At 59.6% G+C, this 264,845-nt stretch overlaps 19 protein-coding genes across 52 annotated transcripts; 6 read left to right on the top strand and 13 right to left on the bottom strand.

Moving 5' to 3' along the window:
• The first annotated feature begins 636 nt into the window (after positions 1–636).
• On the top strand, positions 637–26,942 carry NLGN2 (neuroligin 2). Of its 5 annotated transcripts, none has more exons than XM_077312909.1 (7): positions 638–871; positions 7,411–8,137; positions 13,046–13,102; positions 19,167–19,316; positions 21,500–21,685; positions 22,236–23,025; positions 24,845–26,942. In XM_077312909.1, exons 2-7 carry the CDS (start codon positions 7,672–7,674, stop codon positions 25,662–25,664), a joined length of 2,469 nt encoding a protein of 822 aa, XP_077169024.1. In that variant the 5' UTR covers positions 638–871; positions 7,411–7,671; the 3' UTR covers positions 25,665–26,942. The 5 variants fall into 5 exon arrangements, with proteins under 5 accessions (XP_077169026.1, XP_077169024.1, XP_077169027.1 ...); XM_077312912.1 differs by having other exon boundaries at positions 639–871; positions 8,005–8,137; XM_077312913.1 differs by lacking the exon at positions 638–871 and adding an exon at positions 3,543–3,596 and having other exon boundaries at positions 8,005–8,137.
• A 6,455-nt stretch (positions 26,943–33,397) lies between these two features.
• TMEM256 (transmembrane protein 256) lies at positions 33,398–35,608 on the top strand. Its single transcript, XM_077315048.1, has 4 exons — positions 33,398–33,544; positions 33,941–33,978; positions 34,314–34,394; positions 35,080–35,608. The coding sequence occupies exons 1-4, from the start codon at positions 33,457–33,459 to the stop codon at positions 35,221–35,223; spliced, it is 351 nt and encodes a 116-aa protein (XP_077171163.1). The 5' UTR covers positions 33,398–33,456; the 3' UTR covers positions 35,224–35,608.
• Positions 35,609–37,340: 1,732 nt separating this feature from the next.
• PLSCR3 (phospholipid scramblase 3) lies at positions 37,341–45,205 on the top strand. Of its 4 annotated transcripts, none has more exons than XM_077314207.1 (8): positions 37,341–37,486; positions 39,025–39,159; positions 40,673–40,947; positions 41,558–41,600; positions 42,220–42,440; positions 42,738–42,899; positions 43,229–43,390; positions 44,246–45,205. In XM_077314207.1, exons 2-8 carry the CDS (start codon positions 39,147–39,149, stop codon positions 44,306–44,308), a joined length of 939 nt encoding a protein of 312 aa, XP_077170322.1. In that variant the 5' UTR covers positions 37,341–37,486; positions 39,025–39,146; the 3' UTR covers positions 44,309–45,205. The 4 variants fall into 4 exon arrangements, with proteins under 4 accessions (XP_077170322.1, XP_077170321.1, XP_077170323.1 ...); XM_077314206.1 differs by lacking the exon at positions 37,341–37,486 and adding an exon at positions 37,908–38,006; XM_077314208.1 differs by lacking the exon at positions 37,341–37,486 and adding an exon at positions 37,936–37,954.
• A 631-nt stretch (positions 45,206–45,836) lies between these two features.
• Positions 45,837–59,401, bottom strand: TNK1 (tyrosine kinase non receptor 1). Of its 2 annotated transcripts, XM_077314932.1 has the most exons (14): positions 59,192–59,401; positions 54,355–54,527; positions 53,909–53,982; positions 53,175–53,366; positions 52,149–52,301; positions 51,451–51,719; positions 51,014–51,140; positions 50,245–50,391; positions 49,677–49,771; positions 48,604–48,804; positions 47,823–47,884; positions 47,361–47,713; positions 46,669–46,764; positions 45,837–46,454 (listed from the first exon to the last, which is right to left on the bottom strand). In XM_077314932.1, exons 2-14 carry the CDS (start codon positions 54,515–54,517, stop codon positions 46,332–46,334), a joined length of 2,055 nt encoding a protein of 684 aa, XP_077171047.1. In that variant the 5' UTR covers positions 54,518–54,527; positions 59,192–59,401; the 3' UTR covers positions 45,837–46,331. The 2 variants fall into 2 exon arrangements, with proteins under 2 accessions (XP_077171047.1, XP_077171048.1); XM_077314933.1 differs by lacking the exon at positions 59,192–59,401 and having other exon boundaries at positions 54,402–54,529.
• A 1,022-nt stretch (positions 59,402–60,423) lies between these two features.
• Positions 60,424–63,663, bottom strand: TMEM95 (transmembrane protein 95). 3 transcript variants are annotated; one of them, XM_077313853.1, is made up of 7 exons: positions 63,358–63,663; positions 62,734–62,790; positions 62,538–62,618; positions 62,279–62,299; positions 61,721–61,801; positions 61,449–61,536; positions 60,428–61,110 (listed from the first exon to the last, which is right to left on the bottom strand). In XM_077313853.1, exons 1-7 carry the CDS (start codon positions 63,602–63,604, stop codon positions 61,077–61,079), a joined length of 609 nt encoding a protein of 202 aa, XP_077169968.1. In that variant the 5' UTR covers positions 63,605–63,663; the 3' UTR covers positions 60,428–61,076. The 3 variants fall into 3 exon arrangements, with proteins under 3 accessions (XP_077169971.1, XP_077169968.1, XP_077169970.1); XM_077313856.1 differs by lacking the exon at positions 62,538–62,618 and having other exon boundaries at positions 60,424–61,110; XM_077313855.1 differs by lacking the exons at positions 60,428–61,110; positions 61,449–61,536; positions 61,721–61,801 and having other exon boundaries at positions 61,818–62,299; positions 62,566–62,618.
• Positions 63,664–66,761: 3,098 nt separating this feature from the next.
• Positions 66,762–71,764, bottom strand: KCTD11 (potassium channel tetramerization domain containing 11). The gene is made up of 2 exons (XM_077314295.1): positions 69,479–71,764; positions 66,762–68,171 (listed from the first exon to the last, which is right to left on the bottom strand). The coding sequence occupies exon 1, from the start codon at positions 70,511–70,513 to the stop codon at positions 69,554–69,556; it is 960 nt and encodes a 319-aa protein (XP_077170410.1). The 5' UTR covers positions 70,514–71,764; the 3' UTR covers positions 66,762–68,171; positions 69,479–69,553.
• Positions 71,765–73,187: 1,423 nt separating this feature from the next.
• On the bottom strand, positions 73,188–80,302 carry LOC143825894 (asialoglycoprotein receptor 1-like). Its single transcript, XM_077314296.1, has 9 exons — positions 80,132–80,302; positions 77,734–77,838; positions 76,819–76,944; positions 76,620–76,715; positions 76,059–76,130; positions 75,480–75,572; positions 74,805–74,953; positions 74,357–74,463; positions 73,188–73,951 (listed from the first exon to the last, which is right to left on the bottom strand). The coding sequence occupies exons 2-9, from the start codon at positions 77,801–77,803 to the stop codon at positions 73,801–73,803; spliced, it is 864 nt and encodes a 287-aa protein (XP_077170411.1). The 5' UTR covers positions 77,804–77,838; positions 80,132–80,302; the 3' UTR covers positions 73,188–73,800.
• Positions 80,303–82,120: 1,818 nt separating this feature from the next.
• DLG4 (discs large MAGUK scaffold protein 4) lies at positions 82,121–142,237 on the bottom strand. Of its 18 annotated transcripts, none has more exons than XM_077314447.1 (22): positions 142,131–142,237; positions 141,531–141,607; positions 108,059–108,124; positions 94,923–94,976; positions 93,958–94,008; positions 93,730–93,854; positions 91,593–91,762; positions 91,052–91,188; positions 90,564–90,708; positions 89,847–89,985; positions 89,232–89,388; positions 89,031–89,133; positions 88,685–88,799; positions 87,510–87,686; positions 87,142–87,178; positions 86,414–86,441; positions 86,137–86,184; positions 85,830–85,931; positions 85,557–85,729; positions 84,866–84,975; positions 84,397–84,488; positions 82,121–83,482 (listed from the first exon to the last, which is right to left on the bottom strand). In XM_077314447.1, the coding sequence occupies exons 1-22, from the start codon at positions 142,222–142,224 to the stop codon at positions 83,376–83,378; spliced, it is 2,307 nt and encodes a 768-aa protein (XP_077170562.1). In that variant the 5' UTR covers positions 142,225–142,237; the 3' UTR covers positions 82,121–83,375. The 18 variants fall into 18 exon arrangements, with proteins under 18 accessions (XP_077170562.1, XP_077170557.1, XP_077170556.1 ...); XM_077314442.1 differs by having other exon boundaries at positions 94,854–94,976; XM_077314441.1 differs by having other exon boundaries at positions 107,960–108,124.
• Positions 142,238–146,114: 3,877 nt separating this feature from the next.
• On the bottom strand, positions 146,115–156,053 carry ACADVL (acyl-CoA dehydrogenase very long chain). The gene is made up of 20 exons (XM_077314459.1): positions 155,908–156,053; positions 155,744–155,822; positions 154,349–154,423; positions 153,788–153,860; positions 152,924–152,988; positions 152,668–152,802; positions 152,303–152,447; positions 151,816–151,945; positions 151,119–151,244; positions 150,676–150,874; positions 150,460–150,564; positions 150,082–150,168; positions 149,868–149,930; positions 149,477–149,578; positions 149,178–149,275; positions 148,566–148,638; positions 148,063–148,135; positions 147,683–147,755; positions 147,454–147,529; positions 146,115–146,720 (listed from the first exon to the last, which is right to left on the bottom strand). Exons 1-20 carry the CDS (start codon positions 156,036–156,038, stop codon positions 146,583–146,585), a joined length of 2,046 nt encoding a protein of 681 aa, XP_077170574.1. The 5' UTR covers positions 156,039–156,053; the 3' UTR covers positions 146,115–146,582.
• A 922-nt stretch (positions 156,054–156,975) lies between these two features.
• Positions 156,976–165,676, bottom strand: DVL2 (dishevelled segment polarity protein 2). The gene is made up of 15 exons (XM_077314458.1): positions 165,260–165,676; positions 165,045–165,114; positions 164,493–164,644; positions 164,199–164,308; positions 163,434–163,566; positions 162,940–163,030; positions 162,717–162,786; positions 162,278–162,417; positions 162,047–162,123; positions 161,896–161,963; positions 161,395–161,529; positions 160,903–161,034; positions 160,570–160,746; positions 160,262–160,486; positions 156,976–160,048 (listed from the first exon to the last, which is right to left on the bottom strand). Exons 1-15 carry the CDS (start codon positions 165,475–165,477, stop codon positions 159,594–159,596), a joined length of 2,253 nt encoding a protein of 750 aa, XP_077170573.1. The 5' UTR covers positions 165,478–165,676; the 3' UTR covers positions 156,976–159,593.
• A 360-nt stretch (positions 165,677–166,036) lies between these two features.
• On the bottom strand, positions 166,037–171,004 carry PHF23 (PHD finger protein 23). Its single transcript, XM_077314470.1, has 5 exons — positions 170,858–171,004; positions 170,395–170,426; positions 170,024–170,116; positions 168,308–169,010; positions 166,037–167,415 (listed from the first exon to the last, which is right to left on the bottom strand). Exons 1-5 carry the CDS (start codon positions 170,877–170,879, stop codon positions 167,165–167,167), a joined length of 1,101 nt encoding a protein of 366 aa, XP_077170585.1. The 5' UTR covers positions 170,880–171,004; the 3' UTR covers positions 166,037–167,164.
• Positions 171,005–172,247: 1,243 nt separating this feature from the next.
• On the bottom strand, positions 172,248–175,033 carry GABARAP (GABA type A receptor-associated protein). Its single transcript, XM_077314478.1, has 4 exons — positions 174,539–175,033; positions 173,504–173,582; positions 173,077–173,195; positions 172,248–172,857 (listed from the first exon to the last, which is right to left on the bottom strand). Exons 1-4 carry the CDS (start codon positions 174,626–174,628, stop codon positions 172,789–172,791), a joined length of 357 nt encoding a protein of 118 aa, XP_077170593.1. The 5' UTR covers positions 174,629–175,033; the 3' UTR covers positions 172,248–172,788.
• Positions 175,034–176,792: 1,759 nt separating this feature from the next.
• On the bottom strand, positions 176,793–185,970 carry CTDNEP1 (CTD nuclear envelope phosphatase 1). The gene is made up of 8 exons (XM_077314468.1): positions 185,494–185,970; positions 180,480–180,546; positions 180,200–180,318; positions 179,686–179,757; positions 178,963–179,079; positions 178,558–178,669; positions 177,866–177,950; positions 176,793–177,262 (listed from the first exon to the last, which is right to left on the bottom strand). The coding sequence occupies exons 1-8, from the start codon at positions 185,593–185,595 to the stop codon at positions 177,202–177,204; spliced, it is 735 nt and encodes a 244-aa protein (XP_077170583.1). The 5' UTR covers positions 185,596–185,970; the 3' UTR covers positions 176,793–177,201.
• A 1,509-nt stretch (positions 185,971–187,479) lies between these two features.
• On the bottom strand, positions 187,480–192,244 carry ELP5 (elongator acetyltransferase complex subunit 5). Of its 2 annotated transcripts, none has more exons than XM_077314473.1 (8): positions 192,084–192,244; positions 191,443–191,503; positions 190,918–190,998; positions 190,373–190,599; positions 189,817–190,010; positions 188,811–188,909; positions 188,512–188,612; positions 187,480–188,202 (listed from the first exon to the last, which is right to left on the bottom strand). In XM_077314473.1, the coding sequence occupies exons 1-8, from the start codon at positions 192,214–192,216 to the stop codon at positions 188,094–188,096; spliced, it is 1,005 nt and encodes a 334-aa protein (XP_077170588.1). In that variant the 5' UTR covers positions 192,217–192,244; the 3' UTR covers positions 187,480–188,093. The 2 variants fall into 2 exon arrangements, with proteins under 2 accessions (XP_077170588.1, XP_077170587.1); XM_077314472.1 differs by having other exon boundaries at positions 188,811–188,912; positions 192,084–192,231.
• On the top strand, positions 192,178–213,168 carry NEURL4 (neuralized E3 ubiquitin protein ligase 4). Its single transcript, XM_077314481.1, has 29 exons — positions 192,178–192,705; positions 193,352–193,730; positions 194,438–194,503; positions 194,914–195,197; positions 196,398–196,509; positions 196,648–196,736; positions 196,861–196,933; positions 197,614–197,878; positions 198,352–198,533; positions 199,062–199,147; positions 199,285–199,447; positions 199,757–199,955; positions 200,812–200,888; positions 201,074–201,152; positions 202,103–202,278; positions 203,745–203,873; positions 204,027–204,172; positions 205,051–205,266; positions 205,978–206,076; positions 206,596–206,745; positions 207,026–207,190; positions 207,591–207,749; positions 208,292–208,471; positions 208,624–208,717; positions 209,492–209,599; positions 209,801–209,945; positions 210,198–210,310; positions 210,467–210,662; positions 211,610–213,168. Exons 1-29 carry the CDS (start codon positions 192,178–192,180, stop codon positions 211,812–211,814), a joined length of 4,863 nt encoding a protein of 1,620 aa, XP_077170596.1. The 3' UTR covers positions 211,815–213,168.
• Positions 213,169–213,491: 323 nt separating this feature from the next.
• Positions 213,492–218,313, top strand: GPS2 (G protein pathway suppressor 2). Its single transcript, XM_077314471.1, has 11 exons — positions 213,492–213,667; positions 214,527–214,636; positions 214,715–214,827; positions 215,233–215,312; positions 215,691–215,773; positions 216,110–216,260; positions 216,461–216,547; positions 216,736–216,815; positions 217,167–217,262; positions 217,628–217,711; positions 218,070–218,313. The coding sequence occupies exons 1-11, from the start codon at positions 213,574–213,576 to the stop codon at positions 218,151–218,153; spliced, it is 1,062 nt and encodes a 353-aa protein (XP_077170586.1). The 5' UTR covers positions 213,492–213,573; the 3' UTR covers positions 218,154–218,313.
• Positions 218,314–220,293: 1,980 nt separating this feature from the next.
• Positions 220,294–227,949, bottom strand: EIF5A (eukaryotic translation initiation factor 5A). 4 transcript variants are annotated; one of them, XM_077314474.1, is made up of 6 exons: positions 227,793–227,949; positions 223,708–223,894; positions 221,467–221,571; positions 220,909–221,040; positions 220,565–220,638; positions 220,294–220,462 (listed from the first exon to the last, which is right to left on the bottom strand). In XM_077314474.1, exons 2-5 carry the CDS (start codon positions 223,870–223,872, stop codon positions 220,576–220,578), a joined length of 465 nt encoding a protein of 154 aa, XP_077170589.1. In that variant the 5' UTR covers positions 223,873–223,894; positions 227,793–227,949; the 3' UTR covers positions 220,294–220,462; positions 220,565–220,575. The 4 variants fall into 4 exon arrangements, with proteins under 4 accessions (XP_077170589.1, XP_077170591.1, XP_077170590.1 ...); XM_077314476.1 differs by having other exon boundaries at positions 220,294–220,458; positions 220,564–220,638; XM_077314475.1 differs by having other exon boundaries at positions 223,708–223,897; positions 227,793–227,947.
• A 5,106-nt stretch (positions 227,950–233,055) lies between these two features.
• Positions 233,056–239,852, top strand: YBX2 (Y-box binding protein 2). Its single transcript, XM_077314469.1, is given in 13 exon segments — positions 233,056–233,375; positions 234,655–234,718; positions 235,990–236,023; positions 236,551–236,640; positions 236,733–236,756; positions 236,758–236,811; positions 236,813–236,900; positions 236,903–237,027; positions 237,337–237,449; positions 237,625–237,799; positions 238,339–238,518; positions 238,854–238,946; positions 239,523–239,852. Coding segments are annotated over 12 exon segments (1,152 nt in total). The 5' UTR covers positions 233,056–233,221; the 3' UTR covers positions 238,905–238,946; positions 239,523–239,852.
• A 2,782-nt stretch (positions 239,853–242,634) lies between these two features.
• SLC2A4 (solute carrier family 2 member 4) lies at positions 242,635–259,578 on the bottom strand. 3 transcript variants are annotated; one of them, XM_077314460.1, is made up of 11 exons: positions 259,008–259,578; positions 250,959–251,078; positions 250,153–250,325; positions 249,548–249,672; positions 248,195–248,310; positions 247,798–247,960; positions 246,399–246,586; positions 246,193–246,297; positions 245,393–245,494; positions 244,517–244,720; positions 242,635–243,053 (listed from the first exon to the last, which is right to left on the bottom strand). In XM_077314460.1, exons 1-11 carry the CDS (start codon positions 259,041–259,043, stop codon positions 242,850–242,852), a joined length of 1,536 nt encoding a protein of 511 aa, XP_077170575.1. In that variant the 5' UTR covers positions 259,044–259,578; the 3' UTR covers positions 242,635–242,849. The 3 variants fall into 3 exon arrangements, with proteins under 3 accessions (XP_077170575.1, XP_077170576.1, XP_077170577.1); XM_077314461.1 differs by lacking the exon at positions 259,008–259,578 and adding an exon at positions 254,334–254,688; XM_077314462.1 differs by lacking the exon at positions 259,008–259,578 and adding an exon at positions 253,784–253,910.
• Positions 259,579–264,845: the final 5,267 nt, after the last annotated feature.

Raw genomic sequence — 264,845 nt, forward strand, 5'->3', positions numbered from 1 at the left:
CCACCTGCTTCACCCTCCTGGACGCCACGTGAGGCAGCGGGACTGACGGGACCGGGAGGGCCGGCGAGAGCTCTCCACAGGCCCTGGGGGTGGGTGGGATTCGCCAGCCCTCCTGAGCCTCACAGGGTCCCCCCAGCGGGCAGAACCCAGGGGCCCAGCCGCCCCCTCCGGAGCAAGTGGGCAGTGGGCGTCTCAGGTGTGGGGCCCGACGGGGCAGCGAGGCCTGCCCGGGATGCTGGGGCGGAGGGGGGGGGAGGCTCCCTATGCTGAGAGGGGTCTCTGCTGCTCCCGGCTCGGCCCGGCCCGGCCCGGCCCGTCCCCCCACCCCCATCCCCATCCCCATCCCGTCGCGGGGCTGATCTTCGGTCTGAGCAGGTCCTCCCCCCGCCTCCCCCCCAGGCCTCCCCCCCCCCGCCTCCGTTTCCCCGGTCTCGCTGCTTGCCGGGCCTCTCCAGCTGCCGGGGGGAGGAGGGCGGGGGGGAGGGGGCGCCTGCCTGCCTCCCTGCCTCCCTCCCTGCCGCCGCCGCTCGGCTCCCGCCCGCCCGGCTGACGCGGCCGCTGATGCGGGGCTGGTGGGCGAGGCGAGCGAGACGAGGCGGGCGGGGAGAAGCCGCGGAGCAGGGCGGGGACGCGCGGACGGGCGGGCGGACGGCGGGGCTCCCTCGGCAGCGGCGGCGGCGGGGGCTGGGGCTGGGGTCCCGCAGCGGCTGGACGGGCGTGCGGCCAGGGCAGGGGGCTCCGGCGCGGCCTTCCGATGGCCTTCGGCTGAGCGGCGCGGTCCGCCCGTCCCCTCCGCGCCCGGGATGCTGCGGGCGGCGCTCGCCGAGGGAGAGGCCGGCGCGGGGGGGCCCGCCAGGCGGCGCTGATGCGGGTAAGGCGCCCCCCAGGCCGCGACGGAGGGAGGGAGGGAGGGGCCCCGGGAAAAGACCCCCCCCTTTCCCAGGTGCGCCAGGGCGGGGGGAGGGAGGATGGCGCCCCCCCCCCCGCATCCCTCCGCGCCCGCAACGGAGCCCCCCCCCCACCTCGCCACCCGCCGCACGCACGCGCAGCCTCCGCGTCTCCCGGGCCTTCTTTGGACGGGGGGGGGAGGCTCTGCACCGGCGGTCGGAGGGCTCCGGCCCCCCCTTAGAGGAAGGCTTGGAAAACAAAACGGGGGGGGGGAGCAGATGGAAGGCGGGGGGGGGGGAGGCAGGAAGGGGCCGGATTCCTCCCGGGTCAGCAGCAGCAGCAGCAGCAGCATCGGGCGGTGGAGGGGGGAGATGGCCACCAGCCTTCCCGGGGGACCCCCGAGGCCAAGCATCCTTTGTCAGAGCCACCCCCCGTTCTCCGGGGGTGGGGGGCTTAGAAGGGGCTGGCGAGCTCCTCCGTGGCCTTGCAGGAGGGACGCCCCACTGGCTGCCGGGCTGGGGGGATGGGGGCGGCCAGAAGATTGCGTCGTGCTAGAAGCCCCTCGGGCGCCCCCTCCTCTTTTCGGATGCGGGGGGGAGGGGGTTTTCCACTGTCCTCCTGTCAAGCGATCCTGCGGAGGGTCCCTGCTTTAGGGGGGCGAGGGGGGAGCTCATCTCCACTCCCTGCTGGGGGGAGCAGCTATTGGGGTCATGGGGGGGGGGGCTTCTCAATGCTTGACGTTCGTATGGCTGCCTTCAGTGCTTGGGGAGAAATGCCCCAGGAGTGGAGTGGGGGGCAGGTAGAGCTGATTATCTGCAAGTGTCTCCAGCTGGGGGGTGGGAAGGCCTCGGGACCCCCCTTCCCCCAGTGCTGCTCTGCCTGGCCCTCAGCCTGGCTCTTTCGGAGGTCAGGGGGGAATCTGGGCTCCCCTTCCGACCCCCAAGGAGAGGCCAGTGGAAGGGCCCGTGCCTGCGGGAAGGGGTCTTGCCCCACTCCTGTCTCCACGTGACCTTCCCACCGGGTTGTGAATGAGTTTGCCTGAGGAGAGGGGGCAAGTTGGGTTTCTACCTCTGGCCCCAAAACCCTCTCCAGCGGGTCCCCTCACGTGCCCTCACAACAGCCCTGTGGAGAACCCCGGCCGCTGCTAGGATTAACTGCGCTTTGGTGGCCCCCGTGAGATCTGAACCCGGGTTCTGTGGTCCAGCAGCCTCTGCCCCCCCCCCCCGATTCCCCCGTCTTCCCGGTCAACATGGGATTTTCACTTGGTTGGCGAGGGCAGGAGTGGACTTGGCCAATGGGGTTTCAGTTTGGTTCCTTTGATGTGGGCCCAAATGAGGGAGGGAGCCCCGCCCCGCCTGAGATTTGGGCCCTGTCTTGTCTTTGCTTGAACAGAACAGGAGCAGTTGAACCATGACCTTTCATTTCCACCCCATCCTTCCAAAGACCCAGTGGTACTTGGTTCTGCCCTCCCTTATTCGACCTGCACAACAGCCCTGAGTGGTAGGCCAGGCTGAGAAAGAGGGGATGGAGGGTGGCAGGCTCACCTCCTGTTTTCTTGCCCTCCTGGGCATGGCCTTCCCCAGAGGAACCCTTGAGAGGGGGGAGACAAGGGGGCCAGAGAAGCCCAGTGGGCTTTTCCCATCCGGCATGCCCGAGTCCAGGGAGTGGAGCTGCCCTGGGGGCCCAAGGCCGCCTTCAGTGCTGCCTCCGCAGACAGGCACGGCTCCGGGGTCTGAGGAGGGTCTGAGGCAGCCACAGGTCTCCCCATCACCTGCGGCTGGATCCGGGAACCTGGCTGGGACCTCTTGCCCAGACAGCGGAGGCCCTGCCACTGAGCTCCCCGGGCCCCTCAGGGACAGGCAGTGGGCCCCCTGCCTGCTTTGGGGGTCTCTGGGGGGAGAAGGTGCCTGTGGGGCTGGAGGACGGGGCCATGAGAGAGTGTTCCTCCCCCCACCCAACAGGCCACAGTTCTCCCCCCCCTCGGGCACTCTGGACTCAGCTGATGAGAAATCTGTTCTTGGTGCTGATCCGCTTGAGGGGGGAAATAGGAGGAGAGCCGATGGAGGAGAGTTTTAGGGGAAAGGGCCTTCATGTGGGAGGGAGGCTGGGGAGGCTGAGGGAAATGAGACCCCCCCCCCCCTTCAGCTCATCAGGATCAGATCCTGGGTCTGTCAAGGTCAGTTGCCTGCTCAGGCCGGCAGCTGCTCTCCAGGGTCTCCGGCAGAGGCCTGTCCCACCCCCTGCTGCCTGGCCCTTTGGACTGGAGTTGGCGGGCACGGGCCCTGGACCCTTCTGCACGCCCAGCAGAGGCTCTGCCGCTGACCCCCTGGCCCCAGCAGGGATGGAGGTGGAGCGGGTCCTGCCTGCCTGGGCGCTGGGTTCCTGGCGCAGGACCAGAGGACTCTGAGGCCAGCGGTTGGGAGCTTGGAAGGCACTCTGCGCTTGTTCAGAGACACTCTTGTCTTTGGGGGCCGTTAGGGGCTGGACCCCCGGGGTTATGCTGGGGGGGGGTGTCCTGGGGCATGAGCAGGATTGCCTGCAATCCTGGGTGGGGGGAGTCCGGGGCCCAGTGGCCAGGGTCCCGCAGGCAGGCAGGCGGGCAGGCAGGCGGGGAGGCCTGTGCGCGAGGACCCCGTCCCTCCGGTTGCCACGGAGATGCGCGGATTCTGGCGGCGGAGGGCCACGGTCGGCCACAGACTTCGCCAGCGGTGCGGGGGGGGGGGGGGTGCCAGCGAAGGAATCTCCCGGGAGACCCTCCAGGAATAGCCCCGGGGGAGGGCGAGGGCCGGTCCCGGGCCCTGATGCTTCCAGGCGGCCGTCCCCCCCAGCAGGGCTGCAGCTCCCGCCGCTGGCCTGGCCCGCCTCCCGCGCTCGTCAGCCGGGTCCCCCTTCCCGCCTGGGCGCGGCGGGGCAGAGCGGGTCGGGGGGCGGCGGGGGGCTGCCTGGGCATCGCTCCCGCCCGACGTGCCCGAGGGCTCCGGCCTGCGCCCCTGGCCTCCTGCCGGCTGGAGCGGGCGGCTCTCCGGGCCTGGCGGCGGGCCAGCGGAGCCATTCACCGGCCGCGCTTCCGCCTCGCCGCCCCTCCCTCCCTCCCTCCCTCCCCGGCCAGCTGCGCCGAGAGGCGCCCGGAGAGCCCCCCGCCCCAGAGCCGCGCTCCCCCGACGGGCCCAGGGAAGGCCGCCGCGCCTCTGCCCGCCCGCCCCCAGCCCCCAGCCCCCAAGCCAGGCACGCGCCGCCGGGGGTCGAGGGGGCCGGGCGGGGGTCGTGCAAGGGGGCGGCCAGTGCCGCTGCCGCTCGGGAGGAGGAGGCGCGACGGGCCGCCCCCACGTTGCTCTCGGGCGGAGGGGCAGGCGCGGCTCTCTTCGGAGGGGCCTTCGGAGGGCCACTGGGGGGGGGGAGGGGGTGTCCGCTGGCCGCAGTCCTGGCGCTCGGTCTCAGGCCGGAGTGACCCGCACAGGCGGGGGTGGGGGTGGGTGGCCGCTGGGCAAATCACCTTTGAGAGAAGGGTCTGCCCCCCCCCCCGAAGCTCCCTCCTGGGGGAGGGAGACACAACATATTTGCAGGGCGAGCCATGCCGGCCTTCCTCTCCAGGCCCTGGTGGCCACATGGAGGGTGTGTGTGTGTGTGTGTGGGGGGGGTCTTCCCTGACAACCCCCCTGTCCCTGGCAGCAGGGCTCCATTCCTGTGGGCAGGCAGGACAGTGCTGGAGGCCGGCCTTGGTCCCAGGGCAGCTGGGCTCTCCGGAAGGGGAGGGGGCAGTAAAGCTTCCTCTGCCAGGGGAGGGCGAGGGGGGGACCAGCCAGGGGGCCATGGCCTGCCTCTGTGTGGTGATCCAGGAGAGAAGCCCAAACCGCCTGTGGGGAAGGTCCTCGGACCACCCTGGGGCCCCCGTTCCCTAGTCCTAGAGGTCCTGGAATTGTGGGGGGGGGGGAGGAGCAGGATGTTCTCCAGTAGTGTGAGAAAATCTCTTTGCATGCTCAGAGGCATTATTTTTTTTCGTTTCTGTTGGATGTTTTCAGAATTTGGTCCTGGAAGATGAAAAAGGCAGGTGGTTGGCATATCTTGCGTACACCCCATGAGGAGTCCTAGAGCGGGGTCCATCTCTTGGCAGGCCAGAAGAGCCCTTGAGTGATGCAGGGGTGTGGAGGGCCAAGTGGTTTATCCTCCGCCATGCTGTGTCAGAGGCTCTTAGCCCGATTTTGTGGCTCCCTCCCCAATTAAGAGGTCCTGCCCCAAGACTCAGTGGCAGCATCTTCTGGGCTCAGGGGGAGGTTTGCAGAAGCGGAGAAGGTGACCCAGCAGTTCTGCCAGGTGGACATCTGGGTCTCCAGTTCTCCTCTCGCGACTCTTGGCCAGCCCCTTGTGTTTGTCAGAGGAGGGTCACTAGCTGGCTTGCCGTTAGGGTTTCATATCTTCATCTCTCTTGTGTGTGATGGACCCTCCTTCTCTCTCATGAGGCCTTTCTCCTTTTGTTCATGTACCTCCCAGTGCCCCTTCCTGTCCCCATCTCAAATGGCCCCTCTCTTCATCTCCATGGCTGGGTCTGAGAGTAGTCATCTCCCCCTTCCTGCCCTTGTACCTGGAGACCCCTCAACCCTCTTCTCTGCCCCCCAGCCCTCCCTCACCCCACAAAGTCCCCACTGCCCATCCTCTATTTGTCTGTCCATCCATCTGTCTGTCCGTCCATCCATCCACCCACCCACCCACCCACTGTTTTGGGGAAACAGGGATCTGATGCGCTCTCCCAGCCCCTCTCTCTGGGCCTTTGGATTCTCCCAGACGCAATTTTGTACTAATTACACGTTCCTGCTTCTAATTGCCACATTGTGAATGATAAACAAAAAACTCCAATTTTATTTAATTAAAGACCTGGTAGAATCCACCGGGGAGAGTCGCCCGGGAAAGGGTTGCAGGAGACACGGAGGTTGTGGTGCTTCTCCGCAGAGCAGGTTCCCACCGTGTTGGGCGGCCGAGTGGGATCTGCCTGCCACTCAGGGGCCGAGGTTCGTGGGGAAACAGGGCTCTCCGTGGCCGGGGGCAGAGGAGGTGGGCTCCCCCCCTCCCGAGAGTGGATGGTGGCCGGAGGGACTTCACTGCTGGATTGGGGCCCTCCATCCTCCTGCTGCCTCCTCTGAGGATTTCCAGGGCCTACTTTGGATTTTTCTGTCCCTGGCTCCCTCTTGGGCCTGGCCTGCTGATCCTGGCCTGCGGGCTGCATCTCCCGGTGTCAGGGGCTTCCCACGCATGGCCCTCACTCCCTCTTTTGAGCGCAGAAGCCCAGCCGCACCTCTAGACTATGGGGGCACCAGCTACCCTCAGGGCATGTTTTATGAGCAAAAGTCGGAATTGGTGTCCCCTCCCCCTAGAGAGCCACTGTGGGTCGCTGCATGCCTCGGCCGGCCCTCTGCCTCAGAATAAAAAGCGGGTCCTGGGGAGGGGCTCCCTAGCTAAGACCACCAAGCCCCTGAAGCTGGAGGGGGCAGCGTGGGCTGCTTCTACCCACTCCTTGGTGACGTGTAAGCCCTTATTCGCTCATGAGCTTCTCCCGGGGCTGAGTGGCAGAGCCTCTGCTGGGCTGGCAGGTGGAGGGTCCCGGGCTCAATCTCTGGCATCTCCAGCTAAGAAGAGCTGGCAGGAAATGGTGGGAAAGACAGTGGGCAAAACGGATCTTGGTGGACCGACGGGTCTGATCCAGGAGAAGGCAGCTCCATGCCCTCGGGGCGGGGGGGGGGGTTGTGTAGACAGGGAAGAAGGAGGCTGCTGTGGTCAGGGATCTCCTCGATGTGGTGATGGGCAGTGCCAGCTGTGTCCAGAATCATTTGGAGTGCGAGTGACCCGGCAGAATAGGGGCCCCGTCAGAGGGGTGGGAGTCTAGCCCCCCAAGCTGTCTCTTGCAAGATACCCTTCTTCCCGCTCAGGAGGTGACCTGCGTGGTCATTCAAGGGGTCTCCCTCTGTGTGAGCCACTCCCCCAAGAACTCCACTGTGGGAGGGAGAGAAGGTCTCGCAATGACAGCCCCGGAAGGTGAAGCCGCCAGTTCCTTCTCTGAGGGGTGGGTTGGGGTGCCGGGTGGGGGGGGGACAGGGCTGTCCAGGGCGACCTCAGTGGGTGTCCAAGGCCAAAGGGGCTGTCGGGGCAGTCTGGGGAACACAGCCCGCTGGAGGCTGCCAGGAAGGGGCTAGAGAGGAGTCTGGCAGCCCCTCGTTTCCTGAGCACCCTTTCGACAGAGGCTTCCGGAAGCGTTGGGCCTTGGATGCTCCTGGCCAGAAATACCCGTCGGTCTCTGAGGGCCTGCCGGGCTCCACGTGGGCTCTCCGTCCGCAGGCCAATACCGCTGCCCTCTGACAACAAAGGGGGTTTGTGGCCCTTCCTTCCTTCCTTCCGTCTGTCCTGCCTGCCACTAGCCACGCGCTCCCTCTTTCTCTCTCTCTGCCCCTCTCCCTCCCCATTGGTGTCTTCCTCTCTGGGCCTCGGGCGTCACTCACCCCTTCACTTCTCTCTCCCCCTCCCCTTCACCCACAGGTGCTCCCCTCGAGCCCAGCTGGACCTGGCCGTGCTGCCGGCTGGCGATGGAACGCAACAGACCCCCTCTCTCTGCTGGACAGGCCTGCTGTGCTCCTGGCTGCGGCCGCCGCTGGGCCTCCTAACTGCTCCTGCCGCCCCCTCTCCGGGGGACCTCCTCTTCCTCCTCCACTTCTGCTTGGGTTGCCTCCGGTTCTTTCTCTCCCCCTTCTGTGAGGAAGGCTCTTTCCCCTGCCCGGCATCCTCTTTCCCGCGGCCGCCATGTTTCTCGCACCCCTGAGCGTGGCCCTCCGGGTGCTGAACGTCCGGACGGGCTCCGCCCTCTTCTTCTGGCTTTCGGGGCTGGCCCTGCACACGTGGCCCCTCTTGGGGCAGAAACCCGAGGACAAATACCCCATAGTGCCCACCAATTACGGCAAACTCCGGGGGATCAAGAAGGACCTGAACAACGAAATCCTCGGCCCCGTCGTTCAGTATCTCGGGATCCCGTACGCCACGCCGCCCGTCGGGGAGAGACGGTTCCAGCCGCCCGAGGCGCCTGCTTCCTGGTCCGAGGTGCGCAATGCCACAGCTTTCGCTCCTGTTTGCCCGCAGAACATCCATGGCATGCTGCCCGGAATTATGCTGCCCGTCTGGTTCACCGACAACCTGGAGGTAGTGGCCGGCTACGTCCAGAACCAGAGCGAAGACTGCCTCTACCTCAACATTTACGTGCCCATGGAGGACGGTAAGAGCCACGGGGGGAGGGAGAGCGGGCAGGGCAGTGGCCCCCTTGTACCCTCCCTCTCCTCCCCCCAGCCGGTCCCTTGTGCGGCTCCCAGGGACCCAAGAGAGTTGCCTTGGCCCAGCCCCTCCCCCTCAGCGCCAACCGGCCGAGCCCTCTCTTCTCCCGCCCACTTCCCTTGGCCCATTTGGGCTCCTGAGGGGCCACCCCCTGCCGGCCTCGGTTAGCTGCTTGGAAGGGCTGGGCTGGCCCCGTGGAGGACCCCCAGCTGCAGGGAGATGGCCTCAGGGGCACAGCTCCCTCTCCTCAGGCCCGGAGGTCCCCGTCTGCTCTCACACAGCGGAGGAACAGAAAAGAGCCAGAGTCCAGGAGCCTCTCAAGGACTGACAATATTTGCGGCAGGAGAGGAGCGTTTGTGTGTCTTCAGGTCGACCCAGATGGGGGGCCCTGTTTATCCGTGTCAGTAGGAAAGAGCCAGACTCTAGGGGCACCTTAAGGACTAACACAATTTGTGAGTCACTTTTTCATAGGCCCCTCAACTGTGCTAGAAGGACCCTCCGAGTGGAATCCGGAGAAGTGAGCCGTGATTCACGAACGGGCTCCTCCCCTGCCACAGATTGTTAGTCTTTGAGGAGCACCTTGACTCTTGTGCTCTCCTCCTGAAGCGGACGCTGTGGTGCTCCTCGGTCACGTCCACCAGCGATCAAGACCTCCTCACAGCCTGGCTGCTGGGCTGCTGGCCTCCCCCCTTGACCCTGTGCGCCACTAGCCAAGGGGGCCTGCTGCCGGTGGGCTGGATCCACCCAGGTTTTCCACTTGGTCCCTCCAACTCTCCTCCTTCCCACACCCCTGTCCTGCCTGGTGATGTACGGACAGAAGAGCATTGGGGGTGGGGCATTAGCGGCCCCGCCTTTCACGACCGGACGAGAAGGGTGTCTGTGACCGCTGGGCCCCTCCCCCAGCCCGGGCCCCGATCCTGATATCAACCTCGTTGAACAAAGTTTCGACTCCAGGGGCACCTTTGAAAACCAACCAGGCTTCATTAAAAGTTTTACCTGAAACGCTAAATCCAGTTGTAAGATTTTTTTCGGGAGAGAGTAGTGGGTTCCCTTCTTATGCATCGAGCCGTCAGCCAGCGTGGGTATCTCTTTCGCTCCGTAGGGGGCAGGGAGCGAGCGGCCCCCATTCTGGGATCCTCCCGAAGCTTTTGAAGGGGGAAGGCCGCTGGGCAACGCAGGAGCCATTTAGGAGAAGTGGAGAGCCTGTATTTGTGTTCAGGGTTGCCCCAGGCACCCTCTCTCCATCGGCCCCCTCCGAATAGGTTTTCAGTGCCTCTGCTTCCCTCTGTCCCATCTCCCCATCTTTCTGTCACTGGCTAATCCCCTTGCCAAGAATTTGGGGGTCCCAGGTTCATCACCCTTCGCTCTAACCTGCTGGTCGCCCTCCCTCTGAGAGAACCCACAATTCGGACTCTGTCCCGCTTAAGGTCGGTTTCCAGCCCCTTTGCTTTAACTGAGTGAGTCCTGACGTTTTGTTCCAAGCCTCCGGGGTCCTCCCAATATCACCCCCTCCCCAGTGTTGCCCCCTTGAACAGACGCAGGCTGTCATTGCAAGGCCATGCCAGGGAAAACTACTCCTGTGGAATTTCTGCCTGTCACACAGCTGCAAAAGCCACTGAATGGGAAACGAGGCTGCCCATCTTGAAGGTTCGCAGGCAGACTCTCTCCCTCTGCTCTGCCATCTTGGGGACTCTGCTTCTCCCCTCTTCCTGCTCCTCCCCTCCCTGCCAAGCAAGGCGCTCTGGCTCCCAGAATCCTTTTCCGTGGTGCCCCTAGAGATATCGATGGCCTTGCGTCCCTCCTGGAGGCGCTTCCCCCCTTCCTCTCCCTTCGCCTGCATTGTTGAGTCCCGTTCCCAGGTTCCCTCCGAAGGCACCTGGCTTGGGGGCTCTCCAGAGAGGGAGAGGGTGCGTGGGGGCTCTCGGGTGGGAGGCAGGGGGAGCCCGGGGAAGCCGCAGGTGCAGGGAGCGTGGTGGGATGGAGGAGGGGCCAGGCTGCTTCATCCCTTCCCCGGTGCCTTCTTTTGCAGCATCGCTAAGCCAGTTGCCTTGGCAACAGAAAAAAATTGCATTGGAAAAAAGAAAGCCAGAAAGCGGGTGAAAGCAAGTCCCTGACCGACCACTAGGCAGAGACACGCTCCCTCCCTCCTTCCTCCCTCCCTCCCTCCTTCCCTCCGGCGGAGCAGGGCTTCCTCCGCTCCTGCGGCACCCCCTTCTGGCCGCCGGCCTCTCTTCTTTGTCTGCCTGAGAAGACCCCCCTCTTCCCCTGCGGGCTCCCACCCCCACACTCCTTCACTGGCGAGCTTTCGCCAGATGTGGCCGGGAGCGCTGCAGAGAAATGTCATCTCCCATTTGGGAAGAGGGGAAGGTCTCTGCGGTGTGTTTCCCACCTGGGAGGTGACATCTGCGCAGGGAACCCCACGTGTGTTGGGAGGTGGGGAGGGTGGGCCCAGCCTGGTGCAGAGCGGGAGGAGAACTGCCCCACACCGCACCAGGACGGGGGGGGGGTGTCTGTGATTCTGCTTTGTGCTGCCTGACCCTCCCCTCCACCAAAGCGCCCTCTCCTTTTCCACATGTGTGAATTTGCCCTCTGAAAACGTGGCACGTGAGCCGCCCAGGGAACATGACTTCTCCGCGGGGGCCTTTTGGCCAAGACCTTTGTGAAATTGTGCAGCGGTCCGCCCTTTGGGGGCCTTCTTTGTTCTCCTCTGCCTGGGGGCTTCGGTTGCTGAAGAAGATGAGTGCAAATCGGGATCCTAGCCAAGATGCCCACGGAGTAGGCATGATCCTGGCCCGTGGAACTGAGCTTCCCAGCATTATTTCACACACTCCAGAGTGAGGCTCTGTCCGTGGAATCAGAAACCAGAATGTAAGACCCTCAGAAGAGCCCTGCTGGGTCAGGCCAGGGAGGGTCCCTCCAGTCCAACCTCCTGTCTCACCCAGGGGCCAGCCAGTTCCTCTGGAGGACCCACAGCGGGGCAGGGAGGCCGAGGCCTTCCCCTGAGGTTGCCTCCTGGCTCTGGGATTCAGAGGTCGGCTTCTTCTGAATGTGGAAGTTCCCCTCTGCCACCAGAGCTAGTAGTCCTTGAACAGGCCCTGAAGCCAAGGGGCTTGCTGGCCACCCCCTCCCCACTGCCCTCCCATGTCAACCCAGGCAGGGATCTCATCCGGGAGACGTGTCACTATTTCATTTCTCCCCTAGACTGACGCTCGCGTCTTTCTCCCCTGCTCCCAGCAGGGGAGAAATATTTCTTCACTGTAGCCCCAGCATTTTGGGGAGAGAGCAGCTCTCTGGCGGTGGAAGCGTGCCAGTGGATTGAGGCCTGAGAGAGCCGTGAGATCTCGGGAGGGGACCAGCTCATCCTCTCCCCAGGATCTCATTGTTCGGCTGGACTTGGATCGAGCAATAATTTTGGGAAGTCAGTCATTTCTCTTCTCTTTGCTTCCTTCACGAAAGTCTGTCCATCTTGAACACAACGTAGACCAGGAATGTTTGAAAAGCAAAGGGGAGGGGGGGGGGATACGGTGGGTAAGAAAGATCCTCTGGATGCTTTGAAGGGGAACCGATTGCGAGGAGGTTGGCTGCAGGACAGAAGGGACATGGGAAGCTCTCTCTCTCTCTCTCTCTCTCTCTCTCTCTCTCTCTCTCATTGGACTCTTTATTTAGCACTGGCTGCCCCCAGGCGAGTTGTCGGCCCATGAAACATCCCTTCTGTCTTAATCTGTAAATGCTCCTTCCCCCCATAATGTAAGTCAGCACGAGAGAGGAAGTGAAATAGAGACGTGGAGAGGAGAGGCGCTTGGCTTTCTTCCGCGTTGCCCCAGATTTGTCAGTCGGGCGCTATGCCAGGGAGACGGGCTCTCTTGGCACCTTCCCGCTGGCCTACCTGCCGCCTCCCCTCTGCTCCTCAGCACTGCCCCCACCCCACCCCCGTCTCCCTGCCCTGACTTATTTCCCTCCCGGGGGCTGCCCCAGGGCTGACAAGGCCCCCCCCCCCCCGGCACAGAGGACCTCCCGCTCCTCTCAGCCATGCTGTGCTCTGGGCCCCTGGGGCCACCCCCTTGAGCTTCCGAGACCCAGCTTGCTCAGCAAGGGGCCCCCAGGGGGCCACCCCATGAGGCTGCCAGCTTTGGGTTGCCAGATCCCCTGGCTGGGAGACTCCTGGAGATGTGGGGGTGAGCCTGGGGAGGGAGGATTGCCACGGAGCCCCCCTCCCAAGCAGTCCTTTTCTCCAGGGGAGCTGATCTCTGCCGTCAAGAGGTTTGCTACAGTTCCATAGGATCCCCAGGGCCACCTAGAGGCCGTCTTCCCTGTGCCAATCGGAGCGGGCAAATTTATGGAGATTTGGGGGGTGGAGCCTGGGGGTGACAAAGTCTGTTGAACCGGCCCTCTGTTGCCCCCCTTCATGACTCTCTGCCCCCCTCCAAGCCTCCCCTCTTTCCCCTGCTGGTCTCCCAAGGAAAGCATGTCCCCCTCCCCCTGTTGCCCTAGCCCATGGGGCTGCGATGCCCGGGGTGGGGCCATCTCTGCCCATCTCCAACTCTTCCCCTCTTTCCCTTCTTGGAGCCCCCCCCCCCGTTCTTCTCTAATCAACCTTTAATTTCACAGCTTCCAATTCCTCTGTATTTCTTTGTCAATCTATTTTTTTCTGGTGGGGGACAATGAAATAACTAAGCCGCACTCACACTCGCTCAGAGCCAGGAAAATCTAGAACTTACTGATATTTTGCTTTAAAAAATGCTTTTTCCCCCTTTTTGGTGAACCGAAAGCAATCTCTTTTTTTCTTGATCTTTCTCTCTCTTTTTTTCCCCCTGTCCCATTTTTCTTTTTTCTTCTTTTTTCTTGCTCCTAGGTCCGCTCACGAAAAAGCGTGAGGACGCGTCAGCTAACAATCCCACGCCAGACGAAGGTATTTTTGATGCATGTTTGTTTCACAGTCTTGCCTTTTTAAAAAAGAAATATTTTCCTTTTTTTTTGGTTTTTACTTCTTTTTTTATATAAAAACCAGAACAAATAACAGATAAACTTTTGACCCTCCCGTTTTTCCCTTTTTTTTGGTCTTCTCTTTGAGCAAAACCAGTTCCCCCTTCTTGTTTTCTGAAATCATCACAATTTTCGCTGTACTTCTCTTTCCCTGCTTTCTTTACCTTTTCCTCTTTTTCTTTTTTTGGAAGGGAAAGGTGCCCCCTAATCCAATTAAGACAGGAGATGGAAGGCAGAGGGGATTTTGACTCTGGTTTACTTGGGGTGGGGGGTGGGCGGATGGGGAGGGGACATTCCACAAAAGTGGCCCAATTTTGACCTGTTTTCTACTCAATCCCTTCACCCCCTGATTCCACATTAGACCTGAGAGTGGATTTTTGTGGAGAATGGAACAAAGGGTAAAGTCCCTATTTTACTCTAATATCTTCCTTGCCGCGTAGCAATGCCTTTCTTTAAAACAAGAGGGGATGTGGGAAAACACTGTTCAGGGATGAGGCAGAAAATCTGTTTTTTTCTGATACAATTATTTACATATCTTTTCTTAACACACGGAATTGTGAATTTTGAAAAATGTGGGTGGTTAAATCTTCTTAGCTGGGTTTCAATTGCGGACTCTTTATTCAGGAAGGGAGGGTCTGTGCCCTTCCTAGCAACGAAATGGGTAGAATTTGTGACGTGAACCCCTTTAGCAGGAAAGAGAAGGGGCTGGGCAGATTGTTCAGATGCAGCAGAAAAGACTCTGGCCTCTCCCCTCACTTTCACTGGGCATCTCTGTTGGATTTTCTTTTTCATTCTACATTGATTTCCTCCTTTCAGCACTCAGTTCGCTTTCTGGTTGCTGTTTCCCCGGATTTTCTGAGAGTAGTTTTGTGCTGATTTTGTGCTTGTTTCACTTCCAAGCTGAAGGTAAATTCCCTTGGATGCTCCTCTGCCAATTTGCTGCCCCTCAGTGGTCACTCCGCCATCTACAGTGAGGTCGTTCTGCCCAAAAGGTGCACCTTTTGATGGTCACTCAGTGTGCAAACTCCATTGATTACTTTTCCCCTCGTTGTTTGACATTTACCTGATTCTTTTTTTTTACAAGTGACATGAGCCTAGCATTACTAGACTATCACCAGTCTCAGATCGCTGGGGGGCAAATGACAGGGGGGAAATGTTCTTCTCAGCAGTTCTTGGAGAAGCCTCCTTGCAGCTTTTGAAAGGGGGGAGGGAGAGAAAGGCCAGGAATGCCAGCAGTCATGACCACCGGTGTTCAGATGATGTCCATGGGAGACATGGGAAGAAAGCTTCCAGCCAGCCGAGTATGCCAGAATACCCAGCAAGGCTCCTGACTGCTCTGGCCGTGAGTGCACCCTTTTCATTCTTGCAGGGAACTGGATCTACAGAATTTGGATCCAGCAAGAGAGGAAAGGCCTCCAGGCTCCTTTTTGGAAATCCTCTTGGATGTCAAGTTGGAGGGTTTCTTCCTTCCTCCTGCCCTCCAAGCCACCTCCCCTTTTCTCCCTCCTGCCCCTGAATATGCATCTGGTGCTTGGGTGCCAGTGAGAGAGGGGGGGGGGATGGTGGAGAGGGGGGGTGACTCTTTCCAGTTTGTCCCAGTGGCTGATAACACAGCAGAGAATCCAGCAGGAAGGAGCTTTGCAGCTGCTGTGGTCAGTTTCCAGAACAGTCTGCTCAGTTTCGGGATGTTTTTTAAAAAAACCTTCTCTGCTTGCCTCTCAGTTCCTTTTCATTCAATGGACTGAACCAGAATCATTTCAACCGGAGGTGCTGACTTGACGCGATTGTGCAGTTGCGATAGGGCAGTCGCGCAAATTTAAAAAAATATTTGGATGCTACCCCCCCCAACTTCACAATGGATGTTTTCACCCCAATTGAGGGGGGGGGGGATGTGGGCTTGGGTGGTAGCTGCAGAATAAATGCCCTGGAGAAAGGAGAGGGGCATGTCAGGCAGGCACCGAATGCAGAAGGTTGGGCCGCTTGGCTTCTTTGCCGCTAGCTGCGCATGTGTAACCTGTCCCAGTTTCCTGTGAGGCAGTGTTGATGGATTCGGGTGTTGGTTTGAAGGAAGAGAACAAAGTTTAAGCCCAGGGGCACCTTGAAGACCGGCTAAGTTTAATTTTGGATATAAGCTTTCGTGTGTGTTAGTCTGATTTACAGTGCATTATGGAAGGTGTAGTCCCCAGGAGGCTGAGGAGAAACGAGAGCATGAAGGGTCAAGAGACAGTGGCTAACTTTCCAGCAGGTCGCCATAACTGCATCATGGGAATCGTAATGTGGCTTCTGACCGTGGTGCATCATGGGAGTTGTAGTTTGCTAGGTGGAGGGGGAAAGGCAGAAACTGCGTCTTAGAAATGAAGAACTGCAGCTCCCCTATTATACTGGAGTTGCTTGGCCTGCCAGCCAAATCTATGGAGAGGCGTCATGGAAGATGTAGTCCAGATGAGGCAACATCCCCTCAGGGGGAAGAGGCCAACAGAGATCAACACCTACAACTCCCATAAGGCATTTGGTGTTGCTTAGCAACAAGGCCCTAAGAGAGAGGCTTCAATTCCAACGGTGGCTTTCACTGCCAGACCTTTTCAAAAGGCTGACGGAGGTTTAGGGCCTGCATTCAAGGTTGCCAATCTCCAGCTAGGGCCTGGAAACTCTCAAAAGGACAATTGGTCCCCGGGCCATAGAGATGAGTTCCCCTGGAGAAAATGGCAGAGTCCAGGAGTGGGATCTGTGGAGTTGTCCTCCTCTGAGCTTCCTGCCTCCTCTAACCCCAGCTGCACCCCCAAGGCACCACGAATTTCCCAACCCCGGACTTGGCAACCTGGCATTTAGCACCCCAAGTGGGGAAAATTAATGGGACCCAAGGGATCGGGGAGCAGAGCAGAAATCTTGAATTACCTTTCAAGGGGAAGATCTGCCTGGTACCTCACAAGGGGCCTGCTGTGGGGGAGGAAGGGAAGCACAGTAAGCCACTTTGAAACGTCTTAAGGTAGAGAAAAGCGGGGTATAACGTCGGGCATTTCTGGTTGGGAAGACTTTGCTGTGGGGAAAGCTGAAGCATCTCCTGGCACACCGTGCTCTGAATCTGAACCGAGCCAGTACACATCGGGGAATTGTGTTCCCAGTGCAAATTCACAACACTCACTCAGGAAAACACAGGTGGCCCCTCAGCCTGGTGCCAAAATTGCAGTGGGGGCAGTGCCAGGTGGATCTTTCTAAAGGAGAGTGTTCTGAAGCCGGAGGACTGCCCCCGAGAGTCCCCTCCCTCACCAATCCCCTGGCAAACCCCTGGGAAAGCAGTGGGTCCTGCCCACTGACCCCGGCCAGCAGGCAGAGCTCCTTCGTGACATGCTGAGAAGCCGATGGAAGACCCGCTCCCTGCCGCCCCAGGCACCAAGGAAGAGCCAAAGAGCCCTCGGAGGCCCTCCTGCTGCTTCGGGGGGGGGGGCATGGTAGTGCAGGGGCAGAGACCCTGCTTGGCAGGCAGAAGGTCCCGGGTTCAGTCCCTGGCAGCATTTCCAGCCCAAAGGTCCAGGCGGGAGGGGACGGCAAAGAGCTTTCTCTGCTTTTCCAGAAGGCTGTTTTGACCTCTAAACAGAAGGTTCTGTGCTCCTGGGCTGCCTCCCTCCCTCCTCAGCAAGGGTCCCCCCTGGACAAGGGCCGCTTGGGCCTCCCCGCCTCCCCGCTGCAGAGTCCCTCTCGAGCCGCTGTTCTGGCCAGGGCCTTGCAACCCACGGAGGGTTCCTGGAGGTGCCACCACGTTTGTGCAAACCGGAGCAGCACAGGAGTCCCTGGGGGTGGGAAGGTGGCCGGGGGACACACCTGAGGACCGCCAGGGAGTGATTCTCCTCACAGCCAACCTGGCCTTGTCCTCAGGAGGGCTGGGATGCCAAGAGCAGCCTACAAGCAAGGCCCAGAATGTCCCTGAGGTCAGGGCTGGTCCACGGTATTTTGTCACCCCGAGTCAAGTAGACCCTTTGCTTCCATACCGCAGCCAGCCAGACACAGGGCTTCCAGGGAGGCGTAGAGAACAGAATGACCTGGGTTCGAATCCCCTCTTCTTCCATGGCAGCTGGCTGGGTAGCCTTGGGCCTGTCACACAGGGTTGTTGTTAGGAGGATGAAGCAAAGCAAGGGAAAGGGACGTTCTGAGGCCCCCTTGAGTGCCAACCGGGGAGGGCGTAAAGAAAGAAACGGAGATTACCCCGTGCAGGTGCCTGCAGTCCAGGGGTGAGGCTGCCCTTGGCTAGGAGCAAACCCAGCCCCTCTGATCCTCCTCCCTCCCGATGGTGCCATTCTGAGAGGTCCCTGTGGGGCAGCTGTGGGGAGAGCTAGCCCTGCTGGGTCTTCACTGTGCACAGCGGCTTGTGAGGAGCTCGGGAATCAGGGATCCCCCAAGGATGTCTGCCTGCCTGCCTCTGGATCCGGGTGAGTTGGATGGTGTGGGGCAGGGCTGCAGGCCCCCAATGAAGGTACGGAGGGGAGCACCGGAGGCACAGTCCAGCTTTCCTCAGAGGGGGGTTGCCCCTTCCCCCCTCGCAGCCCTGCAGCCCCTTGCAACTGCACCGTCCCCCTGGCGCTTGCAGAAGTGGCTGTTGTGGTGACCTGCTGGCCGGGCAGAGGGCCTCTGGAGTGCCTCAGGGACACCTGCGAGGGACGCAGGGGAATAACGCCTGCAGGACTCAGCAAGAAGAGAGCTGCCTCAGCAGAGGAGCAAGCTAGGGAGACCCTCTAAGTCAAATAAGTGATTGTGAGCTGGAGAGGGTCAGGAGTCCAGGAGATTCCAGGAGATCCCCAGGCCCCATCTGGAGGTTGGCAACCCAGGTGAACAGGGCCTGGCCATTTTGTGTGTGTGTGTGTGTGTGGGGGGGAAGTTTCCTCCTAAGGACAAATGGGTCCGGTTCAGCGAGTGGCACAAGGGGCAGTCGGGGGGGGGCAAGGTGTTCCCAGGTGTGTGTGGGGGGGGTGTTTGCAGTTGTCTCTTGCCTGTGCGTTTCCTTGGGCCCCACCCCCTTCCCCTCCTGTTCCCCCTCCGGAAAGGCAGGGGTAGGGGCTGCGTGGAAACTGCTAATTAAGACCTTGGTGTGTCTAATTAACGCTCTCCCCTTGCAGCGAATTAATTAGGCGCCAGGTTGCCATGGAAATGGGATGTGACCTAGAAACGGAAACAGAAATTTTGAGGAGGGGGCACTCTTTCATATTTCTGTGGGAATGGGTTCCGTGGGCAGGGGGGCCAGAACGTCCTCTCCCAAGCCCCCCTCCGCTCATGATGCTCAACCAACCCTGGATGTATTGCACTTGCTGTACTTCCATGTGTGCCCCCAACTTTCCGGTCACCTGGTTCCTAATGGCCTTTGGCCTTTGACCTTTCTAACCTACTGACCCTGACCTCCAGAGATCTGCATTCTGGCAATTAGGACTTGACCCTTTTTTTTGGGGGGGGGGTGTTCTTGACTTGGGTCAGGATATTTTCTCCTTTTTGTTGTGGGCCCCACTCTGAGACCACCAGCCTCCCTCCACCATCTATTTGGACAGAGTTTTGGGGCTGGTTTGAAAGTTCCTCTGACTTATGTCCACCCTGTGAGGGGATGACCTCAAAACATCTTCTCACCAGCAGCCGTGGTCGGGCTTTGCAAGAGGAAGGCCGTGGTGTCCACCACCGAGGTGACGTCTCCGTGGGCTCTTCCCCTTCCCCTTCCCCGTTGCCTTCAATGACGTCTCGGGCTATTGTCTTCTCTCGTGCGCCTGGGCTTCTCAGGATGTGCTCAGTTTGGCCATTGTCGCTTCTAGGGAGAGTCCAGGCACCTACAGCCCTCTGTCCTCCCAAACTGCCCCTTCTGCGGAAGGAATTAACCCTTTCCCGGCCGCCACCTCCTGCCTCGAGGGTCCTGCGCAAGTTGGCGTTCCCATCGGAGGGTGCCTGTTGGGTTGCTGGGGACCCCCCGGGCGGCCTTCCGCTCCCTCACGGCCTCGCTCCTCTTTCTCCTCTCACAGATATCCGAGATAGCGGGAAGAAGCCGGTCATGCTGTTCATTCATGGCGGATCCTACATGGAGGGAACGGGGAACATGTTTGACAGCAGCGTCTTGGCTGCCTACGGCAACGTCATTGTCGTCACCATGAACTACCGGCTCGGCGTGCTGGGTAGGGGGGCTGGGGCTGCCCTCTGGCTCCTGGGGGGGGGGGGCTCTCGGATGGCGTGGCCTTCAGCATCCTTCTCCCTGAAAAACTTGAAGCCTCACCTGGGGGGAGGTTTGCTTATTTGATGTGTACAATTTATTTAATTAATGTCAAAAACAACAATAAAGGAAATAATTAGAAATCCTATCTAAAAGGGAAACAAAAATATAACAACAGGGCTGGTAGATCTACAGAGAGGTTTCTACTAAACATTTTCAAACAAATACAAATGAGGCCCTATCAGACAAGAAGAATTCCTGGCAGCAGCCAAAACCTTTCTGGCTTTACTCTGCCCTCCCTTTCTGTGTTGGCTTATCTGGCATGTTCTGAAAGCAGAATAAAAAATCTCACAGTGCCGGGAGAGACTTCTTGCTCCTTTTGGAAAGAGAGGTTTTGCTAGCTTTGCATAGGAGCTTTGGTTGCAGCAAATCTGTGCTCGCTCTTACATGGTGAGCAAGTACATTTATTTATTAATAATGAGATTTGTATACCGCTCCTCTCGGACTGGCCCTCTCGGGGCGGTATGCGGTTCAGTCCTGCAAGCAGGAGGTCTCCTCCGATGGGAAACGCAGCATGCACAAGAAAAAGAGTAGGCCCAAGTGGGCGTCTTCGCAGAGGAGGTGGTTTGGGGAATGGCTCGCTGCGTGGAGGTTGGGGGTCTCCTGGCTAGACCCTTTGGATTTATCTGCTGAGTCTGCATCGGGCTGTGGGTCTCGCCCCACCCCCACCCTTCTTTGTTCCCCCTATGGGTGTGAAATTTACCCAGGCTCTGCCGAAATTAATATTTCATTAAAAAGCTTTCAATAATTAACAGCCAGGCCTCGTTATCTCCTGCAAAAGGGCCCCGGGACAGAGCGATGATTAATTTTGAAGGAGATTGGGCCAGCGACGACGCAGTACTTAGCTCAGGCAAAAGAAGCTTCTTCCGACGGACAGCTTTTCCGGGCTCCTTTTGTTTGAGAAAAATGTCCCCCAAGCAGTCTTTTTCCTTCGCATCATTACGTCAGGCTGCATCTGATGGAGGCCCATCCAGTGCAGCCTCCCTTCCCACATGGGCCAGCCAGTTCCTCTGGAGGTCCAGCCACAGGACAGAGAGGCCTTCCCCTGATGTTGCTCCCTGGCCCTGGGGTTCAGAGGATTAGTGCCCTTGAATGTGGAGGTTCCCCCCAGTCACCAGGGCTTGCAACCATTGATCCACATCCTCCATTAATCCACTGACTTGCTTTTTAAAGCTCTTTATTCCTACGGCCATCACTACATCCTCTAGCAGCAAATTCCACATTTTAGTCTTTCTGTGTGTAAAGTAGTATTTCCTTTTGAATTTATATTTCCTACTGCCCATTGGATACCCTCAAGTTGTAGCATTTTTGGGAGAGGAGAAAAAGCCCTCTTTGTCAACACTCCCCATCCCATTGTTTGATAAGCCCCCATCATGACTCCCCTCCGTGATGTCTTTTTTCTAAATCGAAAAGCCCTCGGATCTTTTGGTCTCTTTATGTCCCTCCCTGCTCTGTGACAAGCTCTGATTATGTTTGCTGAGGATCTGTCCCCGGAGCAAATCCATCGGTGACCCTCATCTATCTGGCTGTGGACGTGTTTTCTTCTTGGGCCTTGGCAGCATTGGGGACTGCGAATTTCTCAAAAGGAGGCAGAGCAGGGACAGCAGCTGATTGGGAATTCGATCTAAGATTCTCTGTTTGAAAACCTTGTGGAGTTTTAAAGGCATAAAATATTTATTAGCTGCCTTTGTGCCTTGCAGGAATTCAAGGCAGCTTACAGGATGAATGACAATAAAATATATCAGATACATAAAAAGGACGACTTAGAACCAGTCATTTAAAACTGCCAGCAAGCAGAAGAACTAATCAGATTTTGGGAATAAAATCTGCCTCCCAAACCCATCCCCTGGGAGAGTCGTTCCATAGCCATGGGGCTGCCACTGGGTCAGCGGGGCAGTCAAGAGACCCTCTTTCCCCCTGCGCTTTTCATTCTCGGGGCAGGAGCATAGGGGAGAAGATGGTCCTTGCAATGCCCCGGTCCCACTCGTGTGGGGCTCTAAAGGCCAAAGCAACAGCTTTCCCTCCCAGCTGGAGGGCAGCTTCTGTCCCACCCCCTCACCTGAGCTTCGCTCTGCTTTTCCTCCACAGGCTTCATGAGCACGGGGGACCAGTCTGCCAAGGGGAATTACGGCCTTCTGGACCAGATCCAGGCCTTGCGCTGGCTGAATGAGAATATCGGCCACTTTGGGGGTGACCCCGAGCGGATCACCATCTTTGGTTCGGGAGCAGGGGCCTCCTGCGTCAACCTCCTCATCCTGTCCCACCACTCAGAAGGTAAATGTTTTTGTGACTTCCAGCTGCCCCCCCCCCCAAGGGCTCCACCTTCTTCTTCCCTTTCAAATCACGGGGATTTCCCCCTGTGTCATCATCTCGTGTTGAAATGCTCCCTTTCTGGCCTGTCTACTTGGGCATCCAGCCCCTCCTTTTCCACACCCTGTCCCCTTTCTGTTGAGAAGAAAAGGAGAGGGTTATACCATAGAGGGTGGGCTATACCACTCCCTGACCTGGCTGGCCCTGTCTTGTCAGATCTCAGAAGCTCAGCAGGGCCAGCCCTGTTTCTGCTGCTTGGATGGGAGACCCCCAAGGAAGTCCTGGGCTGCTCTGCAGGAACAGGAAACGGCAAACCACCTTCCGGCATCTCCTGTTTCGAATCCCCCTCGCTGGCTCTTTGTACACCCACACTTAGCACGCTCTCTTTTGCCGAATGGGGAGCAGGCGCCGTTTCCTGCCCCCCTCCGTCCTTGCAGCCTGTCCCTTCTGCGACCCGCCCTTGTCCTCCCTGCCCCACGGTCACGGAGAGCCTTTTCTCTTCCCGCTTCCACAGGTCTCTTCCAGAAGGCCATAGCCCAGAGTGGCACAGCCATTTCCAGCTGGTCCGTGAACTACCAGCCTCTCAAGTACACGCGCATGCTGGCCTCCAAGGTCGGCTGTGATCACATGGACACGGGGGATACCGTCGAGTGCCTGCGGCGCAAGCCCTACCGGGAGCTGGTGGACCAGGATATCCAGCCGGCACGCTATCACATCGCCTTTGGCCCCGTGGTGGATGGGGACGTGGTTCCGGACGACCCGGAGATTCTGATGCAGCAGGGGGAGTTCCTCAACTACGACATCCTCATCGGGGTGAACCAGGGAGAGGGCCTGAAGTTCGTGGAAGACTCCATGGAGAACGAGGACGGCATCTCCGCCAGCTACTTTGACTTCACCATTTCCAACTTTGTCGACAATCTCTACGGCTACCCGGAGGGCAAGGATATCCTGCGCGAGACCATCAAGTTCATGTACACGGACTGGGCCGACCGGGACAACGGCGAGATGCGCCGCAAGACCCTCCTGGCGCTTTTCACGGACCACCAGTGGGTGGCGCCTGCCGTGGCCACCGCGAAGCTCCACGCGGAGTATCAGTCGCCCGTCTACTTCTACACCTTCTACCACCACTGCCAGACGGACACGCGGCCTGAGTGGGCGGACGCTGCCCACGGGGACGAGATCCCCTACGTCTTCGGGGTGCCCATGATCGGTGCCACGGATCTCTTCCCTTGCAACTTCTCCAAGAATGACGTCATGCTGAGCGCCGTGGTCATGACCTACTGGACCAACTTCGCAAAGACCGGGTGAGAGGTCGGGTGGAGGGTGGAAGAATACAAGAGGGGAGGGAAAGGAAGGGGGCGGAGGCAGGGAGGGGCTGGGGGAGGGGCCGTGGCCCAGTGTCTGAGCATCTGCTTGGGACGTAGGAGGTCCCAGGTTCAATCCCCAGTGGAAAGGACCTGGGCAGGAGGGGATGGGAAAGGCCTCTGCCTGGAGCGCAGCTGCCATCTGAGTGGGCAATGCTGACTTGACTCAGCGGCAAGAAAGAGGAGAAAGGCTGGGCTAGAGGGTTTGATTAGGAGTGACTCCAGATCTAAATCCCACTTTTAGCCCAACCCTCTCTGGGTAACAACACTGGGCCGATTGCTTGCAGCCAAACAAAACTGGTAGGGTGCTGTGAAGACATAGCAATAGGGGGTGGTTTCTTGATTGGGGGAAGGGCAGGATGAAAATGAGATAAATACGGGGAGTTGGATTGAAGGTGAAAACATCTCCTCTCCCAGATGGATGACTCTGGCCAGGCCTTGTTTGGATATCAGAGAGCTCTTAAGGAGCCCGGGGTGTCTCGTTAGCTTTCAAAGGATAGCAATTATACGAGCCCATTAATTATTTCCGACCCAAAGCCTGCCGTTTCACCAGGCAAGGAGCCTCGTCAGGAGACCGGCTTCTCATACTGATGGTTCCCCAAATCATCTTCCCACCATAGCCGATTGTTGGCTCTCCTTGAGGAGGCGCATGGTCTTCGCTGATTGTCTCATAACCTCAAACACCCAAATGCAGCTATCCTCACCAATCAGCGTAAAATACACAAAGCACTGCCTGTTCCTTCTCACTACTCTACCTCCTAACAAAGAATATTTAAAAATAATCATTACAAATTTCTAACACACAGAATTATCTGTTACGCCCCTGGCCCTGCCTCCTGCCCGCAGTACCTTCCAGGTACTTGTCCAGCCTTACTGCAGAGAGGCCTCAGATGAGGGGAGATTCTGTGGGCCTCATCCCCCCCCCCTCCTGTCTGTCCTCGGGACTTCTGCAAATGCTCATCTGGCTGACAAGAAGATTCATGGACACTAAAGCAAAATCCAGACACGCTCCCCGTTTGGCAATATGTCAGTCCTTAAATTCTGGACTCGGCGAATTCTGCCCGTTTGCAAATTTTGCTTTCAACCTCTGCCCAGTCTCTGCACAGGGAGGATTCAGAGGCAGCGATCTTAGTGGTCAATCAGATCCCACAATCTTCCATGTGGGGTCCTTCCCTCTACTGTCCCCTGAGAATCCCTAAGTCCAGCCTTACAATGAAAAGAGAAGCTGGGGTGGGAGAAGGGGCCCCGAGGGCTTTCTGGCCCCCAGATTCCTTTCCTCTCCCGAAGGACCCCTAAGAGCAATGGTGGGAGGTGGGGTCCAGTTGCAGCCGACCTCTGCTGACCGCCCCCCCCCCCCCCGTGAGGGCTCTGTGGCAAGAGACGTTGCGAGGCGGCCTCCAGCCAGGCCGTGGCCTCTTCCGTGGCCGGTGCAGGGAGGCCTCCTTGGCCCGTGGGTGGAGGGCCCAAGGGGGGAGTAGATCGAGGTGGGTCACCAGGTGAGTCTGTCAGAGCAGAAACGCCCAAGAGTCCCGGAGCATCTTAAATGCTAACAAAGCAGGTGGGCTTTCAGGAGTCCCCGCCGGTATCTGAAGAAGTGAGCGATGGCGCCCGGTTGCTTAGTCTTCACGGCCTGCTACAGGCAGTTCCCGGGTCTGGCTGCTCCTGTGGACAGTCCTGCGGTCCTGCCTTGGCCGTAGGCGCTTCCCCCTTGGGCTTGGCTGAGACGCCGTCTCCTCTTGCTTCTGCCTCCGCTCTGCAGGGATCCCAACCAGCCCGTGCCCCAAGACACCAAGTTCATCCACACGAAGCCGAACCGCTTCGAGGAAGTGGTGTGGACCAAGTTCAACACGAAGGACAAGCAGTACCTCCACATCGGCCTCAAGCCCCGGGTGAGGGACAACTACCGGGCCAACAAGGTGGCCTTCTGGCTGGAGCTGGTGCCCCACCTCCACAACCTCCACGAGCCTCCCCACACGTCGACGACCACCCGCATCCCGCCCTACGGCACCCGGTGGCCCAGCACCCGCGTGGGGCCCAGCACCACTCGCCGGCCCATCCCGACCCTTCCCCCCGACGAGGACGACGTGGGCCGGTCTCAGCACTACGTCCCCTTCCCGGGGGATTCGCGGGACTACTCCACCGAGCTCAGCGTCACCGTGGCCGTCGGGGCCTCCCTGCTCTTCCTCAACATCCTGGCCTTCGCCGCGCTCTACTACAAGCGGGACAAGCGGCACGAGCTGCGGACCGGCCGGCGCCTCAGCCCCCAGCGCAACGCGGCCAACGACCTGGTCCACGGCGGGCAGGAGGAGGAGATCATGTCGTTGCAGATCAAGCACTCGGAGCACGACGCCCACGACCTGGAGCCCCTGCGGCCCCACGAGATCCTGCGCCCCGCCTGCCCCCCCGACTACACGCTGGCCCTGCGCCGGGCGCCGGACGACGTGCCCCTGATGACCCCCAACACCATCACCATGATCCCCAGCAGCATCACGGGGATGCAGGCCCTGCACCCGTTCAACACCTTCCCCACCGGACACAACAACACCCTCCCCCACCCTCACTCCACCACCCGTGTATAGTTGCCCTCCCCCCTCGCACCCTCAGCCACCTGGCGACGGTGGTCCCGATCCACCCTGCTCCAAGAGGGAGGCGCCAATCCCACCCTGGGGATGGGTCTGCTTAGAACATTGTGGCAGCAGGAGGACAGATGGAGACTCCCCTCTCCTGCCGCGGTGCAGATGGGCAAGTGGGCGGCCACCTCTTTGTCCAGCTTGGCTTGGTACGGGAGCCTCCGTCGGCCAGCCCTGACTCTGGAGCAGAAGGGGGCAGGGGAAGAGAGGGCCTCCTTTCTAAGAGCTCAATCCCTTGGGGGCAGCAGCAGCATCACTGTGCAGGGCGAGCGGTCGCTCCTCTCCCAGTCCATTCCACCAGGTGCCGGAACGGCTGGTGTGGTTCCAGAGGTGGTTTTGGTGCTCGGTATGCCGGAGGGGAAGCCCTGCCGTCTCTCTTGTCCATTTTGGTTCAATGGCGAAGACATCCACGCCCTTCCAAACTCCAGCGCGGGGCTAAGGGCCCCGGAAGGAGTCAGCGGGAAGATGCGCAAATGCAGCGCCCCTCTGCTCCTTCCCTCGCCGTTGACAGAGAAGCCAATCCCCTTGCCAAAGCCAGCCGTGCCACACTGTGCCGTGGGCAGAAGAGGGCCTGGCAAGGGTGGGAGAAGATCCCCATCAACGCAAGAGGGAATCTGAAGCTCAGCGTCCCTCGTGGCGACGGTGGAGGGGATGGCCTGCATTCGCTCCCTCACACGTTTCCAGCGCAGGATTGCCCCACAGACCGGCCAGTGGGGCCCCTTTTCTTCCGCTGTCTTCGCAGTTGGCCCAAGCTGCTCCCTGCCATCCTTCTCCTTGTCCCCAGCGGATTAAGCCAACATTCGTCATTCGAGCAGAGGTCGGTTCAGCCTTCCCATCACGAGCTGCCGTTGGTGCCCGGCTGTGCCAGAAGAGAAAGCGGAGAGTCCGTCAGGGCCACGTCGGCTCCCCACCACACCGGCCAGCAGCTGGAAAGAGAGGTTGACTGACCATCCGGCCTCCCTTCCATCTGGGGTGAGGTGGCCAAGCCCCCAGTGCCTTCCTAGCACAGCCTGAAGAGAGCCATCCTGCAGCTTTCTCACCCCTTGGTTGGTGGCCCTCCCCCCCCTCACCTCCAAGGATCCCACAGGACTCTGCCTGGAAGTCTCTCTGAGAGAAAGCCCTCCCTGCAAGCCCAGGGGTAGGGTGGTGGTGGGTGGCCCATGAAGAGGCAGGTGCTATCTCTGCAGGAGGAAGGGGGGCTGGGGAGGGACGTTGGGAGTTGGGGGCCCAGGGTGGGCGGGCGCAGCATGTTTGTTCCGGCTTGTTTCCAACAAGGTGAACATTTGAATGTAACAACTGGAAATTCACATTTATTGGAGGGGAAAAGGGGGGGATGTAATTTTTGTCCTTTTAATTTTGAACAAAAAAGTCAAACGGTTAATAGACTGCAAAAGTTGGGGAAGGGAAAGGGGTGGAACTGTTTTGGTTTTCTTTTATTTTAACTACTGCTACTGCAAAAGATGAACTGCATGTTCCAAGCCTTTTGTTTCAAAGGAAAAAAGGAGTTGAATGAGGAAATTAAGGCAGGGCAACAGGATCAGCGCCTCAGCCTGCCGCAGGTCCCTCCCCCTTGCTCTCTGGCTCCTCCTTCCTCCGCGGCCACTTTTCTGCCCGCCTCTCTGTTGAGCTTTGGCCGCTCTCCTGCAGCCCCTCGTGTCAGCCTGCAGTTTGGCAGTGAGCGGACAAGGCCGGAGGGGAGACGGGAAGCGCGCCCAACCCCCAAGACATCCAGCCACATGCCCGGCAGCTGCAGGCTGGCCACTCCCGGGTGGGCCCAGGGCCCAGAGGGAAACCCTGCGTGGTGAGGAACCCAATTCCAATGACCTGCCACTTTTGGGCAGGGGGGGGGGAGTATTCTCCCCCCTTGCTCCATCCATCCATCCATCTCCTGCCTGGTGAGATGGCATGTCCACAGTCTGGTATCTCCACTTTGCTCCAGGCCAACAGTTGACCGGTCTGGGGAGGCTTCTCAGCCAAAAACCAGCCCCCTCTTCCTGGATCCTCCCAGCTGACCATCTGTCCCCACATTGCCTCCTGCTATAGCTCCAGTGCATTCCAGCCTGCTCCCCCCAGGCGAGGTGAGCATCATGCCAGAGGCAAGCCCCAGGATCCCTTGCAGCAAGGATCCCACAAGGCAGCTTTGGGTGCCCAGGCCTGCAACCCACAAATGACACTCGCGGGGCCAGTGAGGCTGCAAGGGGCCTGCACCAGGTCATGCCTCTGGGTCTGCAGGCCCCTTGAAGACGCCCCACTGGGCTTCTATGGCTGAGCCAGCACTGGGTACATCATTATCAGCTGCAGCTCCCTGGTCGAGCCTGCGGCTCTGGTGGAGCTCAGCAGTGCTGACCAAGCGCCCTGCCAGCCAGCGGAGATGCTGCCGAGCCAAGCAGGCTGAGACCTGGCACCCGCTCAAGAGCTCCAGGCGCGCCAGCATCATCCGGGCAGGCTCCTCTCGGGGCCGAATGCTTGGCCGCAGTGCCACCCCCTCTCCAGCCGTGACCCCGATAGCCTCTCCTTGCCGATTCCCTGGATTCCTTCTCCCTCTCTTGACCCCCCACCCCCAATTTATTTACCTTTAATTCCTGTGGGCATAACCCCTGCGGACCCCAAAGACGGTGGCATACCTGCCTGTGCAGCCCCCTGCCACTTTCTGGCCAGGAATTTCGGCCTCTTCTCTTCCATTGTAGTCACTAACCGCTTGGTCTTTGTGCCAAAGCCCTCCTTGGCCCCGGTGAGGGAGGCAGAGGCTCAGGGCACGTGCCGTGGACCAGGCAGGAGGCGATGGGGACCCTGGAGAGGGTGCCACTGGCCTTGGTGGGCCGAGGGCCGGATCCTCAGTCTCTCTACCTGTCCCACAGTCACTTTGCTTGCTGGCCGGCTGCCGCCCCTCCCTCTCTGAGCGCCACCTGGCTTGGTCGCATGGGGCATCTTCCTGCTCTTTGGGAGCCCTTCTCTTTGTGCCCCCAGGGTGGGGGAGAGGGGCCATTTCCTTCCAACCAGCTCTTTCAGCAACATCTGGACTTTCCCCACTTGCCGAATCCAGGAAAGCAAAAGGGGAAAGCGATCCTTTCTATTTTTAAAAAAGCACATCATTTCCAGGTGTTCGTTCTCTCCCTCTCTGTTTTTTTGTGCCTCTGCTGTTTGTCCTGGGAGATTCTGTTTCTACATTTTGTTTTGGGGAAATTTTGGTGCAGGAGGGGACAGGTTGGGTCGGAAATGGGGGGAGAGTCTCCTTTGAAGCCATCCTGAGACTCCGCCTAATTCCGTGGCGTTTCCAGTTGGTTTCCTTTTTTTAAAAAAAGAAAGAAAAGAATTTATTATAAATATATATATATAAATATCCATTTTTTAAAAAAGGAAAACAATTATTTTGTAAAAAAAAAAAGAAAAAAAGAGATAGCAAAACCTGTGCCAAACTTGGAGGGGGGGGGTTGTCTTTGATCTTTACTTTGCTCCTGGGGTTTTCTGGGGCTCCTGTGAATCTGTCCGTGCCAAGGATCGGAACGCCTTCCGGCATCCGCCGCGCCTCCCGCAGAGAGATGTCCGCGCCTTATACTGTTGCCAAAACGCTCCCCTCCCCTCGTCGCTCCCCCTCCTGCGCCCCCAAACGCATCGACTGCACTCAGCTCTGTCGCTGGCAGAGAAAAGCACAGGCCGTTTGGTTTGGGACCCCGCCAGGCCAGCCCTGCACGGCTCCGACCCAAGATGGCCGCCCTCTCGCGCAGAGCATCGGCCGCGTGGCCATCGGAGAACTCTGGATCCCCGCGGGGCCAACCCCAGAGGCCTCCTGCACCCGGATCCCTGCCCGAGGCCTCTTTCCGTTGGTTCAGTCCAGCCCGTCCTCCTTCGGACGCCTCTTCTTTTGAAGGCGGGCTTCCTCTCCGCCGCCTTTCGCCTGAGCCGCCGTCCAAGATGGCCGCCTGGGAAAGGGTACCCGTTTTCTAGAGATCCAAGATGGCCGCTTCCAGCTCTTTTTTTGCCGCTTGCAAGCCAAAATGACCGCCTCGAGGGGATTTCTTTTCCCCCCTGTTCTCATTTCCACGCGGCCGCGGCTGGGCCTGCTCCTTGAACGACGACCCTGGTGGCTGCTCCGGAGGGAGTCCTCAATCGCCATATGCTCCAGACAACTAGCCACCGTCAGGGAGGGAGAAGAGGCCGGTCGGTCGGACCCCCAATGGCTGCCCAGGACACCCCCTTCAGGCAGCACAAACAAGATGGCTGAGGCCTGTCCCCTCACCCCCCCCCCCCCCGCAAACTGGAGAGTATCTATTTTTATGAGACTTGGATTTGGCCAGGAGGGGCTGCTTTGGAAGGCCCCCCCCTGCACTCCCGGGCTGCAACAAACTCCTCTTCTGCCACCTGTGAGAGGACCCCAAATCTCCCCCCTCCCCCAAAAGGAGGACTCGATCTCCAGTCTCTGGAAGAATTGGGGGAGGGGGGGAGGGGGACTTCTGTTGTTTTGTTATGAGCTAGACGGCTGATGGATTAACACATCAGGTTTGGGGGGGCTGAGTCCCTATAAAGAGGAGGAACTTGGGGTGCGGGGGGGATCTGGGATCTGAGCTGAGATGCTGTACACATTTTTAAACCTTGCAAGAAATGGAAAATGATATTGTAAATATAAAAAGAGAAAAGATTTAACTGTTGCTACGTTTTTGAGTGGTACAACTTGGGGGAGGGAGTGGGAAGTAAGATTCTGGCAGAAGGCCCCCCCAGACTTGTGGGCTCACACCTTGGACAAATAGATTAAAAGGGGGACCACCTGAGTCCTCCTGGGAACTTGGCATCCATGGGGCTGGGGGCACTGCGTGGCTCCCCCAGGAAGGGGAGACCCGGGCAGATTTCTACCCAGCGTGGGGGGGGGGGAGACCTTTGCAAGGTGGTCCCCATCTGGCACAGTGGCTGCAGGCCAAGAGGCCGTTCCCTGGAGCCACTAGAAGGCCAGATGGGGGGGGGGGGCTTCCTCTGCCTGGAAGTGGCTCTGAAGGGGTAGGGGTGAGGGGCAGACCCCAAAGACAGTCCTTGCCCCAGACTGATTGGTCAGTGGTTGGGTAGGGGTTTAAGATGATGACCTCTGGACGAGAGGACATCGGCTGTCTTCTAGGGGTCTTGTCAACGGAGGGCAGGTGGCTGCAGACAGGACCAGGCAGGGTTGCCACTTCAGCTTTGGGTGATGCCTGGAGATTTGGGGGTTGCAACCTCTTAGGGAGGTGGGACCCTCCAACGATGCCCTTTCCTCTGGAGGGACATCTCCGCAGTGTGGAGACCTCCAGGCTCCCCCTGGGGGTTGGTAACCCTAAGTCCCAGGCTCCACTGCCCGCCCACCCCATCTCTGATGTTAGCTCTTAACGCTGCCCCCAGGGGAAGCCTGGCCCTGGAAGCCAGCAGCGAAGGTTGCCAACCGGGCCTTGGGAAATTCGGGAGATGAGTGGCGGGCCCTGGGAAGGGAGGGTCCGATGAGGCAGCCCCTCCTCCAGAGCGGTTATTCTCTCCTGGGGGCCGGCTCTCTGCGGGCGGGGGACAAGGGGCCGTTCCCGGAGGTCTCCGGGCCCCACCTGGAGGGAGGCTGGCGCCCCTCAACGGCCCGGCCCTCCTGCGACCCCCCCCGGGTGAACAGCCGGGGGAGGCGGCCCTCGGGCTGCAGCGCTTCAAGCCCATCCCGTGCGCTGCGCCCTCTCCGATCCTGCCGGCGGAGCCGCGCAAAGGGACTCCCCTCCAGACGCCGCCACGGGACACTGCCCGGGGGGCGAGGCTGGCATCCAGGGCGGGGAGGGGGGCTGCAGAGTGGCGGGGGAGGCCACGGAGGCTGCGCGGGGGGCGTCCTGCCCTCCCCCCTTTGCATTCCGGCGGCCTGGTGCGCAGCGGGCTATAAATAGCCTCCGCGTCCGTCCCCCCCGCCCCGCGTCGCAGGAGGGAGGGAGGAGGGCGGCAGCGCCTAGCTGAGGCGGGGGAGATGGGGCGATGCTATGGCAACGCGCCCCCCGCCCCTCTTCCAGGCGAAGGAAGAGACCGCAAGGGGAGGGGGCGCCTAGAGGACAGGGAAATGGGGGGGGGGGGCGGAAGGATTCATGGGAGATATCATGGAAGCGAAGTGGGGGGAATAGGGGGGTCGCGGCCAAGGGAGGGAGGGGTCTGGCTGGACAACGGAGGGGGGCACTCTGCTCATGCCCCTGCGCCCGCTCTTCTCCTGGGGCAGAGGCCCAGCTAGCCAGACCTGCTCCCTCTCTGCCCTCCTAAGAAAAGAGGGGAGGGGTTTGAACCTGCCCCCGAAAGCCCTCCCTCCCTCTCCAGCCACTCAAACAGCTGCTTGGGATTTGATGAGAGAACGGCACTCTGCCCACGCTCAGAGGGTATGGCTTGGAGATGCAGGGAGAAATCAGGGGACGTGATGAGAGGGGCAGGCCTGGGGCGGGGAACAGGGGCAGGGGCACAAGCCGGGCTTTCAAGGTTCCGGCCTTGGAGAGGGAGCCCGTAGGGTGCAGGGGCCAAGGCCGCCCGACCACCGTCTCCTCCGGCCGCTCCGCTTCCCCGGGCCAGCTGGCGCCCCTGGAACTCCTCCTCCACGAGGCGCCTGCTCGAGGGTTCGTTTCCAGAGGATGCGCATCGCGCACCGAGCCCCACGTCGCAGTCTGTTGGAGCCCGGCTGGCCCCTTCCCCCGTGCCGTAGAAGGGCTGCACAAAGACGCTGCAAGACTCAGGCTTTTTGCAGATGGCTTCATTAAATTTGCAGAGCGATTAATATCCCCCAACAATTAACCCACTTGGGCGGCCCTGATTTGGCCTGCCGAACCGTGAAGGGTTAATTTGGGGCGCTGGAGCGTCGTGCCCGAGGCCTGCGTGGGGGTGGGGGTGAGGGGTGGGCGCAGCCTGGGCCGAGGCGACCCTCCCCAAACCGGTTTGAATCACGAATTCGGAATATAGTTTCGCCGTTGCTGCCCCCTGGCGGCTGTGAGCGGTAACTGCACGCTTTGTCATCAGAGTCTGAATTCTTGCCCCTCTAATTTTCTGTAGGGCAAGAACTGTGGGAAGGAGGGCGAGCCCTAAAGGCGGCCCTGCAGGGCCGTCGCCCCGTATTCTGCTCGCCTTTTAAAATCTGAAGCGAACCGGATTCCTTTGGAAAAGCCGAGCGGCGGTGCAGGAGGGGGGCGGCGGGGCGGCCACGGAAGAGCCGCAGCGGCAGGGAGGGTGGAGAGGCGTCCGCGGGAACAGCCGGGGAAGCCGCTCTCGCCCTTTGAGGCCGCAGTCGCAGCAGGGGGCGCTCGAGAGCGGCCTGGTTACCGTAAGTGCGCTTGAAAGGCTGGGATGCCGCTAGGCGTTTATCGTAAAGATTAAAGTACCAGCGCACTCAAAATACGCTTTCGTCTTGCGAGAAGATTGGCTGCGATAGCAAGCTTCTTGGTTCCGCCCACCCCATTTGATTGGCGGCGGACAAAACGACCTGTGTTGTGATTGGACAGCTTCTGCGTTTCCTTTGCGTACGTCATCAAAAGAGGCCACTGGCGATTGGTTTTCCAAACCCGGCGGGGGGGGCTACCAGCCGGGGAGGCCGAGCCGGACGATCATTGGCTAAGATGCTCGCGGTAGGCAAAGAGGAGGGCGGAGCTACATAGTCAACGAGGCGTTGGGAGCTCGGATTGGCTAGGGCGCTCGCGGCGGACCACAAGGGGGTGTGGCTACATATTAAATGCGGCGCCGGGAGCGCTGATTGGCTAGAGCGCGCTTCCTGCCAGCTGACTCCAGGATGGCTCTGGCCAAGGCGCGCCTATTCCAGCGGCTCGGGGCGCTCAGCGGGGCGGCGGCGGTGGGGGCGTCCGCCTACGGGGCTCACGGTGAGGGCGGAGCCGGGCCACGGGATGCCAACCTCCAGGTGGAGGCGGGAGATCTCCCGGGCGCCCGGCAGCAAAGCTCAGCGCTCCCCCAGATCTCCAGGCATTTTCCAAACTGGAGTTGGCAGCCCGAACTGGAGAGGGGAGCTCCAGGTGTTGGGGAGAGGGGAACCCCCGCCCCTTTCTCGGGGGCTGAACCCCTCCGGAGCCAGAAGGGAAGGCCGCCAGACCTCCCGCAGGAAGCCTCCCGAGAAGAGCCGGGGGGGGGGGTTGCAAGGCCGATCTCCCCCCGGTGGTCTCCTAGCCCTGCTTGGTCGCTTGGCAGCCCCTGCAGTGAGGAGGGGGCTCTCTCGTCTGTTCCTCCGCCATTAACTGCCTCTTCTCCCCTCTCCCCCCCAGGTTTCCTCCACCACGACCCAAGTGACTACCAGAAAGAGGTAACCCCCCCCCCTTCCTCTTCCACCCAACCTCGGGGGTGGGATTCAATCCCCGGCAGCCCCTCCAGTTAAGGAAAGATCAGGCAGGAGGGGACTGGAAGGACTTCCCTGCCTGGGACCCCTATTCAGCCAGGGGTTCCCAAATGGGTGGGAGTTAAGAAATATATATAATTTTAAAAAATTGGCTAAACATTGATCAGGAGATATGGCCATATATTTTCATGTTAACTCCCTGCCAAAATGGGGGAGGGGTCTTTTGCAGGAGGCAGGGGCTTTGGGGAAGCGCCCCTCCTACCATGCAAGCCCTTCGTGCTTCTCTCCCTGCTCTTCTGCAGCTCTTCAACACGGCCACCAAGTACCACTTCCTCCACAGCCTGGCGCTCCTGGCCGTCCCACACTGCCGGTACCCCATGGTGGTGAGTTGGCAAGGCCTCGATGAGGGGAGAGGGGCCCTTAGCAGGGGGCACCAGGGTCCCTGTTAGGACTGAAGAGGACACGGACTGGACCCAACCAAGGGGCCCTCTTGCCTGCATCCTGACTGGAAGGCAGCCGGTCAGATGCCCTCATAGCCAGCTTGGGGGCTATGAAATAATTGGCTTGCAAGCCCTGTGGCCTTGGGCTGCAGGCGGTCAGGAGAACCCCCTGGCTGCTCCTTCCAAGCCTCTGCTTGAGGCCGCCACCCCTTTCCCTTACCCCTGTGGGCACTAACTGCAGCCGCCAGCAAACCTGAGGAGACCTGTGGCTGGACAGACACGCGCTGGCTGTCCAGAGGGAAAATTGCATGGGAGCCATCGGTCACTTTCCCAAAATTCTAAGCTGATTGTGCTTTAGTGTCGGTGGGCTTTCTGACTCTTTGGGCAGACCGGCCTGAGAGCGCCAAGGCCGAGGGGTGTGGCAGCCTCTGCTAGCAAGCCAGGTATCCGGAGGGCCAGCCTGCTCTCTGTCTTGCCCCCCCCCTTGACCCTGGGCGAGACTCACTTGGGATCCATGGTCACTCTCTGCCACCCGGGGTCCAGTCGCAGTGGCCGTTCTTCCATCAGAGGAAGTCAGGCGGAGGGGACAGCTCTGAAGGAGTTCTTTTTGTCTCTCTCTCTCTCTCAGGCAGGGACCATCCTCTCCACGGGGATGGGGATGTTTTGCGGGGCCTTCTACTACCAGGCTCTGATGGAAGACCCCACTTTCCTCCAAGTGGCCCCCTTCGGCGGAAGCCTCCTTATCCTCGGCTGGATCACGATGGCTCTCTGACCCCCCCCCCCCCGCACACACCATGAAGGGGGTAGATGTGCTTTGCCCAAGGCCAAGGGAGGTCCCCAGGCTGTGGCTGGGCAGCAAACGGAGGCCTGTATTTGGGGGGGGAGGGGGGAGTAATTCCACTCCCTCTCAGTGGAGGAGGGGAGGGGCCCTATGGAAGCTGCCAGCCCTGCTTTTTGTAGCTTGCATTTGGAAGACTCCTCTCCGTGGGTGTGGAATTAGTTATTTTTTTAAATCAAAATATAATTGGTGTTGCAGTGAGAGATGATGGGCAGGGGAGAATCATGTTGAACCGTGTCTGTATTGACCAAGCAAGCGGTGTTGACCAATGGCTGGACCAGCACTTGAAACTGTCTTAATAAATGAATGTGATCCGGTTGCCTTCTGCTGTCTGGCTTTACTCATGAGGAAGACCATCCCTTAGACTGCCCCCTGCAGTTCTCAAAGGGGGGTTTGTGTCTGGCTAGGACTGAGTGATCTGAACTCCTGAATGTCTAGAGGGGGAGAATTTGCCTAATAAACGGGGGATATTCTTGTACGTGATTTTGTGGATTAGAACCCCCTTGATCAGGTGCAGCATGGCAGATCCTCACCAGACAGACATTTATGGTTCGGATGTGGCATAAGCAGCAGGCGCAGGCTACGAAATGCAGAATGTAATTATGCAAAATTCAAATTTAATTAAGAAGAACGCGACACCATTAAGAGTAATTGATGATAACTGAGGAACAAAATGCACCCCCATCTTGCTCAGCTGGTTATCACCTATTTGGTGATTGAAGGGAGCCTCCACAATCCGAGGCAGTCTATCTCTGAAGAATACCAGTGCCAAGAGGCAACATCAGGGGAAGGCCTTGGCAGCTTTCCAGTTGGCACCTCCGTGACCCAGTAGCAGGCCGTCCATCCCCACCAGGCCCCCTTGGGAGCCCCCTTTTTGCCCGTGTTTGCTCCTTGGGGGCTCCGGCTCCTTTGCCCCAGCTAACTGTTCCTCCGCAGAGACTGCTCCTTCCTTCCTGCTCCTGTGGGTATTCTGCACGCCTCCTAATGGCCTGTGTGGCCTGGCCCCCGCACTTCCTCCTCCTCGGATCACGCCCAAGTTAGATTAGCGTGACTTTGGAAACTGGCCAGAAACTTCTGCTGATCCAAACGGAGGCATCAATTCCCAGCAGGAGGATCCAGGGATTGTGTCACCCCTGCGCTGAAAGGGCAGCTCTGCCTGCCTGCCTGCCTGGGTCTGGGCACTGCGCCAGCTCCACTGGGTGGGACTGCAGCCTAACCTGGAAGGCACAGAGCCTCTGTTGGCACCCAGAAGGTCCCGGGTTCAATGGTGAGGGGAAAGGGTCTTTCTCTGCCTGAGACCCTGGAGAGCAGCACGCAGTCAGAGGTCAGCATGTGGGAACTGCTTGACCAAGGTCTGAGGCAGCTCCCTGTGCAGTGCCACTGAGGGGGCAGAAGCCAGCAGCCCCCCCCCCAACCGGCTTAAGGCTGGGTTAAGCCAGAGTGTCTTGGCTCTCCCACTGGCAGGCAGCAGCCACCCCTCCCCCCTCCCCCTGGCCAAGTCAAGTCCTTCTGCCCGGGGAGGGGGGGGGAATGCCTTCTGCTGCGGCCCTGGCCCATCCTGGCTGCCAAGAAGCCTAAAATAAACCCAGCTGGCAGGAGCCCAGGGGGTCCTTCCAGGCCAGCAGTGGGAGAAGGGCAGGGCAGGGTGGCAGTCCCTCCCCCACCCAAAGAAGGCTCCCAGGAGCTCTCGGGCCCGATCCTTCCCTTGCCCTTTCTCCAAGGGAGCCTCCCCCCCCCCGTACAGCCGGGAGCCCTAAAGAGGCAGTGGTCCTGGGCTTGAAGGGGAGGGCTCTTTGCAAGGGTGACTGGCCTCCAGGTGCAGCCGGGAGATCTCCCGGAATCCTAGCAACTCTCCAAAGCAGGGCTCAATGCCCCCCGAGGCCACGGCTCCTTGGGCGGATGAACTCGACGACAACCGTTGCCCGAAGGCCAGGCGCGCCGCCACCGTGTCGGCTGGGCCGGGCATCGCGCCGGTGGATCCGCCCTCTCGGTCGCGCCCCTCCCGCCCTGCAGCGCCCAAGCCCGTCGGGCCGCCTTCTCCACCTCGCCCGGCGCCCCCGGCCCCGACGGCGCCTCCCGCCCGCCTCGGCTCGTCTCGGCCCAGCCCAGCGCAGCCCGGCGGGGCGGAGAGGCGAGGCGGGGGCCGGGCCGGCTGCGTCTTCTCCGCCCTCCGCCAGTGCAGCTGCCGGCAGCCAAGGTAAGTGGGCGGCGGGGAGGCGGCGGCGAGCCCCCGAGGAACGGATCCGCCCAGCCGGTTGCTGACCCGGGAGGGAGGGAGGGACGGGGGGTCCCGGCCCTGGGGGGCGCGGCCGGCGGAGCCGCTCCTTTCCCCGCCCTCGGAGACAAAGGCGGGAGGGGCCGGCCGGGGACCCCGTCGCCCCCTCCAGCGCCACGGGCAGGGGAGGGCAGGCGGGCCCGGGCGGCGCGGCTCTGGTCCCCGAGGCGCTTGCAGGCTCCGCGGTGAAGCCCCTGCTCTGTCGCCCGCCCGCCCCGTCTCCTCCCTGCGCTGGTGGCCCGGGGAGAGGCGGCCGCGGAGGCTGAGAGCCGCCTCCCCTTCCCAGACAAAGGCCAGCCCCCGCCCCAAATAGCCCGGAGGGGGAGGGAGGGAGGGAGGGGGAGGGGGAGGGGGAGGGAGGCGCCGACCAGGGCCGGGCCGAGGCGCGAGGCAAGCGGAGCCGGAGCGCCGGAATTCCCCCCGGGCCACCGGCGAGGACGGGGTGGGCTGCGGGGAGCCTCGGGCGGGGGCGCCCCTCGCGGTGTGCGGCGGGTCTGCGCGGCGGGCGGGAGGGGGGGCGGCGTTCCTGGCCGGGCTCCTTCGGGGCGGGCTCTGGGATGCGCGCTGCCTTTGGGGCGCCGTCCCTGGGCCCGAGTGCCGGAGCCCCCTCCCCTCCCCCCCCCTCCCCCCCCTCCCCTCCGGTCGGCCTGAAGTGGGCTTCCTGCGTTGCGGGCCCCGGGCGTCGCGTCTCCGCTGCAGGCGCTGCTGGGGTGCAAACGTGGCCGGTTTCGGGCCGGGCCTCCTCCTCCCCCGCAGGGGCTCTCGTGCCTCCCAGGGCTGCGCAGCACTCGGGGCGCAGCTTCCCCTGTGGGATTCCCGCCTGCTAAAAGTCACCGAGCCCTGCTAGAAACACCCCAAGACGCACCTTGGGCGACACGGGGGGCCCGGGAGGAGGAGCTTGGGGAGTCCCTGCCCCCTTCCTCGGAGCCCCTCTCCCGACAGCCCCTCCCGGCCACCGACGCGATGCCTACCTCGAAGATGCGCCCGGACTCGGCTCTTCCCGGCCGCCAGAAGGGGGGGGGGGCGCCCTGCGTGCTTCCGGCTGCTGCCTCCCTGGGGCTGCCTCAGCCTGCCTGGGGAAGAAGGCGTAGCGGTGGGAGAGGCCGGGCTGGTTGCCCCAAAGCCACAGGGGTGGCCACAGGAAGGCCGGGCGAGGGCCTGAGACCTTCCTGGCAGGTCGGGCTCCTACATGCAAAGGTGACCTCTGGGAGCCTCATGCGGAGAGTTAGACATTCGTGGCTTCCAGGCTTCCCAAGTGCCCGTAGGCGCCCTGCTGGGGTGCTGGGAAGGATGATTCCCCCCAGCCCCCCCCACACATGGACCTGCCTCCTTTGGTGGCCGCCAGGTCTGCTGGCCAGGAGCCCCCACATCTATCTGCTGGGTCCCTCCGGCTTGCGTTGGGCTGGGCTGGGCTGCCGGGAGTAGGGCCGGCGGCTAATGGTGGCCATTTCCCCTCTCAGGAGGCCAGTCGAGTGTGGTCGGTCGGGGGAGACCCCAACAGGAGCTGTTTGCTGCCCGCAGATGGAAGGAGGCGGCTGGCGCTGAGGGGGCACCCGGAGGCAGCCGCTAAGCCCGGCTCGTCATGGCGGCTCCAGGTACTGACCCGCTCCCCTCTCTCCTGCTTTGGGCCCAGCCTGGCCCTCCTTCCCACCAGAGAGCAAGAGGGGCCCGGGTGAGCCCCTCTCGGTACACAGATGAGGTCCTCAGGGGCCTCTGGCCCCTAAGAAGGGCCTGGACAGAAGTCAGCAGAATGAGGACGTCAGACAGTTTTTCTCCTTCTGTCTCCGTGAAGTTTGTCCCTTGCGTTTGTCACTTGCTGAGTTCAGACTCACCCAGTTAGTTCATTTATACGCCACCATTGTCCCCTGGGGGGCCCTCATGCTCCTCCTCCTTTATACCCTCACCAGAACCCTGCGAGGTGGGTCACTCCAAGAGGATGGGGCTGGCTTGAACCTGGGCCTTGCACATCCTGGCCTGTTGCTCTAACCAGGGCACTGCTGCCTCTCTCTTCTGCGCACGTGGGAGCCTTTGGTGTGCAGGAGAGAGCCCCCCCCCCCCGCGAGTGTTTCTTCTGTTTCCTTTCTTTCCACTGCCCCGCCCTGGAGTCTGCCTTGTGGCTGGGTGAAAACAAAGGGGGAGGGGGGAGGGGGGCCCAGCCCTGCGATGATGGTGGTGGTGGTGACGGGCAAGCCACCGGGTGCTGGCCTCTCTGGCTTGGGTGCCCATCCCTTAAGCTCCCCCCTGGGCAGGGCAGAGCTGCGGTGACAGGCAGGGCTGGAATGCTGAGCAGCCTGCTGAGGCACAGGGAGGGGGGGCTGAGCCCTGTCCCGCCTCCCCCCATCTAGGCAAGCGGTCAGAAGGACTGAGAGATGCAAGTCCCCTTTCCCCCCCCCACCGCCGATGGCTCCTGAGCTCTGCCACCATGGCCTGCCTGTCATTAACGTGTGGAATTCCCTGCTGCAGGAAGTGGTGGCTGCAAGGACAGACCAAGAGGGGGCTGGAGACGCATGTGGAGCAGGGGCCCCCAAGTGGCTCTCAGCCGCAGGGTCTAGAGGGATCCCTCTGTCTGGGGGAGGGGTGCTCTGTCTTCTTGGGAGGGCTTCTGGCACCGCTGGAGGACCTCCTGACGGCCCTTGAGTTTTGGCCACTTGGGACACGGGGGGGGGGGGGGGGGTTGGACTAGATGGCCTTTGGCCTGATCCAGCGGGGCTTCTCTCACATTCTTATGACTTCCCGCCCAAGTCCAAACTGGGGCCAACCCTGCTTTCCGTCAAATATTGTGTGACAAAGTTTGAGTCCGCTGGCCCCTTTAAAGCCCCCACGTCTGTCATTGGGGCCGGTCATTGGGGCAGCCCCACCCATCGGCTTTTAGCACACATCACAGGCAGCCTCCTGAACGCCCATCCCGTGTCCTGCCAGAGGGTCCCCCCATCAGCCCCCATTAAGCCCCCCTTAGGTGCCCCACCAGCCCCCACCAAAGAGTTGTGTGTTCCTGCATGTTTGTTTGGGACATGGGGGTTGGGGGGTCAGGCCCGAATCTCCTTAGAGATGGGAAGTTGAAACTAATCTCTCTCTCTTTCTCTCTCCCCCCCCCCCCCGCCCATGCAGGATACCCTGTTCCTCAACCCAGTTACCCTTCCGCATCGCCCCCCTACCCGGTGGCTCAGCCGCCTGCTGCCCCCACGGCGCCCAGCCCGGGCTTCAACGTGTATCCGGCCCCCGTGGCAGGGCCCGGGATCCCCCCGCAGCCGCCCCCTCGTGGGTATCGGGGGCACACGGCTTCGCCGCAGCACCACCACCAAGCTCCGGACCCCCACGCCACCATCGCCCCTTACCTGCCCGTGGGCACCGGCATCCCTCCGGGCTTGGAGTATCTCACACAGGTGAGGGCCAGGGGGAGGGGGGAGGTGCGCTTTGCATGCCCACGGCCCTGATGCCTGCCCTGTCCGCCTAGAAGGCAAGCGGGCGGGCAAAGGTGTGTCTTTGTGGGCGGGGTGGAGAGTCCCTCCCCGTCAGAGAAGCTGCTCTTGGGCTGACTGGACCATTCATGTTTGCATCTTAAGCTCCTCTTTGGTTCCCCCACTTGGGGACACCTTCTGTTAGCCACTACGGCTAAATGGGACCACCCTGTTGATGCGAGTAGGTGAGTGGCAGGTGGGCATTCACGGGTGGGCTTTCAGGAGAAGGGCGGGGGGGGGGGGTTCAGGCCGGTCTTGGAAGGGCCCCCCCGCCCTTGCAGGCCTCCTGGGTCACCTGGAAGGTGCAAAGGGCTCGTCTGGACGCACAGCCTGGCTGCTGCTTGGGCACGCTGTCCTGGGGTCTTCCCCCCCCCCCTCCTGGTGTTTGGCCCATCTCACCTTGGCCCATTTTCAGTGTTCAGCATGGCTGTTCTGAGATTCGTCCTGTTTGAAGCCTACCGACGCTTAGATTTTTCAGGTGGTTTTGTCATGTGCCCTCTTTCCAACGGTGGTGGGTTTTCGTGTTTCTTCTCAGGTTGACCAAATTTTGATACATCAGAAGGTGGAGCTGGTGGAAGGTGAGGAATTGAGCGCACGTCTGTGGCCTTCTGCCTTCGGTGTGGTTTCCCACAGAGCCTTCCTGCAAGAGGGCTGGTTGGGGCAGGTTTTACCCACTGGGAATGGCCTCTTTCGCCTTCCGCCCTCCCAAGTGCCGCTCAAGGCTGAGGCAGCAGGGCCTCGGCACCTAAAGACGGCCGCTGCGGGGAGCCCCAGGGCGGTGGCTAGAGAGGCCGCAGCAGCCTCAGGAACCGAGGGGAGCAGACTGGCGGCTGAGGCCACGGATTCCTGCCACTGAGATTGACGCTAGACCAGGACAGGGAGCCCCGTGGCTGCCGTGGGCAGGCGTGGATGGCAGCCGTGGGGTGGGTCTGTGAGGCGACCCCAGGAGCCGTCCCTCTTGACAGAGAAGTCTGAGGAGTTTGGGGCACGGGAGCCAGGTTTGCAGCAGTGGGGAACGCAGCGTCGAGGGGGCAGCCTGGCTGTTCCGTCCCGTTGCTGTTGCTGGACCGGCGGAGGCGGAGGGGGCGGAGGGGGCCTGGGTCGCAGAGCGGGCTTCTGACCGCCGCCAAGGCCGCTGCTGTGGCGCTGGGGCCTCCCTGCAGGCCCGGTGACGCCTCGGCCCCCTTTCCTGGGCAGCCTTCTTCAGCTTCGAGGGCAACAACAAGTACGAGATCCTGAACAGCCTGGGCCAGCAGATCTTCCACGCGGAGGAGCAGAACGACTGCTGCACACGGAACTGCTGTGGCTCCCTGCGCCGCTTCGCCATCCGGGTGGAGGAGCCCGCCGGGCGGGAGGTCTTGCGCCTCGTGCGGCCCCTGAAGTGCGTCAGCTGCTGGTGCCCCTGCTGCCTGCAGGAGGTGAGGCCTCCGGGGTCGCTCTGCCTTGGCCCCCACCGTGGGCAGGGGAGGAGGGTCGCTTCCAGGGCCCCTGCCCCTACTCCGCTTCCTCCCCAGCCTCTTCTGCTTCAGCTCTGCCCCCCCCCCCGCGAGGGAGGGGGGGAGGCTGCTGTGGCCCGGCCTGGTCTGACCCTGTGATTTCTGTAGATATTGAGCCGGGGGGGTGTGTGTGCGAATGGTCCATTACGTCTGACTGTGGGAGGGCGTGGGGGGGGCACTGCTCTTTTCGGCATGCAAATTATTTTCTTCTCCCTGCAGATGGAAGTGCAGTGCCCTCCCGGAACCACGATTGGGTACGTGGTCCAGACCTGGCACCCCTTCACGCCCAAGTTCTCCATCCAGAACGCCGAGAGGGAGACCGTGTTGCGGGTGCTGGGGCCCTGCTTTGCCTTCAGCTGCGGGGGCGATGTCCACTTTGAGGTGATTATGGCAGAAAAGGGGGAGAAGAGGGCCCTGCCAGTTTTGGGGGGCGTTCTGCACATGCTCAGATGCACCCTCTGCTTGCCCCGTTTTCACAAAAAGCCGAGTGGGTTCTGCTTTGAAGGGCAGCACGTTTCAAGGGCCTTTAAGACACCTGCTGATTTGCCTTCCTGGGCTGGGGGGGCCTGGAAAAGTCCCTTCCTGTGAGCGGCTCATGCGGAGCTTCCTTCTCTCGGCTAGTCGGTGGCACTGCAGGCCACTGGGCTGTCCGCTCTGCGTAGGGGGAGCGCGGGGGGGGGGGGCTGACGGCCGGTCCCTCCTGTGCGCAGGTGAAGACGCGGGACGAGTCGCGTGGCGTCGGGCGGATCAGCAAGCAGTGGAGCGGCCTCGTCAAGGAGGTCTTCACCGACACGGACAACTTTGGGATCCAGTTCCCGATGGACCTGGACGTGAAGATCAAGGCCGTGCTGCTCGGCGCCTGCTTCCTCATTGTGAGTTCGCCCCCCCCCCGTGTGGGGGACAGTCGCGTTAAACGAGGAGGAGGAGATGTGGGTGGGCAGAACTTGTGTTGGCCGAGCGCCGGTCCTTTTCTCCTTCCTGCCTCATGATGCCCGTCCCCACAGGCAGGGCTCTCAGCTCCAGGCTGGGAGATGCCAGGAGGCTTCGGGTGGGGCCTGGGGAGGGCACAGCGCAGGGGGGTCATTAGTGGGGTCTGAGGCCGTGGAGACCCCCGTGCCACGCAGCCCTTTCCTCCCGGGAACAGATCTCTGTGGTCTGGGGGCCTGCTGTGATTCTGCAAGATCCCCAGGCCACACCTGGAGATTGGCAGCCCTCCCTGTAGAGGGGGTCCTACACTTTGGTTCCGGAAGCAGCCCAGCCCGTCCATGGCAAGGGGTCTGGCTTGGTCCCTTTGTCCAGCATGAAATTGCCCTGCGCTGCATCATAGTCTCCGGCTTCGGGCGCATTCCAGTGTTCCAGTCTCCTAAATAGCCTTTGTCCGGAGATGCTGGGGATCGAACCGGGGGTGCTTTGTGTCCCCTGCATGGCTCTGCCCCTCCGAGGCCCACTGGGGAAGCATCCATGAGGCACCCCCCCCCAGCTCAGCCCTGCCTGGCTCCTCAGCCCTTTTCCCCAGCATTGGGCCAGCATTTATTTCTTTATTTAGGGGGGTGGGGCTGAAACGGTGGCTCCCCAGGTGTCCACGGACTACACACGCAGCGAGGATTCGAACCCGTGTTTCCGAGCGCCTAGCCCCACTCTTTGGCCACTCGATCACATGGTGGGCATCTCTCGCCCAGGGCGGTCTGTGGCGTCTGGGTCATCTCGTTTTCCTCCTCCATCCGCAGGATTTCATGTTCTTCGAAAAGACCGGAGAAGTGGGGCAGCGGAGTTCGGTCGTCACCAGCTAGAAGGGTGCAGCATTCCGCGCCCCCCCAGCCCCCCCAGCCCTATGAGCCGCATTCCACTTCCCGAAGGAGGGGTTGGGGTGCGCACGGTGGCCTTGATTCGCGTGCAAGAGCGGCAGGATCCTGTCCCTGCCTTGTGTAGACAATTCTGTGTGTGTGTGTGTGTGTGTGTGTGGTTGCCCCCTCAGCACTCGGGGCTCATCCCCCTCTTTAGGCCTTGGGGGTCTCAGTAAGCCCTCCCTGCCCCATTGCCTTAACCACTGAACTTGCCCACAGCGTCCTCCTGTGTACTTGGGGGAGCTGGGCTTCTTTTTTGTCATGTCAGATGTCCGGGGGGGGGGGAGGGGGGCGTGTTTTGCAGCAGGGCCGGCTGCCCTCCCCCACCAAGGCAACTAGAGGCTCGCATAATTATTATGTTCTGTATATTTTATGTATATTTATAAGTCTTCTGCCTGTTCTCGGAGGATGGAGCCGGAACTGAGGGGGGGGGGTCTTTTGGAGTCTCCCCAACAAGGGGTGGGGGGAGTTGGGATGTAACGGGAAGATTTTAGGGTGCTCTGGACAACGGACGTCTGCTCCGGCTGGATGGGACGGCTGCAGGATGCGATGGAGGCGGGACGGCTGAACGGAGACCCCAGCGCAGGGGGGAGCCGCTTGTGGATGCCGTAACGTGGCCTGCTCCAAGACTGAGCGCAGCTGGCAGGGCCTGATCCGAACTGCCTGAGAGGAGCCCCTTTGGAGAAGCAGCCCCCGCCTTCTTGACCCGAGCAGACCTGGCCTGCCACGCAGCGGGGAAAGGGGGGGAGGCAAAGGGAAGATGGGCTGCAGGAGGAGAATGCCCTTGGGGCAAGGGTCTGTTCCTCGGGGCCATGCCAAAGAATAAACGTAGCTAGAATTTGGGCCCTGGTCTCGCCTCTGCCTTTTCTGATTTTTCACAGCTGGGCTGAAGGGGGAGTTCCCAAAACGAGGCCTCGCCCGTGATGCCCATTCTGGGAGGGGCCTGGTCAAGCGGAGTCCATAGCAGCCGCCTGGAGAACAGGAAACCAAAACAAAAGACAATGGGGGGAAAGACAAGTGGGGAGGGGCGTGTGTCTCTGTGCGCTGCTGGTGGCTCAGAGTCGGCCCTTCCCCCAAAGGGACGCCACCTCTTTGGCCTGTGTGTGGCTTTCAGGAGGGCCCTGTGGGATTGGGGCAGGGGTCCATCTCGCCCAGCCTCCCGCCTCCCACGGTGGCCAGGCAGTTCTCCTGGAGGGCCAAGGCCTTCCTGCGTTGCTCTGGGATCTGGAGGCGAGGTGTGGAAGGTGGGGCCCCCAACACAGACGCAGGGTCTGCCGGGGGTCTGGCAGGAGGCCTCAGCCACTGTGCAGCCCCCATCCAGAGCTTCCCCCGGAGATGTAGATGCGACAGATCCGTGTCCCTCCCTTCATGCAAAGAACTTCCACGCCCAGCTGCTGAAGCTGCGCCTGCACAGAGAGGTTTTCCTTTGCAGACAAATGAACACACCTGCAGCCCCAGAATTTTTACAAGACATGGATTCTCTCATTTACTTCTAAGATATTTACAGAAATGGCCCCCTCCCACCCCGGCTTCCGGGACCTGCAGGGGGCACTCCAGCGGAGGAGCCCCTGGCGGGAGCTGCTTAGAGGAATTGCTCTGCCTGTGGGTGGGAAAGTGGGGCTGGTTCCACGGCAGGGAGGCCTGCCTTGCACAGGTCTCCCAGGGCAGCCCCCGTGGGCCGTGGGCAGTCGCTGTGGGGCAAGGGGGCCTCTTCCCTCCCAGCCTGGCGCCCCTGTGGGTGAGGGGCAAGGCCAGGCCCTGTGGCAGGCGGCACAAAGCCCGGGCAAGGAGTAAAACGGCCACCCTTGGGGACTGAGCTCTGGGCTGGGGCTCCTCTAGGGGCTGCAGGCCTTGGGGGGGGGGGAGCCAGGACGTCCGACCCCCTGCAGGAGAAGCGGCTTTTCCCCCTGGAGGCTGCTCGGAAGAAGCGGGGGCAGGTTCTCCTTCAGTCCGCCCACCTGCCCCTGGCTCAGGGCCGCAGCCCCCTGCTGAGCACGTAGCGGGAGGCCATGGCCAGGTTCCAGCGGTGCCGCTCCAGGATCCTCCGGCACTCCTCCCGGGAGTGGGCGCTCAGGTGGAAGAGCTGGTCTACCTGGGCAGAGACACACGGGGTGGGGTGGGGGGTCAGAGGCTGCTGCAGGGTGGGGGTTGCAGAAATCCCAGGGGAGAGCTGAGCACCAGATCCTTCCCTCCTGTCAGTTTGATGGAGGGGAGAGCAGCTCTTCGTGTGCTGCCTTCCAGGTGCCAGAGGTGGAGCAAAGGCGCTGGCCCCGCCCCACAGCAGGCAGGCGATCAGGCCCTCTTACCTTCAGCAGCTGGCTGGCTTTCTGCGGGTCCCAGTTGTGCAGCCTCAGGGCTTCACGGCATTCCTCTGTGGTCACTCCGTGGACCCGCTCTTGGACCTGGGGGGGGGGCAGAGGCAAGGTGGGGATCAGAAACGGCTTGAGCTGTGGAGAGCGGCTGCCCATCAGAGCAGACAATTCCAGCCTTGAAAGGCCAAGTCTGACTCAGGAGGCAGCCTGATGGGTCTGCCTCTTTGCCCTCTTTCTCTTGTTCACATTTCCCTCTTCCTTTGTCAGAAAAGTGCCTTCAGATCTCATGTGGACAAGAAGGTATACAGTGCTGGGGGTCGTGCCCACCTTGTGACATTTTCCTTACCTCTGGCTGCTTCTCCCCCACTTGAACACTAATTGAACACTTCAATTAAAAAATAATAAAATTCAAAATTGCTGAAGGGTGATAGTGCAGGAACATTATAAAAAATCTATATCAAGCTGCACATTTCCCTTCATAACTTCTCAATGAAAAGGCCTGTAAACCTCAGAACAAATGCATTGTTGCAGTTTATTGCTGTAGCATGCGATAGTCCTATTGTTCTAGGAGAATAGCTGCCGTTTGCAGCCTTCTGGGAAGCATCCATCTCCCTCCATAATGTCACCAACAAGCAAAAGGCCACATTTACTGAATGTCTCTTGGCCCGGTCTGTGGGCATCCTCACCTCCTTGATTTTCTTCTCTACATCCGTAGCCAGTCGTTGTCCACCGGAGGGAGCTACGGGGGGCCCCATGGCTCCTTTGGGGGCTGTCCGGGGAGGCCGCATCTCCTTCTCCCTGGCCCCGGGAAGGCCCTCGGGTTTGGGCAGAGCCCAGGAGGGGAGGGCTGGGTTAGGGAGCCGGGCAGCCGGCTTGGGGGCTCGAGGCTCAGGGGGCTGGGCTGATGGGAAAGGACCCGGAAGGTCACTGAAACGTCGGCGGGAGATGGCAGGGGGGTTGTCTGGCCTGGAGGGGGGGGGCCGGGGTTGGTTCCGCAGGACGCTGAATTCGGAAATGGACTCCAAACTTTTGGAGAGGCCTGAAGGGAAAATACAGAAAAGGAAGTGAGTCCCACTGCGGGGAAGAGGCCCACCGTTCCGGGCCTCCGTTTCTGTCCTGGGCAGGGGACTGGCCAAGAGGATGCTCACGTGTCAAGCGCAAGAGCTGATTCGGACCAGCGCTGTTCCCCACTGTGGCTTTTGCTTTCTTCCTAGGGTAGCAAACACAGCCCTTTGTTAATGACACGGCTCCCAGGGCAGTGGCCGTCTCTTCCGCCCGCCTGGCCTGCTGCCGTCCTCCATCACCTTCCGATCCCAGCCCTGACTCTCCAGGACCCGGGAACGCCCTCTGCGAACGGCTGGGATTGTGTTCGCCACGTTTGCCGAAGTACGGAAGGGTTATGCTGGGGGCAAGGTCAAAACAGGTGGCAGCCAAGCACGAGCCAGGGTACAGCCCCACGGCCAGCCCTTCCCACAGGCCGAAGACATCTCCCCCATCCTGCTAGAGTGTCGGACTAGCATCCGGGAGACCCAGGTTTGAATCCCCACTCAGGCATGGATGCTTGCCGGATGCATTGGCCCAATCGTAGCGCTCTTAGCCTAGCCTACCTCAGAGAGTCGTTGTGAAGATAAAATGGTAGGAAGGAGTATAATGGGAGCCAGGCGAGATACCGACAAGTTAATTTTCCCAGAGGAAAAAGCTGCTGGGGGGGGGGGGGGGGCTCCACGGTCCTCTACCCTTTTGCAAGAGCCGCCCTCCCTGAACTTCACCCCCCCCCCACATCTCCAGGAATCTCCCACCCCAGAGTTGGCAACCCACAGTTGTCCTGTGGGGCATCGGCCTGGTGCCCACCCAGAGGCCTAGCCCTGGGCTGACAACTGCGGCCTTCTCCCACCCGGCTGGCCTCGGCGCCCCCCTGCCTCCACGTACTCCGTCCGGTCCGGCCCCCCCCAGCTCCGGTCGGGCTCCACGTCCCCATGAGCCAGGTGGAGAAAGGAGCTCCGCAGGGGGAGGCTAATGTGGGGGCTCCCAGAAGGGGGCGCTGTTTCCTCGGGCACCACGACGGACGAGGGGAAGACGCCGATCCGGAGGGTCCGCCTGTTCTGCCCACGCCAGTTGGGAGAATCCGGGCTGGAAAAGAAGGCGGCAGGGGTGGGTGTGGGGGGGCATGTGAGCGAGGGAGCCTCCCCAACACCCTCTCGGGGCACGCTCGCTTGGCACTCACAAACAGGATGCAAGACTCAAAACCAACCTAGAAAGGTGCGGGGCCCGGGGCCACAACAACACCTCGCCCTGTCCGGGTTCAGGCCCTGCCCTGTCTCTCTCCCTCGCTTCCTGTTTTGCTCCATTACGGCGGCCACACGTGGAGGGCCCATCCGTTTATATATATTCCGCTTTTTAAAATGGCATGAAACCCGCTCACGAGAGAATTGCAAACAAATAAGAACAATGCAAGTCAAACAGGACACTGCAGACACCAAGCAAAGAGACCAGCTGGCCATTGAAACCGACACGAGGGAAAGCAAAGAGAAAACAAACCAACCAACGCTCGCCGCCCCCCCCCCCCCCAGCCCCTGTTCTTACTCCCGGTTGAATCCCTGCAGGGCAGAGGGTGTGAAAACGAGAAGCCCCCTTAGGAAGACCCTTTCCCTGCTTGCCCCCTGCCCAAACAGCGGGCCTTGGGTGGGTGTAGGAGGGAAGGGCCGCCCCCCGGGGACATAGGGCGGGCCCTATTGGGGCTTCCAAGAGGAGAGACGGTCAGAGGTGGTGGGCCACTGCCTGCCTCTGCACAGCGACCCCGGACCCCTGGGTGGGCTCCCATCCATGTACCAAGGAGGGCTGGCCCTCCTCAGCTATTGACAGGTGCCCAGAGGGGAGGCCGGCCACTCCCCCCTGCAGCTGTGGGTCCCCGGGGGGCCTCCCTGCCCTCCGCGAGGGTGGCTTGGCCAGAGCACCATCCCGGCTGAGGCCAAGCTCTCCTCCTCCGCAGACTCCCGACTCACCTTCCGTCGATCACCGTGATGGGGTCTCTGGGCTCCAGGCGCAGCCATCCCGGCTCCGACAGCTCCTGGGTGGCCTTCACTTCCTTGGGGCGGAGCTGGGCGAGAAGGGGCAGCACAGGTGGAGTGTGAGGGGCCCCCAGGAAAGTGCTGAGGAGGGCCAGCAAACGGGGGGGGGCAAGTCTTCCTCGGTGGAGAATTGACTCCCACCTCCCCTGTCCCTGCTCAGCCTCAGCTTGCCAACCTGGGGTGGGGAGGGGCTGGAGATCCCCTGGAGAGACCCCTGGTCTCCAAATGGCAGGGCATCAGACCCTGCTGAGTTCTCACCTCTCCCCCATATTCTGCCCAGCCCTGAGTTTCACACGGAAATCTCCAGGAATCCCCCAGTCCAAAGTTGGCAGCCTAGCCCAGAGCAGAACCCTCAAAGATGGCCTCCGTTGACTGACTCTGGGGTGAGCCTACTTTTGCATCTGAATGCAAATTCTGAAAGAGGACCAAACTGCTCCTGCAGAGGCCTCAACCCAAGACCCCCCCCCCCCCCAGTCGGCCCCTTCTCGGTCCCCGTTCTCACCTCTTGCAGGAAGCTGACCATCTCCCGGAAGCGGGGCCGCTCCTCCGGGTTGTGGGCCCAGCATTTCAGCGCCAGGGTGTAGATGCCCCGGGGGCAGTCCTCCGGCCGGTCCAGCCGCCCCCCCTCCCTGTCGATCTTCTGCATGATCTGGAGGGGAAGGGCAGGAGGGGGGCTGCTCAGTGCCCGAGTCAATAGCAGGGCCCACTCTCCCATTGGCCCGGAGGGGTCCTTTCATGCCAAGGGGCAGGGAGCATCTGTGTCCTTCACCCTGCTCTCAGGTGCCCTTCGGCGCTCTCTTGCGGAGGCGTTTGGGCTGGGCCTCTGCCATGAACTCCGCAGGGGGCAGCCTGCAGTCTCGCTCTCTCTGCCTCCCCAACCTGCGATCGGAGAGGTCCACCCGGGTCTACCTTGCCCACCCCCCTGACGGATTCGTAGCTGCAAAACACCCAGACGGCTGAAAGGGCTGCGGGTGAAAAAGGCGCTCTGGGGGCCCACAGGAGCGGAGACCACTCAGAATGGAACGTTCAGGCATTCTTACAACGCCCCTGTAATGAAGGCCAGTGCCGTTACCCCCCTCTCTCCTATTTGGCAGGGTTTGCCTGAGGCGGGTGAGAGACTTCCTGGCAGAACGAGATCGGAATCGGTGATCTCCAGGTCACAGCGCCGACGTGAACCGGTATGTTCGCTCAGAAATGTGACTCACCGGCCGCCAGGGCAGGGAGGGACAGAACAGGAAGCAGCCACCTCCGGGGCCCTGATCTCGCCTCACCTGACGCCCAGAGAGGCCCATCCATGGCTCCTCGCAGTAGGAGAACATCTCCCAGAGCGTGACCCCGAACATCCACACGTCGGACGCGCTGGTGAAAACCCCTGTGCGCAAGCTCTCTGGGGCACACCTGGGGAGGAAGAGGGAGAGGAATAACAGGGATTGTGAGGTTAGGTGTGCACTCACCTGCCCTGGGCCCCCACGGGGCAGAGCTTGGGCAGGGGGTTGGACTAGATGACCCGTGAGGTCCCTTCCAACTCTAAGGTCCTATGATTCTATGATTCTCTGTGAGAAGCACAGCACAGTGCAAGACCTCAGCCCCTCTGCAGAATACGGCTTGCCAAGGCCTAGCTGCTCGATCAGGTCCCGGCGATGCTTTCCCCACCAGACTGCAGATGAAAACAAACGGGCAAAATCCAGGATGGGACCCCAATGCTCACCAAGCGAAGGGGATGCGCCGGTGGGCAGACATGATGTAGCGGTCACTCTTGCTGGCGAGCGGCCGCACCAGCCCGAAGTCGCCGATCTTGGCGTGCTCCTCGGAGGCCAGGAGGATGTTGCGGGTGGCCAGGTCCCGGTGGACAAAGAGCTTGGCTTCCAAGAAGGCCATCCCTTTGGCCACCTGCAGGCCGTAGCTCCAGAGCCGGTGGAGGGGGAAGGGCGGGCGCAGGCGGTCGTACAGCGAGCCCAGCGGGGCCAGCTCCGTCACCTGCCGGAGGAGAAGGCGTCCAGGGGTCCCGATCCCAGATCCACCCGCTCTGAAGGCCTGCATCTCCTCTGCCTTTCAGCAGGAAACTTTCCCCGGGGTGGACAGCATGTGCATGACCCCACTGATCTATTTTTCTCCCCACAGTTGGGCCTCAAAGTGGCTTCGGACTTCATTTTGTCCCCCTGCACAACACCCCTGTGAGGTAGGCCAGGTGGACAGCAGGGCTGAAGGTCGCCCAAGGAAGAATTTGGGATTCGAAGCACAATGGCTCCACTCAGCCCCAGAGGTCCCGAGTCCCTCCTGCACCTCCTCCTGAGGAATCCAAGGCCCTGGTGCCCCCAGCTTCCGTCTGCTCTGGCCCTCTGGCCCACCCGGCCAAGCCCCGACCTTCAGCTGCTGTCCTCTCCCCCCCCCCACCGGCCCACTTACCATCTTTAGGGGCTGGGTGAGGACCACCCCGTGGAGACGCAGGAGGTTGGGGTGATCCAGGCAGCACATGGCGTTGACCTCGTTTAGGAAGTCTAGGAGGGCCCCGGGGTCAGAGGAGGCATCAGAGCGCAGAGATTTCACTGCCACAGGAATCTGGGGGAGGGGCCGGGGAGGGGGGCCGGTGAGCGCTGAGAGGTGGCCAGAGTGTATCCCGGCCCTCCTTCCTGGCTTTCCACCTTCCTCTGTCTTGCTCTCACAACAACCCTACAAGGTTGGCCGGCCAGAGACTGGTCCTGGGTCCATCATATCTTGGTCTGACACATGCTGGGGTTTTGTTTAACTCCCTTTTGGCAAATCTCCCGGCATTATAAGTGGCTTCCAGCAAGGTGTTGCGGTTTGGAGTGGTGGATGCTAATCCAGAGAGCTGGGTTTGAGTGCCCACCCCTCCTCCACATGCAGCCAGCTGGGTGACCTTGGACGAGCCACCTAGAAGCTGTTCTCACGGTGCAGTTCTCTCAGAGTTCTCTCAACCTCAGGTGTGGGGAGAGGAAGGGAAGGCGATTGGAAGCCACTCTGAGACTCTTTCAGGCAGTGAAAATTGGGATATAAAAACCAACTCTTCTTCAGTCTACAGAGATCAGTCCCCCTGGGGAAGATGGTTGCTTTGGAGGCCCCTCCCCTCCCCAACACCCCCCCCAGGCTCCACGACAAATCCCCACAAATTTCCCTGTCCTAAGTTGGCAACCCAAACCTAAAGCTACAAAGTGTAGAAGTAAGGCATCGAGGTGGCAGCTCATACTCAAAGATACCTTGCTCCTGAACATGGAGGTTCCATTGACCATCTCTATGTAGTAGCCTTTTGTCCCTGGCCAGTGCCATGGAGGAGGGGGATCCAGCCTGTATGAGAACCCTCCCCGTTGACGGCAGAGACCTCAGAGTGCCCCCCCCCCCGCTTCCCTGGGAGGAATACAAGCAGTCGGACAAGATGCGGCCTGCTCTCTCCAGCAAGCCGAGCGCGAAGCTCACCGTCGTGCCCCCGGGGGCGTTCCATTCGGCACGGTGCACCACCCCAAAGCAGCCGTCCCCGAGGCGTTCGTGCAGCGCCAGGTCCCACTCGCTGATCAGGCACTTGAGGGAGGCGTCAGGGTCCATGCGGGGCGGGCAGGGCTGGCTGGGGGGGGCTTCCTCGCTTTCGGCACTTTTCCCTCCGGTTAACATCTTGAGCAGGGACAGAAGAGGCAGGGGGGAGCGTGAGGGGGCAGTCTTGCCTCTGGCATGTTCTCCCGCCACCCCCCCTCCAGGACCCCTCCTGCCCAGCCCTCCCTCCCGCCCGCTCCCCAGCTCACCCCTCCTCCCCAGCTCTCCCTCTCCCTCCCGCCCCAGCTCTCCCTCCCGCCCGCTGCAGAACAGCCTCCTGACCCTGCCCAAGAACAATTCGGATGGCGTCTTCCCTCCCCACCGCCCCAGACTCTTTCTGCACAGGGGGAGCTGCTGTTGGAAAGCCAGCAGAGGCCAGCATCAAATGGGGGGGGGGGCAGCCCCCTGGGTCACAACCGGCTCTTTGCTAGGTGGGTCCTCCTCACAGAGACAGGGCCTGAGAAGTCAGAACCGGCACTTGGGCCTGAACCCGGAAGTGAACGGATGGCCCACCGGAGCTCCTTTCCTGCCCCTGGAAACAGCCCAGCTACCTGCAGTTTCCGGGTGGCCCAAGCAAAAGGGCGGCCATTGGGTGCCCCCACCCAGGGCCACGAAGCACCCACCTTGTACACCCAGGACATGGGGCGCTGCCCAGGGGGTTTCCGGCGCTTCAAAGCATCTTCTAACCGCCTCTGCCCTAAAGGGACAAAAAGGGACCAGATCATCAGGCCCAACTGGGAGTTCCGCTCCTCGAGATGCCTTCGCTCCCCAGGTTTTGCCCTCAAAGTCAAGTTTCTAGTCCTCAGGAACTGCTGAGAGAGAAGATGTTAAGGAAATGCAGAGTTCGGTGTGAAATTCCAGAGGCTGACTCAACAGGACTTTTTGCAGTCAAAAGAGAGGCATTTCTTTACCTCACAACTAAGCCCATCCACAAAAGCCGGGTGGGAGGGGGGGGCTTCCTTCTTTCCACCCCCACCTTGGCCAGAGAGGAGGTGGGAGATTTTCTGGGCCTGTCATCCTCTCCCCACTCTGCTCTGCCCGCCCACCGGCTCCCCCACGGCCCCCCTACCTGGGCGTCCCATGCCAATGCGGTCGAGGTCGGAGGGTCGGACGTACTCAAAGTGGCACGGGCGTGTCACGTGGAGCTCATTGCGGATCCGGCTGTAAAACTGCTCCAGCTGGATCTCCGTGAGGAGCTGCAGCAACCATTCGGTGCCGTCATCCGGTGCCATGAGGGCATCTCTTGAGGAGAGGGAGGGGGAAACGGGGAACAAGATCAGCCCAGAACGTGCCTCGTCCCTGGGTCAAGAGGGACCCGGCAGACAGCCCAGTGACCCCCCAAAAACCTTGGCCTGAGCCCCAGCCTGGCTGGCAACAGGACCCATTTCCTATTTATTTCCTATTTATTTCGTGTTACAAGTTTCCTCCTGCATTATGCAGCTCGGCTCACTTGCGTAAGTCATCTGCAAGAACCTTGTCTGCCTTCTCCTTGCAGCCTGGCTAGAGGGGAGGGGAGGGGAGAGGGGAGGGGAGGGGCCCCGGGTGGGCGTGTCCACAGCTCTGCTTCCCACCCCTGTTCTGCATGATTGCACCACTTCTGGGGTTTCTCGAAGCCTGAAGATTGTTTCGGGGGGGGGGTTCTCAACAGTAAAAAACTTTCAGCTGTTGGCCATGGGGTGCCTATTTTTCCTTTCTTGGCAGGACTATGACTGCTGACTGACAGGCAGAAATTCAACTGGGAATGGTTTCTCCAGCATGGAGATGTGGTGATGGGGGAGGGAGACAGGACTTTTCTCATGCCAAGATTTGGATCCAGGGGAACTGATCTCCATAATTCTGAGAGCTCTCCAGGACCCACCTGGAGGTTGGCACCCCTAGCTGTGTGGGAGGATCAAGGCCAATGGTGAGCAGGGAGCAAATCCAGCAGAACCTTGTTGGCGAAGGGACGAGAGAGCCCTGAGCAGCTGGCTGGGAGCCAGGCCTGAGGGGTCTTGGGGGGGGGGCTTGGCCGGGATGTGTGTGTGTGTGTGTGTGGATGGAGCCCTCTGAGTCAGCGCAGAGTGGAGGCCTGGAATCCAGGCTGTTCCTGGGCATGTCCCGACCTGCAGGGTGCTCCTCACCACCCCCTCGCTCATATGTGGGTGACCCCATTTGGGGCGGAAGCAACAGCCCCAGGCGCCCCTCTCCCGACAGGCAAGTGAATGACCCTGAAGGCCTGGGGCTCCGGACGCCTGGCCCTCCAGCAGGGCGGTGGGAAAGGGGGCAGCGGGTTGGAAGAGGGGGCCTTGTCTCCAGCAGGTGCCTTCGCAGACACATAACAGGAAACCCACCCCCCAGATATATGCAGCTGAAAGACCAACCAGGGACCAGCCAGCACTGCCTTCCCTGCAGTCAAGCCCCCTCCCATGCCCCCAAGCTTCCAGTTGCTTTTGCTCCAACAAGCACGACTCCCCCCCCCCCAGGTTCTCCTCAACTGTTCACAGGGCAGCCCCCCCCGCCGAGGTAGAGACAGGAGCAAGGTGGGGAGAGAAGGGCCCGAGAGCAGAGGCTGCCGGGGCGGGTGGGAATGCCCTGCAAGGAAGGGGGCCCGGCTGCGGCACGCCCAAGGGAGGGCTGGACTCGCCACCTGCCAGTGCAACGGACCGGCTCCTGGCACCATGGCGCTCATGCAGAGCGGATTAGTGCCCAAGCGGCCGCTGCTGGCACAGGATGGCATGCACACGCCAAGACAGACGGACCAGTTTGCCTGCCTTGCCAGCGTCATGTTCAAAGCAGGCATTTGAGTCATGCTCACACGCAAGCACATGGCCGGGGGGTGAATCAGGGCAATGCTGGAGATTTGGCAGGGAGCCTGAGGCCCTCCTCGGAAGGGTCTTCTGCAGGGGAGTCCTCCCCTCTCCAGGCGGGCAGATCTCTTGGGCCTGGAGGTCAGGGGTCATTCTAGGAGAGCTCCAGGCCTCACCTGGAGAGGAAGGAGGTGGGAGAGTAACCGTGAAGGCAGAACCGAGAGATCCGGGCCTCCCTGCCATGCCGCCTTGCACTTCCAACATGCACAGACCCTGTAGATGGACAGAACTCTGAGAGAAGAGGGTTTTGTGCAGTGGTTAGAGAGTTAGACTAGGACCACAGAGGTCCAGGTTCAAATCCTCACCTGACTGGGAACCTCACTGGGAGACCGTGAACCAACCCCCTTTTTCTCAGCCTGACCTGCCTTACAGGGTTGTGGTAAGGACAACATGGAGAAAGGAGAACCCACATGCTTGAAGGGCCCCAGCTAAACGTATGCTAGGAAGTGAAGGGGTGAGTTATATTGGTTTGGATTTGCGCCTGTCACGGGGCCTGCTGGGTTTACAGGGAGGTTCCTGCCGGCAGTCCTCTTTTGCCTAGGAAAACTTCCTCGGGGGATCGTAGATCGAGATGGGTGGCCATGTTAATCTGTCTGCAGCAGGAGAAAACAGCAAGAGCCCAGGAGCACCTTCATGACTGTTGGCAGAGTTGAAATATGCAAGAGAGCAAAACACCAAGCTGCTTAAAAGAATAAGAGAGAGAACCGACTGTCTAACTGTTGTATTGCATTCATTCAGTTCTGGAGGCAAGCAGGGAGGACATATACTCAAAGGACCAGAAAGTCTCCCAGTGAGCCAATCAGGAGGAGACCGAAAAATATCAGGAATGTCCCAATCTCACTGAGCTAACTGCACATCACCCCTGATGCCCTCTGTAAGATATTCTTCATGTTCTTTTGAAACATGCACACACACTACAGATATTGCATATTTCAACAGTTCTCTTAGAACAGCTCTCTCAGAGCTCTCTCAGCCCCACCTTCCTCATAGGGTGTCTGTTGAGGGGGGAGGAAGGGAAGTGGGGTACAAAACAGCCAGTTCCCTTTTCTTCCTTGGGAGAAATCACTTTGCTCTGGGTGGGGGCCACACACAGCCAGGCCCCCTTCTGGAATCCCTTCCGGCCTCTTTTCCTCGCCTGCAACTTCCTCTGGAGGGTGTTCCGGTTCAGGCAGGGGCCTCCTTTCTCCCAAGAGATCCCCTTTGGCTTGTAAATGGGTCAACATTTCCCTAATCCCGAATTGCCTCCAGACACCCCTGCTAAAATGAAACACTGGGAGGGGCCTGCCTCTGGGGAGGGGTCTCTTAGGCCCCAAACTGTCCAGATCCCTGTAAGAACCACCACCAGCAGCCCCCCCCTGCAATCCCCTATTTATCCGTGCAATTTCGGGCCCAAGGGGGCTGGCAGAAGTCTCTTCTCCTTTCTCTCCTCTCCAAACACGCCTGCCATGACTGGCTTCCCTCCTGCTAGCAAGCCTCTGTGACAGGGTGGGGATTCGAACCTGGGCCTCCCCAATCCTCTCTACCCACTCCTGTGCTGCAGCCCACCAGGGCTCATGGTCACTGTAGTCCACGGACATCCGGAGAGCCGCAGTCTGGCCACCCCGGCTGCAGAGGATGCCAGGAGGGTTCGGGAAGACACGTCTGCTGACATGGCAAAGCCCCTGCTGGTCCAAACCGGAATGGAAGTTGCCGCTCGTCCCTCGGGCTTCGGCTCCCCAATTAACAGCAGAGAGAGGCCCAGGGCTGACTCCGGGGTTCGCGCCCCCGCAGAGATGCCAATCGGCCCCTCATCCGCAGCTGGCCTGGCGGGAGCCGAGGCACCCTGGCGCCTTCCTTGTTGAGCTGCCCCCAGCCACTGCTTGGGTGGCTCAGCCGCAGGGGTCCCCCCAGGGCCTGGCACTCCGTCCGCCCGGGCCGTGCACAGGGAGCCTGCCAGCCTCCTCCCAACACCCAGACCCCGGGGGGGACGAGTCTGAGCTCCGTGGATAATCCTCTCAGTGGAAGGAGCAGACGCATCAGAGGGCCTGGGTTCAGGTCCCGACAGCTCCAGGAAAGGCTCCTTGAGTCCCCTGGGGAGGGACTCTTTGCCTGGGCCCCGTGGGAGAGCACCTGCCTGGCAGGCACAAGGCCCCTGGTTCAATCCCCGGCATCTGAAGTTTAAAGGATCAGGCGGGAGGGGAGGGGAGGGACCTTTTTGCCTGGGACCCTGTAAGCAGAGCAAACAGAAGACACGGGAGGGGGGGGAGCCAGCAAAGAGGTCGGGAGTTCCCCCATCTCTAAAGGGGACATTGTACAGGGCCCCAAGAGGGGAGGGGAGGGGAGGGGGGGAAGCCACGTGAAAACTCATGCGGACGTCTCCCATCAAGGGATCAAAGTTGGCGCCACCCAGCGAGGTCGGCCCAGAAGTGCCCGGAAGTTGGCTGGGCCCATTCCCCCTCCACGAGACCCCCAGGGGGAGGGACTGATGGGGGGAACCTGGGGGAGGGGTCCCTCTATGCAGAGGCCGGCCAAAGCACAGAGAGGGAGAGGAGCACCCCCTGCCCCAAAAGCCTGGAGGGGGTGAGGGATCTCCTTGGAGCTGGGGAGGAGGGAGAGATTTGGGGTGGGCCGGGTCGTTTCTGGTTTTCGCTGGGGATGTTTTTGACTGCCTCCTTAACCGACAAGGAACGGCAGGAAGGTTTGAATAAATGAATAGTAACTAAATCAGAGTCCTGCAGGAAACAAATACAAGGAGGAGAGGATTAAATAAAGCAGGAAGGAAATAAAGGAAAGACGCACAAGGCAGGACGGAGGGTGCGGACACAGGAGAAGGTGTGCAGACGGTGGCGGGAGGCAGAGGAAGGGAGTCGGTGGCTAAGGAGGAAGGAAAGGAAAGGAAAGGAAAGGAAAGGAAAGGAAAGGAAAGGAAGGAAGGAAGGAAGGAAGGAAGGAAGGAAGGAAGGAAGGAAGGAAGGAAGGAAGGAAGGAAGGAAGGAAGGAAGGAAGGAAGAAAGACGGATGATCCCAAGGAGGGCTCCTCTGGCCCCTCTGTCCCTCCCAGCGCACACCTGTGGCGCTTACCTGTGTGGTGGCCCCACTGCTGGTCCAAGGGCGCTCCCTCCGAGTGGAAGTGGATTCCTCCCCAGCCCTGTTCCTGGCGCAGGGGGTGGGGAGTCTGCAGTTCCGCCTTCCCTGGCTTACCTGCCAACAGCTCTCCTGGGCGGGCCAGGTAGGCGGAGAGGCAGACCGGCCGAGCAGCTTCCCTTTCCCAGGGCACAACAAAACCGTAGTCAGACCACGACTGGCCAAGCTGATTGCCAGGGTTTCTGCCCACCGGGCTGGGAGGAGGGAGGGGAGGGGAGGGGAAGGGAGTGTCGCCAGCCAGCCCCCGGGTGTGGCCTGGGGTTCTCCTGGAAGAAGGACCTGTGCTTAGGTATAGTCCCCTTTCTCATTGGGATTCCAGGCAGGTGAGTCATGGGACTGTCAATAAACCACAAAAGAGGATTTTGTTGTAGAACCAACTGGAAGTGTGAACACAGACCTGAAGCAAGGCAATTTGACAGCTCCAGGGGACAAACTCTGCAGTTCACCCTGCATTCGAGGGGAAATCCCTCTCCACATCCCCTCCCCCCAAAAATCTCCAGCTGTCTCTGAGGCTTGAGTTGGCAACTCTAGGAGGAGGCCTTCCTACAAGGGCACTGGTTTTTCAAGAAGCACTCTGTACATGCTCATGGTCACAGCCCAGCCCTTCTAGAGTCATGAGGAAAGGCCAGCTTTTGCCATGCCTCCCCCCCTCTGAGGGAGAACACAGACAGGGGGGGAGGTTCAAGTCCCTGGCAGATTCCCACGTTGGTTTCTCACCATCCTGGCTGCAAAGGGAGGGGAGGAAGAAACCAGGTTGGCCCTGAAAGCAGCTCCTTGGCTGGGGAGGGGGGGAAGGAGAAAGCCTGGAGGGCGGAGGGGCTTCCGACTCCCCCACCCCAGGAAGGCTCCAAGCAGCGGAATAAAAGGTAGAAAAAAGTAAAAACTGCAGGTGCCCAAATAAGATGCAGCCCAATGGGCTTAATCAGCAGTTTATTGCAATTGCCTGGGGGGAGATGGCCGCTATCAAGGGTGAAAGGCAAGGCAGACCATAGAGTCTGGGCAAAATGGATGTGCTAGAGTGACATCACACCCTCGCGGAGAGGGGGCTGAGGTGGGGGGGGCCCAGGGATCCCCACACGCCCTGGGGTCAGAACTACCGGCCTCTTGCCCAAGGAGGCAGCTGGGGGTTTGCCGCTGAAGTGCTGCACGAGAGATTTGCGCAAACAAGCCCCAGGCAGGCAGCCCAGCCACAACCACCACGCCTGGCGGCCGATCAGAAGCACTCGGAGCAAAGAACCTCTGGAGACCTTGGCACAAGCAAGATTTTTAATCGGCAAGCCAAGCATCCCATTGGTCGAGGCGATGGCGGCCACGCTCAGGTTTGCTTTCTTCGCGTGCCAACCTGCGAGGCGTTGTGAGTCCACAGGGCTGGGCTCCACCCCCCCAGCAAAGGTTGTGGGGCAACACGGTGTCTTCAGAGGGGGCGTCTCCTGCGGCCATGCGAGGCCGTCCTCTGCATCAACAGGACATCGTGGTGTGTGGCGGGTAGTTCCTGAGGGCCTCTGTGCTCAACTTTGAGCGTGCCTCCGTATTCTCCCTGTGGCTTCCCAGTTTTCTATGTGCCCATGCTGCAAACCCTTAGTATTGACTGAAGCCTTTTCCCCATGTGCACACAGACGCATAAATGCATGTCCCTCGGCCCCCTTGGACACCACGCCCCCTCTGGGAGCGGCACACACACGGTTGTGAACAGAGCTCTGCAGGCTACACAGTCGCACTGGCGCAGGCACCCCCCCCCCCCCAAAACACCAACTCTGGACTTGTGGCCACGGAAAAAACGCTTGGGGTGGGGAGTCCTGCTGCTTCTCCTCCCTCGGGGGCCTCACTCCATCGCCACCCCAGGGTGGAATCGGAACCTGGAAGGGCAAAAAGGAAGACCCCCCACAGACACATACACACATGCTTAATTCCAATCAGTTTCCGCAGTACAGTCATGAAGACCCTTGTGCTTCGGGGGGGGGGGCATGGCAAAAGCCCCCCCTGGCCCTGCCCACTTTCTACAAACACTTGGTGGGCACCGGGAAGGGCACCACATTGGGGGGCCTTGCACTAGCGGTCCCCAAGCCTCCATGAACATCTGAAGGATCTCTGCCTCTCCTTTCTCCTGCTGTGCCCACCCCACCCCGTCCTCCCGCCCTCTGCTTGGCAACCGCCAGATGCCTCCCCCCCTCTGCCCGCCATTGGCATCACTCACTCGAGGGCGCACGTGACCATGCCCAAGAAGAAGCAGGAGCACGCAATGGTGCTCAGGAGCATGATGGCCTTCGGGAGATCCAGGCGCTCTGCGGAGAGGGAGGGAGAGAAGGTCCGCTCAGGCACGGCGAAGCCCCCAGGCACACTGGCCTGGCTGGCAGCAGGCAGCCGGGAGAAGGGGCTCCCACCCCCCCAACTCCCCCCCCAACTCCCCCCCCAACTCCCCCCCCCAACTCCCCCCCCACCCCCCCTCTGGGTCCGGCAGCCTCTCGCCTGGGTAGCAGGTCTTCATCTCCCAGCAGGGCGTGTCCTCCGTCCGGCAGGAGGAGCAGTTGACCACTGGAGCGGAGACATCTGCCGAAGCCATTGGGGGAAGGGCTGGGTTAGGGACTGGAGGCCCCAAAAGAGGGGGAAACCCCCCACTGGGAAGAAGTGTGGTTGGAGGATCCCCAGCCGCTTTGGGCCTTTGGGATTCTGACCCAACCGGGTGGCCTCAGCCACAAGGGGCAGCCCAGGAGGCAGAACCGGCCACAAAATGGCGGCCGCCGGAGGTGGGGTCGGCCACAAAGTCGTACCACAATGAGCTTCGTGCCGTGGTGGCAGCTGCTGCCAAAGTAACATTTAAAAAAATCTGCCTAGCCAATCGGACCTCCAGGGGCTCCACGTTAGGGACCCCTGGAGCAGTTCTTTGCCTCGTCTCCCGATCCTCTCCGGTGGTGCCAGGCTGGTAGTTGCACAGGGGTCTGGGTGTGGGGCTGATGGGAGGGTGCAGGGAGAAAGGGGTGGGGGTCTTGCCCATCCCGGAGTCTCAGCCCCTTTCCCAGGACTTACGGCAAGCCGGAGGGCACAACGCTGGAAGAGAAGGAAAGGAAGCGCGTGAGGGTCTGTTCTTGGACACACACCCCCACGGCCAATTTCCAAAGAGAAAAGGGCTGGGCCATCCACCCTCCCACCCCCCAGATGTGTGAAGTTACATGTGCAGGAAGGAAAGGCCTTCTGTGCATGCTCAGAAGCACTTTACTCCTTTTTACTCTCCCTGGTTTCCAAGAAGCCCTTCCCCAAATGGGCCCCCGGATATGTCGCCCCGTACCCTCTCTGCTCTGCTCCCACATCTTCACCTCGTGAAGCCAGTCCCAGAACTTCGGGAAGTCTTCCAGGGTTTGGTTGATCTCTAAAGAGGAGGGAGAGGCCCCTCCGTCACCCACTCCTGGACCGAGCCCTGCCCCCCTCTCAGCCCGCAATTCACCATCCCCCACCCTGGCCGGACCCCAAAGGGAGAGACTCACCGATAACACGAAAGACTCGGTGCGTTTTTTCCAGAATCAGATCCAAGGAAAGCTCATCTGCAGACAGGGAGGCGGAAGGGATCAAAGAGGGGGGTGGGATGCCAACCTCCAGGGGGTGGCTGGAGACCGCCTGGAATTACAACAGATCTCCAGGCAGCAGGGATCAGATTCCTGGGGGGAAATGCCTGCGGGGGGGGGACGGAACAGATCCTGGCGTCCCACCCCAGTCTCCATGAATTCCCCAACCTGGAGGTGGCCACCCTAGCTCTCATCGGCCAAACTGAGCCAGGATGGTGAGGACGGTGCTTTCAGGGTGTAGCAGCCTCGGTCTGCCACAAAAGAGGCGGTCAAGAGTCCAAGAGCACCATAAAGACAGTCAAGAGTTTTGGGGAACGGCTTTTCGAGAGTTGAATCTCCAGGAGCTTGGGGGTCTCAAGTGGCGACACCCTCCAATCCTAACAGGTCTCTGGCTCAGATCCAGTGAAGAGCTGAGCTTTGCTGGGTTCCAGTCCTTGTTGCTGGCCCACCGTGCTCCTTGCGTGACCCAGGGCCTGTCTCAGCTCCAGGGGACCCACACGCCCCTCCCTCCCCTCCCAGGGGCCCCAGGCGTCCTGGCTGGCCTACCGAGAGCAAAGCCTTGGAAGGACCCCCTCCCCCAGGGGTAGCTGGTACAATTCTGCCGGCCGAAACGTTCGCGGTATTGAGCGCAGAGCCGGGCAAAACGGCCCTTCAGGTTCTTGAAATGCAGCCGGCAGGGGAGGCACCCCTCGGCCTCCAGGCCCCCACCGGCCAGGAGGAGGAGGAGGAGCAGGAGGGTGGCAGCAGTGGGGGCCGGGGGGGCCCCGCGGGGGGCGAAGGCTGCGGAGGCCATGGGAGGCAGCCGGCTGCGGGGGTGGCCTGAGTGGCGTTCCGCAGACTGTCTCCCCTCTGGGGCAGGTTCTAAGAGGGCCCCCAGCAACGTTCCACGTTCTCTTCTTAAGGGGCCAGGCTGCGTGGCTAGCACTGGTGGGAGGAAGCCAGCCTCCCATGGGGGTGGCAGGAGGAGGCCCTGGAGGCTCCCCCTGAGTTGGAGGGGAAGTTCCAGAAGGGGGGCCTGGGGACTTTTGGGTGGGCACCGAGCAAGCGGGCAGGGTCTCTCTTGCCCTCCGTGCTTTTGAGCATCAAAGCCAGACCAGTCTGAGCCTGGGCTCTGTGGAGGCCCAGCATTCCTGCATGGCCCTTTCAGGGCTCCTGGAGAGCATCTCCTCATCACCAGAGGTCAGGCAGGAGCTGAGACTAGCAGTGCCACGGACTGGGGCCCTTGGATGTCACCTGGACGGCAACGTTATATGTTTCTTTACACCCTTTTGGGAGCCACTTTGAGATGCAGGGGAAGCAGGATCAACAATAGCGACATTGATTGATCGACCCTCACGTGCAGCTCCTGGAAGCGAGGAGTCTTTTGTTTTGTTTTTTAATCAGATCAGAATAAAACTGAGCGGGCCGTTAAAATGAGGAACAACTGGCACTGGGGTATACATGACAGGAAGCTGCCTCCACAATGGGCTTGTTTTATTACATATAGTATTATATACTGTTTTTAATGTTGTTAACTGCCCAGAGCCAACAAGGGGGTATACAAATAAAACATTCATTCATTCATTCATTCATTCATTCATTCATTCATTCATTCATGGAGGGTTCAGGCTTGCTTTGATAGAGGCAGCTTGCAGGATCCATAAGCCTTCCCTCTAGCACATTTACAATGAATCCACTTTCTTCCCTGCCCAACTCCCAGAACAGAGCAAGAGGCGTGGGGGGTGTGGGGGGATGCTGTAGCATAAACAGGCCCACAACCTTTGGGGGGTCTGAGCTTTCCAGACCCACAGCTCCCAGGGGGCTAAGGCAGAGGGGAAGTTCTCATCCATCCCATCCTTCCGTTCTCTCTCTTTCACACACACAGAGGCAGAGGAAAGTTCTACCTGGAGCGGAGATGCCGGCCGGCCACTGAACCTGGGCAATTCTCCTAGGAGCTACACACCCCACCAGAATTCCCTTCTGTGCTTTCCTCCCCGCAGTTCCAGAGCAGTGGAGACTCAGGAGCACCACTGACAGTGCACATCTGCAGGGCCTGGGGATGCACACAAGGCCCAAGGCCCACTCGGAGTGTGTCAGTCAGACCGCCAGCGGCTCCTTTAAAGCCCATTCTGGAATTCAACCAGTATCCGCCTCCCCCCCCCCCGCCCACGGAGAGCATTGCCCCTCCCCCCTCCCTCCCTCCCCCCCCAGCAGCCACCAGAAAGGAGGGAGGCGCCGGCTGCTGCCAAAGGTCAGGGTGTTTCCGCACATGAGAGGAGAGCATGTGAGGGCGATAAACAGGGCGAGGGTGTGCCAGCGCATAGATCACGCAGCGCACAGACAGAAGCCTTCAAAGAGAGTCATTATCCACACACAAAGCACCGCCGAGGCTGGAGACGCTGCCCGACCGCCAAGAGGCCCAGCCCCCGAGGGCAGGAGGTCCACCTGGCAGAGAGCCCCCCCCCCAAGCCAGAGAAGACGGCGTCTCCCGCCTCCCAGATCTGAGCAAGACATGCAGGGCGAGGGGCAGGATGCCCGGGGCAGCCCCACAGCCTCAGCACGTCCCCCCCCTCAGGTCAGAGACGCCTGACAGGAGGGAGGGGCCCACGTGTCTGCCTGGCCAGGCACAAGGCCGGACATTCACGGACTTGCCATGTTATTTATTTATTTATTTAGATTTTTATACCGCCCTTCCCTACGGCTCTGAGTGGTTTACAGAAAACATTTCAGAACACTCCATGGAACGGTATCAGTATCAATATAACAACAATAACAGTATGGCCCATGTCTTCTGTAGTCGGGAGAGCCACGTGGATGCCACGGCCATTCCCACCTCCCAGCCCGGGGGTTCCTGGATGTCACCCAGCCCTTCTGCTGCAGACCCACATAGCCGATCTCCCTCCAGAAGAGTAGCTTGGCTAGGGCAAAGGAGTGCCAACCTCCAGGTGAGGCCTGGCGCTCTCCTGGAGTTACCGCTGGTCTCCCAGCAACAGAGAAGAGTTCCCTGGTGGCCCCTGCCCCTCCCCTGCCCCACCTTCCCCAGGGAATGTAAGGGAATTTCCCAAGCTGGAGATGGGAACCGTAGAAATGGCATCACATGTTTGCCAGACAACCCTGGACGCAAGGGGCTAAACGCACAGTGTGTGTTTCCACAGAGGACTCAAAGCGAGAGCAGCGCATGGGTGTGCAAACATCACAGAGCTGGGAAGCCCAGAAGTCAGCGGTGCTGCGCATGTCTCGGGCTGCCTGTGTGCTTCAGAGAGTGCCCTCTGCTGGCCAGCAGGCAGGCCTGCAGGGAGACCCCCACCCTCCCGGCAAGACTCTTCCGCCCCCCCTAGGCAGAGTCCTCCAACGCCGGGCTGAATCTCACAGAGCCAGCGTCCGGGCCTTGCCTGCTGAGAGGCGCAAAGCCAGGAGGTGCCAGGAGGGTGGACCAGCACCCCCTCCCGTGCCCGCACTGCTGCCAGCCAGAGACCCGCTGCTGCCGGAGGAGGAAGTGTGTGGACTTTGGGCAACACAATACCTCAGGCGAGCCCCGACCCAAGCGGAGTGCCTGGTGACCAAGCTCCCGAAGAGGAAACAAGAAAGGTCTGAGCCACAGAGGCCAACCGGCAGGAATCCTAACCGGGGCAGGAAGCTCACCCCACTCGCTTCACTTTCGAAGGGTCCCTTGGGGGCGCAAGAGGGGCGTTTCCGGAGAACGCACAATGTCCCGTGAGCCGCCGGTGCCCCGTTCTCGGTCCCGGCCACCATTAAGGGAAGAGTCCGGGACGGAGAGGGCGTCTTCTGCACGGAGCGGCTTCCTGGGTCGGACGGACGGGGTTCCTCTTGCTCACAGCTGAAAGGCTGCATGTCAAGACATCTGCCCTCCCGCCCGCCCCATACAGTCCCCCTCCCAGCCAGCTGACACCGGGCCCAGCCAGCCAGATCCATTCTCCCACACCCTGAAAGAAAGCTGACATGGGAAGCAAGGCATGTGTGAAAACATGAGTTTTATTAGGCGCCACCTTCCCCCTGGCAGGCTGGCTCAGCCCTCCTCACAAGGGCAGCGGAAAATCATGTCTCAGAGCCAGCCCCCCCCCCGCACATCAAATCCCCCGCTTTTGGTAAGAGGCAAATAACATTAGCAGACCTCCCTCACTCCAGGGGGGCTTGAGGGCGTGAGGGCCTGTTCTTGGACACACACCCCCATGGCCAATTTCCAAAGAGAAAAGGGCTGGGCCATCCACCCTCCCACCCCCCAGATGCGTGAAGTTACATGTGCAGGAAGGAAAGGGGAGTGGCTTCCCTAGCAGGCTCCTCCCCCTTCAGGGCAGCCCTTTATTCCACCAAAGAGCCTCAGTTTTTGGCCTTACCTGTCACTGTCAGCACAAAGCAAAATGGTAAACAAGACCTCGGGGGGGGGGGGAAGAGATTTTCCCAACTTTGCTTCCTTGCTGTGTCCTGCTGCCCCCCCAGCATCCTTCCAAGGACTCTAGCCCTGACCACCCTACATCCTTTGGGAAATCTACCTGTTGAATGGCTGCCTGCGGTACCCAGAAAGGGAGCCACGCCACGCCTGCAGCGGGCAAAGGCAGACCGAGGCATTTAGTGTCTCCAAGGCCATCTGCAGTTGCTGGGGCTGCCCGGCCTCCGTCAAGGAGAAGGCAAACAGGCGGGGCCATCAGAGCCTGGCACGGCCCCCTCCCTGCTCGGGCAGACACAATGCAAAACGCCAGGCAGCAGGCAGCTCCCGACTTAGCCACTGCCCCCTCCCCCCCCCCCACTGGCTGCAGGGAGCCCCTAAGAAACCAGCCACTGAGCACCGGGCGTAGGATGCTCTGGGATCCCACCCGCTCTGGCTGCATCCTTGTGCTTAGGACCGCTCGGCTCAGGACCACCGGCTGGCTGATCCAGTACCTGAGACCCGCTCACAGCTTGCAGACAGAGGAGCTCCATTCGAGTCCAGCAAGCCCCTCCCTTTGCCAGACAGGCAGTGCTGACCCTCAAAGCCCTCGGCCCCCAAACCACCCCTGCAGGACTGGAATGGCGCTCGTCCCACACGGCCTCTCTGAAACCACGTCAGGAAGCTTACTGTAGAGCAGGCCCATTCAAGTCAACAGGACTCCTTTGGAGTAGGCGTGCTGCCATTGCAGCCCCTTGGCACATGCTCAGAGACACACTCCTGCCCCTGGGTTAGCAGACGGGGGGAGGTCCTCCCAGGCCCCCAAGCCCTGCCCCTCCACACGGGCGCCTGGATCCTGACACATCCGCTCCTCCCCCTGCATCCGAGGTCTTCACTGGGGGGCTTCTGGGCTGCCCACACCACAGCGGGGGGGGGGGGAATCCAGAGACGGAGCCCAGCTGCTGCACAGCAAGACCCAAGGCCCAGGCCGATGGTCCTGGAAGAGAAGGAGGAGGCGGTGGGAGACAGCACCAAAGAGCACCAAGGAGACCCCGAACAAAGGCCAAAGGCTGGCACGCTGGCCGACAGACCCCGCTCCCCCCCACGCCAGAGAGCCATGCCAGCTCCTGCCCCCCCCCCGGAACATCCAACACCCTCCCTCCCTCCGCCTTGGGGAAAAGAGACCTGGAGCCCCTCCACTATGTGGGACGGGACCAGTTGGGGGAGGGGCTGATTTACACCCCAAAGGCTGGATGCCTCTTTGCCCGCCTGCCCTCGCCCCTTCCAAAGTGTGGGTGGGAGGGGGCAATCCTGGCATTACGAAAATCCACCCCCACAGACGGAGACTGGCCCTACCACAGAGATCTCGTCTGATGTCTGACACTGTGGGTAACTCAGGGGCAACTTCTGGATCCCACCCACCTTCCTTTGGCCACCTCTGGGCAGAATCAGACAGCCTTCCCTCTCCTGCCCCCTGCTCCAAGCTGCGTCAGAACAAACACCTGAGGCTGCCTCCTGCCGAGCCACGCCGGGCCAGGATTGCCTGCTCAGACCGGCAGCAGCTCCCCAGTGTCTCTGGCTGAGGCCTTTGCCAACACTGCAGGTGGCATTCCCCGCCCAGAGCCCTCGGGCAGGCAGGCGTTCAGCGCCCTCCTGAGCGGGGAGCTGTGGCCGGGTCCCCCAGCCGGTCTGTGGGCGCAGCTGTCGTCTTCCTCCTTTCGCCTTCCCCTCCCCTTGTGAACTGAGTGGAGGTAAACTCCAGAAACCTGAACTCTAGGGTGAAGGGTCATAGGAGCTGGCCACAAGCGAATGTACCCGAGCGGAGGGCTATTTGAAGACTGGAAGGGCCAGCCCCTGGTCCCCCAGAGAGCCACACAACTGACCGGCTCCATGCTGGAGATGCCAGGGGCTGAACCGGGGACCTCCCTCCGCCCCCACAGCCCCGTCCCTAAAAGCAGGAGACCAGCCCAGCGGAGAGCCTCTGGTCTGGTCTTGGGCTCTGGTCCAGGAAAGCCAGCCCCTTCCCTCCCTCTCTGCCGCTGGGGTGGGAATTCCAAGGAATGAGAAACAGTTTCCCAGCCTCGAGCCTGACAGCATCATCCCAGCCTGTGGGGTTGTGTCACTGGAAGGAATCCGGGTCCTCCTCCGCACACAGGGAACCTGCCCAGGTGGGAGAAGCCATCCCTCTCGGGGGCGGCCCGTGGAGACCTGCTCTCGGTGGAGCTGCTCGCTGCCATGGCTCTGGGGGGGGGACTCAGCCCTGGAGGCTCCTGCGGGGCCCTGAGGACCACCTCCTTTCCTTACCCTCTCGGTGCCCCTCCAGGGGGGCCGCCCGCGCTCCTCCTCCTCCTGCTGCCCAGGCCTCATCGGCTGCGGCATTCAGTGCCGGAGGAATCGCAGGGAGTGCGCGCTGAGGATGTCGGCCTGGTCCGGGAAGACCGAATCCACGCGGAAGCCGTGCGCCAGCGCCGCCTTCAGCACCTCTTCCAGGAGCTCGCCGCCCGTCCGGACCTCCCGCCCGCCCGCCCGCAGCGGCCGCAGCTTCTGCTTGGCGTACTCGGCGGCCGGGAGCTCTGCGGGGCGGGGGGCCCACTCCACCGAGAGGTGATGGCGGGCCTTGGAGAGCCCCCGCGCGGCCCCCCAGCCCCCTCCCGACGGCTCGGCCTCGTCGTCCGAGGAATCGGCCGGGCAAACTCCCTCTTTGCCGCTCGTCCCGCGCTCGTCCTCCGGCCGCTTCCGCCCGTTCGGAGCGTCTCTGGTCGGGGCGTCGGGGCCGTCCAAGCCCTCCTCCCGGCGGCCCCCGGCGGGCTCCGGGCGACCCAACCGCCTGCGCAGGGCGGCCAGGAAGCAGGGGTCGGTGCAGAAGACGTTGGCGGTGAAGAGGCGAAGGGAGCATGTGCAGAGTTCATAGTTCTGCGGCCCGCGGCGCACGTTGAAGTGCAGCAGGCGCTCGCGGGCGTCCACGTCGGCGTGGAGCAGGGCCCCGGTGCTCTGGCGGCGGCGCTCGGCCTCCTCGCGGCGCAGCGCCTCCAGCAGCGGGCGGATCTGGTAGAAGTCGGCCTCGGCGCGCAGCAGGGGCAGCTCCGCGTAGCCGTCGGGCAGGTCGAGGCGGCCCAGGCGCAGGAAGTTGAGGATGTGGCGGAAGGCCTTGCCGTCGCGGTCGATGAAGTAGTTGCCGCGGCCGTCGGTGCGCGCCGGGCGGGGGCCGCGGAACATGGCGCCCAGCATGGAGTCCGGGAAGCGGGTCAGGGTCTCCACGCTGGTGCTGTACAGCTTCCCGCCCACGTTCAGCGTCACCGGCCCGCCCGGCCGCGGCCGAGCCTCGCACGAGTCCGGCATCCCGCCAGGGTCTGCGCCGAGCGCCTCGACAGCCCGCCCGCCCGCCCCCGAGACGGGGCGCTCCCTGCCCGGCCGCGGGGGGGAGGGGGACCCGGCCGCTGCCCCCGATTCGCCGGAGCCCGGCGGGGCGAGCTGAGCCCTCCGGCCGCGGGCGCCGGGGAGGGGGGCGCGGCAGGAGGCGGGGCGGCTCCCGGCTTACCTGGCGGCCGTCGCGGCGGCTCCCGGCAGGCAGACAGGCAGGCGAGGCGGAGCAGCGTCCGGGCCGGCGGAGCGCCAGCGCCGCTTTATAGGGGAGGGACCGGCGGGGGCGGGCAAGAGCCTCTCTCCGCCCCGCCCGCCCAGGCAGCCAGGCCGGCCGGCCGGCCGGCCGGGAGGAGCCCGGCCGAGGGCGAGGGCTGCGCTGCAGCAGGCAGGGCGGTGGGCTCGCTTCTTCTTCCCGGGGCCAGGACTGCGGGACCCCCGCCCCCTGGTGGCGGCCTGCACGCTCCGAGCCCGAAGGGGCTCGTCCCCGTCCAGGGGGGCTGGCCCGAGGGGACCCGACGAGCTCGGATGGCGCGAGGGGGGATTCGAACCGGGGCCAGAAGTCTTGACCACGACGCCGTCCTCTTCCTACCCTCCCGCATGGCGTGCTCGCGCAGCCTTAGTCCAGCAGGCCTTTTTACACGGGGGTCCATTAGGTGCTCCCCCCAAAAAAAGCCCACAGGTACACAGGTAGGCCGCCTCTGCGCATGGAAGCGCCTGTGGCTGGTGCCCTCCATAAATCTGCCTTCTCACGTCAGGGGCTTGAGCGGCCACTTCCTGTAGCAGTAAGGGATGACTTCCTTTTTTGCTGACCTGATTTTACCTGCCAGGAAACCGGGGGCGTGTTTGCCGCGCCCCACCCTCTGGCCCAGATCACCTTGTTTGCAAACAAGGAGGCCCCGGTGCTCTGCCCGTGAAGAGGATGGAGAATATTTGTCTACAATGGCTTATATTTAAATTTGTATTGTGTGTTTTGTAAACAGAATGCCGGAAGCCGCCTCAAGCCAGCACAAGGGGAGGAGCAGGGTCTAAATTGAAAAACAAATGTGTTTATTCACAGGTGGGACACCTTGGTGGTCTGAAGCAGCACCCTAAAACCAGGAATCAGTTTGTTGGCCTTCAAGGTGACCCGGGACCCAACATTTGTTTTATTTACAAACTTTATTCCTGCCCTGTCTTTCTCCCCCCTGGAGACCCCAAGTCCCCAGGGGCTCTTGGGAGGAAGTCCCGGCTGGGGGATGAGGGACGGCAAGGCCAGTGGGCAGAGGACTGGTGTGGCGTCCTAGGCAAGATTGCAGCCTTCGTGGGCACAGAGACCAGCTCCCAAGCGGGCGGCTGACGGCCGGGGGGGGGGGGGGGGACAGGGCAGAGGAGCTTCCGGATCCCAATTCCTTCCGGCCCACGTTTTCGCCTCCTGCCGCCGCCTCCTGGCCTGTTTCTGCAGGCCAAACCTCCTGGCCCGGATCGCGCCTGGCTGAAGACTGAATCGAAACTGCTGCTTGGTGGTGCTGCCGCCGCCGCCTCCACACCCACCTGCATTCCTGCCTCCGGCTTCGTCACTCGCCCGGGGAGGTTCTCGGGCCGGGAAAGGAGACCAACTGGAAGGGGCCGGGACTCTCTGCCGCCGCATGCAGACGTTTCCGGTGCCACCCACCTCCCCCTGAAGCGACGCCTTGGGGGACTGTCCGGGAGCACTCCTGGCCCCACGCAGGGTTCGCTGGCGGGCGTCACGAGGCTGCAACACGACCGGGATTTCTGGAGTTTGCAGCATGCCCCAAACGGGCTCCTTGACCCTGTGTGGGCTTCCCATTTCCTTCCTTTGCTTCCTTATCCTTCCGGGCTTCCTGCATCTGTATCCTGCTTTATTTACACACACACCCCATCTCCCCAGGGGGTCCAAAGGCGCCTCACCACATTCCCCCTCCTCCCTTCCCTCTTCACAACAACCCTGTGAGGTAGGCGAGGCTTTGTGACTGGCCCGAGGTCACTCCGCCGGCTTCCATGGGGACTGGACCCTGGAGTTCCCGATCCTAGCCTGATACGTAAAGCTGGGAAGCCCCCACCCACGAAAGCATCTCCCCAGAATTACACGCTGCTGATCTTCAAGGTGTCGCTAGGCTCAAATTTTACTGCTTGAGACCAAACACGGGGCCCTCCTGAAGATGGATGACTCTGCCAAACAAATCCGGCCCCAGAAGTGAGCCAAAAGGAGGCTCCCCGGCTCCTCCCTGCCAGGAAGCTGACAGCTCTGCTGAGAGACGGGCGGGACGCTGGCGAGGCTCCCCCAACCTGCCCCACTGGCTGGGTCTCTCCGACTCACCAGCAAGGACCGTGAGCCCAGGGGGAGGGCAGGGCCTGCCTGGCTGGCTGGCTGATGGGGAAGAAAGACACCCTCACTGGCCACCGGAGCCAACTGGCGGGGCTCTTCCAAGGAACGCATCGTGCCCCGAGTCAGTCTTGATTCATTCCTGAGAAATGGGTCTCGCTCTGCCCGTGCTCCGTGGCACGTTTGCCCAGCAGAGACAGCGAGAGAAAGCGGGGAGCACAGCCCGGCCAGGATGACGTGAGAAGCGTGTTTCTGAGGAAGGTTGGCCTGGCTCCAGGCCGCCTTCCAAGCCCAAAAGTCCCCCATGGCAAATCCCTGAGCCTCAGCCAAGGTGTGCACCTTTTATTCCGAAAGAGGCGATTACAGAGCTGCGCTCCTTGGTTTTCAGGAGGGGGGGATGGGATCCAAGATAACGTGAGCCGGAGAAGCCCAAGAGCCCCCTCCCACGAGAGACGCTGACCCGGTTCGCATGGAGTAGGCTTGAGATCCCCCCTGTGGGCCGGGAGGCGGGGACTTCGGCCCTTCCCCACCCTCCTCCCAAGCCATGCCCTCCCCTCCGGTTGGGGAAGAGCTGCCTAGAGCATGTCTTGGGGTTTCTAAAGGCATCAAGGCAGGCAGAGGCGGTTCCCCCCCCCCCGGAGGTCTCCCTTGCAAACACAGCCAGGACGGGCCCTGCTTGCCTCTGAGCTCTGGGCGGATCAGCCTAGCCCCTCCATCCTAGAGGACTTTGTAGAAGGTTGGTTGTCCTGGCTAGAGGCCCCCCAGGGGACGGGGGCTGCCCCTTCCCTCTCATCCAGGGAGGGGGAAAGGGGGGGGCTAGAAGGGTCAGGGCTGGACGAAAGGCCGGAAAGGCCCCAGGCTCTGGGCGCAGAGGGTGGCCCTGCAGGGGGCTTGGTGGGCCAACGGGCCTCCCTGGGCGGATCCCGCGGGGCTCTCCTGCTTAGCTGTCCGGCTCCATCTCGCACACCCAGCCGTACTGGCGGGAACAGTGGTCATCGTTCCAGCGCCCGTCGTCGTGGAGGTGGGCACAGTCTTCCCCTCCGCCCAGGCCGTGGCCGTACCAGTTGTCTGGCTGGTCTTCACGCCAGTCCCTGCAACAGCAAGGAACGGGGGGGGGGGGGGGAGAGGAGGTGAAGCTGCTCCAGAGACCCTCCCAACGCCTGCAGAATTCGTGGCTGGGAAGAGGCTGGTGAGAAGGAGCACCGGGCGACCGGGGAGCTGGGTGTCCTGACCCAAGGCGCTTCCTGGGCCCAAGCTGCCTGCAGTTACTCACGATGAAAGGAATGTCACTCTGCACATGCTCAGCGTTGCTTCACCGTGCCTCCTCCTACTCTTGGGCTGAGCTTTGGCACAGGTTGAGGGACTCAGGCCGGGCCAGTTGAGCACCCAGCGAGGGCCTGACTGGGCTGGGCTGTCCCCTCTGTGGCCGTTTCCGTAGCGCATTGTGGGAGGGAGGGAGGGAGGGGGGAGGGGGGGCAGGCCAAAAGACAACTCACTCCCGGCGGACGGTGTATGGCGTCCCATCGACCCACTTCCAGCTCCCACTGGCATCGGTCAGGCCGATCCACATGAACCAGGGCCTCACACGCTGGGCGACAAACAGCTGGGGGAGGAAGGACTTCTCGGTTTATTGACACCCCGCCTTTCTCACCACGGGGGAACCAGAATGGCTCTCCCCCTCTATTTTACCCTCCCAACACCCCTGTGAGGGAGGGTAGACTGAGAGTGAGGGACGGACTCAGGATCACTCAGCCAGCCTTCTCATGGCAGGATGGGGAGATTTGAACCCGGCCCTCTCTGAGCCTAATGGGACGCTCCAGCCACCAGGCCATCCCGGCTCTTCAGGATCCCCGCAGGCGGCCCCTCCTCCCAGCATCCCTCGCTCTCACTATGGGGGGAGGGGGAGCTGGTAGAACTGCCCAAGCCCCCCCCCCCACTACCTACCTGCTCCTCATAGGAGTTTATGATCACCAGGTGGGAATCTTTAGCTTCGCAGTCCCTCTTGGCGCCTTCCCAGGATTTCCCTGCCCGAGAATCCCAGTAGCAGCTTGTCCGGAAGGATGCCCAGCCAGGGGGGCAGCAGACCTGGCCAGCTGGGGGGGGGAAGGGAGCCAGGTAGCATCAGCAGAAAGACCCCTTTGACGGCACCCGCTCTCACCAGGCATAGCCACCGAAGGCCCTCTGGCCAGGCTGGACGTCCACCGAGGCAGGCCAGCTCCAGTGGGGAAGCTCAGGGAGACATGGCAGGGAGCTCCAGGGGGGCCCCCGCTGATCTCCAGACTTAACCGAGGGAACTCGATGCCACAGGGCAGGGGACTCGCTCCAGGGCCCCTTGTTGAGACCGGGCCTTGCCCTGCCAGCCTTCCTGGGGCCCTCCCCCCCCCCCCCCCCCGCAGAAGGACAGGCTGCGGAAGGGGGAGGCGTTTGATCCCTCCCCGCCGGGCGAGGCGGCTGCTGCCCAGATGGTTGCACACCGGGCCCTGGGAACCATCCAAGGCAGGTTGGCCGGCCGGTGCCCCCCACCCCCTCCCCTTGAGAAGCCTTGGCAGTGGGCCTTTCAGCTGGGCCCCCTCCCTCCGCCTGCAGGGCTGCCGCCTGGCTCCCCGAGGCCCTCCTGACCTTTCCGCTGCTGCTTGAAATCCTCCAGGTCGCAGTGGATGGTCCGGACGTTGCTCCTCAAGACGGCCACCTGGGCCAGGAGCCGCTTCCTGGCTGCGGAGGGGAAAGGAGGAGAGAGGCTGCAGGAGGGGCAGGAGGGGGTGGGGGCTCTCCCCCCCCCCTGCAAGGAAGCTGGGACCAGCCGCACCCCCGGGGCTCCTCTGGGGGCTATTTCGTTACCTGAGTGCAGTTCCAGGCTGCCTTCTCCCTAAATAGGACCCATCTTGGTTTGCATCACTTCCCTCCCCTCCCCTCCCCTCCGCCTTCACTAAGGCTCGGGGGTGTAGGTCCGGCTGAGGGCGTGTGGCTGGCCCAGGGCCCCCCAGCCAGACAGCCTCCTTGGCAGAGATGGCCTTTGAACCGGAGTCTAGCTGCCTGTCACGGCCGTGTGAACATCGGAGCATCCAGAGAGCCCTGCGGGGTCAGGCCAGTGAGGGGCCTCCTCACTCAGGAGACAGGAATTGGATGGAGCCTCCGTGAAGCAGAAAACAGCCCCCGGGCACAGGAAAACTTGTGCGGATCCACACAGACATGACCCACCTGCCTCCATCCCCTCGGCCGTCTTCTTCACGGACTCCTCCAGCAATGTGGTTTTCTCCACCGTGTCTTTTTCTGCAAGGGGCCAAAGTGGGTTAGGAGACCCCAAGGCCTACAGAGCCCCTCCCCAGGCCTGCCTGAAGTGCGATCCGCCTGCAGACGCTGCTGCCGTGTGCCTCTTCCGGGGGGGGGGGCATCTCCCTCCCCTGCAACCCAGGAGTGAATGCCCCCAGCAGGAAGGAGGGAAACACAAGCCAACCCTTCTCAAAGCCCCAAAGTGCCCTGCTCTTCACTGCCGGAAGGAGCCTCAAAGCGGCTTCCAATTGCCCCCCTTCCTCTCCCCACAACAGGCAGGTGGGTCTGAGCGAGCTCTGACAGGACTGCTCTGTGAGAACCGCTCTAACCAGTGTAACTCGCCCAAGGTCCCCCAGCCAGCTGCAGGTGGAGGAGGAGCGGAGAATCAAGCCGAGTTCTCCAGATTCAAGGCTGCCACTCCTCACCACCAGGCCACGCTGGCTCTCGAGGCATTCCCCGTTTTAGCCCCCCGCAGCCCCCTTTGCTCACCTCTGCTTTGAAAGGCGGCCATCTCGGTGGTGCTGGTGAGATTTACCTTCCGAAGCACCTCCCGAATCCCCTGCAGCTGAAAGCTCAGCGCATTTCCTAGGGAGGGAGGGAGGGAGGGGGCAGAAGGGTGAAAGTCTGCCACCCGGGCCCGATCCCACTGCAAGCTCCCCCCTGCTGCTCTCCCCACCGAGCCACTCACCGTTGGCGCTGAAGACGATGGCTGTGAGGGTGAGGCTGCAGCTGAGTCCCACCAGGAGGAGAGCCAAACGGCGCCGGGGGCAGAGCTGGTGGGTCCAGGACGGGCTCAAGGGCAGCGTTGTGGGGGCTGGGGAGAGGGGGCAAGCGTCAGGAAACCCACCCTGGCCCTGGCCGGTGCCCACCGCCTTGGTGCCCTCTCCTGGCTGGCCCTCTTGTCTGTCTCCCCCATTCAATGGCCTTGGGAGAGGCTCTGTCCAGCGGTACAGCAGCCGTTTTGCACGGAGCAGGTCCCCCCTCCGGCTAAGGCAGCCTCACAGGTATGTTCAGAGATAGCCCCTCTCTGTGAAGAAGCTTCCAGCGGCTACGCCACAGAATATTCAAGAACATTCCAACTGCTCAGGCAACACAACTGCTCGGGGTGAGCTCAGGCCGGAATTCTCCCGGAGCGGTTTTGGGCACAGGTAAATGGGACGATCCAGGAAGCTGCATTGGGACAGGGGCAGGGACTGTGTCCTACCCTGCTGAATGGCAGCCTGTCCCTGTAGGTATGCTCCAGAAAAGGGGGCTTCCACTCCCCTGTTTGTGTCATGCTTCAAAGCGGTTGCTTTGCTTTCGGCTCCGCCTGAGATTTCTTTTGTCCCCGGCCTCTGCAGGCCAAAACCTCTAGGCTGACCATTGCATCCCCCCTCCTGTGCGCTTGACTCACACGGTGGCATGCGCCTGGCGCTCAGCGACAGCAAGGCGGAGGACGAATGGCTTCAGACAACGAGCAGAAACTATCGTCTGACCCAACTCCAAAAGGCAGAAGCAGCCATTGTGGGATGGACGGACGGACGGACGGACGGAGGGCAGGGAGGACAGGGGCCAGGCCCCCTTTCTTCCTCCATGCCGTGGCAGCCCCGTCGGCTCTACTCACCAGCTCGGATGTACGTTTCACTGTCCTCCTCAGCGTCCACCGTGTTCATGTCCTGATAGTCTTTCGCCATGGGAGCTCAGAGTCCGGAGAGCGGCTCGAGAATACCTGGAACCAGAGAGCACCATGTGGGCTCGCAGCCCCTGGGATCCAGGTGGGGAAGCTCATGAGATTTGGGGATGGAGCGGGGGAAGGGCAGGGACCTCCTTGTGGTCCGATGCCACAAAAGCTCCAGGGGAAGTGGTCTCTGCAGTCCGGAAATGAGCTGGAATTCCTGGGGATCCCCAGGTCCCCCCTGGAGGCTGGCACCCCTAGTTTGTGCAAGATCACTGAGGGGCCTGAAATGTCACCAGATTACAAAACTCCTCCAGACAACAGATCTGTCACCTCTGTCGCTTTATGCTGCCTTCACTCCCCGCCCCCTGACCTCTCCAGGCTCCAGCCTCAAATATCCCGAAATGCCCCAAACTGGAATTGCCGGTGAGCGGTCGGACCAAGAGGCCAGGGCTCAGGGGAAGAGCCTCTGCTTCGTGCCACAAGGTCGCGGGTGCCACCCCCGGCAGCATCTGCAGCTGGAAAGGCCGGGCAGGCGGCGATGGGAAGGGTCCCGGGACCCCCGGAGAGAGTGCCGCTGCCAGCCAGGAGAGAGAGAGAAAGTAGGCCGGGGAGAGCCTCTGATAAGATTTCGGCAGGATTAATTAGCGAGCTAATTAGGCACCAGAAGAGAGCAGAAGCCCAAGACGTCCTTCAGTGCTGTGGCCGACAATCCGAAAAGCGTCCGTCCGCCTCCCACTTAATTAGTATTTATTTGGGATGCTAATTAGCTGACCTCGAATCGGGCTTGGATTTATTGGGACCTGAGCTGGTGGAGTAAAAAAAGAAAAAGTAGGGAGGGGAGGTGGAAGAGGGACTGCGGCTCCCGTTCTGTTCCCGCCATTAAACTACGGGCTGCGGGAATGCCTTGTGGACAATCTGCTTGGATGGGACCTCTTCCAGCAATTCAACATATATGATGAGGATTTATTAATGTTCTTAGTGGATTTTGGAGTGGTCGGGTGGCGGCAGCAAAGGCGGGCTGGACTAATTAGCTGGGTTCTAAAAAGTGGGGCTCCGTTAAAAACACGACATAATTATGGCCCCCCTGCCCCTCAACAGCACATTTTGCCACTGCAAGTCCCCCAAACCGCTGAGGCTTCACCACTGAAAAGGGTCCATCTCAGAGTTGCCAGGCTCCAGGGGGTGCCTGGAGATCTCCTGGGACTACAACTAATCTCCAGGGGGCAGAGACCGGTTCACCTGGAGGAAATGCCACCGTGAAAGGTGGGCTCTGGGCCTGGCACCCCCCAAGCCAGACTGCTGATCCTTTCCATCCCTTGAGCCTCTCTCCTGTGGGGAGGTTCTCCTGCACAAAAGCCCTGCTCCTGCCAAGGGCGTTTGCCTCCACCGGACGGCTCTCTGGCTGTTGGGCCGTCTGCCTCCTATTCCACTGCTCAGAACCTGCCTCCTTGTTCAGCCGCTGGTCCCCGGCCCTCTGCTCCTCCCCGCCACGTCCGGGGCTGGCCCTTCCACAGCCTGAGAGACGCCCAGGCAAGATGGTGCTTCGGACAGGTTTCTTGGGTCAGGGTCGCCTGGGAAGAGTGGCCTGTCGCTTGCCAAAAAGTGGGGCGGTTCGCGCAAAGGAGCCTGTGTCCCTGCAACCTGACTCTGATCTCCAGTGTGTGTCTCCTCTACTTTGCCCAAAGAACGGCTGGGAACGAAGGCCTTCAGAGCGGGGAACTCAGGGGCACAGCAAGGCTGGCCCTGTGGAAAGCCACAGAAGAGCCTCTCTGCTCTCTGGCCCCTCTGCAAAAATGGGCTCTCCTGTAGCTCGGTGTGCCTGTGCGCAGAATACATATGGTTCCCAATCTCCAGGTGGGACCTGGAGACCTCCGGAATGGAAACTGATCTGCAGGCGGCAGAGATCCAGGTTCTGGGAGGAAAGGGCTGCCTTGCAGGGCCCTGCTGAGGCCCTCCCCTCCACTTCCAGCCGCACCTGCCCCCAGGCTTGACCCCCCCCCCCGGTCTCCACAGACCTCCTGTATGGGAGCTGGCAACCCTGCCCCCCCTGGCACCTTTGCCCCCACCCCAATGGGTCGCCAATTTGATGAGTCTTCAGAAGGCTGCGCCGGGCTCTCCCTTGTTAGGAGACCACGAGACCCACATGGCGCCTTCTCTGGGGAAAAGCCCGATTTGGCTGATGAGCAAGTCCCTTCCTTCTGCCCCCAAGAGCGAGTGACCTGCTGCCTACTCCAAGCCAGCTCCCGTCAGCTGCCCTCCCGGGGCTTTAGCAATGAGACCCCCCCCCCGTTTTGAGGCGAGTGGGGATGCAGGATGGGGGGAGGCTTTGGGCTGCGGGGGTTACCTGTTGCTTGGAGTGTGGGGGTCCAAAGCGCTGGCTGCGGGGTCTCGTCTTCGCTTAGGCCAGCAGAGTCACCTCTCTGGGGAGCGATCTTTGTACTGTCAACACTGGCGGTTTTTTTCCGAGGAACTGTTGCATTTGGAACTTCCCCAAAACAGAGACAAGGACAGGGCAGTGCTGGGGAATCCTGCCTCCCCCTCCCCCCCTTGCTGTTTGCCTTCTCTTATAGGCTACAGGATTATAACCCCTCCCTCAAACAACACCCCGCCTGCCCCCCAAAAAAACCCCACAAAAAACATCTCCAGCGAGGCCAGCCCAAGACGGCAGTGAACTTGGACTTTGGGGGAAAAGAGTGACCACTGCAGGGCTCAGGGTGCAGTTCCCACTGGAGCACTGGCCGCCCTGGGCATGTGAGATGCAATGGATGCGTATGACTGATCCTGATCTCAGGCTTTTGCTGGAATGGCCCTCTGCTCCCTGGCACAAGGCGGAGGGGAGAAGGAGCACAGAACTGCACCTGCCAGAAACACCACACACATTAAAAGAGATTGCTGTTTTAAAATGCAAATAATCAATGGAGATATCATTTTTGCTTATAAATTTGTTCTCGTTCCCTCTGTTTAAGAGGCAAGTGAGTCACTGCGAAATCAAGCTGGCAACAACTGGGTGATCACAGCTCCTGAAGAGTCAGGGGTCTCTGAGCATCACAAAGGAGCTGCTCCCTGGAAGGGTGCCCGAGGGGCGTCCTCCAGGCCAGGTGGCATCCACGCCAGATTGCCCCTTGCTTTCCCAGCCTCCAGCCCTACCAGGGAAGGACAGAGACAGACACACAGGTGGGTTTTCATTGGTTTTTAATTATTCTTTTGCCAAAGGCGATAATATTTCTATGCAAAATACTCTCTTATATCTCCCCCCCGCCCCCCAACAAACCACCCTCTTGTGGCCCCCGGCAAGAAACAGCCTCTGACTGCACCCCAAGGGAGAGGGGAGGGGCCTTGGGGGTCTGACCCACCACCTTGTCCCTGCCTAAGTCTGGGGTGGGGTCGGGAGGAGCCGGTCAGCTACGAAAAAGCCCTTGGCAAGTTAGCAGAATGGGAGCCCCACTCAGGTGCAGAGCCGCAGGAGGGGCCAGGCAGAAGAGACCCCGGCCTCCGGTCCCTCCCACACAAGGCGGAGCGCAGCCTCTGCCTCCTCCTGGACACACCTGTTCAGGTAAGCAGAAAAGTCACAGGAAGGCTCAATTCTACCCCCCCCCCCCCGCTTTACAGAGCTAGGGCCGAAATGTCTTCTCTGCCCCAGAACTCCTGGCCTGTGCGTGAAATGCCCCAGTGTGAGCTGGGGGAGGCCAAATGCAGCCATGCTTTGCCTGGGTTTTGCAGTGGACCCCTCCCCTTCTGCATCTCTCTTCTCTAACCCTCCCTATTTTTCCTGGCTGGCTGGGGGGGGGGGACACAGAGAATCGCACAAGGCAGGGTGCTTATTTAAAGAGCAGCTGAGACGGGGGGGGGGCAATGGGGGGGAACGCTCCTGCTTACAGGTCCAGATCTTAGGGCAGGCCAAGGACCTGCTTTCTCAATGTTAAGATTTCAAACCCCTCCCTCTGACATTCTGCTAGAAACGTGGGGAGACGGGAGCAGAGAACGTAGCCCTGAGAGTGGAGTTTCTTCACCCAGACAGAAACCTCTTCTCGCTTAACTTCCCAGTAGCCGCTTAAATGTGTTCTTGAGAAAACGCTCCTGCCCAGCCCAGCCCAGCCCAGTCTGGCCTCCGTGATGGGGGAAGCGTCTCTTGTGGGGGCCGGACGACTGGAGCGCCAGAGGTGGGGGTGGTGGGGGGAGCAAACTGTCTCCAAACCCCAAGTCCATCCTTTTTTTTCTTCTTTATATACAAAAAATAATAATTAATCCAATAAATTTGGAAATGAAAGTCTTCAAACGTGAAAGTAAATCAGTCCCTCCGAAATATATTTCCCCACCCCGTTCCTGCATTGTATTTCTTTTTTTTTTCATACATCACATACAGCCGCACCAAAATACTTGATATGACCCCAAAAATAGTCACAGGACATTGGAAAAACTCTTCTTCTTTTTTTTTATCTTCTCTCTTTTTTTCTCCTCTCCCTCCTCCCTTTCCCCCTTCCCCGGAAAGAAAAATATAGATTGCTGGATCAGCAAATGGTTAAATTTCTTTTCTGTTTCTTGTCCCCCACTGTTTTAAGTTTTGAAGCCCCAAGTAACCTTCATGCACCAAAGAGGGGAAGAAAAAAAAAACGAGAAAAAAATAGAGAAAATTGAACGGGAGAAGAATCATCATCATAATAAATAATAAAATATAATTATATATCTATATCTATATATATCTTATGCACCCCCAAGTCAACAGGGCCATACTCCAAGCAAGATCTACTGACTAACCTCAAGTCCCAGATCTGTGCTTGTTTAAATCACGAACTCTGCCAAAAATAGAGAGAGAAGAGATTTTTCTTCCCTTCCAGGGAAGGGAGGAATAGGGGAATAAGACATTTTTTAAAAAGCAGAAGCATGGAGAATTTGTTTCACATTTTCTCGCTCTGCTGAGGCCCTCCCTTTTAAACTGCACTCCCCCCCCCCCCAGCTCTTTCTGCCCTCCTGGGAACTCCCCCATGGTCAAGGAGGGGGCTGTCCCTGCGTGCCAAGCGATGTCCCACTCACAACTCACTGCCAAGGGAGGGTCCAGCTGGGCCCCCCACCACAGAAGGTAAAGTGGCTTCAGATTGCAGAAAGGTTTTGTTTAAAAATATATCTCTCTACATTTCCCAACCCCTCCTTTTGCTCTTGGCCTTCCTCCGTCCGCATTGTTGCTGCCTTGTAAAACGAAAGACGTCGGAATGGGAGGAACAGCCCCCTCTGCTGCTCCCCCCGCCACCACCTGCCCCCCCCCCCAATTACAGCACGCATGCGCTAGCGCTGTTGAGGACGGAGACCCCCCCTCTGCTGCGGAAATTAAAAAAGGGAGTGTTCGAAACGGAGACCAGGGTGGGGCGGCTGGATCACACAAGAAGAAAAAAAAAAAGAAAAGAAAAAAGAGAATAATATTCAGAAGAAACGAAAGAAGCCCGTCCCCAGACACCCCCGCCCACCCCCAAAATATTAACCAAACAGCTAAGTTCAGTGGCGAGAGACAGAGGCGTCCCTCTCCCCAGAGACTGTTCCGTCATTGTCATCGTCGAGTTGGTGGTTCCCTTCCGGAAAAATCAGTTTGTAGCTCTTTAAAGTCTCTCGCGAGCCGGGATCCAAATGTAAGGGCCGGACAGCTCCTCGATGATTCTCTTGATCTTGTGGTAGATCTCCTCGAAGCCGTCTCCTTCTACGATGGCTGTGGGAAGAAGAGGCAGACGGGAGGTGGCAGGTGGGGGGCGAGGACCCGGGGAGGGCTGCATTCTCTGCTCCCGTCTCGTTCAAGTTTCTAGCATTTATATCTCGCTTTTCACTACCCAAAGCAGCTTACAAAACACCTTCCAAGGCCACCCAGTTGGCTGCACGTAGAGGAGGAGGAGGAGGGAATCAAACATGCCTCTCCAGATTAGAGTCCACTGCTCTTATTCACGACACCACACTGGCTCTCAAGCAGCTTTTCTGCACTTCCCCTCTTTAAAAATAATCCCCCCGAAGCCCCCTCCAGTTCTGTTGGGATTCACTGGGGGGGGGGCTCAACAGCCATTGGAGCAGCTGCTGTGATGTCATGGAATGCTCATCAGAATTTTAAATACTGGCGGGAGGGAGGGCCACACCCTCAGCTGGGCCAGGAGGGAGGGGCTGAACGGTTATGCAAATAGGCTGAGGCTCCTGATCCCGCCTCCCGGCCCATGTGCTTTTATGCTCGCCCCCAGATCCTCAAGGCCGACTTCATTCCTTCCTTTTATTTCCATTATATCCCGCATTTCTCCCCAGCGGGGACCCAAGGCAGCTTACATCCGTCTCTTCGCCTCTGTTGTATCCTCACAACTGAGGAGGTGTGAGCGGCCCCAGCAAGCAGGCATGGCTGAGTGGGGATTCGAACCCGGGACCCCCAGCTCTTAGTCCGACACTCTAGCCACCAAACCACACTGGCTCTCAGACCGGCAAGACTTTTGGTTCATGAAAAAGAGTCACAGTTGTGATTTTGAGGACCTGAATGCGGGAATGGATTTCACTCTATGTAAGAGAGAACCTTCCTCATCCACACCACTGACCTGTGTATTTGTGTGTGTGTGTGTGTGTGTGTGTATGGGGGGGGGAGGAGAGACCCACCTGAGAAGCACTCTGTGAATTCCTGCTCCAGCTTTGTAGCTCTGTCAAAGGCCTTGCGTGCCTGTTCCTCTGTTATCCGCTTGTTTATTTCTCTGAGAGGGGGGACAAGATCCATGGGCAGCATCAGTCCCTGCAGAGCCCAAACTATCCCCCTGCGCCCCCCCCCCCCCCGGGCTAGCTCAGAAGGACATTTCGGCCTCACGAGGCTCCCATCTGCCCAAATCATAGTCCCACAAAGCAGCTTCCCTCGTGGTGCGCCTGGGGGGATCCCGAATCAAAGCTACTGACCCTTCGCATCTGATTCTTTATCGAAGACCCCCTGCTTCCCCCCAAGGCCACCCCCTCTCCCCCCTTAAGGGGCCATGTTGGTGCAGCCCACTTCCCCTCCGCAGGTCCCAGCCACAGCTACACCCTCCCGGTGCCATCTGGGTCCCAGGCGGATCAGCAGCCCCCCCCTCCAGCCACTCACAGAACGTTCTCAAGGGATCGGGGCCGGATGAAGATGGCAATGGGGTGCAGCTGGGCTGCCTGAAGCCGCCGGACGGCGTTGGCCGACACGTCCAAGATGCAGTGCTTGCCCTGCGGGGATGGGGGGGGGGGTTAGAAAGAAAGTCATTTCCCCTGCAGCGCCCGTCTTGGCCTGTTTCCCTTTGCCCTCCCCTTGAGCCCAGCTCCCTCCCTCTGCATTTTCCATTACCCCCCAGCTCTCCAGGGACCAGACGGTTATTGGCCCCCAGAACCATCCCCCAGGGGAGTCAGAGGTCTCAGCCCCCTTGTTTTGCTCGCTGCAGGATACAACTCTGGCCCCCTCTCCAAGGAAGGCGGGCAAAAGGAAATACTTCTTTGCGCAATGAGAGATTAAACTGGGGAATTCAGGGCCAGGGGATGCCCTGAGGGCTGCAGGCATTAAGAGGGGCTTGGAGAGATTCCAGGAGGAGAGGTCTGTCCATGGCTGTTAGCCGGGTGACTGAGGGGAACCTCCATGTTTAGAGGCAGTCAACCTCAGGATCCCAGGGCCAGAAGGCAACATCAAGGAAAGGCCTCAGCCTCTGTGCCCCGCTGCTGCCCCTCCGGAGGAGCTGGTTGGCCAGTGAGTGAGGGGGGAGGCCGGACCAGGTGGCCTGACCAGCAGAACTCCGTCCTTAGCCCCCCCCCATTACCTGCTCAGCCACCTCGCGCACGGACTGGACGCTGGTGCCGTACAGGTGGCTGTTGTACTGGCCAGCCTCGATGAACTTGTGGCTCTGGATGTCCTTCTCCATCTTCTCCCGCGAGGCCACAAAATGGTAGTCCCGCCCGTCGACCTCGTATTCCCGCTTGGGCCGTGTGGTGTCTGCGGGGGGCAACCTCAGAGCGTCTGGGCACAAAAACGACACCAGTCCCCTCCCCCCTCGCCCTCCCCAGGGAGGGGCCGCCCTCCCCACTGGACTCACGTGGGACACAGGAGCCAAATTTGTCTGGGAACTCCGAGAGGAGGTCGTCATTCACCCGGTCCTTGGTGGGGCCCAGGATAATGATGGGGCGAGCGTAATGCACTGCAAGACAGAAGCGGAGCCCCCCCCGGTGATCGGGGAGCGAAACCCAACCGGGGCCTGGGCCTGAATGGGACCCTGGCCCACTAAGGTCGGCCAGCAGCAGCTCTTTGGGGTCTCAGGCGGACGTCCCGCCCATCCCCTCCGGCTGGGCCCTGTTGACCGCAGACAGCTGGGATCCGAACCCGGCACTGCCCAGAAGCCTCACCTTCCATTTGCACCACAGTCTCATAGCTCAGGACTGCATCTTCTCGACCTGGGCAGGGAGGCAGAGAACAGGACAGTCACTCCCGGCCTGCCCAGGAGAGCTGCGCACCTTGAGCCTCCCCCGCCCCAAACTCCCCCTCTCCGAACAGCCAGGCTGGCGAGCGGCACGAAGCAGAGGGTGCAAGAGCAGCAAGAAGAAGGCAGGTCCCCCTTGCGAGGGAGGGGGGAGACTCCCCCCCCCCAAAGAAAGGACAGGCGCAGAGAGGAAGGACACCCACCTTGAGAGCCCGATCCCGGCACCCGATCCTGGAGGGGAAAGAAAGGGAGAGTGAAGAAGAGGCAGCAGAAGGGCAGCTGTGACACGAGCAGAGAAAAGCCAGCCAGGTAGCCACGCCCAGGGGAGTCGCTGCGTTCCCTGCGAGGGAGGGAGGGAGGAAGGAAGGAAAGGAGGAAGGAAGGAAGGAACAGGAGGGAAAATGGCAGCAGTGGGGAGGGGGCACGGGAGGCCCAGAGGCTGAAAGGCAGGCCTGGGGGAAAGTCAGGGACGTCTGTCTCCTTAGAGCCTTAGGGTGTCAGCTGGGGCCCCACGCACACGGGCGTGCACAACGGAGAGGCTGCTGCTCACACAGTCTGGGTTCCCTCACGCAGGATCCTGGAGAGGCGCTGCTGGTTTTAAGGGCTCCAGCAGAGAAAGACTCTTGCAATCGGAGAAGTTCTTCCTCATCGAAGAAGGGCCCTGTAGGAGGGACCCGGCCACCCAAGGGCACCCGAGGGTGCAAGAGCCCCCCCCCCCCCGTCCAGCCACTTCTGAGGCCTACCTGGCCTCCTATCCCATGCAGGAAGCAGCCTCGGGGCATCCGGCTCCCCCTTCTCCACAGACACATGCTCAAGACGGACCACCCTGGGCGCAACGCAGAATGCAAGCGGGGACCCCTCACGCCATGCACACAGGCATGCACACAGAGTCCTGCCCTTCCCTACTGCCAGGGCAAACACCCGACGGTACCTTTGCTTTTAGCCGTGTCCATTCTCGCCGTTCAACCCTGCAAAAAAGATGCAAGAAGGTGAGAGGGAGAGGCCCCCCCCATAGGAGATGCTCACGGCCTACCTCCCCCCCCTCCACGTCTCCCTTCTCGGATGGAGCAGAGGCCCCTCAGTGGCGCTTAGCCAAAAAGCCTGGAGGGACCCCTCTGTCGGGGCCAGGGGTGCTCCGTCTTCTTGGTGCCCGGGGGGCCACAGTGGGAGGGCTTCTGGAGTCCCCCTGATGGCCTTGCTGGGGTCCCCCTGATGGCCCCTGGGGTGTGGCCACCGTGTGACCCAGAGGGTGGGCCTGGGGGGGGGGCTGGTCCAGCACGGCTTCTCTCCTGCTCTTACCGCCTCTTGCTGGGGATGAAGCCGATCTCGTCACTGTCCCCGTCGGGATGGACCCGCCGTGCCTGCCACCACTCCTCGTCCGAGGCGTCGATCACGTGCAAGACGTCCCCGAAATGGAAGCTCAGGGCTTGGCTGAGGAAGCCGCAGTCCTTGGTCTTGTCGTAGTCGAAGAGCGCCCTGGGGGGTGGGGGGGGGGAGGAGGAAAGTGACCCCGAGAGTCCAGCCGACGAGAAAGCCTCCCTTTTGAAGCCGGACTCTGGCCTTTCAGCATTCAGCGAAGACACAGGTGGGCCCGGGGGGCATGTCTGGGTGTCTCAGGCACTTGGGAGGGCGTGTTTCGATTCAGAGCCTTTGAACGCAGGCTGAGGCCACAGGGCAGCCCTCCCTGCCCACTCCGTGCCTCTCAAGCTATTTGGAGGTCTTTAATAAGCAGCAGCTGCTTGCTGCCAGTTGGGGGGGGGGCACTGCCCCCCGAGCAAATGCAATCGAACTCAACTCTCTCTGCACATTCCCATCTAGGATCTCTACCGATGTTTACTCTGGTCTGAGTCACCTTTGGGGACAGTCTGGGTGGAGCCTTTTCTGTGGTGGCCCCGTCCTTCTGGACCGCCCCCCAGAGGAAGCCCAGGGGGCTTGGACCCTCCTGGCTCTCTGGCCTGGTTGCAAAACAGAGCTGATCTGGGAAGCTCTGAGGGCATCTTGAGCTAGTGGAGGCATAAGATATTTTTCAGGCTGGTTCCCAAGGCTTTGTTCAGTGTTTTTGTGTGGTATTACCTGCCTCGGGTTCTGAGATGCTCAAAAGACCGGCCGGCAGGTAGATATTTACATTCCATCTGGGAACAGGGATTGCTTATTAAATGATCACCAAGAAACATTAAGAAACTCTTCTGGCATTTCAGGTAAGTGTACAGAACATAATGTTCTGGAACAGTACGGCCTTGGAAGAGCGAGGCTCAAGGCCACTAGATTTTGGGGGTGGGAGGTTGAGAGGGTCTCCACTCCCTTCCTCAGAGCTCAGCCTCTCAAACGATTCTGCCCTGAAAACCCATTGCTCCCTAGGGAGCTACAGGACTCGAATCTGGCTCTTCTCCTGTAGAGCAACACATCTACTCCCAAAAAGCGGTGCTTGAAGGACCAATTTAACAGCTGCCTGAGGTACATGAGGGGGGGCTCACCGGATGTAGAACCCCCTTTTGGGGTTGCTCCTCAGTGACGCCGTCCCTGAGCCCAAGCTACTGTTCATCAGCTGTTCCCGGAGGTCATGGATCTTGGCCTCAAAGCGACTGTACTCTGGGGGGGAAGGGGTAGAGAAGAGGGAGGTCAGCCCCCAGTGAATTTCTCTGCCCAGGGCTTCCCACAAGAACGACACCTGGCCAGGTGCCCTTCACAGCCATTCAGCTTTGCCATTCAAGGGGCCACAACTACCCCTGAGGCAGTGATTCTCCAGCCCAGCAAGCTGCCAATTGGCCCAGGATCCCGCCTGGCCCACAGGCCTTTCTCCGTCAGTCAGCAGGAACTCACCGTCTGGTTTGTACTGAGCAATGATGGTGACCGTCTGGCCTGCATTCTTCAGGGCAATGGCTGCCTGCTCGTGAGTAGCGTTCCTGAGATCCACGCCGTTGACCTGGGGAGGGAAATGCACCGCGGGATTCAAGCTGAGCTGCAGGACCTCCTCCGGCCACCCTTCTGCCTGCCAGCCCGCCCCCGGATGTCTCTCCTCACCGAGAGGATCTGGTCCCCCTTCCGCAGCTCCCCACTGAGGTCGGCGGGTCCTCCGGCCAAGATGAAGGAGATGAAGATCCCCTCGCCATCCTCGCCCCCCACGATATTGAAGCCCAAGCCCGTTGAGCCACGGTGAATGACGATGCGGCGGGGTTCCCTGCGGGGAGACAGGGCAGGCGGGGCAGAATCAGGCATCGGCTCCTGATCAGGGCAGGGGAGTCCGAGCGGCCTGCAAACAAGGCTAACTCTGCACATCCAAACAGCAGCTGGCACCATGGGGGACACGCAAGGAAGGCTCTGTAGCCTTTGGGAACAGCCAGGGACAGGGGGAGTGGTTTGGGTGACAGGCAGAGCCTGGAGCAATGGAGAGAAACGACGGCAGGGGCTGCCAGAGCCTCTGCTTGGCCTGCAGAAGGTCCCCAGTTCAATCCCCGGCATCTCCAGTCAAAAAGGCCAGGCGGTGGGTGATGGGAAGGACCTCTGCCTGTCTGAGCAGACAAGACCTGCCTTGATGGACCAGGGGGGCTTTCTGTGGAGTGTGCAGCACCAGGGACTGTGGGAGACTGGAGCATGCAGGAGAAGGGGAGGGGTGAAGGCAGGGAGGTGAAGGCTTACCTGGGTATATCCTCCTCTCCCATCAGCTCCTTTGGGATGGGGGAGTACCTCCGTGGGGACGTGGGGGTCATGGCTTGTGGGTAGTCACTGCCCAGGTAGCTCTGGTGGCCAATTTCGTTGTCCAGATGTTGGGAATAAGCTGTCAAAAACAAAATCAACTTTTGTTTAAAAATCCCAGGACCGGAAGAAGATTCCAGGCTGCATCAGGAAGGTTGTGTAGCTGTTGTGAGCACAACGCATTCCTCCCTGTCCCCCTGGTACAGGCGCTGAGCATTGCAAGTGTCATTTGAAAAAAATGGTTCTGTTCTTCTTCGTTATTTTTGGTTTTTATTCATTATTTAAAAAATATGGAAGGGCGCTCACACATGTAGAGGCTCATGCTACAAAAAAACATTTCATTGGTCCCTAACGTGTGAGGGGGCTCAAACTGAGCTGTAAAAAAAGGAAAATGCAAAGACGAAACCTAAATCCTCCTGCCTGCATCTTAGCACAGCCCGGCCCAGTGGGGACCCCTCTCTTCCCCAAGCGGCCCTGGCTTGCAGGAGGGCCTCCGGTTGTCATCCGAGGAAGGGTCTCCACCCCGGCTGGGCAAAGCAGGACGGCACCAGCCAGCGCTTCTGCAGGAACATCCCTGCCAGGAGAGCCCCGTCTAGATTCATCCCTGACCCCGGAGGGCTCTCGGCCGGGGGACGGAGGGCGACACGCAAAGCGACTCACAGGAAGTGATGTCAGGAGGGGCGTAAGAGTCATTCAGGTAAACGTTGGTGGGTTTGGCGACCTTCAAGTAGACCACATCGTACGTGTTCTTCAGGGCAGCCACGGCATCTTCGTGCATCACGTCTTCCAAGCTCACATTATTTACCTGGGAGAGGGAGGAGGAGGCCCCGCCGTCAGGCCCCGCCCACCCGCCCAATCTCCTGGACCGCGTCCAGCAAGATCCGTGCAGCCGCCACAGGCCGGGCCCCCATGTCCACAGGCAGTGGCCGATGTCCCACTGGCCCACCTCGAGGGGCCGGAACGCCACCCTGCGGCCGCAGCCATCTCAGATGCCCGCGAGAGGGCACGGTCACCCTCCAGTCCCTGCTGGCAACTGACTGGGGCTGGCCCCCTGCGGAGCGTTGCTCTCAGGACAAGGGGCTCTGCCTCTCCCCCACTTGGGCAACGGCCAAAACAGCCCCTCCGGTCTTCTCCCCTCTCCTTCTTACCGCCAAAATCTTGTCGCCTATCTGCAAACGCCCGTCCTTGTGGGCCGCCCCGCCCTCAATGATTTTGGTGACGTAGATGCTGTTGTCGCCAGGGATGTGCTGGTTTCCGACCCCGCCTGCGATGCTGAACCCCAGCCCTGCGAGGGAGGAGGGAGAGAAGGCGGGGAGCAGTGAGGGAACGAGGAGCAGTTCTTTAGAGGAGCAGATGTCAGGGGGGGAGGCCTCTCTTTCCAGTGGGACCGAAAAGAACCCTGCTACTGAATATGGAGGCTCCATCCAGGACGTGTAATGGCAGCTCTAAGCAGCCGGTGTGGCGCTGTGCAGGGGACGGAGTCTGTGGAGAAGGGTGGAGCTTCTCTCCAATGGGATGGGAGCAGCTCTTTGCTGTGGGATCCCAGTTTGGATCCCATCTTTTCAGGGCCCCCCTCCATGTCTCTTGCTAGGTCCTGCTTGTGGGACTGGGAGATCTTCAGTGGGCTCGCCGCCCCTTATGCAGGGTGGGGGTCTCCTGTAGGGGAGGGGCAGCGGCAGGTGCGCTCACCTTTCGGCCCTTTGATCAGCTTGATCTCCATCATCTTCTCGGCCAGCGGCTTCCGGCGCATGACATAGAGGCGCACGATCGAGCCGGCCTCCTTCAGTGCCTCGACGGCGGTGCTGTGGGTCACCTCCCGCACGTCCACGTCGTTCACAAAAAGGATGCTGTCGTTCACCCTGCGTCACAAGCAGACCAGGACGGGGGGGGGCATCGTGAGTAGGGGGAGACACTCGAGACGGACAGAGCAAGACGTGTGTGGGGGAGAAACCTGAACTGTGGCAGATGCAGCCCCCTACCCTTTTCTGCACTCTCCATTTGTGCTGTGAAGCAGGCTGGGTGGTCTTGGGCCGGTCACACTTTCTCAGCCTGGCCTACCTCACAGGGTTGTTGTGACGATAAAACAGGGCAGGGCAGAATGCTGTGGGCTGCTTTGGGTCCCCAATGGGTCTATTTAAATAAGGTCTATTTAAGTAAACAAGTAAGAGCCCAGAAGCCTGGAATCTTTGCCCACAGAAGCTCCTCTTGAGCAGATCCGAGAGCCTCTCCTGTCCGGGAGGGAAGCACTCTGGGGCAAAGGACAGGCCCAGGTTCTTGGTGAGACACGCCCAAAGGGCGTTTCGGCTCACCAGGCAACCGTGCTCAATATTTGTCTTTCGTATGTCATACCTTTCCACCGATTTGCCCAACGCCTCCTTTAAAGGCCTTTCCTATGAACTCCATTCGCTGCCAACTTGAACGCAATTTCAGGTGCCCCCCAGGGCTTCTTCCATTCTCAGTGGCCGTAATTCTGAGCCAGTAAAACACACGCGGAGGCCAGACGCCCGGCATGTCCCTGCACATCTCACTCATTCGCAGGCGAGACAAGACTTGCGGATCCAGACAACCGCCTTGGAGATCCTGCCCTTTCCCCAGTTCTGGGCCACAGCCGAAAACGGGCCCCCCACCAAGAGCCTCCAACTGCCCCGCCCCCCCAGCCCCCCCCATCCCCCCCATCCCCCGCCATGGTCCCAGGGGGTTTCCGGTGACCCTCTTGGGATTCTCAGGGTGAGGGATGTTCAGAGGCCTCTGGCCTTCCTGGTGGCCTCCCGCCCACTCACTCCCCAGGGTGGACCCTGCTTAGCTCCTGAGATCTGAGAAGTCTGGGACGGCCTGGGTGGGGCAGGGCAGGGCAGGGGCCATGCCTGGTCATACGCGTTTGACCTCTGAACCTGAATCCTAATATTCTGAGCCCGTCTAGCCAGGTTCTCTTTGCCCCAGCCACCCTCCTTCCCCATCGCTCGCTCTTCCTGGGCAGGGAGGGGCCTGTTCCTTCCCCACCTGTTCCCCTCCCAGAACTTGGCAACGGGAGCCTGGCAGCAGATGGCCCCGCTCCGCCAACCGGGCCGAGGCACAGGTGTTCCCACCGAGCCGAGCGTTCCTCGCTGCCTGCCAACCGCAGAGGCTGATGTTGGGATGCCTCTGCTGCATGCCGGAACGGGGGGCTGGGAAGAAGCCCACTCCCCCCCCCTCCGGCCCAGAAGAATCCGCAGCCCAGACCTCTGCGTTGCCTGCCGGGCGGAGGGGAGAGGCGGCGTAGCGGCTTGCAAGATAATCCCGCATCCATCCATCCGCTCTGGGAAGGGCCGTCTGCCGAGTCCGGCCGAGGGTCCCCCTTGCTGAGCCTTCTCTGCTCTGAGCAGCAGGGCTTGCCGGGGTCGAGAGGAGGGAACCCGTCCCCTGACCCTGGGGCTGCAGCCCGGGTCGGCCCTGCTTAGCTTCTGAGATCTGAGGGGATGGGGCTTGACCGGCCCTCCCACTCATAAGACAGGCAAAGTCGGGGGGGGGGGGCTGGGGCCGACCCAGCTTCCTCCCACAACAGGCGGTGAGGATCCAGCCAGATCCGTGGGGAAGCCCTGGGACGTCCGCACAGGGGTGTAAAGGGGAGAGATCTTCCGTGTTCACAGAGCCCCTGAGAAAACCGTTCCAGAGAGGGGCCAGGCGGAACAGCTAGATCTGCCACCCTTCGCCCCTGTGAGACCAACAAAATGGTCAGGGTAGGAGCTTTGACTTTTGAAAGCGCATGGCCCCACATCCTGCGGGTCTCGATGCCCCACGGGGCTCAGGGCGAACTGGGCCGCGTCTAGGGACCCCCGGGGCCCCATACCTGAGCCGTCCGTCTTGCGCGGCCGCTCCGCCGGGGATGATCTTGGTGATGAAGATGCTGGGGTCGTCCCCAACGTGGGGGTTGTCCGTGCCCCCGGCAATGCTGAAACCCAAGCCGGAGTTGCCCTGAAAGAGAGAGCCACCCCCACCCCGCCAGGCAGGGTAAGAACCGGGGCCAAGAAGCCCCCTTGCCTCCCCCCACGAGCCCCCGAGCCCAGCGAGGACTCACTCTTTCTAGTGTGATCTCCTCGTATTCCATTTCGCCTTCTGTCCCATTGACCTGGAGCAAGAGACAGCGGAGGGCGGGGAGGGGAGGGGAGGGAGTTAATGCGGGGTCCCTGAAGGAGGAATCAGGCATGCTGATCTGGGGGCATTGAGGGATTCGGCAGAAGGCTGCCGGACAGCACTCAGAGAGGGCTGGGGCTCGGAGAGGCAGTGCAGTGGTTTCAGCACCAGAGGAGGACGAGAGGAACTGGGTTTCTAACCCACATTTGGACCTCGGACCAGACATTCTCCCCCAACCTCACCTTCCTCTCAGGGGTGTTGTGAGGAGCAACCAGGGGAGAAGGGGATGGGGTGAGCTGCCTCGGGCCCCAAAGAAGAAGGACGGCATGCAAGCCCGACCGACAGCCAGCCAGGGCAGCTGGGCTTTAGAAATATTCCTTGCAGAGCCGTCTCTGGCCGGTGGACTCTGGTGCCTCCTCTGACAAGGCCAGCGTGAGACCGGAAGAGTCCGCCATCCGCCCCTCTGGCCCAGGCCGAGCCTGCAGTCCGGGAAAACGAGGTTGGTGGGGAGGGGATGAGGCTGACGTGGGACTTGCTCCTTTCCCCAAGAAGCTGAGCTACGACTCGGAAAGACCCCCAGCGCTGCCGCCGAATTCTTTCTCGCCCTGCCTAATCTCCAGCCCTGGGACGCCTTAAGCAGGCTTGCGAACCTGGCAGGGCTACAACCCGGCAGGGCAGTGCTACAGCAAAACAGTGCCTGCAAAGGCTTCTGAACCCGGAAAACGCCGCGCAGAGAGGAAGGAAGGTTAATAACAGCAGCAATACACAATAACATTTCAACGGTGCGGTTTGGGCAAAACATTTTGCAAGATGTTGGGCTAAGTACAGGAGAAAGCAGACCTTTGGAGGAAGGAAAGACAGCGAAGGGCACGGATAGCATGGTGGGGACTGAATGTCCGAGTCACTCACGTAAGCAGGTGCTTCTAAGGTATCTGTGTTGACTATCACTGGAGGAGAATTGGCCTAGGAGAAAAGAGAGAGAGAGACGGAAGTTCACACGTGGCCAGCCGAGCCCCAGGCAGCATCCTCCGCACAAGTCAAAGCCCTTCCAGGCACGGGGGTGGCCGTGGCTGGGGTGGTCTCTTTCCACACCCCCGTCTCCTGCAGGACACGCCCCAAAGAGGGCTGCACCTCTGGGAGGTTAGGATCAGTTGCACATGTTCATCGTCAAGGCCCAAGGCATTCTCGCCTGTCCAGGGGCGATCCAATGTTTTGGACACATCAGGTGCTCTTGAGTGGCAGAGGAAGGGGGGAGGATCGTGGCCCCTCGCTGGCGGCAGGAGGCAGCCGAGGCAGAGCAAACCCACCCACAAAGGCATATCCAAGCGGGCGGAGACCCCCAAGGCCACGCTGATGCCTCCAAACGCAGCCTAGAAGTCTGTGCTCAGCACCTGTCTCCTGGCACCACCCCCCCTTCCTGGGAGGCCCCAGTGATGGGAAATATGAATGGGCCCTACCAAACAGCGGGGTGAAACTAAGGTCACAGCAAGGAGGGGCACCGAAATGGCTATCTTGAACCTCTACGGTAGAGGGGCACTGTGCTTTTGGAAGGAGGCAAGCAGGAAATGAAATAGATAAACAAACAAAACACACAACTCTCCTGCTCCAGTGAGATCTCTTCTGGGGTGTTAAACACACTTTCTTGTCCAAGTGGCAGCCAACCTGTCTCCTCCCCCCCCCCCCCATTTTATTCTTTCTCCTTTTCCGGAAAATTATTCCCCCACCTCCACCATCCGCCCAACAACGGTAACCACGGCAATGCCATGGAAACAGCATCAGTGCCTCTGGGGGAGAAGGTTACCGTGGCAACATGGGTGCCGCCATAGCTCAGGATGCTCTGGGGGCATATTTGCCGTGCCCAGATCCCTCCTGACGGCCAAGGAGGGGTGGGGCAATCTGGAGGGGAGTGGGGGGGTCGTGAGGGTCCACAGACTTTGGCCTTCAGCTGGACTCAGAACCCGGCTTAGCCTGGAAAGTGAGATGCCTGTGTAAATCTATGACTCATGGAAAGAATGCAATAAGGAGATACAAGATTTTTTTTGGGGGGGGGGGGAGGAAGAACTGACAAATTTCTCTCCAAGAATGAATACCAATGGCTTTTAATAACTGAATTCACCCCCAGCTGAGGTTCTACACAGAGGAGTGGTGAAAAGGGAGACCTATCAGCCCTCCTCCACAGGGACTAGAAACCTGGCCCCCAGTCTCTTTCCTCTTGCCTAGCAGTTGACTCGGTTCTTCATTCTGGGGGCAAGATCAGCCAAACATCTTCCACTGAACCTGCCCCTCCAGACCTCCACTGCAATCTACAGGACGGCTTTGTAGGGGGCAGGAATATTATGTGGGAAAGAGGAAATTATTCAGGATTGCAAATCTGGACTGCCCTCCACATAAGGTCCAGAGGCTAACTTTGTCTCCTGAAACAAAATCGCTAAAATTCACACAGCAGTTGTTGAATACTTTGTAAGTCTAAACGATGAGCTTTATCCTGAAAGCCCCCCATAGCCGACTCCCGAAGGGCGAGGGGGGGGGATTTCTGGGCCCTAAACTGACCTTGTAGGTCACCAATCGGAAATGGGCCCTGCATCTCAGCTTCTGCAGTTAGGCCCCCCCCAACCCCAGCCCCTGGCGCCATGTTTTATTTTTATGTTGCTTCTCCCCTGGGTCTCCATCTGCTTCTCAGGCCTCAAAGATTAACACTCTGTGCGGGGGGATATTTCAAGCAGGGCAGGCGGAGGAGGGAGGGAGGGGGCTTCTCCAGAGGGCCAGACCTTGCCTGCCCATCCGGAGGTCCATCTCTCTTGCTGAAGCTGCTCCCCCCCCCAGCTCTCAGGCTGCCCACCCACTCACCCACCGGGCCCTTCCGCCAGGCCTCCCTGGCACACGGCTTCCCTGGCACATTTTAATCTTTGCCTCTTCAAATGTTTATGACTACCATGCCTGGGCAAACTGGGAACAGGGGAATGCACAGACTTCAAGTACCTCTCTGGCCTTGACCCCCCCCCCCCCCACACACACCCAGAGGAGAAGCTCAGTTCATCTTCCGACAGGAGCCGTCCTAGATGGGGGCAGAATTCCAGCCCTCAATTCCCCCCCCCACCTCCTTCAGCCTAAGCCAAAAGGGCCGGAAATCCGGGGCACCCTGGCCAGGTTCCCTTCCTGAAGAATCCAACCCATCGCCTCCCTCTCTCAAGAAGACCCCCCCCTGTTCCCATTTCAAACACAGGCAGAAGTATTTAATTCTTGGCCATGAGTAGGGACAGAGGAGGGAGGGGGGAGAGGGGTCTTCCGGGGAGCCCCCTCCCCCTCCCCCGGGTCCTTCCCTCTCCTTGGAGAAGAGGAGCCTTCTAAAGGGAAGTGCGTTTGAAGCCCAGCAGCGGGGGAAGATGGCAGGGGGCAAGCACAAAGGGGTCGCTTGGGAAAACAGCGCTCCCCCATGGAGGATGTGCGGGGGGGGGGGGCAGTGCTCTCCTGGCGACTGTGGCATTTCAGGAGGGGGGGAGGGACTGTGATGCTGTGGGCTCTGCCAGGTTGGCAGCTGCGAGTGGGTGGGAGGGGGAGGCGAAGGGACTGTGTGGGAGCAAGTCTGTGGAAGCTCTGGCGGCACATGTCTCCGTGTGCCACGTCGGATGCTCTCTGCGTGTGTTTGTCTCACAGCCTCCGCGCTGCCCACGAGAGAGACCACGCCAAGGAAGCCTGGGCTGGCTGTGGGGAGAAGAGCATGTTCGGAAGCATAAAAGAGCGCATGCATCCAACATGAGCGTTCATGCACGGTTCTGCAGCTGGCCGCCTGTCATGCGCTTGTCAGTTGTGGACCAAGTTTGGATAACTTTAGCTTTGTTTAAAAGGGGGAGGGGGTGATCCAGGAACTGACATATTCTGCACTCATCAGCCAGATGCATGGAAGGTCATAAATCTAATTTCTTTATTTTTAAAGCAAGCTTCTAGTCCCTGTGGTAAAGCTTCAAAAATACTGGAAGTGCTTCCTGATATCTCAAAAGCCAGGTAAAGCTCTGAGTTGCATTGCAGAAAATCATGCCTAGCGCTTCCCTGTATCTCACATGAACAGAATTATGCGCAACAAACATGTTTGCTGACTGAGAGCCTAACCTTTTCTCGGGGCGGAACAGCCCAGAGACTGCAAATGCGCAGCTGGATGTCGGGGTGTTACTGATGCCAAGCTGATGGGGGTGGGGGGCAGGCCTGTGCATGTGTTTGTGTGAATACAGGATGTGGCACGTCCACCTCTACACATCTATACATGCTCATATAACCCTGGTTCACACAGCAGAGATCCCAATACAGATGCTCACATCACACAACAAGGAACATCCCGCAGGCCACAAACACAACGACCACCCCAGGCCACGCAACACAAATGCCACACCCCCAGTGCTGATCCTCCTGCATTGCCAGACTTCACACCACACCAAAACTATATTCGCTGAGCCGACATTACACACTCCACCACAGCCGATGCAACAAACCTGGAGCTCACAACACGGCAGACACACAAATGACGTCACTGGTTATAAAGAGGACTGGCGCACACAAACTCACACAGTGGCACAAGCGACTGCCCAAGGAACCACGCCATGCTCCCATGTGTGTCCCACGGCACAACAAACACACAATACTGTACTGAAAAGGGCACCAAGAAGACGAAAACACAAAAGGCCCACAGAAAGCAGCAGGCACACAATATACTTGTGCTTCACATGGGTTGCTAGGACACAGTTGCAGTGGTCCTGAATGGACAGGGCTATACCACTTCACTTTACAACCAGAAGCTAAAGCAATGAAGGCTCCCCTTTAAAAAACACACACCTCCCCGGGCACAGAAAACAAGCATGTCAGGACGGAGGCCACACTTCTAGGTGAGGGGAAATGTTTTCTGCAGAGATGGGCAAATACTGAAAACCCAGTGAGTGGAAGACAATCAGCCATTAGGCTGCCATCCCATAATTTATCACTGTCCTATTTCCAAAACTGGGGTCTGGGAGGAGGGTTAAGGGCTCCCTAGAAGGGCTCCTGTGAAGCCTCGGCCACATATGATGTCTGTTCAAGCAGGAAGTGCACTCTGCACATGCTCGGGGGAACCCTCTCTGTCAACTGCTGGTCTTGGTATTAGAGCAAAAATGAAAGAGAGAGAAAATTTTGAGGATCTCCGCCCCAAGCCAAGGTCAGGGAAGCTGGCATGTGGCAGATCTATGCCCCCCCTCCCACCATAGTTTTCAAGGCCTTGGAGAAGACCCCTCGCCCCTCGCCCCTCACCCCGGGGGATGATTCTTCAAAGGCTTCCCAATTGTAATCCACTTTCCTCAGCAGATGAGAAGGGGGGGAAGGCAGTCAATCCCCCCCCCCCAGTGGAGGGCTGGCATGAATTATTTACAGCCGCTAATGAGGCTGCCGTGTCCTGTTTCAAAGGCATGACCAGCTCCATTCCAGTCAGAATTTTTTTAAAAGTCTACACCGGCAGGCATCTGCAGGACTACCACTGCCCCCCCCCCCCGACCTGGAGGAGGAAGCCCCCCAAGAGCTGCTGCTCCCACCCGAAGAACAGTCACTGCTCAGCCCCAGAACAAGAAGCCTCAGCCAGCTCAGGGTAAGGTACCCAACCTCCAGGTGGGGCCTGGAGATCTCTGGGAATGACAGCTACTCTCCAGGCGGCAGAGGAAACGGCTGCTTCGGAGGCGGGCTCTGCAGCCTCACATCCTGCTGAGGTACCTCCCCCCTCGAATCTCCCGGGATTTCTGAACCTGGAGTTGGCAAGCCTAGCTCCGTGGAAGATGCGAGTGAGGCCTGCCCATCAACACAGGCCTGGACCGTGCAGCTTCAGGGCTGTTTCTGCATCCAGAAGGCGAGCGGCTTGGGGACCTCTTGCCTGATACGCTAGTTTTCTACATGCAGGGGTTTGAAGGGCAGAGGAGCGGTTCATCTGTAGCGCTCGTCCCAATGGGGACTGACCCCTTCGGAAAGAAGGCAAGCGCAAAGCTGGAAAATCCTCCAGGTTGGAAATTAACGGGGGAAGGGGTGGGTCCCCCCAGGCTTCACACGAGCCCCCCAGGGCAGAGGCAGGGGGGACTGTGCCTCCCTTCTCTGCGGCCCAGAGAGAGAGAGCGTGCCTGAGGCTGCAAAGGGGGATGACCCCAGGCAAGGGGCTCCGGGTCAGGAGAGGCCCACCCCGCCGTGGGAACGGCTCTCAGACCAACTCCACTCACAGGGTTGTCGGAGAACAAGGTCAGCTGCTGCGGCCCCGGAAGGAAACAATTTAAATCGATTTGCAACGGCTGCAGGGAGGAGCCTAGGCAGGCAGGAAAGGGGGCTCCTTGAAGGGTGGAGGGGGCGCTGCAGGGGGGGGGCAAGAGACAGCAGCTGCATTGGGGCTGCCACGCCCCCCACCAGCCGGGAAAATCCTGGGCCTTCCCTCTCCTCCGGGATCCACATCTGGAAGAGGCCACGCAGGGCCACTGGGGGCCGGCCACTGCAGTCCTGCCGCTGCCACTGGCCCCTCGCAACCTCTCCAAATTGATGGGGGGGGGCAATGAGGGATGCTCGACCACTGCAGGCCCATGGAGCAGTCTGGGGGCAGGGGGCAAAGGGGCAGCCATTCGGCACACCAATCCTGACGCCTCCTCCAGTCCCAGCAAAAGGCTGACAGTCCCTCCTTGGAGCCCCCCCTCCCCCCCGCTGGAGTACGCTTCTGGCACCCGATTCATGGAGGCCCCTCAAAGCCCATTCAGAATACTGACGCCATCTGGCTCTCCAGAAGTGACGCACTAACCCCCCCCCCCAAACCACTCTCCATTCACGGGCGGCAAGGAAATCCGGGCGGGCGAAGGGGCTGGAATCGGACCCCCGAGAGGACGGCTCCCCCTGAAGGCCTTTCCACATTCCCAGGACTGCGGCCGGGGGAGGGCGTCCCATCTGGGGACTCGGCCCTCCATTTCCAGCCCCCATCCCACCCCCCACCCTGCTAAGGCCTGGGGTCCATGGACAGACATGCACCTGGAGCCCCTGATTCTAACCCCTTGGTGACCCACAGCCCAGGGGAAAGCCCCCTCCCCAAGCACCAGGGATTACCTGCCAGTGATCTCCTCACCCCCCCCCATTATGGCTCTGGGGTACACCCAGAACCCAGCCTTGATCTCTTGATCCGGATCTCCCCCCCACCCCCCACTCTGTCAAGAACCCCAGACTGCTCAAAAGGCTGAGGGCTCTTCTGCGAGGGGGGGGGGGGGTTAAGTGGGAAGCTATTTGGGCTCTGGCTTTTCTGGGTCAGGCCTCAGGATGGGGGTCAGGCCGATGGAGACCCAGCGCAGCCTGATTCATCTCTGCCCCCAAGGAACCGCCACCCTTGAAGCCGGCTGGTGACCACCCCAGATCCCCAGAGGGTCTGCCTGCCCCCCTCCCCCCAGGCGCAAGCCAAGCCCCCCCCCATCCCCGACGGCGCCCCCGGCCCCCTCCTGCCTCTTGGTCCGGGGTTCCCCCCCCCCCCGCCTCTCCGAGCTGCCCGTCGTGCCCCCGCTCGTCCAGTGCCCCCCTCCCCCGCCCTCTCCCCCGCCGTACCGGGAGCGGGGTCCTCTGCCGCTTCGCCTTGCGCACGTTGCTAATGAAGCGGCGGCCCATTTTCTTGGCGTACCACACCGACACGAACATGGTCCCGGCGGGGGCGGGCGAGGGGGCGGGCGAGGGGGCGGGATGCCCCGCCCGGGAGGCCCGGGAGGCGGCGGGGCCGGGGGTCTCTCTCCCCCTCCTCGGCGGGCGCGGCTAGCCCTCCTCGCTCATCCCGGCGCCGGCAGGTGGACGCAGCGAGCGCGGGCGAGCCTCTCTGCTACTGCCGCCGCAGGGGGGTGTGGGGGGGGTCCAGTCCAGCCTTCCCCCGCCCCGTCCCCCGCCGCCTCCCCTCCCCTCCCCTCCCCGGGGCGGCTGGCCCACGGCCTGGCTCCGGCGCAAGCAGGCGGACGCTGCGCAGGGACCGCAGAAGCTTCGCCCGGCCGCCCCGGCTCGCTCGCTCGCAAGCCCCGAGGAGGGAGGGGGGGAGGCGGGGGGGGGCGGAGGAAAAGCTCCTTCTCCGCACAGAGCAGCGCCTGCCCTGCCTCCCCCCCCCCCCCGCCGCTCTCCGCTCTCCTCCGCAGCGCTGCCCCCCCCGCCCGGCCGAGGGAAGCCGGGGGGCGCCCGGGGGCTCCTAGGATCGCGGGGGGGGGGGCTGCCAGGAGGACGGCGCTCACGGGGGAGGAGGGGGCAGCCGAACGGGGGGGGTCTCTCGGAATGGGGGGCCGTCGAGAAGGCGCCGAGTGAAGCAGGGCTGCGGGGGAGGGGGGGTCATCGGGAAGGCAGCCAGGGTCTCCGCCATCGAGAGGGGGGGGACTGTGGAAGAGGGTCTCTGCCTGTTGGCCTCCCGCCTGGCCGGAGTCCCGGAGCCCGCAAGATAGAGCAACGGAGGGGTCCCGGCCGGGAAATAAATCCGAGGGGGGGAGGGAGGGAAGGCTGCCGTTGTCCCGAGCAGCCACCAGGTGGCGCACTCATCCTGAAGCTGTCTGCAGCAAACCTTTTGGGGGGGCTCTCAAGCGGGGGGGGGATCTTGGGGAGGGGCTGGAAACCACGAAGACCAGTAAGGACTTGAGTGGGAACGGAGAGGCAGAAGGAGGTCCCTCAAGTACTGGCAGGAGGCAACTGGCCATGGGAGAGAGCAGACATCGGGATAACTTTGTCAGAGTGAGCTTTGCTAGCCTGGCGCAGGCTCTCCCCAGCCACCAAAGGGCAGAATCGCCTCTAAACCATTCCTGCCCCTCACACCCCTGCCACATGACAGGACCCCCCCCCCCAGCCCATTCTCCATCCTTCCTTTCTTCCTTGCTTCCAGTCCTTGCCGTGGCCTTCACGTTAATTGGATTATAAACAGACCATTTCTGCCAGGACAGACCTCTCTTAGGTCATCTTTCTGATGGGATTAGAAGCAGGCGGAAGTCCAGAAGGAAGAGGGAGGTCGGGTCCGGTGAGCACGGTAATATCTGTGCCGACTACGCCACGTCCCCCGCAGCCCAAGTCCAGGAGAGAGGCCTCCTGCCACCTAGAGACACGCCAGCAGTGGAAACAGCCCTACAGCGGAAACATCAGGGGCTTGCAGATCTGACCTCACGTTTGGACAACAACACGATGGAGACATCTGAACGCTTGAAATTGCTTCACACTGAATCAGATCCACGGTGCGGGAAAGTCTCCCGTCAGGCAATCGGCCTGGGGGCTTTGGCCTGCCAAGCTGAGGCTCTGCCCCCTCCCCAAACCGATCCTCGATCTGGCAACAGTGTTGTCTCCTCAGATTGGCAGCAGCTGTCCAAGACCCAAGGCTTTCCCAGCCTGGTCTTTTTTAACTGGAGATGCCAAGGTCCTTCTGCAGGCCAAGCCGAGGCTCTGCCCCTGAGCCACAGCAGCCCCCCTTGGGGCAGGGAGCACCCCCTACCCCATCACCCAAGAGTCACCGTGGGGACGGGCGGACGCGGCACGGGTTCCCTGTTCATGTCGTCCGTTCAAAGGACAAGCAAATTCTGTGGAAAGCACAAAACTAGGCAAACTTGACATCCTTCTCAAATCGGCCGGCAGGAATATGAAGCTTTTGAGCCCCCCAGAATTCTTCCCCGGCATGGCTTCCAGACTCCTGCCTTTGTGGTCCTCCTCTGAGCCCCTCCTATCCCTTCTCATCTCTCCCATCCTCCTTAAATGGTGGTGCCCAAGGACGCTTGACTGGTGGAGAGCAGAATGCGAGTCCTGCTCCTTGTGACCCCCCCCCCACTTCTATCCCGTCAGCCTACCATCACAGTGGCCTTTTTTGCAGCTGCATCACACAGCTGCCTCCCCTGAGTCGGTTGCCAGGCCTAGCACCTCCCTTCTGCATCAGAGGCCTGTTGCTGAAATGCAGAATTCTGCATCTGAATACTCCCTGCGGGGGGGGGGGGGGTCTTACTTTGTTATTCCCAACTGTCCAGCTCGTATCTGAGTCCACTGATAAAGACTGTCAAAGAGTAACAAGTTCCAGATAAAGCCCCGGGGAACCCCACCGGAAGTCTCTTTCCACACAGGGGATATGCCAGCAGAGAGCTCTCTTTGAACGCTATTCTATGCTCTATCCTTCCCCCTTCATGGCAAGAGACCGGCTGTCAAACTGCCCCCTCAACTGACCTCTTCTTTTCCCTTACAGAAATTTAGGGCCGATATTTCCCCCTGAGCATGCTGAATTTTTGTGAACGTTCCGTAGCCACCACAGCAGCTCAAAGGAGCTTGGGGCAAGCAAGATTGCCCAGGGCTATTAAATCTTTGGACTTAATATTAAATTTTTGGACTTAATTTAACTGCTGGACAGACTTTAGGGTGGGCTGATAATTATATTTCAGATAAATCTGGAATCTGCCAAATGTCATTTGCTAAGGTTTGGAGCCAGTGTTCTTGACCAGGCTTCTGGGAAGGGTTCGTTAAAGGTTGGGGTCCAGCTGCAATGCCTAAACTTACTGAGGAAATTCTACAGAACAATAAGAAACGACTGAACACATTCCCATTCACATGGAGTCCGCCCAACCATTCTTCTGCGGATGAGCCTTCCCCAGATACGACCCAGAATGGAGTCACACACACACACCTGCCGGGCTCCGTATGCAAAGGTACAATGCAAAATGTAATTAGTGTGATCTGAGCAGAGGGGAATGCTTAGGGACAGGAAGTTTGCAGCATCTTATGTCCCTAGGCAGCCCCGGCAGAGTCTATTGTTCTGAACTGGCGAATGAACTCCAATTCAGCAATCTCACGCTGCAATCTCCCCTTGAGGCGTCTCTGTTTGAGGGCTGGGAAGGCCGTCTCTCCTTAGCTTTCTGTTGTAATCTGGGTATTGATTCATTCAGGACATCGTGTGAATGTCATTTGCCGTTTTTGTCTTGTAGTCATTTTATAGGTCAGTCATATATATATTTTTTTAATTGCCGACGATTGACTATTTGAAGCCGGTTGGCTCTCACCAGCATTCCCCCAACTGATCAACTCAATGGAAATGCATGAACAGGAGGCCAAACACCAAGGCAGGGATCCTCCGAGGCAGCTGGGTCTGCTGTCGAAGGGAAGCTACAACGTGCAATTCTGCTAGTAAGAAGAGCAAGATGAGACCAAGATGGCTGGTGGCCGATCCAGTAACGCCCCAAAGGAACGGCACAGGTGAGAGCGGGAGAGGGACCCCCGAACACACATCCGTCTTCTCCGCCTGCAGAAACAACTTTCCCCGGAACACCAAAGCCGGGTCCAGCTTGTGCCCCCCCCCCCTGTGGTTTGCCACCACAGTTCCTCTCTATTAGTCAAATGCTGCCCCAGTTTGGGGACACATCAGAGTCCCCACTAGTGTCATGTTTTGACCACAACCGATGTATCTGCCCCCCCAAGACTTTGCACAAGCCTCCCCCCCCGCACCTTTCAAATATTTTCCCTCCCCTCCGTCGGATGCCTTGCAGAAGTTTCATGGTGAACAACAATCCTGTTCTACTTCGCAGGACTGTTGTTAAAAATTATCGAGATCTGTAAAGTACGCCTGAACCCTCATAAGGGGCAGTGACAGTTTCTGCTGGGAACAGAATTGGATTTCAGCAGCACCTGGAAAGCCAACGAAGTTTAATTCTGGCTATAAGTTTCTGAAGAAGGGCGTACGCACACAACAGCACCTGTCGGCAGGGGCTCATGGGAACTGTAGTCCAGGGACACATGGCGAGCCACAGTTTGGCCACTCCTGCTCTGGAGCTTACGTTTATCATCAATATTTATCAGAATTCCCCCCCCCCCCCACTTTGGAAGAGCTTTCTGGAGGGGTGGGGGAGAACATAATTTATCCCCTTCTCCTAAATCATACGAAGATTTCGCAGTCTTCAGTATGCATCTTAGTTTGTGGACCCCCCCCCCCCTTCAAACAGTTGCCTCCCCACATGTCATACCCACAACCCACCTCCCGCACACAAAGATTCCAGTCCGAAAGGCGCCTTTCTCACGTGGCCGCTCCCCCCAGCCCCCCTGTGCATAAATACCTCTCCGAAGGGTCGAGAGCGAAGGCCACGTGTGGTGGGAGGTCTGGCGTGGGTGCGTGGGGGTGGGCTCGAGCACGGCAGACACAACAGGACACTCTGATGACAAACAAGTCGGAGATGAATGCACGCACACATGACACACCACGTGCATGCAAAAGTGTGCAGAAAAGAGCGAGCGCACACACGTATCCCTGCCCTGCACAAGCCCAATCGACATTTCCCACTAACCCCCCCAAACCCCCCCCCCAGAGAACCGGCTGCTTGTCCTGCGCCCGGCACGTCCACCGGACTGCGGAAAAGCTGCCATTCTCTTGACCGGTGCTCCTAGGCCTCAAGGGTGGAGCGTTCATTCCGCTCAGAGGGATCCAGACCGAAAGAACATCTCCCGGCGTCCGTGCCATCCATCCTCACAACCTCCTACCACCACCAAGAAAGGCTCCCTTTTGTTCCCTCGTCAGCCCCGATGCATCCTCAGGCCTCCTATCCACGCCGAAAGCCAAGCTCCAGCCCCCTGAGACGCTGCACGACCCCCCCCCACGTGTTCCTGTCGGATTACAGCGGCCTGATGCCCAACAAGGCGGGGCCCCTCAAAGGCGCGACTGCTCGTGTGAAGGATCTGAAGAGAAACGGGGGGCTGGTGCGGGCTCTCGGCCCTGGCACCAACCGAGGGAGAGCATGACAGGTGAGGAAGGTGCAAATAAGCCCGCCCTGCTGAACACCAATGCCTCACCAAATCGCATGATGCACAAAGACACCGTCTTCCACATGGCAAAAATACACCCCACCCAATGCACATAGGGACTCTGAAACAATCCCGTCCCCCAAAATGTCACTCTGGTGCGCATCTCTGGGTGCAGACGTTTCTCTCAGAGGTAGCCGAGCCCCTTCCAACCCACGTAGGAGCCTCAGAAGAGCCCTGCTGGATCAGACCCAACGTCTATGGAGAGCAGCATCCCGTCTTCCCCCACACTGGCCAGCATCAGGGCCTTCCCCTGACCTTGCCTCCTGGCCCTGGGACTCAGAGGCTGACTGCCTCTGCAGGTGGAGGCTTCCCTTCCGCTCCGTCGGGAGCAGCCACCGACGGACTTCTCCGCCACGGCTCTGTCCGATCCCTTTTCGCAGCCGCCTGCGCGTGTGGCCGTCCCAAAATCTGCTCCATGCTTGGCCCGCTTTCCAAAAGCACTTTTCGACCCGGACACCCGCGGTAGTGTTTCCTTGCACACACGAGACAACATGACGGATGAGGAACAACAGCCCTGCGGAAGACACGGCGCTCGGGAGCCGAGCCTGGCTTCAGCTCCCCGGAGAGAACGTCCTCAGCCGGCACATGCTCACGCCCCTCCCCCGGCATGCTCACAGTGCGAAACGCAAATACGCTAGCAGAGATGACTGCCTCGAGCTGACTCATCCGACGCTTTGTAGCGAGAAGCATCCACAGATGTGCTACACACAGGCGCACCCCCCCACACACACACTCCGGGCACAATTCATGTCCCCACATGCGCAAGGGGGAGCTACTCCGCAGAGGGTGCCTGCTTGCGCCCAGGGAGCACCGGAAGCTGCCTCATGCTGGACCAGGAACTCAGAGCTTGAGCTGCTGACCCCCGGTCACTCCCATCTGCCACGCGCGCCCACGGGCAGCCGAGCGTCCATCTCCAGAGACCCGCCTGCATGCCGGCCCGCAACCCGCTCCTTCAGAGCACACCGACACGTGGAGAAAGACACACAAGCGCCACAGGGACATCGCGAGGCCCGCAGGCTCTGATGGGGGCCACGCGTGGGTGCGGGTGTGGTGGTGGAGGGCGGGTGTGGCAGGGTGGGCGGGGCCAGGGATGCCCGCGGCGGCTGGGCGGCGTCCCCTCTCCTGGCCGGGGCGCCCGCGCCCCCCCTTCCTACCTTCATGGGGGAGATGTGCGAGTGGGACACGAAGCCGTGGACACTCTCGACCTGGGACAGGTTCTTCTCCGCCACGTGGACCAGTTCGGGGGCCTTTACCTGGTTGGGGAGGTGGGCGGGGCTGTGCTCCAGCGGGGGGCTGTCTTCATCTTGGTAACGATATTTCTGAAAGGGAAGAGGCAGAGCGTCAGCGCCACAGCACCCTCTTGGGCGACGCCACGGAAGAAGCGCGCTCCCTGGGACTCCGTCGCAGCCCGGCAGGATCCGCACCCAAACCTCGCCTTCTGCTCCTTCCGTCTTGGCCACTCTGCTGTGTCCTGGCCGAGAAGGAAGCCTTGGCCAAGGGGGCAAGAGGCCATCCCGGCATGGAGGGCTCCCTCCGCCTCTGGCTTCTCGACTGGCCCTTCTGCAGGACTTGGGGGGGGGGTGGACAGACAGGCACAGCTGGCCTGGGGTTGCCGGATGCGGGAGGGGAGGAGGGGGCCCCACCGCCAGCCTCTCCCACGGCCAGCGGTGGAAAACGCCCTGCCCCCATCTGGGCCAATTAAAATACACCCCTTGCGGTGGGCCCAGTCCACTTTGGATCTGCTGGCAGCAGCAACCCCTCAGCCCTGGCAAGGGGCAGCAATGCAGCAGCATGGGGACCCCCACCTGGATCATAGCACCCCTGACCCCAGGTGGCCCAGGGCAGGGCTGGTGGCAGGTGTGGGGCCTCCTCCCCTCCCCTGCCCTGCTCACCACCAAGCCCTGTGCAACCTTCTCTGCTCTGCTCTGAAGCACTGCCATGGCCCCCACTCACAGCTGCCTGCAGCCTTCCCCCAGGGGCGCTGGCAGTGCTGGGAGGGAGCTTGGAGGGCCAGCTAGGGAGGGAGGGAGGGAGGGGGCATGCTGGGCACCCCAGGTGTCCAGGCTCCGCCCCTTCCCCAGGTGTGGTGACCAATGGAAGCGGCTGGTCCCTGCTTTCATGTGGCAGGAGAGGGGCAGGGTGGCCTAGCTGTGTCCACGGCTGACAATCGCCCATCCCTGGGAGAGGGGAAAGGCTGTGGAGCCCCCGGGGAGAAGGGCTGGGCAGACATGGAATAAACGGGCTTAATTGTGAGTTTCAAGGGGGTGAGAGAGGCTGGAGGTAACCTGAGGAAGGAGGCTGAAAGCTGAGAACGTTCAGGGAGCCAGGACAAATTGGGAGGCCTTCTGGGACACTGGGATGCCCCCTGGAATCCTGTTCTGTCGGAAGCGGCCCCAGAAGCTCCAGGGCAGGGGCGGCTGAGCTGAGGCTCTCCAGAAGTCCCCGGACTACAACTCCCATGAGCCCCTGCCAGCACTGTGGGCACCCAGCGGGCTGCGTGTGGAGGAGGAGTGCGGAGTCAGACCTGGCTCTCCGGATCAGAGGTGGACTGCGCCTGTGGGACACCGTTCTGCTTGGGAGGCTGGATGGCGCTCTCTTAACGTTCAGGGTATGTGCACACGTGTGGAAAAGAAAAGGTTCTCTGACCATGTGCAGAGCAGTTTGCAGGATTATTTCAGCCGTAGCAGATGCTTTACTACACGCGTACGGTCTCAAGCAGAGAATAGCCACATATGGTTTGTCTCTCACTCTCAGGTTCATGAGATAACTTACAATACCCGATATGGAAAGGGAGGGGGCTGTTCAGTCCAGTGGACGTTACAGGCCCTGGCCAATAGCTGCCTGCAAGTGCAGTCCAGGTGCCTGAACCTGGCCAGGGAGAATCACGTTTCCCCAGAGGCGGAATCCGGCTCCTGGGGAAACGTGGCTTCCTTACAGCTTCTTCAGAACAAGCGGCCACCATCCACCAAAGAACAGGCAAGAGGACAACGAGGATCTGGGTGAAGCCGCAGCCCTACAGCGGCACAATGAAAAAACCTGCCAGAACATCTGCGGCTGCCTTCTCCTGACTCAGACCAGGGGCCCCTCAAGGCCATTCCTGCCAGCTCAGAGGCACCACGGCTGCCCCACGTCTCAGGAGGGGGTCTCCCCCCTCACCTCCAGCCAGGCGATCCCACCGGGGACTGACTGACTCCCCTGCTGAGCCACAGGCCCCCTCCCAGCCCCCTCTCCAGAACAGCCCCCAGGACAACCGGGCGGCCGCTGCCTACGACACGTCCGGAACTCCATTTCAAGCCTCGACAAGTGGCAAATTCGAAGGGCCCCTCCAGGCGCCGTGTTGGGGACCCCCGGTTCATTCTGTACAGCGCCTCGCCTGGGCCCCGAGCAGCTGCCAAACGCATCGGAGAGCGACGTCGGAGGGCCTGTCCTCAGATGTCCGAGCTTTGTCCGTCGAGCAGCAGCCGTTTCAGGGACAGCCAGGATTTGTGCACGTACCAGGAGCAGAACACCCTCGCTGGAGTTCGGCTGCCCTCGCATTGATTTACAAAGAAACCCAAAAAACAGGCCAAGGCTCCTCCCACCAGAGCGGACCCCCCCTTGCAGGCACGGGAGGGTCTCCTGGCAGAATGCAGATGGACCCCTGGAGGAATGGGAAACACACACACACATCGAGACGCTTGCGAGCGACATGGAGCCGCGGACAGGACAGGGTACACGGCCTCCCGGACTCCAAAACGCTTAGCCCAGAAATATTTTATTTCAAAGCTGCCGCAGGACGCCAACAGCAGCAGAAACGTGTGCCCATGAGGCTGACTCCCCCCACCCCCACCCCCACCCCCACACACGCTCTCTTCCTCCTGCACAAACAGCACACCCAACACCTGCCTGGCCTCACAAGGACCACAGGAACGGAGCCAGGCCCTCCCTGGAGAATCCTGGGGTCTCCGGCTCTTATGCAGTCGGCAGGCGAGGCTGGGGGGGGAGGAGTGATTCTGGAGGGCCTGCTCTACTTCTGCACATTCACGTGAAGAGTCAAAAGGTGCCCCTGGACTCACACTTCAGCCCAACCGGCCTACCCACTTGAACCTGCCACGTTCCGAGTTCAACACTTGGTCTATCGAGATTAGTATTGTCTACTCAGGCCGGCAGCTGCTCTCCAGGGTCTGAGGCAGAAGAAGGCCTTCCCCATCCCCTCCTGCCTGGCCCTTTTCTACCTGGAGGTGCCGGGGCTTAGACCTGGGACCTTCTGCATGCCAAGCAGATGCTTTGCCACTGAGACAGAAACCCCTTTCCCCTCTGTGAGGCTCCCTAGGAAGGGCCAGGGCGAGAGATGCGCTGACATTTTTGTCCAGACGTCCTGCCTCCTGGAATCATCCTAGAATTGGAAGGAACCTCCAGGGTCATCTAGTCCAACCCCCTGCCGAAGGCAGGAAATTCACAACTACCTTCCTGTGTGCCAAAACCAAATGAGGGTCCAGTGGCACCTTTAAGACCACCCAAGTTGTCCTGCTTCAGACCAGCAAGGCCACCCCCTTGAATCCTTCCTGCCCAGTTTGGCTTCTGCCTTAGGCAACCCCATCCAAAGGCCGGCCGTGGGGGGAGGAGGGGGGACAGAAGACCAGAGAACTGCAGCTGGAGTCCTGGGGGAGATGCAGAGGCCCCAGCCTCAGCTCCAGGGACCCCCCCACACACACCCACACACTCCACTCCCAGCCCCTGCAGTTTCCCTTCTCCAGCAGGGAGGAGGACCCACGAACTCCCGGCAGCCCCCCCCTCGACCTGCCCTCTCCCATCTGCTGCCCCCAAGTTCTCCTTTGGGACCCCCCCCCCTTTGCTCTTTTCTTTGATCTGCCGTCTCCAGCCTTGATGAGGAAGCTTAAAGGAGCTCGAAGGAGGGGCAGAGGGCGGGGTGGGGGGGTGCTTTGGGTGGATGGATGGGGGGGGGGGTCAGGCTCAGAGTTAGGCCAAACAGAGGCTTAGCAGCAAAGCAGGGCTGCTGGGGAAGAACTCCCCCCCACCCCCAGCCCCCACCCGCCGGCCCCCTTGCTCATTTCCAGCCCTCCCTGGCTTGTCAGGCCGGATCGCGCCCCTCCTTTCAGCGGCTTACAGGGCCTAATCCCAGGTTCACCAACGCGCCAGGATTTCGCAAGGACAAGAAGCAGCCCAGGGAAGATTAAAATCGGCTCAGAAAATCCCCCCCTCCCCGCCGCCCCATACACATGTCCGGGCTCCTTGCAGGCTGCAAAACCAACGATTACCCCCCAAGCACACATCCACCCCGCCGCCGCCGCAAGCCCACCCAGTACCCCAAGCCCTGAGTTCGAGAGGTCCCAATGCTCCGCACGTCTTCAGATCAGGCACGGCCCCCCAGAAGGATGGGGAGAAAGGAGGCTGTGCGCCCCCCAGTCAGAAATGAGCGGGAGCCTTACGGGCTTGGGCACCCAGGGGCATCGGTCTCCAGGGCTGGGCTGGTGCTCTCCCGGAGTTCCCGGGGAGGGAAAGGCAGCTCTGGAGGACTCTGGGATGTCCCCAAGGACCCGGCTTCCCCCGCCAACCGCCAGGCATTTCCCGACCCGGAGTTGGCAGCCCTGGTGCTCCCCTGGGCCCTCGGGCGCCGCGGTCTGTTTCCTGCCAGGTCGGCCAAGCTCCAGGCGCGGCCTGGAGACCTCCTGGACTCCCCACCGCTACCCAGACTCGGCTTTCCGCGGGGAAAATGGCTGCTGGGCAGCGCGAGGTCCGCCTGGCCGCCGCTGGCCAGGAATCGCCCCGCCGGGAGGTGGCAAGCGGCCCCCCTCCCTCCGCCCGCCGCGGGAGCGGGAGATGGGGCGGGAGGGCAGGGAGCGAGGCCAGGCTCCTCCTCGCCGGCGGCCGGGCCGGGCAGGGCAGGCAGGGTGCGCGGGGCCGGGGCTGGAGCTCTCGGCGCCATGGCTGCCCTGCCGCTCCGTGCGCGGCCTGCGCGGCCTCCTACCTTGCAGCCGAAGACGAGCGAGAGGGTGCGGTTGCTGCAGGTGACCTTGCACTGGCACAGCACGGGCGAGAAGCAGCCCAGCTTGCGGAAGGGCGGCGAGACCCCGTTCAGGCCCATCGCCCTCGCCCCGCCGGCCCGCCATCGGCTGCGGCGCCCCCCGCCCCGACGCCGCCGCCGCCGCCGCCTCGGGCCCGCCCAGCCCGGCCCGGCCCTGCCCAGCCCGGCCAGGGACGGCCTCCACCTCCGCCGCCTCCTGCCGCCGCCGCTCCTCGGCCCCGCAGCGCTGCCCAGAAGCCGGCCGGCCCGCGGAGATGCGCCACCTCCGCCCGTGGAGGCTGCCCTGAGCGCAGAGGGTCTCCAGGGTCGCCCCTCAAGGGCAGAAGAGCCCTGCCTGGATCACAAGGGCCCCCCGAGGTACACTGCCTCTGCACAGGGAAGCTCCACCGGGCAGAGAAGGGCGTGGCCCTCAGGGGTACACTGCCTCTGGATGCGGGGCCAGATGTAGGGGCCAGAGCCAGGCGGAGCTTTGTTGAAGCCGTGCTGGCTGCCACGGAGCCTCCATGCACAGAGGCAGTAGACCTGTGAGTACCACGTTGCAGCCACAGAGGCCTGGTGTCGCCTCGAGCCACTGCAGATGCTGGCAGTCCCTTGCTCCCTCTGCTGTGGCGACCCCCTGGACGTCCGACCCTAGCCCTGGTTGGGGAGAGGCCGTGGGGCTCGGAGACTTGCCGGAAACCCCCCAGCGCTTTGCGTCTTCTGTACCACCCCCATTCCCCCCTCGCCCTCTAGAGGCCTTCCTGCCCCCCACTGCAGGGGCTCTCTCAAGCGACGGAGAGGTCGGGGGTCTCTGGCAGGGGGGCTCTGCCTCGAGGAGCACACATGGTCACTGTGACCCACATCACTCCCCCTTCCCCTTCCCACAAGAAGGACAAAAGCCCCTCGGCTCACTGTGGGTTCCAGACCCTCAATAGCTATACCGAGGGTCTCGCTCTGGTTCTGGCAGCCAAGCCTCCATGAAGAGTTTTCTGCCTGTGGCCTTGCTCTAAGAGTTACGAGGGGCGGGCCTTCTGGCCAGCAGCCCCCTCCCCACGGACCTCTCTGCCAAGGGGCACTTTCAGATAACCGGCTGTTCAGAAAAGAAGAAGAATCGGGTTTTTATACCCCGCTTTTTACTACCCAAAGGAGTCTCAAAGCAGCTCACAGTTGCCTTCCCTTCCTCTCCACGCAACAGAGACCCTGTGAGACAGGTGGGGCTGAGAGAGCTCTGAGAGAACTGTGACTGGCCCAAGGTCACCCAGCTGGCTGCAAGTGGAGGAGGACTGGAGAAGCAAACCCAGTTCTCCAGAGGAGTGGCTGCCGCTTTTAACCACAGCACCAGGGGGGCTTTCCTAGCACTTGACAGCTGGATGATGGGACCAGATTGCACTGCGGCTCCTTCCTGGCCTGACCATTTATTTTGCTCTCCTGTGCAGCTCAATGAAGCTGGGATCCGGGGGAGAAATTCTGGAGTAAGTCGTCACAGAATGTGCATGAAGCATTTCCCTCCCGCCTCCCTTTGCTCCTTCCAGACGCCCCAGAAAATGCCCGCTCCTCCCCCCCCCCACCAGCTGGCTTTGCCGGCAGATAAAACCTTGTAGACAAACGCCTTGGCAGTTTAATCAGGAATGTTTGTGGCCACAATAGGATTACCAGAGCAGATGCCAAAGCAGAGGCACAGAGAGAAGAGGGCGGGAGGGGGAGGCCCCAGGATTCCTCGTGGGCAGATACGATGCCCCCCCCGCACCCCACTTCTCAACTGGCCCTCCGGCCCCTGGGTTCTGGGTGGGAGGGAATGCAGGGAAACGAAAGACCACCCGTCCGGGGTTCTTCCCAGCAGTGCCGTGACCCGGTGGAGGCCTTAGCCAGCCGGCCGGCCCCTACAACCAGGTTTGGTTCAAGGTTCTGATTCTCACCGTGAAACCCAAACAGCCTCGGAGCTGAACACCTGCAGAACCGCCTCTCCTGCCATGTCCCACCTCCGCTCCGCAGGAGGCGCTCTCCTGCGAGCAGGCCGGCCACTGTGCTTGAATGGGCATTCTCTGGGGTGGCTCCCGCATTATGGGACAGCCTGCTGGAGGCTACTGGGAAGCCCCCCCCCCAACTTCTCTCACGGCACAACACGTGACCAAGGGCAACCGGCAGATGGGTGCTCCCACAAAGGGGTCACGGCCAGGGTGTAACTACTTCCAGAAAGGGTCCTATTGTAGGCTCTTGAAATGTTTATTACACACATCGCCCCCATTCAAGTGGCCCATCGGAGTTTTATGCAAGGAATAAGCTTTCCTGGGCATGCGCATGCGCGGCCACAAAAGCTTATCCCTTGAATAAAACTTGGGTGGTCTTCAAGGTGCTCCTGGAGTCAAACCTTGACCTGCTGCTTCAGACCAACAGGGCGACCGTCCACCGGTAAGCCTCTCTGCTGCGGGGTCGGCCAGTGGGGCCCTGTTGCCAGCTTCCTGTCCTGGGCGGGCCCTCTCTTGCGGCCCCTCGCAGCCCTAGCCCAAGGCACTCTGGCGTCTCAGCAGAGGCGTCTCCCTGCAGTTTGCTGGAATCCGTTTTTCCTCTTTTGGCATCTGCTGGGAGGCTCCGTGAGAAAGGTGGGCTAGAAACGAGAGGGCAGAAATCCAGCCCGTTTCCTTCCCCACTGAGGAGTCTCGCAGCCTCCTCCCTCCAAGAGAGAGCTGGGGTGGGGCAGAGAGAAAGGACTTCAAACTGGGCCTCCCTTGAAGACGCAGGCAGCATAACCCGGCGGGTCGTTGAGGTACAGAAGAATTGTGTGGACAGGAGCTGAGAAATCCAGCAGGGAAAACAAAGCTGCACTCGCCTGCTGTCCAGAATGGAGGTGATCACAAGAGCCACTGAAGCCACGTCTGTGCCACAGGCAGGCCCAAGAGCAGCGGCTCAGAGCTGGGCCTTGACTCTGCTTGCCTGGCCTGTTCCTACCCCTCAGGCCCGGTGGCTCCTCTCCCGTGGACGGGTGGGAAGCAGCAGAGCTGGACTGGTTGACTGAGAGGGAGAGAGATTCCTACTCTGCCCTCTCTTGCGGCTCAGGGCGGTTTCCTTTGAGCCCAGGCCTACCTTGAAGACCAGCCAAGTTGCATTCTGGGTACGTGCTTTCTCCCGAGCCCGCGTGCCCATGGAAACTTATTCCCAGAGTGAAGCGTTGTTAGTCGTAAGGTTCTGTCTCTTTTGGATGTCCCAGTCTTGTTGACTGTAAATATATTTGGAGCCAGCCTCTAACCGATGGGAATCCTTCTCCAATACGGTTTTGTAATTTTCAGTCAAACCCTGGTCTCTTTCAGAGCCGTGGGGAAGTCCCTGTCCAACAGAGAGGTGCTGAGAATCGTAGACTTCACAGTTCTTCTCCAGGCCTTCCAGCGGTCTCTCTAGCCTGCTGTGACAGATCTGTCCTGGGAAGACTACCCTTTGACACAACGTTTAGGCCAGTCCTGAGGGCTGAAGGAGGCCTGCGCCACGAGTTGACCAAGGGGGACCTCCACCTTCAACGAAGCCCCCAATGCCAGAGCCAGGAGGAAACCCCAGGAGAAGGGGGAACTGGTGGGCCATCGTGGAAGGCAGGATGCTGGGCTAGATGGACCCTCCCTGGTCGGACCCATCAGGGCTGTTCCGATGTTCTTCTCGGGGAAAGAAGATGGACGCACAGTCTGGCTGTCTCTGAAGAAGCAACCGCAGCGGCTCACGAAACCTCACAGCTTGCCATAACTGTGTGCGTCTTTCAGGTGCGCCTGGCTCTTTCCCCTTGCTGTGGACAGACTGACACGGCCAGCCACCTTCCTCCGTCTCCTCCATGGGAGGCACCACACGGAGCCCTACAGAATGGAAACCCCGCAGCCTCGTAATGCCGGACTCCCGTGCGAGCTGAGCCGTGACTCACAGAAGCTGCTCCCCTGTCAGCCACTGCGTTAGTCTTTCGGGTGTTGCTGGGCTCTGGCCCTTTTCTGCCGCTCCAGACGGACTGACACGGACACCCATCTTCATCTGTCTCCACGGGAGGCGTCACAGTTCGTTGTACGTAATGGAAATCCATCGGCTGTGGGATATAAGGACAGAGGGACTCCCTTTCTAGCTGCGTCCGAAGACGTTGATACAGAAGTGTCTCCTCAGCCACTGTTTTGTTGGTCTTTCGGGCGCTCTCCGACTCTGGCTCTTTTCGCCTGCCACTTCCTGAGCGATCTCCCAGGCAAGCGAAAGGTTTCTTGCAAACCCGCCTGGGCACGTTTACTGTGAGGGAGCAAAGAGTCACATTTCCAGGAAAGTTTGCCCTCCTAAGGGGCATAATAGCCCCGAACCCCAGAGGGTGGGGGGTCAGGGGGCTGGCCTGTCCATCCAGGCCATTATTCCTGGTTCTGCACCGCCCTCTACTGGGCTCAGGTGGAACACAGGCCCCACGCTAATTTTGGGGACCAGATGGAGAAGATACAGATCTTAATTTTGTTTCTGCAAAGGTTTTCGCGTGTGTTTGTGTCAGACACACAAACAAAGAGAGCTTGCTGGCTTCAGTTAGTCTGCAGTGGAATATCATGGCAGTCCGGAGGGGATCTGTCCCCAGGCCGATCACAGCAAAACAATTATTTCAGAGGGCCGTGGTGATAAAAGGCTCACGGAGTTATCTGGATAAATGCTAAAGGACTGGGGTTGATATCTAATCAGGGGTAGTCAAACTGCGGCCCTCCAGATGTCCATGGACTACAATTCCCATGAGCCCCTGCCTATAGACGTTTTGCATGGGGGGGGAGGCATCAAACCTCTCCCCCTCCCGCGTCCTTCTTTCCCACAGCTGTGTGTCCCCCCAGGCCTGGTCCGCGTGGGCTCATCTGAGCACATGGATCCTGGCTGTTAATCAGCCCCCCACCCCCACCCCCACCCCCACCCCCACCCCTGAGCAGCAGCAGCAGCAGCAGCAGCCACACCTCCCTCCTCCAGCAGAACCGGCCCCAGCGATGCAGCTGGATCCCCCCCACGCAGCACCCCCCCCCCGCAACACAGGGCCGCATCAGCACGCCACATCCCCGCCACAAGGACACAAACAGCCGTGCGTGCTGGGCACCAGAGCACAACTCGAGAACGGTTACACACCGCTGCGCACGTGCAGAGAGCGCAAGGGTGCAACAGATGCATGCTCATCCGCTCTGAGCAGCCAGCCCAGCTGCGGCAGGGTGTCTCTGGCCGCCTGGCATCCGTGTGAGCGGGCACCCCAGGACGGGGCCTGACTCTCTCCCAGGCAGCTCTTTCACACGGCCGCTCTCCTTGCCCAGCGCTAGGGAGTGACTTGGGTGGGGCGTTGCCAACTCTGGGTGGGAAAATTCCTGCGGCCCCTCGGGGGTCCCTGTCCTCCCCAGGTGCGACCCCCAAAGCGACAGGAATTTCCCAACCTGACCCCCCCCCGCCCACCCCTGCAGGTGGTGGGGTGGTGGATGGGGGGGGTGGGACCTAAGCACCCTCCCTCCTGCGAACACGTCTCTCACCTTGAACACCCTCATTCTAAGGACAGACTATGAGCTCTGTGTATGTTTTAACTTCATGATTTTATAAGGGGGGCACAGTAAACGTGAATTTCATTATTCACAATATTGTACAGACAGTTCACCTTTAGGCCCCTATCCCCTTTTTCAATTGGGTTTTCTTGCTCTTGTCCTCTGGGTTTTTCTCCCCTTTGAGGTTTTCTTCCACTGGATACTGAACCAAGGAAGGGTTTGGGGGGGCGTTTTAGGGGGAAGCGGCATTTGACATGCTTGGGTCTTTCCCCTCTGGCAAGGCCAGTTCCTTTACTCCTGTGCAGGACACCCAACTGTGGGGTCACCTCTGCCTGGTCTCCGGAGGTCAGCACACCTGGGACGGGGCCTCAGCAATTTCGCTCTCCTGGCAGGGTCTTTCTGGGGTGGCACCAGGACTATGAAACACCCTCTCCCCAGTGGCTCACCTGGCACCTGAGGAGGTAAGCTCTGGTAGCGGGTGCAATGTTGGCTACTTGGGGAGACAACCCCCCGCCCCACAAACACACACACCCATCTGCTCTCTCTCTGAGTTTCACCGGAGTCCGTATTCTCTGCTCTGCCCTTTTCTTCTGTTGCTTGTAGGGTGCGCCTCTGGAGGGCCTTGTCCAGGGCAGCCCAGGAGGATTTTTAAGGCGGGAGACACACACAGTCCTGCTTTCTCTCTACCCCTATTTCTCTGGATTTAGGACAACACCTGGCAACCAACCCATTATTATCCCATTTAACATTTGGGAAAGATTATGCAAAGTCATCAGACCCCCCACCCCCACCCCTTACCCAGGTTTGCATTTTCAAAAGCACACAAAATGAGGGGGGGGGAGTCCTCCTCACAAAGAGAACTTGGGAAGCTTTGTCCACAGCCCTGCCCCCACCCCCACCCCCACCCCCACCGGCCCCTAACCCTCCGCATCGATTCACAGGATCAGCTTACACATGCAACACATTGGGCCATTCAAAACCTTTTTGCTCCAGCCAGAAACACAAATTTATCATTCATCTGGGGAAAGTTCAGAATATGTAAAAAGCAGAGGAAACATTCGTTAATCAGAAACAAGGGGAAAGGGAAAATGCACTTATTTGATGATGATCAATTCAAGGGGAAGGGGGTCATCTTGCCACGGAAGTTCAGATCGGATTTTCTGACAACTTTGCAAATGTTGTAGTAGACCACACAGACGCAGCCCTGCTGCCCCCACCCGTCCCTGCCCCAGGGAGAGACCTCAGCGGGGTCGAAGGCCACCAAGCCGGGCCTGGCAGAGGCCTCAGAAGGTGCGGGGGGGGGGGAAGCATAATGCCCCCCATCTCACCCGAACCAAACCTTGGCCAGCGCCAACGCATCAACCTTGGCCCGTTTCCCGGTGTGCCCCCACCAGCCACGCCAGCGTCCCGGACCCAAGCAGCAGCGCCTGCCCTTAGGGGGATGGGGGGTGCTGTTTGGGTAACAGCAGGGAAACTGAGGCATTTTGCATCCCAGCAGTCAGTTATGAGTCTTGCGGGGGGCTTTGGCAGAGGGATGGGGGAGGGGGCGGGAGCTGAAGATGATGCTTGAGGCTCTCAAGGACTCTGATTGGTTCACGGGGAAAGGGGTTCTTGCTATTTTGCCGGGGTCCTGGTGGGGAGGGGGAGGGAGCCCTGGGGGCCTTTTGGAGGGAGGCTGAGCTCCTGGGGTGGGAGGAGGATGTGTGGGGGAGCTCAGGGGCCACACTGCCTCCAGGGGTCCCTGAGAAGGTTTGGGGGCAGACCCCATTTTGCTGGGGCTGCACAGCCCTCTCCCTGGAGACAGGCTTGGAGGAACGGCCTTGCGTCTGGCCTGCCAAGGGGATGGGGGACTTGAGGGTCACAGGGGCAGGAATGTGGAGGGGGGGACATGTCTGGGGAGGGGGAGCCCAGAAAGGCAGACTTTGGGGGAAAGGAGCCAGAGGTGGGTCGTCCACGCGCCTTTATGCTTCTGACTGACTGACTAGAAGAAGCCAACGCAGTTCAATATATCTAAATGCATCTCCTTCTCCTTATGCTTCAACAAGCGCCATACAAGTGGCCTGGAAGCTTCGGGGAGGGAGGGGGGATTATTTAGGTAAGGCCCCCCCCCAACACACATGCGCATACCTGCAGGCCCATAGCTAATGCATGGGGGGGGTCCTCCAGAAGGCCCCCTGTGTGCCTCCCCGAGCCCGCCCCTCCCCTCCCGGACCTGTTGCTGGGGGGGGCGGGGGGCGGGGGGCGGGAGGGGCCCCGCGATGGGGGGTGGGGGGCTGCGAAAGAGAAGAGGCGCCACCTACCACGCAGAGGCACATGGAGGCCAGCCGGTTCTTCGTCTTCATGGGGGAGTGGGGGGGCGGCCGAGGGGGCTGGCGCGGCACTCACTCCCCACCCGGCAGCGGGGACGGCGAAGGGCGCCGGAGGGAGGGAGGGAGGGAGGGAGGGAAGGAGGGAGGGGGCGGCGCGGCGGGGGGGGGGGAGCGCTGCGGCGGACGCAGCCCGGGCGGGCGGGCGGGAGGCAGGGGGGCTGCTGCGGCGGGAGGGGCGGGCCAGGGCGGCCGGCTGGGGCGGGGGGGGGGCGCCTGGCGCGGACTTTCCCTCCCAGCCCTCCTGCGGCGGATGTGCGGCGCTCGGGTGTCTGAGCCGCGCCACGTCCTGGCCCCGACGGCGGTCCGAGTGGGGCTGGGAGCGCTCCGGGACCCCCCCCCCACTGCAGAAGCCGGGGCGCGCGTGGATGCGGGGGGGGGCGGGCTGGCGGGGCGTGGGCAGAAGTGGGGAGTGGGGGGGGGGGCGGGGAGGGGCGAAGACGCCAGCCAGGGGGAAGCCTCATGCGCCAGGGCGCCCGAGAAGAAACGGGCCGCTGCGCCTGGGCCACTGCAGACTGCACATAGCAAGCATGCGTCCGGGGCATGTGCATGCCCAGCATCCCTTCCTTCAGGGCTCTCCTCTGACCACGGGAGAGAAATCCCCCCCCCCGGCCGCATACACCTCGCTCTCTGCTGTGGGCCCAGCCTGTTGCCCCCTAGGTGCCCCCCAAGAGGAGACCCCATTGCTGCCTGCCTCACTGGAGAAGCACGAAGCCACAGGGCTTCAGAGGTCCTGCAGTGGCCCAAGTCCAGGCAGCCCCGGAGCGCTCCTGGCCCCACTCAGATTCAGCTCAAGCCACCCTCCAGGTAGTAAGCCAGGGGAAACATCCCCCCCCAGCTGCACCCAGGCAGCACAATTGGGTGGAGAGTCATAAGAACATCAGGAGTCCCACAGGGGGGCCCTCCGTCCAGCCTCCCTTCTCCCAGAGGGGCCAGCCAGTTCCTCTGCAGGGCCAGCCCCAGGGCAGGAAGGCCAAGGCCTTCCTGGTCCCAGAAGGCTCCAGTGGCCACCCCACAGGTTGGGTGCTCTCTCTTGGCCAAGTGTGCCGCACACTGGGCAGCGACAGGCCAAAGGAAGCACTCCAGGAGCTGCTGGGAAGAAAGGGGGCCAAGGAATGCTTGACACAGGAGGGTCTCCCATGACGTGGTCGGGTCACCTGCCCAAAGGAATTCGGTGTGTGTCTCTGTGTGAAAGAGGCAGAGGACAGGGGTGGGACAGGCCAGCGCCTGTGTCCCTGCGGACTGCACATGGGTTTTTGTGTGGCTGGGCAGTGGTCCCCTCAGGGAAACGGATGGCCCAGCGAGCCCCTGGCTTCTCTCTTACGTGGGCCGCCTGCTTCCCCCGCCTCACTATCCTCTTTCTGGCTGGGGGGGGGGAGCTGAAGACCTCTTACCACCTTTCTCAGGGCTAAGTTCCCCTCCCCTACGCGTGGCAAGGTGGACTCCCTCTGAAGAACCAAAATACACTCATGAAATTGCCTGCTGCTGAGTGGGACCCCAGGCCTTGACGCTGAGCAGCTGCCCTCCAGGGGCTCAGGGCAGGGTCTTTGCCATCGCCCCCTGCCGCCTCACTGGAGATGCCGGCGTTCAAACCTGGGATCTTCAGCATGCCCAGCCGAGGCTTTCCCACTGAGCCCTGGCTAGCCCTCTTTTTTGGGACCAAGGGGGTCTCCTTGCCCCTCCACCCCAGGGCCCAAGGCCTGGAAAAGCCACTTCCCCACCCCACTCAAAGCGGTCTTAAATGCAGATTGTGAGGAGCTGGGGGGGGGAGGTCTCCAGGGACACCCCCCTGCAGCCTCCCCTCCCCACCCCAAAGGGGTGGGTCCCACCCTTGTTCTCCCTCCGCCCTCCGCAGTGATGCATTTCCTCCATCCATCCTGGCCTTGCTGTCTCCTGGTCGCCTAGCAACCAAGCCACTGGGGCTCTGGGGTTGTCATGGCGACAGGCTCCTGCATGGAGCAGGGCTGGGGGGGGGGGGTGGCATGCAGTTTAAAAAATAAAGGGGAAGGGGGGAGGATTCACGGATTGCTATAAAAAAGCATTGGGGGCCAAAGGTGGGAGGGAGGGGGGATTCTGAAAAGGGAGAGAAGCCAAGAGTACAGGACAGGGGGGAGGGGCGTGCGGGGGGGGGGGACCCAGGCCTCCTTCCCTGCATTTCACTCAGAAGGCTCCATGAACTCCTTCAGCAGCTGCAGAGTCGCAGTCCCATGCCAGAAGCAGCCGTATTTGAGAGCTCGAGCATGGGGGGGGGGGGAGGCTGGCATCAGGGGCTGTAGCACCCCAGACTGCGCCCGTCAGCCTGGTAGGCTGCAGAGACTCTCAAAAGGGGCAAAGGGTCTCCCTTGGTCTTGCTGCAATAGATTGACGGGGCAGGTATGCAAGTCTGGTGGCAGCTTAGAGAGCAACCAGAATTACCTGGACTGGACTCTGAGCCGCTCTCCTCCCCTCCAGACCTGCCCTGCAGAGTGCCTCTCCTGGCAGGGCCATCAGGAAGGGGCCGGCCTAAATGCCAGCCTTCCTGTGAGCTGCTTAAAACAGGGATGGGATCTTCCCTCCACTGGAGGCCACCGAGCTCTTCTCCCGCTGCAGAGGACAAGGAGGGCTCCTGCCCGAAAACATTTCCCTGACTTTGGCGGAAGCGTTTTGGGGGAATGGGCTCAGGATCCACCAGGATGTTAAACACAAAACCACGAGGTTTTCGTGGGGGGAGGGGACGATTGCTATCACCACCTCGGCCACAAATGTAACATGAGAGCCAGTCCCCCCCCCACAGAGGATTAATGCCAAGAGGGGGAGTTCAGGTATAAGAAACCCAGGAATGCCCGTGATGCTGCCCTAAATTGAATCCAGCTTAGTGACATGAGAGAGTTCCACAGAATTATGCATGTGGTAGAGTAGGTAGAGGCAGAAGTGATTGTCTGCCTTCTTCACAATCTAAGAACTTGTGACACACAGGAGTTTGGTGACACAGAGTGTTTCATCGGATGGGCCACTGGCCTGATCTGGCATTTATTCTCTTATGTTCCTATGTCTAGAACATTGATCCTCTGCCTTCTTGGTGCTTGGGGGGCAGGGGTCACAGTGGGAGGGGTTATAGAGTTCTGGCCCCAGTGGTGGACCTCCTGATGGCCCGTGGATTGTAGCCACTGTGTGACCATGAGCGTTGGACTGGATGGGCCATTGGCCTGATTCAGCGTGGCTTCTCTGGTGTTTGTGTGTCTGTCATGGTCGGTGTTATCCGCTTTGACTGGTAGGGATTGGACCTGGGAACTCCTGCATGCAAAGCAGAGACACTTCCCCAGAGCCACAACCCCTTCCTGGGCAAGAGACGCCCTGCCCCAGCTGGGTCACATGTGTTCCAGTTCACCCCCAAATCCACCCCCAAATCACAGGGCAGTTTCTGCCTCACTCAGCTGTGGAGCCCCTCAGAGCAGGCCCAGAAAGAGGAACGGCAGCAAGAAGCACAGGCAGCTACAGTAGCAAAACGAAACGGGGCAGGAAAGGAAACGCGCTTCTCCAAACACAAGTTAGAAAACTTCAGTAACAGTGCAGAAAAATTAAAAAGCGAAACAGCTCGTCCAAAAAAAGGAAACACTCATAGATATAAAACAAAAATGTCTAATAATGTACAATTTGTGAAATACATTGAGAAGGAAAAGGACTACGATAACACCAAGTGCGTATCAAGAGCTTTGACTCATGAATGCTCGTACCCTCACAATCTTGTTTGCCTCTAAGGCCCCAAATCCAGCAAGTCCTGCTGTGTCAAAACTCCATACCTGCCCCGACCCTTCGGGGAAGGGCGGAATATAAATATATAAATAAATACACACCAAGTCATGAATTCACATAAGGATGCCCCCCTCACTCTACCAATCAGAAAGCGAATTTTATGCACCCCTATTAAATTGTAGGGTTTTTTTTTTTTGCTCCAAGAACTCCATGATTAAAAACGTTTTATACGTTATTGTCTTTAATTCTGTTGTTATTGACCATATGTGGAAGACCACCCTGAGCCAGCGTGCTGGGCGGGCGGTATATAAATCAAATAAAGACATAAAGTAAAATAGGTCATGTATTTGAACTAGTGGCTCAAGATGCAAAAAATTGCTACCAGAGAGGGCAGCATATAAATTGAAAAATGAACAAACAATCAGAATTATTTTCTTGCTTCTTGAAAGTATGGGATGGTAGATGTTTTGGTTCATGCCCAATGAGTAATGTAGCTTCATCATATCAAGTATGCATTTTACAAACACCTAAAAAATGAAAGCACAAATGCTCACTTGGATCCAGCAGTGACCGTGACAGACCCTATGACGCTGTCAGCTCAGACTGGAAGCAGCTCTCTGGGGGTCTGGGGCAAGGGCCGTTCCCATCACCTCCTCCCTGGTCCTGGGAGGCCTGAACCTGGGCATCTTCTGCATGCCAAGCAGAGGCTGAGTCGCTGAGCCTTAAAAAGGTGCAAGCCAAAACATAAACTGCCTCTGCTTACACAGAGATCTTGAGCAACACCCAAGCAGTTCCCTGCCCTAGATATTATAGTGGCCAGAAATTGGCTGCACCAGCAGAAATGCAGGTGGGAAAACAGTAAGGATGGTGCAGTGAAAGCACTGTCTTTTCTTGCACGTCCTCTTGTGCTAGAGCTCTGGTCAAAGTGATTGGCTTCATTTATGGCCCACCTTTGTCCCCAACAGGGGCCTGCAGGCATCTCTCCCCCCCTATTTTACCCTCCCTGCTCCCCTGTGAGGGGGTGACTGGCTCAAGGTTACTCAGAATCCACCAAAGTGGGGATTCGAAGCTGGTTCTACTAAATTCTGCCTGCCCACAAATCTTATACCTGGAATTGTGGTCATCTTAAAATGATTTATTTACCTAAACTGTGTTGGTCTTAAGGGTGCCGCTGGACTCAAACTTTGCATTTGGTTAAGCTTACTAGCAACTGTGATTTTACATTTTATTTATTTTTAAAAACTTTATTGATTCTTAATTGTACATACTGCCCCTTTCAAGATCGCTGACTTGGGGCGGCCCACAATCACACTTAAAAGCTACAATTAGAAAACCAGTTAAAGCCAGTTAGCCACTGAGCTGTTGTGGTTTATCGTGCTTCATTCTTGGAGTTGGACCAGGGTTGTAAGGTGCCTGGAGCTGTGTTAAGAACGAAAGACAAAATGCCTTAAAGAAATACATGCTTCTCTGTAGACAGCCAAGTCTGGCCCCAAACGGGAGAATTCACCCCTAACCTGGATGCGGAATTCAAAACTAGAATGACAGAGAGTCCCGCCTGATTCAAGTCCGGCAGCACCTCAAGACCAATCAGATTTTGGACTTGAATGTATCTCTTGGCCTGCGGACCCTTCCTGAAACAGAGAGGCTTCTGGCACTTTCGCAAGGTCCAGCGCAAACAGCCCCACAGCCCCTCTGCCAGGGCACCCCCAGCAGCCATCTTGTTTCCGCTCCGACCGACACGGAACTCCTCCACCCGAAGGCTGACCCAGATCCCGCTGCCGGCCACCACGATCCCATTCTCCAAACAGAAGCGGGGACGGTTCCCTATGAACAGCGGCAGCACTGGAACGCAACGGGCAGATCGGAATTCGACCCGGAAACCTGAACACCGAATCCAGCCCCAGCAGAAGGCTAGAGAGCCCAACCGAGGAAGTGAAGGATCGGTTCCTCCAAACATGGCCAGTTTCTTCCAGGGCACCAGCAAGCAAGAAGACCGCAGCCTCTGGCGGCCAGAGGGGCTGCAGCAGCTCCAGGGAGAAGGGTGACGCTCTGCATGTGCTCAGAGACACTCATGTACTTCAACACATTCCAAGGTCAGCCCCAGGAACCAAGAGAGACCTAGCCAGAAGACCCACAGGACGGCGATTCTAGTCTGTCATCCTCAGCTGCAACCCTGAGTGCTGCACCCGACTCCTTTGCACATTGATGTACGGCGGCATAGCTAGATTTCTAAAAGGATTTGGAAGCATCATTACAAAGAAGCAGCTCTCTGGATGAGCGAAAACTTAAGGGAACTGGCAATTAATTTCCAAAAAACCTCTCTCAAACCTCTGTCTTGCATGCATCGCATGAATAAGATGAGGCAGATGCGTGGAAGGTTGGCCTTTGAAGTGGAGAAGGCCCACGCGGCAGGGAGGATATTTGCCTTGCAAGAAGCATGGATGGAACATTTCCTTTTTCAACCGCATTTCCCCAGCTCTGAGAGCCAAGCCTTTCCCGCAAGAGCGACCTGCCAATTTCAGCTGAGATTGGTGCGGTTTTACTTCCCTCCCATCAGCATTGTCAACGGCAAACTTCAGGCGGCCCAGAGATTTGTACACATACTTATAGTTTCACGCGTACTCACAGTTGCACTGAATCAGAGGCTTTGTGGTCTCTGGATTGCCCTCTTACACGGCTATTACAGTGGCAAGAACAAAGATGCTGCTTTCGTACAACCACTAGATATAGGCAACCCCCCCCCCCCAATCTCCAGGGAATTCCCAACCTGGAGCTGGCAACCCTTGCAGAGCAGGGGGGGGGACCACAGCAGGGCACAGCACCCACCCTTCCAAGCAGCCCTTCTCTGCAGGGGGAGCGGTCTCCGTCATCTGGAGACCAGGGGTAATTCCAGGAGATCTCCAGGCCCGGCTTGGAGGTTGGCAGCTCTGCTGGCAGGCCTCCCCCATTCCAAAGGAGAACCGCAGCTCTGGGAGGGGCGGCTGGGACCCCCCCCCCCACAAGATGCCTGTTGGGAAACACCTCCCATGTTTAACATGTCAAGGATGCACCCTCTTCTTGCTCTCCCCGACAGCAGCAAATTCAGCATTCAGAGTTCACGTGAGTGTTTGTGAGGCTGGGTGGTCTGTTCCCACAAACTCTTGCCCATTTCCTACTCATTAGCCCCGAATTCTCAAGGAGGTGATTTCTGTTGGACTGTCATTGGGGGGGGGGGGAAATAGGCACTGTCATAGTTGTTACTGTCATCGTTGTCAGCATGAATGGGGAAAAAAAGCAAATCTAAAGAAGTGAATTCAAAAGATAGGTTTAAAAGGAATTAAATCCCCAAATATAATTTGCATGTTGAAAATGACACAGACATACACAATATAATTGATTCCCCCTGGGCAGGCTTCTTTCAGGAAAACATACCAATATGAAATGTTTTGATACCTGGCGTTTTTTCTTTTTTTACTTGCTAGTTCCCAAAAGCCATTCACAAAGAAACCACAAACCCAATCCAAAGGGGACGTGCCATAAATCCATCATCTGTCCCTCAACGGCTTCGGCTCCACCCCAAAACCCTGTTCATAGATAAGGCACCACCCATAAAGGCTAAATATTTTCAGCAAGCAAAATCACTTCAGTTTCTGATGTGAAAGTTTGGTGTAATGGTTAGCAGTGCGGACTTCTAATGTGCTGAGCCGGGTTTGTTTCCCCCCTTCCCCTCAACAGGCAGCCAGCTGGGTGACCTTGGGCTCACCATGGCACTGATAGGGCTCTCTCAGCCTCACCCACCTCACAGGGTGTCTGTTGTGGGGAGAGGAAAGGGAAGGCGACTGTAAGCCACTTTGAGACTCCTTTGGGTAAGGAAAAGCAGTATACAAGAACGAACTCTTCTTCTTCTTAAGTTATATGCTTAGGATCACATTAAGGAGCGTCCATTAGCATTTCTAAATAATTTGCATGCTTAGGCTGTGGAAAAGGGGGAGCAGAGGAGGAATTGAAACGTTATGTGCAGGAACAGTTTCTGAGAGCACGCGGATGTGAAGCATGGGCAACAGTTCTTAGTTCCATTTAATTCAATTTATTTGTGAGGCCTCTCTACCGCAATGATCTGGGCACCCAAGAAAGTGCAGTGCATCATCGAGCCAAGGAAAGAACAGGGGGTCTGAAAGTCATGGAGTCCACCCTCCCGACCGGTGACTGAGTGCCCCTTCCCCACTGCAGCCCACAGGGGATGCCGAAACCAGCTGATAGGAAAACGAGCAGATAGAACGTACAGTTCTGGATCAACCGGAGTGAAATCTCGCAGCAGCTAGGGCGCAATCTGGCATGCCAGATTAGACGTCCACACTCCTAACCACTACACCCGACCTTACAGGGTTGTTGTGTAAGGAGTACAAGGAAACACTTCCTTGAAATGCCAGTTGCTACAGTAACTCTTAGATCACTCTCGACAGAGACCCCATCACCTTCGGCCTGAAAAATAAATTCTCAAGCGCTCTACAGGTACGCCTCCTGGCTTTCCAACTACAGAACTGGGGGGAGGGGTGTTTCATATCAAACATAATTGGGGGGTTTCCTGGGGGGAGGGAGAGGGACCAAATGGAGATCCCACAACTTAAAAGCCACATTCCTTTGCTTAGCATTTGGAAGCATTTGAGTGACACCCACCAAGTGGGAGGGGAGGTCCCGGGGACACCAAGCCACAAAAAGTGGACTGAAGGTGCCTTGGCCACTCCTGGACCTCCGTCCCAAATGGGGAGAGCTCGTCAAAGACAATCTAAGCATCGAAGTGGCCCCCTTTTGCTGAGAATAAGGGACACGGATCCGTGCAAGAACCGGCTATGCTTGCCCTCTAAATGTGCAGCCTTGTTCAATTTGTGTAATTAGTGGCTGGCATTGTTCTGTCCTCCTCCACTGTATCCTCACCACCCCGCTGCGAGGTAGGTCAGGCCAGGAGTGTGTGACTGGCCCTGGGTCCCCCAGCTGGCAGAGTAGGGATTTGAACTTGCCTTCCCCAGTTTCTAGTACGACACACAAACCGCCAAAGCCTGCTGGCTTGTGCCACACTTGAGCCAAACCGGGCGGCAGGAAAAAAATCTTTCAGCCCTCTTTTGGAGCCAGAACTGAATTATTTCAATACACCGGTCCGTAATGTCACAATCCACCATCTGCACAAGCACCACTAAAGCACGTGACCCACAACGGCTGGGCCGCACCTTCCCTGAGCCTCCTGAATGTGGGGCCTCCAGCAGAGAAGAGTTTTGCCCAGCCCTGGCTCCCAAAAACCTGTACCTGGAGACCCACATGCACCGCAGACGCTCCCCCCAAGTTAGGGCCCCTCCCCAGCACAGGAAGGCCCCTGAGCCAGAATCCAGCCCCTGCTCCATGGAGGAACTGGGTGGGGGGTGGGGGCCCTCCCTCTGTGGAGCACCATGCCACATAACTGCTGCTTGCTGTCCTTTGCCTGGGGATGACCTCCCTCTGGGGGCCTGCCCCAGATGTCTGCCGCCTCTGCTCCTCTCTGCAGGCCCCCCTCCGGCTGCTGCATGGATGCCCTGCGGCCAGATCCCTGGCTCCCCCCCTCCAGCCCCATGGCTGCAACAGCAGGGGCTTGTGGGTTGTAGGGAGGGGGGGTTAAGACTGCTGGCCTAAGCCAGACGGCAGGGGGGCCTTGGGCAGAGGGGGCAGTTCCAAGATGGTGTGAAGTGGAGCTGCCCGGCCATCGGCCTTGGGAGGCTCTTCCGCTGCCCCTTGGCCGGAGAGAGTCCCTCACTTCCAGGCGGGCGTTGGCCTTTCCCAGCAAGCCCCCTGGACCCCGGACGCCTCCGGACACAAGGAGCAAAGCATGCTGAGACCTCCACACAGGTGCTCCAGGTGGGTGCCCTTTCAGCTGGCACAAGGAGACTTAAGTCCTGGAGCCCCCCAAGACCGACAAGACTTTCGGGGGATGCGCTTTAGAGAGCCGAAGCGCCCTTCAGCAGATGCCCCAAACTCTTCCCGGTCCGAGGAGCTCCTGGACTCGTCTCCCACTGCTCTTTCAGTGTGTCAAGAGGACCTGCTGAAGTCTCCGGCCAGGAACGGCCGGAAGCGGGAAGGGCTGGTCACAGGCGGCCTTTCCTGTTCATGACAGTTTTGCCATTTGAGCTTTTGCAGCCCTGCAGGCTGTTTTCGGTGATGTCCCGAGTGCAGGACAGTCCAGCGGTTCTAATGAGGCCCAGGGATTGGGGGGGGGGGAAAGGTTCAAACCCTGACTCTCCGTTAAGGTAACTGGGTGACCTTGGGCCAGACTCCCTCACATGGGCCTACCCCACAGGGCTTAATGCGAGGGGCAGGAAGAGACACCTTGCAATAAGGCAGAAGAAGAGCCAGAGGCAGGTTTGACATGCAAAGGGCAGTTTCTCGGTACTTTCTGGAAATCAAGTTGCTAGTCCTTTGGGTGCCAGTGAGGCTCAGAAGGGCATACACAGTTTGGGAAATGGGAGCAGGAACATGATGGGGGACGGCGAAGAGGAGGCCAGGCCACTCTTATAGCTCACGCAGGTGTCTACCTGAGAAAAGAGCCAGAGTCCAGGAGCACCTGAAAGACAAACGAAATTTGGGAATGAGCTTTTGCGAGTGACTGCTCAGTCCTTCTGAGAAGTGGGCAGTGACTCATAAGTGCTCATATCCTGCCCCAAATCTTGCTGGTCTTGCAGGTGCTCCTAGAGAGACTCTGACTGATTCCTGGCTTCCCCGTGAAGCTGCCCATGGCTGGATCAGACACAGACCCCCGGTCCTTCAGGGTCTGTGCTGTCTGCTCAGAGGGCAGGCTCTCCGGCCGAGAGGGGCCTTCCCCTCCGCCCACCTGCTCCTTTTAACTGGAGATGCTGCTGGGGATTGAACTGGGGACCTTCTGCATGCCAAGCAGAGGCTCTGCCCCTGAGCCAAGGCTGTCCAGGGACTCTTGCAGAGAAAGGCCTTTTCCATCACCTCTTACCTGCTCCTTCACACTGGTGATGCCGGGGATTGAACTGGGGGACCTTCTCTTTGGCATGTCAAGCGGATCCTCCACCACTGAGCCACAGCCCCTCCCGGATAACTGAGTGCCTGAAGCTCCCATGTACCCTCCGCCCCCCCCCCTCTTCCCCAGGGACGAGCTAAAGCAAAATGATATTACGCAGAGAAGAGAGTATAGATTTGTTTGCTTCCCATAATCTATATGGGTGCAGTTTTCTCTCTCTCCCGTGGAGAGGAGGGCCTGGAATGTGTTGCCTGAAATGGAGGGCCTGGGGAGGGCCATGGGGGCTCATTTCTCCCCCCCCAGCTGTCCCCCAGCTGCAGAGATAGCCTTTTAATTTATAAAGCGTCCCCCCCCCGCCCGCGGCTGCTGAGTGGTGGGGTGGCTCTTGGTAAATAGCTTGCAACATGGGCTGCTGTTTCAATGCCCCAGAGGGAGCGGGTCTTACATTTCAGAGGGGCAGCCTGGGCTCGAATCCATTTGCTGCTTTAAATATTGCATTGCGCGTTCCCTATTGCGAGTCCTGCGGCTACGCTGGCTTTGGGATCCGAAGGGAAAAACCGGCCACCGTAGGGTTGGCAACCACAGCCAAGCGGTGAGGTAGAGTGGTTAGAGCGTCAGGCGAGGATCGGGAAGAACCAGGTTCGAGTCCCCACTCTGCCATGGATCCTTACAGGGTTGTTGTGAGGCGGAAATGGAGAGAGGGATGTAGGCCAATTGGGGGCCCCATCGTTTCGCAGAGGAGATAAAAAGGCACAAACCCTTTTGGGCCTGGAGCCTCCCGCCCTTGATGAGGACAGGTTGTCACCTCCGCTGTACCCCCATCTCCCCCCCCATGAGACCCCCCCCCCAGCCTCTCTTGGTCTAACACATTTCTCAGCCAGCCACCCACCCATTGTGTGGGGGCAGCCAAAGGCCAATCCCGGCTTGCTCACCGCATCTCGGAAGCTTTTTCTTGGTTCACAATGTCTCTCCTATATTTAGGTTCTCTCACACACCGAACCACCATCAGCACCACCAGCACCACCGATGACTCATCCCGAGCCGGCTTATCAATGGCAGAAGCCACGCTGGCGTGCCCCACACACAAGCACACACACACACGCAAAAACACACGCGGAAGTGTCACCCACCAACCGGATGTCCCCCCCCCCCTCCGCCCTGCTCCACGGCTTCCAAAGGACCAGCCGCTCTTTCAAGGAATGTCCTTCTTGGTGCCTTCTTGGTGCGGGGGCACAAGTCTCCCCCCTGCAGCAGAGCCAGGCCACCCGGCAGAGGCCCCTATCCCATCTCCAGCAGAAGGGGCACAGGAGGGGACACTCGGGGATTTTCTGCCTCAGAGCAGCCCGGCTTCCTCTAGAGCAGGGGTAGTCAAACTGCGGCCCTCCAGATGTCCATGGACTACAATTCCCAGGAGCCCCTGCCAACATTCGCTGGCAGGGGCTCCTGGGAATTGTAGTCCATGGACATCTGGAGGGCCACAGTTTGACTACCCCTGCTCTAGACCCTTCCGAGAAGCTCCAAGCCTCTGTCCTCATTCCCAGAAGAAGCCTCTAGAGACCCCGCAGAAATGAACACCCAGAACCTTTGGGGGAGACGCCCCTTCCCCAATTGCAGGAATCGTCCCCTGAGATGTTGTAGTGAAAAGGCACCCCAGTTCTCCCACTGGTAAGTGCAGAAAACAGCAAGCCTTCCCCACATTTTAAAATGCATCCCTAACCCCGCCCCCAGCAGCCGCTCCTGAAACAGCCACATCAGTCGGAGACCCCCCTCCCTCCCCCAGGCCCCAGGGGCTTTCACAGCCCTAGAGAGAACAAAACGGGACCCCCCCCTACACACACACACACTGGAAGGGCTCCAGCAGGCCCCAGAGAGCCTCTCCATCAGCATGCCAGAGCGGGGAGGGCATTCAGGCCACCTGTAGCCTTTGGCACCTGAAGCACGGCCTCCTCTGGGACAGAGCAGCCTCTGGCCGGCAGAAGGCCCTGGCCTCAGCAGCTGCAATCTCCCCTTAGGGGGTCCCAGGTAGCACAGGGCGGCAATGCAGCCCCCTCCCGGACAGAGAGCCACTGCCAACCTCAGAGGACCAGCCGGAGTGAGACAGACATGACTTGGCTGAGCGGGAGGACACCCGCTTGATACCGGAGGGCCCTGAGGGCAGGCCCCAGCCAAAACCTCCCAGGCCCCTGTCCTTCTCTCGCTGTGACCTTGAAGAATGGCTGACAACTCGCATAAGCCAGGCTGAGAGAGATGAGCTAACCCTGTGTCCAGGGCAAGGTATGATTCCGTGGGGAGACACAGACTGTGACTCAGTGGCAGGAGGCCCAGGTTTAAGCCCGGCACCTGCCGCTCAAGGGCCTCTCAGTCAGCGAGTGATGGGGAAAACCTCTCTCTCCCTGAGACCCCGGAGAACCCCTCGTGGCCAGAGGAGGCCCAGATGCACACCTCAGGGATCGCTGCCCTCCCGCTCTCTCAGGCCTGGTCCCTGGCTCAACACAGCCTTCTCTGCCTCCTCCTCAGCTCTTAGATGGCAAAGGATTTTGCCTCCCTGTCCCTGGGGGGCCACCCACCGTCCTTGGGGTGCAATTTTTGCTTTGCCTTAGAATGTTCTCTTGAAATTACCCACAATACTGGGTTTAAACTATGTGTAGAATGGCTAGATATCCGGAAAGGCAACCCACCATCAGAGTAGTTCAGGCATGGAAGGGGCTGCCTGAGGAGGTGGGGAGCTCCCCCTCACTGGGGGGCTTCAAGCAGTGGCTGGAAAGATCCTTCTCCTGGGTGCTTCAGGCTGATCCTGCACTGAGCAGGGGGTGGGACTAGATGGCCTCCATGGCCCCTTCCCACTCTAGGATTATGTGATTCTATTATCATTAACTTGGCCTCAGACCACTTGGGGGGGTGAAGCAAAGTTATCAAGCAGTAGAGGAGCAGGAAAAATGACATGTACAGTCAGGATTTTCCCCAAACTGCCATATCCACACAGGGTTTGGGGGCCAGTGGCAGATCCCCCCACTCCTGCCTCTGAAAAACTCCCCCGTTCCCTCCTGAACAACCTCAATGACAGCCCTCCCCCAAATATCTGGAGGCTGCTCTGAAGACATCCTGATGTGACAGCCAGAAGCAGAAAACCTCCCTTGGCCTGTTCACAGCACCTGCTCTTGACACCTCCCCCTGTGGGCCAAGAAATCTATGAATGGGATCTCCCCCAGAGTGCTCCCTGGCCCACCACGTGCCCCCTCTGGAGCCAGTTCTTGGAGCTCGGTCCTGAGGGAAGGACCTCCTCTCCAGGGCCGAGCCAAGATCTTTCAGGCACCTGGTGACAAACAGGGACCAAGGAGGTAGATCTGTGGTCACCTCCTTGGGCCAGATGGGAGGGAGGGAGGGAGGGAGGGAGGGAGGGAGGGAGGGAGGGAGGAAGGAAGGAAGGAAGGAAGGAAGGAAGGAAGGAAGGAAGGAGGGAGGGAGGGAGGGAGGGAGGGAGGGAGGGAGGGAGGGAGGGAGGGAGGGAGTGAGTGAGGGAGGAAGGAAGGAAGGAAGGAAGGAAGGAAGGAAGGAAGGAAGGAAGGAAGGAAGGAAGGAAGGAAGGAAGGAAGGAAGGAAGGAAGGAAGGAAGGACGGACTCAGGGCTGAAGGAAGGAAGGAAGGAAGGAAGGAAGGAAGGAAGGAAGGAAGGAAGGAAGGAAGGAAGGAAGGAAGGAGGCATCCCTTCAATAAACCTCACAGGACTCTTTGCCACCACCCCCCCCGCCCAGCCACCCACCCCCGGCCAGTTCTGAGCCGATCCAGACCAGCAGCAGCAAAGGTCTCCAGCCCGTCACTCACAGCCACATCCATTATTCATGGCTGGGGGGGGGGCTCTCTGCAGTGGAAAGCAGCCCCCTGCAAGGGACTCCCTTCCACCACGGTCCTGCCACTGTGCCACACGCCATGCTCTGGCATCCCCCAGTGAATTGGTGCACCCACCTGCTGGGGCTTTCCTCAAGTCCTAAAGCACAGCACAGGTTTCTCCCCCCCACCTGAAAATTATAAAATGCAGTCCATTCCCCACCCAGTGGGTTCAAACACCTGTGAGGCTCCCCCAAATTAGATTTCTCTTGACCTCCCCCCCAATCAGTTTGGAAATTCCTCCCCCTGCCACCCAGATTGAACCTCCCCCCCAGCACTGTCTCCCTCACAAAGTCTCACAACAGCACCCTCGTCCTTTAATGTTTCATAGCAAAATTCAGACCCCCCCCACTCTACCCCCACCCCAATTTGTACTGGACCAATCTATTCCACACCCTGCATCTCCCCCCTCCCCAGCAAGCGTCTGTAGGGAAAACCCTCTTCACTTCATCCCCAGCCCGACACCCCCATTCAGACCTCTCCAATATCCCCCAATTCTCCAGCCAATTGGAAGCCGGCAGCCCCTGCAGTTTCCCCCAGCCGTGCAAGACAACCCCCCCCCCCCCGCAATCAGCATTCATGTACGGTGTGAGCAGGCCGTTGACGGGCGGGCGGAACGGAACGGCTCCTTTCTGAGCTATTTCTGGCTCCCTCCCCCCCCCCCCGCATACACCTCTGGGATGTGCTCGCAGCCCCCCACCCTCGCGGCCCCTTCCCCCAAGAGCCCCAAGGAAGAGCCGCCCCTCAAGCCTGCCCGGTCCGGAGCAAACACCTGTTCACTGGGCACCCCTGGAAACCCACACGCCCGCCCCCCCCCCCTCGCCTGCTTTTATAATTAAGCCTTCGCCTCACCCTGAGTAATCAGGACTGAATCATTCCGTCTCCCAAGCCCCGAATGGCTGTGGGTTTCCATGGAGCAGGCAGCCACCCGAGGCGAGGAGGAAGGAGCTGACGGTCCCTCAGCCCTGCACTCTGCCCTGGCCCGCCTGGGGCTCCCGGCTTCTGCCTCGCCTGTCCTTGGAAGTGAGCAAAGTTGGGGAGCAGACGATAAATGGGAGGGGGGCTCTTCGGAGGGGCTCTTTCCCAACCCCCGGCCGCCCCTTGTGCCTTCGGCACCGGCCTCTTGGCACGGGCAGGCCCCAATCCCTTTCTCACCCACCCCGCCGGATCGCCCACTTGCCGCCGCCATATGCCTACAGCACAACGCCCGGAGGAGAGGACCCCTCTGAGGCTGGGGGGGGGGGAAGCGCCTAACTGGACTCCGCTAGACCAAAGGAGGCCCCAAACGAGGCCTGAAGGTCTCCATGACGCCCTCCCGGAAAGGAAGCCAGCGGAGAGAACATCTGGATGGGGACTTGGGAGGAGGCCGGCCGCAAGGAGCCCAGCGATGATGGAGGAGCCTCATTCCCCCCCCCCATAGCACAGAGACCCCCAAGCCAAGCGAGAACACCTCTGCCCTGTTGCTCCTGGCCCCCCTGCTGCTTCGGCAAAAGGAGTCAGCCCCCACCCCACCAGCAGGAGGCTGCAGAAAGCCCGCCCAGGCCCAGATCCCGCGTTCAGCCCTCCCTGGCCCTGCCGAGACATCCTTCCCACAGGCAGGTGCCCCTAACACTTGGACGGACGCTCACGTTGCTCGCCCACCTCCAGCCCAAGACTGGACTGCAGCAGCCACCCTCCCCACCCCTGCCCCCTCCTACTGGATCTACTTGCTGGGGGACCCTCAGCCCTCCCCCTCCCCCGGAGCCCTGGCCCTAGGGAGGAACCAGTTTCCAAGCCGAGAGGGGCCGGCCGGGGGTGCTGCCCGGTTCTAGCCCCACGAACCCCCGGAACGGTGCACGGTGCCATTCACACACGGAATCTGCCCCAGCCCCAGCGCCAGCCCTGTGGTGTGGTGCCCGCGGACACCCCCTCCGCTGCGAGCGCCAGCCCCTGCGGCCTCTCCCTTCAGCACCACGGGCAGCGCCAGGGCTTCAGCACCCGGCCAGCTCCCCTGCCCCAGCACCCTGGACAGCGATGCCCGCCCGCCCGCCCGGCCTCCCTGCCGGGGCCGCTCCTGCCCCTCCGCCGAAGCGCCGCCAGCCCCACAACTCCCCCGTCTCACCCTAAGCTGCCTTCACCCACGCAATCAGCGGCTCCATGGAAACTGTTCGTGAAAGCGGAGGGGGGGGGCCTTCGGCAGCCTTCCTCCCACTTCAGCAACAGCAGCCTGCCATCCCCCCCCCACCAGACCGAGGGGCCCCCTTGGCCCCAGGCTGTGCAGACCCCCCCCAGACGGCAACAGCCTCTGCCCCCCCCCGCACACACCTTGCTCCGTGCAGCCTCCGCCCCCCCTGCCCCCGCTCTTTGCAGAGGTGGGCCAAACTGCCCCCAGTTCCCGAGGCAAGCAGAGAAATGTGCCCTTCCTTACCTTGGTAGTGACTATGCACAGGCAGTCCATCCCTTCCTCGGCTCAAGCACCTAGCTGGGAAAGGTCTGCAGCACATCAGATATTCCGGGGTTCAGGGTTACTGCTGGCCCCCTTACAAAAGCTCCTGGGTGCCCGGCCTTGGCGCGGAGGAGGGGTGCGGCTGCCCTCGCGCCCCCCGACGGACGGACGGACGGACCGACGGACTGACTGACTGACTGACTGACTACCCTCTGGTCTTTCCTCGGGGGGCAGAAGCTGACATTTGAGCCGGGGGGGGGGGGGCTGAGGCAAGATGTGCGCGAGAGGAGGGCAAGGCAGCGTGTGTGAAAGGAGGGAAGGAAGGGGGAGGGGGGGCCTGCGGTGAGTGGAGGGGGGGAAGTGACAGAATGTGGAGAAGGAAGGGGAGGGCGTGAGGGAGGCGAGGCGAGGCGAGGAGGACGCGGCGGATCCAGGAGGCTCTCTGCCTTCAAGACGGGCAGCCGGGGAGAGGTGCAGAGGTGGAGGGGGGGGAGGCGGGGGAGCTGCGGGGGGAGGGGGGCAGGCCAGGAAGAGGTTTGCCTTCCAAGATCTGGGTAGGGAATTGGTGGAGAGGGGCCGAGGAGGAAGCCTCTCCGAGGGAGGGGAGAGGGATGAGGAATATGGAGCAGCCACGGGGAGGGGGGTGGAAGAGAAGGGGGCACAAAGAGGGAAAAAAGGAGGGAGGGAGGGAGGAGAAAAAGAGAGAGAAAAGGTTAACCTCTCAAGTACTGGAGAGAATTCAGCTGGCAAGGAAGGTGGGCGGCGTGTGGAGGTAGCAGCGGCGTCACCGGAGGGTAACTCCCCAAGTGCCAGAAGAGACTGGAATTGGAGGGGGAGGGCCAACGGGGGAGCGGAAGGGGGGGGTGAATTGTGGTCTTGTGCAAGGACCCCTGCCTTAACACACAGAGGTGCCTGCAGGAGCTTGCACAGACCCACAGAGAGAGAGAGAGAGAGAGAGACTCCTCTCCTGAGCCCAAGTCTCCCCTGGAGAGGCCACAGGGCGGATCAGAACTCAAAAGTTCTCGGATCGGAACTCAAAAGCAAGCGGGGCAGAGCAGGCAGAGGCAGCACAGATGTTGTCCCCTGGAGGGGGAGTCTGTCCAGCATGCCCCAAATAGTGTCCCACAAACACTGAGAGGGGGTCGGAAAGGCAGGGCGCTTGGCAGAAAGGGCTGGAGAACACAGCACCATCCCAGGGGCACGTGTCAGAGACAGGGGCAAGGCAGACAGCTGGGTGGAAAACTGGGCGAGGGGCACGGCCCCCTCTTGGCCCCCCAAATCCCCCCCCCCCGATTCACACTCCTCCCCCTCCCCCATTTTCCCAGGAAGCCAGAACAGGGTTAAATTTGGAGCCGGGGTGTGGGATGAGGAAGAAGGAGAAGGAGCTGGCTGCCAGCAGAATGCATGCCTGCCTCAGAGAGACAGGCAGGCACAAATATATGGTCAGACGGATGTTGGGGTGGGAGGAGGGCTTTAAAACTGCAGTTAAATTGCCTTGATCATAGGAGTGAGGGGGAGGCAAAAAAAAAGAAAAGATCCGCTAGAGGGGGGGGGGCATGCCAGTGAATGTACATGTGCATGCATCCCTCAGCCCAAGAGACAGGCGACCGGCTCTGTGCCCATCACAGAGAGAGGCGTGTTGTTCAGTGATCCACAGAGATGTCCACAGCTGACTTTGCCCCATCAGGCCCCTGGCCAAAGAGACGCCAAGGATGGGAGCAGAGCCTTCTGCATCCGAAGCAGGCTCTCTCCCAGGCTGGACAGTGGCCTTCCCCTTAGGTGGAGCTTCTTCCACAGGTCCCACCACAAGACGAGGCCACGGGACACAGAATGGCTGCTCTTGGCCCATGTGCTGGACTTCGAATGATGTCCTTGGAGTGAGCCTTTCCGCTCACCCTCTTCTTCATTGGGCCTCTCAACAGAACCCCACTGAATTCACTGTGCTGCTGAATCAGACCCCCCCCCCCATCCATCCATCCATCAAGGGGGGGGGGGTTCTTGCCTACCCAGGATCTCAGCCAGCGAAAGACCTTTTACGTCACTTCCTGCCTGGTCTTTTTGACTGAAGATGCTGCCGGAGATTGAACCGGGGGCCTTCTGCAGGCCAAGCAGAGGCTCCAAAGGGACCGTTCAGCCGGTCCCTGGGCCCATCAAGGCCGGCCTTGTCTGCTCAGACTGGCAGATGCTCTCCACGGTCTGGGGCAGAGAAAGGTCTTTCCCATCTCTGCCTGGCCTGCCTGGGCTTTTAAATGGGCACGCTGCCAGGGGTTGATTCCTTAGAACGCATTTTGGGGACACAATAACGCCACTTCCGGACAGGTCAAGAAATGAAGCTCCTCCTGCTTCAGTTCCCTTCAGTGGAAGAGATGTGGGTCTTTCGCATCACCTCCAGCCTGATCCTTTTCAATGGAGACGAGCCACGGCCCCTCCCCAGGGTGAGGCCAGCCCACCTGCTCCCTCCCGGGTACCTCAAGGCCCAGGGGAGTTGGGTGACCAGTCGGTGGGTCCTTGGGGGCCACATTGGTTAACGGCCCGGAGGGAGGGAGGGAGGGAGGGAGGGAGGGAAGGAGACGGGTTCAATCCATCGGGCCCAATCCATCGGGCCCAATCATGGCCACTCACAACATTCAAACTATATAAATACGTTTAAAACAACATAAATCAACATAGAAAACAGGAACATTAAAATCTTAAACTATTAAAATCTGTGGCCGACACCACACCACTAAAGAAAACGCAACCCAGGCCTGTGGATGGTACACCAAAGGCCCAGCGAAAGAGCTCAGTCTTGCATGCCCTGCAGAAGCTACAGGAGCCCAGGCAGGGCACTGGTGGCCCCGAGAGCCCATTCCACGGGGCCACCCACCCCGGCAACACATAAGAGACCCAGCCTGGGGCTGGGCTGCCCCCAAAGGCCCCAAGACGGTAACTGAAGGTGAACACAGGAAACTCAAGCCCAAATCTAATGAGTCTAAGCTCCAGTATGACCTGCAGGCCACGTTATTGTCCAGCTGTCTTGTGCCTCCTGCCGCAAGGCAACACTAGCCAAGAGAATCAATGACGGACGAGCACAGAGGCCACAGAGCCACCATCCTGCAAAACAAGCCGGGACTCGAACTCTCCTCTGCAGGCCACGCCCCATTTCTCACAACCTATTTCAAATGAGCTGCCGTTAATGTATTATTTCTTTTAAAATCTATCCAACGTGAGCTGTAGGGACAAGAATTCGATGGGAAGTCACAGCTGGGGCTGCAACAGCCAGAGGTGCCGACTCTCCCATCCGGGGTGCCCCCTCCCCCCGGGACCGGGCGTGGGGCAGTGGACTGAGAAATGGGTCCTTTGGGAGCTGAGCTCCCCCCTCCCAAAGCTGGCAGAGTCCTTGCTCCTGTCCCCCTCCTGCCGGCTGTTCTGTCAGCGCAGAAGTGCTGAAAATTAATTAAGCAGAAGCTCACTCAATTAGAGAGCAGGTCCCCGGCGGCCCCCCCTCCCCCTCGCCCAGGGCTTCTTGGGCTTCCTCCTGGCCTTTCCCATCAGGGAGCCACATCGTCCACTCAGCAGAACCAACAAGGGATTCCAGGCTGGAGTATCTCGGTTCTGTGGCCTGACCCTCGAGACCCGGCCCAGGAAAGGAGCTCCTAGCAAAGAAACCGCAGGCTCCGCCCCCTGGAGGCCTGGACACTCATCCCAGAGACATGGGGATGGGTTCCAGTTTGCACTTTGTATGCGCTCAGAGGCTGAGCCACTAGGCACGGAAAGAACAGGTTTTCCAAGACAAGTTGCACAGAGCAGACGCGGCAGAACCCCACAGGAGAGGGGCAGGAGCTTACCTTAGGCCGAGGCCTCCGCGAAGAGGTGGTGGCGGGTGGGGCGTCTGCAACAGCCGCTTCGTAGAACTCCTGGATGTCTAGACCCGAGGCAGAAGGGCAAACAAGACAGTGAGCCCAACACGAGAGGTCTGGAAGGAGCCCCTGGCGCCACCTCCCCCTGCAAGGTAGGCCAGTCTGGCCGTTAGCCTGAAGCCAATGGGCTCCCTGGGGCGTGGCCTTAAACCCCCCCAACCCCACCCTTGCATCAGCATGCAAAGCTCCCACCAATCGCCTTAGAGGTCAGCAGGTGGAGGCTCCTGGCTCAGCTGAGGAGTAATTACGGATCTCGGATTAAGCCCTATATTTAGAGCCCCTGGGGGCTGACCAAGGCTCCTCCCACCTGCCAGAGCCAGCGGGTCACAGGGGAGGCAGCCATGGGGCCCAGCCTCAGGAAGAGGGATTGGAGCACCTGCCTCTCCACCCTCACCTGGGGAGGGCAGCCTTCAGGCCCAAGCCCCCACTCCGTAGAAATCATGGCCTGCTGACAAGCCCCGCCCTCGCTTGCTCAAGCCCCTCCCTCCACTTGCTCTAGCTCCTCCCCCAGGCCCCGCCCATACGCACCCAGAAGGGCCTGGAAGAGTTCGCTCTGGAAGATCTCGAGCAGCTTCTCCGCCTTGTGCCGAAAATTCTGGTCCAGGAAGAGGGACTCCTCCATCAGGCGCAGAGCCGCTGCCGTGTCTGGGGCCGGCGGGAGGCAGACAGCAAATTAGGCCGGGAGCTGATTGTGTGGCCCCTTGGCCCCTGCATCAGCCCCTCTTCTCGGAGGTCAGGAGGGGCAAACTCGGTAAGCCTCGGGCCAGCCATTCAGTGCCTTCCTCGGAGGCAGACCTGAGTTCGAATCCTACTTTCATTAGGGAGAAGCCATGGAGTTCACACCATCCGAGCTCCCAACTATCCCACGGAACCTTTGTGGCCCCCTTCCGTGGCCCCCAGTGCACCATGGGGCCCAGCAGCTCAGGTGTGCAGCGTCACTGTCTTCTGGGATGAAACTGGGCTGCTCCCAAAGGTGCCCTGGGCCCCTCCTGCTGCTGTCCAGGCCCCCCCTGCTGCCTCTACAGTGGAGGGCTGTCTGGGGCGGCTGATAGGAGTCTCCTGGCCCAACAGAAGCATGAGCAACACCTGTCCACAGAGCACCTCAACAGCTGTAGGTTTTCAACTCCAAAATTCTGGAGATTTGGGGGAGGAGAGAGAAGGGACTTCAGAATGTCCTAGAGGGGCCCCTCTAAAGCAGCGGCTTTCTCTGGGGGGGGGGCTGATCGCAAGGTTGGTGCGGTCAGGGCTCTCCAGGGCTTGGGGCAGGAAAAGGTCTGCACATCCCTCCGGCCTGGAGGTGCCAGGGATTGAACCGGGGACCTTCTCTGTATCATTCGGAGGCCACAGCTCCTTCCCTGGCCTTTCGGGGAGCTGCGTCTTGGCTGCAGAAGGCGGGGGCCTTCCCCCACGCAGGCCACAGACCGGATCCTGAGCAAAGCCACAGAGGCCTACAAGCCCAGCAGAGGGGAGCCCCTCTTGGCAGGACCCAGGGCCAGAATGGGCTTCCCTGCCGCGTCAGGCTGGTGATTTCCTGGTGATTTCGGTACCTTTTGTGTGACGTGGGGGACACCCACCGGAGTCTGACTGCGGGAAAGGTCGGTGGGGGGTTAATATCTCAATATTTAAATATTAAGAGATGGCACCTCAGTGACCCCCGAGCGGCGGATGGCATGCAAATAGCAGCAGAGCCAGCGCTGCCTGGAGATCTGGGGGCAGGCCGGGTGTGAGAGAATCCCAGGAGAGAGTCCGCCCTCTGAGGCAGCCACCGTCACCGCGGGAAGGAAGATCTCTGTAGCGTGATTCTGGGAGGACTTCAGGCCCCACCTGGAGATTGGCAACCCTAATAACCGTGGGCAGGTTCTACGTGTGGAATGGCGTTTTCCTCCAGCCACGTGGACTGCCCCCTGGCTGTGAAAGATGGAGGACATCACCAGGCAGACACACAGCTGGCCTTTGAGAGACAGACAGACAGACCCACAGGCCCATCTGTCTCTCCCACTCATACGCAAGGGGTGCAGGATCCCACCAATCGGGTGCTCTGACACATCTGCACAGGTGGGAATTCCCCCCCCCCCCCGCGGCCCATTGGAGGGTGTTGATGGTGGTTTTTATTATACTTTTCCTGTGCTGGATTGCTTATTATGGAAAACACCCGAAGCCTGTGCACAGGGGGACCCAAATTTATTGCAAACAAAAAGTAAACACCGGTTCGCATCTCCGTGGAAAGTCAGTGGGTGACGCTGGGGTAGTGAGCCTAGCCTCGCAGGGTTGTTGTGAGGATCCCATGGAGGAGAGGCTAAGCAAGCCCCTCTGGGGTCCCACTGGTGGAGGACAAGGGGATGGAAGGAGGATCCAGGGGCCTGGCGGCCTGCCCTGCTCTGGCCAAGGGCTCTGCTGCCCATCCTCCCCAAGGCTCTCCTGACCCTGCTTTTGGGGGTCCTCTTGTGCCCCTCCTGCCACAGGCGGGTGCTCACCCCCTCCGTTTGCCCGGGGCACACTCAGGCAGGCTGCTGCATTAAAAAGGCCAGGCCCCCAAGGAGGCTGCGTCTGACTCCCTCCTGACTCCAGAACAGAAGCAGAACCCCCTGCCCTCCGACCTCTGCAGATCACCCCACCATGCCCCCCAAAGCCCCCCCCCAGCCCCCTCTACCACGGAGGCTCTGCCATTTGCTTCCCGCCCAAGTTCAAGATGGGAGGAATTCCGTAATGTGTGAAAAGGAATCCGGGATGCCAGTGGGGGGCCAGCCAGCCAGCCAGCCAGCCCACCCACAGAGAGTCATGCGCCGCAGTGCTCAGGAGGGTTCAGGAAAGGCGCACCAGGGAGGCCTGGGGGTGCAGCGGTAGGACTAGGATCCGGGAAACCAAGGCTTGCATCCCCACGCTAGCTGCTGGGCTGCTCACACGCTCTCCGCCCGGCCTTCCTGATACGGTTGGAGCAACCTGATAAATCTGCACAGCTGGTACAGTTTGGGACACGAGCCGCTCCTCAGCCCCACCCCCACGCCCCTTCCCCGAGGGACCCCAGTCACAGGTGTCCAGCGTGCCCCACACTGCAACTCTGACCCTCCCTCCCTCCCTCCCTGGGCCTGCCCCCTTGCCAAACAACTGGCTCTTGCAAAAGATAACTTCCCCTTCCCCCCACCCCTGGAGCCCCCCAGCAAGCAGAGGCCCAAGCCTGACCCCCACAAGCAAGAGTCGCTCCATCCCGTGCCACCCATCTCCTCCTCCTCCTCCTCCACCTGCAGCCATCCTCTCCCCACAAGACCAGTTCGAGGCCAGGGGCACCTCTGAGCCCAACGAGAGAGGTGGACAGTCCACCGGCACCCTGACCTTTCCTTGGTCTCAAAGGTGCTCCAGGAGTCGGACGGGAGACCAACACAACCCCCTCTGGAAGCCCCCACAACCCCAGCAAGGCTGGACGACAGGAGAGGGGGTGGGAAGAGGCCAGCTCCAGGCTCCCCCTACAGCAACCACAGGGCTCGGGGGTCGCAAACCATCTTGCCCCTCCGTCAACAGATCCCCCCCATGTCCCTTGGGCTGAGCTAAAGGGCTTGCCGTCTAGGCCCGGGGGAAGGGGCAGAGGCCCCCAACTCAAGGGGCCACCCCCAAGGCGCATAATTGGGGAGGGAGGGGTGGCTGCCGGGGGAGAAAGCGAGAGAAGCAGAGGGGAAGAGCCTGCTTACCTTGCCTTTTAAGGGGCATCTCGCAAGCAGTTTGAACAACCTTAATCTCCTAATCTCCCTCCCAAACAGCTGTCAGCTTAAAAGATTTGCTGGACAGATTGAAAACCCGACACCCCGCCTCCCCCCGCCGCCCGGCACTGTGGGAAATGTAGTGTCCCGGGGCCCTTGGGATGCAGAGGCAGGGGCTTCACCCCAGTGGGGCGGGCAGGCCGGCCAGAATCCCCCTTTCCAAATAGCACAGTCTGGGGTCTTTCCGCACTCCTGAGAAATCCAGCTCCGAGGAGGGCTTTTAGGGAACCGAAACAGTGAACCTGGTGAACAAATGAAGTGGCAGCTTGATGAATTCCACACCCTCACACCTAGCTTTTAATTAAAAAGAGAAGGCGACCATGACTCTTCCGTCTGACAGGACCTGTAACTGGGAACACTGAAAATAATCCGTGGCAGAGAAGGAAGGGCCACTGGCAAGGGTGTAAGGCAGGGGTGGCCAGACTGGGGCTCGCCAGATGTCCACGGACTACAGTTCCCATGAGCCCCTGCCCGCCCGTTCAAATCCCCATCCAGCCACAGCAACTCAGTGGGTGACCTTCGGCCAGTCACACCCCCTCAGCCTGAGCTACCTCGCAGGAGTGTTGTTGTGAGAGTGAAATGCCGTGAGCCGTTTTGGGTCCCCGCCGGGAAGAAAGGCAAGGGCGTCTATGAATTCATTCAACAAATACCGACCTGGGCGGGCTCCACAAAGGGCTGTGCTGGGTGGGGTGGCGAGTTCTAATCAAGCTTTCCCAGAACGCCCCTCCTCCCCCTTTCAGGGCACTCTACCACACTCCAGCATTGGCCAAAGTAATTTAATTCTTCACAGAAAACACCGTTGCCAGCACCGAAGCACACGCTACCGATTAAGAGGCTAAACGGGACAACCCAAAGAGGGCTCGTGGGTCCCCACCGAACCAAGCGGGGCACCGGCCGCGATCCCGCCTGGAAGAATTCTACCCCAGGTCGCCACCAAATCAGAGGTGATGGGAGAGTGCACAACGGCGAGTTCGAGATGCGCCTGGTCTGGAGATTAACTGAAGACTTCCCCAGCGGCCACGATCCCTGCCCCCTCCTGAGGAGCATTAAGGCATTCACGGAGCACAGAGGTATATTCTCCACAGGTGCTGCTAGCCCTTTTGGGAGGGGGTGGGGGGGCAGTGGAGACTGAGCCTGCCTCCCTCCCTCCCTCCCTCCCTCCCACACGCCCTCATAGCTGCATGCAGTGCGCAGCGCACCCTTTCCCCAGGCTGTCAGGAAGCCCTTTTCAGATGCCCAGGGGGTTAGGGGAGACCACCCCCTCGTTCTCCACCACTGCCTTGGAGATGCTCCGGAGGTTCTTGAACAACTGCCGCGTGGAGTCGGCCCGCAGGGACGTCAGGTTCTGCACCACCCGGTCGGCAGCCTGTTGAAGGGAAGGGCGAGAAAGGGGTCCTCAGTCACAGCAGGAGCTGCAGGAGGAGTTTCGGGAGGGGAGCCACGTGGGTCTGCAGCACAGGAGCTCGATTCGAATGCTGCGGCACCTTCGAGACAGACAAGACTTTGGGGGCCTGAGCTTTGGAGTCGAAGTTGTCTCACAAAAGGACCTTTGACCCATGAAAATGTTGAAGCTCTGATGGGGACACCGGCTGAGGGTCAGTAGGTCTCCCCTCCCTCACAGGGTTGTTGTTGGGAGAGTGCAACAAAGAAGAGAACAGCTCAAGGCAAGCCTCTTTGGCTCCCTATTGTGGGCGGGGGGGGGGGGGACACGAAGCAGAGAAATAAGCGGGTCTCCCCAGAACATTGACAGCTGCTGCAGCAGGACTTGAATCGAGCTGCAAAACAAGAGAGCCCAACCAAGAGGAGGAGGGGGAGGGGGGGGACTGCCGCTTCACTGCCCCTGGGGAGCTGGTGAAAGGAGGGGAAGCTCCTCCCCATACAACAAGGACCAGCAACAGGCCTCTGAGCTTGTGCCCACACCCCTAAGGACTAGGAACTTGCTCTCCCTTTAAGCGACGGGAAAAACAAAGTCCCCTCTTGCTTGGCGCCCTCAACCGATGCAGACGACCGAAGGCGGGGGGGGGGCAGGAACCTCGCAGCAGCCAAGGGACCCTCCCTGTTGGCCACGATCCCTCGCGCCGGGGGGGGGGGGGGCTCACCTCCATGCACCAGGTGTCACAGAGCACTTTCTCGTGCTGTCCTGTGGGGTGGCCCAGCTCCAGGGACCGGGAGGCTCTGCCATGAGGAAAGAGAGACACACAGACCCACGCAGCTCAGCAAAAGCAGGAGGATCGACGTGGGGGCCAGGGGGTGTGGGGGTGGAGGCCACATATTCCCCCTCCCCCCGTGGCCATTTTCCGCCTGTCGCTGAGGCGGGGCCGGGCTCACCTGGAGAGAACCACCACCATGCCGTAGAGGTCGATGGCAGAGTCAGCAATGCGCTTCAGCACAAACTGCTCATCTGCGGAGGGAGAGGACAGGAGAGGAGAGACCTCAGGGGCAGGCTGAGGAGCCGGAAAGCATCACCGCCTGATGCCCGGGCCAGGACCGGAAGGGGCAGTGCTTGGGGGCTGCCTCTCCACCGTCCTTCTTCCCTCCGCCCAGCAGGGAGACCCTCTGGAGCAGCTCTGGCCGGACTCTGCCGTCCCACCGGGTGTCTCAGGCCTGGGCCCAGCTTTCCCCTCTCCGTTCAGCCCCTTCCCGTCTCCTTCCTGCCCGGCCTCGGCCAGAGGGGCTTTGCTGGCGCCCGGCCCAACTGAGCTGCTCACCGATTATCTTCTTGCCATGCTTGAGTAGCTGCTCTTCCGCGATCCCAGCAAAGAGATCGATGGCCCGGACAGTCTGGGGAGGAGGGGAGACTGGAGGGTGAGAGGGGGCCACGCAAGGACGTGGCCAGTCCCCACGCAAGGCAGGCACCTCTCCAGGGGGCTGTTCTGGAGCTGAGAGCCCGGCTCTTCCTTGGCCCACCGGATGCCTGAATGGGGAACCCTCCACTTTCCCAGGTCTATTAGGAAAATGAGTGGGGCCAGGGGGCCCTTTGGCCTGACGGGGCTTCCGACTAGCTGGGTGGGTTTTCCAAACCTTGGCTGGGACAGCAGCCTCCCAACATGGCAGGAGGATTTTCACTTTGTGGCCGAAGGGACCTGCGGCAGCCAGAAGTGACTCCAGCAAGCAGGCGGTCAGCTGGTTACAAGGTACAAAAGACTCCGGAGGGGGAAGGAGGCCACCCACCCCCCAATCCAGCCCTCGAGACCCCGTTCCAGACACTCACCCGCTCCGCACTTGCACTCAGGCTGGGGTGCACCACAGTGCTCAGCGACAGCCCTGACCCAAATCCAGCTCTCCTAGCGGGGGGGGGGGGAGAGAAGACGTGAAGGTCCCCCCCCACAGTAGCCCGGCTTCCTTTGGCTAGTTGCTTATGCCCTGCTATTCTCTCCCCGAAGGAGTCTCAAAGCGGCTTACGGTCACCTTCCCTTCCTCCCCCACAACAGACACCCTGTGAGGGAGGTGGGGCTGAGAGAGCTCTGAGAGAACTGAGACTAGCCTAGCTGGCTGCCCGCGGAGGGAGAGCGGAGAATCAAATCCGGTCCTCCCAATTAGAGGATGCCGCTCTTCGCCACAACACCAAGGGGGGGGGGGGAGATCAGCAGCCTGGGTGGGCCTTTGGTCTGATCCGGCCTTAGAATCCAAGCAGCCCACAAGCCTGTCTCTGCCTTCCTGCACAGGTCGAGGGAGCTGCGCACATCCCAGCCTCCGTGCTGAGCAAGACTCAGGGTGCCTGGCTCTGGACACGCCGCATCCCAAGGACGAAAGCAGCACCGTCTCCGAGGACATGTCCAACCCCCCCCCCCGCACACCCCCTGCCAGAGGCAGCCCAGCCTACCTGCGCACCCGCTTGCCCATCTCGCTGACCAAGAGGCTGGCGTTGCCCAGGGGGTTCTTGGCAGCCTTCTGCAAGCTCCGCAGCTGAATCCCGGCATTCTGGGGAGGAGAGGAGGGGGAGGAGGAGGAGGAGAAGTCACACCGAAGGTGCCCCCGCCCAGGAAGACCCCTGTGCTGCCCCCTCCCCCTGGGCTGGGGGCCTGGAAACTCACTGGAAGTGCTTCAAGCCCAGCCTGAGCCCCAAGCGGGTCTGCCCTGCTCAAGACCCCCCCCCACCTCCCCCAGCCTCGACCGACCGACCTGGAAGCCGTTCAGGGCCACAAACAGCCTCAGGATGTCGTTGGTTCCCTCGAAGATCCGGAAGACGCGCAGGTCTCGCATCACCCGTTCCACGCCGGCATCCTGCAGGAGACGGACCGTGGGGGTGGGTGGGGTGTGGGGGTGGACTGGCTGGAGACCGGGCTGCTCTCTGCACGTCCCCCGGCCAGCCAGGCTGCCTCCAGCTGTGGAAACACCTGGGGCTTTGAGGGTGGCGTTTGGGGCGGGCAGGGACCATGGAAGGGGGGGCTGCAGCCCTTTTCGCCTGGAGAAGTGGGATAAACCAACACGGAATAGGCCAGCCTGGAGCTTGGCCCCCCTTGCCTGAGGAAAGGGGACCCGAGCCTTGCCCGCGCACCCCCAGCCCCCTTACCTTCATGAAGCCCATCCCCCCCATGATCTGGATGCACTCATCGGTCACGATCCAGGCCGCTTCCTGGGGGGCGCAGAAGCAGGAAAAGGCTCGTCAGGGATGGGGCTGCAGGGCTTCCTCCACGAGCCAACGTGGTTGCGAGGGAGGCCGCTGCCCCGGAACAAGGCTGCTCTGGCCGGTGCCGCCCTTCAGCCCCCCTCCCCTCCCCTCTCACCGAGCCAAAAATCTTGCTAATGGCCGCTTCGATCTGGAAGTCTGTAGCACCTTGATCCATGTTTGCACTGATCATGTAGGCCATGGACTGCGAGGAGAAGAAGACCACCCTTGTAAGACTTCCAGCGGCCACTTTTCATCCCCCCCCCTAGATGTCCAGGGTGCTGGATCCTGTTGTCCCTCCTACTGCTTTTGTTCTCACAACCACCCTGGGAGGTAGGCACGGTTGCGAATCAGAGGGACGGATCTGGGATGCACCCTGGGATCAGTCGTGTTCCTTTGGGGTGGACACAGAGCTTGGCTGGACCCTGTGCCTGCGAGGACCTGGAACCAGAAGCCAGGGCAGGACCCCGCCCCGCCCCACCCTCGGGCCGCTCACCTCTGTGACGTACTGCAGGAGCGCCATGCGGGCCAGCTTCTCCTGGATGGTTCCGAAGTTATGGATCTTGTCCCCGAACTGGGTCCGGTTGGCCGCGTGAACCACCTGTGGGACGAAGAGGGGAGGCCGCCGTGAGGCCGAAGGGAGGGGAGGGGAGGGCCGGGCGGGAGGCCGCAGGAACGGCTGGCCAGGCTCCCCTTCCCGGGGGTGACTCACCGCTTTACTGATGACGCCCCGCATGGTCCCGGCCATTGCTGCAGCCATGCCGAAGCGGCCGTTGTTCAGGATATTCATGGCCACCTTGAAGCCGGCCCCGGGGACGCCCAGCACGTTCTCCACCGGGACGCGGACGCCATCGAAGTGGACCTCGGCGGTGTTGGAGGCCTTGATGCCCATCTTCTTCTCCGGGGGGCCACTGGGGGGGCGGAGGGAGGCCTTGAGGACCCCCGGCCACAAGTGGGGCTGGGCCAGGGCCTCTTTTGCCTCCCTGGTCCCCTCGTGCAAACCCAGCCAGCGGTGGAGCCCCTGCTGGGTCGCAGCTGAGAAAGGGCGATCCGGGAACCGTGCTCCCGCCCACAAAAGGACCCGTCCTGCTTCGGTCTGCGGCCATCGGAAGCTGCTCTCTGTCAGGGGGGCTCCTCCCCCCCCAGGCTACTCACTGGGTGACGCCCCCGAAAGATCGTTCCACAATGAACGCCGTTATCTTGTCCTTCACCTCGCCGGTCACCTCGTCCTTCAGGGGCGTTTTCGCAAAAACCGTGAAGATTTCGGCAAGGCCCCCATTACTGCAAGAGATTACAAGTCCGTCTGGGAAACCCACCCCAGCCCACCCCAACCCACCCCAGCCCACCCCACCTAGGGTCCCCCACTCCACCCCTCAGTTCAAGCAGAGGTATCCTTGGCCCGTGGCTGGGATCCCGCTCTGGAAGTGGTGAAGATGGAGTGCCTCTGAGCATACCCAGACAGCCAAGCCCCGTGGGCATCAGAGACCCCTTTGGCACCACTGAACAGAGCAGCAAACGAGGCCAGGCCAGGAGAACTCCACGTTCTGGCAGGGCTGAAAACCCCAAGGGGACCCTGGACAGAAAGACCCCTCCCCCACATCATACGAGAGAGATCTGGGGGAGGCCGAAGGTTCCTGGTGCCAAATGCTTCTTGGAAGCCCCCAAGGAAGGTATGAAGCCCCCCTCAGCCCCCCTCCCCATTTCGTTTTTCAGCATCAGCACCTGTCTCCCAGAGGTTCCCTTACAGGCAGACCGAGGGTGGAGAGGAGAGGAGAAGGATGGCGGAAGCCTGAGGTCCCCGCTGGGAGGGGAGAGGTGGGGCAGGAAGCAAAGGCGCCAGCCCCCCCCTCACCTGATCCAGATCTTCCCTCCGTTCAGAGTATAGTAGCTGCCGCAGGGGCTCAGCTCAGCCGTCGTGCGGATCGAGGCGGCATCCGAGCCGCTGGCAGGTTCCGTGAGGCAGAACGCAGCAATGGTCTCCCCTGGGGAGGGGAAAGAGGAGGGAGAAGAAGAAGGAGGACTGTTTTCACACCCCGCTTTCCCCTACCCAAAGGAGCCCCAAACCAGCGTGCGAGCACCTTTCCCTTTCCCTCCCCAAAACAGGCACCCAGTGAAATAGGTGGGGCTGAGAGAGCTCTGTGAGAACAGCTCTAAGAGAACTGTAACTAGCCCAAGGCCACCCAGCTGGCTGCATTGGAGGAGCGGGACATCAGACCTAGTTCTCCTCTGCTCTTAACCATGATGCCAGGCTCCAGGAGGGGTGTCAGTGGATGGGGACGCCCCACCTTCTCCCCACTGCCCCCTTCTTAAGACCCCCTGTGGGGGTCGCATCTCCATACCGGTTGCCAGTTTGGGAAGATACTTTTCCTTCTGCTCCGGCGTGCCGTAGAGCAGGATTCCCTTGAACCCGATGGACTGGTGGGCCCCGAGGGTGATGCCCACCCCCAGGTCGTGCGTCCCGACGATTTCCACCAGCCGGGCATACTGCAGCACGGAGACGAGAAAGGCGGTCAGCCCAGGAACCCCCCAGCACCCCAAAGGCTGCGTCGGCTCATCGGCCTGCCTCCGCCTTCCTCGGCTGGGACGGAAAGAGACCAAGACTCCCCTCCCTGAGAAGGCAGAATGTCTGTGAACGTTCCGTGACCCTGCAGCAGCGGCTGAAACCGAGAGAGCCCCCCAACTCTAGAGGAGACCTGAGCCTCACCTGGGTGTTGCTGAGCCCCAATCCCCCCAAGTGAACGGGGATCTGCAGGCCAAAGGCGCCCATCTCTTTCAGGCCCTGCATGGTCCGGTCCTCCACTCTCTCCAAAACGTCATTCTTGTCGGGGTCATTCACTTCCTGAGGGAGGGGCGTCACTAAGCGTCACTGCGGAGGCCAGTCCTGCCCCCTCCCTCTCCCTCACGCCCTGGCACGGACGATGCCACCGAGTCCCCCCACCCTAATCCCTCCAACTCCTCACCTCGAAGAAGCGGGAGACGGGCCCCACCAGCTCTTGCAGTGTCTGCGCTTGCTCCTCGCTGAGGGCTGGGGACAAAGGGAGGGATCAGCCCCGCCATCTGCACCCCCCCCCGAGCCCCTGGATGGACTGGCTGGACCCCTGGGCACAGGAGGCTGGACTGGATGGACCCACAATGGCCTGACTCAGCAGACAGAAGGAAACTATTCAACGAGTCATAAGGAAACTGTGGAATCAACCCCCATAAGAACATCGGGAGAGCCCTGCTGGGTCAGTCAGACCGGTCATCCATCCAGTCCAGCCTCCTGCCTCACCCAGAGGCCAGCCGGTTCTTCTGGAGCACCAACAGCAGGGCAGGGAGGCCGAGGCCTTCCCCTGAGAAGAGCCCTGCTGGGTCAGACCAGTTCAGCCTCCTGTCTCAAACCTTGGCCAACCAGTTCCTCTGGAGAGCCAACAACTGGCCACAGAGACCGAGGCCCTCCCCTAAGGTTGCCTCCTGGCTCTGGCATTCAGAGGTGGAGGTTCCCTGCAGCCCCAGGGCTGGTTGCCACCTCCAAGGCCCTCTTTTAAAGTTGCTTGTTCCAGCCACCAACACAACATCGTCTGGCAGCAAATTCCACGTTTTCCTCAGTCTCTCTGCAAAGAAGCACGGCTGAGCCTCTGCCTGGCATGCAGGAGGGCTTGGGTTCGATCCCCGGCATCTCTGGTTAAGAGGGGGGAGGTGATGGGAGAGACCCTGCTCCCCCCAAGGCTCTGGATGCCAGTCTGGGCAGAGATGATGGGCCCCTGGGGGCTGCACGTGCTCCCGTGGAGCTCAGGAAACACCTGGCGGAAATCCCACCCCGAGGCCTACGGTGCCCAACTCACCCGAAGGGTAAGGGAAGACTTGCTCGGTGTTGATCTGGCCCTGGAAAATGCCCACCGCAAATGACTTGGACTCCTGGGTGGGAAGAAGGAAGAGTCCGGCAGCTGCTCCCCCCACTGCCCCTTTCCCTTCCTCCCCCCACAACAGACGTCCTGGGAGCTAGCTGGAGCTGGGAGAGCTTTGAGAGAACAGTCCTGGGAGAACTGTGACTGGCCCAAGGCCACCCGGCGGCCTGCATGTGGAGGAGGACCGGGAATCGACTCCCCGATGAACTCATGCCCCCGTCACATGTCGCCGGCTGGGAAATCCCGGGGGATTTGAGGATGTGCAAAGGGCAGGACTTGGTGGGCTCTACCGCCACGGGGCCCCTGCTCCGGAGCAGCCACGTTCCCCAGGGGAAGGGACCTCTGTGGACCGAAGGTGAGTGGCAGCCCTTGGTGCTAGGCTGGGCTTTTCGGAGACGATCCCCAAGGGAGAGGCCGAGGGCTGTGCACTCACAGGCTCCTTGTAGGCGGCCCTAGAGCCCCCCTTCCTCCCCAAGCTGCCCCTGAAGCAGCACTTACAGCAGCCAGCAATTTCTTCTCCGAGGCCGCCTGCGAAGGGGAGGCCGCCCGAGCACCCGATTTGTCCAGCACGGCCTGCAGAAGGGAAAAGGTCGGTGAGGGACCCACGCAAGGGGAGTTCAGGTGCTCCTGCAGGAGAGGAGGACGGCACCAGGGGCAAATACCAAAGGGCCGGGATCCAGCCGCCTTCGGAGGGATCAGCTCCGCTCAGCATGGAGGTCAAAACGCTCCCTGAGCCGAAATGGGAGACAGGAAAGAGGGAGGAGCCGTCTTCTCAGAATTAACGGGCACCGTCTCTTTTGCCATTTTCATGGCCCCCCTTCAGTGCAGCTTTGCACTTTTCATTGGTACTGATAATTTTATTGTTTTTACACTCTTCCTGCCCTGGTTTTCCTGGGTCGGCTGCCACGGAGAGGTCTCCGGAGAAGGTCGCCAATGCTCAGGGGGAGGCCGATTGGTGGCTCTCCAGATGTGCATGGACTACAGCGTGCAGGGGCTCATGGGAATTGTAGTCCATGGGCATCTGGAGTGCCACCGCTTGGCCTCCCCTGCTTCTAAGTAAAAGAGCTGCCACACGGAACACGAGCCACTCATTACCGCAGGAGCCGGTGACCGAAGGAGAAGTTGCTGACGGACAAGGGTGGGTTTGTCGTCAGTGAGAAATGAAGCCTCCAGAGCCTGAGGCAGTCTACCTCAAGCTGCTAATCCAGCAGGGCCCACCAAGCAACTCCCACGATGCAGAGAATCATTTTACAGGCTGCGGGAGAGGAGAGGAGGGGGGGGCGTGGCATCATGACTAAAGTGGCATTTGAGCCCCTGGCAAAGGTCCCAGCACGGGGAGGTCTGCGGCTGCCCTTGTTCCCAGGGGGAAGCTGCCCGCCTTGCCAGCCTCACCTTTGCCCTAGTTACTGCCTGCCGGAATAACACGAACTTTGCCCTAGAGAGAACTGGGCGCCGGTCCCTGTGGGAGGAGGCGGGGGCAGCTGGCGCTGGGGAAGGAGCCTCCGGGGAGGGGGCCGGGCTCGTCCCCCGGAAGGGCAGCCCGGCTCAAGCACAGCGGGCGTTTAGGCCCACCCTGCAAACAGTTTGGGGGCCGGAATGGCAGCCCCGGAAGCCCAGCGAGCCCGCAGTTGAGGCAGGCCACGGCTGGCCTTGGCCCATCCGACCCCACCGGGGAGCTAAGCAGGGCGAGCCCCGGGAGCGTTTGGCTGGGACGCCCCCACCCCACCCCCCTGCCGGAAGCCCCGGGTGGCCCCGCAGAGGCAGGCCGCGTCTTTCCCCTGCCCTGGACGGCCAGCCAAGGGTGCTGGGCTCAGGCCGGCAGCCGCAGACCTTAGGCAGGCATCCGGGGCGCCGGTCCGAGCAGCCAGTGGGGCGACCCCGGAGGAGCCTTACCTGGGCAGCGGGCGCGGCGCACAGGCGTCTCCCGAGGGGCTGCAGACGGGCGGGCGCCAGGCCGGGGACCCCCGCGGGCCTGCAAGAGGGAGGGAAGAGCACAGGTGAGGGGCGCGCCGGGCAGACCGCCGCCCCAGGGACCCCCCGCTCGCCGCCCCACTCACCCGGGGGCGGGGCGCAGGCGCGAGAGGAGCCGGAGAGCGTGCATGGCGGCGGGACCGGCTGGGCTGAGCTGCGGGGCCGCTTCTGCTTCTGCCGACGTCCCCGCCCCGGCCGGCTGGCCCGCCCGCGGCATGCTGGGAGTTGTAGTTTTCCCCGGGCGCCGACGTGGCTCGCCTGCAAGGCTCTCGGTCCACCCAAGGCGCTAGTCCGCATGCTGGCGCGGGAAGACCGGCGGGCAAGCGGCCTCGGCTCTCTGCAAAAGATGCCAGATGCCTCGCGGCTCCTTGAAGACTGCCAGTTGCCACTCTGGATCGGGGAAGACCGGGGGAACTGATCTCTGAGTTTCATCTGGGCAGGGTGGGATGGAGAGGGTGAGTTGCCCCGAAATGACCCCAGTTGGACCTCCAGAACCCGTTTTTGGCAAAGGCACAGGAAATGCAGCATGGCTTCCTCACACACAGACTTCTCCTGACGGTCCTTTGATTCTGATGGGCAGAAGCAACAGAAAGACGCTTGAGCCCAGCAGCACTTTAAGGTCAGCAAAGTTTAATTCTGCATATTATTAGTGATAAGCAGGCAACCAAATTAACAAGGCTGATGCCATTTTAAGAGCACCTGTGGGTCAAATGTAACGCGTTTAGTTATTAGTGTTACTAAAAGGTTTCTGTGCAAGCAGGTTGGGGGAAAAGGGAGGGCAGGGTGGTCTGGAAACTCAGCTGACCCCAACCTTGAGCCCAGGAGCACCTTAAAGACTAACATCATTTGTGGTGGGGTGTGAGCTTTTGTGGGTCAATGCTTACTTCTCCAGATACAGCTGAGTCCATATTCTGTCCTTATAAGTGGTGAGTAGGGTGATTTCAGGTGCTGAATACCAACAGGCATGATTGGACAAGGCATGATATGCAGAGGGCTAATAGGCATGGCGGAATCAGCATGGGTAATGAGACAGAAGACCTAGGTCTTGATTCAGTCCAGGAGGGTGCAGCTTCATTATCAGCTGCAATTCAGTTACTCTTAGGTCAGCCACTGAATGCCCCCATCTCCAAGTAACGCAGAATCACCCATGAGGATTTCATTAGATTTTTTTTATTGAATGCTTTTTTTGTACACAAGAAGAGCTAAAAAATAAATATGTTATTACAAAATAGTTATCTGCTACTGATCACACACATTCACTCGCACACTTCCTCCCCCTCCCCCCCCCGCCCTGGAGGCCCGAGAGGACGCTCAGGGCTCAACCCCTGACGGGAGGCCCTCTGCCGCTCCAGGGACGGAGTGTTGGGTGGGAAACGAATAGCACCTTGGAAGAGAGATCGTACCCTGCGGGAGGGAGGGAAATGCACGCTCCCCTCCCCACCCCCACTTCAGGCAACACTTGGAAGGATCCAGGGAAAGGGGAGGGGGGCACGACTGCGGCTGTTCCGGGGCATCAGACCAGAACCAAAAACACTGGAGACCAAAACCCGACACCTGACGGCAACCTGGAACCAGCTCCGTCAGCTCTGCCTTCAATCCTATTTGGCGCTGATGTGGAATGGGAGCGGAATCGGTCAGCACTGCGAGCTCCCCGTGGACGCCCCCCCCCAGTGGCCTTTCGAGTGCCAAAGAGCCCCAGGAGCTCCACCACTCTGCCTGAACAACCTGGCCCATTTTATCCTCTTCCCTCACAGCCTCTCTACCCCTCCGCTGTGCTGGGCAAAGAAGGAAGTTGACCATCTCCTCCTGCTTTACGTTGAGAAATTGACGAGACCACATTGGGTGCCCAAAGGCCGCCCAACCTGTCAGCCCCCACTTCTCCTTGGCTGGGGGGCTGCCCAGGGAGTCCCGGTCGCCCCGCGGAGGCAGCCAATGGCAGCAGCACCCCAGCTCACCTTTCCCTTGGGAGCCCTACGAGGTCACTGTACAGAGACCGCAACCTGAGCGAGCTTTCCAACCTCACATTTGGCCAAGGAGTGCTAATTCCTTGGCACCTCCTTGCCCAGGGAGGGGCTGACAGGGGAGGCGCTGCCCTTCCCGGGTGGTTACCCGACTTGAAGAACTCGGCCAGGAGGGGCCAGGAAAGAGCCTGGATAGCCGGTCGGTCAGAACCAAACGGAGCGAGAAGGTCAGGTGGGGCTGACTTTATGCTGACCAAGGAACCTTCAAAGAGAGACTCGCTAATAACAAGATCCTTTGCACAAAAGGACTGGGTGGGAGGGGGGATGAGCCTGGTCCCCTACAGCTGTATCCCACCCCTACCCCGGAAGTGTTTCTAGGTCATGACAGGGGAAACTAGTTGGCCGTTGGCTGGCAGATGGGAGGGGGCGTGGCTCTACAGGGAAGCTAAGCAGATCCCCCCCCCCCCCTCAAGGCAGACTGCAGGATGGCTCCTGGGGGTTCCCTGAAGCTGCCTTTCACCAGGGGTCCTCCTTAATTAAGAGGGCCTTCTTGGGAGGGGGGGGGCTTTCCTACCTGCTGCTCCATGTAATGTACAAACTGTGCAAGGACCCCTGCCCTGAGCCACCCCGCAATCCTTGCAGGCACAGAATCCCACTCCCAGGAGCCTAGACTGCCAGGAAGCCACATCAGTCGCTGGTCAGAGCGGGGGAGGCTGGAGCTTGGTCCCCAGGAAGAGCCGCCCGTGGGGCCAGAGGGGGGGGGGGATGCACGAACAGGCAAGTGGGTGACCCTGGAGTCAGCCTTTTCAAGTGAGACTTTGGTTGTGGACCCTTCAAGGCAAAGAGGCAGACTCAAGCCGCCAGAGGGGTGTGAGAAGAGGGAATGTAGTGTTAAAAAGGGAGCTACCGGGGGAAGGCTTTTATACAAAACGAAGTTTAAAAAAAGTCGAACCAACTTAACTCTGAAAACATAATGCTTTTAAAAAAGTGTTCTTAAAAAAACCGTTAGGAAAAGCAAAGAGAATTCCTACCTTCATTGATACCGGTTTAGTGACCATTCAGAGGAGGAAGGGGGAGGCACCAAAAGGGCAACTTTGCTGCCTGGCGTGGGAGCAGAAGGGCCGTCGAAGGGGAAGTCCGGCGACAGACAGCCAGGTAAGGCACAGAGCCCCCCCCCCCCCCCAAATCACAAAAGCCTACAAAGACACGGCTGCCTGGCTGGAGAAGGAAAAGACAGGCAGCTGTGGTGTGTGGCCAGCCTCCAAAAGCCAGAGGGATCTGGTACCGGAAAAGTGGGCGCAGGGCCCTGGCAGCCCAATTCAGAGGCCACTGAGGTCATTCGAAGTCGTAACAGGAAGGCAGAGGTCACATGATCCTAGAGACCTGAGTCACATGATTAAAAAGCGGCCAAAGGGCCTTGGAATATAAAAAAAACAAGAGGCTCGAGCGACACAAGTCACCAGGTGACATGCTGAGCCAGTCAAAGGCCATCGGCAGAAGACCACTGGCCAAGCAATTTGGGCAGGGGACAGAGGCCACGCATGGGGCCCAGAAGCCCACGAAAGGCCGCTGCACAGAGGCAGACCCTCCGCGGTGCTGGCCAAGGACGGAGCTTGCCAGGCTCCTTGGGGCGGCAGGAGCTCTAAGGCAAACGCAGAGGCCAACGGAAACGCTGGTCAGGGAGCATCCAGCCAAGAGCAGGGGGGCTGGACAGGCGGGGGGCCGGGTGACCTCAGGGCTGCAACACGGCTGGAGCCCCCCAAAGTGGGCGGGAGACCTCAAGCGTGGAGCAGTGGGCGGCACGGTCCGCCTCACATCACGTCCACAAAGAACTCGCTGGGGTTGCCCATGGCCATGTGGAAGGACTGCCGGCTGGCTGTCAGCTCCGGGGGCACCGAGCCCAGGTCGCGCACAGGGGGGGCCCCGGGGGGCTGCACGGCTGCTGCCGCGGCAGTGGCAGCAGGAGGGCCGGGGGGCGGGACCATCATGACCACCATGGGGTTGTAGGCCAGGGGCACACCTCCGGGGGCCGCGTAGGCCGCGTGCAGAGAGTGGTGGCAGTGGAGGCCGGGCTGGCCGCGCTGTGAGGCCGCCTCCCCGCCAGGCCCTACCAGAGCCCCCCCGCGCTGCCCGCCACCGCTGCGGGTGGAATATTCAGACTCGCTTCCACTGCCCGACTTGGACTCTGCCCCCGCCTTCTCCTCCGGGTGCTTGCCAGCCCCGCCGCCGCCCCCATCGCTGCGGTTCGAGCCACTGCTCCGGCTCCCTGCGAGGGAGAAGCAAAAGGTGGGACCGTCAGCCACAGGCGGGGGCCGAGGGCTGCTCCCGCCCTCCCCCTCCACCCACAATGCCAACGGGAGGACTCCTGGCCCACAGCATCACCCTGAAGAGCCCCAGGGAAGGCTCCATCCGTGTGGCCAGGCAGCCCCCTGCAGGAGCCGAGCACCAAGGCGTCCCCGACCGGCAGACCCAGGCCTACCTTCGCTGTGCTGGCTGCCGGCGCTCCCGATGCCGTAGCTGTAGGAGGACAGCTCGTGATAAGGGGGAGGCTGGGTGCTGTATGGGTGAGGGGCTGGATACGGGTAGGAGAAGGTGGGCATCAGGGGCCAGGGGGTGGTGCCCGGCAGAGGCAAGGGGGCCAGAGTGTCCTGGTCAGAAGCCCCGCTGGAGCCGTCGTTGTCGTTCAGGGAGAGGTTGGCCATATCTGGGAAGGGAAAAGGAGGCCGGCCATGAAACCAGGCTGGAAGGGGAGAGCCCCACGCCCGGGTCCCTGGGCCGCCCACTTACAGTTCTCACAGCCGCTGAAGTCGCCAAAGATATAGTAGCACTGCTCCGAGAAGGTGATCTTGTTGACCGTGTGCCGGATGAAGCCAGCCTTCAGCAGGTTGCTGGCGTACTTGCGGGCCTCACGGCGGTCCTGGAACCCTTCCACATGGTGGTACAGCCAGTCCACCACGTCAGAGCCTGGGGGGGCAGGAAGCCACACTCTCAGGATGGGGGGGGGGGAGGATGCTGCATGCTCCCAGGCCTTGACAGCCAGGTGCTCGGAGGGACCTTTCCGGGGTCCCAGCAGCACCCCCCATTGCCCCCAGGGATCCCCCCCCTTTTCCCTGCTGGTACCCAGGAAGGCATTGGGGATGGTGATCTTCAGCCACATCCGGTCGCGAACTTCCAGCCCAGACTCGGGAGAAGCCATGGCCTTGGTGACCGAGGCCATGTCTGTGTGGACGGACAGGTTGAAGTCGTCAAAGCCTAGAGGCAAGGGGAGGGAGGCGTCAGCGGCCTCCCGGAGGCCCAAAGGGATGCCGGAGCAGGCCCCTCCTCCCAGAACGGCAAACTGGAGCCGTGCCACAAGTTCCTGGCTGCCTCCGGCTGCTTCTGCCCACAGCTTCACAAAGGGCTGTGCTCGGTGGCACTTCGTGGACCCTGAACGAGCCCAGATCCCACAAGCAGACTCCTCTATGCAGTGCCCCCCCCCCATCGCCACCCACCCAAACGTAAAGAAGGAAATATTATATTTATACACTGCCCTGTCCTGTTTGCTCAGGACTGCTTAAACCGAGCAGATTTTGGCTGCTTAATCGAAATATTGGTGGGGAGGGGGGAACTCACGCTCTGTCTCCGTGACGGAGGTCCCCGAGGTGATGGTGCTCATGGAGCTGCTTCCTGGGTAGGCGGCAAAGGCCCCGGTCAGCGCTGCCGAGTGGGACACCCAGGCTGCCGGGTCAATGGGCTGGATGGGCTCGTCTGGCGAGGAGAGAAGCAGCGGTCCAGGTCGAGAGAGAGGAAAGGCAGATGTGGGAGGGCCTAGGACAAGGGTAGTCAAACTGCGGCCCTCCAGATGTCCACGGGCTACAATTCCCAGGAGCCCCTGCCAGCGAATGCTGGCAGGGGCTCCTGGGAATTGTAGCCCATGGACATCTGGAGGGCCGCAGTTTGACTATCCCTGGTCTAGGAGGATGGAGGAAGAGCAAGAGGCCGCATCGACAGAGGAGGTGGGGACTAAGAAGGCCAACCCCCCCCCCCCCGACTACGATATCAGACGTGGACCGTCAGCAGGGCTTCCTGCTCGGAAGGGGGATACGGCCATTGGGGCCGGGCCTGGTCACTTACTTCTGGGCAGGGTGAAGTATCCTTGTGGGGAGGGGTCCCAGCACTTGGCCACCGTCAGCACAATGGGCCTGCCGAGGCAATGAGGACGTGAGCCCCCGGAAGAGAGCCCCGCAGCCCTCCTGTCCCCCAGCCCTCCCCGAACAGCACTCACCCCGGCTTGTGCACAATCTCTCTCAGGACTCTCACCGCGTCGTCGTTACTCATGTTCTCAAAATTAATGTCGTTGACCTGGGAGTAAAGAGGGAGCCGGCTGCAACTCTTCACTGGCCCCGTTGCTCCCAAGCCTGCTCTCGCAGGGACCCCCCCCCTGCCCCGTCAGAGTGGAACCCCGCAGCCCCCCACCCCCCGGGTTGGAGCCGCCCCTTTCTCCCGCTGTCCTCACCTGCAGCAGCATGTCCCCAGGCTCGATGCGTCCGTCTGCCGCCACGGCCCCGCCCTTCATGATGGAGCCAATGTAGATGCCGCCGTCTCCCCGCTCGTTGCTCTGCCCCACGATGGAGATGCCCAAGAAGTTGTACTTCTCTGACCAGGGAAGGAGGACAAGGCTGAGGCCGGGAGTCTCCAATGGGGAGGGAGAGCTGGAGGCAAATCTCCAGTGATCCAACTGAGTCCCTGCCCCCTGAGGCCAGGCAGCCCGCCTTTCCCACCCAAGCTCTCCTTAAAGGCCCCCCACAGCATGGAGAGTCTCGTGCCTAGAAGACCAACCGAGGAGATCTGTTTGATCCGACCAGAGGTGAAAAGGTTCCTCTGGAACTCCAACCACAGGCGAGGGAGGCTCAGGCTGAGAACATCAAGAGGCCCCAGAGTAGCTGTTCTCTTACCCATATTTAGCGTCACAGTTATGATATTGAGCGACATGGTGGAGTCGGTGACGCTGCTGAAAGAAGATGTCTGGAACGAGCAGGGGAGGGGGAGACAATTCGGCATGAGGTCTCCTCTGGGTGCAGGAGGCAGCCATCCCCTCAGCCCCCCCCCCCAATGCCTGGGCAGCCTCATGGCCTGATGCCCCTGGAGCTGCCACCTCGGGCAGAACCCCATCCCTACCCGCTCGAGACGGGGTGGGCGCTGCTTCCGCCGCCTGCGGTGGCGCTTCAGGAGGCGAGAGGCACTGCTCTGCTCAGTGGAGCTGCTGAACCTGCCGAGCAGAGAGGAAGACTCGGAAACCAAACCTTGCAGAAATCCCAAGGGGTGAACTTTGATTCCAGCTAAGAATGAAACCCAAATGACACCCGTCTTTTGCCTTCAAGGACCACCTCTCGCCCCCCCCCCCCAAAGAAGCACAAGTCAGACGAGCTGCTACCCTCTGGGGAGCCACAGCCCCGTCTGCCCCGATCCGGAAGAGCGAAAAAGGATTTCAGGAACACGATCTTGGGAGAGGGCACAGGAAGCTGCGGGAACTGGCCCACCTGCTCATTCCCTCGCCTTTTGTTTTCACTGCCTCTCTTTAGCCACGGCCAGGAAAGCATCTCTCGGGATGCTCAAGGGAGCGCCGTTCCCAGCCCAGGGCCCGAGGAGACAGAGAGGCCCGTGCCTGTTACCTGCTCATGGTGTCGTCATCGTCGGAGTCACACAAGCTTGTGGTTTCCAGTTCGCTGGTGAGCAGAGTGGAGGAGCTCTCGTAGCCAGCCAGGTGCCGCTCCAGCCGGGACTGTCCATTCAGTCGGTGCCCACCTGGCACGGGGGGAGGGGGGAATGTCAGGTGAATACCCCAAAAACTCCAACCTATCCAGCTCTGATTCAGTTTGCTAAAATCCTAGTCCTGACTGCTTATCAGCTGCCTTGCTGTCGCCGTTTTGGGAAGATCTGACACCTGTTGACTCACAGCAACCACGCACCGTTAGCAGGCCAGTCACAAGAGCCGAACAATCTTGTGGCCACCCCACCAAGGGGGGGGGGGGGAGAATCCTTGGACTGGAGTATCCTCAAGACAGTAAAATAAAGGGAGACTAAAGCAATGCCTCCATTGAGGGATTCTGTTGAAAGACTTCGCTGGCTAAGAAAAAGACAGGGACAAGAGTGGCCAATGCAGGGCAGTCTCCTCGGTCCGGGTTCAGGCTGACCCTTCACCTTCCACAGGTGGCTGTTTCTGGAGGCCTCGTTCACCAAGACGGATCCAGCCAACGGCTGGAAGGGAGTCTCCCAGAGATCCATCTGGGCAACTTTCTTAGGGCTGGAAAGGCCAGGTGTTTCATTGCCTTACTGAATTATGGAATGACACCGCAGACTCCGCCTTTGTTTTCAGTAAGAAAAGTGGGCTATAAAGTAAAACAAAATGAAAGCAAAACCCCACCCCATCGCCTCACCTCCCTGCTCCACGCTCTCCCTGCGGCGCGGCCTCTCCCTCCTGAGCGACACAACAGACTCCGGCTCAGTTTCGTGGTCCAGATTCTCGCGACTGCCAGCAATGTTTGGACTGCAAAGCCAGGAAAGAGCCTGCTGATGGGTGCTTCTCAAGCTTCCCAGAACCACTCCAGGCATTCTCCCGAGGGGCCCTGGCATCCTCCCCCACAGCAGAGTCCTGTGGCTGGATCTCTTCCCCGCCTGGCATTCGTGGCCATCATGGAGAGATGCCCCATATGCTGCCTCCCTTTACTCACTGGAAAGAAGGCGGTCGGGAATCCCCTATGCCACTTGTCCGTTCCACGGGCAGCGGAGGAAGAGGGGGCGGAGGGGGCGAAGGCTCTGGCCGCACCTCAACGGAAGGGGGCGGAGGCAGAGGATCAGGCTGAGGGGTCTCTGAAGACACAAGCTGGGGAGGGAGGGAAAAGGACAACATATAAGTGAGCAGGATAGGACCCCTGCAGTCTGCGCTCCTCAGTCAGATTCGTTGCTGCAGGAACAAGCGACCCGCGCAGACTCCACGGCAACCCACTTAAGTCAAGGCTCGGAAATGTAAGTAAGTAAGGGGACTGTGATGGTAACAGCTATTATGTCCCCTGCACTTTCTGTGAACAAAGCACGTGATCTCCTTCCAGCCCCCACGCGAAGCAGGGCAGTAGAGCCATCTTCCTACTTCACATGCAAGCTGTGCTTCAGAGGGGGGGGGGGGGGGCTCAGGTCAGGCTTTGAACCCAGCCTCCCCCCCCCACCCTCTCCTGCGGATTAAGGGCCGGGCCGGTCAGCTTCATTGCCGGCATCCCGTTCTGTACCCAGGAAACGACTCTGCCGTTGAAGCAGGGCAGCTTTGCGTTGTCGTCCGAGATCTCTTCCTTCACGACCCTAAAACAGAAAGAGGAAAAAGCTGCATTGGCTGAAGGGCTTCGGGGCGCGAGGGACCAGAATCCCCCCCCCCCCCCGGGCTGGGCCGCAGCGGCTGGGGGAGAGCTGCGCCGGTCCGGGCCGCTCTCGCGGGGCTCCCTCGCACCCGAAGTCCTGGTCCATGCTCTTGAAGAAGTACTTGGCGCCGGGGCGGGCGAGGGCGGCCTTGACGTGCCCCAGGGTGATGCGCTCGGCGGGCACCGGGATCTTGACCAGGTAGGGCGTCTCCTCCTCGTCCAGGTGGTAGATCACCTTCGTCTCGCCCGACGGGCCCGCGCCAGGCCCCGCCGAGGACGAGGAGGACGAGGAGGCCGCCAGCGCCATGGCAACGGCCCGCCGAGACCGAGGGAGGGAGGGAGGGGCGCGTCCCGGGCGACTCGCGGGCGCAAGAACGGCGGCGGCGCCCTCCCGGCGCGTCTTTACGTCATCGCGTAGCAACGTCCACAGCCGTCGGGAGGCCGGATCACGTGACGGTGGAAGGCCCCCCCCCGAGCGCGGCCAGCGACAGGGGTGGAGGCGCCACGTGATAGCCGAGTCACGTGGCCGAGGGGAAATGACGCACGCACGCCGAGGGGCGGGCACACGCCGCGGTGAGCAAAGAATCCCAGCCCTTTGTCCTGACGGGAACGGCCTCCTGTCACGTGAGCAGCGGAAGCCCCGCCCGCCGAGCGCAGGAAATGCGAAAGGAAAGGGAGGGCGGAAGTCCCCGCCCGGACACTCGGCTCCCCCGCAGCTGCCAACCTCCAGGCGCGGGCGGGGGACGCAAGGAGGACGCTCTACCCAGGGGCCCCTCCCCAAATCCCCCACCCCAGAGTTGGCAACCGGCCGGAGGCAGAACCCACCCTTCCCCGCCCAGAGCATGAATGAACAGCACAGCGGCCTGTACAAGCGCCCAAAGGGTCCACGTCTTTTATTTACATTCAGAAACTCCGCCATGTACACCGTTGCAACTCCCAAGGGGGCCTCAACAACAACCCCCCCCCTGAGCAAAAGACCCGCCTCACGGGGGGCAGCAGGGGCAGAGCGGGGGGGGGGGCAGGAGCGTCCTGGAGAGGGGGCCCACGGTCATTCATCCCTGGCCACAGCCCTGTCCGGCGCTCGCTCCCTCTCAACAGGAGTCCTTTGCCTCCCTGCTCTTCCAGATCGCCCAGTCAGAAAACACTTAAATTGTCCCTTCTTGTTTCGAGAACAGCCCCCTACACTATTCCCCCTCCCCCCCAAAAAAGAATACCTGAAGGAATACTCTTAGCAACCAAAGTCTTCAGTCTCCTTGCTAATCCCTTTCCTAAGAGCATTTAAAAAAAATCCATGGCATTAAGCAAAAAAAATCTCCCAAAACCTAAAGATTAATTTTTTTAATGATATTTTCACTTGGATCCTTTCTCAACTGGACACCCGAAGCATCTTGGGGCAGTCGCACCCTGTGCCTTAGAGCCCTGCTTCTGGAGGAGGAGACAAAGACTTTGAAGAGTTCAAAAGGGGAGGGGCGTGTACAAAAAGCTGACCAACCTGGGAAACAGACAAAAAACCCAGCATGGCAGCGGGGGAGGATCTAACCTTTGCTTTCTGTCTATTTACAAGTGAACTTTGCTGGGGAAGAGCTAGAAAAAAAAAATGAAGATACTTCTACCTTCCCACTTCTACTGTCCTTGCCCCTTCCCAAAGTACAAAACAGGGACACTTGTTTGTTGACCTTTTCCACTCTCTTCCATGGTTTCAGCCTGGCAAAGCCTTCCCCTCCTTCTCCGAATAGGGAGGTGGGCCAGGATCAACCCCACAAGGGGAAAGGGGGGTGAGGTGAGGGGCATGTAACCGCCAGGCAGCATCTGCTGATCTTCCGAGGGTAGGACACCCCCCGCCCTCCTTCCCAGCACTGGGACTGTCACCAGCCCAAAGACCCCCAGGAACCGAGGCTCATTTGGATGCCCATCCAGAACAGACTCCCCACCCTGCCCAGTCTTTTGTCCCTCTGGGGCGGAAGTCTGGCCCAAAGCCATCCTCCCCCGACAGGCTAGGGCTCCCCGCCTCCCCTGGACGCAATGGTGGCTGCGGCTCCAGGTGCCACCGGCGGGAGCAAGGGCGGCAGCTGCTTTCGAGAGCCTTCTTTACACTTCTGGCAATAGAAGATGTCAGGAACGTTGGTCTTTTTGATCTTGGCGCACGAGAGATGGATCCAGGTCCCGCACTGGTTACACTCGATCATAGGCCGACCGGCAAATGGCTTCTGGCAGTAACATGTGATGAGGTCCCACGAATCGTCCCCTGGAGAGTCAGCAAGCAAAAGAAGAGGAAGAGAGAGGCAAAGTCAGAAGACAGTTCCATTGGTCACTGAAGATACTGACATCTGTCACAGGCGGACCAGCGCTGGAAGGACAGGGCTTTATTGTGGCTTCCTAGCTCTCAAGAAGGCGGACATAAGCTGTGAATAGGGTGGGCCCTGGAAAACAGGGCGACACTTTGGCAGAAACCTTGCAGTGGGGATACATGGCTAGTGCAGTGCTCTGTCACCGAACCTGGGATTTACCCCATGCTTAGAAGAAGCACGAGCTATGAGCAACGAAGCATGTGCTGTGCATAATTTGGATGCTACTCTGTGTGTGTTGCTGAGTTCAAAGTGGCAGGACTCATTTCTGGAACTGCAAGCAAGAAAACTAAGAGCCAGACATCATTAAAATCCAGCAGCTCTATGACAAAAACCAACAGTGTGGGGGGAAAGGAATAACAAGGGAAAGGGATGTGAACCTGGGTCCACACTGCTCATCAGACCAAGGCTTTTGAGCCAATGGAGACCTCTGGAATTAAGGCACAGCCAGAAAACGGCTGCCACAGCTTCCTTTGTTAGCTGTGTGGGCAGCTGCTGCCAAAGGAAGGTCAGAAGCTTGGCAGAGTCAAAGTCCCAACGGGACCCACCCACTTTCTAAAAGCCAAAAAAGGGGACCAGGCAGGAGGCAGGCAGGCCACTCCGAATTCATGCTCTAACTGAAGAAATCCACTTATTACTGAACTGAAGCATGGGGTCTCTGGAGCATGGAACTGGAGGTGCACCCAAAGGGCTGCGAAGGATCATGACTCAAAACTGGTCTTTAAAGCCCTCCCCCAATCCCACCATGGTCACTCAGTGTGTGAGTGAAGCTGACAGCCCCCAGTGCCTCACCTGACTCCACCATGATGTCCTCGTCCATCACCCGCATTTCCCCTTCGCTGGAACTGCCGTCCCCGTCCTGGCTGGTCTCCGTGCTGATGCCCTCCTTCCCTTCTGTGTCCTCACTCTTAATGGGGAAGCCAGCTGCCAAGAGCTCCGGGGGGGCCGGCACGCTGACCAGTGCTGCGGCCGCTCCCTCCTCCTCCCTGCCCGGCCGCAGAGCTACCCCCGCCAGAGGCATCACCGCCGCGGCCGTCTCCTCCTCCTCCGAGTCCGTCTCACTCAGCGAAGCCTTATGCTTCTTCTCCGAGCGTTCCGCTTTTTTCAACTTCCGCTTCTTGCTCTTTTTGATGCGCGAGCGCTTCTCCCCCCCCGGATCCCCCCGGCTGCGCTTGGGGCCCCCCGACTCCAGGGCGGCTTTGCGGTTCCTCTTGTCCTTCTTCCTATCGGCATTCGATTTGGGCCCCGCGAGTGGGGGTGGCTGCTTGCCCACAGGGTCCAAGTCAAAAAGGGAGTCCTTGAGCTTCATTTTCTCCAGCAGCGAACTGTCCGATTTCAGACGGCGGAAAGCTGCTTTCTTCTTCGAGGACTTGGCCTTCTTCACAAAGGTCTCAATGGTATGCAGGTCCGAGTGGGTTGACTCCCAGCCATCGCTGTCCACCACGCTCTCGGGACGGATGGGGGAGTTTGAGCCGGAGGGCGTCCAGTCGTTCTCCTGCGAGGCAGACAGAGAAGGTGAGTTCCCAGGCTGCCTGGGGGAGCCCCCAAAAGAACCGCGTTCCCTACTCCCAGACCGAGCACCTCAAATATATCCCCTGGCTCCCCAGAACCTAAGTTGCCCCACGTCAAGCAGCAGGGGCTGTAACCTCACCAAGAAGTGGACACACAAAGAATAACTGGAGACTAGCCAAGACCAGCCCTTGGGGCAAAGATGCCCTTGGGGACAGTGTTCCAAACAGCCATGAAATACACTGATGGCAGGGAACCATCCCCTAAGGCTCCCAGCGCAATTGCTAAAGCACGAAAGACCTGGGTGGGTGGGAGGGGGGACTTGCTTGCCTGGGAACCTCTGGTTAGGACTAGCCAGCCAGCGTGCATCCCCCAAAGGACCCTTGCTTCCAGGGAGACAGGTCTGGAGAGCAGGGGCAAGGGTCTGAGGCACGCACGGAGGACTGTGACCCAACATCCAACCCTCAACCTTCGCAGTGGCTTTTTAAAAGCCTTGGAAAGGCGTTTTGCAGCTCAGCATCTCTTTGGCCTGAGACCCAGCGGGGAGAGACCTCCCAAAGTGACTCCAAAGGAGACCTCGGTAACGCCGACAGGCCAGGAGTAAAGGGCAGCCGAGTGCACCGCAACTCCCACAATGCACCTGGGGAAGTCTCTGGGGCCAAACCCACTACAAGCAAGGACATGCCTGCCCCGCTGTGGCTCGGAGAGCAAACGACTACACTTCCCAGGATGCCACACGACGGCCAGGCTCCCAGCAAAATGGCTCCGCCCCAGCGCCATCTGGGAGGTGTAGTCCGCGAGGGTCCCGGAGCCAGCGAGCGAAAAAGGCACCGCACTAAAAACACGGAAAGGCGGCGCCGGAGCGGCAGGACCCGGGGCGCGCGGGAGAGGCGGCGGGAGGGGGGCGCCGTCTCCTGCGGGGGGGGGCGACTCCCGCCCCTCCCTCCCTCCCTCCCCCTCGCGGGCTCACTGGGGGGGGGGGTCGCGCCCCCCACTCACCTCCTTGGCGGCCGGGATGTAGCCCGCGTAGGCCAGGACGAAGCTGCAGAATTTGTTGAAGTCCTCGATGGTCCGGCGCCGCTTCTCGGGGGGCTGCAAGGGCGGGGGGGGGAGGAGGAGAGGCCGCTCAGGGGCTGCAAGGGGGCGGGGGGAACCGGGCGGGGGGTTCCGGGGGGGCGCCCAACCTCTCCCCTCCCCTCGGAAGAGGCTAGGCAGGCAGGCGGCGGGAAGGAAGCCCGCCCGGCGCACGCGGAGATGTTGCAAGCCCGGGGATCGGGGGGGGGGGGCGGTGGGAGGCGGCCCGGGGGGGGCCCTAGGACAGAGAGCCCCCTCCCTCCCCCGAGGCTTCCCGAGAGCCCCCCCGGCCTTACCTGCGTCTCCGGCTTGAGGGTCGGAGGCGGATCTGCAAGAGAAGGGGGGAGGCGGGTGAACGGGGGGGGGCGGCGGCTCGTGGCCCGCAGAAACCGCCGCGGAGGGGGGGAGAACCCGCAGCCCCCCCCCCACGACACTCGAAGGAAGGAAGGAACGGGCGGAAGGAGGGAGGGAGGGGGGGGAAGCCGGCGGCTGGATCGGGGCCTCGCCCCCTCCCCCGCCCCAACTTTCGCGGAGCCCCGAAAGGGAACCGCCGGTGGACCCGACCCCCCCCCCCCGCCTCGCTCCCGAGACCACCGCGGGAGGGGGGAGAAAGAGGGGGGTCCCGCAGGGCAGCCGCCCCCGCCCCACCGCGTGCTCCCCCTCCCCCCCCGTCCCCGCGGCGCCCTCCCCCAACTTCCTCCCGGCCCCCCGTGCGGCCAGCCCCCTCCTGCCCCCGCGCGGGTCCGCCGCCCCCCTCACCTTCGGGGCTGGGCTCCGCCATGACCGGCCGCCCCCTCCGCGCCTCGACGGCGGGCCCGGGGACCGCCCGCCCCCTCGCCCCCTGCGCGCTCCTCGCCCGGCCGCCCCGCCGCGCTCCCGGCCGCCCGGCTGCTCTCCTCCCCCCGCTCCGTCCGGTGCCGCCCGAGCCGACTCGAGTCCAGCCCGAGCTCGCCCTCCCCCTCCCCACTCTCTCGGAGCGCCTGGCCCCGCCCCGCCGCGCCGCCAGGCATCTCGGGAAGTGCAGTCCTCGCCGCCCAGCGCCCCCGGGGCCCCGCCCGCCCCGCACTACACGTCCCGGCAGGCAGCGCGGCCGCCCGGGCAACGCCTCGCCGCCGCTCGCTCACTTCCGCTTTTCGGAGCGCTCCGAGGGAAACAGACAAGCGCGCATGCTGGGAGTTGGAGTTTCCTCTGCCCGGAAGGCGGGAGCGCCGACTCTGAGGCTCCCGGGAGCTGTAGTCTTTGCAGAGGGGTAGCGAAGGCGATTGGGCGGTGGTTCGACGGGGGCTTTAATTCCTCAGTCCGAGTGAACTTGCAAGCCTCCCCCTGCGGTTCCCCTTCCCTGCCGGCGGGCTTGAGCCGCAGCCCCTAGCCACAGGTGCCCCATCAGCAGGGAATGTCCAGCCGCTCAGGGGGTTTGGTTTGCCTCCCCCTCGGCTGGCTTGCGAACTCACATCCCAGAGGAGAGGAAGCCTCTAGCTTTAGAGGGGGGACTTGAGTCTTTCCTCCAGGACTGCAAAGCAGCAGAAAAACACTAGATGGGTCTCACATGGACTCCAAGCGGGCAGCCCAGGCCGAAGCTGCTGAGCCAGTCGGGGAGGCACCACAATCCAAGGCAAGGCCAGTCTGCAGCTGACAAAGACTCCCAGCTTCAAAGCTGCCCACAAAGGTTGCGTATCTCCAGGCAGCAGCAAGGCCAGCACAAGGGCAGCTGAGATGAGCTTTTGTGGCCTTGAAGAATCCAAGTCTGTCCTCCAAACCCAGCAGTTTTGACCATTCATCCCCCCCCCCCACACACACACACACCAGATTCCCAACACAGGGTCTTCTGAGGCCATCATGCTTCCATTGAGAAGGACCCATCCCTCCTCCACCCGTTTCTGGCAGGGGCTCTAGTGCCATCTTTCACTACATCCAGGAACGGTTTTTGTGTCCCCTGCTCCAGGCCCTGTCAGATCTCCACAGAATGCCCAGGCCTATTTTTGTGGCTTCCCCCTAACCCCAAGGACTTTTGCCCCCAACCTAATCCCACCACCCAGATGGCAAGGGGCTTCTCCCAAAAGACCAATACATGCATGGATCAATAACTTGCAGCTAAGCTCCAGACGCCTTCCTTGTCAAGCAGCGCAAAGAACTTCCCTGGAGGCTCAAGTTCTTAAGTTGTTTTGTTTTAATTATTAGCATTCTCCATCCCCTGCTCTGGTTACACAAAGCACCAGGCAGAGCCCAACCCCAAGAGAAGAGCAAATTCAGGGCATGGTCGTGGAGCTGAGAGTTTGCAGGGGAGGATTTCTTTTGTTGTTGAGAATTTGAGATCCCCTAGTCCCTTGCCCTCCCCCCAAAAGAGGTGAAAAATGGGGTGGGAAGACAAAAAGAATGCAGGAGAAGAGAGGTATATTTTCTTGCAGCCGCAATCCCACAACCACTTCAACAGAAAGCCCAGGGCACAGCAGGGGGGAGATGTTAAATGAAAAAGAATGTGAGTAGTCATAACAGAAGGGGGCAGGTTCAAAAAGGGCGGGAGGGGGCACTCCATAAAGAAAAGAATAGAAAAGGGGGGGGGAACCCACAATCCTCCCTAATCCTGGGTCAAAAGGCTCTTGAACATAAAATCAACCACAAACAACAAAAAAAAGTGCAGGTCCCTTCAGGAGCACACGCCGCCCCGGTGGTATGGCAGGTGAAGGCAAGCCTTACATGCTGCCGTAGACGCTTTCGTCACTGTAAGCAATGTAAAGGAAGAAGTCCTCCTCGTGATGTTCCTGGCGGGAGGAAGGGAAGAGAAAGGGGCAGCGGTCTCAAGAACAGGGATTCCCAGAACAGTCGGCTACCGCTGGCCGTGGCAAACCCCCCCCCCCCCAACCCTCCCACAGAGAATCCTCCTGCTTCCTGCTTAGCAGTTTAAAGCCGTTGGGACTCTTCTAGGGCAGCCCACCCTATGGATGAGTGGGGGGCTTCCACGCGGTGCCACAGACACCTACCTGGTACAGCTGCCCCATGGTGGCACTGGTTGGGGGGATGACGTTGTTCACGAAGAAGAAAAGTGCGTCCTCGGCTCTGAGGTGGATCCTTTTCCGAATCAGGAAGTAGAACTGCCCGACTGGAAAAGAGAAGGGAGAGAAAGTTCTAAGGCGGAGGAGAAAAGGGCGTTGCATCAGAAAGCCAGGCATATTGTGGCCGGCCTTCTCATTTCCCCAGGGTCAACCCGCCACAAGCCCGAGACAAAGTGGGGCTCACACAACAAGGCCCTGCTTGTCTCACGCGATGCAAGGGGGATCCGGACGGCCCCGGCCGCTATCTGCACAGCTGACATTCAGACACCTCCCCTCCCACCTCAGAGCTGTCCGGGGGGCTCTGAGGCCCTTGCTTCAGCCCCCTTCCCTTCATTTGTTGCATCCAGGGGAGTACCTGTGAGGTCTGAAGGAACAAGGTACTTCTTCTTGTCCAGGTCGCCTATCCGGGCCTTTGGAGCCTTTTCCACAATGACCTGCAGGGGTTGACAGAGACGGGTGGCACTCGTGAAGGGCATGAAGCAGCAGCAGGAATTCAAGCCCAAACAGCAAAGCAGGCCTCCTAATTATAGGAATGGTTGAGCAATCAGGCACAGGGATGCCAGAATCCACCCTGGGAATCTCCTTCCCCAGGACAGGCTTGGTTGGGGACAGCCAGAACGGGACTTCCCAATGAGGCACCACAACTCACGGACGTCCTGTCAAAGAAACCTGCTTCCAATGCAGAACATGGCCTAAGAACGCAGGGATGCTTAAAGAAGAGGAAGAAGAGGAAAGCCCTCCTCCCTTTCAGAACCTGAAGGCAAGGAGACTTGCAAGGAACCTCTTCCAAAGCCGCGCAGGGAGTGGAAGCTCCTCGTGTCCCCATAAACTTCCCCACTGGTCACAGCTTTGGGTTTCAGGCAGGGCTTTTGGCTTCCCTTGCACCGAAGCCTCCCCAAATGCTCTGCCGAATGCATGTCCCCAGACGCCATGGCCTGGGAAGAAGAGGCCGCAGGGCCAGCAGGGCCGGTGGCTCCGAGCCCCCTTTGCGACTCCCGTGGGAAGGGAGGGGCCTGCACGGGAGGCCAGAGGCGCCGTCTCCGCTGGGGTAGAGGCTGCCCCCCCCTCCGGCTGCCCCCTCCCTCCACGGGGGCGACGAGATCTGGCGGCCCATAAGACAGCTGGCCGCCCCCCCCTTGCAGGCAGCCGGGGAAGCCCGGGGGGGTCTCGGGGGGGGGCGACGGAGGGCCGGACCGGGGAGGGGTCTCAGGGGGGGGGGGGCTGCCGGCCGGGAAGGGAGCCTGTGTCGGGGCTCGAGCGGAAGCGCCCCAGGATCGGGGCCCGGGCGGGCTCCGGGGTGGGTGGGGGGTGGGGGGCGGGGGCGACCCTCGCGGCGTCCCTGCGGGGGCGGGGCCTGAGCCGGGGGGCGGGGCTGGGGCGGGGGGCTCACCGGGACCCGATCCGGGTACTTCTTGCGGATCTTCTCGCCCTCGGAGCGGCGCTTCTCGAAGGGGTGCTCCTCCTTGTACACGAACTTCATGGCGGCGGCGGCGGCGGGAGGCGGGAGGCGAGAGCGCGACGGGGACGGACCGGGCCGGCCGCCTCACACCAAACACTCCCGCGCGCACGGATACCACCGCTCTCCGCCGGCGGCGTACGGAAACGGCGCAGCGCCCGCCCGACCCGCGCCCTTACGCCGAAATCGCAGCGCCCGGATCGTCGCTGGACGCCCTCGCTTACGCACGGGGCGCGCTGCTCGCGTATCCTGGGCGCCGCAACACCGCCTTCCGCCGCCCGGCCGGACCTGCGCACAAAAGCGGCGTGCGTTACGGCAAAGGCGGCGGATTACGCCGGCAGCGTAGGGCCTGCGTAAGCCCCGGAACCCGACGGGGGCCTTCCCCGAGGATCGGTGGCGCGTGCTCGCGGGCCTTCCTACCGGCCACGCGGATCCGCCGCGCCCGGAGCTCCCTCCCCGCAACGCAGCCGACAATAAAGCCCTGCGTCAGGGGCGATTCACGAAGCCTCCCGTGGCGCAAGCGCTGCGCCGTTTGCGTTGACGGGTTGACACCAAAACAAAGTAGTCCGGGGAGGGCGGCTTGTCGCCTCCCGGATATTTGGGTTGAGGGGGTCGCACCTCGCCAGCGGCGGCGGAAAGCGGAGCTCTCGAGGGGGCGGAGGAGACTCTGCTGAGCGAAGAGGGAGGAACAGCCGGGGTGGGGGGGGGGAGAAGAAATAGAGGCGCGGAAGGATCGCTCCAGGGGAGGCGGGCAGTAAAATGACAGGTCATGCGCCTGACGTCAGCCCAGAGGAATGGTCACGTGCGTTCGCCCCGACCAGTAGATCCGGCAAGAGAGTGGGCGGCCACGTGAGCAGACCAATCGCAGGAGGGGCGGGCCCGCGGCGTTGAGTGGCAGGCGGGGAGGGGGCCCCCAGGGACCAAATGCCTCCAAAGTCGCGCGCTTCGTGCTGTAGATGGCACGACAGCCCTGCAAGGCGGGCCAGGAGAGAAAGTCCGGTTGGGAAGGTCCGCCTCGCAGGAGGGGTAGAGGGGCTGGCTGTGCAAGCAGGAACCTCGAGCTGTAAAGGAAGTGGGCAGCCAGGACTGGAAGGGGCAGGGCGCAGGGCCCCCTCCCCACAGCAGCACCGGGAGAGCAGGGAAGAACCAGGCTTCTCTAAGCAGCACAAAAAGAAGAGGCACGTTGCTTGCAGAGGGCCAGGGAGGCAGAGGGGCCAGTGCGTCCGACTGGGAGGACAGTGGACCGGCTTCCGTTCCTTCCTCCGCTGGCAGGGGGCGGATCCAACTCCCCCTTCCCACCAGCACCTGCCTGAGTTGGCCTCAGAAGGGAAGGGAGCAGGATGCAGACGTAGCAAGGAGACATTTTTAGAACGCTCCGTGGCAACAGCCCCCTCTGCAACCCACGGCCCATATGTGCGCCCATCGAGTAGCAAGAGGCAGCCCAAGCCCGTAGGTGGCGACCGCAGAGCTGGGCAGGTGGCAGGGGTCCACGACTGCTTGCTTTGCCCAGGGGCTTCAGAACAGCACCGTTACCACCCTGCAGGAATCCCTGCTCTGCAAGCAGCTTGGTTTGGCTCCACTGGCCAAGGAAGGAGGCTCCCTTGGCACAGTAACTGAAGCACACTCAGCAAGGGGATCCAGAGCATCTTCGCACTTCAGCCCTTAATGTACCGCCCCTCCCCCTGCACCGACAGCAATAAAGCCATTGGGGAGAGGTAGAAGTGGAAACCAGCCTTCTTAATGCTGCCCGGTTCTGCCTTCCTTGAGCTCCTGACGCTGTTTCCTCCACCCGCCTCCTCTCCCTTCCTCAGAAGGACCCCCTCCCCAAAGCTCCTGTGCTCCTGGCTTCACATCTCTCCCCATCCCCTGCAAGGGAGAACTGGAAGATTACAGCTGGGGGGGGGCACAGAATAAGTACGTTCATTAATCATACTGTGTAGTCAAGCCTACTAAATATAGCTGCTGCCTATGGGCAGGGGGAATCCCTGGAAATGGGTTTTCAGTGCCCTCTCCCTCCTCCCCACCCCAAGGGACCATCCTAGGCACTGGGACAAGCCTCGCCTGTCAAGTCATGACCACAAGTCAGACTATCTAAGAAGCCCTTAACAGAGGAAGGGAGGGGGCCCTCTCTCCTTATCTGAACAGGAAAGTCTGAAGAGCGGAGAAAAAAGAAGCCACAGAAGGGAGCTCTTTGTACAGGGAGCTAGGTCTTTAAAATGAGAAACGCAGCCTCGTCTCAGAGTGTCCGTCGCACTCCGAGGTGCGTCTGGCTTGTTTCACCCCCTTTCTTGCCCATCTGCCTCCAAAGCAGCTGGAGTCGTGCCAACAGGGCCGGTGCCCCCCTCCCCCCAGCGTCTCTGTCGGTGTCCACCCTGCCGGTCGTCGAGCAGGTGCGCCGGGGAGGCACCGGCGGAAATGGAGGCGGGTGCCCGTGGGCTGGCGCGAGGGAAGGCCGGCTGGCGCCGAGTCCGTTCCCGGCCGCTGCGTGGAGTCCAAGCACGGTCACCGGAGTCCCAGTGGCAAGGATGGGGGGCGGGCCCAGTGGCGGGATAAGGCAGAGGTCGTGGGCCAAACCCTGAAGAAAGGAGGAGCCGCCGTCACCAAAGGCGATGCTGGTGGAGGTTCCTACTGAGCACTGACCGGACGTCCGCGGTGAACCTGCAGGGAGTGGCCAAGAGTGAGCACAGCTCTCCCGGGATAACCCTCTTCGCCAAACCCCTCCCACTCCATGGCTCTCCAAGCTCGCTATCTGCCCTGGGCCAGCTTTGGAACGCCCTCCCATGGGAGGCTGGTCCGTTTCCTATCACAGCCGTCTGCCAGGGGGAGGCGTTCTTTGGGGTTTGGTTGGCAACCCAGCCTGGCCTGATTGGGTGGGGGGGCAGTGCAGGGATATCTTTAAGGCTGTAATGAAAGCTCCGCAGAGCAACGGACGTTCCAATAGAGCCCTCTCCGTGTTGCCAAGTATTGAGGCGGCACCGATCCGTTACTTTCTGGTGAAGGAGGGGAGCAGGCGTCTCCTCGCAGGAGTGTGATCGCCCGAGGAAACTGTCGGAAACTGACAGCCAAAAGAAAGACGGTGTGGCGTAGAGGTTTCGAGGGCCTGGGAGAGCCCCACAGCCACAAGGCTCACTGGGTGGCCTTATTCTTTAAAACGTTTTTATGTCGCCTTGATCCTGACCAGGGCCCACGAGGCGGCACACATGAAAAGATGTCAACATCTGTACAATCCCCCTCCCCCCCCCCGGGCCGCCCGGCCTTTACCTCAAGGCATCCAGCATGGGCAGCAGGTTGAGGAGAGCCGTGTCGCTGGGGTCGCTGAACCAGGACTTGATGGGGATCGCGTTGTCTGCCAAACAACACACCGGCCTTAGCCACCATTTTGCCCTTTTAAACCTGGCCTTGTTCCGACTGAGAAAAACCACTTTAGGAGGGGCTGCTGCCTCCTCCCCCCACCTTTCCTTGCAACTCGGGAAACTAACCTGGCCATGGAGAGAGCGGAGCCCCAATGAAGAGAGCCGGAATCCAAGAGCATCTTATCATGTTACAGACTAACAGAATTGCGGCAGGGTGTGAGCTTTTGTGTCACGACTCATCTCAAGTGGGGGGCTGAAGTGAGCAGCCACAAGCCCTCTCAGTCCCAGAGGATGGCTCACCTCCCGACAGACTCCCAGGGCGACCCATCTCGGGCTAGTCCGAGTGGACGAGAACTGACCCACAGCTCCAGAGCCCCTCGGCTACCAACCTCCCTCCAGCCCACTCTCGGCCCACCCCACCTTCACAGGGCTGTTGTAGTGACGCAGACGGGATACCCCCCAAGATAACACCCGGACCTCTTTGCAGGAAGGGGGGTTGCCATAGGAATGCAGGAGGGACATGAGAAATGGGGGCTGCGGAGCAGGGATGAGGAAGCCCTTCCCATCCAGCCCCCCCACACACACCGAGTCTGGCCCTACCTGGATGACTCCTGTATGCACCTGGTGAGTTATCCAAGATGACTATGCTGGACAGGTCGCTGTGCACGACCGAAAGGTCCTTGATGTAACTGCCCAGCTCCAAAGTGCAGTGCTGGAGGGAGAGAAGCAGTGCTGGTCAGAGTCCTCCGTTGCCTGGTGCTCCCCTCACTGGGGAGACACCTCCCAGGACCCCAGAGAACAAAGAGATGGGCAGGGGCTGTAGCAGGAAGCGGAGAGACCGGTGTAGCCTGGCCAAGGAGCAGCCACTGAGAAGAGACCGCTCAGCTTGGCCAGGGGAGAGCCCAGAAAGCAGACAAGGATTAGGCCAGGACCCTCTGGCCACCGGGGGTCACAAGGGATCCTTCCTCTCCCCGCAGTCCCGAGGTGGGGGGGCACGAGGCCTACCTGTCTGTAGAATCTCCTCTTCAAGATGCTCCTATTATTGTCTAGCTTGTCAGCCACAGCGGAGCCGTAGATTTCCATGCTGGCTGTAAAGACCACCAGCTCATACCACTGGCTCACCTGGGGAGGGGCGGGGGGAGCAAGCAAGACGGACAGCAGGAAGGTCAGTGGCAGCCGTGGCAAAGCGTGACATCCACGCCGCAACCATCCCAATCTTCAGGCTCCCATCAACCCCTGTGCATGGCCTTGACAAACAGTGCTGTTAAAGTCTTAAAGATGCACAAAACTGAGGGCAGGGGAGGCACTTTTGTGAGTCACTTTCGACAGCTGAAGAAGTGAGCCGGGATTCAAGGCTCTTGCGTTCAAGGCTGGCTTCAAAAGTAGAAAATCAGCCGCCGCCCCTTCCAGGCAGGGCTTCCCCGTTCCTCTCATGCAGCCCTGGAGAAGAGAGGCCAGCAGCAACCCGGGGGTCGGCCCATATCTGAAGAGCACCTTCTGGTCTCATTTGAGGCAAAAGGTCCAGCAGCTCCTTCAAGCACCAACTGTGTGCCTTGTTCTTCTGACCATCTTAATTGCCCTCCAGGGGGGAGCTGGCCAAGGAAAAAGGCAGCACACCTGTCCTGGCTACCACCCGAGGCAGACAACTCCTCCTTTCCCAGGCGACATACCCTAGTTCTCACCCTCACCCTCAACACACACACCACAAGGAAGTTCTGTGGGGCTTACCACTTCTAGAAAAAAGTCCACATGTGGCCTCTTATGTACAAAAAAGCGGACTGGGTGCTTGTCTATGACAACCTGGAAAAGAGAGGGCGGAAGAGACACATTTAGCAGAGGCCTGCAACAACACCTGCTATGACTTGGGGGCAGTGGGCTTGGCCCTGGGCTGGGGTCCCAAGACGCTCCCACCTGCCTCCAATATGGGCTGGGCCTTTGCCCTCCAGATCCACCCTAGCACTCGCTTAGAGTCATGGAGTTGGAAGGGACCTCCAGGGTCATCCAGTCTAACCCCCTGCGGAATGCAGGAAATTCACAACTCCTTGCCCTACACAGTAGCCCCAATTCCGTGCCCAGATGATGTTGTTGTTGTTGTCAGGTGCGAAGTCGTGTCCGACCCATCGCGACCCCACGGACAATGATCCTCCAGGCTTTCCTGTCCAAACCCCCAGAATCCCCGGCCAGTCTGGCCGGGAGGAAATTTGCCTCCTGACCCCAAAGTGCCGCTTGCCTTCCATCTCACCTTAAGGATGAAGTCGGGGGGTGTGCCAGGCCTCACTGTGGGCCTCAGGACCCCGTCGTGATGGGAGTGGATGAGCGTCTCGTCCAGGTCTAGGACAAGAATCTTTCTCTTCACCTGATCTGCCAAGGAAGGGACGGGGGACAAGGGAAGCGGACGTGGTCAGAGGCCCCCCAGGGGCTGCACTTCTTTGCCCTCCTCCCCACAGGCCCCTGGAATGCCAGGAAGAGATGCAACAACCCCCCCCCCAAAAAAAAACCATCTTGGTCAGGGCCACACTTACTGAGCCGTTCCCGTGAGACTTTGGAAAGGGGAAGGATATCGTAGCGCACCGTCTGATACTGGATCACCTGCCGGAAGGGAAAGAGAGGAGTCTGAATGTTGGCTGAAGACAGCGTCCCTTCATGACACCACTGACGGCACAAATGTTTGTACGCAGAGTCACACTCACAACTCCCCGGTGGAAATTCATGCACAGAATAATGGGGAGAGTGTGTGTATAAGGCAGGGGCGGGGGGAGGAGGAGCTTGGCTGGCTGTCCAGTCACAGCGACCCCGGAAACAGTTTTCAAGGCAAGAGACTCCCAGAGGCGCTTTGCCGCTGCCTGCCTCAGGCACAGTGACCCGGGACTTCCCTGGTGGTCTCCCAACCAAGTCCTGACCCGCTCTGTCCACCTCTTGCCTTGAACACCCGCCTGGGCTGCCACGAATCAGCCGCAACTGGAACGCACTTTCAGCACCATCAAAGGCTGTCCCTGACCTGCATGGTCCAGCCTATCCAGATCTCATCAGATTTCGGAAGCTCAGCAGGGTCGGTCCTGGTTGGTTCCTGGCTGGGAGCCCAGCAAGGAAGTCCAGGGTTGCTAGGCAGAGCCAGCCAATGGCAAGATGCCCCTGAATGTTGGCAGCGACTTGCTGGCACTCCTCGTTTGCGAACGGGGACCGGGCTTTCCGAGCAACGGGACAACGCCAGGGCAGGATCTCAACGTTCCACCACTGCCCAAGTGGGGGTGAAAAGCACCCAAGAGGGGCGTACTTGTTGGAGGGCATCTCGAGCACATCTCTGCAGAGGCAGCACACGCATTTTCTCAAGAAATAAACTCACACTCAACCGTTATATTGACAGCAGCAAATCCAGCCGTGAGGCAGGACCCACCCCTGAACACGAGATTTTTGAACCCCAGAAGGCCCAGAGCGCCTCCCAGAAAAGCCCTCTCTGTGCAAGACCTGCTGAGTCCCTGGGAGGGCGCCACCGCTCAGTGGCAGAGCCCAGGCCCAGGGCCTGGAAGGCAGCAGCTCCCTCTGGGCCAAGGGAGGGACTCCTCGGGAGGCAGCTCCTTTTCTCTCCTCCTGCCACCAGTTCTATTCCTGTCCTTCACCTGCTCCCTTTCCTCAAACGGCCTGCCCCTCTGCTGCAAGGGCATCAGGGTGGGCACAGACCCAACGACCGCACGGCAGCTGCCCCTCAAGAGCCCCTGCAGCCACCTGCACGGCTGACACCCCTCCCAGCCCCTCTTCCCAAATTAGCCAATCCAACCTCCCTGCTCTGCGATTGGCTTCTGGTCTCTGGCCTGTCTTCCCAGCGCAAAGGGCCAAGGGGAACCAACAGAGGGAGGGAGACTCCTGTCCCCTGTGTGGGTCATGCTCTGTGGTGGGGGCACACCAGGAACCTGAACCCAAGCAGATCTCAGGGGCCCAGGGAAGAATTCTGCATTATCCTGCATGGATCCCCACCAAGAGAACGCAGAACTCTGCCCACCCCCCTATCTTGAAGGACGCTGCAAGGCAGCTTGTACAGGAATCCCAGGTGGTCGCCAGAACTACCCGAATCCTGAGTAGACCCAGACAAGTTTTAGCAAGGCTATGTGCCCTCAGTGGTACTTCAAGAGCTGGAATCATGTCTAGCTGCTCTTTACAGACCAAAAGGACGGGGGAGATTGAAGCTTTTGAGCAGACCTTTGACAAAAGGAGCAGTGTCTCTTGAAAGCTTGTCTCCTAAAAACCTCTTCTGGTGCCACCGTACTCGCATGCAGCTCTTCTACCGCTGACTGACACAGTTACCCTCTGAAACGATCCTATTTTGGGTCTCTCCACCTAAGTACTCATCCCAACTGCTGAAGCCAACAGAGACCACATTCTGCACACTGCAAGGCCCTCTCCGTCTTTGGGGGAAACGGAACAAAAGCCTGAAATGCAGACATTTCAAACAGCTCCCCTGCCACGACCTTCCCATCCCTAGGGGAAAGCCCTGTTATTCTCAGAAGCAGCCATACCTGCTGACACGCAGGTCTGAGGGTGGGCGGGCTCCCTTTTGCCCTCACTTGGCGTGGAACCTGTCCTCCCTTCGGCCTCTGCTGGCCTAGGCCCCTGTCCCAAGCTTTGCGAGTCCAGGAACTTGCTCCTTTAGTCAGAAGGCTGAGCTGCTACGAATGAGCTCGCACCAGCTTCAGAGTTCAGTTCAAGGTGCTCATCAGTTTAAGGCCCCTCATGGTCTGGGACTGGCTCTCCTTGTATCGACTCCTGTGCCAGCGATGCACCTCACACCGATGCCTGGCCCCAGGGCACACCCTCTGCCCATTCTGAGATATTTTCATCCATCACCTTATGTTGTGGAACAGGTAGCAGAGGTGGACCAGAAAGCATCATCCCCGAGGGCTTCTCACAAAGAGCCGGCAAGGACTGCTGTTTTTTTCCCTGGAGAGCTTTTCGGCAGGGGCCGCTATTTAAACCAAAATGTACAGCGAGTATGTACTGAGAGCCAGTTTGGTGTAGTGGCATGCCAGGTTCGATTCTGCGCTCCCCCACATGCAGCCAGCTGGGTGACCTTGGGCTCGCCACGGCACTGATAAAACTGTTCTGACCGAGCAGGAATCTCAGGGCTCTCTCAGCCACACCCACCCCACAGGGTGTGTGTTGTGGGGAGAGGAAGGGAAGGCGACTGTAAGCCGCTTTGAGCCTCCTTCGGGTAGGGAAAAGCGGCATATAAGAACCAACTCTTCTTCTTCTTCTTCTGAATTGGGCCCGACGCCTTTGGAGGGTTTTCTGGTTTGAGACACATTTGAGTTTTAGGCATGCCTGGACTTCCACGATGGTCCCCCACCCAAGGACTAACCCTGCTTAGCTTCTGAGGTCTGAGAAAACTGGGCCAGCTTGGCCCTTCGTGGTCAGGGCACCGCCTGTCTTGGCGTATTGACCCTGGGCTTCCTAAGTGGTCCACGCAAAGAGGGCTCTCCTGAGCGCAGCGTTTCTCCCCTAGCCAGCCGCTGGGTACTCGACAGTCATTGCAGCTGACTGTTTGCCCAACTTCCTCCAAAACAACCCTCCACCGCTAGCCTCAGGGGGAGGACAGGCTGCAACCAGAGCCCAGGCTCTGCTAGGAAGGGAAGTCAAGCAAGCAATGGACACACACCTCCTAACTTCCGTAGCCGGAACACACACAGGCACTCAAGAGCACTTTCCTCAGTACTGCCCTACCCCAAAAGCAAGTATTTTAAGTGCTGCCACAATTTCTCTTGAGGGCAGCCGTTTCAGGGCCAGAAGGAAACCAAAGGCGCTTTTCAATCCAGGCTTGGAAGCTAATTTGCACCGTTAATTTACGAGATTAATGTTCCCCAGAAGCAAGGGATCACTTGACCATATACCCCAAACAACAGCCTGTGTATTTCTGACTTTCACGAAGCATACAGTTGCCAACTGGGAAATGGGGACAAGAAGACACTGTGTATTAGAACAAAGTTTGAGTCCAGTGGCACCTTTAAGACTAACAGGGTTTAATTCTGGGCATAAGCACTCATGGTCTCCAAGGTGCCACTGGACTCAAACTTTATTCTTTCAGGCCAATGTGGCAAACCCACCTGACTCTAATTCACTGTACAACAAGCTAACAGTTGAGCCAAATGACAAGAAAAGAGTCTCATGTGTAGTGGGGCTTGGATCCTATTTCCAGGAGGCACTTGCAGTAAACACCCCTGCCAGTGCTTCCCCACTGCAAGACACCCACCAAAGCAGCCAATGTTTCCAAGTCCCAATTTACAGAGACAAAAACTGAGGCAAGCACCAAGGTCAAGACAACAGCGAGTCGACAGCAGAGGCAGGGAAGCCTGGAAACACTGCCCACCAAAATGCTGCCTGACCTCACTGGCTGCTCTAACACAAGGAGGAACAACCCCCTCGGGTCACCTTCTCCAGCAGCTCTGGAAAGAAAAATGAGCACTATGTAAAAGTCTCAAAGGTGTTTTCATCACTATACACGACCTGTCTTTGTTGTGCAATTGTGTTAACTTTGACAAGCAAAAATAATAAGCCAATTTTCAACACGAAAACTCAACAATCCCAGTCCCATTTGAACTCTGGATCCCTCGGTGAATCCAGGCATCCCATCTGCCTCCCTCAAACTCTCCTCAAGCTTGCCTCTGGCACCACTGGAACGGCGCTGCCACAGAAGCAATGCAAGCAGACAGAGGGCAGCTCGTCTGCTCTGAGATGCTGTCAACTGAAATCACATCCACTCTAACAATCTGGACCAATGGAACAAATTTAGAGTCCAGTCAGGCACCTCCAAGACCAACACGGTTTTATTCAAGGCACGAGCTTTCGTGAGCAGGTGCACTGAGTTAGGTGTGTGTCCATGAGAAAGCTCATACCTTGAACAAACTTTGCTAAGTCCTTGAGGTGCCTGGCTGGACTCTAAATTTGTCCTGCTGCTACAGACCATCATGGCTGCCCACTTGAACCAGTGACAGTTTAGCAGGCAGACGCCTAAAAGCAAGACCAACACACAGGCTCCTTTGTGCCTCCGGCTGCACCAGAGCGTTGGCTTCCCTTCCTTTGGTTTCCGACTCGTAGGAAGGAGGAAAGTGAAACCGAAATGGCCGGGAGAGCGGGGAGTGAGGAGGAGGTCCACACAAAACGGTCAATAAATAAATTTCCCGGAGATTCCCTCAAGCCCAAGAGGCGCCTCCGGCTTTCATGCAGATGCACCACTGCCCATCTCCCCCCAGGCTAACCCCGTGGGAGAGGAAGAGGCCCCGCCGTGGGCCCGAACCGCACAAGGGCCCCTGGAAACTCTCCCCGAGGGGGGGTCTCCCTCCCACCTGTCAAGGCAGCTCGCCGGGAAGAGCTACGCGGCCCTTCGCCGGACGCCAACCCCGCGACCACCTCCTGCGGGGGGGGGAGAGGGGGCTGCAGAAGGAGCCCGGGAAAGCCCCCCCCGCCTCCCCGAGGCGTCAGCGAAGGGGGTCCCGGAGCACGTCGCCCCCCCGCCCTTCCTCCCCCCTCTTCCCCGGGGCCGGGACTCACGGTGCGGGCCTGTCGCCGCAGGAGGTACAGCAGGAAGCCCCAGAGCTTGGCGGCGAAGGCGAGGAAGGCGCGGAGGCCGAGCAGGCACTGGGAGCGCATCATCCCGCCGGCGGGCCCCGCCGCGCCCCCGGCCCGGCCCAGCTCCGCCAGGACGGCAGGAGGGGGGGGAGGAGGAGGGGGCCGGGGCGGGTGGGGGTGGGGGTGGGAGGGAGGGGGCGCCGAGGCGGGCGCGGGGCCCGGCCGCCCTCCTCCTGCCGCCCTCAGCCCGTGCCCGCGGGCTCCGCCATGCGCGCTGCCGCGACGGCCGCTCTCGGTCGCTACCGGCTCCGGGGGAACCGCTCCCCCCGCCCCGCCGACTCTCGGCTCTGCTCCAGGCCACTTCCGGGGCAACCGACCAGGGCGGCAGGAAGCGCTTCCGGGGCAGCCAGAGGACCGCCCAATGAGAAGGCGAACAGACGCAGCCGCCGTGCCTTGGGAGCGGGAGGAGGGAGGAAAAGCGCGGGGGTGGCGCGCATGCGCTGTCGGTGGAGGACGGCGGGAAGGATGCCGAAAAGGGAGGTGCGTCCGCGTGGTGCTGCCGGCTCGGATTGGAGGCTTATTTTTGCGCATGCGTCTCACGGTCCACGACGACAGAAGGAAAACGCGCGGCCCGAAGAGCTAAAGAACGCATGCGCCGAAGAGCCGAGCGGGCGGATAGGAACAGTTTAGAGATTCCAGAAAGGGGCGACGCCGTGACGATAGCGGTGGGCGTGGCCAATACAAAGGTGGGGAAGTAGTGGGAGGACAAGGGGCGTGGCTGGACTGACAGTGGGAGGAGCCAATTGAAGAAGCCAATAGAAAAGCGGAAGCGGGTACAGAACGCGGCCACAGGGGAGGGGCTGACAGTCCTTTTAAAGGAGCGATCGGGGGATGGGGCGGGACTGGGATCCATGAGGTCCCTTTTTGCAAACTCCGACATTCCTGGCTCCAGGAATAGCTCCTGCTTCGGCTACGAACTCCTGGAAGTTGGTGGCTCTTTGCAATTGCAGGTCAACTGCACTTGGCGGGCAAATGAAGCCTATTTCCACTTTGCATGGGCTGAAACTAGGATCTAAAATTGCCGATTTTTCTCCAACTAAGATCAAATGGAGTGACCCTAGAGCAGATCCACGGATCACATTAAACTGGCCGCTATCCATACATTAAAAGTCACCTAGAAAAATAATATTCTGACTCGGGGCATAAGTAGGGAGTGCTGTGACCTCACTGTTCTTTCATTTGTCCGTGAGTGTGGCCTCATAGGCCACTGAAGGGCTCCCAGGCAAGAAAGATCTGGACCATTTCCTCACATTCTTTTTTATCCATTCTTTTATCCATTCTTTTTTATCCAGAGGTTTGATTCTAGTTTCCATTCTGCCTTCCAAGTTTGCCCCCTAAATACCTGATATTAATCTTTCTACTCTTCTGATCTAGTGATACTAGCTGCTTCTTCCTTTTCTACAGTCCTAGTCCCAACAGCACAGACTATAACCCAGCTGGAGAATTTAGACAGTTCTAAGTACCTCTCTGTGCTGTCCAGAGGTCATCAGCCACCGAGGGGTGCTCTCCTGGAAGATGGGGTTGTGTCACCCTCGAGGGTGGGGTTTTAGGATTGTTGGCAGTTATGGCGGACGTTGTTACCCGCCATGGGCCACTAAGTAGGAGTGGAGGGCTATAAATGTAAATATGAATGACTGTGGCCAAACTACCCAGAGTCCAGAAAGTATGCAGTTCTTTGGACTTGGTATCTAAGAGAAAGTTGTCAATTATTCAACAAGAATACTTGGCTAAACATTATCACAAAGGCAGAAACAAACATGGTGCTTAAGGAACTCAAGAACGGTAAAATACCAGGGCCTAATGATATAAATAATATGTTTTATAAAAAATTGTTACAGTTTTACAAAAATATATATCCTGCCATATTAGTGAAACATTTCTATCAGATTACAAGGAACGATACAAGAATAGATCAAACTGAGTTTATTAAGAACAGACAAATGAGGTGGAATGAAAGGAAATTAATCAGCCTGATACATTGGGCCAAAATCCAATCCTTACCCACAAGCGGGATCTGAGAACAGAATGTTCAGGGTAAAGCTGGATAAAGGAAGATCCCACACACACACACACACACACACACACACGCATATACGCACATACCAACAGCCTTTCTTTCTCTGTCCCACCTCCAGTCAGGCCTTTATGGGGAGGAATGTATCTGTCCGGGCCCATTCTCTGGCCAAACTAACCGAGTGCTCGCTTGGGGGTGTCAGAAGGAGGCGGTGCAGCTGCTCGATTGTTCATCTGTGTGTACTGAACAGATTTGTTGGGGGACACACTTCCAGGCCATTCAAGGTGTCCTAATCGATGTCAGGGCCTCTGATCTCAGGTAGTTGGCTGGTTCTTTCTTTCTGTTCTGAGACAGTCCGAACAAAGCTGACATGCTGGCGCTGAGGCCCAGGAGGCCCTGCCCAGAAAGCATCCAGGTCCTGCCGACTGGTCTGCAGCAATGCTTCGGAAAAGAGGGACAGACCAGCTGGGAGTGCCCCTGCCCCCCCCCCCCCGCCAGCTGATCCCTCTCAGACATCCAGGTCATCATCGGGATCTTCGTCATCAAAGTCATCAGCAGCATCTGGCTCATAGTAGATCTTTCCCAGGCTAGATGAGGTCTGCAACAGAGATGATTTCCTGAACGGGGAGAAAGGAAGTTAGAGGCTCCACCATAAGCCGAGAGGCAATGGGAGGGAAAAGAGGAACACTGTAAAGGGGTGGGGGAAGTCAGTCCTCAGCTAGGCCAGGAGGAGGCCATTTAAGCAGCGTCATGATGAGGGTTACCTGAACCAGGTACAGGAGAGCTCGAGAAAGGAAGGGCAGGCTGAAAAGGGCCAAGGTTTCCACACAGAATGACGGAAAGGAAAGCAGCAGGAGGCAGACAAAGGGCTCCGGAGAGGAATCTGAGCAAGGGGGGGGGGAGAGAGTGGGGCTTGAGGTACTCACTTCTCCTCACTGAACTGATACGGGAGGGGCACCGCCTCCTTTGCCCGGCGTTCAGCCTCTGAGAGGCGCAGGTTAAAGGTCAGATGGGCGGCTGGGTCTGCCTGCAAGAGTCCAGAGAGAAAGGCAGCAAGGAGGCTGGAGCCGAGCCTCGGATGGGGGAAAGGGACGGAGCCGCCCAACCTGTGACAAGGTGCCTGTCCCCCCCCCTGTCAACTCCACCATCCACCCTCCGTGCCAGCCGAGGCACCTGCATGCATACAGAGGTGGGGCAGCCCCTTTGAGAGGGGGAGGGCACGTACTGTCGCTGGGGCTTGAGCATCCTCCTCTCCAGAACGGCCATCCTCCGGCACCTCACCGAGGCATTTGAGGTCCCAGTTTGGGAGCACCGTGAAGTATTCCTTCTGAAGGAGGGAGGGGGAGAGGGGATAAGGAGGGAGCCAGAACCCCTCACTTCATGACCTCTCCAAATCCCCTCCGGGACAGCTCATGTGACACCCACTGGAGAGCTCCAGTGACAGTCACAGACACAGGCAGCTTTAAAACGGGATGAGGCCAGGGGTCAGGGAGGACGGGTCTGTCAGTGGCAACTAGCCCTGGTGACTCAAGGGAACCTCCACCTGCAGAGGCAGTCAGCTCTGGATTCCCAGTGCCAGGAGCAACCTCAAGGGAAGGCCTTGGCCCTCTCTGGCCTCTTGGCCAGTGTGTGAGATGCTGGATGGGACGCACCCTCACTGGTCTGATCTGGCAGGGCTCTTCTGATGTTGAGGGGTGTTGAACTGCCACTTCCTTGCTGCCTTCCATGCCCAGCAATTTAGGGAAAGCGTTCTAATTTCCTCACTCTGCCTCTGGGGCACTGAGGCCTTGTCCAGGCATTTGGAAGAGTCACCGCTACTCCCAAGCGATCCCTGCTGGGTCTCGATGGTGTTGCTACACGAGTGGAAACAGACCCCCCACGGCCTGGATTGAACCATGAGCCCTACGATGGTAAACCGGTCCAGCAGGGAGCCTGGCCTGGGTTCAAAACTATCCCTTGCGACGGCAGACCTTCCAGACAGCTGTGAGGGAGGCCAGTTCGAAGCAATCTGTTAACCCAGTCAAGATATCCACTCCCCCTCCTGGTCCCCCATCAGAAGTAGCCAGGCCCAGGCAGAGCCTATAGTGGGGCTCAGTTGGCGGCAGCATGGGCCACTCACAGGCAGGCATGCACCAAGTCCCTGCACCACACCCTCCTCACGTGGCTGCCACAGACAGTGGTGTCCTGGCCTGCTCCCCCTCCCTCGGCTCACGCCACATCACAGCCCTCACCTTCTGCACCACTTTGCCGCCCCGCTTCTTGTGCAGCGTGACAGCGACTCGGGCAGCTCCATCCCCTCCCGGCACGGCCTCCGGAGTGGGCAGCACTTTCACCACGACGTGGGCCAAGGCGTGGAGGGCCTCCAGCTGGCCCTGAGAGTGCAGATCCTCATGAAGGAGGGCCACAATCTGAGTGATTTTCAGTCCTGCCAAGGAGAGAAGCGTTAGGAACTGCCTTTCAGCTCTGTTCCTGGGTGGCCATTCCCTCTGCACAAGCCCAACTGGATTTGGGTGGCCCAGCAACCCGTGGACAGCTCTCCCAAAATGGAACCGAGGCCCTCCTTGTCTAAACCAAGGCCCTCCTCATCTAAACGAATGCCCCAGAAGGCTCATTGCAAAGGCCCAAAGGCCAGAACCCGCCATCCTCCATGACCCTGGCATTGAGACATATATTATTACTCCCTCCAGCAAGTCTGGAAACAGGAGAAAGTACAAGATGACCCAAGTTGCTTCCGTGGCAAGTTTAGAGATTTGAATTTGGATTGTCCACTGCCCCTCTGGATCTCACCTGCTATTTTTGCCCTCCTGGGCAGCTGTGCCAGGACCTGGCAGACAAGTGGAAACGGCAGGCGAAGGAGCAGCCAGCTGAGTGAGTCCAGCACAACCGTGGAGGGCCCCTGTGCCGCTGCCGTCAGCCGTGCCACCAGTTCCGAGGTTGCAAAGTCCTCCAGGGTCCAGCCGCTGCCCTGCCCGATCCAGCCAAGGGGATCCACAAATAAATCATGGTGCAGCAGCCTGAGATAATATTGCTTTTATGACTATGAGCAACAACCCAGATGGGACATGAGAGCCTAGTCAGACTCATGGAGAAGAAGTGCCAACTAGCCCAGGTGACTAAAGGAAACCTCCACAACTAGAAGCAGTCAGCTGAATCCCATTGCCAGGAGGCAACATTAGGTGAAAAAGACAAAGAGTTGGGTTTTATACCCTGCTTTTCACTGCCCGAATTAGTCTAAAAGACCACACCGGCAGAGGTACAGAAACGGGCTGGTGTGGGCAGTCAAAGGACTGGCATGGATGCTTTCAAAATGGGCAGGAGGGAGAAAAACTCACTTGGAGGTCACTGTGGTGGAGAATCCTGCCTTGAATTCTTCCTCTGGGATGTCGAAGCCAAGAACATGAACAGATTCCCCCCTAAGGAAAGGACAGAAGGAGAGAGAAGGGATATGTGGGGCAGTCCAATAGGGAAAGGGCAGAAAGAGATTAAGGATACTGAGGGGGAGGCAGGAAGGCTTTCAGTCCACCTGGGGAGGGAGAGACACAGGGGCAAAGTTGCCTCAACCCAGATTTGCTTGCAGGATGAGGGGAACACCAGGTGTCCTCAGAACTGGAAAACCACAGGTTTGGAGTACCCAAGTATCATTTGCAAAGGAAAAAGGTTAAAAAGGAAGCACGAACCAGTGGCTAAATCCCCCCCCCCCCTTTTCTGTCTCCTCAAGCATCATCCAGTGAGCCAGGAGATAACCCAGCAGACTCCCCAGGCCAAACTAACCAGGGTCAGGGCTGGCCTTGGGGGCTGTGCCAGGGGCAGGTCTGACTCCATGCAGGATTCCCCGAAGGCTCATTGTTCCCACCTACCTGTGCGCTGAGGCAGCCACAAAGCTCTTGAGCAAGGTCCGGCCTTCGCAGCTGACTGAGTCTGTCAGGGTGGGAGAAGAGATGAGACAGCAAACCACCCCTCCCTCCTACACACCCAAGCCCTGCCTTCCCCTGAACCTCTAATGCCCTCTGCCTGCCCTGGGCTCTTCCACCCCCTCCCCTTGGAGGTCTTCCTGCATCTTCCAGCCTCTGGTGCCTCTTCCCTCCCACTATGGGAGCAAACCGAAGCAGGTCCACTGTGAGAGAAGTCTCATTTTGTTCAAAGGGGCTTACTCCCGGGAAAGTGCTCTTAGGACTGCATCCTTTGCATTCCTCCCTGACCGCCTGTTCCCATTTCCCATATTTGACAGCCCTCTCCCAAATGTGCAGCCCAAGGCAGCTACTAAATGCCACGGAATGCCAAGGCGGCTACTGAGAACTACGACTCAAACTGCCCTCCTGGATCTGACCAGCGATGCACGCTGCTCTCCTGAGGCTGCCTCCCAGAGGTGGACTGACTGCCCCTTAGCCTGGAGGCTCTCCTCGCGGCCCCTTGAGGCGGGTGACCCTCAGGGCCTCTGGGGCTGCCAGCCTCCCGCCGGGGCCTGGAGTCGTGGGCTGAGGCTGCCCCCCTTCCTCACCCCGCACGAGGAGGAGCCCCTCGGCGCGCCCCGCCGCCAGCAGCCCCAGCATGCTCCCGCCCCGCCCCTCGCCCCTCGCGCCCGGCGCCCCTCGATGACGCGGCTGTACGGCAGCCGGGCTGGGCGCCGCCATGCTTGCTCCGGGCCAGGCGCCCCGGGGGCTTCTCGCCGCTTTCACGAGCCAGCCGAGGCAGACATAGAAGCGGCCGGCGCCTCCCCCACCCGCCGCCGCGCGCACAGCCAGGCGCGCCTCCCGCCCTCCTCCCGCCCGGGGGGTGGCTTGGGCCCCCGCCTGCCCGCCCGCCCGCCGTCAAGCGCGGCCGCTGCCGTCAAGCGCGGCGGTGGGGCGTCGTGCGGGGTCGCGCGCGGCGCTGTGGGGCCGGGCCAGGGCGGGCGGGCGGGCGGGATGCTGGGCGGGCCGGGGGGCTCGGGGGGCGGCTCGGGGGGGGTCCCTCCGGCCGGGCCTCTGCTGCACCCCCGCGCGGGCCGCCTGGTGACGCTGTCGCGGGGCGGGCGGAGCGCGGCGCGGTCGCAGCCCGGCCAGGAGTTCAACCACGGGCTGGTCCTCAGCCGGGAGCCCCTCGGCCCCGCCGCGCCCTTCACCGTCCGCATCGACAGGAAGGTAGGCAGGCAGGCCGGGTGGGCGGGAGAGCCCCGACAGAACGGGGGGGGGCTCTGGGAGAACTGGGGGACTGGGAGAGTTGGTTTCTGTACCCCGCTTTGCACCACTCGAAGGAGTCTCGAAGCAGCTTCCAATCCCCTTCTCTTCTTTTCCCCGCAACGGGTACCTGGTGAGGGAGGTGGGTGGCTGAGAGAGCTCTAAGAGAACTGTCCTGTTAGGGCAGCTCCAGGAGAACTGGAACCACCCTAAGGTCACCCAGCTGGCTGTCTGGGGAGGAGGCTGGGAAATCAAACCCGGTCTCGGGAGGGTGGTTTGGAAATCTAATAATGGTGAATAAGAACCTCTACGCCAAGCAGGCTGTCAAAGAGGAGGGGGGACCATTCCATGTTGGAGGGCTGCATTTTATGGACCAGCACTCTGCTTTTCTCTGCTTCCAGAGGTCAGCCCAGGAAGATGGGAAGTAATCAGTACCCCTCTCCCATGGGGAGTACTAGTCGATCAGTTACTACCACCACCTTCAGAAGGTTTTGGGGTCAGGAGGCGGCATTTCCAAGCCTGAAACTTTGCAATTAACAAGAAAGAGACTATTTTAACTTTTCGCCATGTCGGTGCCTTTCTGCTGAACCGTGGTGCCCTTTCCCCACAGGTGAATTCCTGGAGTGGCTCTATTGAGATTGGGGTGACAGCCTTGGACCCCAACCTCCTGGACTTCCCCAGCAGTGCCACAGGCCTGAAGGGAGGCTCCTGGATCATCTCCGGCTGCTCGGTGCTGCGGGATGGGCGCTCCATCTTGGAGGAGTACGGGCAAGACCTGGACCAGCTGGGCGAGGGCGATCGGGTGGGCATCCAGCGCACGGCCAACGGGGAGCTGCGGCTCTGGGTCAACGGGCAGGACTGTGGTGTGGCAGCCACTGGCATCCCCCAACGTGTCTGGGCGGTCGTTGATCTGTATGGGAAGTGCACCCAGATCACAGTGGTGCCGAGCAACGCGGAGGAGGCAGAGGAAGGGGGGCCTCACGATGAAGGTACGTTTTTGTGGCAGCAAGAGAAATGGGTGGGGTGGGCAGGTACCTCATTGGGACCACACTCTTCTTGCTCTTAAGGGTTGACTAAGAAGGGCTGCCCCAGGGAGTAGGTGGCACCACGGCCATCAGGACGATGACGGCAAACGTTAAGATACTTGTGGCAGAGGATGGAGCAGTTTGCAGCCCTTTCTCAACTAAGGAGCATAATTACAATTTTTCTTAGAGAAAACAGAGACGTGTATACCGCTGGGTTCCAATAAGAAGACCGTCAGTGTTATTTTCTGCGCTAAGTTGCTAAATGATGCTCTGTGTGTTATTAAATCAGTTATTAAACGAAAGAATCCTGTTTTTTTCCCATGTGGCTTTTCACTTCCAGAGATTCCCCCTCTCTGCTTTGGGGCAGGAAGCCTCCTGCTTCCTCTGCTTGACCTTGGGGAGAGGGAGTGTCTCCCCCTTTCCTCGGCGCCTGACAGAAGGGGGGTGTTCGGGGATGCTGCAAAGCCATCCAGGCCATGTCCTCACAGGAGTGCCCTGCGGTGTCAGCCTGATCACTGGATCTGCTGTGGGGTGGGACAGGCAGGCAACCCGCCCTTGGAAGGTTGCCCTTGTGGAGGAGGGACCTGTCAGACTGGGCTGAGGGATTGGTGAACCTGCCTGACAGTCTTGACAGGTTCCTTGCGTCTTCCTCCCCTGCCTTTGCTCTGCAGTGCTGGACCTCCCTTGCAACCAGAACCGGCCTGATACGTTTCCCAACAGCCTGGAGTCGGAGAACGGTAAGTGCTCCTTCTTGCCCCGTTCCCCCCCTCCCGCCATGGAGAGACCAGGGTGATGCTGCACACATGTGAGGCTGCTGGTGAGCCTGATCCCATCACGTGACAGGGCAAAAAGTAGCTGAAACGTGAAATCCTCTTGGGAGTTTCCGAGGGCAGCCATGGTGACCTGCAGTGGAACCGCTGGATTGGCGTCCTCGGGCATCTTGGACACCAGCCAAGAGTTGGGGTGTATGAGCTTTAGATGGCTGGCACAGGGAGATGTGACTCTTGACAGTTGGTACCCCCCAGAATTTTGGAGGTCTGTCAGATGCTACTGGACTTGAATCTCGCGGGCCGCCGAGCATCACGAGGGGCGCCAAGCACTTCTGTGCCTTTCCAGCAGTCTTTCCCCCCGGCCTTCCTCCCCGCAGGCTTTTCCAGCATGGAGCTGTCCGAGGTAGTGAGCAATGCCATCTTGTCGGCCTACAACGGGAACCTGTTGAACGTCAGCCTGGGCAGCCCCCCCTCGGACTCCGCCCCTTGCGGAGCCCCGCCCATGACCTCCAACGACGCCCTCCTCTTCCACGAGAAGTGCGGGACCCTCATCAAGCTCAGCAACAACCACAAGACGGCGGAGCGGCGCCGGCCCCTGGACGAGTTCAACAACGGTGTCGTCATGACCAACCGGCCGCTGCGCGACAACGAGATGTTTGAGGTGAGTGGGAAACGGGCATATTGTCGTCCTCCCCCCGCCCACCCCCCCTCGGCAGTCCCGCAGCCCAGGCTCCTCTTTTGTGTTTTGAGCGTGTCGGTCCAAATTTCCCTGGGGTCACGAGAGCGTCCGGAGCCTCTTTGGCTGCCCTCCTGTTCCTCCCTACAAGGACGGGCTGCATCACTAGCCACCCTGTCTTGTTCCAGCTCTCTCTGACTTACTTAAAGCGTAATATAAAATATTTATGAATGACCGGCTTTCAGCACCAGGCGTGGAAGTCGAGCAACCTGTTTGCCGCATAGATTGCGATGCGTGCAGGATGCCTGGCTGGGTGGGGATGGCATCAGGTGTGTGGCAGTAGGTTACCATTTGGCAGGAGGAGGGGAACTTTGCACATGCTCAGACAGCTGCTGCTTCTCGCTTAAACTGGCAGTTGAAGGGGGTTCACGGGGCTGCGCTGTGGCTCCTCGGGTATCCATGAGCAGGGCTAGTCAACCTGTGGTCCTCCAGATGTTCATGGACTACAATTCCCATGAGCCCCTGCCAGTGTTTGCTGGCAGGGGCTCATGGGAATTGTAGTCCATGAACATCTGGAGGACCACAGGGTGACTACCCCTGCCCATGAGGATCGTAACCTGGTCCATGACCCAGGCGTCACGCTCTTCCTCCACGGAGTATCTTGCATGGCTCTCCCACCACTGTGTTAATCTTGGGTCAGTCTGGTCTGGTGGAAGGAACGATGGGGCTGAGGTCATACCATGAGGCTTGTGGCTGGGTGGGATTTGAACCTAGACCTCCCCAGTTCTAACCCTTGGAAGTCCCACCCCACACTGGACTGTGCTCCGAAGTGAAACCAGGTCTTTGTTCAGGTTCCCCTTTTGCCTCGTGAGCAAGGCTCCTTGCTGCGTGGACTGCCTTTCTGAGACTGAGCTGGTGGCTCCTGGCACCCACATGGCCCCACCCTAACCTGAAGCGGAGGCTGACTGCTGAGCTGGTGTTCTCTCACCAGGAATTGAGTCTGTGCCTCTTTGCCGGCTCTTTCCCTCTCAGCAGAGCTGAGGGTGGATGGTCCTCCATTGCACCTGGAGGGAGGCCAGCGTCTGGGAACAAAATCAGCGTGAGCTGATTCCCAGGTTGGCTGCTGGGTGGGGCCCGACCTGTATTTGAAGCGGCAGGATACAGATCCTTGGTCTCCTCTTCCAGATCCGAATCGACAAGCTGGTGGATAAATGGTCGGGGTCTATCGAAATCGGCGTGACCACGCACAATCCCAACAACCTGGAGTACCCGGCCACCATGACAAACTTGCGCTCAGGTAATGCACCTGCCTACCGGGGGAGGGCAGGGAGACAGCCGGAATGCGCTGCGGGGACGGGGGAGGGCTGCCGCAGGAGGCCACAAGCTCCGCTTCCTCTGGCAGCCACCTCGACCCCGTCTGTGTTCTCTGCCCAAGGCACCATCATGATGAGCGGCTGCGGCATCCTGACCAACGGCAAGGGGACGCGGAGGGAGTACTGCGAGTTCAGCTTGGACGAGCTGCAGGTGAGCACGCCTCCCCTGCCTGCGTGTGCCGCTCCACCCCGACCACCATCCACCCCAGAACGGGGCCCTTCTCCCTTTCTTGTTTCCCCAGAATTCTGCTCACACTTCCTCTCTGCTTCCGCAGGAAGGAGACCATATTGGCCTGACCCGGAAGTCCAACAACGCCCTCCATTTTTACATCAATGGAATCGATCAAGGTCGGTGCAGTTGAGAAATGTGGCTTTTACATTGATCAGGGATTTGCGGGCGGGCAGGCGAGGAGGAGGAGATTTTAATGGTGTGGAGCAGAGCACGGAGGACTTGGCCTCGTAAGGATCAGTTTGGATCGACAGCTCTTGTGACAGCATGGCGTTGGGAAGAGACCCACTGCAGCTGGCCGTTTCCTCAACAGAGGATTCCAAGGGGGAATCCACTGCCAGAGGATGTAGTGATGGCCACAGGCACAGAGAGCTTTACAAGGTGGTTTGGTAGCTTCCTAGAAAGGTCTGTCAGTGGCCACTCGCTGTGGTGACCCAAGAGAACCTCCATGTTCAGAGACAGTAAACCTCTGAATGCCAGTGCCAGGAGGCAACTTTGGAAGCCGTGACATCTGTGCCCTGTGGAAGGCCCTCCGGTGGTCAGCCCCTGGTGGTTGGCCCCTGAGACAGGATGCTGGGCTTGGTGGCCCTCACTGGTCTGATCCAGCTGGACCCTTCTGGTGTTCTCATGAGACCCAGTTGTGTTCCTCATGATGAAAGACGGTCATGATGTGAGCCAGGAGCCATTAACAAACCTCGCTTGGAAGAGGATCGCCGTCTGCAGACTTTTGTGCCCTGCGGGTGTTTCTCTGCCCCGTGGCAGGGGCGACTAATTGCCTGCCCCGACCCCTCTCTTCCAGGCGTGGCCACCAACCTGACTCCCCTGGTGGTGTATGGCGTGGTGGACCTCTACGGAATGGCTGTGAAGGTCACCATTGTGCACAATCATAACCACAGCGACCGGCTCCGGCGTAACAACGCCATCATGAGGGCCCTGTCCCCAGACGTGGGACGCCGCGCCATCGACGCCGGGAACGAGCCCGAGCCAGAGCGGCTGCTTTTCCACCCAAACTGCGGGCAGAAGGCCGCCATCATCAACGAGGGAAGGACCGCCCTGCGGCCACAGTAGGCACCCTAGTCACCTTCCGGGGCCCTGTGAGCATTCCCAGGTCTCCCAGAGCTGCCGGCAGGGGATGGGGGGCACTTTCCAGGACTGGGGAGGGGGGCCAAAACATGCTGACATCACCCGGAAGTGACATCAGTGGCAACGTTCTGGCTTTTGGGCAAAAAGTTCTATGGTAGAATTATCTTCCAACCATAGGATTCTGCCCCCAAAGCAGAGCGTCGCTCCAATGTGACATGAACAATTAATTTCTGGAGTTTGTCCCGGGGGGGGGGGGGGAGGCTGGCGAGGAGGGTGACACTGAGGGTTTTAGCTCCTTCTGTCTGATCCTTGCTAGTTAGAGGGCCTGTGTGCCCTTCATCGCGGCCTTAGCGGTCCCTAGCACCTGGGCACTGCAGCCCTGAGGGCCACTCTGTTTTGATGGGTCCCTGTGGGAACCTCCCGTAACGGAGCCCTTGTGCCTCTCCTTGGTCAGCGCCACAGATGATTTCAACCATGGCGTGGTCTTGAGCAACCGGCCGCTGCGCAACGGGGAGGTGTTCCAGGTGCGCATTGACAAGATGGTGGATAAGTGGGCAGGTTCCATTGAGATCGGCGTCACCACCCACAACCCCACATACCTGCAGCTGCCTTCCACCATGACTAACTTGCGGTCAGGTGAGACCCCTCCTCAGATTGGCTTCCTGGGGGCAGGTCTTTGTTGTGTGGTCTCTGATGTGGTCGTACCCCAGTTGCTGCTGTGTGGCCTTAGGGCCATGCAGAAGGGCTTCTCTGACAGGCTGGAAATGGTCCGTGTTTTATTTTCGGATCACGATGCTGCTGCCAAATATGATGATTCCCCCAAGATGCCTCCATCTTCCTTTTGCCTGGGCAGACCCTTTTCTTGGTTCCATCCCAGCCCATTGTTGAAATGCTTATAGGTATATGCTGACCCCGTCTAGGGATCTGAGGGACCGACTGAAATCCTGCTTTTGTCTTTGTTTGAAAACGGCACATGGGAGGTGGTTGTAAATTCAAAACAAGCTGTTTTATGTTGTGATTTCCAGCGTCTTTTCTCCCCACATCACTGCCCCCTCTAGACCTTCTTCCCTGCCCTCTTCAAGATCCCCACCTGCCTCTGCCCAGGCCTCCCCCGCTCTTTGCTCCAGCTGACTCTTGCCCTGCTTTTTGGCTGATCTCCTGCAGGCACCTGGATGATGACGGGGAACGGGGTGATGCACAACGGAACAACCATCCTGGATGAATACGGCCACAACCTGGACCGCCTCAAGGCGAGTGCAAGAGAGGGCAGCCAAATGAGGTTCGGGGTGGTGTCTACTCCGGTGTAATCTGCAGGAGACGTTCTCCGCCCGGATACCGCAGGCGCGCTTCTCCCTGCCTCCTCACGGAGGCCTCTCTGCTTCCTCAGGCAGGTGACACAGTGGGTGTCGTGCGCAAAGAGGACGGGACGCTGCACTTCTTCGTCAACGGGGTGGCTCAGGGTCCTGCAGCGTGGAACGTCCCACCAAACATCTACGCCGTGGTGGACCTGTACGGGCAAGCGGCCCAGGCGACCATAGCTGATGACACAGGTGAGGAGAGATGGCGGCTCAGGAGCAGAGCTTCCGCTTGGCATGCAGAAGGGCCCAGGTTCAGTCCCAGCACCCCCAGTTAAGGGGGCCCAGTAGGAGAGGCCTCTGCCTGGAGAGTCGCTGCCAGGCCCAGCAGACCCTCCTGCCTCTGACTGCCCTGGGCTGCGGGGGAGTGGGAAGCCTGCTTCATTCTAATCCGAGCTCCGGTAGCAAAAGCCAGCCTTAGACGGCTCTTCGCCGGCCCACAGGGGGGTGGCATTTGGGGCGAGGTGCGGGAGCCGTCTGTGATGTGCGCCTCTTCCTCCGCAGATCTCCTCCCTCTTCCGGACGACCTCTCGGAAGGGAACAACCAGCTGTCTCCCAGCAGCCCCTCGTCCGTCGCTTCGGGGAGCGACCTGCGCTTCCACCACCTCCACGGCAACAACGCCGTCATCACCAACGGGGGCCGCACAGCCCTGCGCCAGAACTGCCGAAGCGAATTCAACGACGCCATCGTCATCTCAAGCCGGTCAGCGAGCAGCCGGGACGACACCCGGGCCCCCCTGCCCCCCCCACTCCCTGTGCTGCTGACCCTAAGAGTAGCCGTCTCCTCTGCCGAGGAGCAGGGTAGCCAGAGAACCTGGGAGGTGGGGAAGCCGAATAAAGAGTCAGACTCTTTATTCAGGGCAATAAAGGGGTCACAGAGTGACGAGCTTTTGAGAGTCATAAATCTCTTTGCAACTGTTATGGTTGGTATTTAAAGATCTGTGAGCTGCCCTTCTTCCTGGTGGGTGTGGGTTCTGAGGCTGAAAGGGGGGGGCAGGCGGAAAAGGATATTCTAGCTGAGACTAAGGCCAGTCAGGGGCTCTGCTAAGTCGGACACTCTTGACTGTTGCGAGCAAAGTGCAGTTCACGATGAGCCACAGGCTGCTGGGAGAGAGATGCAGAGAGTGGCACCGTTGAAACGGAGGGAGCCTGCTGCTCGCTGGGTCTCTCTCTGGTGCTGGAGGGAACGCCACTGGTGCTAACCAGCATCCATCAGGCCCTTGATTGGGTACAGGGCTGCCCATCCGTTGGGTTGAGCCTCGTTCAGATCTCTCAGCTGATTAGAGGCCACAGTGGTGAAACTGAGGAGCCTTTCCACGTGGACAGGGAGGGCGGGGAAGCCCCCCTCTGAGCAATGCAGGGAGACCTCAGGGGACTGACGGAGTCACGTTGGGATTTGTCGGTGTGAACAGCTTGGAGCTCTTTGAGTGTGAGGAGTGGAAACTTGTGCACGTGTTCAGCAGGAGCTGGCCACTGTGGGAGCAGAACTTTTCTTGGCCCGATCCCAGAAAGCACTTCATTCGCTCATCTTCTCTCCCCGGCTTCTGATTTCCCCGCAGGCCGCTCCGAGATGGGGAATTGTTTGAAATCGCAATTCAGAAGATGGTTGATCGCTGGTCGGGCTCTATTGAAGCAGGTGAGTTGGGGAGATGCAGGGTGGTTTGTTGGGGCTTTCTTGGCCTCCCCTCCCTCTCTGGGTGTCTGTTGTGGGGAGAGGAAGGGAAGGCAATTATCATTCACGTTGGGTAGCAAAAAGCAGGGTGCAAAAGCCCAGCTCTCCTTCTCCTTCTCCTTCCTCATCCCCTTTCTTCCCCCCGGTAGGAGTCACCGCCATCCGTCCCGAGGACCTGGAGTTCCCCAACACCATGACAGACATCGACTACGACACCTGGATGCTGAGGTGAGGACGTGGCCGGGGATTTGAAATAAACCAGGCTCCATCAGCCGAGGAACAGCCAAAGGACTTGCCTTAGAAACCTGGGGGGGGGGGGGGCTTATGGGAGAGCCTCCCCACCCCACGGGGTTATCAAACTTCAGCTCACTTTGTCCTCCCCACATAGAATTAAGCGGTTGGACTTAAGGGTGCCCCTGTTCTGTGTGGGCACACAAGAGCTGGTGCCCCAAATTAAATGTTGGTGGTCTTCGAGGTGCCATGAGCCACAAGATGCAGCTCGAAGACTTCTTACTATCTCAGAGGCTCCCTTGCAGGGCCCTGGTCAACCACTGGGCCTTAAACTGGGAACGGGAGAGTGGAGGCACAGGGTTATGGTGGAGTAGGGGGAAAATGCTTACCGCCTTCAAGCTGTTGTGGGTCATTTTAAATTGTAAATTGTATTTTGGGAAATTGTGTGGGGCTTGTTTTAATGTTGCTGTTTTTAATGTAAACCGCCATGAACCGGCCGGGCCAAGAGTTGGCGGTATATAAATAAAACAGTAAATAAAAATGAATGAATGCCGGGGAGGAGGGGGGCTGTCATTAAGGGCTGCCTCCTATGTCCACAACGAATTCCCCGCCTGTAGAGAACTAGCATATCACAGAGAAAGCAAGGCCACTGGCTTTTCCTGGGGGTCTGGAAAAGGTCTGGAGCCTTCAAGGAATCTGTTCCCCGCAGGAAATGGGCTGTGGTGGGCCAAGGGCCACTCAGGAGGCACAGAGTGAAAGCCAGATGGCGGCAGAGTCACTGCTGCAGCATTGGGCACTGAGAATATGACTGGAGGCCCTTTGTGTACGGACGTGTCGTTATCCTTTTCAGCCCAGGAGGCCTCAGGAGAGGGCTGCAGGAGGCCAGCTTGCAGCTCTGTGCTCAGAGGCCGGCTGCTTACTCTTGCATCTCCTTCCCTCCCTGCCAGCGGCACGGCCATCATGCAAGACGGCAACACCATGCGCAACAATTACGGCTGCGACTTGGACTCGCTGACCACAGGGTCACGCATCGGCATGATGCGAACAGCCAAGGGCGACTTGCACTACTTCATCAACGGTGTCGACCAGGGTGTGGCCTGTTCGGGGCTTCCTCCAGGGAAGGGTGAGGACCGTGACAGGCGTAGAAGCTTGCGTGCGTGCGCACAGAACGGCTCTTATGTTTTTCGGACTGCACCCAATGTTAGCAGCGATGTGCTGGGAAAGAACAGCATCCAAGAAGCTAAATATTGTCCTGTGAATTGGGAGGCCCCAGTGGTTTATAGAATTCTGCCCAGCAGTGACCTCGAGTTTTCTCTTCCTCTCCCAGAATCCGGGGTCTTGCAGAGAGGCAAATTCAGGACGGGCAAAAGAAAATACTTCTTTTTGTGACAAGTGATCAAAGTGTGGAATTTGCTGCCAGAGGATGTAGTGATGGCCACAGGCGCAGGTGGCTTTAAATGGGGATTGGGTAGCTTCATGGAAGCCAGGCCTATCAGTGGCTACTAGCTGAATCCCAGGAGGCAGCTTCCAAGGAACAGCCACTTGCCCTGTTGTTGGCCCTCCGGAGGAACTGGTTGTCCCCTGTGTGAGACTAGGCAGGCCCTCAGTGGTCTGACCCAGCAGGGCTCTTCTTCTGTTATGTCAGGGACTTGGAATCCCCCTGGGGAGAGGCTAGAGTTGGAAGGGGCCTCCAGGGTCATCAACTCCCTGCACAATGCAGGGGCTCACAGCTACCTGCCCACCCACAGGGAACCCAATTTCATGCCTAAATGATCCCCTCCAAAAATCTCCAGAATCCAGCCTGGTCTGGAGGAAATTGACTCAAGACCTTTATTTTTTTTAAAGCATGCAGGAGGAACAAAACCTGCCTTGGGTCTTGAGATTCTCAGGAGAATCTCTTTGCTACGATATCAGTTGCAGGAGAAACAGAAAGGGATCCCCCCCCCCCCGAGTTCAGCACGGGGAATGTGGGGCGGCTGGCGCTGTCGGCAGAGAAGGGGTTCTTCTCACCGTGCCCCCTGCATGCAGTCCCTTGAGCAGTCGAGGGGCCCCTCCGAATAGGGAACCGAATGCTGAGCTGGGTAGCCCACTCTGCACAGGGGGCAGGGGTGCCCTGGGCACAACGGGGCACAAACATGCTTGGAGAAAGGATTAGGGCCTGGAGACAAGGTGGCATGCAGGACCCCATGACAGAACTTTTGCCTTGTTTAATTGGCTGGTGGGAGGGCCGCCGTCCCTCTTCCGTCCCTCTGGTGGTTCCAGCCGTATGCAAACCTAATGCGCTGGCTTGTTGAACGGCCCATTTCATTGATGCTACTGACTCCCCCTGGGTACCCGACCTTAAGTCTCTGTGAGGAAGGTGGACTGTAGATCATGGGCCTAAATACATAAGTTATAGTTTTAAAGACGCATTCGGGGGGGGGGGCGGGGATCAGCACTGCTGAGTTTCTGCACCGGCGACTGTGTTGATTCTGAGGGAAGGGAGGAAGACTGCAGGGACCCCCCACCCCACCCCACTCTTGGCTGCTGATCTCCTGCCTCTTGTGCTAACGGAGACCTATCGCCTTTTCCCCCCACCGCCCAATGCAGAAGTCTACGCTGTGATAGATTTGTACGGCCAGTGTGTCCAGGTGTCCATCACCAGCGCCACCGGACCCATGGACAATAGCCTGTCCACCAGCAACATCACGGAGAAATCCTTCCCCATCCACTCGCCAGGTGGGAGTCCCTGAGCCGGGGGCAGGTGTGCACAGGGAGGCCATGTGCTCCTCATGTCTCGTGGTTCCGCCAAGGGGAAGAGACGGGTCAGGCTTTCCCGGCTGCCAGGCCCTGTGGCGGGAGCTGACCCGCGACGTCTCTCTTCCCTTCCAGTGCCCGGGGTGGCCCACCGCTTCCACGGCAGCTGCGGCAAGAACGTGGCCTTCCAGGAGGACGGGTGCCGGGCGGTCCGCGTGGCCGGCTACAGTCACGGCATCGTCTTTAGCATGAAAGAGCTGAAGACGGAGGAGGTGTTTGAGGTGAGGGCGCCCGTGGGGAAGGGGGGCGCTGAGTGGAGCACCAGGGAATAGCGAGGGGGCTCCTGCTTGGAGGGGTGAGGGGGTCTGCCGGTCTGTGTCAGGGGGTCTGTCCCCCTCATTCCAGAACCTTCACGAAGCCAAGGTGGGGAGTAGGGCGGGGCAAACAACAGAAGTGCAAAGCAACACGTAAACGGTGGTGGGAGGGGCTCTCAGGCCATTACCGATTTACAGCAGCCCATTTATGGTTTCCGAACCAAGGGATGTTCCTCTGGGGGTTGTGATGGGGGTCTGAGCTTCCCAGATCTAGATGAAAACTGGCTCGCTCGGGCTACCCAGGCCTGGCTGAAACATCCCATCTGTTTTGTTTATCGTGCTCATGCTTATTTCCCGCCCCATCCCCTGAGATTTGTGGGGTGGACTCCTTCATAACAAAATGCCGTATAAAACTAAATATATACAAGTAAAATATAAAAATCCTAAATGCATGCAATTAAAATCTGAAAACACGTTCCAGGCAAAGCGATTCACTGCCGCTTGTTCCCCTGCCCATAAAAACGCCTTGGATCAAAGGGGGAAGCAGCTGAGGGTGGACAGAGTCTGCAGCATGGAACGCGAACAGAGACACTTTTTAAAAATCCAAACGAGAAAAATGCATCCCAACAGCGATGAGATCAAAGCCGCAGTTCAAAGCTGTAGTGAATAGAATCGTCCTAGTCGGGACCTGATGGACAGTGAAGTCCCTGGTGGTCTCCAGGGAGGGCGGGGGAGGGGGTGGGCCGGCCATTGACATGGTGCCCCCGCTGGGAAAAACAACGCACCCCACAGAGACCCTGACCCATGGCCGTGAGCATTCACCCTCCCTCCTTCCCTCCCTCTAGGTGAAAATTGATGAGCTGGACGAGAAGTGGTGTGGCTCGGTCCACGTGGGGCTGACCACCTTCCTGCCGCTGGACGCCCCTTACGCAGTCACCGGGCTGCCCTCCAGCGTCCTCGAGCTCCGCTCCAAGGTGACCTGGCTGGTGACGGGCACGGAGGTGCGGCGCAACGGCATTCTGCAGAAGCAGAACTACGGGTGCTCGCTGGAGCGCCTCGGGGTGAGTGTGACCGCCGGAGAGGCAGACCGCTGTAGGTTTGCAGCAGGGCACGGGAGGAGAGGCTGGGCAGCCCCTGCCCGGAAGCCCCAGCGCAAAGAGATGGGCCTTCCCGATATGCCGTTTCTCTCTGGGCAGGAGGAGCCCAACATACGCTCTGCCTGCTGAACGCGGAACAAACCAGCCTGGAGTAGGAGACCGAGCGGAGGTCTTAGGACCCTCTGCAAACCCGGGCTTGAGTCCCCAGTTCTGCCCTGGAAGCTCTCTGACTGGCCGTGGGCCTGGCAGAGACTCTCACCCTGGCCTACCCAACAGGGATGTGGTGAGGAGGGAGGGAGGGAAGGAGAGTGGCGTCCAAAGCCGCTTTGAATCTCAGCTGGGATGTGAATAGCTGCAGTGGGTCACGCAGGGAACACCTGCCTCTCTTCAAGGTGCTGGGAGCCTGTGGGGGGTGGGCTGGAGCTGTGCCAAGGAGCCCCATAGGGACCAACCACAGACTCGGGGGTCGAGCTTTCGAGAGTCAGCACTGTAGCCCCGAAAAGCTTCCCCACGGTGCTCTGGGACCAGCAGGGCTCCCCTCTGAACCGCCCTTCTTTGGGCAATGAGTGAAAGAGAGCAGGGCCAAGGGGGGCTGGGGAGGCCCAGAGGGGGCAGCCAGGGCTGGGACAAGCCGGATGGCGTCCGGCCCTGCCCTGACGCTGGCTCTTCCTCCAGGTGGGGAGCCGCATAGGCGTGAAGCGCTGCACGGATGACACCATGCACGTCTTGATCGATGGGGAGGACATGGGCCCTGCGGCGACCGGGGTGGCTAAGGTGAGGGGCGGATCCAGCCCTCTTCCCCCGGGGGCTGAGATCTTCCCACGGACACGTGGTGCAGGGGCCTTGATCTGGGTGAGCCTGCAGGCGACGCTGGCTTCCCCCGGGCCCCTGAGCAAGGAACCTTGTACTGTGGTGGCAGCTACTGCCAAAGCTATATTAAAAAAAAAATCTGCACAGCCAATCAGATCTCCACTGGCCAATCAGAAGCCACAGTGGACAAAATGCCTGGAAAGGTGTTGGCAGGTGCCCACGGGCACCCTGTTGGAGACCCTGGTGTAGCATGATGGTCCAGGTTGTGGATCCCATTAGCTTCCGTAGCGCCCTGCTTCCCCCTGGGAGCTCTGGGCACAGGCTGAGGTACCAAGGAGGCGACGGCAGCAGGTCCCCAGATGCCACGGAGGCAGAGCAGAGGGCCGAGGGGGGGGGGGCTGGGCACAATCGTGGGCAGCCAGGGGAGGCTGGGGGGGGCGGTCTGGGCCAAGGAGCTCTTCCCATCGGCCTCTCTGCCTCCAGAACGTCTACGTGGTGCTAGATCTCTACGGCCGGGTGACGTCGGTCTCCATTGTGAGCTCCAGCACACTGGAGGAGGCGGACGGCACCAAACCGCCCTCGGTGACTTCGGAGCCCTTCAGCGAAGAGGAAGAGGAGGAGGAAGCCGTGCCAGTAAGTGTCACTGGGGAGGGCGGGGGAGGAGCTGGCCATCCCCACTCTGCCCCCGTCAGAACCCGGGGGGAGAGGGGGGCTTCCAGGAAAGGAGGGATCGGATGGCGAACGTTTTCATCAGTAAATAAAGATGTGAAAACCTTCCCTGAGAACTGAGGAGGTGTGTTGGGGGAAGTCTGGAGAAAGCACGAAGCCAGAGATGGAGCCAGGCCAGAAAGATGGAGCCCGGCCTCCCAGCCCATCCTCCTTCTCCCTCCCTGCCTCCCTCCCTCTCTGACAGTGTGAGAACGAGGTCCCTGCCGTGACGTCCTCCATGCAGTTCCTGGAGAACCACGGCAAGAACATCCTGCTGTCCAACGGCAACCTGACAGCCACCCGTGTCTCCAGCTACAACCAGGGCATCGTGGTGGTGGCTCAGCCCCTCCCTCCTCAGCAGCTCTTCCAGGTGGGTGTGGCCGAGGGCTTGTGCCTTCCGGGCAACCATCCCCCAGCCGGTGGGGCTCCCGGCTCTTCCTGGCCCGAGGGGGCATCCTGCTGCTCTCCTCTTCCAGAGCACAATTGCCTTCACTTGTACCCCACCTTTCTCCCCAAAGCGGACACCCAGCAAGCTTCCGTAGCTCGAGGGGAAGGGGATTTTGAATCGTCCAAATCCTAGTCATCGCCTTTGCGCTGCCCCGGATAGATCTGCTCTTTGCATGTGGTGGTCTGCTGCGGTTGGGGAGGCAGGTGCTTCTGGCTTAAGGGGGGGCAGGAACACGGGGGGGGGGTGGCTGCGCATGCTGGGTGTTTCCCTTCCGGTGCCAGGAGGACTCACGGTGCCCCTTGCCCCTCTGGTTGCCTCTCAGTTCCAGATCGATTCCCTGAATCCACAGTGGACTTCCTCGCTCTCCCTGGGGGTCATCGGGAGCTCTCCCGAGCGGCTCAATTTCCCCGCCACGGCCTGCTCCCTGAAGCGCTCCACGTGGCTCCTGCAGCGGGACTCTGTCTTCCACAACTCCCTCAAGGTGAGGCCGGCTCTGGCTGATGGCCCCCTTTCTGGTGGATCCATGTCCCCCACTTCTCGGGGTGCCTGTCTCCATTCGGGGAGGCGGAGAACGTGGAAAGAACCTGGACCCTCTCTTTCCTCCGATGAGCTGGGGGTGGCCGCTCCTCTCCTTCCAGCTTCCCCTGACAGCTAGGCCGGGCTGCGAGGAGTAACTGGGCCAGAGTCAACAGAGGGAAGGTGTTGGGAGAGCCCTCCCCTCTCCCCCTTGCGTCCATCGGGGCCATTGCTCTGCTGCTGAGCCAGGCCTAAAGTCTCCCCTGGACTGAAGGAGGACTTGGAGGGGACTCAGTGTCCCCAGGGCCCTCCCCATCCCAGGGCTTGCTCTGACTCCTCCATAAATTCTGAACGGTACTGAAAGCGCCCTGTGAGTTTCGCCCAGGAAAGAGCCGCTGGAGCAGCCCAGAGAGTGGGCTTTTGAGGGCGGCGTGTCTGGAGCCCACGCAGAGAGCCCCTCTCCCGTCACAGCCCTCAGCCGCACCCTCTCCCCCCCCCCTGCTGCAGATCGTCGAGAACTACGGTCCCAACTTGGACACCTGCCCCGAAGGGACAGTCCTGGGCCTTCTGGTGGACGCCAGCGGCTGCCTCCACCTCTACGTCAACGGGATGGACCGGGGCGTGGCCGCGCAAGACATCCCCGCCCCCTGCTACGCCTTCATTGACCTCTACGGGCAGTGCGAGCAGGTGAGCCAAGGCTTCCCTCGTGTCAGAGCCTTCCCCCCTCGCTGCTCCGGATCTTCTGTGCGGGTGGAAAGAACCAGGGTGGTCGGCGTAAGGCTGGTTCTGTCCAAGGGTTATAAAGAGATGGAGCTGCTTGACTGCTGTATCCTTCCCAGGTGACCATCGTGACAAACGACACCCCTGCGGTGGGAGCAGAAGGCGCCGATCCCCACAGCCAGGGGGACATGGAGAAGGCAGACGTGGTGGACGGTGAGTAGGCGCTTGGGATGCCTTCGTGCCGCCCTTCCTCGTCCCCTCCTGCTCGTGGGAGCCCTGCCAGGACTCTGGGCGTCAGCTTGGCCGGGGGCTGCTTCGGAAAGAAAGGCCTCGGCAGAGCAACGGCTGCTGGCCGGACGTGCCAAATCCCAGTGCTGCCAAAGGCCTCCTGACCACGTTCCTGGCTTCACAGCACTGGCCACTCGTTTATATTCCTGTCCCCATCAACCTTTGCCCTCCTGACCGCTCCCGATCGCACAGGCCCCAGCCAGGGTGCCCATAGCCTCGCAGGATGTCCCCTTGCCCTCCTGCCGGTGCCCCGGCAGACACCTTGGGCAATCTGACGCAGCCTTCCGGGTGCAGCCTCAAAACGCCTGCCGCACCTGGCCTGCAGCCGCACAGTGAAGACCCTCAGGCTGTGGGGGCCGCTTGTTACCCAGATGAGCACAATGCCCTGTTGGCCACTCAGAAGCCTTCCTGGGCCACGGCCCCACCTGGCCCCTTCCGCTGTCCACAGACACTTGGCAGGTAGCGGGGAAGAAGGTGGATGGATCCCACGGGGCCTGTGGGCGCCATCTTGGGGACCCCACCCCGAGCAAAGGTGGCCGGTGGCTTTGGGAGGCAGGCAAGCAGGCAAGCCTCTTCCTTCTTCTTGGCTCGGGAACCAAGGCAGCCGTGGCGATGGGCCAGCTGGGGCATGCCATCCCTTCCTCTCCCTCTGCTAATTCTTGGCACCCCCCTCCCCACCGCACCCCTCCTGTGCTCCAGGCATCAAGGAGAGCGTCTGCTGGACTCCCCCCGTAGACCTGAACACCCTGAAGGCCTGTGAATACCACGCCCTCTGCGCTCGCTTCAAAGACCTGCTCCTCCTGCCAGGTGAGTGGCAGCGACCCCCGGCTGGCCAGCCCCCACCTCAGCTTCCGCACACCTGCCTTGAGCTGAACGGGGGGGGGGGGGGCCTCCAGTAGCAGGATTGTTAAAAGCGGGAATGTGGATTTTTTTGCTGGATGCCAGCCCTGCCTGAGGCCTCTCCCACCTTACCTCAATGTGGGGGTCCCCCTTTCTCCCTCTCCCCAGACGCTTATTTCGTGGAAGACCCCAAGTACAGCCTCTGCTATTGTGAGTCCTGCCACAAGCTCCGGGGCGATGAAGCTTATTACAAGCGGGGGGAGCCGCCTCGAGATTACGCCCTGCCTTTCGGCTGGTGCCGCTTCAGCCTCAGGTACGAATAGGTGTGGGCGTACGCGTGAGGGTTCTTTTGGGGGGGGGCCGGGGGCGCGTATTGGAATGTCGCTCGAAAGGAGAAATCCTGGAGAATTGTGACCCGAGACCAAAATGAGTGCAAATGCTTTTGCTCCCGGGTAGAAGACTTTTTGCCTTCACGGCTCAAATATGTTTGGTGACCGTTCCGCGCAGGACTTTGTACACGCCCGCCCAGGGTCCCTTTCTCCCTTCTTTTCCCCGGTCGCTGCAGAATCAATCCCCGGCTGGAGGTGGCCAGTCCCTCGAAGAAATGGCACATGGCCTACCACGGAACAAGCGTGGGGGCCATACGCCGCACGCTGGATCAAGGAGAGCTGGTGCCAGGTAAGAGGGTGGGACCGGACCCCCTTGCCTCTGAGGTGCTGCCTCTCCTCAGAGATCCTGCTCCTTGAATCAGCCCCTGCCGCTTAGGGGACGTGCGGCAGGCCCGACTCCCCGTCCCCTTCTAGCGCGGCTGCGTGTCTCTTTCCCGCTCTGCAGGGAGCGCGTCCATCTTGAGTTGCCGCCCGGTGAAGGCAGACCCGCAGGGCAGCGGGGGCGGAGGCAGCGGGGGCAGCAGTGGAGGGTACCGCGAGGCAGAGGAGAACAGCTCCCCCAGCCGTGAGGACCTCGTGCGCGTCCTGCTGTCACCCACCCTGCGCTACGCCGGGCTGGAGACGTTTGCCACCAAAGTGCAGTAAGTGTCTGGGGGGGGGTTTCTATAGAACTTGAGGGAGTGGTTCCCAGTAGGCCTGGAGAAATGGGCAGGAGAAGCCTTTCATGGCTGGAGTTAACGCAAAGTCACCTGCAAAAGAGTGTCCCATTGCATCTCTGTTCATCCATTCTCCAGGCCAGTTGGCAAGCCCACCTGAGCGAAACAGCTCTTTGGGCCAGTCGCAGTCATGGGGAAAGGGCCGGGGGTGGGGGAAAGGTCTTGTGGTCTTTAACTTAAGGAAGGGCCGGAGAGCTCATGTGGGAGGAGGGGGGCAGGAGGGGGTGTTTTGTGGGGCCCGGCTGGAGGGCGGAGCTACCTGTTCCCTGAAATGAGCCATTTGAACGCTCAGCCGGCATCCGTGCTTTGCTGTGCGTGGGACTATCCTGGGAGGCTCCTGGCCTCCCAGCCGCTGTGGCCGTGGTTCCTACAACTGTGTCTGTGAGCTGCTTGCTCACCGGAAATGACCCAGTTGCCAGAGGGTGGCCACATTAGATTCCCCACTAAAGTCTCCAGAGTTTTCCATTCACCGCTGTTAAGGAAGCGTCCAGTAGCTCCCGAGAGGCCATCAAGAATTTGGGTGTGTTTTTTTGCTCGCTGATTGGGCACTCAGGTTGCCGTGAAGTGAGCTTTCCTTGGGACGGTCTTCCGTGGTCCTTGGCAGAAAGGTCTGATCTGCACTTAGCACCCACCTGGCCTCCAAGCAAAGCCGCTCCTCCTGCCAGGGCTCCCGGGCAACTGTTTGGGTGGCACAGGGCCTGCCATCACTGCCAGGAGTTAAGAGCGTGCAGGGGGGAAGGGCTGCCCTCCATCTGTCCCCCCCCCCGGCCAGAGCACGGAATGCCAAAGTTTTTGTGGCCCCCCAGTCTCTGCTCTGCGCTGCCCCTTCATGCCCTCCTGACCAGCCTTTCTCTTTCCCTCCCGTGCTCTAGATTTAAAGACCCAAAGTCGCACCGACAGCACGTGGCTCAGGTGGCCTTCCAGGTGTGCGTGCGCCCCGGCTCCTACAAAGTGTGCCCCCAGACCCTGGTAGTCCCGGAGCCGCTGGATCCACGCTTCAGCAGTGCCGAGATCGAGTGGGTCACCAAGGAGAAGGGAGCGACTGTCCTGTACGGGCTGCTGATCCGCGTGGAATGAGACTGACTCCCTCCCTCCCCCCGTCCACGGGGAGAGGGGCCCGATCCGATGCCACAACTCGCAGGGAGGGCTGGCTCTGGCCAAAGGAGCCCAGCGCCTGCCTTTTGATGCACAGACTGGGGCGGAGTTTGCGAGTCCCAAGGGGTTTGACAGCGAAGACCGACCGGCACAAGAGACTCAGTGGGGGAGTTCAGGGAGGGGGGGCAGCCCCTTCCAGGGCCCCCAACTGCTTCCCCTCTTTTTTTTCTTTTGCACAGAAACAAAGCAAGACAAGCTAAAGGTTTTTTTTGGGGGGGGGGGGAGTGGGCCGTTGACTTGAACCTTGTGTTTAAGAGCATGAAGGTGTGTGGGGGACTTGGGGGTGGGTCAAAGGGGAGGGGCTTTTGGTGCCACAAAAAGACTTGACAGAACTTTGGACTGTGGGAACTCTTTCTGGAACATGGGGGGGGGGGTTGTCTGTGATGTGGAATCTCCTTTCCTCCTGCCTAGTTGCCTATCTCCGCTGGGAGAGAATTTGGAGGAAGGGGTGGGTGGGGGTGGGGAGGTTGGTGCTGCATTGCAGGCTGAGACAATTTAGATTTGGGGGGCTTTGGACTGAACCTCGTGGCAGGCAGACGGAGCAGGGGTTGGTTCCGGTCACCCCTCCTGGAAGAGAGCACAGGGGCACGGGGGGGGGGGGATTTGGGATGTCGGGAGTGACTCTGCCTTCCTTCTGTGCATGTCTGTCTCTGTTGAAAGCCCTTGTGTATTTGGCACCCGCGGCAGAGAGGAACTCTGGCTTTTAGCACCCTTTACACACCTCTCCAAGAAGGGCTCGGACAATCCCGGACCCCTGCGGGGGGGGGGTAGGAAGAGGAAAGGAAAGCAACTAGGTGTGCAAGTCAACAGAACCAGAATTGGATCTCTGTCCCTAAGGCCAGGCTCTGATAATCAAACTGCCCCCTCCCTTCCCCACCCCACCAGAAGCACACCGCCTTCCAGCCCACCTCACCTCACTGCTTTTCCTCCTCAGACTCTGGACTTTCCCCCTTGGACAATTCCGTCTCCCCCCCCCCTCCCCTTATTTATTTATGCCTGCATCAGTTGCCCTCACCCCCAACCCCCCAAAAATGTGAACTTTTTTTTGTTAAGAGGCAGAAAGGGGCGTCAGGTTTAAATCTACCCGCCCTTTCCGCCTCTTGGATTTATATATATTTTAAATTGTATTTATGCTGCTTTTTTTCACTTTATTTGTTGAAAAAATGACATGCATTGTGTTTTTTTTAACCGAAGTCTGACGCTTTGTTTCTTTGAAGTTCCAGCGGTTGTACGGCGTGTTTTGCCCTCGCAGGGTTGATAAACAGACTCCGACTGCTCCGCGTGTGCGTCTCGCTCCTTCCGCGGGGGGGCGGGGCGGGGCGGGGCGGGGGGGATACCTGGCCGGCCAGGTGGGCAGGCCTCACAGGAGCGTTGTGCAGGGCGGGGAGCTCAGCTGGGGGCAGCGGACTGCCCTTGAACGTGGAGGCTCCACCCGGCCCGGGCTTTCCCCTGCCGCAGACGGACAGCCCCACCGCGCTCTCCGGGGCCACCCTCCCGGAACCCCCCGGCCTGGGGCTGGCAACGGCCCTCCCGGCGCGCCCCTCCCTCCCTGTCCCGCGTGACCCGGAAGCGGAAGCGGCGCCGTCTGTGGCCGGCCCCGCCTTCTCGCCCGCCCGCCGCCCGCCTTCTCGGCCGCCGTTCGGGTCTCGGGGGCTCCGCGGGGGCGTCAGGGGGGGGGGCGATGCCGGCGCTGCTGGAGCGGCCGAAGCTGAGCTCGGCCATGGCCCGCGCCCTGCACCGGCACGTCATGGTCGAGCGCGAGCGGAAGCGGCAGGGTGAGCGGCACGACGGCCCCGCGAGGCAGGCCACGGAGCGGGAGGGGGAGCGGGAGGGCCCTTCTCGGCCTCTTCTGGCCCCCCGCAAACAGGCACAGACACCCCCCTGGTCCCTCCCCCAAGGCGCGTCGCTTCCCTCCTCCCAGGGAGACCCAGAGATGAGACCTGCCTCCCGCTCCCTTCCCGTCCCCCAAGCCGGACACGAAGGGGCAGCGGCGGGGAGGGGGTCGGGCTTGCTCTCTTCGCCTTGGACGACAGGAGGCCGGGCCCACAGGCTCTCACCCCTCCTCTGCCGCAGCAGCCCACTGCCAGCCCCTCCGGATGGGCCCCAGAGGGTTTCTTGGGCCCCTTCCTAATCCCTCCTGGGGGGTTGTGTCGCGCATCTCCATGCCTTCTCCCCAGTCAGAGCCGGGTGTCACGCAGCTGTTGCTGCACTCTGTCCTGGTGGGAGCCCCCCCCCCCCCCCGAGGCTGCTCACAAGATGTGCCCCCAGAGACCCTTTAAGCACCTGCCGGGGATTCTCCATGGGGTCTTTTGTGCGCTTCCCTCACTTGGGGAGTGTGTCTCTTCTGGCCCTGGAACCTATGCCTGCCACACACCCCGGACACACGTGAATCTACATTAGACATCGTCAGACTCTTGGTCCATCGCCATCTCTACACAGCGAGGCAGTGGCAACCCAGGGGCTTGAGGAGAGGTCTTCACATGCCCGACTGCCTGGTCCTCTAACCTGGGGATGCCGGGGACTGAACATGGGATCATCCACATGCCAAGCAAATGCTCTGCCACTGAGCCACAGTCCTTCCCCTTCCCTTTTCTGGAAAGTCCCATCTTCCATCCTCCTCTTTCTGTCCCACAGAGGAAGAAGAGGTAGACAAGATGATGGAGCAGAAGATGAAGGAGGAGCAGGAGAGGCGGCGGAAAAAGGAGATGGAGGAACGCATGTCCCTGGAGGAGACCAAAGAGCAGGTGGGTGGCGTCTGGGAGAGAGCGTCCTGCTCAGAGGCACCCTCCTGACACTCCCCCGCTGTCCTCTCCTCTCCCTAGATCCTGAAGCTGCAGGAGAAGCTTCAAGCCTTGCAGGAGGAGAAGCACCAGCTCTTCCTCCAGCTGAAAAAAGTGCTCCACGAGGAAGAGAAACGCCGCCGTAAAGAGCAGAGGTGGGTGAGCCTCTCTTCCCCCCCCCGCCCCCTTAGTAGGAGGACAGGCTGCCTGGGAGCACGAGACCTAGAGGTCAGAAGATGAGGCCTTCTGAGTTCCAGCCAGCCTTGGGAGAAGCCATCATGTCTCCTGAGCCTTTAAGCCGGAGATGCTGGGGATTGAACCAGGGACCTTCTGCTTGCCAGCCAGGAGCTGTACAGTAGAGGAAGTGCAGAGGGTTCCTCTACACAGGACTGCTGATGGTGGTCCCTCCTCCTCACTTGGACTCTCTCCTGCTCTGAAGGCTGGGTGGGGAGAGCACAAGAGTCAGGAGGCTCTGAGTTTGGTGGGCCAGTGGGGCACTGGGAGGTGTGGGGGGAGGGGCTTCCTGGATGCCTCATGTCTCTTCTTGCCCCTTGCCACAGCGACATGACGACCCTGACTGCAGCTGCCTACCAGCAGGGCATGGCTGTCCACGCCGGGGCCCACATCCTGAACATGCAAGGTGTGTGTAGGGGGGGGCTGCCGAGGAAGAGGGAGTCGAGGCAGAAGTGGCAGGAGGCGTCCCGGGGGGGAGGTTGGCAGTGCCAGGCACAGAAAGAACAGACAGCCCTTTGCAGGCACTGCCTCAGCCCTTCCCTGCCTCGCATTTTGCTTGTCTTTAATAATAAAATTATTCCTAATAATTGTAATTTTTCTAGATCAACCCCCCCCCCAATTGGTTCAGGGTGGGTAACAACAAAGCACTGTTTATTTTATTTATTTTTATTAATTCACATTTATATACCGCTCTCCCTGAAGGCTCTGGAGAGAGGAGGAGAGTGTTTTCCCCCTCCCCGTATTTCCCTCCTCACTGTCTTCCAACCTTTCCTTTCTGCCGCAGGGAGCCCAGGGGGACACAGCCGAGCTGGCACCCTGATCCCAGCCGACAGGGCCAAGCAGATGTTCGGACCCCCCGTGATCACGGTGAGTTTGCCGGTTGTGATGCCAGGGAAGGTGAGGGTTCCCCAACACCGTTTGGTTTCATTTCTCCTTCCAGACTGCCTGAGGGAGAGGGGCTCATGCTGGCTTTGACCTGCAAGGGCATGCCGGATCCCGGCAAGACTCCGCAGAGCCAGCCCACCTTCCTGTGCGAAATCCTTTTTAAAACACACGCACACACATGTGCATCATAACTATTCTTCATCATAACAGGGACTGAAACACAGAGAGACACAAGGCAATGGGGCACTGCCACCCTTGCCCCCCCCCCGCTCCCTGCAGCGGCTCGCTGTTTTAACGGCCCCTTTTTCTCCCCCTCAGACGCGGCACTTTGCCCCCCAGCCAGCCTTCCCAACTGGCACCCCGGAGCACGGGCAGTACCAGAGCAGTCAGTCCGGCCACAGCCCCTACGCCGTGGGCCAGAGCCAGCACACCGTGCCCGTCAGCTATGCCAGCAGCCCTTCCATCAGAGGTGAGAGCAGGGCGGGGCAGAACCCCCGGAGAGAAGATTGGGTGTGATTTGCCTGCAGCGCCTGTGGGGGTGGGGGGCACTTCCCCGCAGCCTTGGGCCCTTGTGGGTTTGCTTGGGCAGGGGGCTGCCAAGGGTGCAGAGCTCTGCTTGGCCAGAGCCACAAAGGGCCCCCCCTCAGCCTTTCCTCGGTCTCCTCTTAGGTCCTTCTGCTTTCCCGACCATGCAGTACTTGTCCCAGCAGCAGTCCGGCTATGCCCTCCACAGCCACTTCTCCACTGCCCAGCCAGGTGAGACCCTGAACTAAGTAGGTGTCAGCTGGGACTCATTCCTGTGGACCAGCGGGGGGGGGGGGGAGGGAGGCCCCAGCCAAGCCAGGGGGGCGGTTTGGGGGCTGGAGGCCGTTGAAAAGCAAGCCAGACTCTGCCCCGGTTTTGGCCCCCCTTTCTTCACTGGCTTCTTTCTTGCCCCTGTGTAGGTTTCATCCCACCAAGCACCACCATCCCTCTGCAGAAGCAGCTGGAACATGCCAACCAGCAATCTGGGTTCACGGATTCGGTGAGTGCCCGTTGGGTGCCTGCGCAGGAAGGGTTGGGGCCCAAGGCTGCCACCCAGGGATTGATGCAGACTGGGGTTGACTGGAGATGCCGGGGAGTGAACCTGGGACCTTCTGCATGGTGGTCAGAGGCGCTGTCTGTGAGCCATGACCCATCCCCAAATAGATCCTCCGGACTGGCCAGAGGTGTGCTGAACCAGTCTCATGCTGGTGTGTGTTCCGGTGTCTCTTGTCCTCTGAGCCCCGTTCATTTGTGGCTTCTGTTTATTGGCAAGCTCCCTTTGCTACCGTTTAGGGGAAGCGTAAGGGGGGCAGGTGGGGCATAAATCTCTCTGCTGTTCTCGTCTCCGCAGTCAACGCTCCGCCCGATGCACCCGCAGGCTCTCCACCCCAATCAGGGGCTCCTGCAAGCCCCACAGATCCCGGTCCAAATGCAGACGGCTGCAAAGGTGAGCGCCAGGCGGAGAGGGGGCTCTCCAGTTAAACAGCGCTGAGTTTAGTGAGAAGCAGGCTGGATTTTGCTAATCTCACTGCAACAAGGAAGCCGCCCACACAGTTGTTGATGCACCTGTCGCTTTAAACTAAATCAGAGACACCCGCCCCTCACACACACACACAAAGGCTCCTTTGCAAAGTGCCCTGGGAAGGAGGAAGGAGCAATGCGCACCAGTGGTGCTCTTTCATCTGCACGGCCGTGTGAGCAAGAGCCCCTCCTAGCCCCACCTCCTTCTGAAAATGTTTGGTGGGCACCACGCCAGGGTCCCCTTCCTTGGCTGACTAGTTTTTGTTGTTTCTCATGTGCGTTTCCCTTCAGCCCAATCTGGCCTACACCCACCCTGCCCGTCCTGCTTCCCCGGGCAGCTTCTCCCATGGAACTGCCCCCCAACAGCCGCACACGGTAAGCACCGGGGGGAGAAGAGGGGGGAACTTGGTCCCCCTCAAGCCATGCAGGAAGCAAAGGGATCCCACCCTTCTAACTGATGCCAGGGAACATTCGAGGGGCCGAGGCCAAGATTCTTCTCCAGAGAGCATTGCTCTGCTCCAGCCCCACTCTGGACCTTTCGGGGAGGGGGAGGGGGGGGGAGTTGACAGGGTTCTCTTCCTTTGATCCCTGCAACCTTGGGGCCTGGCCTAGGCCCCAGCACTCCCTGCCTGCCTGTGGAGTGTCGCTCCATCCGTCTGCGACCCTGCGTGGCCTGAGAGGACTGGGGCTGGTTCTCTCGCTGCAGCCCTTCCCGTCTCCCCTTGCCTTGCAGTCTGGCTTCCAGACCTCTCCCCAGCCGGCGCCCCGCCACCCCTTCATCCAGCACCCTCAAGGGCAGCGCTTCTACCACAAGTGAGGCCAGCGGTGCCGCTGCTGCAGGTGCTCCCGGTGCGCAAAGAAGCCTTCCTCCTCTGGGCAAGACCGAATGCATCTGCTCCTTCACCCTCCCTCACCCAGTGACCAGTTTTTGTGACCAGAAATTGCAGTCCAAATACATTTAGCCTAATTCCTTTTCAGGAGGGATTGTCTGGAGTGGTTTTTTTTCCAGAGGCGGGGGGATTGAAAGCTAGCAAGTGTGTGTGTGTGCATGGTTCAAATAGTTATAGTTCAAATTTCCAGGCTTCACTTTCCCCCCTCGTGGCAGTAATAAAATTAAGTCAGGCGTGACCGCACAGCCAACATTCACTTGTACAGCACTTAGTTCTTCTTCAGGCACAAAACATCAGTGGTATAAAAAGGCATCAAATTGTGTTACTCCACCCTGCCTGAACTCCCCCGTGAGGATGGCCCCAGACCCCAGAATGAATCTCCTTCTCTTGGGAAAGTTTTCTTTCCCAACCCCTCCTGCCTGGAATTGCTGGGAATTGAACCAGGGACTCCCTGCAGGTCAAGCAGAGGCTCTGCCACTGAGCCATGGCCTCTTTCCCTGACGGATCCTTGGCCTATCAAGGTCATCATTGTCCACTCAGACTGGCTCTCCAGGGTCCCTGGCGGAGGTCTTCCCCATCAGCTACCTCCTGGCCCTTCTTACTGGAGATGCCGGGAACTGAACCTGTGGCCTTCCACTTGCCAAGCGGGTTCCAGGGCAGGAGGCAGCCTAGAGCCTCTGCAGCAGCTCCGCAGCCCAAGAGATACATGATGGCACCTCTCCACTCCAGGCAGCCATGCGGACTTCACTGCAGTAGCTCAGGGCAGAAACAGTTCCTCTGGGAAGTCGCCCGTGCCCTGCGGAAGGCTTTGGCCTGTGTGCAAGAGAGCTGGGCCACCCTGGACGCCAAGCAGGACTCCCCGTCCCACCCACCCCCTGTGCTCGGGGCACAAGTGCACAGCAGGCTCCCTGGAAAAAGCTCTGCAGCCCAGACAGCCAATGACCTCCTCAGCTTTTCCAGGCGGGCCCTGCCAGACCCTAGGAAATGAGACACCCAGAGCCAGCTATTTTCATATTAAACATGTTTTTTTTTTATTGAGGTTGATTAACAAATGTGTTGGATTAACAGGGGAGGGGGAAGGGGAGGAGGCGGCCACGGCGCTGACCTGTCACAGCAGGGGTGGGGTCAGATATGAACCGGGGAAACAGTCGGGGTGCAAGTTGGCTCCCCCAGAAGATCCCTACCTTGAACAGCTCTCGGTTACCCAGTACAAAGGGCTCGGAGGGGGGGGGGAGGGCCGTGCTAGAGAACTGCCAGAAAAGAGAACATGATTGACAGGGGCCGGAGCCCAGGTGGGATTCGGGCAAAATGTGCATCTTCACCAGGCAAGCTGTAAGAACAAAGTCCACTCTGCTGCTTTTTTTTTTTTGTCTTGGGGGGGGGGTTACTGTGCTCCCAAGCCTGGCAAAGACCTGCCCCCCCAGTTCCAGTAGGGGAGGGGGGGCTTGCGTACTCTAGAAAGAATTAGGGGGGGGGGCTAAGCAAGCAACCAGAACAGTGATCCAAAAAATAAAAACTACCAAAACCACACGGAATGGGTAACCTCCGCCTAGGGGGAAAGGAAGCCATCCAGGACGATGGGCCAAGCTGCTGCAACCACCAATGAGAAACAAGCTTCAAAAGCGTGAGGGGGGAGGGCGGCCCCTCCCCTCCCACCTCCCCTCAACAGAAAGGCTCACAAGAACACACACATTCCACGGGGCAAAGAGTGCCGCCATCTGCAGCTCCCGCTGGTCTTCAGCTCCGTTTCAGTTGTTCCTGCAAAGGGGGGGCCGCTTCTCTCCCACCCCCACCACCTCAGCACAGAAGCATCAAGCTTAAAAAAGGAAAAAAAGAACAATTCAAACACGAGTCTCTTGCAAGGTTTTTTCCTCCTTCTAGCAGTTTAAATATGTTTCCTTTAAGTGCAAATTCTCAACTTCTTTTGCCAGAAAACAGCTGTAGTGTTACTCGCACCGGAGAGAGGGAGGGGACTGGGGGGGGGGGGGGGAAACCAAACCCGGAAAAAAAAATTAAAAGGAATACGTCAGCATCCAGCTTTCTTTTAAAAGACCACAAAATAAAAAGTTTGTTTTCTCTTGTTTAATTCAAAAGGGGATGGGGAAGATTTTGCTTTTTAAAGGAAGAGGGAGAGAGAAAAAAAAAAGATTTGGGTGGTTTGGAGCCAAATCGAGCCTGTCTGCGGGATGCGATCCTCTCTGGTTCATAACAAGGTGGAGCTGCTGCTGCTGCTGCCCTGGAAGAAGCAGAAGCCACAATCAGGCACCGGGGCTCTGCCAGAGGACTCCAGCCAGCCTCCGGCGCTGAGCTCTCCTCCCACCAGCCCGCTAGGACTCACCTGTGGTTTCTTTATTTAGCCATGGCCTTAATAGCAACCGCAGCTTCCTCAGTCATTGCAGACAGCACGGTGATCTGAAAGGAAGGGGAGAGGCGTTTCCCACTCTGGGTTGCTAAACACCAGGAGGTGGAGGGGGCGGAGCCTGCAGAAGGTGCGGGGAGGGGTCTCGCTGGTGAACAATGGCACGGAGCAGCCGCTTTCTCCCACAAAACTAGTCTCTGATGCCCAGGGATTGGTTGTCATGAAAGAAAAGCTCCGGGGAACACGTGGAGTTGGCAACTGGGTCATGCAGATCCCCCACCCCCAAAAAAAAGTGTGCCGGGAAAAGCAGAGCTGCCCCTCACCAGAATTTCTTCGCCACAGTCGTATTTCTGTTCAATCTCCTTGCCCAGGTCTCCCTCTGGAAGGCGCAGGTCCTCCCGCACTTCTCCACTGTCTTGGAGCAGGGAGAGGTACCCATCTTGGATCCCAATAAGCTGGAGGGGGGCAGGCAGAGAGAAGACCGGCCATCAAGCAGGGAAAAGATGATTCTCTTCGCACCCCAAAGGGAAAGAGTGGGAAGAGCTCTTCTGCCCTGCCCCCTCCCCAACAAGGCTGTGCTGGCATCCCCCAGCCCGCCCGGCAGGCCCAGGAGGGGTCCTTCGGGCCAGTGCAGGCCTGCCACTGAGACCTCTCTCCCAGAGGGAGAGGGACATGAGCTGGGCTCTGCATTCTCTGCAGCCCTTCCCCCTGGCAGACCTCACCCCATCCCACGTGGGCACAATCCTGCAACAATGAAAGACCTCCCCGTTGGTCCACAAAGATGTCCCGGGACCCTCACAGTATCCTCAGAGCCCTCGTCCCACGTGCCCGTGCCCGCCAGGCCTCTCCGTCCAGCTGCACGCCCGGCCTCTGCCGCCTACCTGGAAATCATTTCTCTTGATATTGGGCACATCCATGTTGTGGGTGGAAGGGCAGATGTCTTCATATTTCTTCCCGGTGAAGATGTCAATACCAACAAGATGCACCTAATGGAGGGGGGAGAGGAAGCGTTAAGCAGGCACCCTGGCAAGGGCACTCACCAGCTGCACAGCTCAGAAAGTTGTGGCCGGAGGAGCCAGCGAGAGCTGTGTTCAAATCCTCCCTGAGCCATCAACCTCCCTAGGTGTCCTCGGGCCAATGGTTGAGCCGCAGGCCAAACCTGCATCACGGAGAGACAGAAGTCGGCCCGAGGCGGGAATAATAAAATTCTCCCCACAGTCCAGCCCCTGAGATACCCTGGACTCCTGGGGGGGTGGGCACTGGATGCCCTGCCTCTGCACTGGATGCCAAACTACCTCCTGGCACACTAGACCCAACCAATCAGGCTTCACCTTGTGCCCCCCCCCCCCTTCCCCGTATCATGAACACAGAAGAAGTTGCCTTGAATCATAGATTTCTGGAGCTGGAAGGAACAATAGAGGCCATCTAGTCCCACGCCTTGTTCAATGCAGGACCAGCCTGGAGGATCTGTCTAGCCGCTGCTTGAAGACGGCAGGCAGCCCATTCCACTGCTGAACTAGACTCCTAGAATCCCAGAGTGGGAAGGGGCCATCCAGGCCATCTAGTCCCACCCCCTGCTCAGTGCAGGATCAACCCAAAGCATCAATGAAAAGTATCTCTCCAGCTGATTCTTGAAGACCAATGAGGGGGAGCGCCCGACCTCCTTAGGCAGTCGATTCCACTGCCAGATTACTCTTCAGGAAAAATTGTTTTTCCTGATACCTAACCACGTAGTTTAAAGCTATGACTGCAGGTCCTACCCCCTGCGGCCAACAGGAACCTTTCCCTGCCTTCCTCTGAGGGACAACCTTCAAGAGAGCCCTCCTGTCCGCTCTCCACCTTACCAGGTCCCTCAGCCTCTCTATACAGCAAATCAGACCCATCAAGGGAAGTCTTGCCTACTCCGTCTGGAAACGGCTCTCCAAGTCCCAGGTGCAGGCATTTCCCAACATAGATAAATAACAACTGGAGAAGCCAGGGATCGAAGGCGGGGCCTTCTGCAGGCCCCACACTGAGCCACAGCCCCTTTCCCTCCTTGGGTGGCAGCACCATCCGACACACCGAAATCTAGACTGCGCTTCTCAGTCCCATAGTGGGCCCACTCCAAACAGCGACCCACGCAGCCTCTTCCCTCGTTTCCTGGCCCGTTTCCGTCAGGAACATCCCTCCTCCGTGACCCCCAACCAGAGCGCTTGAGCTGGTGCACCTGTGCATGGCTGTGGTGCAGCCTCCCCCACCAGCAGGCATAGCCATCAGCAAAGGCACCAGCACCTTGAGGCAAGAAGGAGCTCCCTGAAGCCCATCCGGGGGTGGGGAGGGGGTCTGCCAGCAGTGAGCGCTAGAGGAGGAGCGGATGCTCACAGCTGGTCTGATTGACAGGCCAGTTTTTCCGGCTGCAGCCTTCCAGCGTGTATGAAGGGCTCCCCACATGGAGCCAGCATGAATCGGCAGCCAGAATCCCAGCTTAAATGCCTGTCCCCAGGTAAGAGCCCCTCTCACACCCAGGAGCCGCATCACAGGCCATCAGTGGCCAGGGGCTAAAAACCTCCCCAGGCGGCTATTTCTCCGTGGTGAATATCCTGCCTTGCAAGTGTAAATATAGTCTGCTTATTTATAGCTTTCAGGACTGTAAATCAAGTCTGCTGGGTGGGCTAAATGGGGGACATGAAGCACGGTCAAACCCAGGCGCTTGGCAGGGCTGCCTGCTCCGGCGAGCATGATGTGAAGTTTGAATGGGAACATTTCCTCTCGGAAAGCCAGATCACCACGTGCTTCTGTGCCCTGCCGGGGGCAACCAGTGTGGTGCAGTGGACTAGAATCTGGGGGAGCCAGGTTCGAATCTCTGTTCTGCCATGGAAGTTCATTGGGGGCCCTCTGGCCAGGCTCCCACTCGGAGCATAAAGGGTTGCTCCTAGGATACAACGGAGGGGGGAGAATGTTTTAAGCGGCTTCTCCCACTGAGGAGAAAGGCAGTCAATAAATAACTAGGGCAAGGAAAAACCCACCTATGCCTCCAGTGCAGATTCCTGCACAAAGAAGGCCTGCCCCCAGGCAAGGGACGGAGACGAGGCGTCCCCAGAGGCCGGGACCCGCCCGAGGCCAGGGGGACGAAGCACACTTACTTTGGCATGCCCATGCTTGCCTGTCTTGGAGGTCGACATCTCCACAATCTTGCAGGGACGCCCTTTGAGCACCACAAAGCCGTTCTTGCGGAGAGCGGAGCACTGCATGGGGAAGGTGGCGGAGGCCCCGGCATCGCCGGTCTCGAAGTCTAGGTCATCAGCCATGGTGGAGGAGGTGTTATGGGAACTGCTGGGCCCAGGGGAGAGAAGGGAAGAAAGGTCAACCTCCATGCGCCCAAAATCGCACGGCAGCAGACAGACGGAGAGCGCCCAAGAACTAGGTACCAACAGCTGGAGACACTTTGTGCCACCTCCGCCTTGCACGAGGAGACCTTCCTGCAGCCAGCCCCTGACCCAGCATTTTCAGAGCCTCAGCTTTAAACTATTAAAAAACCCAGGGATGCCCTAGTTCCTGGAGGCCCTGACCACGGAGACTGACACCCCCCAGCTCTGTCTGGCAAAGCGGCCAGTGCATGTGGGAAAGGGACCACGTGGCCACCTGGAGACTCCAGTCAGCTCTCAGTTCTTCACTTGGCCCACCTCACATCTGCCACGGAAGCCTCCCCTGCAGCCCATCAGGACAGCACCTGTGAGACACAGGCAGGCATCCCTCACCAAATGGCCCCAAGACCCCTTCGACAGCAACCTGCCACAGAGCAGGAGTCCCAGGCAGCATGACCAGTGCAGAGAATCTGGCCATCAGCATCCTGAGCCCAGACAGAGAGAAAGCAGCACTCAAAGAGGCAGCTACTCCGCCTGACACATGGGCCACTTCTCTGCTGATGGGTGGTGCATTCCAGTGGCCAGTAAGACTGGTATCTAGAAGGTCTAGTGCTCAGACCAGGGAACTGGAAGTTTTCCAGGGTTGCTCAGGACTAAAGCAAGTCCTCATCGGCAGGACCTCCTCCACCGGCCCCTAATGGACGTGAACAGGCACTTCCCTTGGGACAAGCAGCTTATAAAGCTTTGCAAGCATGAACAGAGAAGAAGGGCCAAAGGCTCTCCCTACCCCAAAGACAACTTCATTCCGAAGCTGAAATCAGACAGTGGGAGTTCTGCCTTTCACCCCCCAACTCTGAAGATCTAGTTGGTCTCTCAGGTGTTCCTGGACTCGAACTCAGCTTTTCCTCTGCAGTTCCACATGGCTACACTCGGAAATGCTCTTCAATCAGAATCTCATTCATTCTTTAGCTTTCATGCCAGGGGTTCGGGAGGCAGTTGTGCCTGTGGCTCACTGGCAGGAAAAGCAAGCCAGAAGAATTCCAGTTTTCTTTCCATACAAAGGAAACCTGCAAATCCCAAGTGAGTAAAGGACAAGGCCTTTGGAGTCCTAAAGCAGCAGAGCCAGACACCACCTTGAAGGGGGGGGGGGGCTGGAGGGGTAGCAAGTACATTTCCCCAGCCAAGATCTGAGCACCTTGCTTTACACCACCAAGCCCAGCCCTTACTCCTGTGTTGTGGTCTATTTTCTTCCTGTGCCTTCCAGGCAGCCCGGAAAGCCCTGCCACCCTGCATGGGGCCCAAGAATAAATTTCTGGTGGAGACCAATAAGCCCCTGGGGGTGCCCAGGGACCCCCACGGCCCCTGCTCAATCCCTGCTCAAGTAGCTCTCTGCCTTCATGCCAAAAATCAGGAATTGGATGGCGCCTGTCTGCTGCCCCACTGCCCCTTTTGCTTGTGCTCAGGGCTTCTTAAGAGGCGGAAGTTAGAGCTCGCTTGCAGGCACAGAGCCCTCGAAGTGGCCAGAACCCTTCCCATCTTCCAGGAGAGTGGGGGGGGGGGGCGGGGGGCTAGAGGTGAGGCACTCCAGCCTCAGGACCAAAGACAAAGCAGGCATGCCAAGCGGCGGCAGCAGCTTGTGTGGACGCAGGCCCCGCTCCCCGCCGCAAGAGCAGAGGAGATTCATTTCCCCTCTCCTGGGAGCTGCGGGGCTGCTGCTTTTAGCGCCTCCGCAGCGGGTCATTGCAAGCCACTCCTCACCTGCCCGAGGGACCGATAATTGATGAGGACAACTGTCCACAGGCAAGGCTCACCCAGGAGGGGATGACAGCTCCTCCGGAGAGGTGGCCCTGTTGCCGCCCAGGGCCCCGGGCAACACCGCATGCTTCCAATTTTGTGGAGGGAAAAGGGGGGAGGGAGCTGCTGAACCAGGCAGGAAGTTTTAACCCGCTTCGCAAGCGGCCGAGAGAAAGCCAGCCGCTCTCCGCTCTCCTCCGTGCCACATGTTTGGAGAGAGGCTCCCTCGCTTCCTGCCAACACCAGGCATGATTCAGCTAAGCTGCCGCTGCAGAGAGCCAGCCCCAGCCACATGGCCCAGGGAAGGCCCACCGCTTGGAGCCCTCCGGCTCAATATGGAAGGCAGCACAGACACCACGCTTCCAGAGCGCCACGGAGGAGGGGGGACCTTCTCTAGATGGACTCAGAGGGCAGCCATGGGGGGCTGCTGCAGACAAACTAGACCCGAGTCCAGGAGCGCCAGAGAGGGGCACAACATTTCCAAGATCTGAGCTTTCTGGGTGTCTGAGGTGCTACGGGACACAGACCTAGCTCTTCCCTGAATGCAGCTGTCTCGGCTACTGTCTCCCACTCTGCCCCACATGCTCAATGGGTCCCCTGTTCCCAAGCACATCCAGGCCCTCGACTTCTGCTACATCAGGCCAGGCCAGCCACCCTTCACTGTTTCCGTCCCCTGCCAGTTCAGAGGCCCAGCCTCACACCTGAGGGATGTCCCCAGGAGCCCAGGGGAGACGCCCCAGCCAGCAGCGGGGCCCTTAGGGGAGGAATTCCCAGCCTCCACTCCCTCCCATCTTCAGGAATGAGGGACTCTCAGCCTGTACTACTGTAAGTCACCTCAAGCCAAGAAAAAGGGCAAGAGATTAATGTTTAAATAAACAAGCTTTAAAAACGGGGGGGGGGGGGGTTTGAAGCATGCGGTTGCCGCACCGGGAATCACATAGCCTGCTCACCTGCCCGGCACCCACTGGCAGCCAAGCCTCTTGCCCCTTCCATCCACCCCTCTCCTTGTCTCAGTCACATGGACAAAAAGGACCCTTTCCGTACTAGGCCAATGCCCTCTGCCACTGTTCCTTTTGAAGCCCCCCCCCAGCTGGTCCACCCCCCTAATTTCAGACTCAGACATTGGGTCTTGCAACCATCCCGACAGCCCCAGCCCACTCCTCCCTCCCTGAAGGGGAGCTGCCCTCCACCTGACGACTCCCACCCCATGAGCCAGCTCCCAGCACCAGAGCCCACTCTCACCGGCAAGGGTCACTGCAGCGGAGCGGCCAGAGCTCTGGACTAGGCCTTGGCCCAAATCCCCACTCGGCCACGGAAGCGGCTTGGGTGACCCTCCCCACCTAGCCTCCCTCACAGGTCTGGTGTGGAGATATATCAGAGTCTAAGAGCGGGAAGGGGCCCCCGGGTCATCTAGTCCACCCGCCTGCACCATGCAGGACCCTCATAACTCCCTGCCCCCCCCCCACAGCGACCCTGTTCCCGGCCCAGAGGATGCCGCCGCCCCCCCAGGAAAGCCAGAGTCGCCGGGCAGAGAGCAAGGGGGGGGGCTTACAGAAGCCGCCTCGGCCCCCACGGGGGAGAAAGGCGGGGCGCCCAAGGAGCAGCCAAGTCCCCCTTTCCGCCGACCCCTTGCCCGGGGGGCCCACCTGCTCCGGGGAGGGCCAGGCGCCCCGGGACGCGCCAAGGCAGGTCCTGGAGCCCAGCCCGACCCCCCCCCCCCCGAGACAAAGGGGCCCCGACGAGGTGAGACCCCCCCCGGTCCGTGGAGGGCCCAGCGCGGCCCCTCCAGCCCCTGCAGCGCAGCCCCCGGCCGGGCCGCCCGCCAGGCCCGATCGCCCCTCCCCCCCAGGCCCCGCCCCCCCGCCCCCCCCCGCGGCCACGCGAGGGGCAGGCGCGGCCAGGCCCGGCCAGGCGAGGCGAGGGGGAGGCCGTGGGTCCGTCCTCCCGTCCGTCCCTCCTTCCGCCGCCCCCTCCCCGCGCCCGCGCCGCCGCCCCGCCGCCCCGCCCTCGCCCCCCCGGCCGCCTCCGCCGCCCCTCCCCCGCCGCGGCCCCCTCCCTCCCTCACTCACCCGCCGCGAGCTCAACCGCCGCCGCTGCCTGCTGCAACCCAGCCCGCAGTGCGCACGCGCACTTATCGCCTCCCCTCGCCCTTCCCCCCGCCACCTTTTCCTCCGCACGCGCACTGCCCGCGCCCAGCCCAGAGCGAGGCGGCCGCAGGCAGGAAGGCGCCGCCCCCCGCGCCTGCGCGCCGGCCGCGAGGAAGCCGGGGAGGGCCGCGCTGCCCTTCCTGCGGCTCTGAGCACGCGCGCGGCCGGCCGCGGGGAGGCCAGAGCGGAACACCCTGGGCCGGCGCGCGTGCCCTCCACAGGAAAGGGAGGCTGGCTCCTTCGGCGCGCGTGCGTACGTTGAAGGTCCCGCTTCGTCACTCGAGGGCCACACCTATCGCAGCGCGCAGGCGCTCAGAACTGCGGCCATTTGCACGCTGGGGCGGCCGGCCGGCGAGGAGCGCGTGCGCACTGGGGACACTCCCTTGGAACCCCTTCGACGCCGCGCGCGGAATTCTCGCCGCTCACCATAGAGCGCGGAGGATAGAGCGCCTTGCGCAGGCCTGTTTTTTTTTTGCCCCTGGCGCCTACCCACGCGGTCTTCAGCCTCCATCTTGGGCGAGGGTGGCCACCATGTTTACCATGGCAACCGCGGCGTACTGAGGCCCGTGCAATTGTGGAAAAGCCAAAACTGTCAATCAGGCTGCAGAGGTTCCCAAACCACCCCCCCGGGGGAGTATGGAGGCCAGGGACCTCGGCAGTGGGCGCAAAGCCCCGGGCCCACCCTCCAAAGCTGGAATTCCCCCCGAGGCTGGGCCTGCAGCGGAGCTCCACAGACCCCCCCCCCCCCCCATTATGTATCTGTTGAATTAAAACGCCTTAAATCTTCAGGGATTTCCTTGGTGATGTGGCCCTGCCCCAGGAGGCAAGTCCGGCTGTGGCCGAGGGTTCGGGTCAAGCCAGCAATCAGCATGGAGGGGACGAAGGCGAAAACAGCAGTCCCTGGCTCCGGGTTACATAAGCCTCAGACAGCCCTGGCGATTGCCCCAGTATGCACCAAGACCGAGTGGTACAAGGGGTCGCCCACTCCAGCTTGAGAAAGTCTGGAGAAATTGTGAAATTGTGCCCACACTCCAAAGCAGCACTGGTCTCAAAAATACTGTTGTGATTCCAGAACTCCAGGATATGCTTGCAGGTTGGCGGTTCTACCGGCCCCTGAAAGAAGACCTAATTCATGGAATTCCTCTGGGGATTTGTGCATTTTCCGTACAGCATCAGAGCATCCTTCATCCCAAATGGCAGCACTAGGGTGGGATATGCCTTTTGTGGCCTCTTGTGGCGCAGAGTGGTAAGGCAGCAGAAATGCAGTCTGAAGCTCTGCCCATGAGGCTGGGACTTCAATCCCAGCAGCCGGCTCAAGGTTGACTCAGCCTTCCATCCTTCCGAGGTCGGTAAAATGAGTACCCAGCTTGCTGGGGGGTAAATGGTAATGACTGGGGAAGGCACTGGCAAACCACCCCGTATTGAGTCTGCCATGAAAACGCTAGAGGGTGTCACCCCAAGGGTCAGACATGACCTGGTGTTTGCACAGGGGATACCTTTACCTTTAGAGTGGGATGCTGGTCATATGTGCCTTGGTTGGGCAACACTGGCCCACAACCCCTTCAGCCAATAAGCAGATATTCAGGTCAGCCAATAAGCAGATATTCAGGGTTACCAATTACAGGTGGGACCCAGCATGGTATAGTGCTTAATCTGGAGAACTGATGTTGATCCCCCTCTTCTAACTGGGTAACCCTGGGCTAGTCAGTTCTCTCAGGGCTCTCTCAAAGCTTTCTCAGCTTAACCTATCTCACAGAGTGTCGCTTGTGGGGAGAGGAAGAGTAGGCAATTGTAAGTCAATTTGAGCCTCCTTTGGGTCATGCAAAGTAGAGCATGAAAACCCAGCTTCTTCAGGGAGATCTCCTGGGACTATACTTGATCTCCAATCAACAGAGACCCCTGGAGAAAATGGCTGCCTGCAAAGGTGGGCTGCATGGCATTAGTCCCTTCCCCAAACCCTGCCCCCCTCAGGCTCCACCCCCAAAATCTCCAGGTGTTCCCCAACCTGCAGCCGGCAACCTGCAGTTCCCAACCTGCAGCCGGCTTCAGGGAGCCGTTCACTCTAATCTTCGTTTGTGGGCCGTTGAGTTTAATTCTTGATGTTACAATTTATTTATTTGATTTCTATATTGCCCTTCCGTATGGCTCAGGGCGGTTTGGAACTAATAACAATTAATAACAACACACTAGCTGATAACTTCAGTCTGAGTCCAGCACGGTGTGGTGGTTCGCATGCCGAATTGGAGACTTGGTTCAAATCCCCACTCTGTCCCAGAAGCTCCCTTGGGCTAGTAGAGATGTGATGAACCAATCAGTGTTTTATTAGTGCTGTAATAATGTAAAGAATAAAGAATACATGACTAGGTAAATGAATACCAAAAGCTGCTGAGGCCCCACATGGACGCCAGGGGGCAGTGACGGTAGGCTTAGGGTGAATAAAAAAAAAAAAACCAAAAACCAGGAGACTGTTCTATATAAAGAGCAGCAGAAAAGAGCATAAGTGCCTTAAAGAATGACAAAATTTGTGGCAGGGGAAGAGCTTTCGGGAGTCCCTGCTCACTTCTTCAGCTAGAGCTAAAATGAGTTCATCTGTCCTTATATCACTTTCTAGTTGTATTTGAAAAAGTGAGCAGGGACTCACAAAAACTCCTCCCCTGCCACAAACTGTTCATCTTTAAGACGTTACTGGAATCTTGCTCTTTTCTGCTGCTTGTAGACACAGCCACCCATCTTGCTCCATCTTTCTGTAACGAGATGATTTCTCAATGTTTCTTCCTTTTCTCCTGTGGCAAAAATCACTAGACAATATTTAGCCTTTGGTTGATTCAGGTGGGTCACCCTGTTGGCCTGAAGCAGCAGAACAAAGTTTGAGTCCAGGGGCACCTGGAAAACTAACCCAAGTTTTATTCAAAGTATAAACTTTCATGTGCATGCACATTTCCTCAGATGCATTTTTGTACCAGGAATAAAAAATGGTTGGCCTTCAAGATGCCCCTGGACTCACACTTTGTTCTACCCTTTACTTGTTTCTGTCAAGGATGTCTCTTGTATGTCCTAACTTACAAGTATGGGGGGTTAGGGCTGCAGTGGGGAACTGGTATGGTGCCATTCTTCAGTGTGGCATATTGGGAAGAGAGAACAGGATATGGAGCCCCACGTTCAAATCCCCACTCTGCCACGGAAGTTTGCTGGATGACCTAGGTCCCACCACACACTCTTTGCCTACCTCACAGGGTTGTTGTGAGGATAAAACTGAGGGAGGAAGCTCCCCACAGGGAGAGAGGCAAGATTTGAATGAGATCAATAAGTTGGCTGTTATTCCCATTGTCCTGATTGGGGAACAAAACAACTGCAGCAAACCCAGGGGGAGGCATACCCCCCTCCCTGAAGGCTGGGAGCAGACTTCCAAGTCCAATGAGAGATTGCTGGTGGTGAAGAAATAGAGCTTAAATAAGTATCAGGCAAGCCTGTATGGATGCACCCTAATGCTGTGCATGATTCCCCACAAATACAGCCTGCTGTGTTCAGAGGGACTTGCACAAGGGGCTGCAACTTGCAGGATACAAAGTTCCAAGTAACACTGCAAAAGCTGCAGAGAGTGACTCAGGAAGCGGCATTTGGCTACGTTGTCTCCTGTGGACAAGGTGCCTGGTTTATCTCCAGCTCGATAACTCGCTAAATTTGCGTAGCTAGCCCAGGGTGGTCCAGACTCATCAGATCAGATCTTGAAAGTTAAGCCACTTGGTGTTTGGGTGGGGGATCAACATGGGAGTCCAGGGATCACGATGCAGAGGTAGGCAATGGCAAGCCCCCTCTGGAGGTCTCTTGTCCCGAAAACCATCCAGGGTCACCATCAGGAGGTTGCAACTTGACGGTCCCCCCTCCCCCAAAAATGTTTCCAAGTCTCTGAGCCATCCAATCACATTCCCTCTCCCATTAATGATTGTACAGAAAGCAACAATGTTGGACTTTTACCTTTCCTGGATAACACAAAGATTAGAAGGCACAGCCACCAAGAAAAAAAAATCAAGTGCTCTTTCTATTGAAGCAGGGTTAGGCAGGGAGCAAACCAAATTCCAGAGAAGGCAGTTCATGCTATTTACTTTTATTGGAGGTTTGCTTCAGTGTTGCTCTTGCTTGTCTAGCACTGCCAGACCTCAAGCATGGGGTGTACCTGGGACAATAATGCCGGCAGACGGGCTGTGCAATGTGTGAAATACTGGGAAAGTGCAATCGAATCACTGAGCACGATGGGAAAGCTTGCAAAACTTGATGGATTGTAGTGCAGTCCAGAGGAAAAGCAACATATAAACATAACTCTTTAAGAGTGCAAAGCAAATCCGAAAGCAAACATACATTATAAAAGCCAAAATCTTACACAACATGCAAATGCGTACATGCCTGGTACTTGCCAAAAATGTGTTAATGCGCTGGCAATCTAAACAATGAATGCCATCCATAACTAACAGGCACTGGTGCGGCACTTTCAAAATACTTTACATACACTTTCTTCTGGTGTTCTTCACCGCAACCCCGCTAGAACTATTATAACATCCAAACTGCAAAGGCAACTGATCTGGCAAGCAGAATACATCCGCAATATGCCAGCCAGCCCCGGCATGTCTACTCACAAGCACGACCCACTTTGGGAGGAGTGGGGCTTTCTCCAGGTAAGGCTCTAGCGAAGTAGCTGCCTCAGCCTCCCCGTCGTTTTGCCCCACGTTGGCAGAGTGAGGATCCATTCCCCGCATCCGAAGAAGGAGCCTCGAGTGCTTCAAAGGTCCTGCTGGAATGCAACTTCGGTTCCCATTAAGACGCCGCATATTTTGCCCAGGTAAGGGTGCAGCTGTAGCGCAGGTAGTGCGCATCGGGCACATGTGCGGTGACCGGCGCAAGGCTCCTTAGCCCTTCTAACTTCGCGTGGGAGGAAATACACATTTGAAAACCCCAAATGCCAAGGGCGCGGCAGAGCCTCCGCGACCCTTCCCGGGTTTCCTCGGGAGTAAGCGCCGCCGCTTCCCCGCGCTCGCGCTCGCCTCGCCTCCCAGCCGGGCCCACGTGGGGCGCGGGGCCCGGGAGCGCACCTGAGCGGCGCGGGCGGCCAATGGGAGCGCGGGGCGCCGGCGGGGGGCGTGGCCGGGCGAGCGGGGCGCCCATAAAAGCGCGGCGGGCGGCCGGTAGGGCAGGGCGGGCGCGGATTGGCTGGCGGGCGCGCGAGGGGATCCGCGGGGGCGGTGGCCGTTGCTGATTGGGCGTTGGCGCCGCGAGGAGCGAGGGTGTGTCCCGGGGCGCGAGGCACCAACGGACCGGCGGACGGACGGCGGCAGGAGGCGGCAGGAGGAGGCGGCGGGATGCTGAGCGAAGCGGAGAGCGGAGGCGGGGCCGGCAGCGGCGCCGCGGAGAGCCCCGGGGGGGAGCCTGCGGGCGGGGTGGCCAAGCCTGCCCCCCCGCCCGCCCCCGCGGCCAGCGCCGCGCCCCGCAGCCAGGCGACCAAGCGCGTCCTCGGTGAGGGGGCGGGGCCTGCCGCGGAGGGAGGGGCCTGCCGCGGGGGGGAGGGGCCTGCGGGCACGTGCGCCGCCGGGAGGGGGGCCGGGCCTGGGGGTTTGGGGAGGCGCCCCGCCCTCCCCCCCCCCGGGGGGCTCCTCCCTGCCCCTTGGAGATGCGCTCCGGGAGACCTCCAGGCGCCCCCGGGAGGGTGGCAACGCCCTTAGCGTCTGGCGCGCGCTCCTCGCAGGTTCGGGCCCGGGTGGGCCAAGGTGGGTTCCGGGTGGGGGTGGGGGCGAGGGCGGGGCCCTGCGGCAGGTGCCCAGAAGGCAGCCCAAGGTTCACCCCTCCGTGTGTCCCGGTGTGATTCTGCAGTTTGGGAAGGAGGCGTCGCTCGCCTGGCATTGCCCCAGGGAGGGTGGGTGGGTGGGTGGGGCAGCAGGGTGTGGGATACGTGGGGGAAGCCCCCTCCTCCTGTTCTTGGAAGGGAAGGCATGCCTTTTTAGATGCCCCGGGAGGGCGTGGCCCGCGAATGTGGAAGCAGCGCTCTGGTTGGAAACTACCTGGAAATTAGGGGGCGGGGTTTGGGGAGAGGGCACTTAGCCCAGTGCCATGCTGTAGGGCCCACCCTCCAAAGCTGCCACTTTCTCCAAGGGAGCTCACCTCTGTGGACTGGCGGTCAGTCAGAGTTCCCAGCCACCTGGAGGTTGGCAAGTCTAGCTCAGTGGGATGGAGTGTGGCCTCTGGAAAGCCTGGGCCAGGTGACCAAAAAGGCTCACAGAGTGGTGCCTAGGATTATTTGGGAAGCCATCGTGAAGCTGTAGCCGTAGGAAGCCGTAGAAAGAGGAAACCTTCCTCTTAAGTCTTAGCAGTTGACAGTACAGGTGGCAGTGAAACAGGTCAATGCATAACAGGTCATGCCATTGTCTTTCTCAGGGCTTCTTGTGGGCTAAGCCTCCCCCCCCCAAGTGGTTGCTTGGGGTAGCTTAGAATTGGAAGTGGCCATCCAGTAGGCCACCACGTCCCACCCCCTACTCAGTGTAGGATAAGCTTAAAGCGTCCATTGGAGAGGCAGGGTGGCCAGTAGGCAATGCCCAGTTCTGTGCTGGTGTGAACGCTGTGGGAGGGAGGCCCTAGCTAGCTGGGGTGGGGGATGGGGCTGAAGCAAAGGGCTCAAGTCCTGTGGGTTAATGGTGAGGCTCCTGGGGCTGTTCTGAGGGTGGCGTAGAGCTTTGGGGTGGCTGGTCTTTGCCTGGCAACAAGTCATCAGTCTTCTCTCTTCTTTGGCGTCATGCTGCAGCCACCCAGGTGCAGGGCACGGTAAAATGGTTCAACGTCCGTAATGGCTATGGATTTATAAACAGGTAAGCACCCCCCATCTTCCTCCCCAAAGGCTTGGAGTGTGGGGAGTCCTTTCAGTTTTTGTCAGTCTTGGTCAGTGGCACCTGCCTCTCAGGTGGGAGATGCATGAGCCAGCTGGGTGCGGACCCTTCTTGATTGACTTCAGGCTGGCCCCTCCCACCCATTCAATCTGTTATGCCAACCCCCCCCCCGGAGGTAGGTAGCTAACTTACAAAGAGGAGGTGTTAAGAGACTCTGAGCTGGGCCTTCAGTCTTGGGGGTGAAGAGTGGCCGAAGTTATTCATTTTGGGAGGGGGGGTCCCTTGCCACACGTTCAGACATGATAGAGTCTGCTCAGCCTCAGGTGCTCTTGGGCTCAGCAAGCCACCTGCCTTCTCAGTCCCCAGCTTCTGCCTGAATCAGAAGAGCAAAGGTTACCTGGGAACTGTGGCTGCTGGTCACCTGACCAAACTTTTGTGCAGACTGATTTCTGAGACGCCGCCCCAAGATAATTCTAGTATGAGCCTCAAGTGAACTTGTGGGCTTCCTGGACCCCTGGGGATCTGCCCAAGCAGACATGTCAACATCTCCATAGATGTCTTGACCAGGCCCCCTACAAACACAACAAAATACTTTCTGTTTCTCACTTCTGGGCGGATTGGCGCTGTTGGGAGCACAAGCAGCAAAACAGCAAGACTGGCACTGTCCCAGCCAGCAAGCAGAGGACTTGGGACTGCTTATCCATCCTTTTTATTTGTGTTGTGATGCCATCTTGGGGTGTTTGTCCATAAGAGGAATGCGATAGGCTAATAAAAAGCCATAGTTCGTGTGTGGGTGTGTATTCTGGCAGAAGGTGATGTCATAGGAAGGCCGTGAGCCACTGGTTCTCCGTTGAAACGAAGCCCCAGTTTGGCACCTCTGTGAAGAGAAGTTTCTGTATTTTCCATCAGATCACTACTGGTGCTAATGTTTCTGTCTTGGCCAAAGTAAACAGTTCCATATAACATAAGCAGCATGCTCCAGGGCTATCAGGGGTAAGAAAGCAGATAGCGGAGGTAAAATGTACCTATGCTGAGTTAGAGGGGTGGGGTGGAAGAAACAGTCCTATAGCCGCAGACTTCTGGGATTCTTGTCCCAGTTTGGTGCAAAGCAGGTCACATAATGGCATTCCCCGGACCAAATGGCAGCGGCACAAGAATGTGCAACCCAACTTTAGGGTGATGAATCTGCATGGCTGGTACTCTGACTGCCCAATGTGAAAACACCAAAATGTTCTGTCTCTCTCTCCCCACAGGAATGATACCAAGGAGGATGTGTTTGTACACCAGGTAAGGACCTCTAGGGCCATGGCACAGAGCAGGCAGTGGCAAGCCACCTCTGATATGTCTGGCCTTGGAAACCCTGCCATGAGTTGCCAGAAGTCAGCTGTGACTTAATGGCGAAATGGCCATGACTTCTAGCATGCTCCTTTCTCGTGGCCTCAGGCTCCTGGTAAGCTTGGACCTGGCTTGTGGTTCTCCTGCAGGCTGCAGTTCTTGGAGGCGTTGAGGCAAGAATCTGATTTTTGTCCTGCTGTAGCGCAACTGATACAGTCCAGTGGGGGGCATGCGGTGCCTTAAGGCTCTGTGGCTGGCAGGGAGAATCCATAAAGACGTCTGCTTAGCGTGAGGCAGTGAAACAGTCCTGTTCAGCTCGACCCAGAGAGCTGTGAACTCATTTTGGTCGTTCCTTAGATTAGGTACACCAGAGAGTTTTTCAAGGCACAGTGAAGTGGGGCATCCATAGAAAGGTTTGTGAGAAACTTCAGTCACTGTTACCTGGAAGTCCACCGTGCCTTCTCGTTGCTTTCTCCTAGACGGCTATCAAGCGAAACAACCCCCGTAAATTTCTCCGTAGTGTCGGCGATGGAGAGACGGTGGAGTTTGATGTTGTAGAAGGAGAGAAGGTAGTATGGGGGACAGGAGATGGGTCTGGCCCCCGCCCGGGAAGGGCCGCGTCTGGAGGCTCCAGCTGACCCCTCCTCCTGGTCTCCCGCAGGGTGCTGAGGCAGCCAACGTCACCCGGCCCCGGCGGGGTCCCCGTGAAGGGCAGCCGCTACGCTCCCAACCGCCGTCGCTTTCCGCCGGTTCATCCCCAGGCCCCGGCAGGCCCAGCAGCCCCAGGATGGCGCCCGGACAGAAGGGGCCGCCGAGACGGTCAGCGAGGGGGAAGAGCGGACGATATCATACAGCAGCGTCCCCGGAGGAGGCGTCCCCCACCCTTTTTCTTCCGCCGGAGATTTGTGCGGGGGCCTCGGGCTCAGCCCCAGCAGCAGCAGGCTCAGCCCACGGAAGTGAGTCCTCCGTGAAGGACTGTGGGTGCTGTGGGGGCTGAGGACCCAGGGCCCCTGCCACGCCCAGCCCTTGCAGCCTGCCACTGGGGCCTGGAGGGAAGTGAGTTCTGTGCGTGAAGTGGCCTTTGCTATGAGGTCACCCTGACCTGGACAACCTGTCTGGGCCGAACTTAGCAGATCTGGCCAAATCTTGGTTAGGAGGCCCCCCCGGCAGCCCAGGGTCCCTCTAGGCGGGGGCAGGCATCTCTCACCTTGAAAGCATCCAGGGTCAACCAGCAGTCAGCTGCAGCTTGTGCTTTCCTTTCTCAGGGTACTGAAAGCCCAGAGCCCAAAGATGCCACCCAGCCTGAGGGAGACCCCCAGCAGCAAATCCAGGCTGGTGAGAGAGCCCCAGCCCCTCGCTTCCGCCCTCGTTATCGCAGGTAAGTCTGTTTGCAAACACGTGGCTGGGATTTTGGGAAGAGCTAGAAGGAGTTATAGAGCCTGGGAGCGGCCACCCAGGATGCCAGTGGAGCTCTTACGCATCACGCCTTGGGCTTTTCAGGTGGTTCAGGGGCTAGCCCATGACCCTTTTTCTCCGGCCTCTCGTTTGTTCAGGCCTTTCCGCCCCCGCCCACCACAACAGCCCACCACCGAGGGGGGAGATGGTGAGACCAAAGCAGCGCAAGCCCCAGCCGACGGCATCCGTCCTGAGCCCCAACGCCAGCGCAATCGGCCTTACTTCCAGCGCAGGCGCCAACAGACGGCTGGGCCACGCCAGGCAGCACCCGAGGTGAGGCTGGAAGGGGCCACCGTCAGGACGTTTTGTGCTTCCTGGAACTGCACACTTCTGGGTCTGAAGTTGCACGCACATTTGTCAGGAGACTCGGGGTACAGTAGCCCCTCTAAATGTAGCTAAGGAAGGAACCATTCCATACCTCAATCCTCTGGATTGTTAAATAGAAGCTGGACCTCGGAACTGGAGAAAGCCTGCCCCTTGGAGCGCCCTCAAAATAAGATCTAGAAACTGATGTGTACAGATGGATTATCACTGTCTCAACAGGGATTAAAAATGGCGGGCCACCGTTTTTTCACTGCTCTGGACTGTTAAGTCTCTCTGTGGTCAGCAGGGTGTCTGGGAGCCTCTCTTGGGTGACCTTAAATGAAAAGTAAAGCTTCAGTCGCAGCTTTGAGGAAGGAAGCCTTCCAGAGGGATTGGCTTTCCACCCTATGTACCATGTGTCCTCAGGCATGCTCTCATGTTGAGCACGAAAAGGCCTGCTGGATGGAGATGCTTGTTTGGGAACATAATCCTCTTTTGTTGTGCCCTAGGCGACCTCGACTCTTAAGGAGCCACCTGCTCCGAGTTCTGCTGCCGCCGGCGGAGACACCCCGGCTACCAGCACTCCCGTGATGGCTCAGGAAGCGGTGGTGGAAGCCAGCAAGCCTGCTTCCCCGGCCCAGGAGAGTCCCTCCCAGCCTCTGCCGGAGATCCAGCAACAGCTTGTGGATGTGAGTGAGGGCTGGCAAGTAATTCAGAGCCTCTCACCCTGGGCTGCTGACGGACTGGTAAATTTGTAGGAGCAAAAGAGGTGTCTTGGGGAACATCTTTGCTCAAGTAGCGGGAGAGCATTTCTCATGGACGGCATGCGTGACTGGCCTTGGCCTGTGTGCCGCCCAATTGGATTCTGGCTGGGGCCTTGCATGGGCTTCCCAGGGCCCTGTTGTTGTCTCTGCTGGCCACCAGAGGTCCTCTTGAGCTTAAGTTCTGGGAGGCAGTGATGGGAGCCAGGCCGGTGGGGAGGCTGCTTCCTGGACTTGGCAAAGAAAAAAATATATTTTTGCAGACTTCAACACCTGAGCCTGGGGGAGAGCTTGCTCCAGCCCTACTGGCATGATGAATCTGCACACGGTGAGGGGATGCCAAGAGCTGTGATCTGGTAAGGAGGACCTGGGGAGGGAGGGAGAAGTTGGGAAGCATCGCCCTGGAGGGACAGAGGATAGGTGGTCTGCTTCTGCACTGTGGCCACTTTATCAGTAAATCATAAGTATTGCTCAACTTTGCAGTTTGGAGATTTTTGTCCTCCACAATTTCTCCTTCTGTATGGCCGCTACCTTGCCAAGGTGAAGATCCCTTGGAAGATCATCTGGGTCTTGTCTTGGGCGGTCCCGGGTTGGGGGTACCACACAGCACCTATTAAATGCTGCACCAAGGCATGAAAAGCCAGACCTGCCTGGGAGTAGCCAAAGGCCTGACATGATGCACACTTGATTTGTCCTTTATGATAAAGGCCACAAATGCAACCTAATAGTTCTTGCCTAAAGTTCAGCTTCCCTCCCTGTCTGTCACCATAAAGAGCCATGCCAAGGGTGATCAGTGAGCATTAAAATGCATCTTCCCTGGGGGGGGGGTGACTGTGCCCAATCTTGCTGTCCTGAAACAACCCTTCGGTCTCCCTTTGTACCTCCCCCGCCCCCAGTGTTGGCATCTGACCACCTTTCCCCCCCTCTCACAGGTGTCCACAATGTGCCTGCAACCCAAGTTACCTCATCCTGCACTTGAAGAGACCCCAAACTTCACCAGTCCCCCTTTGCTGCTGTTGAAGCCCTGAATGTAAAAAAATTAAACCTAAGGAACATGAGGGGGAAACTTGACCAAAAAGGAAACTTGCTTTCGTTTAAAAACCTTCTGAGGGGCTCGTCTTTCTCCTCCCACAGCTTTGCCAGTTTGAGAAGAAACTGGCTGTTGAATCTTCAGTTAATTTTTCCTCCCCCCATTTTTGAAGACCACCCCGTGTGAACCATTGTGTGCAGTTTGGGCGTCAGTAAAAGAAATTTGCACAGAATTGAGTCTGAGTGTTTTTTGTTTTTTTTGTAAGGGGTTCAATGGCATGTCAATATGTCTGTGCCTTGGTCAGGGGCTCTGAAACAATGCAAGGGTGTTTACATGGCAGGAGCAGGGGTGGGGGCATCAAAGCTGATTTTAGGTGGACTGGAAAGGAAAGGCATGTACAGCCTGTGTTTGAAAGGTTGATTAGGGTGGTGCATTGAATTTCAGGAGGGGCAGTAAGATCCCCCTGCCTCTTGGGCATTTGTGGGCCCCTGTAGCTCTGTTGTGAAGTGGGCTTGTTCCTCCGCTATACATCAACCCCCTCCCCCCCACACACACAGGTTTTGGACAAGAGCAGCAGCCTTCTGCTGTGGACTGGCAGACCAGCAGTTTCTTCTGTATCCCTCTCTCTGGGCAAAGATTCTGCTGGACCTGAAAGGAGGGTTAGTCCTTCCTTGAGGTTAAGTCACTGTAAGGGGTGTGAAGGCCTTTCACCCCAAAATTCATGGTGGTTGTAATCTGGATCTGCACTTATCATAGGGCTAGGGAGAAATGGTCCTTTTGCGGTTTGGAACAGGTACACCAATAAAATGCAGATGGAGGTACGAATCATAAGAGCAAGCCGCTGTTACAGAAATGCAGGTAGACCCTAGCCAGGAAATCTAAGGCAGCTCCAGGTGTTGCCCACGAAGAGTCAGGCCCTTAAGGAGATGAGAGCCACTGAGTGAAACTCTTCCTCTGGGCAAGGAAGGGACAAGCCAGGTCATCCCAAGGAGCGAGGGAGGAACACAAGACTCACTTCAGTCTGGACATCTTCTTGAACCTAAGTTGCCTGCTTTTGCGTAAACAGCAGGCAGCTCCAAGTAAGGGCTCCTAAGTTAATGGACAGCTTCCAAAGGAGGTACTGTCAAGAGCCTGCTTGGAAGTTAGCCCATCTGATCAGGACCTGTCCAGAACGAGGAAAGCAGAAGTCCCTAATCAGGACTGGAGCCTGTATAGAATGAGCGTGAGATTATCCTTCTTCTCTCTTTAATTTGGGAGGTCTGATCTTCCATACCCATGCCACACTTAAATGTGTCAAAGACGAGTAAGAGGGAAGGAGATGGGAGCAGATATCTCAGCCCTGAAGCGCATAAATCCATCTTTGATCCCTGTGGTGCCTTGTAGGAGTTGCAGGAAGGAGGGGAAGCCTTAAAGTGGCAGCACAGCAAAAGCACTCAATGTGCTAATTGGTCAGCAGGTGATGCTCTAGAGATTAGTGACAGCGGCTGTCACTGAAGGATTCCATGCTCTGGTGGGGAGTAAAAGAAGCATCCAGACAAGACTTGGGACCCTTGTGGAACTTTCCCTCTGGGTGACTTGAGGGAATGGGTGCTTCTGAGGCCATCCCTCCACAGCATTTGACTCTTGGCCTGATCTGTCTGAGCCCTACGAACCTCAAGGAAGGAGGCTGCCCCTGAACACGAAGACCCAGCCAGCATTTCAGGGTACACTCTTTGGAGGGTCAAAGGTTGCTTCCTAAGTTGGAATCGAGTGCTACTTATCCCAGTCAGAAGGTGGCAAGATTCTGGCACAGAAAGTGCTCAGGCTGGAGAGGTACTGTGCACATTGTAATCCGCTGGACTAGAGCAGAGGAGAGATGCCCTGGTGTCCCTTCCTCAAAGGTGCTATGGGAATCCAAGCAAGCTGTTCTGTTGTAGACACACGCCTCCCTCTGGAAACTCTGCCACCTGGCACTCTGCCTCCTCCGGCAACACCTTGAATGGTGTCCTTTTTCTCTGATCCCTTGAGTCTATTTCTTGTGTCTCCACCTGAAGGACATGTTTTGAAAACAGTCATAAGTCCCCTGCTATGTACTTACAAACATAAACATGGCCTTAATCCTAAAACTCGTATCTTCCTCCAGTTACAAGCGAGGCCAGGTTTCAGCCTGAAGTGGTTCCCAGAATCACCCGGACATCAGAGATGAGTTCCCCTGGGACAAATGGCCACTAGGGAGGGGGACTCTTTACCCTTAGGCCTCCTGGGAATTGTAAACAGGAGTTGGCAGCCCTCTGAGCTAGACTTGGAGGGGGGAAAACACTTGAAAAATAGCTTCTGCACATGCCCCCTGCTGCAGTTCTTCAAGGTTTTGGTGGTGAGGGCATGTGCACCCTTGCTCCTGGACCTTACAATCCTGCCCTTTAAAAAAGGGTTATTGTAAAGGAACCCGTGCCTGAAACTCCCGTGGCAAAAGTACTAAAATTCAAGTAAGTGGATCGAATTGTGAAGGATGTTTTGCATTGGAAGCTATACTGCAGTGCTCTCCTCTCCGACTCAGCTAAATTACATTTCAGCAGGTAACGCTAACCACTGTAGCTTCTTGGGAGAGTTCAGGCTTGACTTGGGTTCTAGATCAAATAAGGACTGAAGACCCCCTAGAAACGAAAATGACTGAAGTGAGGCTCTCGTCCTTTGGCCACACAATGAGAAGACCGGAGTCCTGGAAAAAACAGCCAGGCTGGGTCGAAGCTGAAGGCAGCAGGAAATCAGGAGGACCCGACCGGAGATGGACTCATCTTGAGGAAGCCACAGGGCCACACAGCCATGTGCCACGTATGTCCCAACCCTGCTTGTGATTCTTCCAGCTCCAGAGCTTGGTGTTCCAAGAAGCTCCCGTCACTAATCTGGATATAATTCAGCAAAATTGGTGTCTTCTGGGAACTCCTCAAAGCCCAAGCCCTTCTCAACGACTGGAAGGTGCAAAGGGTCTGATACTCCCAGACAAACCCCCCAAAATAACAAACCAGACAGCCCTGTTTTATTAAATTAATTTCTTTAAAAAAATGCAAGAAGTTAAAATGCATCAAGTCTCCAAAAACTGACCTAAAGAGAGGTCCAACCAACTCTGCCGGTGTGTTAGACACGAAGTCTTGCAAGAGCATAAAGTGCTAGACGGCTCCCCCCACCCCCCAGGCCACGCTTCCCCCCCCCCGTGTCCTTTGGTGGGCAGCTCCTCCTCCCACGCCTGGACTCATTCGTGGTTCTCTGGGCTTAGTTCATCCAGCTCTGTGTATGGCTTGATCTCGTGGTCCAGCAAGGACGGGGTGCGTCGGAATGTGGCGGCGATCTGATCGAAGGTGCGCCCACGTGTCTCGGGCACCTTGAGGTAGGTGAAGCCCAAGAATACCAGGAGGAGGGCTGCAAAGATCAGGAAGACGTAGGGCCCACACCGGTCCTGCAGGGAGGGAGGGAAGGACCACAGGGTGAAGCACAAGGTGAAGTGGCTTCCTCCAATAGTGGATTTATTCATTTCTCCCCCGTGGGGACCCAAAGCTGCCTCCCTGTCATCTTCAGGACAACCCTGCATGGTAGGCTAGGCTGAGAGTGTGACTTGCCCAAAGTCACCCAATGAGATTCCAGGGCAGACTGGGGATTTGAACCCAGAACCTTTGCTGGCTAAGGTTGGCAGGCAGCAAGAGAAGCACATCTGTCCCACAGGAATTGTGCAAAACCCAATCTGGGTTTCAACAGGGTTGATACACAAATGTGTCCTTCCTTCCTGTTCTTGCACAACTGGTGTGAGCAAACCTGGCGATTGTGCTCTGAGTCAGTTAATGGCAGGAGGAGGAGGAGGTCTGCAACCTCCAGCCCCCAAATGTTCAGAACTGGCCACAAAAGGCAGGGTGCTCCTCCTCCTCCTCCTCCGGAAACTCATCGGCCAGTTTTTTCTCTCTCCAGAGCAGATTTGCCTTCTTTCTGCCATCCCCCAAGCAAGTTTTGCAACCTCCAGATGCAACCTGGAGATCCCCCGAGATGACAACTGATATCCTGCTATGGAAATCAGTTTCCTTGGAGGGAAACGGCAGGTTTGGAGTCTGGACTCAGGGCCCTTCTGCTCCCCTGAGAGCCCTTCTTTCCCCTCCTGAGAGCTGCAGGGATTTCCCAAGTTGCAGTTGGCAGGCCTCATCCTCAAGCTGCCTTGTCACTGGAAGAAAACTGGCTGGGAAACCAGCTCAAGTGATCCAGCTGCATGCCAGAGACTGCCCCTTGTCCCCACACACACACACACACACACACACACAAACTCAGCGGCAAGCTCATTAAGATAGCTTCACGGAAACCCGTCTTCCTGGGCAGCTGCAATCGGCAGTCTTTGAAGGGCCTGGGGGAAAACCCTGCACAGAACCACTGAGCCGGTTGGCCCCCTTTGAGCTCACAACACGGCCTTCTACTGAATCAGAGCCCCCCCCCTCCCTCCCTGATCCATCAGACTGGCAGCAGCTCTCCGGGTCTCGGGCAGAGAAGTCTTTCACATCACCTCTTTCAACTGAGAGGCTGAACTGGGGACCTCCTGTGTGCCAGGCCCCCGCTCTGCCACTGAGCCACGCTGCTTCCCTCTCCTATCCAAGCCCCACCCTCCCCAAGGGTTCGCACCCCACCCCTGCAGATTCCCAGGAAATTCCCCAACAGGAGTTGGCAACCCTGTTCCGCGGCCTCAGCTCTCTGTGCGGGCAAAGTTCAGCTCCCGCAGCCCAAGCCAGGTAGGGCTCAAAAGGCCAAAACCAACAACCTGCTCAAAAACCCCCTTTGAGAGAGGCTCCATCCTCTCTCAATCCATACCGGGTACTGCACTCTTTTCCAGGCAGCGGGGCACCAATCCACATTCCTGCCCGCCCCCCGGCAGGGAGCCATACGTACGGCGATCGAAGGGAAACTCATGCCGATGATGAAGTTGCAGGTCCAGTTGGCGAAGCCGGCCACGGCCATGGCGGCCGGGCGGGGGCCCTGGCTGAAGAGCTCGGCCACGATGAACCACGGGATGGGGCCCGGCCCGATCTCGAAAAACGCCACGAAGCCGAAGACGGACACCATGCTGAGATAGCTGATGGACTCCACTGTCTCCTGGTGGGACGGAGGGAGGGAGGGAGGGAGGGATGCCGGGGCTAAGGAGGCAGCGGGGCGAATGGGGGCGAACAGGGGCTGGGAAACCTTTTGCTCCAAGCCAGAAGGCTCCCAGCGGCCCCTGCGGAGGGATGGCAGCCCCCAGAGAGCCGGTCCCTGGCCAAGGAAGAGCAAGGGGGCTTGGGGCAAGCAAACGGCTTTCACACTTGTTTAACGCCACACTGCCAAGGCAGGCAGCAGAAGCGCATGAAGCGCATGGGCAGCTCTCTCATCCTCGCCTGCCTCCCCAGGAGTCTGCAGTGGGGAGAGGAAGGGAAGGAGACTGTGAGTGCCTGGGACTCCTTTGAGTGCTGGAAAGGGGGCTCTTCTTCTGTCGCTTCCGAGATCTGACCAGGGCGGACTAGCCTGGGCCATCCTGGTCAGACAGAGCGCTGCAGAGGTGGTGGGCCACTGACCCCCTCTGCGCCCTGACCCTGGACTGCCTTCTGGTCTCCCACCCAGCTGGGCTATCCAAGGCCCACCCTGCGTACCTTAGAAAGGGCTGCCCAAAGTCCAAATTGAGGCCTCCCATTTGCCTCCCAAAGTCCTGAAAGACCCTCTCCAGATCTGGGGGGTGGGGGGTGGTGCGGCTCCTGTAGAGGAACCCTTGTTTGTTGCCCAGGTAAGACTCACCTGCAAGGCGAGGGCCGCTGTCATGAGGAGGGCGCAGCCACACATCCCCCCCAGGCCCAGCATGTGCAGCGTGCGTCTCCCTGCGCGCTCCACCAAGAAGAGCTGGAGGGGGAAGAAGGGGGCAGCGTCAGAGAAAGAAGAACACGTAGGAACGCCAACTACTGATCTGCCTCCCTCCACGACGTCTCCTCCTTGTGACTCTCCAGGGACTCCAGCAGAGACAGACCGTCCCCGGTACCTGCTCCCGGAGAACTGTAAACTCGGATGTCGCTGGGGACAGGAGCTCAACCCACGGCCCGCTCCACACTTCCACTGGAGGGGGGATGCCAGCCTCCAGGTGGGACCGGGAGATCTCCCAGGATTACAGCTGATCTCCAGATGAAAGAGATCAGTTCCCCGGAGCACAGCTAGCTGAAGATGCTCGGAAGAGGGATGCCAGCCTCCAGGCAAGACCTGGCAATCCCCTGGAATGGGGCCTCATTTCCAGACGACAGAAATAAATTCTCCTGAAGGAAGTCTGCAGGAGTCTCCCCACTTGGATCTAGCAACCACACCACGCCGTCTCCTGCTGCTGACCAGTCCTAATTCTAAGGCATTATGCCCTGCTGAGGTCCCGCCCCTTCTGTAAGCCCCTCCCTCCCTCCCTGGCTCTGCCCCAAACCATCAGGAACTGCCCAACTCTGAGCTGCTAGGGGGGGGGGGCTGTGGGATCTTGGGATCCACGAAGCAGACCTCGAGGAGAGCTCTGGGGGGCATGCGTGGATTCCCCCCCCCCAGGCCACATGGTGCAGGGCTTTTACCGAAATGATTGTGAACACGGTGTTGATCACCCCGGCTCCAATGGTGGCATAGGCAGCGTTTGTGACCTTCGCCTTGGAGAAGATGTCTGTCGAGTAGTAGAATATCTGGAAGAAGAAGGGGGGCAGAGGCTGTCACGGAGGGGGGCCCCAGTCACTGCCCCCCACACCACGTCCCGGCCCCCTTGGCCACCGAGGCCCCGACTCACGGCGTTGATGCCGGAGAGCTGCTGGGAGAGCTGCAGGATGATGGCGATGAGCAGGGGCTGGCGGTACATGCGGGAGCGGAAGAGCTCCAGGATGGACACTTTGCGCTCCATGTCCATGCGCCGCTTCTCTTCCTTCATCTCGTTCAGCGCGGCGCTCACGTCTGTGCAACCCGTCAGCCGCCTGAGACCTGGGGTGGGGGCAGGAGGGAGCTCTTCAGCATGTGCTGGGGGGGGGAAGAGGGGGCAAACCCACAGCAAGAGGGCCTGCTTTGCCAACAAATAACAGCTAGAAGGAGGAGGAGGAGGTCCTCAGATGCCGCTTTTCTCTACCCAAAGGAGTCTTACAATCCCCTTCCCTTTCCTCTCCCCACAACAGACACCCTGTGAGGTGGGTGAGGCTGAGAGAGCCCTGATATTCCTGCTCGGTCAGAACAGTTTTATCAGTGCCATGGCAAGCCCAAGGTCACCCAGCTGGTTACATGTGGGGGAGTGCAGAATCGAACCTGGCATGCTAGATTAGAAGTCCGCACTCCTAACCACGACACCAGGCTCACCCCTTGAATAACGCTTTGTTGGTGTGCAGGGGGCTGGACTAGATGACCCTGGAGGTCCCTTCTATGACTCATTCCCTGAACCCAGAGCTGGCCTTCCCTTGTTGCCTCAGTCTTTGGGGAGCCTGTTCAACTGGGCAAGCTGGTTCTCCCTTCGAAAAGGAGGCTGTTGCATCACGGTGGGTGTTGTCAGCTCTGAGGGCTTAATTGGTACCCTGCTGTCCAGATGGCCCCTGCTGAGCCGGATCCCCAAGCCAGCCAGAAGAGCGGCCTTCTTCACAGACAGTAGCGCCGCCCCCCACAGGGGCTCCCAGACGCCTGCTGGGGGGGCACAAGCGGGAGCAGAAGTGCAGGATCAGGAAAGGAAAAAGCTTGGGGAGACACTCTGAAACTCTGCCCGAACACGGATGACCCTTTCTTGGCTGAGGGTCAAGGAAGGCGGGGCACGAGAGGACAGGGAAGGGGCTGGAGAAAGCGGCTGCTTTGGAGGGCGGACGCCATGGCGCTGTTCTCCAAGTCATGCCAACGTCCGGCTCCATCCCCAAAGCCCCCAGCCATTTCCCACTCACCCCCACCCACCCCAAAACAGACACTTTCTCCAGGGGGACAGACCTGTGTGGTCGGGAGACCCGTTGTGATCCCAGGAGGTTTGAGAAGGAAGTTCCCGGGGGGATGAGACGGCGGATCCTGGGGGTGCTTCCCTGGGGATCTGAACACACACCGTGGGGCTGACCCCCAAGAAGACGGGGGGTAGAGGGAGGTGGGGAACCCAGGGAAGGACGGCGGGGCGGGAAGGTGGGCAGAGGGAGGGTGGGGGGCAGGCCCAGACCGGGCGGGGGGACACTCACTCTCTTTGGCCTTGGACTCCTTGTTGCGGATGATGTAGAGGTACCGGGGGCTCTCGGGGCAGAAGGGGAAGAGCAGCAGCTGGAGAGTGGAGGGCACCACCGTCAGGCCCATCAGGAGGGGCCACAAGACCCCCGTGCCCAGGATGGTGTCCAGGCCAAACACCTGCGGGGGCAGAGAGAGAGAGAGAGAGAGAGAGGTGGTGTGACTCAAGCCCTACGGCCAAGGCCTGGCACGTCCCCTCCAAAGGTCCAGCAGGACACAACCCCAAAGCAGCCGCCGTCTCCAGGGAACTCCTTTCCGATGTCTGGAGACCTGTCGTGATTCTGGGGGACCTGGAGGCTGGGCACCCGAAGCCCCCCACTGGAGGAACTGCATGGGGGGGGGGCGGTCCGTTACCTGTGCAATGAGGATCCCCGTGACGATGGCCAGTTGATGCAGCGTCCCCAGCGCCCCCCTCAGGTTGGTGGGGGAGATCTCTCCCACGTACATGGGTACCAGGCCTGACGCGAAACCTGGGAGGGAAGGGAAGGGAAGGGGCAGGGGGAGAGAGACGATGGGCAGAGGGCTGGTTGCATCTGTCCGGTCACTTCTGGCCGCCTCTCGGAGATCCACGGTGATTAAAGAGAACCTCCACATCCAGAGGGAGTCAACCTCTGAGTCCCAGAGCCAGAGGCAGCATCAGGGGAAGGCCTCTGCCTCCGTGCCCTGCTGTTGGTCATCCGGAAGAACTGCTTGGCCCCTGGGTGAGGCTCAGACGGACCCTCGCTGGTCTGATCCAGCAGGCCTCCTCAGGTGTTTCCACCGAGCAAGGAGACGTTTTGCCTACTGAAACCTCCATATTCAAAGGCAGTCAGTCTCCGAATCCCAGTGCCAGGAGGAAACATCAGGGGACGGCCCCGTCCAACATGCCCTGTCCCTTTGGTCCTCCAGAGGAACTGGTTGGCCGCTAAGTGAGGCAGGAGGCAGAACCGGACACAATACGTCCGCTTTTGTTTAATTCGGATAGTAACGCTTCAGCATTTCAGGCGAAGGCCCTTTAATTTGTACAGCTGGAGGCTTCCGGCAGACGCTGGAGGCCGTGCCCTGGGCTCAGAGCTTCTGTTTCATTTTACGGTCTCCTTCCTCCCCTCTCAGCGCCTCCGGGGGGGGGGGGGGGGCTCCATTCTCATTCTCGGCTGCTTCCGATGTTGCTGGGGCCTCCTCGGTCTGTATCTTATCTGCCCCTCCCTTGATATTGGCACCTTCTTTCATCTTTTATTAACTCTAATAATGGTGATTAACCTTTCATCTACACCAGTCTTGTATATCAACCTTTATCAACACTTGTCTACTTATCACTGGAGCGATAAGGATATTCTGAGAGTCGGTTTCATCTTTGGAGCATTTCGATTTTCTCTCTTTACTTTTATATTTCAAACTTTATATTTCATGTTTACATCTCTATCTCCACCCCTTCCCCAACCCTTTCCTGTTGCTCCTGCCTCAAGCACAGACCCCCCCCCTCCCCTCCATCCCTTCTTCTTGGGGGGCGGGCTGAGGGGCAAGAAGGCCGAGGGGACCCTTTGACCCTGCTCATTCTACGCCTTCGGTTTGGATTTCCTCTGGTGGTTGAGGTCTCCCTCCCAGTTTGGGTCCAGTTGGAGCACCACTTTGGAGACCCCTCCCCTTCTCCAGTCCCCTGCTTCCCCCCTCCTCTTGGGCCGCTGTGCCTCCCTCCCCCCCCCCCAGTCTCACCCGTCCCTCCGGTACCTGAGAAGACCCCGATGAGGAAACGCCCCAGGATCATCATCTCGTAGGACTTCCCGACTTGGGCTAGGCCCATCATGGCTCCTCCGAGGAAGGCCAGGCTGTTGTTCACAATCATGGCCCTCTTCCTGCAAGCGGGCAGAAGAAGAGACCCCCGAGGGCAATGAGGCTCAGCGGGGACGGCTGCCGGTCAGCTAGCCTGTCGGGGCAGCCTTGCTAGTGGCTCTGGAAGCCCCTGCCCCTGGTGCCTGGAGGGGCGAATCCCGTGGCCTGGCATGGTGGGGCATTCTGCACAGGGCCTTTCTTGAAGCAGCCCCCACCCCACGACTGAGGCTGCTTTGCACCCAACGAGAGGGGAAGGAAGACTCTGTTCCCTTGACGGCCTCCCCAGAGACACCGTCTGCGACTGAGGCGGCCCAACAGGAAGGGGAGAAGAGCTGGACTCGCGTCCGGGAGCCCCTCGGGGACCAAGATTTGAAACGATTCACTGCTCATTCCCACAGAAGGTCCTTTGCCAACCTGCGGCAGGTGACTTGTGATCCATGCAAAAGCACTCTGCGCATGGTCAAAGGCACTCCTGCGTTTACGAGGCACAGCAGGGGACTCACCTGCCCAGCCATTCGGAGACGATGCCCACCATGAAAGAGGAGATCATGCCCCCGATGGAGAAGATGGCGACGGACAAGGACCAGAGCGTGGTGAGGGTGTCGGGGTCGATGGGCGTTGGCTCCTCTTTGCCCTGGCGCTCCATCCAGGTGGCATTGTAGCTCTGTTCAATTATCTGAGAGCAAGAGGACAGTCCCGGTGGAAAAATAAATTCGGCCAGCCGTGGCTCCTCCCAGCAAACTTGGCAAAACATATCTGCACATGCTCAGAGGCACGCTGGTTCTGCAATGTCAGCCTGCATCTGCCGAGCGCCCCCAGAGTTCAGAACAGGAGAGCCCTGCAGGATCAGATCAGGCGTCCCTCCAGCCCAGCATCTTTTTGGCCAATTAGATCCCTGCAGGAAGCTGGCGAACTAGACAGATGGGCCAAAGCCTCCCCCCTCAGCATTAGTCTTCAAAGATACACTGCCTCTGAACATGGAGGCCCCGCTTTGTGTCCATAGCTAGCCTTCAAGGGACCTCTCCTCCAGGAACGGTCGAATCCCTTCTGAAAGCTATCTGAATTGGAAGGGGCCATGACATCCTGCAGCCAGGAGTTCCTCAAGTGAATTATGGCACATTGCTTGCTGCCCCCCAGAAGGTCTTGAAGCCGGGCATGGAGGCTGAAGCCCCTCCTTTTTATTACAGCCACACCTCCAGGGCCTGGCCCTCAGATAGACTTCCTTGGAACATGCAGGCTCCTCCCCCCTGGATTTTGCAGCCTGGAAGAAGAGGGATCTGCCCTCTCTTCTTTCTGGGCACTCACATACCTTCTGCGGGGCATTGATGACACCAATGTTGTACCCAAACTGCAAGGATCCCAAGACGGCCGTGAAGACGGACAAAATCAAGGTGGAGGTTATCCGGCTCCCAGCATCCTCCAAGCCCTCCTGCAAGAGACCACACACCCACCCAGGTGAAAAGGGGCACCGTCCTGGTTTCACAAACAAACTCTTTGTGCACATCTGTGTGTCTCCTGCGTTGTGAGGCAGCACAAGGAACCCAAGATGCTTCTGGGCTGGCAAGGAAACATATCTACAAAATCCTTCTGAGAGATTCCGCATCTAACGCAGACGAGTAAACAACAAAACGCATTATCTTGTTCTCCACTCGCATTTGCAGCCTCGCTCCTCCTGCGTCCATTCGATGAAAACAGCAACGGGCTGGAAGAAGCCCGTAGCTTGCTAAATCACAATGTCGAAAGATGCTGTAAAGCCCCAACAGAGGTATTCGGCAGCCAGCACCAGTCTTGTGCGGTTTCCCCATGGAAGCTGCAGCTGCTGACAGAGTCCAGCTGCAATGAAGTCTCCACAGGGCAAGTTTCTCTACCATTTCCCTGCTTCAATCAACCTGCGATGGCCATTCCCCCTGCCCTACAGGGCAACGTACCAGGGAAGGGGGTCTTTAAAAATTGGCATTTGACATATCCCTATATAGTTATAACTTTCTGTTGTTTGGTTTTGAGTCAACCTGGTGCCCTTTTCATTGTGGAGATATAATCAGAGGAGTTAGATATGTCCTCTTTTTAAAATGAAAACTGGGAATTTAGAGAACCCAATAGTTTGCTGTCGATCCAGCCATCCAGTGAATGCGGGAGAAATGGTCACTGGGGGTGGGCGGAGTGCAATCAGAGCACACAGGGTGGGGATGCCAACCTCCAGGTGGCACCAGGAGACCTCTTGCTATTACAGTTGATCTTCAGACATCCAGTACCAGTCCCGCTGGAGAAAATGGCTGTTTTGGAGGGTGCGCCCACTGGGGGCCCTCCCGTGTCCCCCCCAGGCTGCAGCCCCCAAACCTCCAGGCATGTCCCATCCCAGAGCCTGCTGGGCAGGGAGCACATCTGGTTTGCTCCCATGGGGCTCGTGTGGGAACACTTCCTGGCAGATTTATTTGCTCTAGACATTTGTCCGTCCCCCTCTCCATAATCCAGACCTGAATGTCAAGATGACTCCAAAACGAACCAATAAAGCAAAACCAGGAAGGCAATAAAAGGAGTCAATAAAAGGAAATGCCCAGTAAAAGTTGGCAAACTGTGCCCAGCGTTACAAGAGGGAAGGCCAGAGAAAGAACATTTCTCTTGCAGCTACCCCATGTCTGCCCTTTTAACGCTCCCCCCTCTGGGCTGGGGAGGGACAGAATGCCCCAAGGCACCTCCAGTTGAAAGCCCTTGCATTTTGGATCCCCATATCTGACCATGAACTCTTTGGGAAGTAGCCTCCAGGTCAGGGCTGGAGATCCCGCAGAATTACCACTCAGTTCCCCTGGAGAAAATGACTGCTCTGTAGAATAAACTCTGGGGCATTGGACTCTGACTGATGCCCCCCCCCACTCCCCACCCCTCCCTCCCTAGACTGCGCACCACCCTCCAGCCTCCAGGGATCTCCCACCCTGGGGTTGGCAGCCTATCAAGCTTCTTGTCCAGACTTCCTTTTTTCAACGCATGGAAACCGGAAGAGGGAAACGTAAAAGAGAAGTCTGGAGTCTGGTGTGAATGCTGCAGTCGTGCAGTGCGTGCCTACGGGGTGTGTGTACCTATCGCCCGCCTTCTGCCCGCCCCGGCCTTCTCCATGCCCAGGCTGGCAAGAGAAGCGTCCGTATTTCACAGGGCCAAGAGGAAAGCCTGTGCCATGCTCTGCCACCCCCAGGCCCCCACTCACGCCACCGGAAGCCGGCCCAAGGCACGCAGGAACGGATCGGCCAGGAGATGAGACCTTATTTTGCATCCGGGTGGGCGGCCGTGTTGGTCCGAAGCAGCAGAACAAAGCTGGAGTCCAGGGGCGCCTTGAAGGCCAACCGGGTTTTAGATCAGCTTTCATGTCCATGCACGCTTAATTAGATTCAGTGCATGCACCCACCCGGAAGCTCATATACCTTGAATAAAACGTTGTGGGTCTGAAAGGAGCCCCTGGATCATGCTTGGTTCTCTTATTTTATCTGTGGCTTCAGTTCCAGCCCACCTTTGTCAGGAAAGACAACCCTTTGGGGGGCAGAAGGAAAAGAAGCTGCCCATTGTTCTCTGCCTTGCACCAAGGAGACAAGCGTTTCAGCCGGATAAACCCCGAATGTCCGGCTACGGTGCCCTTGATGGAGGCCTCGGGTAAAGGTCAAACACCACCCAAGCTCCAAAGACAGAAAGGAGCGCTACGGCCAAGGCAGATGTTCAACCGTGCACTTCTATGCACTCGCCTTGCACGGGCCCCGTGTCCAACCCACATCTCATGCAACCTCGGAAGGGGGGGGGGGCTGGAAGGAGACTTCAAGGTCAAACGTCATCCTTGGCCTGAGGAGAAGGGTGAGATGCGGCAGGGGGCAGCCACAGGTTCCTGCCCCATGAACCTCTTGTGAAATTCACGGCTCACACATAATGCCCGGACCCCTGGCCTGGTAAGAGGGCTGGACACGAAAGGCCATCACAAACAGGGCAAAGCAGATGGAAACATGGGGGGGGGTCTGCCTTCCCAGGACATCTGTGCAAAGGACATGCGGAGGTTGTGGTGGGGCCCAGCGGACATGCACAAACCTTTGCCCGAATTATTATGGTTGCTACGACACAATCAGGGCTGCATTTAGAAGAAGAAGAGTTGGTTCTTACATTTCGTGTTCTTCCCAGCTTATGTAACCACTCGGCGGGTGGGGCAGGAGTCTCCAGCAGTCTAGATCAGGCTGCCCTCCCCCCGCCCTGATTCCCCCAAATGTCACACCCTTCTCCTGTTCCTGAAATGCACTGCGCTTATCTTGGCCCATCAATTTCCACATTTCTGCTGGGCGCATTCTTTCGCAGCTTTCCTGTATGGCTGCTGGGACTTCCGGTGCAATTTTTGGCATGTCCAGGCGGGCACAGATCTGGCATGGGATCGACCGAAATGTGCCATCTCTCAGCGTCTGCTTTCTTACCTGCCTAAACCGGGGGGGGGGGTCCCTGTCTCAGCAGCCAATCCCCCTTGCCGTAATCGGCCTCACAGGGGGGCACAGCATCCCTCCCTCCCTCCCGCCCTCTCCCCACCCCAGTTCCAGCTGCATCTGGGAACCCGTCCCGTCCCTGGCATCCTTTCCCTGCCCAAGGAGCCTGCAAGGGTCTCTTCTGCACACCCCAGGAATAGAACCCGGAGCCAGGCGGCAGAGGGGTGGGAAATACCACCTACCTTTCGGCCAGGTACCATCCTGAGCCGGCTAGCAGCAACAGCGGCCTCGGAGTGACGCAGGCCGACCTGTCCCTCCCTCTTCCTCTGGGCGGGTTTGTTGGGCGAGGTCCTGTTTCCTAGGAAGGCAAGGCAGGGAGGGACGGCCAGAGGGGTGCCCTGCCGCGGGAAGGGAGAGCCGCAAGAGCCGAGGCTGTGCCGCCTAGTGGGCCACTCTCAGGGCCGCAGCCTCTGGCCGGGCAGAAATCCAACAGGTGAAGCTCTCTGCCAACTGGGCCATGCCAGGGGGAGGGGAGCCTTCCCCTAAGGAGCAGCCAGCAGCAGAAGGCAGCAGAGCCCTGCTGGTGCGCTGCCAGTGGGGGCCAGGAGGCCTTAGGACCGGTGGGGCTTAGGGGCGGGGGGGGGGGGGTTAAAGCAGGCTCCAGGGCCTGGGCGCCTGGGGGCCTCGGAGGGCCTGCCGGCTGAGAGACGGCTGCAGCGGGACCAATTCTCCCTGGTCCATGGGGGGGGGGCATCTGATAGGCTTTCCTTCCAGCCGTAGCGCGGCTTCCCCCCCCCCCCCCGCCGCCCCCAGGGAGGGCCGCCCTGCGTGACAGGCAGGCAGCACAAAAGGCCCATATTAGGGGATGAGCCTGCAGCCCTGCAGCCTCCGGAATGTGCCTAGGGGAGGCGGGCTGACCTCCCAGGGCGCTTCCTCGGCCCCAGACTGCGGGACAGGAAGGCATGCGGAAGCCGGCTCTCCCGGGGATGGGACTCTGGGCCAAAGGGCCGGGGCGAGGCGGGGGGGGGGAGGGTTTGGAAAGATGCATTTGCCACACGGCTCTTGCTTTGCAAACAAGACAGGACATCGCCGTGAAATGGTGGCGTGCCTCTGAGCATGTGCAGGGTGCTTTTGTTGTCCTGCCTGAAGGGAGCTGGGGCCGGAGGATGGGACTTCAGCCAAGGGCGCCGTTACTTCTCCGAATTCAGACGTTCACAAGCACCGCAGCGTCCTCGCGTGTCAACGCCTGCCCCCTTCCCTCGGGATCAGATTTCCTTCGGGGCTAGAGGGAGATGCATCTTGCGTGTTGCAGGAGGAAATGCACCCCCCCCCCGTCTAAGTGCCTCCTTCCTCCATCACTGCCCGTCCACTTAGCAAAGGTTTCGAAACTGACTTGCAGCTACTCTATAAATACAACATGGGAGTAACCGTGAAAAAGAAAGGAAACGTTGTCGTCGGAGGTTTCTAAGAGCAGTTGCCAGGAAGAGCAGGGGGGGAGGCTGCAGGAGCATTACCTGGAGAGCAACCAGGCGTAGGGGCAGTGTGACTTATTCGATCCATTTATACCCCACTTTTTCTCCTACATGGAGACCCAGAGTCACTCAAGTCGTTCTCCTCACCTCTGTTTTATATCCACAACAACCCTGCAAGGTCGGTTAGGCTGAGAGTGTGTGACCCGCTCAAGGTTTATAATTGGATTTACGGACCGCCACTCTCGGCCCAGCCGGCTCATGGCAGTTTATATGAAATATAAAAACAGCATGAAACCCGGTACAGCCCTGGAGAATCCTATGGATGTCTGTGAAATGTTAACTCCACCCCCCCAAAAAAAAGAAATTCCCAGCTGCCCCTTCTAGGCCAGCCCTGTCCCTCCGCTATTGTGCCTTCTCGGTCTCTACTTCCCAGCTCCCTGGAGAAGCCAAGCCCGTGGTGGGGGGCCTGGGAGGAGACAGGCTGGCCTCCAAGACAGCTGAGGTTTCATTCTTGGCTGGGGGGGGCACACATTTGCCCGGAAACCCATTGCGGTGGGTCCTCTCCCGGGAGGGAGGGGCAGAGTCGCTAGCAAGGAGCTCCAGGCCTGTGCCCTCCCCATGCCCTTGGCTGCCTGGCCACCCCCCCCCCCCCCATGCCAGCCTCTTTTAATGGTTTGAACTTGTGTAACCAGATCCGAAAGGGCCCAGGGCTTCTGCCGTTGCCCTGACAATGCCCCCCCCCCTCCCAGCATCTGTCAGTCAACACGAGGTCTGGCACCAGCACCTGCTTTTCGGATACGGCGACAGGCAGCAGAGCAAAGTTTCCCAACACCGTTTTGAAAGGACCAGGGGCCACCTGCCTGCACGACGAAGGGCAAGGGAACAAGCAGCCTGCGCCATGGCCAAGGGACCCTCTCCCACCTCGCTGGAGGTCCCAACTGCAGGCACCATCCTCCCCATGGGCGGCTGCTGGGTGGGAATGCCTGGATTATGACCTTGGCCTAGTCACGGGGGGGGGGGGGTGAGATTGGATGCTGCCTGAGGAAGGCCACGGTGACCATGCCTCAAATCCCAAGGAGCTGCCTGCTCTTGGATGCCAATTTCCACCCCGCTGCTTTCTCTCCGAGGAGCACAGGGCAGCCAGGGAGGGGTGGAGCAAGGCCAGGACAACCATGCGGGGGGGGGGGGCAAAATCCTCCAGCCTTGTGCCCCCGTCTAGCTTTTATCCTTTCTAATAATCTTGGGGGCCCCAAACCCACTTTGGGAGACTTAAGCTGGTCCTTCTGGAAAATCTCTGGGACTCAACTCAAACGGCAACTGGAAAGAAGCCAGGCAGGAAAGGTGAACCTTTTGTGCAGGGTTGCCAGCTTCCAGGTGGGGGCTGGAGGTCTTGTGGAATAACCACTGACCTCCAGAGGATGGCAACTTATCGCCCTGGAGAAAAACTCATCGCCCTGGCTCTTTTGGAGGGTGGATCCTGGACCCTGCTGAGTTTCCCAGCAAAGAAACTCCCCTTCCCAACCCCCCCCCCCAAATCTCCAAGAGTTTCCCCACCCAGAGCTGGCAACCCTTCTGTGCAGGGAGGGGCCTTACACAGCACAACAGGGTGGGCGGGTATGTCTGGCGGGGGAGAGCTGACATTATACAAATTGGTTTAATTCTGCAGAAAAGCAACTTGTGTATTGGCACTTAAGTGGCATATAGCAACAGTTTGTTGGGGCATCCGTCTCCTTCCCTTAGTTGGAAGGCTGCTGGACGGAAAAAAGCAAAGGGCATATGGGGGCGGGAAGAGATTTTGGAAAAGAAGGGAGCTGAAGGCTGACTCATCTGGACAAGTCCAATGACAGGGGGGGGGGAAGATGGCGGATTTCACCCACTCCCTGCAGAGAGCTGCATCGAACCACAGCCGCATTCTGGGGACCTCATGGGTTTGGGGGGGCAAGAGACGTTCAGAGGGGGTTGGCCCTTTGGGGGTCTCCCATCCACTCCCATCCCAACCCTGCTCAGCTTCTGAGATCTGGGCCACCCAGGCCAGAGCAATCCCCCGCGTCAGAGAACGGTCTGAGCCCCGTAAGCCAAGCACATTCCGAAACACTCTCTGTGGTGTCTGAGACAAAAAGGGGCCGGGTCATGACCCCTGGGTGGGTGTCTGGATTTCAGCGAGTCAGAAGCAAGCTACTACAAGCAAAGGTATTTTTGAGTGCCCCCCCCCAATAATTCTGACTCCCACATCAGAATGTCATTTCACCATTGATTGCAATAATGTTTCTGGGGGAGGAGGGGGGCTTCCATAAATCTGAGTTCTCAATCCCCCCCCCCCACACGCACTCCACATGATCTAGGGACAGTGTGTGTCGAGCGCATGAAAGATAACATTGCCAGTCCCCCTTTGGCTGCTTGTGCTCACTGGCTTATGTGCCTCGAGGGGAGTCCCTACGTCACCCCACCTGATGGGCATGGCTCTGGCTCACAGCATGGAAGGAGAAAAAAAACACTTTGCGTAGGCTCAGAGACTTGCTCAGCTGAGTCTGCATGGGCCGTACACCCTCCCCTTTCCACCGTTCACCGGGAGCTGCCCTGATATAAGTGCTGGGTCGATCCATGATTACAAGGGTTAATAACCCAGGTCGTGTTGTTGGTGCATTCTTACACTTTGCAGTCTTACAATGGGATTTGTGTCGTACTTTAATTATGCTGCTTGCCGCCCTGAGACGCTGAGTGATGGGTGGGATATAAATCAAATCAATAACAATAACCATAATAGAACATGCTACTTATTGGGGGAAGTACACACAAAATCAGCAGGTGCTGGGTGAGGCCCAGAAGTTCAAAAGGAGATACAAATACTGCTGATTTGAAAAATGCATAACAAAGAGGGGGGGGGGAGCATGCTCAGATGTTCAGAGGAGAGCTGAGCTGGGCTGCAGGAGAAGACTTCAGGCTGAGTCCAGGAACACCTGGGCAGCCCACAAGAGTTTTGGGGTGTCACCTTTGGGACTCCTGTTGGTCTCACAGGAGCTCCTGGACTCAGACCTCACCCCCATCTATGCATCCTTCCCATGGCATTTTGGCAGTCCCCTGGGGCGATGTTCCTCTTCCCTGTGCATGGAGCATGCAGAGTAGAGAGGCCTCTGCAGTGGAAGCCGGTGGGCTGGGCTGGGCTGGGGGTCTTCTCTGTATACATTTGTCTGCTGGGTCATAGGGTGCCCCAGTCACATGACACACAGGCAGGGACATGGTGCACCACCAGAGTATTAATAGGCACTTGCGTGACCCACAAAGGCCAGCCAGAATGAGCAGTCGGGATTGGGGGGGGGTCGAAATGGGGTGTCAGGAGAGGAAGGGACTCCATAACATCCCCAGTGTGGCTGACCCCATGGACCTTTCAAGCCCCACGCCACCTCCCCATGCACACCACCCTCCCCACCTCCAGACCCCGGTTACCTCCTCTCCACTTATCGGCTGGAACCCTGACGGCATCGCGGGTAGCAAATTCGAATCCTGGTCGCAATGGCAAAGGCCAGACTCGAGGGACAGATCCTCTGGCCGCCTTCTAGGGAGGAAGCAGAGATCCCAAATCGCTGTCCAGGCAAGGGGGAAAGAAGGGGGTGGAGAAGCTCCCGGGAAGGACGGGAGACTCTGGCGTGGAAGGGGGAGGGGGGAGGGAGAGGGGGGGAGGCTGAAGAAGGGGAGGGAAGGGAAGGCGCTCAGAGAAAAGAGAGAGGCAAAGAAAAGCAGAGCCAAGAAAAATGCAGGAAGGAAGGAAAGGAAATGGGATGAAGAAAAGCAGGTAGGCAGGGGGAAAAAAAGAAAGAAAGAAAGAAAGAAAGAAAGAAAGAAAGAAAGAAAGAAAGAAAGAAAGAAAGAAAGAAAGAAAGAAGTCGGACGGGGCGGGACGGGACGGGCGGCGGGGCCGGTCTCCAGCAGCCAGCGCCGGCGGGGCGGCGTGCAGCGAGAGCCCCTCTGGCCGGCGGCGGGCGAGGCGAGCAAGTTCTCCCTCTCTTGGCCGGGCCCGCTGGACAGAGACAGAGGCCGAGCCCCGCCCCGCCACCTGTCGTCTCTCTGGTCCGCTCGTGAGGGCGAGGGGTCCCGAGGCGAGGGGCGGGGCTGGCTCTCCAATGGTCCCGCTGGCTCAGCTGCCCCCCCCCCCGGGCCGCCCCGACAGGTGTTGACAACTGGCGCTGCTCTTCCGCGGTGCACTGCCTCTGGACGTGGAGGCTCGGCTTGGTATTCTCGGCTGCCCTCGCTGGGCTTCTCCCCAAACGCGTGGGCCGGAGTCCCGCGCACCAACTCGGCGCTGGGCGGAGCTTCCCTGGCCCCCTCCCGGCTCCCCTTGCCTCCCTTGGGGGTCCCGAGTGTGCCGGGGAGGGGAGCGCCGTCTCTCTCCCCCACGCCCCACGACGGCAGGTTGAGGCTCGCCGGCCTGCAGCTCTTTCCCGCGGCCACGCCGCGCGCCGGACCTCTCGCTCCGTGGAAGGCGCGGAACCCCAAAGGACTCGGCGGTGGGGGAGAAGCTCGAGCCCCTCCGCGCCCCCCCCCCCCCCGGACTCAAACTGTGCTCCAGAAATGTTCAAGAGGGGATTTCTAAAATCAAGGGGTCAGAATGGCACCGGAAGAGGCTTCCGCAGGCAAATAGGCTGGATCTCGGAGACCCAGGTTCGAATCCGCCCTCTGCCGTAGAAGGCGAGGCTACCTCACAAGGGGGTTGTTGTGGGAACCAAACAGAGGAGAGGCAGATGTAGGGGAGCAAGCAAAGAGGGCCGTGGGCTCTGCCTGCCCGCCTGGGGTGTGCGGGGTCCGCCCGGCGCCTGGCTTTCCACCCTTTCTGCACGGGGGCCTCTGGGGGCCCCGGTCGGAGGGGTCTCCTGGGCGCTTCGTGCCGGCTGGCTGAATGGTCCCCCCCCCCTGTTTTGCCAGGTCTACGCTGCAGCTCTACGCAGAAGTAAAGAAGCACGAAGCAAGCGAAAGCACACAGGAGCGTCCCGCGGCTGGCCGGGCTCGTCTTCCCCCATCGCCCCCCCCCCGCAGAGAAAGGCTCTGGGGGCTGCAGCCCTGGGGGGCAGCGGGAAGCCCAGTCAGGCCCCAGAAGGGACCTCAGGTCGGGGGGGAGAGGATGGGGGTGCGACGGATGAGGAGGCAGGTCTGAGCCGGGGGGGCTCCTGGGGCGTCTCTGGAGCAAGAGCGGGGAGGGGGGGAGGGGCGCGATCTTGGCGTCACAGGCGCGGGGGGGGGGGAGGCTTCCCGGCCTGCCGGCACCGTATTTTTAGAACATGATCCTTCTCCCCGAACCGAGCCGTCAAATGTCAGGCCTCCGCTCCGGGGGGGGGGAGGCAAGTGGGGAGGGTCTTTAAAGGGCACTCCTGCCAGGCCCCTCTCTGGGAACACGCCGATCCCTCCTTCCCTTGGCACAAGCCCTCCAGAAAGGCCGCAGGGGTGCTGGCAGCTCCCACCCCGCCGGGCTCCTCTCCCGGAGGTCAGCGTCAGCCTCGGAAATATGGGCTGAGCACAGCCTGACTCTGAGCATGTGCAGAGTGCTTTCTGCACAAAAATAATGATGTCAAGGCCGGAGGGAGCTCCCACACCCCTGCTGGGAGCCAGAGAGTAAGAAGAAATGGGGAAGGGGCATTTCTTGAGCCTGTGCAGAGGGACAGCAGAAACGCATCACCTTTAGGCCAACCTTCAAGGTCACCCAGCGCAAGTGACCCTCCTCACCTGAGCTGTGGCCTAGCAAGGGCACAGGAAGGATGCCACCTGGCCGGGGGACAGGCAGAACCTGGTGCCAGTGAGTGCCCTTCTCTCTCGGCATCTCAGTTGCCAACTGACTGGAGTGGGGAGGGAAGCCCCTGTCCTCTTAACAGAGGCTTCATGGGCCGTTGCTGGCCAGGGGGTGTGCTTCATGCTCATTCCCACACATTCAGTGCTGTGAAAGCACTAAAGGGATGGTGGCAACTTTTCTGGGCAGGTGCAGCGGACTGATTTGGGCTTGGGCAGGCAGGCTGATCAGGGCTCTTTTTGGATGGCACAGGAGTCCAACTGGAGCCATGGGTTCTGAGCCCTGTGCCACATGACTGGGGGTGTGGGGGAGGCACGTGAGCCAAGCGCATGTGTGAGTTGTGGCATGCTGCCCCTCGGGAGGGCATTGTGCCCACGTCCCCCTGGTGCTGGAGAGGTGAGGGGAGAAGCACCTGTTCTAAACATCAAGTGATGAGACCTGGCAAACATCCCTCACAAGAGCATGACTGGACACACTGAAAGGGTCATTCAGGGACACCAAGATGCCTCTTTTCCAAATCCTGTGTCACAGAAGGTGCAATGCAATATAAACTCCCTGAGCATGCGCAGAGTGCTTTCTCCCATGGAACTGAGGATGGGGGTGGGGCTTCAGCTCCCAAGGGAGGGGTCGCAGCTCCGTGGCAGACCCCCAGCTTGCCATGCAGAAGGCCTCAAGTTCAACCCTGTTTAATTCCCCCCGTTAAACAATTTTTATCCGACTTTTTGCAGTCTTCGGATTCTCACCAGGCAACTGCAAAATATCATTGAAACATTAAAATAAACAGAGCCCACAAAGCTCAACATGGAGTGGAATTGGAAACCCACAGAGAAAGTTCCACACAGCGAAACCTGCAAGAATGAACCTGCCTCCCATAGCAAAATCCCGGAGACAGACATGGTGATGCACACGCCGGGAAAGCCCAACATCTAAATCCGGCAATTAGCCTCACTAAACTCACAATTAGGCTAAGGCTAAATCCTTCTGGAGAATTAGCTTATTAAATCTTTCTTTCTTTCTTTCTTTCTTTCTTTCTTTCTTTCTCTCTCTCTCTCTCTCTCTTCCCCCCCTGATAGGGCTCCAAAGGGCTATCCCCCTTGCAGTTACCCTGTGAGATGGGTGAGGAGGCTGAGGCTAAATGCCCAAGGTCACACAGCGGCCTTCTGTGTCCCAAGTGGGTTTTCCAACCCAGCCTCCTAGATTCTAGTCCCGCACTCTGAACCCGGCTCCACACTGACTCTCATCCTTCTAGGTGGGTCGGTCTAAAGCTACAGAACCAAGTTCAAATCCGGGGGCACCTTTGAGACCAGCTGAGATGAATTCTGCAGCTCAGGCTAAAGAGAGCCTCCCCAAAGGAGTTCAGTGACCCTCGTCGACCAATGTGGAGAAGAAATAGAAACCCCATAACAACTTTTTCTTTAAAAATCACTGCTGCTGGTGCCTCTGAGCATGTGCAGTTTGTTTTCTTCCTTATTAGCAAGTAGCCTAACATTGCCAGCTGGCCTGGGGAATAAAAGTCCTGTCTCTTTAATTAATACAGGCCTAGTGGGTGATGCTCCCTCCCCCCCCATGCCCTGACAGGCTTCTGCAGCTGCCATTTGCAGGCATTGGGCCTGTTAAAGGGAACAGGACATTGTCCTCCCGGGCCTCATGGCAGCCCTGCTGACCAATCGCACCCAAGGGTGGCACTAATCCACTGACACTTGGGTGCAAAGCAGAAGGGGGGGTTGACGGAGGCAAGGCCAGGTGATCCAGCTGTGGAACAACCGGTGGGCTCTCCCACCTAAAGGGTGCAGCCTGCACAAGAGCAAATGCACTTTAACGGGCCTTTGCAGGAGGATTCTGGATCGGGCCTCAGTTGTGGGCACCCAAATCATCGTGCCTCAGTTTTCCCTTAAATTTCCACCCCTTGTGTCATGAGAAGACAGGGTTTGCTGGAAAAGACAATCCTGCTAGGAAAAGCTGGAGGCAGCAGGAAAAGAGGAACCCCCAAAGTGAGATGCCCTGACCTAAGGGGAAATGCCCGGAGGGCCCTCAGTCTGCAAGACCTGAGCAGGGTATTTCGGAGGACATTAAAGGGGCACCACCGGACAGCATCCAACAAACACCCACAGGCTGCATATATATGTATTATTTCCCCATAGGCTGACGATGTAAAAATATAATTCATTTTGCTTAATATTAACTGTAGGATAGGATATTTAAAGAAGATGGGGAAAGCGTCTGGCTGGGGCAGCTCGACTCTTGACCGAGGCAACAGCGGCACCTACAGGCGCTACTGGGAATGGCATCCCGAAGGTGAGTCTGCGTCGGAATCCGCTGAGAGAGAAAATCCAGGCCGGGTTTTTCGAGATGCTGCTACACCTGTGCGTTCTGCTGAACCGCGCATGCGCAGGAAAGCTTCCTCCTTTGAATAAAACTTGGTCAGTGTTAAAGGTGCCTCAAGACTCAAACTTTGTGTTACCTGTAAAGAAAGTCTTGAGCACAGGGGAACGGATCAGCGAGGAATCCTGCTCTGGAATGGCTCCCTGCGCTTATATTTGGAGCGAGCCACTGAAATTAACGATGGGGTTAGTAAGGGGGGGCAAAGCCATGCCCAGCCCAATTTTGTCCTCCTGTGTGGGAGGTTCATATCAGACCCAGTGACCTGAGTTCCAAATTCCTGGAGAGAAAAAAAAATCCTGCCCCTTTACAGACCTTGGCTGGGAGGTTATTTACCAGGTGATGTTATTAATCTCTCAGCCAGGTGCAAATCTAGCTCTCCCCTGTTAAAGGGACAGGACATTTCCCTCCAGGTGTGTTGGCAACCTTCATAGCGCCGGGCAAGGGTCACCAAGTGAGATCATAGCAGAGGAAGGATTTGAACCCAGGCCCAGCAGTCCTCATTGTCGCCTGACGCTCTGACCACCCCTACTGGGGGACTATCTTAGCCAGGGGCAGGCTATCATCTGGGGGGGGGCTTTTCCTCAATGCAACAATATTAGACTCCAGTGTGGTAGAATGGCCCAAGGAGGTCTGGGTTCAAAGTATCCCTCAGCATGGAGCTCACAGGGTGCTGCCACCCCAGCCTCCCTCCCTCAGACAGGCCACCTCGCAGGGTGAAGCTCCTTAGAAAAGGGGTCAGATTAAAATGTCACGGACAGACAGAAACATCTCTCAGAAGGGCACAAGGCAGCCTTCTTCAGGGGGTGGCAGCTGCAATTATCTCCCCCCCCCCCCCACACACACACACAGAGGCAGGGTTGTTTTTGATTGACAGCCTTCAGCCGCCACTTTCCCCCATGAAAGCTCCTCAAGGCCTCCAACTTCCTCCATGCCCTTCAGCCGGTTTCACTCGGGGCAGAAACCCATAAAACCCCGTCCCTCGCGTCCGATGACTGGGAGGAAGAGGCCGTGTCATGCAGGTGGCCCAGGACAGAAAGTGGCGCTCCCAGCATCTCTCCTGCCTGGATGCCCGCCAGAGGGTGGGGCAGGAACCCTTGCCCATGTACAGGCAAAGCCCTGGCTTCCTT

Source organism: Paroedura picta, chromosome 16 (assembly GCF_049243985.1).
Source record: "Paroedura picta isolate Pp20150507F chromosome 16, Ppicta_v3.0, whole genome shotgun sequence".
Lineage (NCBI taxonomy): Eukaryota > Metazoa > Chordata > Lepidosauria > Squamata > Gekkonidae > Paroedura > Paroedura picta.

What these genes read in the sequence shown, in the direction of transcription:
- GPS2 (XM_077314471.1), top strand. Translation starts at nt 213,574, where the DNA reads ATGCCGGCGCTGCTGGAGCGGCCGAAGCTGAGCTCGGCCATGGCCCGC. An exon ending in CCACATCCTGAACATGCAAG is followed by an intron (nt 215,313 to 215,690) that starts GTGTGTGTAGGG and finishes TTTCTGCCGCAG; the next exon opens with GGAGCCCAGGGGGACACAGC. An exon ending in CTTCTCCACTGCCCAGCCAG is followed by an intron (nt 216,548 to 216,735) that starts GTGAGACCCTGA and finishes GCCCCTGTGTAG; the next exon opens with GTTTCATCCCACCAAGCACC.
- TNK1 (XM_077314932.1), bottom strand. Translation starts at nt 54,517, where the DNA reads ATGGCACCGGATGACGGCACCGAATGGTTGCTGCAGCTCCTCACGGAG. An exon ending in CATTGGCATGGGACGCCCAG is followed by an intron (nt 53,983 to 54,354) that starts GTAGGGGGGCCG and finishes TTGTCCCTTTAG; the next exon opens with GGCAGAGGCGGTTAGAAGAT. An exon ending in TCACCCAGCCCCTAAAGATG is followed by an intron (nt 51,720 to 52,148) that starts GTAAGTGGGCCG and finishes CTCCTCCGGCAG; the next exon opens with GTGACGGAGCTGGCCCCGCT.
- PLSCR3 (XM_077314207.1), top strand. An exon ending in GCTTGGAGTATCTCACACAG is followed by an intron (nt 40,948 to 41,557) that starts GTGAGGGCCAGG and finishes GTTTCTTCTCAG; the next exon opens with GTTGACCAAATTTTGATACA. An exon ending in TCGGCGCCTGCTTCCTCATT is followed by an intron (nt 43,391 to 44,245) that starts GTGAGTTCGCCC and finishes CTCCATCCGCAG; the next exon opens with GATTTCATGTTCTTCGAAAA.
- ELP5 (XM_077314472.1), bottom strand. Translation starts at nt 192,216, where the DNA reads ATGGCGGCGCCCAGCCCGGCTGCCGTACAGCCGCGTCATCGAGGGGCG. An exon ending in ATGCTCAAGCCCCAGCGACA is followed by an intron (nt 188,613 to 188,810) that starts GTACGTGCCCTC and finishes GGACTCTTGCAG; the next exon opens with GCAGACCCAGCCGCCCATCT. An exon ending in TATCAGTTCAGTGAGGAGAA is followed by an intron (nt 188,203 to 188,511) that starts GTGAGTACCTCA and finishes CTCCCCGTTCAG; the next exon opens with GAAATCATCTCTGTTGCAGA.
- NEURL4 (XM_077314481.1), top strand. Translation starts at nt 192,178, where the DNA reads ATGACGCGGCTGTACGGCAGCCGGGCTGGGCGCCGCCATGCTTGCTCC. An exon ending in ACAACCTGGACCGCCTCAAG is followed by an intron (nt 199,148 to 199,284) that starts GCGAGTGCAAGA and finishes CTGCTTCCTCAG; the next exon opens with GCAGGTGACACAGTGGGTGT. An exon ending in TCTACGGGCAGTGCGAGCAG is followed by an intron (nt 208,472 to 208,623) that starts GTGAGCCAAGGC and finishes TATCCTTCCCAG; the next exon opens with GTGACCATCGTGACAAACGA.
- TMEM256 (XM_077315048.1), top strand. Translation starts at nt 33,457, where the DNA reads ATGGCTCTGGCCAAGGCGCGCCTATTCCAGCGGCTCGGGGCGCTCAGC. An exon ending in GTCCGCCTACGGGGCTCACG is followed by an intron (nt 33,545 to 33,940) that starts GTGAGGGCGGAG and finishes TCTCCCCCCCAG; the next exon opens with GTTTCCTCCACCACGACCCA. An exon ending in CAAGTGACTACCAGAAAGAG is followed by an intron (nt 33,979 to 34,313) that starts GTAACCCCCCCC and finishes GCTCTTCTGCAG; the next exon opens with CTCTTCAACACGGCCACCAA.
- DLG4 (XM_077314439.1), bottom strand. Translation starts at nt 142,224, where the DNA reads ATGGAGGAGTCCCTCTTCCTGGACCAGAATTTTCGGCACAAGGCGGAG. An exon ending in CGCACATCTCCCCCATGAAG is followed by an intron (nt 94,977 to 107,959) that starts GTAGGAAGGGGG and finishes CTTTTCTCCTAG; the next exon opens with GCCAATTCTCCTCCAGTGAT. An exon ending in AGGGGGACCAGATCCTCTCG is followed by an intron (nt 89,134 to 89,231) that starts GTGAGGAGAGAC and finishes TTCCCTCCCCAG; the next exon opens with GTCAACGGCGTGGATCTCAG.
- PHF23 (XM_077314470.1), bottom strand. Translation starts at nt 170,879, where the DNA reads ATGGCGGAGCCCAGCCCCGAAG. An exon ending in CCCTCAAGCCGGAGACGCAG is followed by an intron (nt 170,117 to 170,394) that starts GTAAGGCCGGGG and finishes CCGCCCTTGCAG; the next exon opens with CCCCCCGAGAAGCGGCGCCG. An exon ending in ACATCCCGGCCGCCAAGGAG is followed by an intron (nt 169,011 to 170,023) that starts GTGAGTGGGGGG and finishes TCTGCCTCGCAG; the next exon opens with GAGAACGACTGGACGCCCTC.
- DVL2 (XM_077314458.1), bottom strand. Translation starts at nt 165,477, where the DNA reads ATGGCGCTGGCGGCCTCCTCGTCCTCCTCGTCCTCGGCGGGGCCTGGC. An exon ending in AGCATGGACCAGGACTTCGG is followed by an intron (nt 165,115 to 165,259) that starts GTGCGAGGGAGC and finishes TTTCTGTTTTAG; the next exon opens with GGTCGTGAAGGAAGAGATCT. An exon ending in GGAGAGCGTGGAGCAGGGAG is followed by an intron (nt 163,567 to 164,198) that starts GTGAGGCGATGG and finishes CCCCCGTGCCAG; the next exon opens with GTGGGCACCGACTGAATGGA.
- KCTD11 (XM_077314295.1), bottom strand. Translation starts at nt 70,513, where the DNA reads ATGCCGGACTCGTGCGAGGCTCGGCCGCGGCCGGGCGGGCCGGTGACG.
- TMEM95 (XM_077313853.1), bottom strand. Translation starts at nt 63,604, where the DNA reads ATGGCCTCCGCAGCCTTCGCCCCCCGCGGGGCCCCCCCGGCCCCCACT. An exon ending in CCGAGTCTTTCGTGTTATCG is followed by an intron (nt 62,619 to 62,733) that starts GTGAGTCTCTCC and finishes CCTCCTCTTTAG; the next exon opens with AGATCAACCAAACCCTGGAA. An exon ending in ATGGTCACGTGCGCCCTCGA is followed by an intron (nt 61,111 to 61,448) that starts GTGAGTGATGCC and finishes TTGCCCTTCCAG; the next exon opens with GTTCCGATTCCACCCTGGGG.
- SLC2A4 (XM_077314460.1), bottom strand. Translation starts at nt 259,043, where the DNA reads ATGCCGTCAGGGTTCCAGCCGATAAGTGGAGAGGAG. An exon ending in GTCTCCGAATGGCTGGGCAG is followed by an intron (nt 249,673 to 250,152) that starts GTGAGTCCCCTG and finishes GCCCGCTTGCAG; the next exon opens with GAAGAGGGCCATGATTGTGA. An exon ending in CGGGGATCCTCATTGCACAG is followed by an intron (nt 247,961 to 248,194) that starts GTAACGGACCGC and finishes CTGCCCCCGCAG; the next exon opens with GTGTTTGGCCTGGACACCAT.
- EIF5A (XM_077314474.1), bottom strand. Translation starts at nt 223,872, where the DNA reads ATGGCTGATGACCTAGACTTCGAGACCGGCGATGCCGGGGCCTCCGCC. An exon ending in TCAAGAGAAATGATTTCCAG is followed by an intron (nt 221,041 to 221,466) that starts GTAGGCGGCAGA and finishes GCCCCCCTCCAG; the next exon opens with CTTATTGGGATCCAAGATGG. An exon ending in ACTGTGGCGAAGAAATTCTG is followed by an intron (nt 220,639 to 220,908) that starts GTGAGGGGCAGC and finishes CCTTCCTTTCAG; the next exon opens with ATCACCGTGCTGTCTGCAAT.
- ACADVL (XM_077314459.1), bottom strand. Translation starts at nt 156,038, where the DNA reads ATGCCGCGGGCGGGCCAGCCGGCCGGGGCGGGGACGTCGGCAGAAGCA. An exon ending in GCGCCGCGCCCGCTGCCCAG is followed by an intron (nt 154,424 to 155,743) that starts GTAAGGCTCCTC and finishes TCCCTTCTGCAG; the next exon opens with GCCGTGCTGGACAAATCGGG. An exon ending in ATGGTGGTGGTTCTCTCCAG is followed by an intron (nt 147,530 to 147,682) that starts GTGAGCCCGGCC and finishes TCCTCATGGCAG; the next exon opens with AGCCTCCCGGTCCCTGGAGC.
- GABARAP (XM_077314478.1), bottom strand. Translation starts at nt 174,628, where the DNA reads ATGAAGTTCGTGTACAAGGAGGAGCACCCCTTCGAGAAGCGCCGCTCC. An exon ending in AGTACCCGGATCGGGTCCCG is followed by an intron (nt 173,583 to 174,538) that starts GTGAGCCCCCCG and finishes CAACCCCTGCAG; the next exon opens with GTCATTGTGGAAAAGGCTCC. An exon ending in TGTTCCTTCAGACCTCACAG is followed by an intron (nt 173,196 to 173,503) that starts GTACTCCCCTGG and finishes TCTCTTTTCCAG; the next exon opens with TCGGGCAGTTCTACTTCCTG.
- LOC143825894 (XM_077314296.1), bottom strand. Translation starts at nt 77,803, where the DNA reads ATGGCGAAAGACTATCAGGACATGAACACGGTGGACGCTGAGGAGGAC. An exon ending in CATCGTCTTCAGCGCCAACG is followed by an intron (nt 76,716 to 76,818) that starts GTGAGTGGCTCG and finishes CTCCCTCCCTAG; the next exon opens with GAAATGCGCTGAGCTTTCAG. An exon ending in GGCCGCCTTTCAAAGCAGAG is followed by an intron (nt 76,131 to 76,619) that starts GTGAGCAAAGGG and finishes GGCCCCTTGCAG; the next exon opens with AAAAAGACACGGTGGAGAAA.
- NLGN2 (XM_077312909.1), top strand. Translation starts at nt 7,672, where the DNA reads ATGTTTCTCGCACCCCTGAGCGTGGCCCTCCGGGTGCTGAACGTCCGG. An exon ending in CAATCCCACGCCAGACGAAG is followed by an intron (nt 13,103 to 19,166) that starts GTATTTTTGATG and finishes CTCCTCTCACAG; the next exon opens with ATATCCGAGATAGCGGGAAG. An exon ending in ACCAACTTCGCAAAGACCGG is followed by an intron (nt 23,026 to 24,844) that starts GTGAGAGGTCGG and finishes TCCGCTCTGCAG; the next exon opens with GGATCCCAACCAGCCCGTGC.
- CTDNEP1 (XM_077314468.1), bottom strand. Translation starts at nt 185,595, where the DNA reads ATGATGCGCTCCCAGTGCCTGCTCGGCCTCCGCGCCTTCCTCGCCTTC. An exon ending in CCCCCGACTTCATCCTTAAG is followed by an intron (nt 179,758 to 180,199) that starts GTGAGATGGAAG and finishes TCTCTTTTCCAG; the next exon opens with GTTGTCATAGACAAGCACCC. An exon ending in CCCATGCTGGATGCCTTGAG is followed by an intron (nt 177,263 to 177,865) that starts GTAAAGGCCGGG and finishes CACTCCCTGCAG; the next exon opens with GTTCACCGCGGACGTCCGGT.